This window comes from Quercus suber, unplaced genomic scaffold, assembly GCF_002906115.3.
Source record: "Quercus suber isolate HL8 unplaced genomic scaffold, Cork oak 2.0 scaffold_427, whole genome shotgun sequence".
Classification (NCBI taxonomy): domain Eukaryota; kingdom Viridiplantae; phylum Streptophyta; class Magnoliopsida; order Fagales; family Fagaceae; genus Quercus; species Quercus suber.
The window spans coordinates 426,183-670,430 of record NW_027069878.1 but is presented as its reverse complement, the minus strand read 5'-3'; the positions used below and the strand labels follow the sequence as shown (position 1 = coordinate 670,430).

Sequence of the window (244,248 nt, the reverse complement as noted above, 5' to 3'; positions counted from 1 at the left end):
CTTGATTCTTTGTATGAAGGCAAATCTTGTGCAGAGATGAGATTGATCTCAATAACTGTTGGTTTAGGTGGAGTTGCCATGGCCATAAACATGACCGTGACACAAGGAAACAAAGGTAATTGATGAAGAAGAAGATGAGAAGAATAGGATGGCCTAGGTTGAGTTCTCGGGCTGTAGGGCAATATAATATATATATATATATATATATGATTAAAGATCCTATTCCTAGTAGCTATCGACTTCCTAGTTACATAGAAAGAAACTGGTCGGTTTGAATATATATGATTAAAAAAAATCCTATTAGGCTTTGACTTATGGTGTGTTTGGCTCCAAAGTAAAAAAAAAAAAAAAGTCTACTTATTTTACTATTTAGTTTATTTTTGTTACTATTTATGGTCCATTGCACTTTTTGATACTATTCATAGGTCTCACTATACTATATCAGCTAACTTTTACCTATATCTAAAGTATTTTTAGCAAAAAAAATTTAATTTCAACAAAATAAGCAGATCTCAAACAGACTCTTAATAATTAATATAGAAAAAAACACTGTTTGTAGGCATATGAAGTCTTATTTATATGCACGATTGGTAGTGATGTTGAATATTGAATGTATATGATTAAAAAATCCTATTCCTATTAGCTTTCTACTTAATAGTTAATACAGAGAGAAACACTATTTGTAGGCATATGAAGTCTTATTTATGTGCACAATTGGTAGTGATGTTGTAAAAGGATTATATTGTTGCTTCGAAGTCATTGACTCGTGAAAGGTTTATTTGAAGATATACTAGGAAGATTCTAGTTGTAAAATAAAATAAAATAAAAAATATCACCTAAATAGGCACATCACAAAAATGTATTAACTCTTTTTTAAGGTAAATACATTATATATACATATATAGTATGTGTTAAAATAAAACACAGAATTATGATATATGATCAAAATATTTATAATAAAATAATAAATTTATTCTAAGTTTCTTGAAATACTTGGTAAGAGAATTTCAGTTGGAGTAATATTTTAAATTTTTAAAAACTTTCTTTATTACGAATAAATTTTTTTAAAACTTGGGAAATAAAAATTTACTTTTATTCTAAACAATTAACAAGTCAACTCATCCTTAGAGCTCCAAACAAACTTATCCTNGACCCAAAAGTTAACAAAGGATTATATCACATCAACTGAACAAGTAAAACCGCACAAATAACACCCCATTGCCAATTTATCAGAAGGAAGCCGCATGAAATTCTGAATATGTTTGAATTGGAAAGATGGCCACATGAAAATATCTTATAGTTGTTGGAAAACATTATTTAAAGATAATTATCTAGTTATGGATCCGTCTTAGTAAGGTCCTAGGAGGAGTGGCTTAGAAACCGTCCTAACCTTTAGCATTTCTCAGAGATCATTATTTGATGCACAAAATGCCCCTAAAGAAGGAGCTGCTTGTGACAGTTCAATATCAAACAAGATTATTTAAGATATCCCTATGATTTTATAGCTAAGCCTTGAAGTTTTAAATGTCAAGGATGGTTGAATGAGTTAAACACGATAAAGGGTTTAAAAAACACATGCATTTGAATATTTCATAGCCTTATAAGTAAGAATTGAAGAAAATTAAAACCTAAAACAAAAAGAAGGATTTGTCAGTTTTTTCCCCCCACATCCCAGATACGGATTCATATACTAAGCATGATTGGGCTCATGATCAGATCGACTTTTTGATTGTCTATGAGATTGAATTGGTTTTAGTAAAGTCAATTTATTAGATTTAGTGATTTGAATTGCACAATCTAACAACTATGACCTGTCACTACCAGAATATAACTTCCTCCAAGTTTCAGCACTCCAGGAGGCAGATATGCTTCTGAAACTCATATTAAAACATGTTTGCCTTAAAATCAAATTATATCTTAGAAATTGTTTTTTGCACTGACTCCCATGATATCTGCTTCCTGGTGCATTATTCTTTTCTCACTTCTGAGGTAGTCTTTCGCATAAAATTGTCACAACTTAGAAGTTGTCATTACAAAAAGTAAAAACTTAGTACCTTTGCAGATTTGCAGCCAATGAAAGGCTGTCATCATAATCGTCTGATGAGAAAGATCAAGACATATCTTTAATCAGCTTTATATTAAGGATTTAATCTTTCCTACACTAAAACCAATTGATATTTTAACCTGGACAATCCTCATAAAACAGATATTATAAGTTTAAAATACTAACGAATTTATCAAAAAGTTTAAAATACTATTGAATTCATCAATATATTTTTTCTTCATCACTATCTCCCAATAATAAAAATATTCTTTCAAATCAAGAATCCAATCAATAATTCAATTTACGCATAATTTTTTTGTATTTAGGAATGTCTCTGATAGATTGATGGGTGTTGCCGTGGAATGACTTCATAGCAAGAACAAAGAATGGAATGGATTTTTTTCACGAAATTGAAGGAACTCAACTTGCTTCACCAACTTCATCATCACTAGAGTGACTGTTGTCACGTCAAACAAGGTAAAGACAAGATTTTGATATCAGCTAACTCAAACCAAAAGTCACAAGAAGCAAATATATTTCGTTTACAGGCTTGGAGAGAAGAAAAAAAAAATGCTAATAGATATCTTAATAGATATAATTTGACTAAAAAAGTATTAAATACACCTAATAATAACCCTAAACTTAAAATTTTAAAAATTACATCAAAAAATACTAAAAATAATAAATAACAAAAATTGCAGATTTTGATCTACATCAAGCTTGCATAATCCTTCACTTGCCACCCATCAACCCATCAATTTATAGCCCTACTTGACACCCATCAACTTCCTATAGTCAATAGCCAAGCTTGAACCAAGAAAAGCGGTATAGAACGATTGAACAAACCATCCAAATTCATTACACCAAGGTTAAGAATCCCATGAGGCATGCCTGACGAATCACGCACATGAAATGCCATAACGTGTTGAGTTTTATCCATCAAACTATCCAACAAGATATGAACTTTACCAATGCGCCTGTCCTTCCTGTAAGGCCGCTTGCTGTAGATTTCAAGTACCAACGTAGAGTTAGGCTTGTGAAACACCAAGTCTTTATTGATTGCAAATATGAACTTGTCGTTCCATGTGGGGTTCTTGTTTCCGGCATAGTCAACCCTTGAAGTAAGCTTTTTTTGCGGGCTAATCCATGCGACCACGTAGGTTTTGATGCTTGATTCTTTGTATGAAGGCAAATCTTGTGCAGAGATGAGATTGATCTCAATAACTGTTGGTTTAGGTGGAGTTGCCATGGCCATAAACATGACCGTGACACAAGGAAACAAAGGTAATTGATGAAGAAGAAGATGAGAAGAATAGGATGGCCTAGGTTGAGTTCTGGGCTGTAGGGCAAATATATATATATATATATATATATATATATGATTAAAGATCCTATTCCTAGTAGCTATCGGCTTCCTAGTTACATAGAAAGAAACTGGTCGGTTTGAATATATATGATTAAAAAAAATCCTATTAGCCTTTGACTTATGGTGTGTTTGGCTCCAAATTAAAAAAAAAAAAAAAAGTCTATTATTTTACTATTTAATTTATTTTTGTTACTATTTATGCCATTGCACTTTTTGTATATTTATAGGTCTCACTATACTATATCAGCTAACTTTTACTTTATCTAAAGTATTTTTAACAAAAAAATTTAATTTCAACAAAATAAGCAGATCTCAAACAACCCTTAATAATTAATATGAAAAAAACAATGTTTGTAGGCATATGAAGTCTTATTTATGTGCACGATGGTAGTGATGTTGAATATTGAATGATATGATTAAAAAATCCTATTCCTATTAACTTTCTACTTAATAGTTAATACAGAGAGAAACACTTTTGTAAGCGTATGAAGTCTTATTTATGTGCACGATTGGTAGTGATGTTGTAAAAGGATTATATTGTTGCTTCGAAGTCATTGACTCGTGAAAAGTTTATTTGAAGATATACTTGGAAGATTCTAGTAGTAAAATAAAATAAAATAAAAAATATCACCTAAATAGGCACATCACAAAAATGTATTAACTCTTTTTTTAGGTAAATACATTATATAGTAGTTTGCTTGCACACATGAGTTTAGTGTGTGTGCAAGCAAACTACTACATGAGTTTGAAAAAAAAAAGAAAAAACCTACATTTTTTTTTTTCAACGTGAGTCTCTCTTCTGCTTATTTTTTAAATCTTAAAGTGAAGTTAAGTTTAGGGTTTTGAGATGGTAATTGTTAGGGTTTTAAGGAGAGAAGAGAGAGTCCTACCAGGAGTCTCTCTCTTTTTTTTCTTAAGCCTAAAGTTTTTTTTTTTTTTTTTTTATAATTCTAACGTGAGGTATCTTAAAAAATTATAATTAATTTTTAATCTTCAATTTTATATTATATATAGATAATAATAATGATGTGATAAGTTCTAAAGAGACCAACAAAATATGCCTAATAGAGTTTTATTTAAACTAAACTATTGTAACACTGAAAAGAGAAATAATAAATATATAAGATATAAAACCTAGAATAAAAAGAATTTAAAATAAAAAGAAAAAGAAAATAATGGTGATATGAAAAATTGTGGGAGCTTTAAAAGCTTTGGTTTTATATATATAATAATAATAATAATAATAATATATAGATGATCTTGGCTATCCACTATGACTAGGTCATGTCAAATTTAGAATAGATTCAATCATATTAAAATTTGAAGTTACGAACCAACTAAAAAGATCCTTACTATAAATTGTTATAGTAATGAAGTGTTTAAGTTAATAAATCAAATAAGACATATATATCTTGTAATCAGTTTTATATTAAGGATTCAATCTTTGCCTACATTAAAAACCAATTGATATTTTAACCTAGGACAATCATCATAAAACAAATATTACAAGTTTAAATTACTAACGAATTTATCAAAAAGTTTAAAATACTATTGAATTCATCAAATATACTTTTTCTTCATCACGTATCTCCCAATAATAAAAATATTCTTCCAAATCAAGAATCCAATCAATAATTCAATTTACGCATAATTTAGTTGTATTTAGGAATGCGTCTCTGAATAGATTGATGGGTGTTGCCGTGGAATGACTTCATAGCAAGAACAAAGAATGGAATGGATTTTTTTCACGAAATTGAAGGAACTCAACTTGCTTCACCAACTTCATCATCACTAGAGTGACTGTTGTCACGTCAAACCAAGGTAAAGACAAGATTTTGATATCAGCTAACTCAAACCAAAAGTCACAAGAAGCAAAATATATTTCGTTTACAGGCTTGGAGAGAAGAAAAAAAAAATGCTAATAGATATCTTAATAGATATAATTTGACTAAAAAAGTATTAAATACACCTAATAATAACCCTAAACTTAAAATTTTAAAAATTACATCAAAAAATACTAAAAATAATAAATAACAAAAATTGCAGATTTTGATCTACATCAAGCTTGCATAATCCTTCACTTGCCACCCATCAACCCATCAATTTATAGCCCTACTTGACACCCATCAACTTCCTATAGTCAATAGCCAAGCTTGAACCAAGAAAAGTCGGTATAGAACGATTGAACAAACCATCCAAATTCATTACACCAAGGTTAAGAATCCCATGAGGCATGCCTGACGAATCACGCACATGAAATGCCATAACGTGTTGAGTTTTATCCATCAAACTATCCAACAAGATATGAACTTTACCAATGCGCCTGTCCTTCCTGTAAGGCCGCTTGCTGTAGATTTCAAGTACCAACGTAGAGTTAGGCTTGTGAAACACCAAGTCTTTATTGATTGCAAATATGAACTTGTCGTTCCATGTGGGGTTCTTGTTTCCGGCATAGTCAACCCTTGAAGTAAGCTTTTTTTGCGGGCTAATCCATGCGACCACGTAGGTTTTGATGCTTGATTCTTTGTATGAAGGCAAATCTTGTGCAGAGATGAGATTGATCTCAATAACTGTTGGTTTAGGTGGAGTTGCCATGGCCATAAACATGACCGTGACACAAGGAAACAAAGGTAATTGATGAAGAAGAAGATGAGAAGAATAGGATGGCCTAGGTTGAGTTCTCGGGCTGTAGGGCAATATAATATATATATATATATATATATGATTAAAGATCCTATTCCTAGTAGCTATCGACTTCCTAGTTACATAGAAAGAAACTGGTCGGTTTGAATATATATGATTAAAAAAAATCCTATTAGGCTTTGACTTATGGTGTGTTTGGCTCCAAAGTAAAAAAAAAAAAAAAGTCTACTTATTTTACTATTTAGTTTATTTTTATGAAGGCAAATCTTGTGCAGAGATGAGATTGATCTCAATAACTGTTGGTTTAGGTGGAGTTGCCATGGCCATAAACATGACCGTGACACAAGGAAACAAAGGTAATTGATGAAGAAGAAGATGAGAAGAATAGGATGGCCTAGGTTGAGTTCTCGGGCTGTAGGGCAATATAATATATATATATATATATATGATTAAAGATCCTATTCCTAGTAGCTATCGACTTCCTAGTTACATAGAAAGAAACTGGTCGGTTTGAATATATATGATTAAAAAATCCTATTCCTATTAGCTTTCAGAGAGAAACACTGTTTGTATGCATATGAAGTCTTATCTATGTGCACGATTGGTAGTGATGTTGTAAAAGGATTATATTGTTGCTTCGAAGTCATTGACTCGTGCAAGGTTTATTTGAAGATATACTTGGAAGATTCTAGTAGTAAAATAAAATAAAATAAAATAAAATAAAAAATATCACCTAAATAGGCATATCACAAAAATGTATTAACTCTTTTTTTAGGTAAATACATTATATATACATATATAGGATGTGTTAAAATAAAACACAGAATTATGATATATGATCAAAATATTTATAATAAAATAATAAATTTATTCTAAGTTTCTTGAAATACTTGGTAAGAGAATTTCAGTTGGAGTAATATTTTAAATTTTTAAAAACATTCTTTATTACGAATAAATTTTTTTAAAACTTGGGAAATAAAAATTTACTTTTATTCTAAACAATTAACAAGTCAACTCATCCTTAGAGCTCCAAACAAACTTATCCTGAGGCTATGAATTAAATTATAATTAAGATTTAAGAATAACAATTGGATTATTATTTGGGACTTGACTGCAAAAAAAAACTACTGTAACTTTTTCACATTATTCTTGACTCTTTGAGAAAGGCTAACTTCTGCTCAACCCAAACATAGTTCTAGTACTACATAAATTGCCACAATTTTTGCCACAATTATTTTACATGTTAAACGGTAATTAATTACTTGTTACTTTTATATAGACCCTCTTTTTTTTTTTTTTTAACCATTTACAATTTACAACGTGAACAATTGTAGCACAAGTTGTACCATTTTGGGAGTTAGAATTTTTCCAAACAGAAAGGATAAAGGCAGCTTCCTGGAACCATTATTGATATTTTCCCATGAGCTCGAGCCCTTGTGGCCTGGTTAGTTCAAAAAGGGGGAAGAGGGAAGCGAGCACAAGTGAATATATCCAACTTTCTGATCAGGCAACCAGTAATATATTATCTAATCATGTGTTTTGATGAATAAATTTCCCCGATTTGGCACCAAATCTTTTTATATAGACCTTTTTTTTTTTTTTTAACCATTCATAATTTACAACGTGAACAATTGTAGCACAAGTTGTACCATTTTGGGAGTTAGAATTTTCCCAAACAGAGAGGATAAAGGCAGCTTCGTGGAACCATTATTGATATTTTCCCATGAGCTCGAGCCCTTGTGGCCTGGTTAGTTCAAAAAGGGGGAAGAGGGAAGCGAGCACAAGTGAATATATCCAACTTTCTGATCAGGCAACCAGTAATATATTATCTAATCATGTGTTTTGATGAATAAATTTCCCCGATTTGGCACCAAATCAAAATATATATACAAAACTGGACCGGCAAAGGATGAAATAAATGCTCTCATGGAACTAATTAAAAAATAGGCACAACGAACTAATTTGATTGATGCAATGAGTTCAAAAGGAAAATTTATAAAAGTTAAAATGGCAGATTTGCTAGTCCTGGCCACTCCCAAAACTGTCACGGTTCTCATGCTGCCAGCCATAGCCCTGTCCATCACGGCTTGATTCAGGATAGAACTTCCTTTTAAGCTGGGACTGGTGAGGTGGGGGTGGTGGTGGCGGTGGCGGTGGGAGTGTCATGGGCTGTGGTGCCAAAATACCCTTGCCATCCCTTGGATCCATCGCATTGCCACTCTGTGCTTGTTCCACGCCCTTGTTAGCCAAAGGTGGAGGATTTAAAAGCAAACCTCCAGAATTGCGTCCATAGTCACCTTGATGGAATGCAGCTTTCCCATGAGAATCTGATGCATTAGCAAAGCCATCTAACATTCCATGACCACCGTGTGGATGCTCAAAAGGCGCACCAACATAGCCTCCATTCCAGGGTTGAGCATAAGTTCCTGAGAAATTTACACCACCCACTTGAACTGGTGGGAAACCCAACAATGACCCCTGTTCCGCTCCTACTTCTGAAGCTGAATCTTGCCTTGTCACCTCATAGGGAGCACCATAAAATGGTTGACCTCCCTCAGTCTGGAAAGGAGGGTAACCAAAAGGTGGAGGGGGATTTAGCATTGGATTTGTATTGACTGGCACAGCAAAATTAGGTGTCTGAATGGAATGCATAGGTGGGTATTCAGGAAACTGGTTCTCAGATAGGATTCCCTGCTGCTTGTCTGGAAACTGACCAGACTCTTGTTGTGGGCCACCTTGGGTATCAAAACCCTGTTGATGGAATCGGTTTTGAGGACCCAGCCTGTCAAATCCTTGCGGTCGGTTGTTATCTGGTTGGAGCTCTGATGGATGATTTTGTACTTGTCCAAAACTTTGTGGTTGCTTTGGCTGTACATTTGGCCTTGAAGGTGGTGGTTCTCTAGGTTGCTGTCGACGAGTTTTGTCTTCACGATCATGAATCTGGGAATTTGAACCAGGAGAAAAGACTGGCCTTGGGGGAGCCCGGGCTGTGGATTCAGAAGCTCCAGATTGTTTAACACTCTGAGACTCTGATTCATTTCCATCTTCTTTCTCAGCATTGGGTTGAAGAAGGTCAGCATGGCTCTCATTGATGTGAGATTCAAATTCAGACCTCTTCAGAAAAGACTTTAGACAATGAGGTGCTGCACAGATGAAGATCCCTTCCATCATTTTAATTGTCTGAATCTTCTGTATACGTTCATCACAACTGTATTCAACAACAGGCAAGAAATGACAGCTTAGCTCATATCATTTCACAGATTCTAGCACAAAAGGCTTTAAATTGGTGGACATAAAGTCTCACAGAAATTTATAGTAATATAGACACTCTATTAGAATATATATATATATATATATATATATCAGCACAGTTTTTATCTTGTCACAAGACTGATTGCTAATAGATTAGTTGTTCCAACAGCCCATTCCACAATGTTCTAAGAATTTGATTCTTAAATCCTAAGTGCTAAATAGATACAGCTTAAAATCATGTGAGGTAACTAGCACGAGAATATAAAAAAAAACCTGGAAAGTAGGTTTTTTTTTTTTCTTCAGTGACTCCCGCACCTGAGCAGTGCCAGAAGGACTCAATAACATAAATGCACTTTTCCTCATTTAAAGAGTATCCGGGTTTGAATCTGTGTAAGAAGTGAGGAGAAGGTATTTGGTGGCCTCCTCCCTTGAATACAATGACAAAGCCTAGGTCCCAAATTTTTTGGGGTTGACTATACATCCATAAAAAATTAGTTAGGGTTGGCTCCGTATATTGTTTTCTTCCATTCTGTTTTTAGATTTTATTTGAAGTCATACTCGCAGTTACTTCTTTAATTGACATGTCCTTTTTTACTGCTTCTACTAATGCTATTTTTTGTCTCATCCACCTCACCAACTTGCTCTTATAGGGGGAGGTACCATTTGAGCACCCTTTTTTTTTTTTACTGCTTCTACTAATGCTATTTTTTGTCTCATCCACCTCACCAACTTGCTCTTATAGGGGGAGGTACCATTTGAGCACCCTTTTTTTAAGTGAAAACCCAGCTTCTGTAATATTCCTAGGTCTTTGGCAACTCTAGAAATCATTCATGAGTTGAAACTGATTGTAAGTGGAGAACCTCAAAATCACAATAAATCATCTAAGTACACGTGCAAGAGTGAAAGAAAGTGGGCACAAACAAGTGATTAAATTCATAAGTACTATAAAAACCCTAAAAAAATATTGCATATTTGCTTTTTAGCAAGGTGCTAAAAGGAAAGAAAAAGTCACACAACATAATATTGAGTAGCGCATCGCTATGATACAAGAAAGAAGCAAGTTATTTATCTTAGTGATGAGCAGATCAGATATCCACTTACAGGTAGCAAATTGAATCACTCCTAGCACAATCAAGACAGAAGGCATGCTCACAAGGGCTCTGCAAGAGCATAAACATGTTAGACAAGGATAAATTCACACAAAGCTACAAAAACACTTCTAGTATACATGTTCTATGCAGCTAAACTGAAAAGAAACAGATACAAGCAGCCTTCATTTTGATAGGGCTCACACTTCTACATATGGAATTGATAATCAGCACCCAACTACATAACATGGCTCTAATGAGGGGTAACAAACTTTTCAATTCCTTTTAGTAAGTGTCCCTCAAAATATATGAATGCATACGAAAAATACAGAGTAAAACAACTGAGCACACAGCAAAATAACCACTAATTGAATTATTATTAAAAACTCCCTGAGCTTTCCACAAAGTAATGTATTTACAAGAAACAAAAAGGTGAAACGAGGACCCAAAAGTTAACAAAGGATTATATCACATCAACTGAACAAGTAAAACCGCACAAATAACACCCCATTGCCAATTTATCAGAAGGAAGCCGCATGAAATTCTGAATATGTTTGAATTGGAAAGATGGCCACATGAAAATATCTTATAGTTGTTGGAAAACATTATTTAAAGATAATTATCTAGTTATGGATCCGTCTTAGTAAGGTCCTAGGAGGAGTGGCTTAGAAACCGTCCTAACCTTTAGCATTTCTCAGAGATCATTATTTGATGCACAAAATGCCCCTAAAGAAGGAGCTGCTTGTGACAGTTCAATATCAAACAAGATTATTTAAGATATCCCTATGATTTTATAGCTAAGCCTTGAAGTTTTAAATGTCAAGGATGGTTGAATGAGTTAAACACGATAAAGGGTTTAAAAAACACATGCATTTGAATATTTCATAGCCTTATAAGTAAGAATTGAAGAAAATTAAAACCTAAAACAAAAAGAAGGATTTGTCAGTTTTTTCCCCCCACATCCCAGATACGGATTCATATACTAAGCATGATTGGGCTCATGATCAGATCGACTTTTTGATTGTCTATGAGATTGAATTGGTTTTAGTAAAGTCAATTTATTAGATTTAGTGATTTGAATTGCACAATCTAACAACTATGACCTGTCACTACCAGAATATAACTTCCTCCAAGCTTCAGCACTCCAGGAGGCAGATGTGCTTCTGAAACTCATATTAAAACATGTTTGCCTTTAAAATCAAATTATATCTTAGAAATTGTTTTTTGCACTGACTCCCATGATATCTGCTATCTGGTGCATTATTCTTTTCTCACTTCTGAGGTAGTCTTTCGCATAAAATTGTCACAACTTAGAAGTTGTCATTACAAAAAGTAAAAACTTAGTAACTTTGCAGATTTGCAGCCAATGAAAGGCTGTCATCATAATCGTCTGATGAGAAAGATCAAGACATATCTTATAATCAGCTTTATACGAAGGATTTAATCTTTGCCTACACTAACAACCAATTGATATTTTAACCTGGGACAATCATCATAAAACTGATATTATAAGTTTAAAATACTAACGAATTTATCAGAAAGTTTAAAATACTATTGAATTCATCAAATATACTTTTTCTTCATCACTTATCTCCCAATAATAAAAATATTCTTTCAAATCAAGAATCCAATCAATAATTCAATTTTCGCATAATTTTTTTGTATTTAGGAATGTGTCTCTGAATAGATTGGTGGGTGTTGCCGTGGAATGACTTCGTAGCAAGAACAAAGAATGGAATGGATTTTTTTCACGAAATTGAAGGAACTCAACTTGCTTCACCAACTTCATCATCACTAGAGTGACTGTTGTCACGTCAAACCAAGGTAAAGACAAGATTTTGATATCAGCTAACTCAAACCAAAAGTCACAAGAAGCAAAATATATTTCGTTTACAGGCTTGGAGAGAAGAAAAAAAAAATGCTAATAGATATCTTAATAGATATAATTTGACTAAAAAAGTATTAAATACACCTAATAATAACCCTAAACTTAAAATTTTAAAAATTACATCAAAAAATACTAAAAATAATAAATAACAAAAATTGCAGATTTTGATCTACATCAAGCTTGCATAATCCTTCACTTGCCACCCATCAACCCATCAATTTATAGCCCTACTTGACACCCATCAACTTCCTATAGTCAATAGCCAAGCTTGAACCAAGAAAAGTCGGTATAGAACGATTGAACAAACCATCCAAATTCATTACACCAAGGTTAAGAATCCCATGAGGCATGCCTGACGAATCACGCACATGAAATGCCATAACGTGTTGAGTTTTATCCATCAAACTATCCAACAAGATATGAACTTTACCAATGCGCCTGTCCTTCCTGTAAGGCCGCTTGCTGTAGATTTCAAGTACCAACGTAGAGTTAGGCTTGTGAAACACCAATTGTTACTGTAGGCATCATTTTTCACTGCTCATGTTGTCACATCTGGATGGACAATAACTTCATCGGAACTCTTTTGCTTAATCCACCTTATTGGCAGTCTAATAACAACACCATGTAAAAGCAGTACAGATGATGAACTTGTAGTTCATCCTATTCCTTACCACAGGGACATTCCAGGATTTCTATTCTTTGGACTTCTTGGTATCACATTTTTTTTTCTTGCTCCACTAATTCTACCCTTCCTCTTAGTTTACTTCTGCCTTGGATATATCATCTACCGTAACCAGGTTAGTTGGCTCTCCGTCAGTTTTTTTTTTTTTTTTTTTGGTGCACGACTTTAGATTTTCATTTACCTTGTAAGTTTATCATAGTGAGAGGGGCTCTTTAGACATGGTGAAATTGTATATCAAATAACTAATTACATTTGAGATTTTTTTTAAAAAGGTTTTTAATGTTATTTCGATCCTTAGGCAATGCTAGGCAGATTCTCTTTATTATCAAAATCCCATAATTTGAAGATTTTATACAATACCAGCCCCTCAGAAAGGGATGATATATTTAGCGTTCGTGTTAAGATTTTTAATCAATTCATTCATTCCTTATGGAAGAAAATCCTTGTACTAAAAATAATGCTAAAAAATGAAATTTGATATAAAACATATCATACTAAAGACCATCATTATGAAACAGAAAGTTCAATGGCAACTGTGAGAAGAGTGTAAGTACCAGGCGTCCATAGATAGCGACCGGGAAATCACAACGAACGCAGAAGTGGACTCGCTCACCGAGCGGACGGCGGGACCTACGACCAACAGTCTTGACAAGGGAAGCAGAAGTGGCTGCACCAATGCCCTTTGCCACAGGGAGTTCAGCAAGGACAAGGTGGTCAGGGCACGCCACTGTCACAGTATCCACTGGCAAGGGCTTCGTCCCTCCAACACCTTCTGCAGCCGGAGCCTTGCTAAGCCGAATCTGAAGCATCTTTAACACCCAACTACTCTCTCTCTCTCTCTCTCTCTTCTTCTTCACTTGTTCTCCTCAATTCCCTTCAAAATCAATCATGTAACTAAAAAAAATCAATTCCTTTACCTCTAATTTAACAATTAACAAACAATCAATCAATCAATCTGATAAGGCCGTGTTTGGTTTTCACAAATCCAAAACCACATTCACAAAGCATTATTTTTCCTTTCTTGATAAATTCAAGCATATAGTAACAAAGAACACAATTTATAGTAACAAACGAACAAATTTTGTTTCAGATAGAACCCTAAGACTAAGATAATAAAAATAATAATAATTTTCGACCAATAATATATGAAAAAAAAAAAGTAAAAGAAAAATAAAAGAACTGAAGAAAAGCTTACACTATGGTAATCGCTGTGGTTTCGCCGATCTGTGTTTGTTCTTTGTCGTTGTTCTCCGTTGCTTCTCTTCTTCTTTTTTCTTCTTCAACAAAACGCAGAGTTTTGAACTGGTAGACGTTTATCGGAAATATAATTTTATTCTTTTTACCTTTTTTTTTTTTTTAGGAATATAATTTTTTTGTTAAAAATAATTTTACCCTTTTAAATAATGGTAATTACAAGCATGGTTTTAAAAACCTAAATGGTTAAAGAACAGAAAATAGGTCTGGCTCCTAATTTTTATTGGTTTTTTCCCGATTGATTCAATTAGTCCAATTTGGTTTTAAAAACCATGATTAAAATTTACAAGGCCCTTTATTTTTTATTTTTTTAATAACCCCTCTCTCTATTTCAAAAATAAACAAATAAATAACACCTCTTTCACCTGAGTTAGGCCCCACAAATAGTCAATCTAAGAGCACTTTTATAGTCGTTGTGCAAATTTTCCTTGTTTAAATCACCTATCTATGGAAGTTGAGATCAGTCCAATTGTAACTCAATTTGGTTCGGTTTGTGCACAAATGTTGAGTCCAAGTCCAAGGAAAGACGCTACAAAGTGGGCTTATTCTCTGTTTCTGCCGCAGAAGGTACTTTTCTCCAGTTTCTGCCGCAGAAAGAACTTTTCTCTTGACTTTTCTGTTTCTGCCACTGCTAGTTTCTACTGTAGGATTGACGTTTCTGCCACAAAAGGAACTTTTCTCCGGTTTCTGCCATAGGTTTGACTTTTCTGTTGTGCAGTAAAACTTTCTGCCGTATAGTAAAACCGTCTATTGTACAATAAAACTTTCTGCTGTGCAGTAAAGCTGTCTGTTGCGTAGTAAAATTTTCTGTTGTGTAGCAAGTAAAGCTTTCTACAACGTGAATTAATACTCTTCATTTTTCTTACCGCAAAAATACTTTTCTACTTCCTGCACATAAACAAATCTAAAATCCAAAGAAAATACCCATCAAAAAAATGTTAGTTTAAATGAGTTAGCATATTCTCAAATATATATACATACATATATGAGTATATATACTTATACGTATTCACATATACATCTATAAAATATATTCTGCAGGACATGAGAGACAAGATATATGTATATATATACTTATGACAGGATAATAATTAGTTTGTGTCAAAGTAAAACATGTAATAACAAATAAAAAAGAAAGTTTTGGCAGAAAAGGTTTAGCTAGTATAATAGTTATCGTGGTAAATATAATAAAAAGGTACTACGGCAAAATAACTAGTACAGCAAGTAAAGACACCACAGCAGAACAACTGATGCAGCAGACGTGATAAAAATATGCTACAGCAGAATGACTAAATATGGAAAATATAAGTTATAATAAGAGAAATCAAATATATTTGCAATTAAAATCAAGTATTAAATCCTCCCATAGGATAAGTAAACTAAGAAAGAACCCAAACCCCAACTTAAACAACCTTGTCATAGGCTTTTGCCATCAAAGTTGTGCATTTTGGAGAATAGACCTAAATGGCTACTAGCTATTACTTTTAGGGATTTCAAAGAGTGGATTTGCTAAAAGGGAGGGAAAAGATGGTCTATTGATGCATGCCCCTATTCCTGCCACATTTTTTTTCTTCTTTTTACCACTTTCTTTCTTTCTCTCCGTTTTTTTTTTTTTTTTTTTCCTGCCACATTTTTTTTCTTCTTTTTACCACTTTCTTTCTTTCTCTCCTTTTTTTTTTTTTTACTCTTAGTTTCTAACTACTATCTTGCTGTGGGTTGTTTTTCTTACTTAGGTCTTTTCCCTTTTGGATCCCCCTCTCCCTGGTTGCCTCTCCTAGGTGCTTACTACTCTCTTCCATGGGTTTCTCACTTAGGTGCTTCTCCATTCGGTCCCCATCAGGTCTCCCCTTTCATCCATGGCTAGCTTCTCCTTTTATAGTGAATTGATTCAACGGAATTTCTCCCTTTTACCCCTAGGGCTTCACCAAATTTTTTTTGGTTTGTTGTGGGCATCCTTTCAAGACTACCCACCAACCTATTGGTTGCCCCGACCATTGCCATTGCTCCAGTACATATTTGCTGCACCATTACTCATTTCACGACAAAATTCCCTTTTGTTTGTTCTTGATGTATACCTCTACCTCTGGGTTATCTCACTACCTAGCTCTATGGCATGCATCAGATGGTCCCAACTATCTATTCCTTCTTTTGGGTAAGATATCATCCCAGTAAGATATATTCCTAAAAGAAGTCATGGCAGGAAACCAAATATAGACCCTATTTTCTTCCCACCACCAAACCACGCCCTCTAAACCCCTTTGACCATGGGCCCAACTCCCTTGTATTGGCTGGGTACAGGTTGGTGAAGCTCCGACCTTTCTGTTTTGTCTTCTTTCGTTCCCATGCCGTTTTTGCCGTAGCAGATTAATTCTGTTTCATTCTGCTGCATGTTTTGTGTCTTATTTCCTCATGCTTTTCCTGTTGCGCTTGTCATTTCTTTTGGTTTGGCTTTTCTTTCCTTCACATGATTCCTACTGCTGACACTTCATGTTGTTCCTTGTTTCTTTTCATCGTGCTTCTTCATATCAGTTTTCACGCCTATCTTTTTATACAAAATGATTTAGGCTTTTGTGGGCCAAATAATATTGACTGGATCAAAAGGGTCTTGGGCCCAATTTATCTTCATCTGTCGAAGCCAATCTGCCAGAGAACTGTATTCTGCGGCAAGGCTATATTCTACAGCAGATTTGTATTCTGCGGCAGATCTGTATTTTGCTACAGATTTGCGTTTTGCCGTAGATTGCTTTCACTTGCACTTCTTTCTTTGGACCTTTCTTGTTCTTCGGTCTTCTTGGTGGGTCTTTGGGCCTTGCTTTTCATTGAGTTTTCCTTCGTATGGGCTTTTGCATTTCCCAACTTACTGGGCTTTCTTCCTCATGGGTCTTTGGATATGGATTCGCAAAATTGGGCATCACCAATGTGCAAAATTTCTCCTTATGCTCTTATACATTGATTGATGTAGGTGCTCTTGTGTGAGAAAGGTTTTACATATCGCAACTACAATTACAAATAATATCACCTCACAAAGCTTTGTTAGGTATTGAAAATTTGAAATCCAATAGCTCCAGTGTGGTGTTTTTTATGCCTATCTTTAGGGCAAAAAAACGTATGTTGTCTTATTTCAAACTTTTATTAAATTATAGGGTTAATTACAATCATTATAGATTATGAAAAAAAATAATAGCATGCCCATGTGATACACATTAATTAAAAATCCTATTCAAAAATATATTTTATAATATAATTGAAACTCTCATAGCAATTAGTTAAACATTTGAAACTTTATTAATAGAGCTTTCACCTATATTAAATTAGGCTAATTATCTATCATGATTCATCCATATATTTAGTTATTTGGTGTAAGAGCAGTAATTAGTTTGTAACTTGTACTATATTAAAATACAAAAATTATGATAGATGATGAAATAATTATATTTTATTTGAAATTTTTAGTAATAAAATTATTATTGAGTATAATTTAAAATTTTTTGAAACTTTTTAAATACGCATTTCAAGTGAGGCGAGGGGATTTAGATCCTAAAAATCAAGAAGTGTAATATTTTTTTTTAATGGAACTTGGAGGTGCCAAGGTGCTGTTTGGCCTAACAATTAATAAGCTAAAATATTGATTGGACCAAAGTAGGTGAAAATGGATTGAATTGGACCGAAATGGACTGAATAAACCGAATTAGAACTAACTAGACTGAATTGCATTAAGGTTGATAGAATTAGACCAAATTGGATTGAAATTGACCAAATAGACAGAAGTGGACCGAATTGGGCCAAAATAAACCAAACTATTATTAAGTCAATGACCGAACTAGACCAAAGTAGGCCAAATTGATAAAAATTCTACGTTATGGGTTGCTGTGGGCCGAAATACCAATAAAGCAACCTGTGTTGAATTATATGATTTTCTAGTTTCCCAATAACGCATTTCTTTCATGCATGTCGGCCCGTCTTTGGGATTAATGTTAAGAAATAGTACAGATTTGAATCAATGTGTATTCAACTCAACCAACCTCAACTTTCCATATTTGTTTCAAAACAAGTGGCTTTCAACTTTTTGAAGAACATAAAATGATAAAATTAAAGAACTTCTCCTCGCTCCCTTCTTTCTCACTCCATTAATCTTCAAAGTTAGTGGCTCTTCCTCATGTTTCTAATATATTTTTGTTTCAATTTTGAGCAAATTCTCAAAATGAGTTTATCTTTACTTAAGACTTTGTTTTGGCGGGCTTGCAATTTAGAGATAAATTGGACAAGCACAAGGCAAAGAAAGCAAGGCTACATTATTGATTAAAGTTTAACTGGATCCCTAGAAATGACAGGGAAGCAACATGTTATCGAGAAAACAATGATCATCATTATTATCCAGCAAAAAATGTTCTCTATGTTTCTCTTGCAGGACCCTTCATCTGAATTAGCAAAATGAAGAGGTAGCGAGAACTGAAAATATTATTATTTTCTAAACAGCCTCCATTGCTGCAGGCGCAAAGCACTTGAAAAATCCATAAGCTCTATGCTTGTATACATTTGTGGTCATGAAGATTCTATACTTTTGACAAACTTCTTAGCCTGTCATGAAGAAGAAAAGCAAAACAAAGAAGAAAAGATGAGCAAGCTTTTCCAGAAGCACTCTTATAAATGCAAAAATATACATAAAAAGAGAGAGGCTTGTTCTTGCATTACTGTCGTCCCCTGATTCAAGAGGCAATAGAAGATCTCCATGAACAAATTCTCTTAATATTATTCAAATGTTAATACAGAAGAATCTAAACCCCCAATTACTGATATGGGCTTTTTGATCCTACTACAAATTATAATATCTTGCTGCTGAAGCAGAAATTGGAAACCGGTGTATGAGCAAACACGAGAAAATGCAAGACATTTTAAAAGAGGGAATTGCAAGTATCAAAATCAAAATATATAGATTGCAATTTGTACCTGCTCTAATGTTAGAAACATGATCACATTCCAAGATCCCAGCCGACCAAAATTTGGGATAAAGCCCTTGTAAAAAGCCAATGGTCCCTGCAGAGTGTTAAAATGCTAAGTTTAACATTGATATGGAACAAGGCCCTCCTACTAAAAGAATAATTTCTCATGTAATGAAAACTTAGAAATTAAAGAGAAATCTTTAGTTTTCTTTTCTTTTTTACTTTTATATTTTTAATCACAGAAGCATATATATATATATATATATTTTTAATATAAGAATCAAGTCTTAGAAATTAAAGAGAAATCTTTAGTTTTCTTTTCTTTTTTACTTTTATATTTTTAATCACAGAAGCATATATATATATATATATATTTTTAATATAAGAATCAAGGAAGAATGTAATAATGCAATGCAAACCTTCTACTTCTCTTTTTTTTTTCTTTTTTTTTTTTTTTTCCTGGAAATGAATTATGATTCATGCATCAATGTGAACAGACTCAAATCAATTTGCAGTTACAAAAGCTTTTCGCTAGACCATCTCACACACAATGACCCCACAAGAGGAGCATTAGCAAAAAGGCAAAATGACATCAGAAGTCACCAAATTTTATGTCACACTTTTGCAACTTTCTATAGGTTGCAGATGTTCCTTTTCTTACCCAGCCAACCCACTGAATAAAAGAACGAGTTCTATTAGGGTCAAAGAAGAAAAAACATACGTCATTCTTCAAAGTTTTGACAAAACAATCAATCGTGCTTTTGTATGCAGAATCTCCCATCATTCTTGACTTAACCTGTCAAAAGAAAACCATTAAAGCAATTAAATTTGTCTGACTTAAAACATCAATAGGATGAAGCAACACCTTTACTGCAGCAAAACGAGAAGGCACAAAAAGAGAAAGAGGAAGCATAGTCCTGAACAAGTGGAAAAGATAACAGGCAACCAACTCAGTCCCTAAAAATAAAAACAAGTCTTGAACCAAACATACTTTCACCTGCACAAAAGTGACCAGCTTTCCAATCTTCCATATGGATGCCAGTACTACTTTAAAAATTTATAATCACAGCTTAAATTGAAGGCCCATGGTGGTCACACGAGGCACACACTTGACCCTTTGGCATTTTCAGGTCACTGCATCTTTGAGAGTAGTATTGACCAGTGTGTGTTGACAGAACCAATGAATGTCTACTACCTTTTTCCCATTTTAAAGACATTTTATGTAAGGATGAGTGGTGGGTTTCATGTTAAAGTCACCACTAGGGGAAGCAGCACTGCAACAGACTTTCCAATTGAAGAAGGCAGTGTGTAGCCATGGGCTGTTCATGATGGCACCTAACCAGTGGAACCCTCTCTCCAAGACCCTTATCTGACCACTCCATCTTCTCAATTTAGAAACCAAAATCTCAGCCCCCATCTGCATCTCAAGACAAGTGGGACAAGTATGTCCACGTTTATGACACCTATTCTCTCTCCCTGCAACATAAACTCTATCATTGCTAATACTCTCTTAGGACTGTATTATTCTCTTTCTGGTTGTAGTATTACTTAATTTGGTGGGTACCGTACTGGGACTGATAATATTCCAATATGGAATTGGCTCAAAGATGATGGATAAATTTTCTTAATCACAGGATTCACAGCTTGAATAGAAGTTTTAAATCATCACACAGTTATAGTAACAACGACAACATTATAAGAATGGGGGTGGTGGAATCCACTGTCGACATGCTACATGTTCACTGACACATAGAAGGGATTCCAATGTTAATATGTAAAAGCTGCATAGTCTTATCCTCAGTTAACAAGATCATTTTAATTCTTCATCTTACATAATAGTTACCAAAGAGATACCACTACAAAGTCCAGTCAACAGCATATCCAAAATCAAAAGCATATCAGAAAGAGATCATATGCGAGTCACAATACTGCTTAATGTAAATTGACACCATGCACCAAAATATAATAAAAAAACTGTTCAGAAAGAGAACATGTGTGAATGTAGATAGATTACCACATCAACTGGGGAGCCAATACAGACTGCAACAAACCCTGCCCCCAGACCAGAAAGGAGATGAGTGAAGACGTTATCAGTGAACCCTGGAATTTTCAAGATTGTCTGCATTGAAATAAAATACCCCAATCGGTTAGGAGTATCAAAAAGAGTTTTACTCCAAAAGACAGGAAAGTTTAACCATCATGAGTTTTTTATTATAGAATTTACCTGCTTCACTTGATCATAGCTGGCTAGTTCAGCAGCATTTATAATAGCATTTCGTGCTACATTGGGCCCGACACCAGTCCAAAGAGCCCCAAATCCTTCCTAATAGTTAAGAAACAATTTAGGAAAAGCGAATAAAATTATCAACTGAAAGGAGACCAAGTGACATTCTTTTCTAATCTCAAAGGTTTGATGCACAACCTGTTTCACAATTGTCGAATAAGCATTTAGAGCTCCACTATAACGCCTTGGCACACCAGGTGGTAATTTTCCTTCAGCTTGAAGTCTAACCTTCACAAGATCAGTTGGATTTGCTACCATAATTGCCAGGGCACCTATTCCATAAGACAAAGACGCGTCAAAACAAAAATACTCTCTTAACTAGCAAATTAAAAAAATAATAATAATTACAAAAACTCCAACAATGTGCTCACCAGTGGTAAGTCCGGCAAGTATTTTCTTGGACAAAGGAGCATCTCCAACAAAGTCCTTGCCCACATATAAGTTTTTAACCTGTCAAGCAGACAGTTAATATAACCATATCAGAAATCAGCAAGCAAACAAAACATATACATTTAGAATAATTCAATAAGCACCGATTAAAAAACTCACTGGTTCATACAACCCAATTCTCAAACCACCAAACAGGCATTGACGATGTAATCCCGGGACAATGCCTTTCCATAGTGCCGCCAAACCTTCTTCCCTCCCAATGGTGGCAACCGTGCCCAGCATACCCTTGTATTTTGGTAAGGTCAATCCATCCCCTGCAATGGGTTTCTTCTGGAGCTGAAGCCTAACTTTTGCAGTGTCCAAAGGAATAGTACAAATCTGCATCAGGTTCAAGTTCATGCAGCTAAATATTTCTTTTATCAATAAGTTACACACGCATCGCACCCAATTGGTTTTGAATCCCTGACCTCACCCTCCGACCATTCTTATTGTTTAAACAAATGATCTCTTAAAACTCAATTGTACCAAAATTCAGCAATTAGAACAACAATATCATTAAATGGAGTAATCCATCCATTGTAAAATGAGTAAATTGGATTTTGCCACGTCATCAATAATTTAAGCAGATACCAATAATCCCGGGACAATGCCTTTCCATAGTGCCGCCAAACCTTCTTCCCTCCCAATGGTGGCAACCGTGCCCAGCATACCCTTGTATTTTGGTAAGGTCAATCCATCCCCTGCAATGGGTTTCTTCTGGAGCTGAAGCCTAACTTTTGCAGTGTCCAAAGGAATAGTACAAATCTGCATCAGGTTCAAGTTCATGCAGCTAAATATTTCTTTTATCAATAAGTTACACACGCAACACACCAATTGGTTTTGAATCCCTGACCTCACCCACCGACCATTCTTATTGTTTAAACAAATGAACTCTTAAAACTCAATTGTACCAAAATTCAGCAATTAGAACAACAATATCATTAAATGGAGTAATCCATCCATTGTAAAATGAGTAAATTGGATTTTGCCACGTCATCAATAATTTAAGCAGATACCAAAACAATAATAGTCGACATTTGTTTAAAAGCCGATGACATAACAAAATCCAATCCGCTCGAGTTAAGAACTTTAAGAACTCCATGCTCGAGTTATCCTAAGAGCTCTAAAGGATCCTTGTCTATTATGGATAAACTAAAACACAAAAAAAGAGAGTTAAAAAACAAAATCAGCAAATCTTAGTCATTTCCTACTGAACTGTATTGATCTCCAAAAGCTCAAAGGTCATGCTTTCTCCAACCTATGTATAACGCTCAAATTCAACATGGAAATGTGCAAGTGCAATCAATTTGTTTTAGTGAATCCAATTTCCAAGACCTAGAAATTGATTTGCTAAACTCAGTGTCTCAGATAGCCACATCTCTCACATATCAATGATATCGATAAGAACAAATCATAACTAGCCTTCACAAAATTCTTTAATATTTTATAATAATTTTCAAAACACACAAACAAACAGTCTTACAGATACTATTTGATCAATCACCAAACAGAGAAAGAGAGAGAGAGATCGCAAGGTACAAACTAGAAAATTGTTGATTCAATTGAAGGATAGTGTTGCTAACATTTTCACATGCACAAACAATATTAATATAATCTATTAAAAATCCAAATATAATTTAAAATTAATGAAAAGTGAGTGATTTTGTTTTTTGAAGTACCTCGGCGAAACAAGCGGCGAAAGCGCTGCTAGCGAAAGTTCCGGCTAAGGAGATATCGGATTTGGACTTGCTATCGGCCACCATTGCGTAAAACGAACGGCGTAGCTAGCAGGCGGAGTGCGAGAGAGAAAGAGAGAGAGAAAACAAAAACGACTAGTGTTTTTTGTTGTGCGAAAAAAATGAGAGAGAGAGAGAGAGAGAGAGAGAGAAGTGAGAGAGAGAGAGAGAGAGTCGTACGGGGCAACTTGCTTTTGTTTTGTTTTTTGTTTTTTTTTTTTTTCCTCAAGTTGTATCTTATTAAATTAAAATTTTATTAGGATATTAAGCTATACAAAACTCATGACTAAGGGATAAGATTTAACAATAATTTAATGGACAAAGTTTAGCTACAAAATTAATTGTATCCTAAGACTAAAACTTCCTTTAAAAATTACTACATAGTTTGAAAATCAAACCATTATATTGCATGTTCTTTATGCTCTTGATACAAATGTCAAATTTTATACTAATCGGATATTATTTACTATATAATCTATAAGCTTATATTTTATGTATAATTTTAAACTAAAAGAACTTGCAATTTAAACAATTTATTGATGGCAACTCTATTAATCTTTAATTTTTTAGAAATTTTACAAGCATGGAGGATATAAGAATAAAATATAATCCAATAATAGATTTATCAAAATTCACCTACAATAAAAAGATATTCATTTCTTTTTTTTAGGTATAATTTTGTAACTAAACTTTGTCCAAATGTAATTTAGAGAAATTTTATTATCTAAGTTTTAAAAATTTAAATTCTTCTCCAACTAAATTCCATTATTAAAATTTTCAAAACTTATATATATATATATATATAGTTTTGGTTTTTCGATACAATTCATCTTAACTAATAAGCTATCCCTATAATTAAATCCTACACAATACACTCCATGTTGTTGTATTTTTTTTTTTTAAATACAACTTACTCTTATGTTTAATCTAATAAATTTATCTTACTTATTGTTCTCTTTTTCTAAATTTGCATGCAAGATATAAAACTAAAGAAAGTTTACTATAAATAAGCAAAATAATAGACACCCATTAAGTACTTGGATGTCTTAGGTAAGTTTTTATTTATTTATTTATTATTTATATTCTCAATTTTGAACTCTTTTGTGTATATTTTGATTTTAGTTTTGGTTATTGTATTTATTTGTGTGTGTTGATTTTTTCAATTAGACTATTATTAAAAAAAAAATCGGTATTAAGGAACTATTTTACAGCATAAATTAAACATAACTCAAATTGTAATGATCAAACTCATTCCATATCTCATATTCAGATAACACAAAGCACAAAGAGAATTTTAATATATAAAAATAGATAAACACTTATAAAGAATAATCTCTAAACAATTAGAACTTAAAGTAATTTTTTATTAAAATTATTTACTTATTTTATAATTTATTATTACTATTTATTTAATAATTTAGTTTTAATTATTTTAAAAAATTTTGGCTTAAGTATGAATTTTCATATACTAGAGTGTGTTATATATTGCGTTTCCCGCTCTTTGAATTTTCTGCGGCCGTTAATTAGTTTATACATTGAAATGGGATAACTACGAGTCGCCACGCACAAAGGAGTAGGACTAACACAAGGAAAACAAAGAGGATATAACAGTAATTTTGCATAATTGATTATTTGGTCTGCCCGGATTGGTCAAAGATGGGCGAAGATAGCAAGTGACACCTGGACATACCAAATACATTTTTTTTTTTTTTTTTTTGAGAAGCACATACCAAATACTTACAAAACTACCAAACGTACGTGTTCTTATCAACTTTAATGTAGCCTGTAGGTAACTTGACAAAAAAAAAAAAAAATCAATTAAAGTAAAGTAAGTACTTTTTTTTTAATGGCCAACAACTTTTGGATTTGGATGATGAGTCATGTGTATTCTGGTGCTCATAAGGAGTCCCTTTTTTTTTTCTTTGAATAGAAAGGGGTAATTTTCCCAAATAATATAGTCATTTTACAATAATACAATTTCAACTCACACTTCTTACATGTCAGTTCTTACACGCTAGTTTATAATAATCAATACTCATAAAAAATATTGGACTCGTTTGGTAAGAAATTTTTAGTAATATTATTTAAAATACATATAGGTAAATTTTTTTTTGCAAAAATACATGTTGTGATGACACTGAACACTGTTATTTAAACAACAATACCAAATGACCCATAATGAGAGAAATAATTTAAACTACTTTTACATCTTTTCATTGGAAGTGAATTTTGAAAATATAATTGGTGAATTTTCATGTTATTTATGTTCTTAATATACACATCAAATTTTGTTAAATTGGATGTTATGGGAGTATTTTCTATTTGATTAATAAACTTATTTTTTATATATAACTTTAAATCACAAAAGTTTGAAAATTTTAAATATTTGATTGATGACATAATTATTAATTTTTAATCTTATTGAAATTTTGTAAGTATGAGGGATATAATAAGAACATACAATTCAATAGTTAGATTTTTCAAAATTCACATCTAATAAAAAAAATATTGGCAAAGTTTGAATGGTTTTTGTCTAAACTAGTTTGGAAATAAACTTCTTCCAAAAAAAAAAAAAGATGAAGTAATGACTTAACTCTCTTGGCCTTTCGATGATTATTCTACTCCTCACGCATGAAACACCTAAAAAATCTATCGACCAATAATATGGTGAATTGAATATAAGATTTTAGATTTTATGTCATGTCCGAGACCATGAAACTTGCCATCAAGAGAATGTATAAGAATTGTGATTGGTTAATATAAAGAAATACATAAAAGCCAATAGGATAAGAATATCTGGTTTCCACATGGGCCATTTGTGATGTATGGAGGCAGTGGCCTGTGATTGTGAATCATCATCAAGCAGAAGGATAAAAGTTCCAATGACAAGTTTGTATCATCGGTGCGTAGTGCAGCCTCCCACGTATAGTGGAATTTGACTCGTGCCTCAACTATACAGTTGATTAAGTTCTTTGGGTGATATCAGATTGTTGAAAGAGGACAGCTTTATTGATTCTAGAAGAGTATATATGTGGTCAAGTTGAGGAAACTAAAGAATATCACTATATCAACAGCATCATATTCCTGATAGTAATCAAGCATGATTCATGATGTATCTAGATTTAATCACAATTTATTGAGTAACTTGACATTAGAATTAAAGCAGGAAATCACTTTGAAGACTTCTGAGGTACCAACAACATCCACGCAAAAAAAAAAAAAAAGTTCTAATTTTCTGTGAAAGGTAGAAACAAATTATACTATCAAAAAAAGTTCTAATTTAAAATTAATGAATAATGAGTGATTTTATTCTTATAAATTTTTTGGAAGTACCTCGGCGAAACAAGCGGCGAAAGCGCTGCTAGCGAAAGTTCCGGCGAAGGAGATATCGGATTTGGACTTGCTATCGGCTACCATTGCGTAAAACGAACGGCGGAACTAGCAGGCGGAGAGTGAGAGAGAAAGAGAGAAAACAAAACGACTAGTGTTTTTTGTTGTGCCAAAAAAATGAGAGAGAGAGAGAACTGAGAGAGAGAAAATAGGCGTATTTATAGAGAGGTAGAGAGAGTTGTATGGGGCAACGGGAATCTCGGGAAAAGGAAAGAAGCGAGTATGGAAGGTAGGCAGACTCTCTCTCTCTCTCTCTCTCTCTCTCTGCCATTCAGTTTTTTTGAACTTTCTTCTTCGTCAGCTTTTATTTATTGATTTTATTCTTTGTTTTCCTCCCCACTTGTTTGAAATTATTATTTCCTTGCTTTTTGTTTTTTTTTTTGGGAGGAGTTGCTTTTTGTTTACTTTTGTCTCTTAATTTCTTTCTACTTATTTATTAAGTAAAAATATATGTTAGCTTAATCAAGCGACATTTTTTTCTCTCTTTTTTTAAGGAATAATTTCCCAATTATTGTAGTTGCAATCATTGTTTAGTTTAATTCTAAAGTAACGTTCTTCTTCCTTAAATTTTTTTTTTTTTTAGTAATGTGAAATATAATACAATTTTTATTATATAAAATTTTGAAATTGATTATTAAATCACAAAAAAGTTACAGTTATTACAACATCAATTTGTAAATCTTTTTCTAATAAAATTTAGAATATATTTAGCATTTTCCTTAATTATAAAATAGTCTCTCTTTTTTCTTTATCTTTTTTTAATACTTTAGTGAAAAAACAAATTTATAGTTAATATCTAACCAATAAGTATTAATTTTATTAATAGTTATCAAGAGTTTCATAATTCAACTAATACTTCTTAATGCTTCTAACAAAGACCTTCAGAATTCACTAAACTAAATGAATTAACTAAAAATAGCATTGGTGCTAAATTATTATAAATAAATAAAAAACTGAAGTTATACAATTTTATTACTTATTATGAAATTTTTTTGGCAAATTAAAGACAAGACCACTAAAAGTTGGGGATATAAGTTTTTTTTTATTAAGAAATGCTATGTATATAATATTTTCACAATACTTTAAAAAAAAAAAATCCTAAATGGTAAGTTACTATTGATGAGAAAAAATGTAATTTAAGTGGTGAGTTTAAATTAAAATGAAAATGATGTAGCAAAAATTATATATATATATATATATATATTTTGTTTATTAAAATGATAAATCACATTTTTTATTTTGTTTTTTGCCACTCAAGTTGCATGATTTAATAATAATTTAAAACAAATTTAAATTTTATTCAAACTAAAAGTATATTATAAAAAATTTCTAAACTTAAATACCCACGCTTTTGCTTTTGTTTTTGTTTTTGTTTTTTTTTTTTTTTCCTCAAGTTGTATCTTATTAAATTAAAATTTTATTAGGATATTAAGCTATACAAAACTCATGACTAAGGGATAAGATTTAACAATAATTTAATGGACAAAGTTTAGCTACAAAATTAATTGTATCCTAAGACTAAAACTTCCTTTAAAAATTACTACATAGTTTGAAAATCAAACCATTATATTGCATGTTCTTTATGCTCTTGATACAAATGTCAAATTTTATACTAATCGGATATTATTTACTATATAATCTATAAGCTTATATTTTATGTATAATTTTAAACTAAAAGAACTTGCAATTTAAACAATTTATTGATGGCAACTCTATTAATCTTTAATTTTTTAGAAATTTTACAAGCATGGAGGATATAAGAATAAAATATAATCCAATAATAGATTTATCAAAATTCACCTACAATAAAAAGATATTCATTTCTATTTTTTTTAGGTATAATTTTGTAACTAAACTTTGTCCAAATGTAATTTAGAGAAATTTTATTATCTAAGTTTTAAAAATTTAAATTCTTCTCCAACTAAATTCCATTATTAAAATTTTCAAAACTTATATATATATATATATATAGTTTTGGTTTTTCGATACAATTCATCTTAACTAATAAGCTATCCCTATAATTAAATCCTACACAATACACTCCATGTTGTTGTATTTTTTTTTTTTAAATACAACTTACTCTTATGTTTTAATCTAATAAATTTATCTTACTTATTGTTCTCTTTTTCTAAATTTGCATGCAAGATATAAAACTAAAGAAAGTTTACTATAAATAAGCAAAATAATAGACACCCATTTAAGTACTTGGATGTCTTAGGTAAGTTTTTATTTATTTATTTATTTATTTATATTCTCAAATTTTGAACTCTTTTGTGTATATTTTGATTTTAGTTTTGGTTATTGTATTTTATTTGTGTGTGTTGATTTTTTCAATTAGACTATTATTAAAAAAAAATCGGTATTAAGGAACTATTTTACAGCATAAATTAAACATAACTCAAATTGTAATGATCAAACCTCATTCCATATCTCATGGTTTCCACATGGGCCATTTGTGATGTATGGAGGCAGTGGCCTGTGATTGTGAATCATCATCAAGCAGAAGGATAAAAGTTCCAATGACAAGTTTGTATCATCGGTGCGTAGTGCAGCCTCCCACGTATAGTGGAATTTGACTCGTGCCTCAACTATACAGTTGATTAAGTTCTTTGGGTGATATCAGATTGTTGAAAGAGGACAGCTTTATTGATTCTAGAAGAGTATATATGTGGTCAAGTTGAGGAAACTAAAGAATATCACTATATCAACAGCATCATATTCCTGATAGTAATCAAGCATGATTCATGATGTATCTAGATTTAATCACAATTTATTGAGTAACTTGACATTAGAATTAAAGCAGGAAATCACTTTGAAGACTTCTGAGGTACCAACAACATCCACGCAAAAAAAAAAAAAAAGTTCTAATTTTCTGTGAAAGGTAGAAACAAATTATACTATCAAAAAAAGTTCTAATTTAAAATTAATGAATAATGAGTGATTTTATTCTTATAAATTTTTTGGAAGTACCTCGGCGAAACAAGCGGCGAAAGCGCTGCTAGCGAAAGTTCCGGCGAAGGAGATATCGGATTTGGACTTGCTATCGGCTACCATTGCGTAAAACGAACGGCGGAACTAGCAGGCGGAGAGTGAGAGAGAAAGAGAGAAAACAAAACGACTAGTGTTTTTTGTTGTGCCAAAAAAATGAGAGAGAGAGAGAACTGAGAGAGAGAAAATAGGCGTATTTATAGAGAGGTAGAGAGAGTTGTATGGGGCAACGGGAATCTCGGGAAAAGGAAAGAAGCGAGTATGGAAGGTAGGCAGACTCTCTCTCTCTCTCTCTCCCTCTCTCTCTCTCTCTCCTCTGCTGCAGCTTATTCAGTTTTTTTTTTTTATATATTTATTTATTTTTTTTTTATCTTTCTTCTTCGTCAGCTTTTGTTTATTCTTTTGTTTTCCTCCCCACTTGTGTGAAATTATTATTTCCTTGCTTTTTGTTTTTTTTGGGAGGAGTTGCTTTTTGTTTACTCTTGTTACTTAATTTCTTTCTACCCAATTATTAAGTAAAAAAGATATGTTAGTTTAATCAAGTGACATTTTTTTCTCTCTTTTTTTAATGAATATTTTTCCCAATTATTGTAGTTGCAATCATTGTTTAGTTTAATTCTAAAGTAATGTTCTTCTTCTTTAAAAATAAATAAATATTTTTTTAAGTAATGTGAAAGATAATACAATTTTTATTACATAAAAATTTGAAATTGATTATCATAAATCATAAAAAGTTACAGTTATTACAACATCTTCTTGTAATAAAATTTAGAATATATTTAGCATTTTCCTTAATTATAATAGTCTTTTTTTTACTATATTTAAAAAAAATTATAGTTAATATCTAACTAATAAGTATTAATTTTATTAACCGTTATCAAGAGTCTCATAAATTCAACTAATACTTCTTAATGCTTCTAACAGAGACCTTTAGAGTTCACCGAACTAAATGAATCAACTAAAAATGGCCTTGTTGCCAAATTATTAAAAAAGAAAAACTGAATTTATATAATTATATTTTAACCTTATTTTAATTTTATTACTTATTATGAAATTTTTTGGCAAATTAAAGACAAGACCACTAAAAGCTGGGAGTATGAGTTTTTTTTTATTAAGAAATGTTGTGTGTACAATATTTTCATAATATTTTTATTAAAAAAAAATCCTAAATGGCAAGTTACTATTGATGAGCAAAAATGTAATTTGAGTGATGAGTTTAAATTAAAATGAAAATGATGTGGCAAAAATTATATATATATATATATATTTAACAATAATCTAAAACAAATCTAAATTCTATTCAAACATAAAAGTCTATTAGCAAAAATTTCTAAACTTAAATCCTACACAACCCACGTTTTTTGTTTTTTTTTTCCTCAAGTATAATAAAAATTAGGCTTAAAAACTGTAGTTGGGTCAAGTGGCTACTCTCACTAATTAGTAAATTAATTTTATTAATTAAAATAAAAACAGTCCACGTTTTGACTACGGATAAGATTTAACAATAATTAAAAAAAAATTAAATTATATTCAAACTAAAAGTCTATTATCAAAATTTTCTAAACTTAAATCCTACACAACCCAAGTTTTTCCCCCTCAAATTGCATGATTGAATAATAATTTAAAAAAATTTTAAATTCTATTAAAATTAAAGGTCTATTATAAAAAAATTGCTAAACTTAAATCTCACACAACTCACACTTTTTTTTCTCAAGTTGCATATTATTAAATTAATATTTTATTAGTATATTAAGCTACAAAGCTCTTGTATAAGGATAATACTTAACAATAATTTAATTTAGATAAAGATTTATCATCTAAGTTTTAAATATTTAAATTCTACTCCAATTAAAAGTTTATTATCAACATTTTTAGAACTTATGTATATTCAGCAATGGCTTTTTGTGGTTGAGTCAAGTGGCTATTCTCACTAATTAATATTATATATATATATATATATATATGATATATTTCCTCAATTAAGGGATAATATTTAACAACTTTTTAAATTAGGTAAAATTTTATCATTTAAATTTTAACAATTTTAAATTCTATTCAAACTAAAAGTCATTTATAAAAAATTTATAAACTTAAATCCCACACAAAACACCACGTTTTCTTTCTAAAAAAAAAAAAAAACTCACATTTTGACTAAGGGATAAAATTTAACAATAATCACTTTTTTTTCTCCTCAAGTTGCATGATTTAACAATAATTTTAAAAAAATTTAAACTCTATTCAAACTAAAAGTCTATTATAAAAAATTTCTAAACTTAAATACCCACACTTTTTGCTTTTGTTTTTTTATTTTTGTTTTTTGTTTTCCCCTCAAGTTGTATCTTATTAAATTAATATTTTATTAGAATATTAAGCTATACAAAGCTCTTGACTAAGGGATAAGATTTAACAATAATTTAATGGATAAAATTTAGCTACAAAATTGGTTGTATAATTTAAAAATTTTCTTTAGCTACAAAGTTTAGCTAAAACTTCCTTTAAAAATTATTACATATTTTGAAAATTAAATTGTTATATTGCATGTTCTTTATGCTCTTTATACAAATGTAAAATTTTGCACTAGTCATTTATTATTTAATATATGATCTATAAACTTATATTTTATGTATAATTTTAAACTAAAAAAAACTTGCAATTTAAACAATTTATTGATGGTAGTGCTATTGATCTTTAATTTTCTAAAAAATTTGCAAGTATGAAGGATATAAGAAGAAAATGTAATCCAATGATGAATTTTTCAAAATTCACCTCCAATAAAAAGATATTCATTTCTATTTTTTTTATGTATAATTTTGTAACTAAACTTTATTCAAATGTAATTTAGATAAAACTTTATCATCTAAGTTTTAGAAATTTAAATTCTTCTTTAACTAAAATTCTATTCTTAAATTTTTATAACTTATATTGTGACGGGCTAAAAATACCTTAACTAATTAAGACTTTGTTTTAATTAAGTTACTGCTCACTCACACAATTAATTTGTAGAGATAGGATGCAAGGTCAACCTTTAAGTACCCATGCTGTAACAAGAGACAAAAATCATAGTAAAATACTCTATGCTAAGTGTTCGTCCTCGGGTTCAGTCCGAGGATGAAAGTACAATTGAATGGTTTTTCTCTCTTTTTTGTTCCCCCCCCCCCCCCAATCTTTAGTCCCATTGATCCAGGTGCTTCTTGACTTTATATAAATTAGCAAGGATGCATCTAGATCTTAAATTTGGAGGGTTGGGATTAGACTTTCTTGATACTTGTTCCATCAAGACCTTGCTAGAAGGTTTTTACAACTAAATATGAGATGTTAGGGATACTGTTCAATGTCATTTCTCCATTAATGCAATCAATTAAGTAGTTGTAGTGCATTTAATGTAGAGGGATGGTTTCCTTATCCTTCATTTTTCTTCTCTTCCTTGTTCAGGACCAAGTTACCTTTATTTCCCTGGGATTGCACCATGCTTCCTTCATTCCGGATTCTCGGCCGTCTTGAGGTTAAGTAAGAACTCTCAACATCTTCATCAGTAACATCAACCCAAACTCCTTATTAGTTAAACAAGTCCTCTCCGTAAAGTTTCCCTCCTCGAAGTTACTCTTGTTGTCTCTATTAACTACTTTCGATCCTCGTNATGTATATATTTATATTATCATATACTATATACTAAAAGTTTGGCTTAGAAGCCATGATTGAGCAAAGTGACTGCTCTTACTAATTAGTAAATTAAAAAAATTTCAAACCCCACATTTTGGCTAAGGATAAGATCTAACAATAATTTATAAAAAAAAAAAAATTAAATTCTATTCAAACTAAAAGTCTATCATTAAAAATTTCTAAACTTAAATCCATACAACTCATGTTTTTGTTTTTGTTATTTTTAATGAAATATAATAAAATTTAGACTTAGAAGTCATGGTTGAAGCAAGTGGCTACTTTCACGAATTAATAAATTAATTTTATTTAAAAATACTCACATTTTGACCAAAGGATAAGATTTAACAATAATCTAAAACAAATCTAAATTCTATTCAAACATAAAAGTCTATTAGCAAAAATTTCTAAACTTAAATCCTACACAACCCACGTTTTTTGTTTTTTTTTTCCTCAAGTATAATAAAAATTAGGCTTAAAAACTGTAGTTGGGTCAAGTGGCTACTCTCACTAATTAGTAAATTAATTTTATTAATTAAAATAAAAACAGTCCACGTTTTGACTACGGATAAGATTTAACAATAATTAAAAAAAAATTAAATTATATTCAAACTAAAAGTCTATTATCAAAATTTTCTAAACTTAAATCCTACACAACCCAAGTTTTTCCCCCTCAAATTGCATGATTGAATAATAATTTAAAAAAATTTTAAATTCTATTAAAATTAAAGGTCTATTATAAAAAAATTGCTAAACTTAAATCTCACACAACTCACACTTTTTTTTCTCAAGTTGCATATTATTAAATTAATATTTTATTAGTATATTAAGCTACAAAGCTCTTGTATAAGGATAATACTTAACAATAATTTAATTTAGATAAAGATTTATCATCTAAGTTTTAAATATTTAAATTCTACTCCAATTAAAAGTTTATTATCAACATTTTTAGAACTTATGTATATTCAGCAATGGCTTTTTGTGGTTGAGTCAAGTGGCTATTCTCACTAATTAATTATATATATATATATATATATATATATATGATATATTTCCTCAATTAAGGGATAATATTTAACAACTTTTTAAATTAGGTAAAATTTTATCATTTAAATTTTAACAATTTTAAATTCTATTCAAACTAAAAGTCATTTATAAAAAATTTATAAACTTAAATCCCACACAAAACACCACGTTTTCTTTCTAAAAAAAAAAAAAAACTCACATTTTGACTAAGGGATAAAATTTAACAATAATCACTTTTTTTTCTCCTCAAGTTGCATGATTTAACAATAATTTTAAAAAAATTTAAACTCTATTCAAACTAAAAGTCTATTATAAAAAATTTCTAAACTTAAATACCCACACTTTTTGCTTTTGTTTTTTTATTTTTGTTTTTTGTTTTCCCCTCAAGTTGTATCTTATTAAATTAATATTTTATTAGAATATTAAGCTATACAAAGCTCTTGACTAAGGGATAAGATTTAACAATAATTTAATGGATAAAATTTAGCTACAAAATTGGTTGTATAATTTAAAAATTTTCTTTAGCTACAAAGTTTAGCTAAAACTTCCTTTAAAAATTATTACATATTTTGAAAATTAAATTGTTATATTGCATGTTCTTTATGCTCTTTATACAAATGTAAAATTTTGCACTAGTCATTTATTATTTAATATATGATCTATAAACTTATATTTTATGTATAATTTTAAACTAAAAAAAACTTGCAATTTAAACAATTTATTGATGGTAGTGCTATTGATCTTTAATTTTCTAAAAAATTTGCAAGTATGAAGGATATAAGAAGAAAATGTAATCCAATGATGAATTTTTCAAAATTCACCTCCAATAAAAAGATATTCATTTCTATTTTTTTATGTATAATTTTGTAACTAAACTTTATTCAAATGTAATTTAGATAAAACTTTATCATCTAAGTTTTAGAAATTTAAATTCTTCTTTAACTAAAATTCTATTCTTAAATTTTTATAACTTATATTGTGACGGGCTAAAAATACCTTAACTAATTAAGACTTTGTTTTAATTAAGTTACTGCTCACTCACACAATTAATTTGTAGAGATAGGATGCAAGGTCAACCTTTAAGTACCCATGCTGTAACAAGAGACAAAAATCATAGTAAAATACTCTATGCTAAGTGTTCGTCCTCGGGTTCAGTCCGAGGATGAAAGTACAATTGAATGGTTTTTCTCTCTTTTTTGTTCCCCCCCCCCCCCCAATCTTTAGTCCCATTGATCCAGGTGCTTCTTGACTTTATATAAATTAGCAAGGATGCATCTAGATCTTAAATTTGGAGGGTTGGGATTAGACTTTCTTGATACTTGTTCCATCAAGACCTTGCTAGAAGGTTTTTACAACTAAATATGAGATGTTAGGGATACTGTTCAATGTCATTTCTCCATTAATGCAATCAATTAAGTAGTTGTAGTGCATTTAATGTAGAGGGATGGTTTCCTTATCCTTCATTTTTCTTCTCTTCCTTGTTCAGGACCAAGTTACCTTTATTTCCCTGGGATTGCACCATGCTTCCTTCATTCCGGATTCTCGGCCGTCTTGAGGTTAAGTAAGAACTCTCAACATCTTCATCAGTAACATCAACCCAAACTCCTTATTAGTTAAACAAGTCCTCTCCGTAAAGTTTCCCTCCTCGAAGTTACTCTTGTTGTCTCTATTAACTACTTCGATCTCTATTAACTACTTTCGATCCTCGTCCCCCCCCCCCCAAACACACACACACACACACACACACACACACACACACATATATATTCAATCATGGTTTTTCGATACAATCCTTCTTAACTAATAAGTTATCCCTATAATTAAATCTCACACAATACACTACATGTTGTTGTATTTTTTTTTTAAATGCAACTTACTCTTATGTTTTAATCTAATAAATTCATCTTACTTATTGTTCTCTACTTCTAAATTTGCATGCAAGATATAAAGTTAAAGGAAGTTTACTATAAAGAAGCAAAATAATAGACACCCATTTAAGTTCTTGGTTCTCTTAGGTAAGTTTTTATTTTTTATTTTTTATATTCTCAATTTTTGAACTCTTGTATATATTTTGATTTGGGTTTTGGTTATTGTATTTAATTTGTGTGTGTTGATTTTTTCAATTAGACTATCATGAGAAAAAAAATCAGTATTAAAGAACTATTTTACAGCATAAATTAAACATAACTTAAATAGCAATGATCAAACTCATTCCATATCTCATATTAAGATAACACAAAGCACAAAGAGAATTTTAATATAGAAAAATAGATAAACACTTATAAAGACTAATTATACTCTAAACAATTAGAAACTTAGAGTAATTTTTTTATTAAAATTATTTACTTATTTTATAATTTATTATTATTATTTATTTAATAATTTAATTTTAATTATTTTAAAATTTTTTAGCTTCAATATGAATCTTTATCAAGTCTAGCATCACACACGTGAATAATACTAGTGTGTGAATATATATATATATATATATGTTTTTTTCCCTCTCTATGAATTTTTTGCGGCCGTTTATTAGTTTATACATTGAAATGGGATAAATAAGAGTCGCAACGCACAAAGGAGTACGGACTATATAAGAAAACAAGAGGATATAACTGTAATTTTGAATAATTGATTATTTGGTCTGCCCGGATTGGTCAAAGATGGGCGAAGATAGCAAGTGACACTTGTACATACCAAATACTTACAAAACTACCAAACATACGTGTTCTTGTCATCTTTGATGTAGGTAACTTGACAAAAATTAATAATAAAAAAAATCAATTAAAGTAAAGTTAGTACTTTTTTATTAATGGCCAAGAACTTTTGGATTTGGATGATGAGTCGTGTGTAATCTGGCACTCATAAGTAGTCCCCTTTTTTTTTCTTTGAATAGAAAGGGGTAATTTATCCAAATAAAGTAGTCATTTCACAATAATACAATTTCAACTCACATTTTTAAATTTCTTATACGTCAGTTCTTACACGCCAGTTTATAATAATCAACGCTAGTTAAAAATACGTAATTCATACCCACAATGAGACTCTTTTTATATTTTAAATTTAATGTAATTTTTTAATTTAAATTTATTTATTATTAGTGAGGTTACACAGGAATGAATTTTTAAGAAATTAAAATTTAAGATTTGAAATGAAGTAAATTGCTAAGTTTAGTATGTGCTAATTTTTAAGAAAAATTGTATCAAATGTACGTGAAATATATTTAAACAGAGAATGTGCTAATTTTTAAGAAAAAAGTTTTTCTAATTTTAACCCCATTTTTTAAAATCTTTTAAGAATAAATATTATCTAATTAGATTCGGGGTATTTTTGACATTTTCTAAAACCATAATTAACTTTATGAATTCTATTAATATATAGAGATAATGAGAGAAATAATTTAAACTCCTCTTATATCTTTTATATTGGAAGTGAATTTTGAAAATATAATCGTTGAATTTTCATGTTCTTAATATGCATGTCAAATTTAGTTAAATTGGATGTTATTTTCTATATGATTAATAAACTTATTTTTTATATATAACTTTAAATCACAAAAATTTTAAAATTTTAAACATTTGATTGATGACATACTTATTGATTTTTAATCTTATTGAAATTTTGCAAGTATGAGGGATATAATATTAACATGCAATTCAACAATTAGATTTTCAAAATTTACATCTAATAAAAAGATATTAGTAGAGTTTGAATGGTTTTTGTCTAAACTAGTTTGGAAATAAACTTTTTTCAATAAAAAAACAAAAGAAGAAGTGATGTCTTCGCTCTCTTGGCCTTTCATGGATTATTCTACTCCTTACACATGAAACACCCAAAAAATCTATTAACCAATAATATGGTGAATTGAATATAAGATTTCAGGTTTTATGTCACGTCTGAGACCATGGAACTTACCGTCAAGAGAACGCGTAGGAATTGTGCTTGGTTAATATAAAGAAGTACATGAAAGCCAATGGGATAAGAATATATGGTTTCCACATGGGCCATTTGTGATGTATGGAGGCAGTGGCCTGTGATTGTGAATCATCATCAAGAAGAAGGATAAAAGTTCCAATGACTAGTTGTATCATTGGTGCATAATGCAGCTTCCCACCTATAGTGGAATTTGACTCGTGCCTCAACTACACAGTTGATTAAGTTCTTTGGGTAATATCAGATTGTTGAAATAATCCCAAACCAAGCATAGAAATAATCTTTGATTTATATGAATTTTATTTGTTAAGTGACTCATTAGTCTATTCCATTCTTAGAAGTTGATACTAATTATCCAAGAGAATACATGTGAATTGGACCTATAAAGTGGGACCATCATCGTATAATATTTGTTAAATATAAGGAATTTGCTTTCCTCTTGTTATTCTGTGCATTATTTTATGTTTCCTTGTTTATAAATAACAAAGGTGTGCAAATAATCAATTTAATTATGCTTAGAATATGGAGAAGGGTGGTTTAGATGTCACATGGAAAAGGAAATCAGATTGAAACTATTCTTTTTTGCAAAGTCACCAATTTAATTATACTTATACTCTAATAAAAGAAGGGGTGGTTAAGATGTCATATGAAAAAATAGAGTTTAGGTTTCTATTTTATCTCTTGACATGGCCGATTTCCAAAAATTTGAGACTACGACTTAGATGCCGCCGATATCACAATATTCATTTAAGTAATCTTAGCCTAAAATCAGTGGCCTTCATACGGCATAATTCCCTCTATACAATGTGCCAATATAAAGAGTTAGTAACTTGGAATAGTTGCAGCAACCACAATGGCAACACTGCTTTATGTTTCCATGTTAAAGAGGACAGCTTTATTCATTCTACAAGAGTATATATGTGGTCAAGTTGAGGATACTAAAGAATATCACCATATCAACAGCATCATATTCCTGACAGTGATCTAGGAATGATTCATGGTGTATCTAGATTTAATCACAATTTATTGACTAACTTGACATTAGAATGAAAGCAGGAAATCACTTTGAAGATTTTTGAGGTACCAACAACATCCACACACAAAAAAAAAAGTTCTAATTTTCTGTGAAAGGTAGAAACAAATTATACTATCAAACATGTCCCTGCGGATTGAATAACTTGAATCCTGACAATGATTATGTTGAATACAATATTGAAATAACTGTCTGTATGTAATCAAGGTATGGCACTGAGTCTGAGGCTTTGAGGAGGAAAAAAAAAGACTTGAATGCATCAGGTCAAACAGTACCCTGAAACAAAAGCTGATACTGCAGCCTAGTGAGTGGAGATCCATGGTTTTGTATAGAACTTGCTTGCTATTGAATTTGGTTGGTGTGTAATCATGGATACTATCTTTATAGCTTCCAAATGGTAAAAGTTATGCAGGCACATTATAGGCATCAGGTTAGCAAGAGGTTGAACCATGTTATTGAAATCTTGATAGTGTCCCTGCGTGCCAAGTAAAAGGATGGTAGATCAATGTGCTTGCTTGCCGATCACATACACAACTTTCATCTGAATCTCTTCTTGGCTTCACCGTAAATTACAACTCCAATGACCGTGAGCCCGTAGCCTGCCATCCCAATAAATGAAACTGGGTTTTTAAATATCAAAATTGAAATGACCACAGCAACAGCTCCTTTTGCATTTCCCAGAACCTGAAAATGTTTGAAGAATTTAAATCTTATTAGAAGATGGTCTTTCATGAGCAAAATGTCAGCAGTGGTATCATTTGATAAATCTTTCAAGACTGATCCAGCCAAGCTATTAAGAATTTGGGATTACTCTGTCTTTTATTTTTTGGTAAGTTAGTCAAAACTAAATGTCTTCCTTAGTGCCCATGTATAATAGCTTATTTTTAGTTTATTCAGCTTATTTGAATTATGTACAACGTTTTAAAAGCTTACACTTTTTAGGTATAGTGTACTTTTGCCCAACTTATTTTTTAAGCCCAATAAACCAATGAAATAAGCTCTCCCAAATTAGATGAAACTCTATGAATTTGTTACATGCTTGTGACCGCTTGCATGAGCATCACCCTTAACAAGTGTTTTCAAAGCTTCGAATTTGAGTTCCCTAAACTTGCCAGCAAAGAAGTTATTTAAAATCTATACTGAAATATACAGAATCAGTAATTTGTCAAGAAAGGGAATTGACAATACAAAAACTTTTGAGAGTGGATGGACTTAAGGCCTAAGGAAACAACTCAGACAGAGGCAAACCAGACAACTAAATAAACTTATTAACCTGTGATAGTACTAGGAGACTTGAGGTAAGACTATAGCCAGAGTTAAAAAGAAAGTTCTAATGTTGAGGATATATATAACATAAAAACAACTCCTTTATGGAACTTGGATTAGAGCTAAGGAGTTTAATAGCAATGATTTGAATCAAGTATGTACCAACGGGAGCAAGAATGTAAATACTGAAACCCGGTAATATACAGTTCAAGTCCCTAGAAGCAAGAAAAAATTATTTCGTAGTTGAAACTTCATGTAACACATAACAATCATATGGAAAATTAACCTGCTGAAGCATCATGTGTGACTACTTTAGTAAACCACAAAGGAGAGAAAAAGAAACTAAAAAAAATGGGGCATACCTGGAGAGTCAAAGCACTAGTGTGTTTAGTGACCAAGAAATTGGTCAAGTTCACAAAATATGCAAGTGAAGAATTGAACAGCAGATACCAGACTATTTTGGAATCTCTTCTGGAAAGATCTACTGTGATCTTAAACACATTGCCCTCCATCAACAGTGTTGCAGGAATTAAGAAAACTATTGCTATTGGTGCCATGTACAGCAGAAGGTTCATAGAGTTCAGCTTTTCTCTGGAAAAAACATTGGGATCATCTCAAATTCTCAATCTAGCTTATCAAAAATGAGTACCAAATTAAGGCCTAAATTCTTAAATTTCCTGAAATATTGCAACAGCAAGAAGATAGATCCATACTCTTCTGAGGATAGCAAAATTTCCTGAAGCACTGACTTGAATGCCCTTCCAGCTGTAGCTGAAACACAAACAATAAACCCTAACAAATGGAAACTCGGTTCACCCTACAACCAAATAATACATGTACATAAACATCTTCTCTGATATTAAAAAAATAATAATTAATTAATTGAAAAAAAAAAAAAAAAAAAAAAAAAAAAAAAAAAAAAAAAAAAAAAAAAAAACAACAACAACAACAACAACAACAACAACACAATAGGTAAGTGGATAACCATTCAGAGCCAGCAATGAAACAATTGATCAAGTACACACCTCACATGAGACTCAGCACACGCCTGCACAACTCACACTCATCCAATTCAATACCAATCTAGACAATCTGAGTGCCACACCATATATTGCATTTAGCATTAATCTATTACAGAAAATTTATACCCTCTCTGACTTCCTGTAAACCATTACTAAAACTAATTCATTCCTTAATGCAGCCCTTATTGATAATTACTGATTAGCTGCACCAGAGTATATATCTGTTCATCCAAGAGCTCTTCATTAATCACCTCTAACTTTTCAACGGTTCCTTCTGGCTCTATTTGGGTCTCAGAAAGTAAGAAGGAAAAGGAAGAAATATACAAAATGAAAAGCTTTATCATTTTCCTGCCCTACAAATTTTATAGAACTAATCAGAGCTAGATTTGAATAGTTCACTCAATTTCTTTTATTCATGAATGAATTACCAATTTTTATTCAAAAATTCGGATTTTTTATTCTACAATCTTATTGCTTTCTCTATAATCAACCATCAATGTCATTGAAAACCCCATATATCAGAACATTGATTGTTAGAGAAAATCGTAGAATTGGTTGAAAAATTAAGAGATTGATTGATTGTTAGACAAAATTGAAGGATTGAAACATTGATAACTGACCGCATGCGCATAAACAGTGCCTAACCTCAACTTGTGTGGATTGGAACAAAATTCTCCTTTGGACTTTTTAAAAACAATTTACTGTACATATTTCTCTATTCAATGAATAATTTATCGTTATTTGTATATTTCAATTTGCAACTTTTTCGACCTTTCTCCATTTTCACTAAGAAAAAGCTCTAAAAACAGTACAAACAAAAAATCCACATTGTTCGATAACATCCAAAACAATTTCTTATCCCCTATTGACCAAATTTTCCAAGAGTTTCACTAATTCACCCACTAAAATCATCATAATAAGCCTAGTGAAACAAAAAACATCACAACTGTTAATGCGTCATGTTATAATTGGTGCATAATAAAAATGGTGAGTCAATGTAAAAATGATTTCACGCGAATCACGTCTTACCCCAGTTGCGACGATGACCCCAGCAACAACAGGAATGAGAGTCACATAAGTAACCCAAGACTCCCTCCTCTTGCTCATCACGTAAGCAAAAACCGCTGTGAAGAAAGGCGTGGTGGCCCCGATTGACTGGTTAAACGACACCGGAATATACCTCAACGACACATTCCCACAAACCACGGAGAAGCAGAAAACGACACTGAGCCCAGCGATCTTGACGAACTGTGTCTTTGACGCAATGTGTTGCAATGGAACCACTTTCATACATGCAATGGCAACGTAGCTGAGCACAGAACACATGGACATGTGACACATGGTGAGGAACACAGGGTACTTGAAACCATAGTTGGTGAGCAAGTACTTGTTGAGAAGCAAGACACCGATGTTGGAACTGTACCATGCTACCACGAGCCCAATCGTGTACCATGGGATCAGGCTCTTCGTCATGGTTATGTACAAAATTCCTAATGGGTATTGAAAAAATTGGAGCTTTTAGCTTTAACGAGGTTTTAGAGAGAGAGACAGAGCTGTGTGATTATTGGGAGGAGTTTGTAACGTAACGGTAAGAGGTAACGGTCGTGCCAGTTGCATGGTTAATTTATTGGGGCCAAAAGCGACATATTATATCATATATCGTTCTTATCATGGTTTAGAATTAAAATACTATAATTTTAAAAGTTTCAAATTAAATCTTAATAGAAAATCAATGTACGGATTCATTGGCCGGAAAATGGACGGAATTAAACTAGGATTTTGTTGTATTTGGTAGTCTTTTTGCTGTCCTATTATGATACTTTGAGCTCACTCTGTTTTAGCTATTTAATTAATCTATGAAGATACTCAATTGATTAACCATAAAATAAAATAAAAAGGTTTAATTTGAAACTATTATGTATTAAAGCCTATTGTTTGTTAGTTTCAAATCTCGAAGTGGACTTTACATCACGTTCGGTTGCATGGAATGGGAGAGAAGAGAAGAGAAGAGAAAACAAAAATTAGGATAGGGAAAGGAAAAAGAAAGGAGAAAATGTGTTTGGATGCATCGTGACTCTCGTATGGACATTTTTTTTAATATATTTTTCATATGAATTTCTCCCTTTTAAATACATTTTAAATGAGAAGGAGAGAATTTACGTCCTAGAGGTCTTGAGTGGAAATACTAGAAAATATTGTTTAACTTAGAGGTCATTGACTCATATAGACGTATTATTGATACTAATTTTTTTTTTTTTTTGAGGATCCGGCTCCAAATTGTATAAACTGAAATCAGCCACAACCAACTAAAAGTACATCAGCAACTTGTGGTGGAACATTCTCTATCCACACAGAAACATCATCAATAGTTTTCGCAAGTTTTGTTAAAAAATGAGCAACTGAATTCCCCGACCTCCGGGTGTGAGAGAAAGAAATGCAATTACAATAAATTAAATAGTGCTTAATTGAATAAATAAGATGACCAAAAGATGCGAGAGATTCCTCTTCCCTTCTTAAGTCTGAAATAACCACCTCCGAGTCTCCCTCGACAATAAAAGAGGGTAGGTTGAGGTCCATAGCAAGGGTGATAGCTCGAACTGCTGCTAGAGCTTCGACTTTGTCTGAGGATGATGGAAGCTTGATCTTCTCTGCCAAGGATGCAAGCACCAGACCATGAGAATCCCGGACAACCACTCCCAACCTAGCTTCCTCTGTTTCTTTGAAGATTGCACCATCGAAATTAATCTTAAGGAGCGACGGAGGAGGAGGCTCCCACTTTGGCCGAGACTGTTGAGGGGATGAAGCCTGCACTGGAGTTGCTGGATGCACCTCGGTAAACTCCTGGAACATTTGCTTAGCTGAAGATATAACCTGAGATAACGGGAATGACTTGTTACTGGTTTGAAGTTGGTTCCGTCGAGACCAGATTGTCCACGTGATCGATGCAAACAGCTCAGGTTGTTTGTCTTTCTCCGGCCAACACGAATCTTGCAAGCTCGAAAGAATTAAAAAACTTCTTAGACCTGCAAAACAGCCACATCACATCAGTTTCGCAAATGGCCGAGAGCTCAGAACAATCCCACAAAGCATGGTAACCATCCTCGGCCTTCAGATTACAGTGGTAGCAAACGTCTTCATTGAGGACTCTTCTGCGGACCAGATTCTTCTTGACTGGCAGAGCTTCCCTACAGGCCCTCCAAAGAAAGTTTTTGACTTTGTTTGGAACCGAAAGCCTCCAAATACTTGTGGCTTCAACGTGGGAGTAATGAGCTGGCAATGGGCCTGGTTTGTCTTTGGCAAGAAACTAGGAATGGCAACAAGTTGGGTTCGGGCCAGGTTTTTACATACCCGGACCCGACCCGCGGGTCTGGACCTGCAACCCAGACCTGGCCCGATTATTAATCGGGTTTTTTTCCCGGGGCCCAAACCCGCCCCGCCGGGCCCTGTTTAGCCCGCGGCCCAAATCATGGCCCAACCAAAAAAAAAATTTAAATGAAGCCCAAATTCATTTTTGTCTCCCATCTCCATTTAGGCACTGCATTTACAACAATTACAAAACAAAAAATACACAATTTCTTCCACAATATATTACAGGTACACCACAAAGTCTCAAAATTTCAAGTCTTTAAACTACAATAACTAGAAGTAGCACAAGCTACACAACCCATCTGTTGAAGTCCATAGTTTAAGTAGAAAACACCAAACAAAAAAATTGAAACAAACATCTCATATTCTTAGAGACTCATATTAAAACATAAAAAACATTAAAAAAAAAAAAAAATTAAGAGAAGTAAAGAACAGATCGGTGTTGAGAACTTGGGCCGGCGCTGAGATTGAGAGTGAGTGAGAACAGATCGGCGTTGGTGAATGGTTGGAACGGCGGTGAGAGGCTGAGATCTTGGGCGGCGTTGCTTGAAAGTAAGTGAGTGAGACCGTGTGAGCTGAGATTGAGAGAAAGAGAGAAAACAACCTGATCCTGTGCATGTGATGGCCGGTGGTGACAGAGATCAGAGGTTAGGGAAAGCAGAGTAATGTGAGGAGAATGAGAGGGAGTAAGAGCAGCTGAGTGGGAGAGGAGAGTGATGTGAGGAGAGTGAGGCTGCTGAAGAGTGAAAAATGAGGGATTAGGGTTAGAATATATGAATATATATATATATATATAGGGTATTTTTGTAATTTTAGTTTACCGAGTTTTTAACCGGGTCGGGTTTCGGTTTGGGTCTCGGATTTTTTTATAAAACCCGGACCCACTTCGGGTTTTTTTTTAAGACCCATACTTGTCCCTATTCCTAATCGGACCGGGTAAAACCCAGCCCATTAGGGTCGGGCCAGGCCGGGCTAGGCCGGGTACTCGCGGGTCGGGTAAAAATTGCCATCCCTACAAGAAACCTGTAGCCGGATACTAATTTTGTTGTGTATCATTCACAAAATATAATATCAACAAAAAAAAAAAAATTGTATCAGTAGACTTATTCAATCTGATAAACCAAGCTCGTTTAACACTCTTTCCTCCCTTTTTTTTCCCCCAACAATCGTTTTAATATTCAATTCAATGATGGAGTTTCTTGATATATAGCGGCAGTCTGGACCCTCTGATTGAAATAAATCATAATCTCATGAGGCTGGCAGTTTGGACCCATTCTGGTACATACTGATCAGATGATCATGTACAAGTTTTATTACCTAAATTAGACGGCTGTTGTCAACAATTTAAATGAGTCTGTACTGTGTTGTAAATGAGAGTTGCATGGCACTATCAAATTCTAATCACGTGGTGCCATGTTTTTTAAGGTAGTTTTCAAAGTCCCTGTCAGGTAGTTCTCAGTATTTGACTAATTACGCACCACTTCCACGCCAAAATTGACATGCATTATGAATAGCTTTGTGTTTGGAAATTAATCTGTGTACCAGTTCACTTTGCCATCCTTATTTGATTTCAAGGTGCACCAAATACTGCAAATTGATTCATTCTAATTTCAATGCCAGCAGATCAATTTGGATTAGTATATGAGCCTCATTTTTTTAGTTCATGACTAGGCAATCTTAGATTTCAAATCACCTTATTTTGGCTTTACTGCAGTTTTAGGCAATTGTTTTAGTTAAAAGGGCCCAGTTATTGTAGGACATACAATAACAATTATTGTAGGACATACAATAACAATCTATTTTAGGAAAATTTTTATCGAGAATTAAAAAAGCTGTCAAACTTTTTTGACAGCTTTTTCAATTCCCGATAAAAATTTTCTTGAAATGGCTTAATAACATATACTTCAAGGGCATACATTAGTAAAACCCTAGTTAAAATTTGATCCATTGGAACATTGTCCACCCCTAAGTATTTATGCCTGTGATTTATGAGTTATGAGTTATGACGGACCATTTCTAATGTGGCTTAAATTATGCATAGCTCAAGACCTGTTAGGTTGGTTAGCTACTTAGCTTCCTTACTGCACCATTTTTTTTCTTCTTTTTTTAAACATTTCTTTAACAAAATTTAGGTACAGTTCTTTAGATATTCACCAAGTCTGGAATGTATTGAACAACAAGCCACATGATTGACTTGAATTGTCATTAAGGAAAGATAATACCATATGTGATGTATTGGTCAATGCAATCACATAATTGAATTCAATTTGGATGATTTTACCTAAATTTTACCCATTTCCTCAAGCAAATTGTTTCTAACATTTTTTTTTTTTAAATTTCTTTGCTGCATAATATTTTAACATTTAGTTGAAAAGACGTACTGAAACGCTATGATAACTATGGAGACAGATTTTGAAACAACTTATATTGTTTATGAAGTATTAAGTCTCAACATTTATCTACTGCCAAAAAGAAAAAAAAAAAAAAAAAGTCTCTACATTTATCATAGCTAGCTGGTTTCTCAATGTAATTGAAAGAGAGACTAAATCAATGTACTCTACAGAAATGGCCAGAGCATACAGCTGATGAATTGTTTATTTAATTTTCCTAAAGAATGAAATTGCCATTTCCTTCTGTGGGTTTCTCTCTGAACCTACAATTTCTAACTTCCTGCTAATATTCATTTCATGTCTTGGCCATCGTTTACTTTCTAGGAGCTATATGACGGAGAAACAGCAGTGAAGATGATCATTTATGTATTTCTCATTGTGGAACGTGGATAACTTTTACAATGACTTCAGTATATATTGCCATCTATCTATGCCACTACAAAGGCACTAGATGAACCTGTGAAATGGCTGATTGACCCAAGAAGTGATTTGGAAGCTCCAAAATGGCTTATCCGATACACACCAGAAACTGCAGATGCAGGAATCCTCCATTCTATAGTTGCAAAGCTCTCGGGACTAAGTTTTGCAGGCCTTGACCATTTAAACCGTAGGCTGAAATCATCATCATCATAAGCTGGTGCCCATTTGTTTTGGTTCTGGAGAATCTCAACCAGTGCAAATGTGCCCTCAGTCATAAGGTCATTTCTTGGGCAAGCAGACCAGAAGGTGACTCTAACCAATTGACCCTTTTTAAAGGTGGAATTTGAAGGAATATCAGTTTTGACATCTCCAAAGTTCACGCCAAGAGGGGTCGCATCTACAACAACTGGTGGAAGTAAGCTGATTTGCTTGTCAAGGAGATCTGGGGGCTGTGGTCCTGGTTCAACAGCTTGGCCACTGATGAGAGCTGCAGCTAATTTTTTAAACTCTTGAATGTAGGCATCAAGCGTGTGTGGACCATACAGTGTGGAGGCTCCCTGACAATCAGAATACCCGGTCATAAGAGAATTTATGCAACATTAGGAATCATTTTTGAGACAAGAAAAAAATTGTGTTTCACTTCAGGATGAACTCTTAAATAATCTTTTATGAATCTCCTAAAGAATAAGGTTAAAGGATGACACTAGTGGGAAAATGAACTGCATAGCTGAACAGACAAAAATATTTGGAGACAAGGTGGACAATTCCAGGTTGTTGTCAACAAGGAAGTAGAGAATTTGGTGATACAAACCTCATATCTTTGCACTTTGTACTCCTCAATGGTGGTCACATACTGTGAATATGTATTGGTCAGCCCTGCAATGACTATATGGACATTGCTGTCAAATTTTCCGCTACCTTTAGAAGTAAGCACCGTCTTAACAGCATCACGGAGGCGCCTGCCGGCCATGGTTGTGAATTCTACAAGAAATAAAATAACCTGGGACCTTAGGAAACTATCCCTAATATCTTTGTTAGAATTGTGTGGTTAAATGATTAAATTTACGATATCCCAATGCTTTTTGGACAATGTAATTTAACAATATTTTTGTAAGAATATAATTTCCATCCCTAAGCAACTTTTGCTTAACAATGTGAATAGTGTTAAAGTAGCATTCTAAGTTTCTAATGGAAGAAGTACTAAGAGTACACCAGGATAGTTATACCTCCAGGAACACTGAGAATCACGAGTTGCCCTATCCGCAAAATTTGAACTGGAAGTATTGAGGGCTGCAAAAGTAATTCAATCTGTCAGTATCACCAGTAACCCATACTTGAAAAAATTTAAAGCACTGGCTAATTGATCCACATACAAAATATCACTGGGAATTTGACCAAAATACTAAAGAAATCATCTTAAAGTATCACTAAACTCTAATGTTTGTCCCAAATCTGTTCCATTACTAATGAATGATAACCTAATGCAAACATAAGTAGGCGAAAGTATTAAATACTTATTTCCAACTCCAGAAATTAATTCAATTAGATTGTTACAAGGATTCCCCAAAATGTTCTCTCAAAAGGAAATCTAAAATGGGATATTCATAACAAGTTCAATTACTTGGTGTGATTTGATGTATGAGATTTCCAGACACTGCCATTGACTTTAGTCCTCCTACATGTGCAGTTGCAGAGCACCTCAACATGCAGAGCTTGTCCACAAAGTTAATGTACTGTTGTAGGCTTCTTCAATATAGATACTAAGTGGAAAATAAATTAGGTACTCACTGCCCAGTCATATGGTTTCTTCGTTTCCCCAGTATCAAGCAGAATTGGCTTTGGAAGCTGACATTTGACCTGTTCCTGACTCGGTGTTTTTATCAAGTTCCTCACCACCCTCCAGAACGCATTCCCCTGTAGAAGTACCCAAGAAAAAGAATCAATTACCAGTGTAGGTGCTTCAACAGGGGCATTGTATAAAGATGGGTCAAACATGTACCAGCAATTCCGTACCTTATCATCTCCCTGATTGAAATCAAATGCTCCGGGACCATCAGTGGTCCCTGCAGCAAAAGAAAAGCCCATTGCAGCTGGGCATGTTTTCACCACCTCCTGACCCCCTCCCACTTTAGGAAGTGAGACCTCAAGGCTGGAGAAATCTAGATATGCATGTCGGTAATCAACTTTCCCTTTCAGCTGCTCAGATGCTTTGTCAAACAGTTCGACAGCTTTTTTGAATTGCCTTTCTCCAATTATACGAGTACTCTCAAATTCGTCAGGGTAACTGTAAATAAACATAAACAGTTTAAAATTTTCCAATGAGCTCCCGTGTAAGAGTAAGATGGAGGGCATGTCTGCACGCGTGCACGTGTAATTTGCCAATAAAAAATAGTTTAACAACAATACTTGAAGAACTTTCAGAATTTTGAAAGTACATACCCCGGTCCCCTACCAAAACATAATTCGTTTTTACCATCGCAGGTACTGTGATCAAAATCGCAAGGCAATCCAGTGTCTGTGCAATATGCACCAAGAACATTTGGGCTCACATCACCACAGTTTGATTGACAAAATGCAGATACAAACTGAGGCCTGTCAGCTTGCTTCAAAGCATTCCTGACCCTACTTGCAAAACTTAAAATGCTTGTTGCAGGCTTTCCTTCAGAAGGCTGAAAGGAGGAGGCAAGTCTCAGCAACTCATTTCCTGTTTCAAACAAACTGTATATAATGAAGTTGGAAGCATTTAATGTTTCTGTTTCCTAATGAAAGAAAGTTCTTGTAGAAGATGTCACGCTGTGAATATGGCCTACCTACGATCTATTTGCATCATTTTAATAATTCAAGCCAATACTAGAAAGAGTGAGTATAATCCAAAAACCTTACCTATCTGTGCTTGTTAATGAAGTTTCCAAATTCTAAGAAGTTGGCATATAGGTCCTGCAATCTTATTTTCTGAATGAACAAACCAATTGAAATAGATCTTGTAAGTTTATTTATTAGTCTTTGTTGATAGTCCTTCCAACGGTGTTGGCTTCTGTTGGGAGTCAGAGTATAAGATTCAGTGGGTTGTTATCAAGTTTTAAACTGGTGTAATATATGCAATATTATTTATGCAAATAAATTATGGATACCTAGTCTGCCGCATGGCGACATTACAATGAAGTGGTTCAACTGCTAGCAAATAAATTTATGACATTTTAAAATTAATTTTCAAGATTAAAATTGAACATATAATAATCATGTTCGGTGGGTTTGGCTAATTAGGTTGTGGTTAAGATAATCTTATCTAAATGAAAGTGATTTCTGGCTGGCTTTTCTGAGCTGAAAACATAGATGAGCAAAGCACATAATATTTTGATGACCCCCTAACAACAACTTTGGAAACCAGATTTATAAAATGCACTATGATTTTACTTGATTTCACTTACGGTTTTCATTAGGGTTAGGAACTATTGTTGATACCCTTTGCGGGACTCCATCATCTTCAGACTTATTGAAATATAGTGTATCAGAACCTTCCCTTAAACCCTTCTGTTCAAAACAGTCCTCCATAAACCGTGCTGCAGCTCCTTTGTTGTCACCACTTATTAATGAGTTTGTATTACTCATTGAAGTTCCATGAGTAGCAAACCAGTTGAAGCTACCTACTGGTCCCCATTTATCATCTACAAACTTTAAGAGGGTCATATCTTTGTCAACATCATACTTATATTTAGCCCGTTCTGCTGCAGAGTTATTGAGATAAGCACTAGGACTACGATTCACCCCAGCATCTAAAAGCTCCCCTGTGAAACCAGGATTAAAGTTGTGAATTCTCATAATACATTAAAACATATCTCAAATTAGAAAAAACACAAAAACACCAAAGCCCCACTCAACCTCAGACTGTAGCACAGAGAATGAGCAAAATGCATCACTACATACTAAGTAGTAACAGCATATTTCTTGTGGACAGAAAGTGTCAAATATGCCTGATTACAAAAACCAATATTCATAGACAACTGGAAAGTTCAATAATAAACAAATATACCAATTAATCAGTCAGACACCATTTCATCACCATTATAAAGTTAAAGCTTTATGGTCCCTTACTTCAATGCCCAGATCTCTCAATAGGATTGGATTATATGATATACTTCCCAAATAAAATTATTGTACTTATTCAGCAAATATGTCAGAGGAACCACTTGCTTCATCATAATTATATTCCTCTAACCAAACCTAAATGTAAGAAACAACATTTTTCTTCTCATTATTTCATGCAATATGCATCAGCTGTATCCATTTTTACTTTTACAGGTAAGTAGCTTGGTGAAACATGAACCTTTAGTGGGTAAGTTTTTCACCTAAGTTTATGCAGAGATATGGTTTTGCAGAGTTGCACAAACAGAGTACAGATATGTCGAGTCACCTTCCTAACCTTTATTAACAAAAATTGACCCTGGTCGAAGACTTTCATGAGCTTGTACAATGCTTTTCTCAATGCCATCAACAATAACATCAAATGACTGGCGTACAAATCCAAGAGATGTTATAATATACACAACATATTGGAGATAGCCTCCAGGACCAGCATGAGTGTGGATACCACTAATGGCAACATTCTGCGCTGTATAGAGGTCCCCATACCTGAACAAAGGAAGAAATTTGATGATCTCAGACAAGCCATTGGTATCAATCCAATTAGAGCACAAAAAATAAAAACCTAAAAGGATATATTTGTAAGGAAGATTCAGGTTCCCATGTCCTAAGATAACAAAACATCACTAGGAGATGTAGATTTTAAGGCAACAGCTTCCTTGGGTCAAACAAATGGATTGGAGTGTTAGAAAACTAAAGAGAAGAATAATGTATGCATGAGAACATGAGTGAATTTCTTTGCAACTATTTGCTATATTTAGCAAGAGAGAAATGAAAAAATATTCAGAAAGAAAGCAGAGCATGTCCAGAGAGTGGTTCAGAAAATCAGTGATGATTTTAAATCTCTCTCTCAAGGATTGAAGAGGTAGCTGTTAATCAAAGGAAGCAATATTTCATTTGAATGGTTGAACAATAATGTTGTGTTTACACAAGATAATGAAAGAAGACAAATAGTAAGAAAGTTGCAGTACAGGTTGCAAATGGGAGCTAGCACCATGCACCTTTAGTGTGATGGTCACTCCACAAGTACAAGTTCTTGTGAGGTGCAAGGGTAAGGGCCAAGGTCCAATTCTTCAGGAGCTCTCTCCACACACGTACATTTAGATTAAGCTAGAGTTGGATTTCTATGCTAGATATTAAAAAAAAAAAAATTGCAGATGGGAGCTTGTTAGAAAGACTAATTTCTTTCATTGTTCAGATTAAATTCTAATTGAATTTTCGGGTACATACCCTCTTTTATATAGACACCCTACATGTACAATTGAAAATTGAAAGGGTAGGTCTTCCTGTAATAGATTTTATCTTACTCGCTCCATGTAATCTTATTTTGGGAGACGGTGAGATATATAATTCCTGGTTAGACCTCCTTTCAGTAGGATTTGAATTGAAAAATTTTACTTTTTAAAAAAAATTCCAAATGCTAGGAGACATATATTAGTATGCAAGCATTGATTATATTCACAAAAGCTCATGTTATGTTTCTATTCAATTACCATATAGGTACTACTGCAATGAAAAAAAGAAAAAAGAACACACACACATTAAAGCATAATGAGAGTTCAGAGTTGTCTACCTTGCTTTTAATCTCTCAAGTACTTTGATTGTAACAATTTGTGAGGCCATGCAGGCATCAAGATTTACAAATACTAGACGGTTCCCCTGAGGTTCTGCAACAATAAATGTCCGAGCTCGCAATCTGAAGTGAACTCCAGATGCAATCTGCCCCAAACTTGCATAACCCATCATATTGACATCCGCAGCAGGCCCTGTTATGTCATAGCTTCCGAGACCAATCAAGTAATTCGAAGCAGATGAAGCCCCACTAATATTATGTACTAAGAATAACAATAAACCCAGGAACCACTGTATATGGCCATAGAGAAGAAAAGCAAGCATCCCCATATCTCTCTTCTGAAGGAAATAATTACCCTTCACTCAATTCTTTCCATCCTTCACCAAAAGAAAAGATAAACCATGAGAGGTATATCATTTGATTCATACATAGGTACTAACTTCTAAGCTGAAACATTTAAAGAATTGTAGCCAAGATACATCTTAATAGTCTTTTTTTTTTTGGTTGATATGTAGCTTAATAGTCCAAAAAAGGGCATCCCAAAAGGCATAAAAGTCCAGGCTTTCTAAATCATAGATTAAAATTTTCACTATTTCCATCCTTCACCAATACAAAAGATAAACCATGAGAGGTGTATCGTTTAATTCATACAAACGTACCTAACTTGTAACATCAAAGAATTGTGGCCGACATACAGCTAACTAGTGAAAAAAAAAATGGCATCCCAAAAGAGCAAAGAAGTCTAGACGTTTCTTAAACATATGTTAAACTTGCATAGAATAAAAAGTGGATACACTCATACACATAACACATTATAATCATTCAATCCCAGTCCATTCTCAGGCTCACAACCTTTTATTTTACTATTGTTTCATAACCATAAATAAGAACAATACGTGAAATCAAAGGAAAACAATACATAAACTGCCCAAAACAAACAACTGAACACTATCATATCCAAAACTACTCTTACATGAGACAACATAGGCCAATTTTGACACAGTGAATTATCAAGTCATGACCCAACTCATCCAAACAAATTCAAAAGTTTCCACAGACAGGTCCTGAGGTCCCCATGCAACAACTAAATGTAACAGAAAAGAAAAACCAGAAAACAAAGACTAACATAGGTATCATATAAAACAATCTGTTACCTTCACTGTCAAAAAAATAAAAAAATTAAAAAAAATAAAAAAAAGAAGAAAAAAAAGAACTCAACTCAGTGACACCAATGGTGAGAAGATCTTCAACAGTATAATATGGAGGTTAAGTGAGAAAAAGGGTAAAGAACTCTTGAGCCTTGACAGATCACAGACCCCAATTTTGTCCACTCCAAATGTGGGGTCACTGAAAAGACAACTATATAGGCTTAGTTACGATGCTATACATACATACATTATACATACACCCATAGTACGAGTCTTTGCCTCGTAGGCTTAGCGTTACAACCAAGGGGAGCACTTCATTTCAATAGAAAAAGTAGCACTTTTTTTTCCTTCTTCTCCAAAACTCACAACTTTACTTTATCCCCTTTACTCCAGGTAAGTAGGCATTGATTTGAAATCAGGTTTTACCCAACAAAAGAATAGGTCAATATTGCCACTGAATTACAAAATTAATTTCTGAAATGAAACCCAAAATTTTTTTTTTTGGGAAAAAAAAAAAGCAGTAAACAATAAACATCATTTTACTGTTGAAGAATGAAAGCATCATGCCCAAGGCGGGCTTGGTAGTTTAGCTTAAATGATGGGGAAATGACAGGTGGTGTTTACTATACATACGCTGAACACACACAAATGTACATGCACATGATTTAAGTGTGTACATTTGTGTGCACTGGCATGTGTGTAAGAGTTATTTGTTTAAAAGATAGTACCTTATATCCTTATAAGTAGAAGGTGAAAATGCGGCTAGGCCGGCCTGTTCCTTATATTAGTTAGGCACTGCCTAAGACCCCCAAATATTAGGCAATAGGTAAAAAAAAAATATAAGATTTTGTTAACGAATGAGTCATTAAAGTTCAAAGGCGGTGCATTTAATGCTTTATTATATACAATGTTTTAAACATTTTTCAAAAAATAAAGTTAAACAATGAATTTAAGCATGAAAGTCAATGTATTATTAATAGCACCCAAAAATATAATCTGATGCTAGGAATACTAAAATCAAAAGACCTAAAAAAAACTCAATCTCAAACTTTGGTTTTTGTACTCATTGCTGAAAATTTTGGCACTCTTCGTTTTAAAGCATTAAAATTTAAAAGTGATTTCTTGAAGCTTCTTTGTAGCTGTGCTTTGAACTTTCTTCTACTAGGCATTCCCTTCAGGTTTGACTTTAAAATCTCTGTTCAAATTTGTGTAAAAATTCTCTCACTTGGTTTGGTTTTTTGTACCTGTAGACTAGCTTTTTAGTTTGTATTTGTCTTTAGTTCTTTGGTAGCTGAGTCTAGTGTCTAGAAGGCACGTAGGTCAAAAGGCATTGTTTTAATGTTTTATCCGTACAAACCATGCTTCACACTATACAACAGCTTTACACAGATCACATTCACACATTCTGCATTACTGCATTCACTGTTTTTAATGTAGCTCTCCTGCCATTCACAAGTTAGTTGAGTAGAATAGGTTTTATTTATTTATTATTTTTAAGAAGAAAAAAAAGTAGTAATATAGTGGTCCACATCCACACCTCTTTCTTTGGGTTTTTTTTTTTTTTTTTAATTAATTTCAACTTCTTAATATAGTGCTCCACATTCAGTCGTTTTGTTTTTTAAGGAATATATTGGTTGTTAACAAATTTTTTTTGATAATCTATAAAAATTAAGTTTTGTACAAAAGAAAAGGTCAAATATATATATATATAACTAATTATTATTAAATAAAACTATAATCAAAATTTTAGGTTTTATTTTTAATGCATATATGGCTTATAGAATTTTACTAACAATTCTTGTTGTTGCTGCTTACGCACAAAGAAGTTTTTCAAAAATAAAATTGATAAAATCATATATAAGAGTAAAAGATTGACTATATCACAAGAAGTATTAAGTGGATTAATCATATTATTAATTGAAAAATAGATGTTAGTAAAACTTTAAAAAAAAATTAATTAGTAAATTTGCTTCTTAAAAAGCCAGAAGAATATATTTTAAGTAAAAAAAAATTATATAACTGAAATTTAATTATATAAAACGCTTTAATTTAGTTATTGTCTTAGACTCCAAAATACATCGGATTGGTCTTAAGTATAGTCAAAAGTCTTCTAACTCAATGATATTACTCAATTTGATTACTACGTAGAATTTAATTTTAAATCTCCTACTCCTATTTGTTGAGGGGAAGAAGAAGAAGAAGAAGAAGATAAAAGTGAAGTTGTGAATTTAGTTTGAACTTTGAAGTATTGTTAAAGCAAAACTCAAAGGAAATGAACAAATGATGTTTTCCTTTTACTCATCATTCATTGTTTGAAGGAATAGAATTTGGTATAACATTATACAATGTATATCATTAAGGATTCCATCATTTTGTCATTTTGTAGGAAATGGATTCTCTCCCTTAAAAACTATAATCCATAAAGGATTTTCATCATTTTGACATTTTGTAGATCAAAAGTATTGCTTATTCTCCTTGGTTCATATCTCCCATCTCCTATTGTTGTATCTATCATATATTAAAAAACAAAACAAAAAAAAACAAAAAAAAAAAAAAACTTTCAAAGTTGCACATTAACAAAAATATTAATAATAATTCATTCTAAACACGAACTGAAATGCTTGCAAGGCCGTGGGAATAATACTATTTATCTTTTCTAAACCAAAAAAAAAAAAAAAAAAAACTATTATCTTTTCTTTAAGCTCATTATTGCAAGGGGCGTACTGCTCCCCTACAAAAACTTTTCTTGTAAGCCACTTTGACTCTCTCTAGAATTCAATGCGAATTGTGTAGTTGGTAGAATAAAATGGTAGGTTTGGTGATGATCTTTGTGGGTGTGGCACTAAAGCAAGAGCAACCGACAGCCTCATCTTTACAACTGTAGCATTTTGATCATAATTTTTCATTGCCTTAATGATAAGCAATGATTCTGACGGCATAAGAAACATAATTGAAATAAGAACCATGAATGGCACACTGGTGTCATTTGGTCGAGATCTTGCTTTTCTAGTTCTTTGATTGGTTGATTCCACACCTGTCCTTAACTCCTTGTATTGGTTAGGTCAGGTTTTTGTTTTTTGGGGGCTAGAGTGAGTTAAAGCACCTCCCATCCCCAAAGTAGCACCAACCCACCGAGCTGCCGGGTACAACATATAATTTTCACGAGCTAAGAGGCTCTTGAGTCTTGACAGGTCATGATTTATGTAGACAACACGTCAGTCTATAGAAAAAATGCGACTTCTGGTAGGGTATACTATATATCTATATATCTATATATATATATATATATATATATTTAAACCTATTTTTGTTTAAATGCCACCTATTTATTTTTAAACATCACCAACAAATTATTGAGTTTCTCTAAGTATTTTTTTTCTATTATCATACTAGCCCACTATCATTCTTCTTTCTACCGCATAATTGGGCTATAAATATAAAACGTTATAAGACCTAATATTTTTGCAAAGCCAATAATTTGGACTCACCCCCAAATTATTTATTTATTTAAGCAAGTCAAAATCTCATTCTTTTTTAAAAGCCCAAGAATATTCATGCTTAGCAATATTTGAAAAGCCCACAATTCAAATACATGACAAAACAATTTTATCAATGGAATTCAAATCTATGATTCAAATACATAGCAAAATAATTTTATTAATGAGATTCAAATCCATACTCAAAACCCATGATTCAATCTCATGACAAATCATTTAAAAGCCCAATTTTCACTAATAGTATCAAAAAGCCCAATTTTCATTAGCAACATGAAAAGCCTAATTTTCAATAGCAACATTAAAAGCCCAATTCTCACTAGCCATATCAAAAATCTCAATTCTCACTGGCAATATCAAAAACTAGGGTTGTCCATGGGTCTGTCAAACCCAAACAACCCATCTAACCCAATCCGACCCAAAGGCCCACGGGCAAATCAGAATGCTCAGACGGGTCGGGTGCAAGTCTCATAGAGTTAAAATTTCGGGATTTTGGTTCGGTTCGGTTTCCATATTTACTAACCTATAGAAACCGACCCGACTCGTGAGAAATTTAAAAGGAAAAAGGATGGGTTTCATCAGATCAATATCATGCTTCAGTTTCAGATTCACGTTCTCCTCTCTCTCTCTCTCTCTCTCTCTCTCTCTCTCTCTCTCAAATCCCTAAACCAGTAAACCTAGCCTTCTTCTTACCGCTGCCGTTATCAAGTTGATGCCACTGCCTTCGTCATTGACTTGTAGTCATCGTCTGTCCATAGGTTAAGTCTCGCTCAAACCCCTCTCTACCTCCTCTGATTTGGCATTGATCTTGTGCATTTGATGGTGAGTCAATTTTTTTTTTTTTTTCCTTTTTAATTTCACATTGACCTTGTGATGGATGTGTTGGTGGTGGATGATGGAGTGGTGGTGGTGGTGTTGGTTTAGTATTTTCTCTCTCTTCATTTCAGTTTCATAGATCTGGGGTTTGTGGACTCATTTTTGCTATTTGATTTTCTGTAGGTTTGGATTGTGGTTTCTGTCCTTTGTGTTTTTGATTTTCTCTAAGTTGATTTCTCGTGCCTGGGTTTTGATTTCTATGTTCTTTAGGGCTAGATTTTTTATTTTCTTTGGCTTGATTTCTCTGACGTAGGTTTTGATTTCTCTATTTGCTTCAAACCCGAAATCACCCAATGGGTCTGACTCGCTCAACCGATGACCCGAGCCAACGGGTCCAACCCGAACATTCGGTTGGCCGCGGGTCTAATTTTCATTCAACTGATTCAATCGAGTTTGGTGCGGGTCAGCCCCAAACCCGATCTGACCTGACCAGTGGACAGCCCTATCAAAAGCCCCATTTTCATTGGCAATATCAAAAACTCAATATTTAAGGCTCAATTTATGTTGACACTATTTTAAAAAGCCCAAGATTATTAACACTTGGCAAGATATTTAAGGCCCAATTTACGTTGGCACTAATTTAAAAAGCCCAAAGTTATTAATACTTGGCAAGATATTATATCATAGTTATTTCATTTAAAGTCCAATAATAAACAATGTATTAAGTTCTTAAACCTACTATTATAATATTACAAGCCCATGAAATTTATGGCAATTATTTATTTTCAAAACCTTGGCAATCAACTTATAAAAGCCCATGGAAAATTATAATTATTTATCTCAGACCCATGAAATCTATTTATTTCATACCATATTATAAGCTCACCGGATCTATGTAAGAACACATGTTCACTATCTATCTTACATCACAATACTTATTTTCAAAACTCAGGGTAATTATTCAAGTTTATCATTTAAACTATAACGTGATTATTAACCATAAACATTACTTATGCTATGAAATTTATCATTTCAAAATATCAAATGCAAAGCATTTTGAAATAATTGAGGCTCATGCTATTATCTTGAATATTACAAAATCATTACCCAAAAACCCATTACAAATATCAAAGCCCAAACTATATTGAATATCAACTAACAACAAGAGTCCATGAGGGATGAAAACTCATGGCAATATGTGTCATTGCTGTCCATTTTGTAGGTCCAAATATGTTATAAAAGGAGAACAAGCCCAAGTGAAAAGGGGATGAGCCCAGCCCAGCCCAGCCCACATGAGTAAGCCCGATCCAAAAGTTCCAACAAGGGTAAAGGACTAAAATAGACAAACCAACTTCCCTCTTGTTTATCCTTAACCAAGGTCCAGCTAGAGGCATCCACAAGAGAACCAAATCTTTAAGAAGGAACTAGGGGTCGTCACATCAACATTTTGCCACCCTCTCCTTAACGTGAACAGTGTCCAGAGGTTGTATCAACAGCTAAAGTCTAAAGGGTAATGGGACTTCATCATTTTCCTCAAGACTATATCTCCAACGAAAAGGGAGCCATAACCAAGTTATCCAAATATCAAAAAAAAAAAAAAATCAATGTTATAAGTGTCAAAAACGTTCAAGAACTGATTAATGTGTCAAGCCCATTAATCCTAAAGAGGAAAATTTGAGAACATGTGGTTTGGAAGGCAAAAAGGGATCTTCAACAAAACCCTCTTAGGTGAGTTTAAACTTTGACACCTAGTTTGGAGTGTTGAATCCTATTTCCTATGGTCAAAATCTCAGTTGCAGCAATAGCATCCTTCCTTCATGCCTATCTTAACCTCATTGGCTGAATATAAACTTAGAGATTCAAGCATTTAATGCAAGATTATGCTGATATTACCCATGTGTGACATTGCCCAAAGAGGCAAGACAACCTAAAAGAAAATCCACTATTTATAGCCAAATCCTAGGATGATCAAGTCTAAGTTTGCTATTCTGCCTTTTGATCAGTCCTACGTTTTTGGACTTTTACTAATTAATATCTCCCTAAACTCCACTATAAAAGGATAAGCACATCAGCTCACAAAACACACACCAACCCCTTTGAAATTTCTGTTATTCTTGTTACTTTGCCACATTTTAGCTTGTAGTTTAACTCTCCCTAGCTCATAAACCACCCCTCTTAACCCATACTCACTTAGCCTTAGACATTCCCTTTTCCTTTTTTTGCATATTTTAAGTCCATAAATGCTTCCTAATCAGTCATAAACAACCAATTTTCGCATTAAAGACTTAGTTTTAGCATTAACTCTATCATACTATCATAAGCTTACATACCCACTCACTCAAAAATAACCTATACTACCTCATTCATGCCTCACATATATGTTCCCCAAAAATCTTAGTTTAATATCTGGTGTACTGAGCTGGAATCTCTCTCTCCCTTCACACCATGCCCAATAACCCTTTATTTTCATCACGGAACCATTAGTTTTTATTTTTTATTTTACTATTGAATGATATAATGTATTTGTAACAATGAAATTCTTCCCTTATTGATGTAATGATGGCTAAAAGTCTCATAGACCCCCCCTGACTAAGACATACAAGGACTTTCAAAAGTTAACACTTTCTTAAATTTATTTAATAATTGACTGCTAGACTTTAAGTTTAATTTCACCCTATGGCTGGAGAATCTTTTTTTCTTGTATTGTTGTAATAGGACCATTAATCTACCAATTTACTATTATGAAGCATTTTATTGGGCTTTGTTGTTGTTTTATTAAGGTGCAACCTTTATTTTTTGCTTGAATAGGCTTATCACTACACTAAAAACCTTTGGGCACCATCTCAAGAGTCCATTATTGAGTTTCGGCTTGGCTTTCTCATATTTCACTCGAGAACATCAATTTCCTCCTCAACAACTTCTTTGCATGACATGGTTCTTGATCACTGTTGAATAACAAAAGATCACATAAAATGCTACAACTTGTGCCACGATTGTCCACGTAACAAACTCTAAATGGTAGAAAAAAAGTGATAGGTGTATATGAAAGCGACAAACAGTTCATCTCAATTACAGTATAATACGTAGAATAATTGTGGCAAAAATTGTAGCATTTTATGTAATACTAAAACTGCTTGTGAAATAAACAAGGATCAGAAAGTGGAGCATGATCATAGTGACGCTAACAATTCAGCTCACACTTCCAGAGTTGGGAAAGACCTCTGAATAAGAGCAACCTAATGAACCGTCAATTTTCGAGTATACAATGAAACTCCTAAAAATGGGGCATGCATATAGAATCAAGCTTAACGATGCCCATCTAAGTAGAAAATCTCTCTATCTCTCTCAAAAAAAAAAAAAAAAAATCCCCCCCCCCCCCCCCCCCCAAAAAAAAAAAAAAAAAACACTTAAGTGAAGATATTCAGCCAAGTTGTGAAATAAACAAGGATCAGAGAGTGGAGCATGATCATAGTGACGCTAACAATTCAGCTCACACTTCCAGAGTAGGGAAAGACCTCTGAGTAAGAGCAACCTAATGAACCTTTAATTTTCGAGTATACAATGAAACTCCTAAAAATGGGGCATGCATACAGAATCAAGCTTAACTATGCCCATCTAAGTAGAAAATCTCTCTCAACTAGGGACCTTTTGCATCACGTTATTCAAAATTAAGCTCGGGAAATTGGATTGAGTATTTATAAAACAAAACTAATGGTATGTTCCCAATGCTAGACTTCAAATCGTGCCCCAAAATAAAATTAAAAAAAAAAAAAAAACACACACACACACACACACACACAGTGTGAAGATATTTAGCCATGTTGTTACAATATACCTGATTTGCTTCTCTTAAATATACTTGAACGTTATCAAAGGGAACCTATCCTCTGTGCCTTCACATTCATGTCATATGGCTTCCTCTATTTAAATGATTAAATCCAGTACAAGAAGATTGGCTAATGTCATGAAATTCTACTGTCAGATTGCAAGATCTCTCATCAAAAAAATTATTAAAATTTTCTACCATCAAATGTATTCCATAAATTTAACACGCTAAAACTACAAACTATTTTACAAACTGGTGATGTGATAAATAATTACTGGTGAGTAAAAAAATAATATTAGTAGTATACTCTGAAAATGACCAATAAAAATTTGACATATCAACGCTAATAAAAATGTTATAAAATAATTTATAGCTGTAACAGACTAGCCAATCAAGCTTTTAGAATCTACCATCAGAGGGCTTCCCATCCTTAATACATGATGACGGGGCAAGGTTTTTCAAGCCTCGTTAATTACAGTACTCGAGCCAAGACTGTGGCCAAAAGTTTTCATCAGGTAGACCATGTTTCTAGAATTAAGAGGTGTTAACAAAAATCACTGGTTTTACTTTAGGTATCTATTAGTCACAGACAAAGGCACACTATTATGCATTCACCTATTATTTACACATAGAACAACCAAGACAAACATAAAATCACATTTGGCCTATAAGTTCTAGCTTTTTTTTTTTTTTTAATGATTCAGACCAACTTCTGGGCCCATAGCAAAGGGGATGAATACCAATGTATAAAAATATTCAATTGCCTAATTTGTCCATAAACTAAAGATTTCCAGAGCATTTTAGTCCATTCATTTGATCACTCTATACGTACACACTGTAAGTAGTCCCAAGATTTAACTATTTAGTCCATCAAGGCTACCTTCTGCAAATCCATACACTGTCCAATGATATATTTAACTGTAAAAAGCATGTAACCTACGACTTTCACCTTCCAGCATTTCTTTGCCATGCAAACAAATGAGTACTATCAGTATCAACAACCTAATTATCAGAGTGGTCAATTGATTTTTTTTTTTTTTTTTTATATGTATAAGTAATTGGCTAATTGATGCTGGAGTCTTAAAGAGCAGCACCCAGAGGCATATCCCAAATTTGAGAACAAATATGGCCATATGGGACACTTTGGTTCGTAAGACCGTAGAACACCTTAGCAGGTGGTAGCCAATGCATAAAACAGGCATACAACATTCCACCTGTGCATGATTGACAATGACTGAATTTCTGGATGTAGCACAAATCAATAACTGGAAAAACATAAATACTCCGCATGAAAGAGTAAAAGACTAACAGGTTACAAATTCAAAAATGGCACAAGCGTTCCACGAATATTCCATATCAATAATAACCAAAGTACACAAAAATAAAAAACCAGAACAATCTAATTCAACTCCTGAGTACAAAAATAAATTGAAAATCACTGTTTCACCGCTGACCTCCAAACTAGCCTCTATATAAACCACTGTGCTGCAGGCCAGAGAAGAAAGAGAACAATAAGATATCAGATCAACAGAAACTACAAGGAAAACTTATATACTGATACTTTTATTTTTTTTTGATAAGTAAAACTTATATACTGATACTAACAAGGTCCCACCTATGTCATGCAGATCAAGCAAGAAACTTATAATTCAATCACAAAATAATAATTGTTATCATTTTCTTTCCTGCCAACCTACGCCTTTCAGCTTTCCCAGAAGCTATGATGCTTTTAGAAATCATAATAGAAAGTGGAAATGGTGTCCATTTAAGATTTATTCATAGTCAGCATTTGGGTGATTATATGGATTTTCAGGAAAAATTTCCACAAAATTCAACATTAAGTCTGTTTTCTGAGGGTGTGGGGATTGGGTGCTTCATAAATTCTCATCAAGACATATACGGACCGAACATAATTTGTCTCAATAACCCAAAATCATGACAAAATCAGAACATTTTAGGAATGGATATAGAAAACCGTTCCTCAAGCAGCAATACTTTCTCTTAGTCACCACTAGAAGTCTAGAACTAATTAAAAATAAAGACAACAACAAAGCCTTTCTCCCAAATCTTTTGGGATCGGCCATAAATCCTCAACAAATTAGTCAATATTAGCCACTTGTAATCTCTTCCGTCGTTCTATTCTATCTAAAGTCATACTCTTTGTTACTTCTGTAATTGGCATGTCCTTTTTTCTATTACATACGTTATTTGTGTTCTTCCTCTACCTTTTTGTTCCCTCAACTATAATCGATTCACTCTTTCTAACTCACCTATGAACGTGACCAAACTATCTCAAGTGACTCTCCCTCGTCTTTTCATCAAAAGGGCCACCCCTATCTTCAAGGGGATTTACTCATTCTAAATCCAACTGTTGCTGCTACTAATGCAATCGAAAGACCAAAAAATTAATTATCATTGCTAATTTTATATCCAATTGTTTTGACCCACAAGGCATTAAGTTAAACCGCAATGCTCAGTAGCAAACCCCCCACTGTTCATGCATTTCCACAATACAACAACAATAAGCAAGCCTTAGTCCCAGCATTTTGGGGTCAGCTATAGATCCTCAACAGACTACTCATGGCTACTACATTTATTCTTTTCGGCCATTCTACTCTATCTAAATTCATTCTCATTGTTATCTAGTCATATAACATTCCAAAAAGACAAAAACTAACGTAGTTACAAATCTCCTACACACTTAAAACCCATGACCCAACAAACCAAACGGCAACACAATCAAAAGGAAAACGTAGTAAATACCTCATATATTGCTGGGGTACATGAACACTCTCACTCTAGCTCCCTGTTAAACCAGACAAAACGACATTAATAACCAAACACAAATCAAATCACCAAACTCAAAGAAAATGAAACAGAATCAGCAATCAACGCTTACCATGGATTTGGGAGGGAGGTTGGACTTGAACTTGGCGCGAACAACACCACTGTTACCATGAGGCCTAATCACCTTGCCCCAAATGCACCGATAGTGAGACCCGTTCTTCTTCACCTTAGCCTTGTAGATATAAGCCATGCGCTTACCTGCGTACCAGCCCACCTCCTCTTTCGTGTTCACACCCTCGATCTGGATCAACGATGTGTTTGGGTACTGGTTCGACTTCGACCTTTAAGAAACAAAACAAAGCAAACAAGAAAAACCCAAAAACGTGTCAACCCAAACAATACCTTAGCTTAAGCTTTCTGGGTTTTTAAGGACATGGGTTTTTTTAGCTATTTACCTCTTGTATCCGAGGATGGTTCCTCGTACATAGAGTCTGCAAACCAAAAGCAGAAATAAGAACACGTTAAGAATGAGTTTAAGGTGTTCGACGAAATGCGTGAAAGAACAAGAAAAGTAAAGTAAATTAAAAATGAGAGATTATTGGGACCTGACGCGCTCTCCTTGACGACCCTTCACCATTTTCGAGTTTGAGCTGTGTGTCTGGGAAAGACGGAAACCCTAATTGAAGACTGAGGGTAGGCGAGGAGGAACGTGTAATATATATAGTATCAGGATTTTGTATGGTGTGTATCTCCTTATGAAGTTCTTTGTGGAGTCTCTATGGTTGATGACCGTTGATTTTGACATTTGGTGCCAATTGATCATTTATGATTTATACACGTGGAAGGCTAATTTTGGGGTTTCCGAGCGAGGTCCTTGTTGTTTGCTATAAATGTGAATAAGCCTGGTAAAGTGTTGGTATTTATTATATTACCCGATATTTTTTTAGGGAAATATTACCCCATGTTATTTCAATTATTTGAACCAGATTTGCAATATTTTAAAACAGAAGGCTTCTTCTTGGGAAAAATCAATTAAAAAAAAAGGGAAAAAAAAAATAGAACTCTCATATGGTTTTTCTATAAAACATGGTTTTTCTATAAAACATGTGTGCACGCTCGAATCTCAGTTAATGGGCTAACTATTTTGCTGGGCTCACAATTTACTTGTAGTGGGTATATGGATAATCTACAATGGGAAGCTCCTAAAAATGAAAGTTTATACCGGTAATACAATTGCCTACCTTCTTCCCGAGGTGGTTTGCTCTGGGTTTCTCTCTCTTCCTCTCTAACTCTCTGGTTCCTTACCTTCCAGTATCTAAACCCTTCTTCTCCTATTCTCTTCCTATTTATAGCATTCCTTAGCGGGTCAGTAATGATTGTTTTTGGGGATTTTTCTTACAAGTGGGGCCCTTTAGGATTATTTTTGACAAAAAGGGGCACCACTTTGGAAACAGTTGTGTCAGTTTTTGGGACTTGCAATAGACGTCAGATGTTGTTTGGTGGTGATATCCCCCAAGGCATTACCGAGATACATCGGAGTGGGCCTTGAGCAACGTCAAACCCCGGGAACTAAACAATCCATGACCCAATTCACCAAGCATCATGGATTGGGCCTGCTGGGGAACTATTATCCAACCTACAGCCCATGGGCCCTCCAATGATGGGCCGATAACCGTACAACACGTATCCTTGAAGCTTTGCATGTGACACTTAACCCCATTGTAGATTTATTTGATGTAAAATACGATTTTAAGTATAAATATGCCATCACATGATTAATTCACCATTTATTTTCATGGGGAAAGTTAATGAATGCCATAAGGGCATTAGTTTAATAAATTTTTTTATAAATTTTTTATGGAAAATAAAAATGTAAGGGTATATTTGATAATTATTTTTTCCAAAAACTTTTTTTTTTCTTTTTTTGAGACTAAAAAACTTATTTGGTAACCCAAAATGAACAGAAAACAAAAATTGTTCTAAAAACTCAATTTATAAAAGAAATTGAAAATAGGCAAAAGGTTGTTTTCAAAAGCTAATGAAAACATGCTCCTGATTTAATAAATTTGTCCCATTTTTTATTGGTAAACCTGACTTGACATAACTAACCCAAGACCTGACTTGACCTTTTTTTTTTCCCTTTTTTAATTTTAGTAAAAAGAAAATTTAAGACATTATTGATTTAATGTGGCGTTTGGTACAAAGTAATGTTTTAGGAATCCTAGAAATGTTTAAAAATTCCCATGTTTAGTTGCAAATCACACTAGGGAATCAGATGCAAAGAATATCTGAATTCCCCCTTAATCCCCTCCCTATGGGAATGTGGATTCCCTTTATAATAGGTTTGTATCCAGATTCCCAAGTTTAAAGGAAATTGTAGGTTATGTTTGATAACAGTTTTTATTTTTTTATTTTCAAAAACATTTGGTTAATTGAAATTTAAAAAAAAAAAATAGTTTTTTTTAAGAAAATACTAAAATATGTTGTTAATAGGATTTGAACTTTAATACTAACTCATTAAATGAGACAAATTTAATAAATTAAATGCATGTTTTCATTGACTTTTGAAAATTATAAACTGAAAACAACATTTTGCATGTTTTTAGTTTCCTTTACAAATTGTATTTTGAGAACAGTTTTTGTTTTATGTCTATTTTGGGTTGCCAACAAGTTCTTTAGTCTCAAAAATAGAAAATTGTTTTAGAAATAGAAAATAAGATAAAAGGACTGTTACCAAACATACCCGTATTTTTTTATAAATTGACAATTTTAATCATTTTTCCTTATCATTTAAGCAATAGAGACAAAACATAAAACAAATCATCAATATTTTAAATACCTAAACACTGTCAGGTTGTTTTCTTATGGATTAAGTTCTTTTTAAAATTATGGTTAAGAATTAATTTTTCCCATTTTTATATCCCCCTATTTGGAATTGGTTAGATGCTAAAGTAAAATAAATTATTTATCTTTATTAACAAGATTTTTCATAAAGAAGAAGAATTGAAATAGTTATTTTTTATTGTACTTGTCATTTTGAAATGTTAGACTACAGTTTTAATGAATTTATCATAATTTATAGTTTACATTTGTTTGTCATTATTTATTTGGAGGAAGATATAAAATTAAAAAAAAAAAAAAAAAAAACTCTTGATATTGGATTTACAAATCTATGGATAGTATGAGAAAAATAAATAATTTATTTAAGATTTTTAGGATAAACCAAACATTATAATATCACATTCCTAAAAATCTTATTAGAATTTTAGTTAAACCAAACATAGGAATAGTTACATTCTTGGGTATTCAGATTGTAAGACATCACATTTCCAGTAATATGGATGCTAGGTGTAATGTGGATCCATATACCAAACGCTACCGTTGTTGTAAACTTTACAGTGCACAAATCAAACTCAATTGATGAATATAACTACATGCAAACAAATTGAAAAGTGAATAGTTGAGACATTCTCTTGCTTGAATAACTTGATAAGTAAAAATTGTTGAAAATATATATTTGAAATTATAGACATTTATGAGAAGCATCAAAAGTGCTTACAAAACAAAATTGTATCTTTATTATGAATCCCCATTCCATTATTTTGAAGAACTGTTTTTGGTTCTTACCTATCACATGTTTCAATTACATTATGTGCTGGTTTTGAACTTCCCTAATTCCTTGCTTGGTAATAATTGTTGAATCTTTGTGTTGATCTGTGATTGTAGCATCAATATGGCTAGAAACAGATGGTGTCTTATACAAAGTCACTTTGACCAGATTTTTAGTAATTGATGTTTAGTGTTTGAGATTACCTGAAATGTTTTATGTAATTGAGTGGATTGTTTTGGTGTAGATGGATGAATTTTCATTTGAAACAAAGGACATGAAGCTGATGACAGAAACCCAGCCTCCTAAAAGCTACAATGTAGTTTTATTTTTGACGCTTATAAAATTTGTACCCACTCTGTATTATCTCTTACTGCTTATAAAATTTGTACCCACTCTGTGTTATCTCTTACTGCTTATTTTGGTTGCACTAGTTATATATTGTGTAATTTTTTGCATCCTTGCAGTGTCATTATTGCGTTTAATTAATTTGCCCTGTTATTATATTTATATTGTGTCAATTTCATTTCACGTGACTCTATTTCCAGGTTTTTAAAGTATATATATCTTGTTTTTTTTTTTAATAAAGTGATTATCTATATGACTAAGTCTATACGAAGAATTTAGTGGATAATGATGTGTGATGATGGCCCTCTTTGGTTATTTTTGGGTTGGTCTAAGTAGCCCAAAAGAAACTAACCATCTAACTATTTCTTTGGGCCCGTGGCCCCCTCCATAGTCCAAATACAATGCAACAAAAAATCCACAAATCGCCAATATCATAATTCAATAATTTATAACTAAAAAAATTTCATAGAAAAAAAATTTTTTTCTTACAAGGGTGACAATAATTTATATGACTTTTTAATTGATTTATAAATTATGGAAAAGTCAATTACAATATTTAATTTTTTTTCAAAAGATAAAATGCAAAATTCTTTTAGAAGTCAATATTGATGATGTAGCATTGCCAACTCTTAATATTAATATCCAAATTTTTTAAAATTCTCAAACAAAGTTTTGAAAACTTCATTAGTGTGATTTTTAGTTGTATCCAAAAGTATGGGTTTATCATATTGGTGAGTTGGCCAACATGATAAAATCAAAATATTAATTCCAATTACCCAAAATCTAGAGATCCAAAGTCCTCTTCTTTTTTTATTATTCTTCTTCAAAAAGGTTAGAATATCATATTGTAACTTTCAAATTTTTTTGGTTCATATTATTTCCTTCTTGACTTAAATATTTATGATAATAAAGTGCAATTATTTTGTCTACCATGATTTTTTTTTTAATAAATCATGTCACTTGAGATTTTTTTTAGTTCATTCTTTGCCCCCCTAGGTTTAAATCTTGGTTCTGTCCCTGGCTATGCATTTTTCCTTTGAGTGGCTATCAGTAACTAATGCTCTCTTTGTTAAATTAACAAAATGAAGCCGAACAAGGGATATATGATGCTTTTGAGTCTGACATGCCTACAGAATCTCCTCTTATGTGAAAGCACTTTACACCTTAGAGCATTCCCATCAAGTGTGTCAAATGCCAACTATTTGGCATTTGACACATCAAACTCTAAAAAACCACTTCCATCAAGTGTTGTAAATGCCATAATATTTGGCATTGATGAATAGTGCAATCTCAAATTTGAAACCGTACTGTTCACCAATTGTAAAACTTATATTATTTTTTTATTTAGTGGGGCCTGCTTTCTTTTCTTCTTTTTTTTTTTTCTTTCTCATTTCCTTGTCTTTCTTCCGTCTCTCATTCTTGCTCTGAGAGCCTCCAACCATCTCTATGCTCTCTCCTTCTCCCTCTACTCGACGTCTCTGCCTCCCTCTCTGTTTCGGTAGTGGTTGTGTGGGTTATGGATTTGGTGTTTTGGATTTGACCGGCATGGGCATTGGCGTGGATCTCTAAAACAATATTAAAATGAAGTGCTAAAAAAATTAGAATATTTATTTTATTTTATACAAAATAGAAATTCTATTCTAGCCTAATCTAAGTATATATGTGTGTGAAACTTCCTCCTAGAGACTTGAACCTCGGCTCTTACCCCCCACATCCCACAAGAACTTATACTTGTGGAATGACTATCGCACCAAGGGTATACGGTGGTAAAAAATTAGAATCTTTGATGTATGATGTATTATAAAGTGAGATGTTAAAAGTTAAAATTTTGGGTTTTGAGGAGGTATATGCTAAAAATTTTACTTCCCTTGATGGGAATGCTCTTACTTGTACGTGACTATATTCATGTAAGCATTTGGTGATTGGGTATGGCAATATATTGTGTATCATAAAATGGACATGTTTATCTTGCATCGGTGAAATAAAATTTTTATTTCACTCGTAGATATAGATACAGTGGGGTGCTCTCCCAACTGCCATTCGATGATCATATTAATTAGAATTTTTAATTCTAACACCTCTTTTAGTTTTCTAATCAATTTGTTGCACTGGCGACTCCACATGGAGTTCAGGGTTGTTACAGGACCACCTTGACTTAGCAAAACAATTAATTATTATATATAAATTTTAAAAATTTTATTTTTCTTAATAAATATTTGTGACTACCTAAAATTTTTTAGGCTTAACATAATTAATTTTTGGACAAAATTTGGCAACAAACTTGATTGCAGACTAAGACTACAACTCTACTCAATATATATATATATATGTGTGTGTGTGTGTGTGTGTGTGTGTGTGTGAATTGTGACAAATTCATCATTGGATTACATTTTCTTCTTGAGAATAAATTGGGTCAGGAGTTGGCGTAAAAGCTGTGTTTTACGCCAGCCAATCCTGACTCACCACGTCACCAAAAATTTTTTTTCAAGCAAAAGAGATTAAGCCTGAAGCCCTTAACCCTCTCTCCCTCTCTTTCTCTTCTCTCCTCACCCGCTCTCTCCATCTCTAGATCAAACCCATGACCTCCATGGCCGGAGCTTCAAAGCTCAACACAAGCATTAACCTTTTTTTTTTCAACAAAAAAGATTAAGCCTTAAGCCTCTCTCCCTCTCTTTCTCTCCACCTTCTTTCTCTCTCTCTTACTCCTCCATCCAGCTAAAGAGGCAGCCGCCCCATTCCAGGTGAGGATTCGATCACACCTTGCTCTCTCTACCAACTAGGCTTTGCCTAGAATGTTGATTTCACCATTTGGGTGTGTTTCAATTTGAGCAAAATCCTATTTCGGCTTCATATTCTTTCATTTTTTAGGGTTTATGCTTTTGGTTTCTTCAATTTCTTACATGGGTATTGAGTATTTTCTCAAGTTAGTGTCTTGAATGTTGATTTCAGCATCTGGGTGTGTTTCATTTTGAGCCAAATCAGAGAAGTTGATTTATTTTTTTGGGTGTTAGTGTTTCTGGAGGCTGCAAGTTCTAATGTTGGTATTGGATATTGCATTAGAATCTTGATATTGAGTGTTAAATATTTTTGGGATTTCCAATTTGTTTTGAGGGTATTGGATATTTCCTGAGAATATTGAATGAAGTCTAGATTTTGATGGATGTGTATCTTTCAATCTAAGGAGATTTCTAGAACATGCTCTCTCTGTGATATATTAGCAGATTCTATCATGTTGTTGCTGCCATTTAATCAATTGAAAGCCCTGCAGCTGTATCCAATTACATTCAGAATCCAAAGCCATTAGAAGAACCTGCTCTTGTGAAACTTAAGAATGAGCGGGACCCTGAGAAGTTGTTCCATTTATTTAAGGCCAATGCACACAATCGGCTTGTCATTGAAAACCGTTTTGCATTTGAAGACACGGTGTCTAGGCTAGCTGGTGCAAGTCACTTTGATTACATCGAGCATTTGCTTGAGCATTTGCTTTGATTACATTGTGGGTTTGATTCAGAGATGAAGAGATCAGGTGAGGAGAGAAGAGAAAGAGAGGGAGAGAGGCTTAAGGCTTAATCTTTTTTGCTGAAAAAAAAAAGGTTGGTGCTTGTGTTGACTGTTGAGCTTTGAAGCTCCGGCCATGGAGGTCATGGGTTTGATCCAGAGGTGGCGAGATTGGGTGAGGAGAGAAGCGAAATAGAGGGAGAGAGGGTTAAGGGCTTAAGGCTTAATCTTTTTTGCTGGAAAAAAAAAAGTTTGGTGATGTGGCAGGTCAGGATTTGCTGGCGTAAAACACAGCTTTTACGCCAGCTCCTGACCCAATTTATTCTATTTCTTCTTATATCTTTCATATTTGCAAAATTTCAAAAAGATCAAAGATCAATAGCTATGTCATCAATCAAATTTTAAATTTTGAGTTTTTGTAGTCTAAATTACATAAAAATTTAAGTTTATGAATCAAATAATAAATAACATCCAATTAACATGAAATTTGACATGTATTTTAAGAACATAAAGAACATGCAATTTAATGGTTAAAATTTTAAAATATGTAGCTATGTTAATTCGTTTAGTGAGAGTTATAGTCTTAGGCTACAACTAAGTTTGTAGACAAATTTTGTTTTTTAAATTTTAGCCCGGCCCTTAACAATATATTAAATCATTACACAAAAAAAAAAAAAAAACAATTTCAATAAATTTTTTATTTAACTAAAATTCTGAAAGAGATATAACTTGTAACATTATTAATGAGGCTATCATGCAAAAATTTCAAAATAAGAAAATTTGTAGAAGAAAATTGTAAAATTTTATGTATTTGTATGTGTGTGTGTGTTTTGGTCAACATATGAAGTTATTTTTTTATTAAATTTTGGTCAATAATGACCACTCTGAAAAATATTCCTAGAGCCACCAAATTTTGTTGGTTGGATTATTTTTTGAGGCAGCTTTTCTGTATTTAGTTATTAATTTATAGTAAAACGCCTTTCATTTGGAAAAATAATGGAAAATGAAGTTCACATTTGATCATTATCATTATAAAGCTTGTTCTTTACTCGTAATACCATTAGTAAGTTAAACATGCACAGATGCACTCAATGGGTCTTAATTCATGACTGCACCTTCCATCTCATTATTACTTATAGTAATATTATGGGATCATTCCATGTACTTCCATTCCTTTATACTCTCTCTATATCTCTTCAATTTGATATACAAATTCTCTAAGCTTTTGTATGCTTTTGTGCACATCATTGAGAAACTGAAGGATCTTATGCCAGTTTCATTCAATTTTTTCAAGATTTTATATCATTGACTATGCCACTGATTGATACACAATCATTTGATTGTATGTTGAGCATACTCCGGTGCGTAGATATCAGTCTGATTTTTTTTTTATGGGACTAACAAGGGTAAATTAGAATATCAATCTCGTCACAGAGTTCCTGTTGTGACAGTAGGATGAAAATCTCTCATTGTTATGAATGAAGAAGGTACCACAAGTGTGTCCCCTCAACCTGGCGCATCACCTCTCAGCTGACCTCAATATTACGTTTTCAGATTATCTTCTTTCGTCCCCATGACATTGTAATATTCTTTTTTACTCTTCAATTTAATTTTTTTGATTGGATTTCTTCTTTTATGTGTGTCCCTTTGATTATATTTGCCTATCTCTTTGACCTTAAATGTTTTAGAACCTCTTTTGTGTGTGCGCTTAAGGTGCTATTGTCTAAATTTGAATTGGTGTGGTTTTCTTTATTTCTGCTTGGCAAGATGAGAATAGATATTTTATCTTGAACATATTGATTACAGGAATACTTTTGCAATTCAGTATAAGATCTTCCCTTTTGCTATCATATGGGAGAAATTTCTAGAAAATGCACTGCATGGAAAGGTCTGATTCTTGCACGATTATGTTGCTATAATTTTTAAAGACGCATGGTCTTCAAAATGTTGCATCTTTGGACTTGTAAAATATATTGAAAGTTTTCTGGTGGGGTGTAGCAATACAATTGAAAGTTATAATGAGCTGGTATAACTATAAATGTTTAATTTTTTTTCATTAATCATTTAATACTAATCACTGGTATAATCATGGAGGATATATTTCATCCCTTTTCGATTGACTGACAATAGTTCATGAAACACAAGGGTCAAAGAATATATAGATGACAGTAGCCAGACTAATTTCAAACATAAATATTGATTTCAAAAGTAGTAAAAATGCAATGAAAAACAGCATTAAAATGGAATAATGAACAATTTATAGTTCCAAAATAATGTGAATAAAATCTCTTTATGTATCATATAGAGTGCCAAAAGCTTGTGGTTGTTTGCATATGCAAAGAAGAATATTATTATTTCATCAGTGCAGAATTCAATTCCATACTGTAAACCAACTCATGTTATTAAAATATAATTTTTTTTAAAAACAAAAAGCAAAAGAAAGCCAATCAATTAATAAAAAGTCAGTTTATGCAAATTATAGTGTCTAAGGACGTTACTCATTTATTAGAATACTGTGATCTACATATAGTTTTTTGATTAGTAAGAAGTTACCTATCAATTAAAATGATCATGAAATTGCTTGTTGCCATGCTACACCAGGGAAAAATGGATCACTACAATTTGGTATGTATCAAAATGAAGTATAGTTTAAAGAATTGGTATCATTAGACATATATTACATTTTAATTTTTTTATACTAAAAAAATGATTTTTTTTTTTTTGAGAAAAGAAAAAAAAAAATGGGCTTACATGTGTAATCATCACCCCACGTCCCTGGGTTCATTGCCACTACTCAACCCAATTACCACGATTTCTACATATTATAGAGCATGGGTCAGCATTTAGTCCTCAAACCCACGACCTCTTGACACTTGATTCGAAGTGATGAGTCTTATTGAGAGCTTCCTACTACTGCACCACACTCGCTGGTGGTCTTCTTTTTTTTTTTTTGGCACTAAATATCTATTAGGATGTATATACATGAGAACAAATATACTACACATTTGATATTTTAATGTTTATTGCATTGTGTTGCCAATGAGCTCTATCTCAAAAGGCGCTTCCTCCAAACTTGATAATAGGATGGAGACTGGAGAGTAAGGTTGTGGGTTCAAGGCCCATGAGGTGCATGTGTGACTTAATTAAAAAACATTTACTTGCATTGTATTGTATCATTTTCAATGTGTGTTGAACTAGCATCTTAAACACAGTTGAGAGTTAGATGGGTTGGATTTGTAATGTGACTTCAAGTTTTATAGAAGGAATTATTGATTTATGTAATCGTTTGTTAAAAGTGAATCCTTTTGTCTTAACTCTCAAGACAACTATGGCATAGTTTTAAAAATCGAACCGTACTAGCCTGTTTAATCGGGAATCAGACCCTAATCCGATTAGGTAAAATTCACATAAAATGGCATTTTAATTGTAATAACCGCGATTTCAACCAGTAAAAATGGGGAACCAAATCCTTCTTTTCTTTTAGTTCTTTGACCGGTCTAGTTTTTAAACCATTGAATCTTATCCACTTGTCTGGTAACTAACTTGCAAGTGAAAAAAGCCAGTCCTCATGCAATCTCACTTACTTGACTAGTAACTAACTAGAATTTAGTTTCTCCCCTCCCATTAAAGTTTGAATGCCCTCTTGATCTTTTGTCACTGAGATTGATTTGATACTACAACAACATTCCAATTTGTGTCAAGAAGTCTGAAATTTGTCAACTGAATTCTAGTCATTGTTATTTATTTAGTCTTTTAATTTTTCTTTCTTCTATGGTACCTTACAAAACTTGTAGGGGTGTTAGGCCCAGGAGGCCATATTTATATATATATATATATATATATTGGGCTAGGGGCCCAACCCGAGGATGTTAAACAATTCAAGGACAGATAAACACTTTCATAAGGATCTGTGTTTGTAAGTAAAGAGGTGAAGTCCTGTTAAGGTCATCCAGAAGGGTGGTCTGAGGATGAATGCCTTTTCAGCTAACCAAAGCCAAGATCTGAAGGAGTGGTCTGCTGCTCAGGGGGACATTCCAAGAAATTCTGTTGGTATGGATAAGCATTACAAAAACATAGGACGGGGGGAGTTTTAAAATATCTAAGGAGAAGGCTGCTACCACCGCATTGAATACTTTGCAGCTAACTTTCTAGCTGCATTAATGTGGAGAAGACCCATGAACAGTGCTGCATTGGCTACCTCAACGCACAGAGGGCCTGAAAGGGTGTCCGATGGGACAAACACTCAAGTAGTAGCTTGGATGATCAACAAGTGAAGGGCAAAGATTGTCTAAACAGAACTATATAATGGAAGAGACCCTCCACGCCAAAGGGGAATCGAGAAACTAAAAGAAAAATATTGTAGCTATCGAGAACTGACTTTGTAATCAAACTTGAAAGAAATATATAGGAATTGATTTCCTCAAACTGTGCCGATGACAATTTTCTTTAGATTAAATCAGTTTGTCTTCCCTTTCTTGTCACCTAAATCCATTATATTTGTTGTCCAACTCGTTAAAGTCCAGTTTTCCAACCCACTCTCTACAAATTCATTGTATTGGGTTTTTTGGACTTAAGTTCATTCATTATTTGGGCTAGGGACTCAAATTACATCCTTATAGAACTCATTTGGATTGGGATTTTTATTTTAATTTTAAATCCCCATCCCCTAACTAAGAGCATTTTATGAAAACTATTGGCTCTACATTTATAAGGACTTCAGTGATTATTTGAAGGCTTTTTAATTGTTTATCTTGTTTCCATCCCATTTCCTCCATATCCATAACGGCTGTTTTCTGTTTTAGATTACAAGGAAGCAGTTATCATAAAGTTGAAGGTTGTCATATCTAGAAAATTGAAGTTTAGATACTCAAAATCATTGTTTGGATTGTGGGAAGTAGTGCATTGCTTTTGTAGTGTTAGATTAAATGGTAAATTACCAATTGTCCAAAAAACTTGAGCTATATATTAAGAAATGAAGGTGATATATCATGTAGTATGACAGCCATGGAAGGCCAAAAATTTGAATGCTTTCTTTTTCCTTTTCAATTATAGCTAATTCTTAAATATAGTGAAATTATGGTTTGACATAATTCGCTACCAATATGAATTCTATAGCAATTGAGTGTATGCTTTATCTCTCTTAATATTCATGTGTGGCGTACGTGATACTTATATTACACATATTTTGAAGTTTTCTTGTATCTATACTGTTTTTGGTTCTTACCTTTCAAAAATTAAAAAAAAAATAGCGTTTTTGGTTTCTTTTGTCTTTTATTTTAAGTACATTATGTGCTATATATCCTTGCTTGGTAATGTACTACAAACTTAGAGTAACTGCTGAATCTTTGTGTTGATCTTTGATTGTGGCATCGATATGGCTAGAAACAGATGGTATCTTATACGTTGTCACTTTGACTGAATTTTTAGTTATTGATATTTTTTGTTTAAGGTTACCTGATATGTTTCATGTAATTGAGTGGATTTTTTGGGTGTAGATGGATGAATTTTCATTTGAAACAAAGGACATGGTTGAGGATAATCACATGATTCCTGCACAGGTGTTCAAGAAGAGCCTTGACAGCTTCACTTTTGAATTTTGGTTGGAGTCAAGACTTTTGAACTTTATTTACTTTACCTTTCTCATTTTGTAGTTGGTAAATGTGAATTATGTGTTTTGTTGCTCTTGCTTTTATGTTGGTTTTGTTTTTAGCTGGCTAAAATGTGTGAAAAGAAGCAAGAGGCTTTTTATGCACTTAGACATTAGGAGTTGGGAAGGACCGAAGGAAGCAATCTGAGGCCATTTTGCTCCAGGTATGCTTTGCATGGTGCATTCTTTATGGATAATCTTCAAGCAATATTGATATATAATGATTCCCTGCATTTTGAATTTAGATTATATTATATACTGTAATTTATTATTAGAATTTCTTTTGCTTTTTTACTTATTAAACAAATAGAAAAAAGAAAGAAAAAATATGTTGCTTTTTCTGAATTTATGTAGTGTCACGCTGGAGCTTTCCGTTTGGATGAGTACTGTTAGTTCATAACAGTTTCTGGTCCATTTCAAGCACAACAAACAACGAACTACCCATGATGCTTTTTCCTTAGGCTTTAGGTTGCTTTTTCTCACTCTTCTTGCTTTAAATGTGTAATATTGGGCTTATTATTTTCCCCTGTTTTTGACTTTTTGGACATAGAATATCTCACTGAGTATAGTTTCTTCGTGCTGAGCTCTTAAAATTTTGCTTCATGAGTTTTTCCTTCCTTATGTTTACGCTTTAACAAGCCGGTGCCGGATTTGATATATTTTATCATCGTCATCATCATTATTGTATTGTTAGTATTGTCTAAATTTAATTACAACTGACCAGTGTATTTCTTAATGTGTTGGCTGTGGGCTATTTATGAGCCTCTTTTCCCTACATGAGTGAATGCACTGAAATTTTGGTTCTGTCTTGGGGTTTATCAAACATGCTTCCGGGATGTTGGAGCTTGGATGTGTCTTGCATTAACAATGGTCCCCTTTAGTAGTGCCTGTTACATTGACAATGTATTGCAATGGGATGAACTGCAAATCTTGTAATGTGCTCTATATTTACTAATGATAATATACATTTTGCTGAAGTGTTGCTTTATCAAAATAATTTTGTTTGAAGGTCTGTTGATAGTGCTTTTATGGTAGTGTTCAGTGCAAGCTTACAACATCCCAACTAGAGGTTAATTTAGAGTGTTAAACCTGGAATGTTATAATTTAGGATATATGCATTGTAAATCATATCATATCATATACCATGTAATATGATATTATCCTAATATTTTGTAACAATCCTCACCCGTCCCACTTTAGTATGACGTGAGACTAGATTTGCATGTCAGAAATCCAATTTCCTTTTCAGCTACTCGGTTGCTTTGTCAAACACTTTTAACAGCTTTTGTAAATTGCCTTTCTCCGGTCATGTGAGTACTCTCAAACTCATGAGGGTAACTGTCAATGAACATAAATTGCTGATGAGCTTTATCTCAAATTTTATTACCTCCTCTTGTAAGAGCTGTATGGAGGGCTAGGTCACTAGTTCAAGATCCACTAGTTGCGTGTGAAATCTAGCAATCAAAAAACAGTTTAAAAACAATTAAGAATTTGTTTGATCTTTATCCTTAAAGAACTTTCAGAATTTTGAAGATACATACCCTCGTCCCTGACTGTAACATAATTCACTTTTACCATGATGGTACTGTGATCAGAATTGCAAGGCAATCCTGTGTCTATGTAATATGCGCCAAGAACAATTGGGCTCACATCACCGCAATTTTGATTGACAACGTGCAGATACAAAAACTGATGCTTGTCAGCTTGACTGAAAGCATTCCCGACCTGTCTTGGAAGACTGAAAAACCTTGTGGCGAGCTGTACTTAAGAAGGCTAAAAGGAGGAGGCAAGTCTCATCAAATCATTTCCTTTTTCAAACAAACTGTATATAATGAAGTTGGAAAGAAAGGTCTGTACTAGATTTCATGCTGTGAATGTGCCCTACTTATGATCTATTTGTGTCATTTTGCTAATTCAACCTAATCCTTGAAAGAATAATTATTAGTATTTGTTGATGATTCCTCCAACAATGTTGGATTCAGTTCGAAGTTAAGAGTTAAGGTTCAGTAGGTTGTTATCAAGTTATAAACCAATATAATATTTTATGTTCCTTATGCAGAGAAACTAGAGATACCTAGTCCACCGCATGGTGATAGAGCTTTTGATGGAACATCTCCTTAGTTTTTCTTTAATGTGTGATACAGTATTCTGCATTGATTTTGCTTTCTAGTTAAGATTTGGCCGTGTGTTTTGGATGTATTTTTCTTTGATTGTGAATGCTCAATTTTCACTCATTAAAGCAACAGAATTCCTCCAACTTTCTGATCAAATGATGCACTACAGATGTGTTTTTTTCTTTTGCTTCACATTGGGTTAAGTTTCATCAGCATCGAAGTAGTTCTGTTGGTACTTAGAAGCAGATTTTTATTTTTTTTATTATGATTTTGGAACTCGAGGATTATGTACGGTTATGCAGGTACATGGTTCATTATGTAAAGGCAGGTGACATAACATCTGATAAGGCTGAGGCATATGACAAGGCAGAAGGAAAACGACCTACAGTAGAGTAGATTTAGAGTCTAAAACTGTATGTAGCTTATGCTTAAATGTAATGTTGAAGTCAGTTATGGTTGTAAGTCCACATGTAAGCATCTGATGAGTCAAGCTATAGTTAGTTACAGTGATCCCAATCTTTACGGAATAAGTTGGGTATATGTACTGGATTCAGTGAAGAAATGAAATCAAGAAACTCAGATTTTAGTTCATAAATTTCTTATCTCTTCTTTGCTTTCTTCTTTGCTCTCTACTTTGTTTTCTTCATATTGCTTTTCATGGTGGACCTAGTTCTGGTTTTCATCAGGTTCAAGGTCAATCTCAGAATTCCAGACCTACCTGTCAAATTTGTGGTAAAAATGGACACACAGCCTTAGACTGCTATCATTGTATGAACTTTGCCTATCAAGGTAGACATGCTCTAGCTAAACTAGCCTCTATGGCAGCTAGTTCTATGACAGCTTCAGCAACTGCTAATTCTGCTTCAGCATCCAATTCTGCTTGGCTCACTGATACTGGATGCTCAGACCATGTGACTCCAGATTTATCTCAGTTTTCCTTACATTCTCAGGTCACTTCAAGGAATGAGTCTGTTACTGTTGGCAATGGGCAAGAATTGCCTGTGACTCATATTGGAAATGGTAAGCTTCTTACACCTTCTCATCAATTTCGTTTAGAAAATATTCTTAGAGTCCCTGCTTTGGCTTCCAATCTGTTGTCTGTTCATAAACTTTGCTTACAAAACAATGCTTATTGCTATTTTGATGCCACTCAGTTCTTAATTGTGGACTTACCTACGGGGAAGGTTCTCTATCAAGGCCAGAGTAAGGATGGTGTCTATCCAATCCCTCTTTCCTCTCAACTATCTACTGTTTCCACTCCTGTTTCATCCCTTGCATTTCAATCATCTGTAAATAGTGCTGTCTCTCCACAAGCTTTGCTATGGCATCAAAGACTTGGACACCCTTGTTCCAAGCTTCTTCACTCTGCCTTGTCTTCTTTCAATAATACTGTCAAAATTTCTATTAATGATGACATTTGTTCACAATGTACATATTGTATAAGTGCTAAGATGCACAAGTTTCCTTTTCCAAAACATGTCATGTCAAGTACTTTTCCTTTACAATTGGTTCACAGTGATGTTTGGGGCCCTGCTCCTGTGACTTCTGTACTTGGCTATAGATTCTATGTCATTTTTATTGATGATTTTACTAGATTTACTTGGCTATTTCTGCTTAAGCACAAATCTGAAGTGTTTACTGTTTTTCTGCATTTCAAAGCTCTTGTAGAAAATCAGTTTGGGTCTACCATCAAGACTCTTAGGACTGATGGTGGGGGTGAGTACACTAGTAATCATTTCAAGTCCTTTTGTCTAGAAAATGGTATCCAACATCAGTTTTCATGTCCATATTCCCCTCAACAAAATGGGGTAGCTGAAAGAAAACACAAACAAATTGTTGAGAGTGGTTTGTCTATGCTTCACCAATCTAAGCTTCCTTCTTCTTTTTGGTGTTATGCATTTAGTACTGCTACTTTTCTAGTTAATAGACTTCCCTCATCTGTTCTTGGTTTCAAATCACCTTGGGAAAAACTATTCCATACTGCTCCTTCGGCTGTGCTTGTTTTCCCTTTCTTAAACCTTATAATGACAACAAGCTTCAACCAAAGTCTATTCAGTGTATTTTCCTAGGATATCCTCCTTTATCCAAGGGTTACATTTGTTATGACCCTCAGTCACAGAAAGTGTATATCACTTCATATGTCATATTTCATGAATCAGTCTTTCCTACTCTTCCTGCATCTTTATCTGCTCCTTCCTGCTTTGCTGGTTCTGACAGCCTTTCTTTTGACCTTTGGTTATCAACTCTTTTACCCACTTCTCCTACTACTCCTTTATCTGCCCTTTCTGATGTCCTTCCCTCATTTATTAATCCTTCTTCTACTATCCCTAGGTCTGATAAAGCTTCCAATGTCTCTACAGATGCTGTCCTTCCTCCCTCATCTGCTTTTGTGCCTAACTCTAGTATTGTTCCATCCCAATCTGCCTTTTCTGAGTCCAATAATTCTGTCCTTCAGTCTGATTCTTCTTCTTCCCATAATAATCATCCAATGCTTACCAGATCCAAACATGGCATATTCAAGCCCAAAGCCTTTGCCATTGTAAGGGACTATTTTCAGGTAGAACCACCAAGTTTTAATGTTGCTTCACAATTTCCTCATTGGATTGAAGCAATGGATTCTGAGTTTCATTCACTTCAGAAGCAACACACTTGGTCTTTAGTCCCCCTTCCACCTGGTAAGAATGTGGTTCATTGCAAATGGGTGTACAAGATTAAAAGAGGCAGTGATGGTGCTGTTGCTAGATACAAGGCATGCTTGGTTGCCAAAGGGTTTTTGCAACAATATGGTTTAGATTATGGAGAGACATTCAGCCCTGTTGTCAAACCAGCTACTGTGAGAATCATTTTAGCCTTGGCTGTGCAGAATCATTGGTCTTTGAAGCAATTGGATGTGTCCAATGCTTTTCTTCATGGCATTTTGCAAGAGGAAGTGTTCATGTCTCAGCCCCCTGGCTATGTTGATGCTGTGCACCCTGATCATGTGTGTCTTCTTCATAAGGCCATTTATGGTTTAAAACAGGCACCAAGGGCCTGGTTTGACAGCTTCACCTCTGAACTATTGCACATTGGTTTTCAGGCCTCTGATGCTGATTCCAACTTGTTTACCCTTCATCATGACTCATTTGTGGTTTATCTACTGCTATATGTTGATGATATCATTATCACTGGGAATAGTACTTCCTTTATTGCTCATATTGTTTCCAGACTTGGGGCTGCTTTTGACTTGAAGGATCTTGGCCCTCTGAAGTACTTTCTTGGTCTTCAAATTGAGTATACTTCTCAAGGTCTTTTTGTGCACCAGTCTAAATATGCTTCTGAGTTGCTTACCAAGTTCAATATGTTGGATTGCAAACCTTGTCTCACTCCTTGTTCTCCCACAGTGCATGTTAGCTCTCAAGTTAGCCTTTTAATTCCAGATCCTACTGTTTATAGGAGTATGGTTGGGGCTTTGCAATACTTAACATTCACAAGACCTGATTTGTCTTATTCAATTCAACAAGTTTGCCAATTTATGAGTCAACCTACCCAACATCACTTGATGGCCGCCAAAAGGATCCTTAGATATATCAAGGGTACCTTGCATCATGAAGTTCATTTTCAACCTGGTCCATTAGCTCTGTCTGCTTATTGTGATGCTGATTGGGCAGGTGATCCTCTTGATCATAGGTCCATTACTGGCATGGTGGTATTTCTAGGGAATTCTCCAATTACTTGGTCTGCCAAGAAGCAATTGACTGTGGCTAGGTCTTCAACAGAGGCTGAGTATAGAGCCTTGGCTTCTACAGCTGCTGAACTGTGTTGAATAAGGATGATTCTTAAGGATTTGGGGGTCTACTTATCTCTCCCTCCGATGCTTTGGTGTGATAATGTATCTGCTTTGGCTTTAGCTTCCAATCCTATTTTTCATGCTAGAACCAAGCATATTGAAGTGGACTATCATTTTATCAGGGAGAAGGTTCTTAATAGGGACTTGCAGATCAATTTTATTTCCACACATGATCAGTTAGCTGATATTTTTACTAAGGGTTTGTCTTCCCCTCAGTTTATAGATCTTGCATACAAACTGATGGGTCTTCCTCCCCTCAGTTTGAGGGGGGATGTAAAGGCAGGTGACATAACATCTGATAAGGCTGAGGCATATGACAAGGCAGAAGGAAAACGACCTACAGTAGAGTAGATTTAGAGTCTAAAACTGTATGTAGCTTATGCTTAAATGTAATGTTGAAGTCAGTTATGGTTGTAAGTCCATGTGTAAGCATCTGATGAGTCAAGCTACAGTTAGTTACAGTGATCCCAATCTTTACGGAATAAGTTGGGTATATGTACTGGATTCAGTGAAGAAATGAAATCAAGAAACTCAGATTTTAGTTCATAAATTTCTTATCTCTTCTTTGCTTTCTTCTTTGCTTTCTACTCTGTTTTCTTCATATTGCTTTTCACATTATACACGAAGTTTACTTCATGGACATAGTTTTAGTCTTTTAGAATACTCCAGGCTTTTTAAAATAGTGAAGGTGCTCCACCCTCCAGTTGCCTGTGGATTTCCTAGCCTTCTACCCAAGTGATGGTCAAGTTGTCTAGTTACAATCTAGCAATTCCATTAACATGCAGATGTGGGTATTGAAAATGGCTAGCCAACTATGAAATATGGGGAAATTCTTAGCTGGTAACTCCTATTACTGTGTCTGTACCTGCAAAATCTATCCTTCCACATGCCAAATTGCGCGTTAAAGTTTCCCAACAACCCTTATGATGCACCTCTTTGTTTCTCCATGTGTTCCTACACTGTATGACCACTAATATATGTTTTGCAATGAAATCAGGAAAAAAGACATGTTTGTAGGAAATTAACTCGAAATTCCCAACCTGTGAGAAACAAAAAAAAAAATAGAGAAAAATAATCACACACACAAGACAATATTTACATGGTTCGGCAATTTGCCTACGTCCACGGAGTTGCAGGGATTTCACTATTATCAAAGAAAAATATAAAGTACAGTAGTACAGTTTTTTCTCTCACTCAAAAACTATAACAACAAACCCTAATCACCAAAGCAACGTTTTATACATCTTGCGCACAGAATTCACAATGGGCTACAAAACGGGCCAAAAAAGTCTCAAAAAATCTCCCATTAAAAACCACGCAATATTATTCAGGTCGGGTCAAGTTGTCAACCGAATCAAACATAATTAGGCTCCACAAAGCCCAACAATGTTAATGATGATAATTTAATTGTGTGATTCTTCTTATATTAGGTGCCTCCAGCATTATTCCTATTTGACACTCTGACCATTGATGACATAAACTCAGCCTGAAAGTCTCCAAGAGTTCAAATTTACATTTTAAATAAGAATGTCTCATTGACATTGTAATTTGGATGCTCTTTCTTTTTGGATTGTTGTCATGATGCTATCATCCTATTTGTAGTGGATCCTTTCATAAAGAGTGACTAAATTTTACGATGGGTGTCATCTCATTACTGTTATAAAATTTGTACCCACTTTGTATTATCTCTTGCTGCTTATTTTGCTTGTACTAATTATATCTTGTATACTTTTTACTTGCTAATTATAACGTAAGTGGCAGCCCAATTTAAAGACCTATAAGGGGCGTGAAAAAGGATATGTGCAGTGCTCAAGCGTTAATTTGGGATGTTTTGGATATGGACAGCTCTCTTGGGATCTTGTTTAACCATTTTAAAGTTGAATCAAGTCTTATTTTATTGTTTATTAGCTGCTGGATCAGTTTTAAATTTTAATTAAGTTCTACTAGAATAAGGGCAATTCTGTAATTTCCACAATATATATATATATATATATATAGAATTTTACAACCTAGATATACAACATAATACACTAGTACAAACGAAAAAATCTGATTGTGATTTGGAATGCTAAATAAATTGTGCTGATAAAATACAGAGTCACAGGCTGATCTCTCTGCTTTGGATTTACTAGTGCAATTCCAGAGGCTTATTCTAGTCTCAAGCAGCTTCTTCACATATGGCGGTTAGTCTCAAACCATGGTAAGTTTTTTGGTTTGTCTTTTTCTCCCCTTCAAATAAATATTCAGTTCATTTTGGGCTTTATTAGGATGGTTATTAAGTGTAGTAGTCACTATTCTTTTATTGTAGAAACATAACGTGGCAACCTTTTGTTGGATTAACTTTCTAAGCAGTGTTATTATGTATCAGTTTGGATAGCAATTCTTTCCGCTTAATGTTGCATTGTGTTTCCTGCGTTTTCAATTTTTTTTTTTTTTTTTTTTTTTGTGTGTGTTTTTTTACGTCGGAGTTATTGACTTTTGAGAGACAAAAAGTACTGTGTATGAACAGTGCGTACACTGTTTTGTTCATGCACTGTTTACGTATTAAAAATATTAAAAATGGATCCCACGATACTATTCATACATTTAAAAATTATTTTACTACAATGTTTTCAACAACAATAAATTGTATCCAAACGGACCTTATATGTGGCGAGGTGTTCAGTGCCCCTTTCCTAACAAGGACAAAGCAAAGCCTAAAGGCCTACAGTCTACGGGTGTCCACGGGTCCAGTTGGTTCAAGTTTGGGCTCAACCCAGAATTGACCTGATCCCATTAGTTTGCAGGATGGAAGACCGTCGCTTATCACAAAAAACCATGGGTCGAGTCGGATCAGGTTTAGGTGGACAACAGTTGAATTCAAATTTAATTGAAAGACTGAGTTCAAAGACCAAACTTGGTACATAAATCACAAATCTGAAGAACAAATCTACACTGAAGAACATATCTACAAACCTAAACACTAGCAGACCACAAATCCATAGAACACAAATAGAAATAGAAAGAGAGATGATAGCGTATCTTAACTGTACGAGAGATTGAAATGAACAAATAGAGAGAGAGAATGACTGAAAATCAAACCTGAGAGAGAGAATCGCAAATCTGGAGGTGAATCAGTGAGTCTATGAGGGAGGAGAATCGCAAATCGGCGATGGTGGAGAATCGAACATCTGAAGATTTTGAACTAAAGGCATTGGCTGTTGAGAGATCAAGAAAATGAGAGAGATCCATGGAATTGAGAAATTAAAGGGTGAAAAGTCTGAACTGAAGAGACCATAAACTAAGTAAGTATTGAGGCTTATATATCACAGTCGGGTTAGGTGGATTGGGTTTTGGAAGGGAAGACCTACCGCTTGACTTGCTAGAATCAGTTTGGGATGGTAGGGACCCGCCGTCAACCACCAGGTAGTTGGATTGGGTGGCAGATGGATCAGGGTCCGGTCAGTTTAAACGGGTGGGTCGAGTCTGCGGTTTTGTTGGACAACTCTAGCCTACACAAACGATTCTGAAAAAAAGGCCCAAGAAAGAAGTATTGTCAACAATGCTAGATCATAGTGAAGAGCATGGTTCCAATGGATATGAATGGGATGAGCTTACAAGATTGACTCGTGATTCCAGTGAACGGTGCATGAGAGGCCTATGAATGACGTGTTGGTACTAGTAAAAGCCCATTAGGTTGTGGGAGCTAGTAGGACTTGTTTTCCACTGGTGACAAAAACTTACACGTGAGGAGGAGATTGTTGAGAATACAAGAGTAAGGGAAATCTTACATTAAACAATGATGAGAAAATAATATATATATTATATATAATCACATAACAAAATCCCTTCATTTTATTCTAAATTAATTCTTTTAGATAATGGCATTTAGCCATTTTAACACGCACTCTTTTGTGGTTAATTAATATTTTTAAAATCATATATATTATTCATAGAAATAACACACACATGTATATATATATATATCAAAATTCACATGAAAAATCATACAAAAAGATTGTATGATATATCAATAATTAAACTAAAAAAATAATTGAATATGAAAATCAACAAATGTTATTGAAAGAAACTTCTGTAGGTATTTCATTCAATTAAAATTGACATGAAATTTAGAATTAACTACCATGCACTTGCACTTGCATGAATCATTCCTTTACTGCTTTAGATATATCTCATGTGTTTAATGAATTTTATTTTATGTATATATATTCCATAAAATTGATAAATTTTTATCATAAAATATTTTATTGTATTATTTGATTGGCATTATTAAAACCATTGATAATAACTACTGTAAGGACGTGTTTTAGATCTTTAGGCCCAAGGTATGATTGGATCCAAGCCCAATAAGCCCAATACAATGAATTTGTAGAGAGTGGGTTGGAAAACTAGGCTCCAATGAATGAGATAACAGTTAGAATAGATTTTAAAAGATAATCAAACAGAAATGGACTGGAGTTATCTAAGTAAATTTGTCCTCGGCACGATCCGAGAAGGTATGTTGTAGTATATATTGATTGAAAATGGCTACAAATATGGTTCAAGTTGTTACAGTGCTTTCTCTTACAAATTTCCGATCCCTTTCTCTTAGGATCTCCATTCCATTTTATACTATCTTTCCCTAGCGTCCCCACCCTCCACGTGCAAGTCAGATCTCTGGGGTTGGTTCTTGTTCCATCAGCACCTCCCTAAAGTCTTTGGGTAATAGTTGGAAGGCTGAGAATTACTATTCAGGATCACTTCATCATTAATGCGGCCAGAGAGTTAGCTGTGGTATATTTAATGCGGTGGTAGCAGCTTTTCCTAAGATATTTGTAGCTTTCTTTTGTCACGTCCCTTCTTGATGTTTATCCTTATCCATGGATCGGTTTGGAATGTTGCTCTCGACGGTAGTACATTTCCTTTTACCTCGGCTTTATTCTGCCAAGATGACACTCCTCCTCGGACCTTTGCCAGGCAATCCTAATAGGATTTTATTCCTTTACCGACTATCATGCAAGCAATTATTTGTCCTCGGACTAATTATGTCCTCGGATTAGGCCCCTGGCCCAATACATGTGTAGAGACGTACTCCTGGGCTTTTCTCCCCCCCAACTACAAAATTGAATTTAATTTTAATTAATGTATTTTCTTTAAAAAATAATTAAAGCACTACATAAAATGAAGAATTTTTAACCAACATATCATTTACTTCATACTATTTTAAAAACCAAAATAAAAACAAAATCAGTGCAAAGCACGGCCCTATATCAAGTATATATACACAGACCTCATGTTAGAGAGTATGAGGTTATACCATGTGGTGCATTTCTTAATGTTCTCTTTATTTAGGCTTCTAAATCAACAAAGTTTACATTTATATCAAAGAGTTATCTTATTAAATTAACCAATAAAGCAAATGCATATATTATTTGTCTATAGTTGTGCATTAATTATTTATATTAAATGAATTTATATGATTACTTTTATAAACTCTATATAAGAGATAATTTTTAGTTGGAATAATAATAATAATAAATTTAGAATATGACATTCTTACTCATGTTTAGTTGTTTTGACAACAATTGACAAAAAAGCCATAAAAAAATTAAATATTTGTGAATTCATTAAAATTAATCTTAATCTTATAAAGTTCCTAACTTCTTTCAATCACATGTAATATATATATATATATATAGACACACACACACACACACACACACGTGTGTTGGGGGGGGGGGGGACTAACATTGTAGTATTTATTCTATTTAATTAGAAAGATTATTAATAGAATAAATATGTTTATTTTGTTATGGCATAATGAAATTTTAATATCATTTTTATAAGATTTATATGAGAAACAATTTTTTGTTATGTGGGAAATAAAGGATTTGAAATATGATATTCTTACTCAAATTTAGTTGTTTTTGCATTTTTTTTTTTTTAGTAGGCATGAAACATGCTTATCTATATTAACCACTATAGCATGCAATTTTCAATTTGTGAATACATTTATGTAGTGTGATCAAATCACTACATTACTCTTAGTGTCTTTCTATTTTGCTTATAAAAATAACTAAAGAATACAATTTTTTTCAAGGAAATTTATTGAATTTTTTTTTTTTATACATCAATAGTTGGGAGTGGGGGATTTGAATAATGAATGTCTCTATTGGAAATTGAGCTGCCAACCAATTAGTCTACAAGATTCTTGGTAAAATTTATTGAAATATTGGAGAAAACTTATAATAAGTCGATGTACAGGAATTCAACTAGTATGGTTTAATGGAAAGAGGAATGTCATATTCCAAATTTATTATTATTATTATTCCAACTAAAAATTATCTCTTATATAGAGTTTATAAAAGTAATCATATAAATTCATTTAATATAAATAATTAATGCACAACTATAGACAAATAATATATGCATTTGCTTTATTGGTTAATTTAATAAGATAATACTTTGATATAAATGTAAACTTTGTTGATTTAGAAGCCTAAATAAAGAGAACATTAAGAAATGCACCACATGGTATAACCTCATACTCTCTAACATGAGGTCTGTGTATATATACTTGATATAGGGCCGTGCTTTGCACTGATTTTGTTTTTATTTTGGTTTTTAAAATAGTATGAAGTAAATGATATGTTGGTTAAAAATTCTTCATTTTATGTAGTGCTTTAATTATTTTTTAAAGAAAATACATTAATTAAAATTAAATTCAATTTTGTAGTTGTGGGGGGAGAAAAGCCCAGGAGTACGTCTCTACACATGTATTGGGCCAGGGGCCTAATCCAAGGACATAATTAGTTCGAGGACAAATAATTGCTTGCATGATAGTCGGTAAAGGAATAAAATCCTATTAGGATTGCCTGGCAAAGGTTCGAGGAGGAGTGTCATCTTGGCAGAATCCTAGTATGGTTTAATGGAAAGAGTCCCACATTGGAAGAATTGCCTTCCTCTTTCTACCTTATAAGGCATGAGCCAATGGAGTTAGAGTACCGCTAGTTTGGTTAACCAAGCTAGTGGTACTCTTCATCCACTTGCTCATCCCTTATAAGGTGTGAAGAGGAAGCATTTCTTTCCCATGTGGGACAACAAAATTGCCTAGGTTATAACATGGTCTAGCCCTTGGCCTTGAAGCAAAAAATTGTCCCCACAGATTGTATAAAAAACAATTTCTTTTTTCTAAATGCAAGGTAATGGGTAGTGGATGTAAGCCACATCCCCTAAATAGTAAATAACGTTTTTTTTTTTACCTAACACAATAAATTTTGTATGTTAACTTCTCTCTTTTTTAAGAAATATTCTTTTACTTTAAACTATATTTACATTTATTTTTGGTGTGGTTTGTGTGGCATATTTATTTGGTTTTCTGTTTGTGATTAATTTTTGGTACAATAGATTTGTTAGATAGGCAAATAATGAAGCACCTTCAAATTTATTAAATAAATAATAGAATGAAAACTTAATAATAATCAAAATTCAACTACTGTGTTTTATTTTTTTAAAGAAAAAATACAAATAATTTAGAATATATATTGATCATCCGTGTCCAAACAAAACAAATAGAAACAGTGATTCCATCCCCTCTTTCACCGTTTCAAATTTTGCACATTGAACACCTGAACTCGAAATAGCAATATTTTCCATCAAATCTTACTTCGTGCTCTCTATCAATATTGGAAATTTTGTAAGGTACGATGATCTAAATCTTGAAAGTTTCTATTTTTATTTATAATAGTTAGGGATTATGCAAAAATCAAGAATTTAGTCTCTCTTTGATCCTAACTCTCTCTCGTTAGTGTCGTCATTGCTCTCTCTCAACGATGCTTCTCAATCTCTCTCATGCTGTCTCTCGACAGTGCTTGTTGCTTCTTCCCTGTGTACTCTTTGCTCTCACACTCTTGGGTATGTTCTTTTTCTTTGCACTCTTTTCATTGTTCTAGGGTTAGATGGAATCAATGATTGTAAAGGATTTTTATTATTTCAGGGTTTGATGGAATCAATGATTCCAAAACTTTTTATTATTCTAGGGTTTGATGAACACCCAGATGGGTTTACTGTTTATCATTTGAACTAGTTAGAAACACCATAGTAAGCATGTTGAACATATAAGTTGTGACCCACCCAAAAAAAAAAAAAACTCATATATAATTCAACTAGGTAGGTCCATTGCTAAAGTAACAGAGAATAAAGATTTGTTCCTTTTCGGTTTATTGTGATGGTACAATTCTAGCAAAGAATCTATGGCTAGTCTTCAAGCAATAATTCTCAAACAAAACACTCAGTCATCTCTCTCTCTCTCTCTCTCTCTCTCTCATATTTTAAACATTTGAACCCAAAACCCACTTCTGCCCAAAAAAAAAAAAAAATCAAAATCTCAATCTTTTTTCAGATTTTGCACCCAATCCCAATTCTTTATCTCAATTCGTGTTCTCTTTTCTTTTCTACACGAATCAAGTCTCCGCTCTTATGCTCTTGGGTAAGTGTTTTTCTCTGCTCCCAAGGCTCTAAATTTTTATTTGATTTAGAATGCACTTTCTTAAAGTGTGGATGAGAAATATTTGGCTTTGGTTTTTCTTTTTTAGGCACTACACCAAAATAAGTTTATTACATCAAATGTCAATACAACAAAATTAGTATAGTAGTACCAGACATAATATCACATCTACAAATTAAAAGCCATTGCAATAGTAACTTAAAAGTAGTATTACATTAATAATAATTAGTTGCAATAACTTATAATTTTCTATTGCAATAGAGGCTTTAATACAAAATTGCATTAAGAAATTTTTTTTGCAATAACTTAAATTGAAGAAATCATTGTAATAACTTGATACTAATTATTTTGAAATCTATTACAATGGAAATTTCAAAGTGACAGCTTATTTATATATATATATATATATATATATTTGTTGCAATAACTAAATATCAATTATTTTACAATTAATCTATTGCAATGACAAACATGAAGTTGCAAAAAAGATATTACTACAATTATTTAATATCAATTATTTTACAATCTATTGTAATGAAAAATATGAAACAATTATTTATTACAAAGAAAAATGTCGTTGCAATAACTTGATCCAAATTATTATTGTCAATTATTTGCAATCTATTGCAATCTTGACCCAAATTGTTTATTGCAAGAACAAATATATTATTACATCAAAATTGTCAAATATTTAAAATTTATTGCAATGAAATTTTTTGTAGTACAGATCTATTAGCTCAAATTTTATTGCAACACTTCGCATAAATTATTGCAATGACACTGATGTTATTGCAACGATTTTTTTCATAGTAGTAAACAATTTTTTTTTTTTTTTTTTGTGTAATGGGGGAGGTTGTGCACAAAGTGTTTCTACTTTACAAACAATAAAATGGATGAAATTACTAAGAAGAAAATAATATTGATGGGCATAACCTGTAACAATATCAAAATAATAGATTTATCAAATATTGCAAGATACATTGCATTAACACCAAGTTTAGTTCAAACTAATCTGATTACAAAACTCATACTAATTAAATATGAAAGTAAAAGATTGATAGCAAATTTTTTTTTTTTTTTTAAAAAAAGGAAGATTCTTGGTTGATTATTGTTATTCATTCAATAAATGCCTTTTTATTTATGCTTATACAGATATTTTACTTGGTTCTGTAAAACCTTTCTATTTAAAGCTTCTAATCTTAGCTATTTATTATCATGTAGTACGATATATTTATATATATTGACATGTCTTCAGCAACAGATAAGAAAAGAAAAGAAATGGAGGAACCATGGATGATTTCAATAAATGAAATTGTATAGAGTCAGGTTGACTATATATGTTGGGGAAAGATTCAGATTGAAAACATTACCGACTTTCAAAGCCTCGTGAGAGAGATTGAAAGCATGGTGAGAGAGGTTTCTACTAAAGTGACTAAACAATACAATGATCACATTGTTTCTGCATTGGACCCTCCGTTTGAATTTAATGTCGATTACATGGATCTGAATGATAATTCCCTTAATATCATGACGACTCCATGGGTGTATTTTAGATGAAGAGTTGATGAAATAGGAATTTCTCTAAAATATGATGTGCCTAAAGAAAAAGAGATTCCTATTGAAGGAATTGATCAAAAAATGAAGCTGGACATTGGACCAATTGAAAGTTTCTGTTCCTTCTACCGTGCTCTCCAATTTCTAGGATCTGTAATCACAAATACAGATCTTAAGGATTATTTCTCTTTTGAAGAGTCTTGGGAAGGATATAGTCTATATTTGCTATTTCATTAAAATATCATTCTTACACCCCACTTGGTTTGGAGGACAGTTGGATGGCCATGGGAAGAAGAATTGGTAGACATTGAAATTGCGACATTTACTTCTTCTGTGGATTCCAATGGAAGGAGATGAATTGATGGCAGTGAATGCAGAGATTGATGATGTTTCTTTTGTGGTAATAGGGGTTCATAATACTTCTTTGATTGATAATGCTTATTCTAAGATGGCAGGACATGTTTTGGTGTCTAAGGTAGACAATGAGGTAGATGATGACTTTTTATAGTGGGAAACTATCTATTATTTTGCAATCTATTACAATGAAAATTTCAAAGTGACAACTTATTTTATATATATATTTGTTGCAATAACTAAATATCAATTATTTTACAATTAATCTATTGCAATGACAAACATGAAGTTGCAATAAAGATACTATTATAATAATTTAATATCAATTATTTTACAATATATTGTAATGAAAAATATGAAACAATTATTTATTACAATTAAAAATTTCATTGCAATAACTTGACCCAAATTATTATTGTCAATTATTTGCAATCTATTGCAATCTTGACCCAAATTGTTTATTGCAAGAACAAATATATTATCACATCAAAATTGTCATTAAAATATTTAAAGTTTATTGCAAAAAAAAAAAAAAAATTTGTATTACAAATCTATTATCTCAAATTTTATTGCAACACTTCGCATAAATTATTGCAATAACACTGATGTTATTGTAACAATTTTTTTCATAGTAGTAAATAATTTTTGTTGTAGTGGGGGAGGTTGTGCACATAGTGTTTATGTTTTACATACAATAAAATGGATGAAATAACTAAGAAGAAAATAATATTGATGGGCATAACCCATAACAATATTTGAATGATAGATTTACCAAATATTTCAAGATACATTGCATTAACACTAAGTTTAGTTCAAACTAATCTGATTACAAAACTCATACTAATTAAATATGAACGTAAGATTGATAGCAATTTTTTTTTTAAAGGAAGATTCTTGGTTGATTATTGTTATTCATTCAATAAATGCCTTTTATTTATGCTTATATAGATGCTTCTACTTGGTTTTGTAAAAGCTTTCTATTTAAAACTTCTAATCTTAGCCTTTTGTTATCATGTAATACGATATATTTATATATATTGACATGTATTCAACAATAGATAAGATAAGAAAAGAAAAGAAATGGAGGAACCATGGATGATTTCAATAAATGAAATTGTACAGGGGTAGGTTGACTGTATATGTTAGGGAAAGATTCATTTTGAAAACATTACCGGCTTTCAAAGCCTCGTGAGAGAGATTGAAAGCATGGTGAGAGAGGTTTCTACTAAAGTGATTGAACAATACAATGATCACGTTGTTTCTGCATTGGACCCTCTATTTGAATTTAACGTCAGTTACATGGATCTGGATGATAATTCCCTTAATATCATGACGACTCCACGGGCATATTTTAGACCAAGAGTTGATGAAATAGGCATTTCTCTAAAATATGATGTGCGTAAAGGAAAAGAGATTCCTATGGAAGGAATTGATCAAAAAATGAAGTTGGACATTGGACCAATTGAAAGTTTATGTTCCTTCTACCTCGCTCTCCAATTTTTAGGATATGTAATCACAAATACAGATCCTAAGGATTATTTTTCTTCTAAAGAGCCTTGGGAAGGACATAGTCTGTATCTGCTATAGCTGGACAGTCATGGGAAAAGGAATTGGTAGACATTGAAATTGCAACATTTACTTCTTCTATGGATTCCAATGGAAGGAGATGAATTGATGGCAGTGAATATAGAGATTGATAACGTTTCTTCTGTGGTAGCAGGGGTTCATAATTGCTTCTTTGATTGATAATGCTTATTTGATTGATGGTGCTTCTTTTGAGATGGTAGTACATGATTGACGGTGCTTATTCTGAGATGGCAGGACATGTTTTAGTGTCTGAGGTAGATGACGAATTTTTACCGTGGGAGACCGTCTATGTTACTAAACGGGTAGATGTTTGGGATATGCTTACCAAGATTATTGTCAAACCGATAAAGTTGTGTTTTTAAAACCTCAGAAAGTTTTGTAGAAACCATTGAGATTTGTGTACTTCCTAAAAGTAAAAAACTTTAGAAAGTGTTATGTAATTAGACTATTATCCATTTAATAGGATTGAACTTTCAATCCTAGAATAGGAAGTACACAATCCTATAATTGAATAGGATTGAATGTTTTCAAATAGAATACTGTGTTTGAACGTATTCTATTCTAAAGTTTTTGACAATATCCTATTCTAATTAAGTTCTACTAGAACGGATACGTATCCTATCCTATTCTATCCTATTCTAATAAAGAAGAACAGATACATATCCTTTTCGAATAGGAAGTACACAATCCTATTCTAAAGTTTTTGATAGTATTCTATTCTAATTAAGTTCTACTAGAACGGATACGTATCCTATCCTATTCTATCCTATTCTAATAAAGAAGAACAGATACGTATTCTTTTCGAATAGGAAGTACACAATCCCATTCTAAAGTTTTTGATAGTATCCTATTCTAATGAAAATCTACTAGAACAGATATATATCATATCATATTCTATCCTATTCTAATAAAGAAGAACAGATACGTATCCTTTTCGAATAGGAAGTACACAATCCTATTCTAAAGTTTTTGACAGTATCCTATTCTAATTACATAGGATTGAACATTTTGCTGCTATATATTTTTTGTTTCCAATTTTATTTTAGGTTATTTGTTTTGTTATGGTTTGTGGAGATTTAGTTTTGATATTTTGTTTTGTTATGGATATATTTATGTATAGAGGATTTCCTCTTTGCGGTGATGGAAGAATGAATGGGCCATATATAACTATATATTTTTATTTAACTATCCTGTGCATCGCACCAGTTAGCGACTAATTTAAATGAAAAAAATCAATATTTTAAATAGAAGACATCTTTGACAAAATGAATTGAAAAAAAAAAAAAAAAAAACTCTCATTTGGGTATATAACTATATATAGTACATTTAGATTTTCCCCCAAAAATATTTATGATTTTTAAGTATGGTATAAAACTATATATAGTACATTTTTTTTTTTTTATTACAACCTATTTGTTACTTTAGTCTAAAAGAGGGAAAAAAGAAAGAAAGGGAAAACTATCTGTAAAGAATTGCAACTGTTTGTATGTTTACTTGGCTTGGTTCAAAGCCAGAATCCAAATTTAATTTTGCAACCAAAAAAAAAAAAAAAACATACAACTTCATATTAATTGTAAATCAATCTCACTACACGAATCTAATTTTCACTCTACAGTATTTTTGGAGATCATGCTTCTAAACATTCAATGTGTCAAGAATTTCAATAAACACTATTGCCACATCTATCTTTGTTCTAGACATTTAATTTACACATAAGCTAATAGCAATTGCAATTAGACAATCTTGGCCGAAGCATTCTCCTTCTAAAATCTCTTTTTTTTTTTTCCTTTAAACCTGCACGTCAAAAGTGATTTCTAGCAAATATTACATTTACACAAAATCTAAGCAACCTAACTCACCTTACATCTTATAATTAAGCTAATAAAATCTTATAATTTCATTTTATAGCTATAGCGTCTTGCTCATCAAAAGGTCGTACTCAATCACATCATTAAAAAAAATGTTATGTCATTATTTCGTTAGTCACATAAGTAACATCATTAATGACAGTTAGTAAAAGAACTAATACAGCTCAATTTTAAAACTTGAGGGCCTAATTGTGCTCATTTCAAACTTGATAGACCAATTATGCACACATAGTAAACTTAAGGGACCAACATTGTAGTTTCACCTTGAAAATTGATACAGGTATTAATGTATGTAGAAGTAATAGGGCTTAAAAAGAAATGAGCTAACAAGTTAGAAGAAAATGACCTTCAATTTGTTTTCACAACTTTTTTATTTTATTTTTTGTAATCCCATCCTTGTACTTTAGGGATGGTTTCAAATTAAACTACAGTTTCAAAAGTTCCAAATTAGATGTTGAAGTTTATGGTTACAAATAAAATCCTATAATTTTTTTTGGTTTTAATTCAAACTATGAACTTTTAAAACTATATCAATTTAAAGTTCAAATCCCCAATTAACCTGAAAAACAAATCCCAACATCAAACCCAAATGGCACGAGATTTAAATTGATATAATTTTAAAAGTTCAGAACTTGATTTTATTTTATTTTTAACTTTTTATTTTGAGATATTTATTTATTTATTTATTTATTTAACTAGAACTTGATTTTAAACTAACGAAATTATAAAGTTTAATATATAACAATGTTGAACTTCATGATTTACTTTGTAACTTTTAAAACAACAAGATTAAACTTTTTTTTTTAGTACCAATAAGATTTAACTTTAAAACCATCTTGAATATAGTTATATATGGTTTAAAATATAATTGAGTAAATTACTTTTCAAACCTTAAAGTTTAGGGTATGTTTCATTTTTTTTTTTTTCAGGCTGAATTTTGAAGTGCTTCGTATAAACCTTAAACTTTAAAAATTTTTATTTAAACCTCAAAATTTATAAAAACGTTTCATATAAAATTCTATCCTATGTTTGCTATTGACATTATTAAATATAAATATATCACATGATTATTGGTTTAAATAAAATTTATCAAATTTTGAGGTTTAAACGAAACTAACACAAAACTATAACTTTCTCACAAAAAAAAAAAAAAAAACACAAAACACAAAACACAAAACTATAAGGTTTAAATAAAACTATTTGAAACCATAAATTTTTTTTTTTTGGTTGCTTTTAATAGAATCTGAAACTATAAAGTTGAAATGAAACATTTAGAAAAACCTTCAATATTTAAATAGAGCATATCTATAAATAAACAAATAAATAAAGTAAAAAAAAAAAAAAAAACTAATATAAATTTACCCAAACTATATAAAACAAAAGCTATATGTACACTCTGGCTAAGGACGAGCCAGTGGCATTGGTCCATTGGATCCACCGAACCAATTCTCCACCCCTCATGTTCTTCTGCGTTAATCAACCGACTTGAAGATCAGATGGGTGTGGACCCAACTCTGTTTTTGTCCTGTTAAGTCTGAAACCCAAATCGTCGCTTCGCTGTCTTGTAATAATCCTTGACTTTGATCCACTTACTTACCAGCTAAGAAAAAATATTTCTCACTATTTATAGTCCACTCTCAAATCTCTCTCTCTCTCACAAACACAAAAACATGGAGGAGCCTCTACTCTCATCAGTCTCAGATACACACAATTCCCACACTTGTAAACACTTCTCATGCATTTAAATTTCCAACCTTTATAGCTTTATCTCTAACATTTCTTTATGGGGTTTTTGTTTTTGTTTTTTGTGTGTGAAAGAAGAAAGAAGTGAAGCGGCAACAGAGAAAGAAGGTGGAAAATGGAGCTCGTACCAGTACTTGGGAAGAACAGGTTCTGCGATTCCTACTGCTTCGTTGCCCGGCACTGAAGTCAGCGTTGAAGAGATTCGAACGGCGGGTTCTTTTTCCGATCATTACCCGCCTTCCATTCATGCCGCTTTGGTTAGTCCGCCTGAGCCCGATCCTAATGGTGCGCCTATGTTGCTCAATTGGCTAATTCTGATATGGGTTTTGAATATTTGTTAATGGGTCTATGTTATTTTGAGGTATAGTAGAGTTGTTGTTTGTCAAGATTAAGGTTATGGTTTGGTGTTTGACAATGCCCTCTTTTGTTCTCTATGTTTCATTTGTGTTTTTTTTTTTTGGGAAGGACAAGTCAATTAACATATAGTATGGATAGAATAGAATCACAGAAAAGAATACATGTGACCGACTTTAATTAGTACGTTGAGGATCCATAGCTGAATCCAAAATTTTGGGACTAAGACTTGGTTGTTGTTGCTGTTACTGTTGTGTTGCTGAAGAAGGGTAGGGAAAGAAGAGAAATTAAGATACAAAAACTTCAATTTGACAAAGATTATAGTAGAGTCTGGCTTATGAAGCAAGTTTTTCACTTTCAGAAATCAAGGCTGACATAAAATGATTCATTGTTTTCTCATCAACTAAAGGTGGTTTATATTAGTTATGCTTAACGTTAACACAATGAAATTGTTGTTCTCTTCCTTGAATCTTTTGCTTTGTACCACATTATGGTGGGAGTTAAATTGTGAGTCACTTATTGCAGTGCAAGATATTGTTTATCAAGGTGGATATGGAGGAGAATATGGTGGAACTGGAACCACCACTGATTTCCAGAGGTAATTTAAATAATACGCACCTGTTATTAAGTAACGAAATTAAATGGAAGTGATCTTATTGATCTTATATATGTTGCCTAGTTTTAAGATTGTTAGTCCTATGATCAATCTTAAAAGTATGTACCATGTTGCTGCAATGCTGGCATAATATGATATGACATGATATACTTAAGATGAGCCTTAAGACATTCCCTCTTTCTAAGCTGTCTTGCACTCTTTCATTTTGTACATATAACAACAAAAAGGCATATTGTGTTGTGGGGCATATATTATATTGGCCAAAATCATCCATTATTTGTGCTAAGTATTCGTGCTTGCATATGATAATAACAAAAGGGGTAGCATACTTTTGCCAAGGCACAAACAAGAAATAGAAATTGTCTCTAGTATGGAAGAATGACAATTAAGGGATGAGGACCGCTTATTTTCTGGGGAAGCAATTTTGGGGATAAAGTAAGAAGAATTTCAGTGATTTCATTGCCATATTAGCATATGTCGAAGAGGGAACAGCTTGTTAGCAGAATTTTAGTGAACCTTTATTTATTTTCAAGACTTTTTCTTGAAAAACGAGGATTTTATCTTCCTCTAGCCATTTATTTTCGTAGATAATTTATATGTGCAATATCATGCATATGAAATTAGAAATTTCAATAAGTTGTTTCTTTTACACCAATCATGATGCTGTAGTTAAAAAACACTTTGTTTCATCCATTACTGCCCAAAGCATGCAGCTGCTTTTATGAGATAAGTTGTAGAAGATCCCACCTGGAGATCTTCCCCGATTATAGTTTCTGCTTTATGTCAAATACTGGTCTCGGCTTAAGCATGAATCACAGACAGCTTTACACTTTTTGTACATGTTCACTTAAATCTTTCATTTATGCTGAAGTTGTTTTATTCTGTTTAAGTCTTTTTTTCTTGATGGAATATTTATCAAGTTCAACATTGTAGCGTTAAACTGCAAACTTATGTTAACTCAAAAATCCTTTGTAGGCAAATATTGGATGAAGTAGTGATACAAGAATTGCTCATTGATCATGTTGGTCATGGTTGCTGCTGGGGAAGTCATCCAGCTCGGACGTGGAAGATTCATACGGTTGAAGACTGCAATGTTTATGTAGGAACTCTAGATACGTTTATAGAGAAAAGGGAACTTATAACATAAACAGAGGTCTAGCTCGGTGGAAATATTGATGGAAAGGATAATGGACCTGAACTTGGAATCTGGGAATTGGATTTAAGGTCTCAGTTCCCTCTCCTATTTACATCTTACGAAGAATCACGGGCAAAAATTCCCCATTCTGAAACCATCGAGAAATGCTCAGGTTGGGGTTCTGAAATTACCGACTCTTTGGGGTGAAGAAATAATTTAAATGTAAAAGAAACTCAAATTTGTGTCATTTTATTCTCTTAGTTACTAGTGGTAGCAATAAATGTTTTGTCCTAACTCAACCTTGGATGAGATTTGCAGGATGTGATGGACGGGGAAATATTGTCTGTCTTACATGCAATGCAAACCAAGAACCTAGATTTTATAAGGAAAATCAGATGGCTGAATGCCCTGCTTGTTATGGAAGAGGTTTAATTGCCCATAGAGATGGATAAGACACAAAGTGAGTTGTTTATTTTTGGGTAAAATATCATTTTCATCCCTAAACTATCACAAAAGTTCGTTTTTCATCCCTAAACTTTCAAAAGTTCGTTTTTCGTCCCTGAACTATCACAAAAGTTCATTTTTCGTCCCTAAACTTTCAAAAGTTCTATTTTCGTCCCTAAACTTTTCCAAATGTATTGATTTTCGTCCCTCTCACATCAGCACACTGTCAAAGCCACGTCAGCACTCCGTCAGACGGAGGGACGAAAATTAATACGTTTGGAAAAGTTTAGGGACGAAAATAGAACTCTTGAAAGTTTAGGGACGAAAAACGAACTTTTGTGATAGTTTAGGGATGAAAATGATATTTTACCCTTTATTTTTTGATGATTCATCTGTCTGTGTATGCAGTCAAATCTTGTTTCAAGCTCTAAAATAAGTATCATGCTGTCAAACTTCAACTATTGTTCTTTACATGTCTTTAACTAAAACTTTGCTTGTGCACTTCACTTCCAATTAAATATTAAAACAGGATATTTGAAAGCAGTTTTGACTGTTGAGTGCAGTTTGATGTTAGCTTCACGTGTTGGAACTGGATGGTACTCTGGTGGTGTAAATTTCATGGTTCATTCATTCAGAATAATTTTGTCTTTGCAGATGTGTGAAATGTAATGGCAAGGGAAAGATTCCTTGTGCAACTTGTGCATCTCGTGGACTAATTAAATGTGAGATATGTAATGCAAGTGGTTATCTTTGGTCACGCAAGGTCACAATTGTTCGATGGTATGTTTTTATTTTTATTTTTTGTAAGTATCGTTTAATGGTATGCTGCTAGTTTGTGAAGCAAATATTTCCAATCATTGTGCCAATATAAAGGCCAGAATGCTATCAGTTTGGATAAGCTAACCCACCTACATTACTTAATGAATGAAATTCAGCAGGTTTTCAAGAGTAAATTTTTTTAATAAGATTAGTTCATTATAATTCATATTTTTGAGGTAGTCACTCTATCATGAGTTATCTATTATCTTCAAGTAATGTCATGGTTTACATTCTTTAATATGGGCACAACCTTGAAGATGTCCCTGTCAAGTGATTTGTATTTGGTCGTGAAACATATAGGATCTATATAACTTCTCACCGGCAGTATGGCTGCATTAAAAATTGAATGATTTATTGTAGTTTGTGTACGAGCATCATCTCTTAGCAGGAGTTTTGTTCTTGTTAGAAAGCTACCAGGGACTGAGTTTTGTTTGTGAAACATAAATGGTTTCTGAAAGAAAAACCAAAGCGTCCACAAGATTTATACATAATTTCAGTTAAGGTCTGAGATGTAAGCTGTCTCCATAAGCATTTAAGGACTGAGATTTAATTGTATTCTTATCGAAATCATTTGTCTCCAAGCCATGTTAGTGTTGTAACATATCACCTTTCATGTTTAACCAGGTTACCAGAGTGACTGACTGCACCTGTAAATTAGCTTAGCAGATTCTGTGTTCTCTAATTTTTTTTTTGGGAGGGGGTGGGGGTGTTTAGCATGAGCAATATATGAGTTATTGTGTTTCTATGGCTGTCATAGTTTGCATTCTTATGATTTTGTGCTGTTGCATGTATTGATGTGCAAGAAAGTGAATAATGAACGAGAAAAACAAAATTCTGTTACAGGAAGTCACTTTCAACTCGAAAAGTTAGTGCAACAAATGGAGCAGCATCAGTTCCTGATGAAATTTTCCACAGAGCCAAAGGTGTCCAGTTGTGCAACACTCGGGCATATCAATGCACTCCTGCCTTTTTTGCTGACTTTCTCCCTCAACAAGTTTTCTTCTGAAGTTTTCCACATTAATGTAATTCTTAGGTCTTACACTGCATGAAATATAGGGAGTGGTGCTGTGATTGTGTAGTCCACTTGGGTCATAGTCCTATAATCAGGGATGATAATCGAATTCATTAGCTATAACGTGATGCAACATTTTCTATTAGAATGAAACCAATTCTACTTACTTAGTTTACAGACCAAATAACGAGTCAAATAATGCTTATATTTCACAGGCGCAAATCACGTATGTATGGGCCCAAATAACGACTATAGCTGCTTTTTTCATTTCATCTAAGCTCAATATTCATTGTGTAATTCCAAGTCCAACCCTTTTGTAATGGGTCTATCTGAAATTGTATGATAGAGACAATTATATTTCGATCCCTTTTTTATTTTTTAAACAAAATAAGTTATATCAAATCAACAGTCAATGCCAATCGTTTAGGAGTGTAGTCTTAAACTTTAAAATTGTACCTTTTCAATTTACCGTTTTAAAAATTTCACTCTATATGTTACATTCAAAAATTGATTTCGACATTTAAAAGCAAAAATAAGTTGAACCAAATACTCACTTGTCATAAGAAAAAAAAAAATCCACACAGTTTGATGTTTAAAATTGCACTTTCCAACAATGTTCCAGCAGATTGTTGCTATCCCAGAGAACCTTCTTAGCTTTATTTTTTTGAGACGATTCTTAGCTAAGTATTGATGTTTATATATAGAGAAAACATTGCATCAGGAGTTGGCGTAAAACAGGTGTTTTACGCCAGCCAATAAAACATCGCCACGTGGAAATTCTATTAAAACCCACTCCAAATAGCCAAAGCTCACGTTATTCACCTCAGACAAAACAGAAAACAGAGAAAAGCAAACCCCTTAGACAAAAGCTCTGCTTCCTTCATCACGTCGAACCTCCACCACCGCACAGCCTGATCGCCGGAGCAGAACGAAGAAAGAACACTAAGTTCACACTTAAAACCCCTCTCCAAACAGACTCCAAACAGAACGAAGAAAGAAACCCAGCCCTCAGAAAAAAGCTCCTCGCGCCTCACCTCTGCTTCCTTCACGCCGAACCTCCACCACTGCCACACAGATCGCCGAAGCAAAACGATTTCGAAGAAGATAGAGTTCTCGCCGTCTCCTCTGGGTTGTGCCGTCCTTTGCTTGCCCAAACCTCCACCACACCACACACCGGAGCTCATCACCACAGAGTTTGCCGGAGCTGTGCGTGGAGCTTGGAAACAAACTGGAGCCGCTGTGAGCCACGATCCAAAGGTTTGTTTTTCATGATTTTCCCTTTTCCCCAATTTGGATTACAAATTGGGTGTTCGGATTTTTTGTTTGCTTCATCGGAAAGTTTCAAATTTTGAGCATTTCCTTTTTGATGAGAACGGAGGGTGGGTTTTGATATGATCTGGGGTTTGTTTGGTTTTTGAATTAGGGATGTTTGATTAAGTTAGATTGACTGTTAGATAAATTGGCTTTAGATGTACAATGTGATAGGATTGAGTTTGGAAATGATAGTTGAATATTGAATTGGAACTTGCTGTGAAGAAGTTGACAATTGTGTTGAAAGTTTCAAAATTTGTTTTACTTTTTTTAGGCTTATGAATCTCCCATTATATATGTGCATGCTTTTTTATCATGACTGCAATGACTTTCTTGAGTTTCTTCCCTAGTGTTTATATTTATTTGAGATGTTCAGAAGTTGGAGTTACATTTGGTTGTTTTGGTTTTCACAGTTGAAAGGCATCCTGATGCATATGCATTTTATTTTTTCTAGGAGGTTATTTAAATACTCTGATAAGATTCTAAGTGAATGTGAACATTGTTTTATTGCTACTTTAGATGTTATGTTAACTAAATACAAAAATATATACCAACGTGATTCTCACTGAAAAAAAAAAAAAAAAAAACCAACATGAATCTTTAGAGTTCAACAATGTTATGCTGACTGTATTAACCATTTTGATGTGGGACTTTGCCATTTAACACCTTAGAGAGTTTTTTTTTTCCCCAAAGGATTTCTGACATTTTTAAAGTTAAACTGCAGTACTAGTCTAATAGTCTGATGTAGTTAAAACTAATTAGGTTACTTTCTTCAAGAATTTCGTTAAGTTGTATAGAAACCTATTTTATGCTGAAAGTTGGTTAACATGTAGAGATTTTTGGAAATATTTGGAACTTGTATCTATTGTTGTTTAGAAACCCACTTGAGCAACTTTGTTTACTGCCTTCCTTTTGTAAGTTGGAGGTCAGGTCATGAATGGGAGTTTGTGGGGTCTCGGGTTATTATGATTTTTTAGGGGAGGAGTACTAAAGAAAATAAAATCATCTAATGAATTGTTTTTAAGGTGCGTCTCTTTGTATGGGAAGGATTTATTTACTCTCTGTTTGTGTCGCTGTAAAATGTTTTATGAAAATTATTTTCATCATTTAGCCGTGTTTGTTTCATTGTAAAATTTGGCCAAACCTTAAAATGTTTTTCATTGACTGTTAACTGTTGGTAAAAGGTACCCTAGCAATTAAAAGCTAAGATTTATCATTCATAAAACTAAATGTAATGTTGTTTTCATTTCATACCAATATCTCATGTCTTGTCTTGTCTGTTAACTTGTTATAGGTTAAGAAATGCAGGGGGACAATGAATCCATTGCTTCTTTTAGTGTAAGGTCGCTACATGCAAATGTGGAAAATGAGGATATAATTAGGAAGATTCCAATTGAAGAGGATCTTGGTAGTGATGAGGATCTTTTCCTTAGAGGTTATATATACCTTAAAAGAAAGAGAAAACATTGCATCAGGAGCTGGCGTAAAACAGGTGTTTTACGCCAGCCAATAAAACATCGCCACGTGGAAATTCTATTAAAACCCACTCCAAACAGCCAAAGCTCACGTTATTCACCTCAGACAAAACAGAAAACAGAGAAAAGCAAACCCCTCAGACAAAAGCTCTGCTTCCTTCATCACGTCGAACCTCCACCACCGCATAGCCTGATCGCCGGAGCAGAACGAAGAAAGAACACTAAGTTCACACTTAAAACCCCTCTCCAAACAGACTCCAAACAGAACGAAGAAAGAAACCCAGCCCTCAGAAAAAAGCTCCTCGCGCCTCACCTCTGCTTCCTTCACGCCGAACCTCTACCACTGCCACACAGATCGCCGGAGCAAAACGATTTCGAAGAAGATAGAGTTCTCGCCGTCTCCTCTGGGTTGTGCCGTCCTTTGCTTGCCCAAACCCCCACCACACCACACACAGGAGCTCATCGCCACAGAGTTTGCCGAAGCTGTGCGTGGAGCTTGGAAACAAACCGGAGCCGCCGTGAGCCACGATCCAAAGGTTTGTTTTTCATGATTTTCCCTTTTCCCCAATTTGGATTACAAATTGGGTGTTCGGATTTTTTGTTTGCTTCATCGGAAAGTTTCAAATTTTGAGCATTTCCTTTTTGATGAGAACGGAGGGTGGGTTTTGATATGATCTGGGGTTTGTTTGGTTTTTGAATTAGGGATGTTTGATTAATTTGATTAAGTTAGATTGACTGTTAGATAAATTGGCTTTAGATGTACAATGTGATAGGATTGAGTTTGGAAATGATAGTTGAATATTGAATTGGAACTTGCTGTGAAGAAGTTGACAATTGTGTTGAAAGTTTCAAAATTTGTTTTACTTTATCACAAGTGGGTTTTTGTTGGGTTGCTATAGCTGTGTTATGCTTATAAGATTGATATTGTGTTTTTTTGATTTCTTTTGTTGTGGTTTGAACTGGGTAAATTTTGGTTTTTGAAGTTTATGTTGGGTTGCTGGAGTTTTTTTTTTTTTGTATGTATATGCATATGTGTATGTGGGTTTTATGAAGGTGCTAATTCATTTACTGGAATAAATTCATGCTAATTCATTTACATGGAACTCTTATTTTTCACTTTTTGCTCATGGGGCTGAATATCATTGGACTATAATCAATGCAGTTAGCCAATACTCTTCTTAGATTTTCTATTTTCTGTTTTTTGGTCTATCCCGAAATGTTCCCCCACTTTGAATAGTCGTATATATTTTATCTTCAGTTTATATTTCAGTCCTCCATCCAACACATGAATGAATTTATATGTCTTTGTCTTTGTTGAGATTGCAAAAAATGATCTCCCATAATTGATTTTTTTTCTTGGATGGTAATCAATGGATGCTCACTTTGTCCGTTTAGATTGTTTTCTGTTTTCATGTGGTCTAACACCTTATTTTCCCATGTTAACTTTCTATCCAACAATACCAGTATTTTTAACACCAATGAAAATTTTGACCATAGTTTCTATTATCTGCTAATGAATACCATGTGTTTAAGGTTTTGTTATGTTTTTCAAACCATATTTTTCCCTTGCTGAGATATTTATTTGCTTTACACAGGCTGGTGCATTGGAGAAGATTGTCAAGGCATCTCAGCTTGAGATCATTGAGCTGCAGCATTCTGTGGGTGAACTAAGGTACTTATTGGCATTCTCAATATTATATAGCTACAAATAGACTGTAAAACTTGCATGTTTACCTATTGTAAAGCTGGGTCTAACGGTCCCTTCAATGATAGTCAGAATTATAAGCACTGTTTTTTTCCTGACATGGTATCATTCTGTTTTTCACACTGCTTCACTGTATGAAGGGGAGAGTCGAGTTTGTTACTTATTATATGATAGGATTGCTGAATTGTTTCCTATATATGTATCTTTCAATTTTTCAATTTGTGTTTCCTTTTTTTTGTTTAAATCTTGGCTTAAAACCTTGATTGAATTATTTCCTTTTTTTTTTCTTGAATTTGTATTTCTTTCAATTTTGCTTCTTACAGGTGCCTTTCTGACAAGTTTAGTTACTGTGGTTATTGAATTCTCCGCTGTCAACTTTAGCCTCTGGGACACAGTTGGTATCATTTATTTGATAGCTATTAAAATATTTTTAGTTTCAAATATAATTTACTCTTACCAGTTGGCACTCTTTTTGTTATTTATGCCTGCCTTTACATTCAATCCCAAAGTACTCATCCTAATGTGCATGCCTTCAAAAGCAGAAAGTTAAAACTAAATTGTAACCATTCATACTTGCAAAACACAAAAGTTAAAACTTATATGCTCACTATTTCTATGTCAGAACTCAGAGTACAGCCTAGCTCATGTTCACCTATGGACCATTTGTGCACTATAACAGCCTATTAAATGTTTGTTAAAATTACTTTTTGTGATTGGTGAATTAATGATAATACATTTTTGTAAGTGTTATGTTGTAAATTTATAGTATTTTTTGCTGATATTTTCAAAAATAAACCTTTACTTTTTTAAATTAGGAGTCTTCGATGGCAAGGTTGAACCTGTTAGTCATAGCAAATACATTGTGCTCCACAAGTTTGGTACAGTTATATGATGTATTTGATTTTTTTCTTAGTATAAATTGTTCTGTAATAGATGTTTTTGTTATTTATTCATTTTTTTATTTGTCAATCATCTTTAGGACTCTTTGCCAACTGTGACATATCCTTCTACATCATCATCTACTTTGCATATATATTCCAACCAGTCATCATTTACGGTATGACCACTTAGCGTTTAATTAGAAAATATTGAATTTTTTTTAACTGTGTTCATTCTAATTTTATTTTTTGTATTTTTTTGTACATTCTTTTATGTAGGATCCATTACAACAATTCCAAGAAAATTGATGTACAAACAAGTTTTGTGTCCAAGAGAATGGATTGGGAAGCAAATATTTTTTTGTTATATAATGTTTAAATTGTGGTGGATAGACATAGAACCATCTTCTTTTTTGTATTCCCAACGTTGGGTCCTCTTTTTTGTATATTGAACTATGACAGGTTTTATTCTAGATGAATGTATTCTCAATTAGAAATTTCCCAAAAGAATTGTGACAAATTTTAATCTCATGTTTTTTATAGTTTCCAATGAATATGGTTGAAGTTTTAACTTACACACATGACCCTGCAACCCCGTTAGCGCACACAGTTATTCTCAGGAAAACTTAAAGGGCTTAGGTTTCTGGTGTAATCAATCTTGAATATGCATTTACCCAAAACACTGAAAATAATGTGAAAAGTAAGCCAAATGCAATCTTGAGCACCTGAAGACTTATAAAGGGTACACAGTACACATAGATGCCCAATTACATTCATTGCAGATACCAAAGAGGAATGGGGTGAAAATCATTTAGAAAAAATAAATTTGTAAAATTATATATAGAAGATGAATGATCAATATTATACCTTATGGTTATGGGTAGTAACGGTTGGCTGTCAGTGTTTGAACCCAAGTATGGAGGTAGAGAACGTGTCACAAATTTAAGAAGCATTCAACGTTCCTTTGGTTCAAATTCTCTAATATCCTGTGACACGATAATCAGGAGAAACTCAATGGAAACATAAAAAATATTATAGAATTCCCCAACCAAGGTCCCCCTTAAGACAAGAATACAAAAAGAATCAACTTAAATGCAAGGTGAAGGGAATTCAAAGCATGAACTGGAATAAAAGAACATAACACCAGAATGGAGACATTGTGTAAATTTTTTTTTTCTTTTTTGGAGAAACAAAGCCAATACAATTGGATTTTTTTTTTTTTTTTTTTTTGTATGTGAATTTTAGCCACCAATTGGTTTTCGGTGTAGGTAGAGATCAAACTTCAAATATCTTATTTGACTATAATTGACTTTATCAATTGAATTAACTGGAACCACCATTTTATAAATTAGAAATTTAGATAAATGAGAAAATTTGGAATTCAAAAAAAGATAGATATCTAAAAATCCAATAATTGAATCATTCCATGGTAAAATTCCTGCTTGATTACGCGGACAAATTTTTTTTTTTTGAGTTTACACGTAGGCAATAACTAATCATACATTATTACAAGTTTTATAGAGAGGCATAAGTTTTCAAATATAGGTGAGTGTCGATATTGTATTTTGTCCGACCTTGATTCACATCTCAAAACAAATTCCAAAATCCAAAAACATTGAAAAAGGTGCAAATTACAAGTTTCAAAGCCAAAAAGGGTAAAACAAAATAAATACAACATGATCAAATAGTGGATCAAAAGGTCACAATATTTAAAAACCCTTTTTGATAGCAATTGAGGCCAAAACCCTAATAGGGTATGGTAAAAAAAGTTAACTTTTTTATCCAATCATTAGATCGCGTTGAATTTGGACCCTCTTGTAGGGCATATATTTCCCTTCGAAACAATAGTTTATGGGCCAAAATTGGAGTTAAAACGGATGAGATATCACCAAAATACCAAAAACCATAATAAAATCTTCACTTTTTTTCAAGAAAAACAGGCAGTTTTTGGGTCAATTTTGCGCAATAAATTGTACCCATTTGCCAAGGATTGGAGTGATTCGACTGAACCAACTTAAAGAACAAGGTCTTAACCACTTCTCATAAAAAGGGCTCAATTATATTTTCCCTGGTTTGGAAGATGCAATTTTTCCAAGGAAAAATGTCATAGAATTTTCAACATTGCACCACCTTCCTTCCGAACGCAATATCTCGACAACCGTAACTCCAAATCTTGTAAGATTATGACCATTGGGAATTCGACATCCAAAAATTTCCAGGAATATAAAGTTTGAAGAAAATGGAGCTTGGAAAGGCCTCCAAACAGCTGCACGAAGATCGGATCATGAAAAATAAAAATAAAAATAAAAATAAAAAAAAGAAAAAAAAAAAGAAAAAAGACAAAATAGCCTGATGGGGTGGCAAAATTGGGAGGCTAGGGGTAGTATTACGGTACACTAAACTTAGCCTCCAATTTTCCACCACCTCTATAAATACACCCCCCCCCCCCCCCCTCCCATATTTGTAAAAAAAAAAATAGGAACTTTTTATGAGAAAAAAAAAGAGAGAAAATAGGAAGAAAGAATGGAAAAAATCCCTAGAAAATGCTGAAAAATTCTTTTTCCCCCCTCTTTAGGAAACCCATAATCACAAAAAAAAAAAAAAAAAAAAAAAAAAAAAAAAAAGAAAAAAAAAGAGTCTCTTTCATTTTATTTGTAATTTTTTGGGTAAACTTGTAGGGATGAGGTAGTTTTTCTATAATTATACCCATCCCATCTTCTTTACTTCATCATGTAAACATCTTCCATTTCATATATATAAATCTCTCTTTACTTTTCTTGTCTCTTTATTTTCCTTGCTTTAAATTCCTAGCTTTATTTTGTTGTGTATCTACCTCTTTATCTTTATGTCTCTATTATTGTTTGTTGTTGGTTGTGATGTTGTATGTATATTTCCTAGATGGGTACTGAACCATCACCTAGACCTAACATGGGAAGTAGCCTTAGGGGGAAGAAATCACATTTTCTTCTAGGCATATAGGAATTTTTATGTTCTTATCTTTATTTTCATCCATTCTAATTTCAAGCAATCCTCTCCCCTTACTTTTATTGTCATCCGTTTTAATTTCATGCAATCCCTTCCCCATTTACTTTTATGTCATCCCTTTTAATTTCTTGCTCAATATATATATTCACATATACACACACACACCCCACCACCACCACCACCACCACCACTACTACTACTATCTAGACACAAAAATTATAAATAAATAAATAAATAAAATTCTACTCATCTCTTTTAAATGGGTCTTAAACCTCAAGTATGGCACAATACAGGTATGTTATCTTAAGGATGGTTGATAGCTTATAACTCCCCTCTCTTTTGGTGAAGCACCCATTGGGCTTGAAAGAGATTAAGGTTTATTTAAGAGAGATTTCTAAAAAAAAAAACCATTTTTTTAATGAACTTTTATAATATTTCAGCATTTTAATTTTCAAGCTCTTTACTTTAATGTCATTTATTTTTCCAGCACTCTATTTTATTGTCATTTAAATTCCAGTTCTTTATTTTAACGTTTAATTTAAATTTCATCTATTTACTTTTCTTTCTATTTAAATTTCAACACTTTACTTTCCTTGACTTTAAATACATAGCACTATTATTATTATTGCTCTTTACTTTTCTCATCAATAATGTTGCCATAAATTAAAGTTGTTTGGGTAATACAAAATTCTTTACATGCTTTTTCTAAGGAAACGGTTTTCAACCAAAAAAAAAAAAAAAAACTTTCTTTCTCCAAAAGAGGTTCCTTTTAAAACAAAATCTTTCTAAAAAAAAAAAAAAAAAAAGAGAGAGTTTTCTTTCAAAACTTTCCTTTAAGAAATGCTTTTTCTCTAAAATGTTTTCAAAGAAAAAAAATGTTTTATTTTTCTCTTTAATCTGAAAAACCAAGTTCTTTAAAAAAAAATGTTTTCTTTTACCACGTTGGAATTTCTTAAAGAAAAAAAAAAAGTATTTTGGACAAGCAAAGTTTGTAAAAGAAATTTGTCTTTTCATAAAAAAAAATCATGAGATTTTCCTTGGAACCCAAACTTTTTCTTTCAAAAATAAAAACCCAGGAGATTTTCCTTGGTTGTTGTCGTTGAAAGTGTGCTATACTTATAATTAAAAAACAAAAGTTAAAATAACTATACTTATACTTAAAGTGAGGTTGTAAAGAGCCGTATATAAAAGCTAAAAAGAAAATGAGAGGTCATGTAATGCGAGTCAAATTTTTGTCTCACTTTTCCTGTTTCACTCTATGCTCCACTAATAAAAACTTGCCACATGTCCCACCTATTTAATTGAATTCTAATTTTATGTTTTTCTGATTCTATTGCCTAAAATAAATAAATAAAACCCAACCCACCCACCACTACCGGTCCACCACCAACCTTCCACCACTAGCAAGAGATCTTTGGCGTCATCAATTCCATCGCCATCAAGTCCACATCCCCACCACCACCGCCATTGGGAAGAGATTGATTAATGGGTCAGTTGAGTGAGATTTTTGTAGTTATTGGGTTCCATGAGTATTGCTTTATGTAAATGTTCAATTTTTGGGTAACCAATCTCATCTCTGATAGTGTGCAAGCAATTAATTAAAGTAAACCATGGTTGATAGCTCATGGCATAGTGGGTGAGATTAGTTTGGATCAGCATGATGCCCATGAGGGGCATGTGGATCTAGGAGATATTTGTAATCGTTGGTCCCATTTGTGAGTTTTCCCCGATGCCATCATCTGATGACAAAAACTACTAGCAAAACCTTTTCACTTCTGTATTCATTGAAGAAGACGGTGGACCCAAACATAGATTTGAAGACAAAGTGGCGGTCATGGATACGGGGTACCCACTAGCAAGAGGTCACAAAACTAATAAAGTTATAGATTTGAAAACAAAGGTGGCAGTGGATGGCTGTAAGCCTGTAACTAGCAGCGTTGATGATGCCGGTGATCTCTTGATAGTGCTGCTGGTAAAGGTCGATGGTTGTTGTGGGGTGGTGGGATGTGTTGGGTTTTATTTATTTATTTTAGTTAATAGAATAAGAAAAGCATAAAATTATTAATTAATTAAAAAGGATGGATACGTGGCAAGTTTTTATTAGTGGAGCATAAAGTGGAACAGGAAAAGTGAGACAAAAGATTTGGACTCCATGTAATGGTTTTTAAAACCAGACCGAATAGTGCAATTGGTCAACCGAATGGCAATTTTGTCTAGTTATTAAATAAAAATAAAAAATAACTAGTAACAATAGCTTCAACTGAAAAAACATGAGAACATTNTATGATGTATCTGATTTTTTTTCTTAGTATAAATTGTTCTGTAATAGATGTTTTTGTTATTTATTCATTTTTTTATTTGTCAATCATCTTTAGGACTCTTTGCCAACTGTGACATATCCTCCTACATCATCATCTACTATGCATATATATTCCAACCAATCATCATTTACGGTATGACCACTTAGCATTTAATTAGAAAATATTGAATTTTTTTTAACTGTGTTCATTCTAATTTTATTTTTTGTATTTTTTTTGTACATTCTTTTATGTAGGATCCATTACAACAATTCCAAGAAAATTGATGTACAAACAAGTTTTGTGTCCAAGAGAATGGATTGGGAAGCAAATATTTTTTTGTTATATAATGTTTAAATTGTGGTGGATAGACATAGAACCATCTTCTTTTTTGTATTCCCAACGTTGGATCCTCTTTTTTGTATATTGAACTATGACAGGTTTTATTCTAGATGAATGTATTCTCAATTAGAAATTTCCCAGAAGAATTGTGACAAATTTTAATTGAGAATACATTCATCTAGAATAAAACCTGTCATAGTTCAATATACAAAAAAGAGGACCAACGTTGGGAATACAAAAAAGAAGATGGTTCTATGTCTATCCACCACAATTTAAACATTATATAACAAAAAAATATTTGCTTCCCAATCCATTCTCTTGGACACAAAACTGTTTGTACATCAATTTTCTTGGAATTGTTGTAATGGATCCTACATAAAAGAATGTACAAAAAAATACAAAAAATAAAATTAGAATGAACACAGTTAAAAAAAATTCAATATTTTCTAATTAAACGCTAAGTGGTCATACCGTAAATGATGACTGGTTGGAATATATATGCAAGTAGATGATGATGTAGAAGGATATGTCACAGTTGGCAAAGAGTCCTAAAGATGATTGACAAATAAAAAAATGAATAAATAACAAAAACATCTATTACAGAACAATTTATACTAAGAAAAAAATCAATACATCATATAACTGTACCAAACTTGTGAGCACAATGTATTTGCTATGACTAACAGGTTCAACCTTGCCATCGAAGACTCCTAATTTAAAAAAGTAAAGGTTTATTTTTGAAAATATCAGCAAAATACTATAAATTTACAACATAACACTTACAAAAATGTATTATCATTAATTCACCAATCACAAAAAGTAATTTTAACAAACATTTAATAGGCTGTTATAGTGCACAAATGGTCCATAGGTGAACATGAGCTAGGCTGTACTCTGAGTTCTGACATAGAAATAGTGAGCATATAAGTTTTAACTTTTGTGTTTTGCAAGTATGAATGGTTACAATTTAGTTTTAACTTTCTGCTTTTGAAGGCATGCACATTAGGATGAGTACTTTGGGATTGAATGTAAAGGCAGACATAAATAACAAAAAGAGTGCCAACTGGTAAGAGTAAATTATATTTGAAACTAAAAATATTTTAATAGCTATCAAATAAATGATACCAACTGTGTCCCAGAGGCTAAAGTTGACAGCGGAGAATTCAATAACCACAGTAACTAAACTTGTCAAAAAGGCACCTGTAAGAAGCAAAATTGAAAGAAATACAAATTCAAGAAAAAAAAAAAAGGAAATAATTCAATCAAGGTTTTAAGTCAAGATTTAAAAAAAAAAAAAAAGGAAACACAAATTGAAAAATTGAAAGATACATATATAGGAAACAATTCAGCAATCCTATCATACAATAAGTAACAAACTCGACTCTCCCCTTCTACAGTGAAGCAGTGTGAAAAACAAAATGATACCATGTCAGGAAAAAAACAAGTGCTTATAATTCTACTATCATTGAAGGGACCGTTAGATCCAGCTTTACAATAGGTAAACATGCAAGTTTTACAGTCTATTTGTAGCTATATAATATTGAGAATGCCAATAAGTACCTTAGTTCACCCACAGAATGCTGCCGCTCAATGATCTCAAGCTGAGATACCTTGACAATCTTCTCCAATGCACCAGCCTGTGTAAAGCAAATAAATATCTCAGCAAGGGAAAAATATGGTTTGAAAAACATAACAAAACCTTAAACACATGGTATTCATTAGCAGATAATAGAAACTATGGTCAAAATTTTACCTGCAAAATTTTCATTGGTGTTAAAAATACTGGTATTGTTGGATAGAAAGTTAACATGGGAAAATAAGGTGTTAGACCACATGAAAACAGAAAACAATCTAAACAGACAAAGTGAGCATCCATTGATTACCATCCAAGAAAAAAAATCAATTATGGGAGATCATTTTCTGCAATGTCAGCAAAGACAAAGACATATAAATTTATTCATGTGTTGGATGGAGGACTGAAATATAAACTGAAGATAAAATATATACGACTATTCAAGTGGGGGAACATTTCGGGATAGACCAAAAAACAGAAAATAGAAAATCTAAGAAGAGTATTGGCTAACTGCATTGATTATAGTCCAATGATATTCAGCCCCATGAGCAAAAAGTGAAAAATAAGAGTTCCATGTAAATGAATTAGCACCTTCATAAAACCCACATACACATATGCATATACATACAAAAAAAAAAAAACTCCAGCAACCCAACATAAACTTCAAAAACCAAAATTTACCCAGTTCAAACCACAACAAAAGAAATAAAAAAAACACAATATCAATCTTATAAGCATAATACAGCTATAGCAACCCAACAAAAACCCACTTGTGAAAAAGTAAAACAAATTTTGAAACTTTCAACACAATTGTCAACTTCTTCACAGCAAGTTCCAATTCAATATTCAACTATCATTTCCAAACTCAATCCTATCACATTGTACATCTAAAGCCAATTTATCTAACAATCAATCTAACTTAATCAAATTAATCAAACATCCCTAATTCAAAAACCAAACAAACCCCAGATCATATCAAAACCCACCCTCCGTTCTCATCAAAAAGGAAATGCTCAAAATTTGAAACTTTCTGATGAAGCAAACAAAAAATCCGAACACCCAATTTGTAATCCAAATTGGGGAAAAGGGAAAATCATGAAAAACAAACCTTTGGATCGTGGCTCACGGCGGCTCCGGTTTGTTTCCAAGCTCCACGCACAGTTCCGGCAAACTCTGTGGCGATGAGCTCCGGTGTGTGGTGTGGTGGAGGTTTGGGCAAGCAAAGGACGGCACAACCCAGAGGAGACGGCGAGAACTCTATCTTCTTCGAAATCGTTTTGCTCCGGCGATCTGTGTGGCAGTGGTAGAGGTTCGGCGTGAAGGAAGCAAAGTGAGGCGCGAGGAGCTTTTTTCTTAGGGCTGGGTTTCTTTCTTCGTTCTGTTTGGAGTCTGTTTGGAGAGGGGTTTTAAGTGTGAACTTAGTGTTCTTTCTTCGTTCTGCTCCGGCGATCAGGCTGTGCGGTGGTGGAGGTTCGACGTGATGAAGGAAGCAGAGCTTTTGTCTGAGGGGTTTGCTTTTCTCTGTTTTCTGTTTTGTCTGAGGTGAATAACGTGAGCTTTGGCTGTTTGGAGTGGGTTTTAATAGAATTTCCACGTGGCGATGTTTTATTGGCTGGTGTAAAACACCTGTTTTACGCCAGCTCCTGATGCAATGTTTTCTCTTATATATATGTATATATGTCCCAAAAATTCTATGGTCAAATAGAAAAAAACAGCCTAAACATGAAATAGTCCCTTAAGAAAGCAACCTAAACATTGAACATGACTCACTCTCACAGAGATTATTTCCGTAATGCTGCGGCAAGTTAGGCGTTACAAAAAAGTCTACTATTATAAATCTAAGTCAAGCTTTAAGTTTAAGTAAAAAAAAAAAAAAAAAATTTTAAGAAAGACCTCAAGTGATGACTCTCTAAAATGTCTTTACAAATCTTTTTGCTCGTTGAGAATGTGAGACATTTCACTAAATCAGCTATAAAGGCCACTCTAGGCTTTAAAGGCAAAATTTTCGCCATATTAAAGAAACCCTTTTAATATGCGTGTAGTTCTTCTGTAATTACTCACGCACACACGTGAAGGTGTTCATGATAATGAATACAGTAAAAACCAACAAACAGAAACAAAGAAATAAAGAACTCAAGAGACTATTGTAAGAGAAAAAAAAAGAAACTCTATGATTGAAGAACAATTCAAGAAACCCCAACACTAAGACCAATCGAAAAAAGTTAGCTTGCACGGGAGATTTTCATTCCACCATCACATCAGGTATTCTGGGAGGACGTTGATAAATTTACCCTTGTTAGTCCCATAGATAAAAAAATTTGACTAAGACATCTATGAACGGAGTACGCCAAACATAGAATCATATGATTGCATCATAGAGTTTGAACCAGTGATATAAATCTTAAAAAAATTGACCAAAACTGGCATAAGATCCTTCGGTTTCTTAATGATTAGAGGAAACCCTACACAAAGCAAACATAGACCAGGAATATCAAAAGCTTAGAAAATTTGTATATCAATTTGAAGAGAAATAGAGTACAAAGGAATGGAAGTGTGTGATCCCATAATAGTACTAAAAGTAATAATGAGATGGAGGGTATTGTCATGAATTATAAGACTCATTGAGTGCATGCACTGCATGGTTAACTTACTAATAAAAAATCATAGTACTACGATTAAAGAAGCTTTTTAATGATATAATCAGATGTGAACTTCCATTTTCCATTCTTTTCCAAATGAAAGGCCTTTTATTATAAATGAATTACTAAATACAGAAAAGATGCGTTGAAAACTAAACCAAACAACAAATTGATAGAAAACCAAAATTGGTATCAGAGTTAGAAATCTAATTAATTTGATTATCGAATGGCAGCTGGTAGAACACCCCACGGTATCTAAACCTGCACATGGAATAGAACTTTTAATGGTGAGAAGATAAGATTGCTGGTGTTACCAAAAGCGCAAGATTATGCACATCCATTTTTATGATACACAAAAATTGCCATACCCAATCACCAAATGCTGACATGAATATAGTCATGTATAAGTAAGGTATAAATCACTTTCACATACTGGCAGAATATGTAGGCATGTCAGGCTCGAAAGCATGTAACATCCCTTGTCCAGCTTCGCTCTATTACATTAACAAAGATAACAATAGAAACCGATAGGCTCTAAAAAAGGGAAAACGCAGAGCATACTAAAACTGATAGTTACATTTGCTCAATGGAGCAATCATCAATTTAGTTTTTGGTCTCAATCAATTCTAACTACCCAGACCTACACAAACTGTCATGGAACCCTTAAGATATACATAATATATATATATATATACACACACAACAACAACAACAATAACAAAGCTTTGTCCCAAATTTTGGGGCTATGGATCCTCACAGATTAGAAAGTTAGCCTTGCGTGTATATATATCCATCTCTTTTAATCAATGGACTCAAAAGTATGATTCATGTAATCCAAAATGCATGAGAAAATAGAAATTTATGTTAAAAGGTTAAAAGTTGTTTATGAAAACAGGTACTTGTGTAGTGTAGAACCTCACTGGCTAACAATCAGGAGAGTATTAAAATTTTAATGGGAGTGGGAAGTAATGGTGTTGGCCAAGATGGTTGCACAAGTAGAAAAATCAATCTTGCAGGTACAGACACAAAGTAACAGGAGTTACCAGCTAAGGTTTTCCCCAAATTTCATAGTTGGCAGGCCATTTTCAATACTCTCTTCCACATTTTGCACAAGACAATGGAGCTGATGAATTATAAGAAGACAACTTCGCCATCATGTAGGTGGAAGGCTAGCAAATCTGCAGCAGCTGGAGTTCCTTCACTATTCAACAAGTCTAGAATATTCTAAAACGATGTCCATGAAGTAAACTTTTTGTATCATGAACCATGCACCTGCACTACCGTAATCCTCAAGTTCCAAAAATATAAGCGAATTCTGCTTCTGAATAGCAGAAACTAGTTGAAAACCAATGAGATTTAACCCATTGCAAAGCATAAGAAAATAAAAATCTGTAGTGCATCATTTGATCAGAAAATTGGAGGTATTTCATTGCTTTAACAAGTTAAAATTGTGCATTCACAATCAAAGAAAAATACATACAAAACACACCACCAAAACTTAATTACAAGACAAAATTAGGGTAAAATCCTGCTTCACAAATCAATAAAAAAAACTCCGGGGCTCTTGCCTAGTAGAAATTTGGAAGGACAATCCGATCACAACTTTTAAACCTTCATTCACAGAAATATAAGGTACACTCAATTGCTACAACTTAACTTTTAAACCTTCATTCACAGAAATACAAGGTACAGCTACAAAAGTCATATTGGTAATTAATTATTCCAATTCATAATTTCACTATATTAAAGTAACAACTATAATTTAGAAAGACAGATATATAAGGTACAGCTACAAAATTCATATTGGTAATTAATTATTCCCAAACAAAATTTCATTAAATTTAAGTGTCAACAATAATTTCATTATATTTAGAAAGAACAAGACACTTGAATTGCTGGCCCGCCATGAATAAGTACAAATTTTGTTGCATACTAAAAAGCAATGCACTACATCCCACAATCTGTCCCAACTATGATTTGAGCATCTAAACTTCACTGTTAGAGATATGACTGCCTTCAACTTCATGATAACTGATTCTTTGTCATCTCAAAACAGAAAACAGTCTGCATGGGATGGAGGAAATGGAGGAAAAGAGATGGAGACAAGCAAAATGCTCTTACTTAGGGATTTATAAAAAAAAAAATATAATTTCCAATCCAAATGAGTTCTAAAAGCATCATCAAAGTTGGAGAGGAAAGATTAAAAGACAAAATAACAACTTACTTCTAACTTCTTGAGTTTTGTAGTTTAGAACCAAGGGCATTCAAACTGGGAGAGGAATTGGTGTTGGCGTTGCCCTCAACTTCTCAACTTCTTGCTGTTGCTTCTTGAACTTTTGACGTTTAGAAACAAACTCGCTGAATAAAAATGGGGAAGGGCATTCAAACTTCAATGGGAGAGGTACTGGTGTTGGCCACGATGGTTGCCCAACTAAGAAGACATATTTTGCAGGTAAGCTATCAAAGTAGCCTGGTAAAAGCTTTTCCAGTCGGCCGGCCATTGTTAATACCCTCGTCCGCATGTTACACAAAACAATGTATTTGCGAAATTGTAAAAAAACAATTTCGCCAACATTTGGATGGAAAGCTAGCAATGACCCAGTTGAGATCTTTTCCTTTGCCATCTTAAGGAGATCGGAATATTCTGAAACCATGTCCTCGGAGTAAATTTTGTATTTCAGACACCATGTACCAGCATTATTGTAATCCTCGAGTTCCCAAACAGAAAAACTGCGAGGGCATTGCAAAGAAGACTTTTGGAATATCCGGAGACGGCCTTGGAACACTCCAAAGGAGACCCATTCTCCACGGGAAAAGTCAATGGGTGGATCAATATAGCGGCATCCTTGTGCACTGTTGAATGGATCGAACACAACAAAGCCTCTGATCATTCTATCATTTTCATCTACCCAATGCAGCAACCCATTGCAGGCAACAACACCAGCATGCGCAGGCGTTCCAACAAAGGAATTCAATCCGCGCGGTGACGAAACAAGAGAGTCGCACCATTCACCGGTGTCGGAAGAAAAGATCTGCATACGTATCTGAGTAGTGTTTGATTGAGTGGGAGAACGAATGCGCACCACTCTATAACTGTAATGGCCATTGGTAATACATCCCTTCTCTTTATCACAGCTATCTGGATTGCATATAAAGCCGACCAAAAGAATTCCGCTATTTACCTCGTATGGAAGGCGAGGGAGAATGATCCACTGTTTGGTAATAGGATTACAGATGCAATACTCAGTAAAGCCCGAATTAACAATCGGCAGAACTACGCTGCGTATCAGTAATAAATCGTTGAACGATGCTTCGACGCAAAAGGGATAATTTTTTCTTGCAAATTCGATACAGGGAAGAAAATCGAGAAAATCGAGTCCGTCACCGTCACCGTCAACGTCACCGTCACCAACACCGCCACAGTCCTCATCAAATGGAAGAGCGAGGATCTTTTTGTCATGGTATAACACAAGAGTAAAGGGTTCTGTGTTTGACTTACTGAATGGGTGTCGGTGGAGCATGGCGTTGCGAACAAACAAAGGATGAGAAATCACAGAACACCAGCGCTTCGACACGGACTTACATTGGAGAGCCCATCGGCAAGGGAGTCGATAAAGGATCTCGAACAGTATAGCATCTGGCAGTTCTTCGATTTTGATGAATTCAGGCAACTGGGTCGAATCATCCGGATCTGGCTCTTCTTCTTCTAATCTTCTTCTTTTGCGATATGGAGACAAGATCGGGAATTCCTTCGGATCCTCTTCAAAATCATCTTCTTTTCTTCTTTTATAAGACAAAACCAGAGAAAGGTCTGGATCTGGGTCGGTGTCTGTGTCTGTGTTTGTGATTTTGATTGACTCCACCGCCATGGTAACGGCGGAAACAGAAGCAGATATTTCTTTTTTGGGTTGGGGAAAAGGAAGAGAAACCTAAATAAACGTAAACAACAGAAGTTTAATAAACCGGAAAGGTAATTTAAGTATTTAAATCTATGGATTTGCTTTTATATTTATAGACGGTAATATACGTGTCGGTTTCTGATTGAGGTGGACTAATCCAAACCGTTTATTTTTATTTTCCAATAAATGGTTAAAAATTTATAGTGTTATTACCGAATTGACAAACACGCCTCGGACAGGTCGAAAAGACTGGCACTGGCGAGGATAAGACGTGACGAACCTCACACACGGTCCAAGGATGTCAAAATCCTCTTCTCTGCTGCTGAAACCCAGACAATAGGATTTTGAGGGCTATTATGGGGTCAGGGAACCTGGTAACCCTGGCCTACTTCATACCAAGCCTAAGGCCCATGCCGAGGAGGAAGAAACACCCGAGTACAAAGTGTGAAAGCCAAATTGCCCAGGAACCTTGCGAGAGACGACCCCATCCTCGGCCAACCGAGACCATGGGAGGAGGAAGTAACGGGCCACCAAAAGCAGCCTCTGAGCATCTAAAGAGAAGGAACAAGTATAACGTGTCAACTGTGGAAGCACGGTGAGGAGCAAGTCCAAGATGAACTGTCACCTCCACATTAATGCCCACAACTAACGTCTGGCTGCATTAATGAGGAAATGACCCTGAACGGCGCAGCCTGTGGTTCTGCAGCCCCAGAAAGAATGGGAAGGCGGCTGATGGGACAAGCACTCAAGTAGTGACCTGCTTAGATCAATAAATGTAGGCTAAGATCAACTGAAAGGGATATATAATGTAAGGAATCCCTCTTGAAAGGGGGACGGAAAAAGGGAGGAGAAAATTAGAAGTATAGAACATGCAACAACTTGTAACAAACAGAAAAACTTTTGTAACGATCACTGAAGAAAGAATAAGAACCTCAAGCTCCCAAGATGAGGGCCGAGAACGTCGATTGCACATTTGAATCCAGTCCATAGCTATTCAATTCATATGCAACCATGCCTAGCCATTGTATCCCTCACTAGGGCCTAGTTCTTGAACCCACTCTCTACAAATTCATTGTATTGGTTAGCTAGGCTTGAGTGCACTCACTCAATAGTAGAAGTGCTCAAACCCAGTCCCTACATAAATATATTAAATCCATTATATTATATTTTTATATATTTATATTTATTTATTTGTGGTAATCCGAAACGGTCTAAAACGGTACGCTGAAATAGACTGATACTAAAATATTTCATTCCAATAGACAAACCAAAATGGGTTCCGAAACGGTATTCATAACATTGGTATTTATGATAGAGATATTCAAAAATCTCTCTCCTCATTAGACTATTAATTAAAAAAAATAGTTGTAAAGATCAAATAAAGCACAATTAATGAGTGAAAATTCATGGTGAAGTTATTATTTTATTAAAATATCCCTAACAGCTAGTATGTAGACACCCCAAATGGAAATCATTTATAATCGTTTGAAGCACTATTGTTTTGCCAGGGGTGGCTCCATATCCAACCCAGGAGTTTAATTGAACCCCCTAACTTGACCAANAGTTTTTTTTTTTTTTTTTTTTTAATCTTTTAATAAATAAATAATAATTTATTTTACACCTGTTCGTTCTCAGCCTTGGCAGTTACTTTCCCTAACTTCCTTTGCTGTAGTAGCCCGTTTCCTTCCAGTTGTAAAGATCAAATAAAGCACAATTAATGAGTGAAAATTCATGGTGAAGTTATTATTTTATTAAAATATCCCTAACAGCTAGTATGTAGACACCCCAAATGGAAATCATTTATAATCGTTTGAAGCACTATTGTTTTGCCAGGGGTGGCTCCATATCCAACCCAGGAGTTTAATTGAACCCCCTAACTTGACCAAATATATATATATATATATAATATTTTTTAAAATCTTTTGTTTTCACCCTTTACAATAAAAATTTGAACACTTTGACCCTAATTTTTTTTTTTAAGTCAAGTTGAAATAAGTTTGAATATGATCCTCTTAGTGTGACTTTCACAATATTTCCACAATAAAGGTTAAGCAACAAGTTGTAATTGGTTTTTACCTACCATTAATAAGTTGCCACCTAGATTTTGTTGTGATTTTTTTGTAAATTTGTTGTGTTAGTAACACTACTTTTAAAATATTTAATTTTATAAGAAAGAAAGAATAATGTTTCAAACTTGCACTCCTTTGTTTAAAAAAAAACAAAAATTATTTCCATGACACTAGTTTACTTTGGCATTGACAACAGAAGGAAGCTGCTTTTCTTTGAACTTTTTATTTTCATTAGCAAAAAATTACACCACTAGTACAACCAATAGATTTGTATTTAGATATGTATTTATTTCTCCCTTCTATGTTTTCTTGGTTTTTCTCTTTGTCTGATAAAGTAATTTGATAAGTGCTCTACAGATTTCCAAGTCCAAGAAATATGTTATTGATTGCTTAAATTCCAAGAGAGTGACCACGTGTATGGTTAAAAAACCATACACTTCAAAGACAAAAACTTATATTAATGATTTTTTTTTCTTAGTTTCATGTTTACTCTTATCCCTACTCCTAGGTGTGTTACTATTCTTCTTTATTTTGTATATTTTTATTTAATGATTTAACTTATAAATATAAAAAGTTATTATTAATTTGACAAAAATTTATGTTTAATTCTATTTTGTTATGCATTCAATGGTTGTTGTATTAGCGATCTTTAAATTGTTAATAATTTGTTTAGACTATTGTACAATATAGTTGTATTGTATATTAAATTGTGTTTAGAGTATTATTTTAGATTGTTGTATATAATGTGGAAGTTGTACATACAAATAAAAGGGTAATTACGCTCCTCTTCTTTGAGGTTTGAGGAAATGATACTTTATCCCAAACTTGAAGGAAAAAAACACTTTCTTCCCTTAAAGTTTGAAGAAAATAACACCCCCATTCTGTTTATATTAATAATGGAATATTCTAAATTTGTATAAGATTTTCTTTAACAATGTTTTACCATGTTTCATAAAAAACATAACTGATAAATTTATAATTAAAATGTGAAGTTTATCAAGCACCAAAAGACTTGCTACAACCAATCTTTTCTCCGTCCATTGAAAAAAAAAAGTAAAAATTATTTTGAATATTTTAATATACACTTTAATTAAAGATTCAAAATAATGAATTTTAATTATGAAAGGGAGAATAATTTTAGAAACCTGCCATTAAGTAAAAAGTATGTTAGTGCCCAACATTTTTATTATCAATTTAACAAAGTTTGGTCAAACGGACGTCAATGGAAAAAGTTTGCCTCCCCGGACAAATTTCTGGCTTTGTTGACTCTCTGGAAAAAAAATCTTGGAACTGCCATTTAGCTAAGGTTTTTTTTTTTTTTTTTTTTTTTAATAATTAAATTTTTGTTGTTTATAAGCTAGCCTCAAAGGCGATTGCAAATAGATTAAAGAAGATTTTGCCAGCTATTATCAGTGACACTCAAAGTGCCTTTGTGCATGGAAGATTAATTACAGACAATGTTTTTGTGGCTTTTAAAACTATGCATCATATCAATATGAAAAAGGGTGGCAAAAAGGGGGAGATGGCACTTAAATTGGATATGAGTAAAGCCTACGATAGGGTAGAGTGGGGCTGCCTTGATAAAATTATGGAGAAATTGGGGTTTGAGAGTAGGTGGAGAAAGTTATTGTTGACATGCATCTCTACGGTTACTTACTCTATTTGGATTAATGGGAGACCACATGGGCATATAGTACCATCAAGGGGAATAAGGCAGGGAGATCCACTATCCCCTTATCTTTTTTTGTTATGTGCTAAAGGCCTTTCTGTTTTGATTAAAAAATGGGTTGATGATGGTTGACTTGAAGGTATTGCGGTTTGTAGGGGTGGGCCCAAATTATCTCATTTATTTTTTGCAGATGACAGCCTCATATTTTGTAGGGCATCCTTGTAAGAATGTGACTCACTACAAAGTATCCTTCAGGTTTATGAGCGAGCCTCTGGTCAACAATTAAATAGAGCGAACACCTCCCTCTTTTTTAGTTCTAATACTGATCATTCAATTCAAGAGGAAATTAAAAGTAGATTTGGTGCTCAACTCGTTAGACAACATGAGAAATATCTTGGTCTCCCCTTGCTGGTTGGACGAAAGTAGCGCAACACTTTTAATGAAATAAAAGAAAAACTTGCTAAAAAGCTAGCTGGATGGAAGGAAAAATTGCTTTCTAAAGTAGGTAAGGAAATCTTGATCAAGGTGGTAGCACAGGCAATTCTAACTTATACAATGAGTTGTTTCAAACTTCCTGATACTCTCTGTGACGAATTGACGAGTATGATTCGTAATTTTTGGTGGGGTCAAAAACAGGATGAAAGAAAACTAAATTGGATGAGTTGGGATAATCTTTGCAAGCCTAAAGTAGATGGGGGTATGGGTTTTAAGCAGCTGAAACCTTTCAATTTGGCTTTACTAGCTAAACAAGTTTGGAGATTGCAAATGGGTCATAATTCCCTTGTTTATCGTGTCTTCAAAGCAAGATATTTTCCTACATGTGATTTTGTTGATGCATCACTTGGTAATAATCCATCGTATGTATGGCGTAGTATTATGGCTTCCCAAAAGCTTGTGCAACATGGACTGAGGTGGCAGATTGGTAATGGCTTCAACATGCAAGTGTGGAAGGACAAATGGCTACCAAGTTCCTCAACTTTTAGAGTTGTTTCCCCAAGGCTGAATTCCCCATTGGATCTTCATGTTTCTGAACTTATTGATTTAGAAAATAAGTGCTAGAATCTCCATTTATTGTAGCAGCTATTCTTGCCGTTTGAGGTGGAGGAAATAAGAAGTATTCCACTTAGTTCTTCTCTTCCCGCTGATAAGCTCATTTGGACAGGTACCTCTAATGGGATGTTTACTGTACGAAGTGCCTATAAACTTACTTTGGAATGTTCAGGTAATTTTGGTGGTGCTTCTTCTTCGGATGGCAGTCACTTACGCTGTTTTTGGAAGAAACTATGGCGGCTACCAACTCCTCATAAAGTTAGACATTTTTTATGGAGGGCTTGTAGGGATATTCTTCCAACAAAATCAAATCTCAAGCGACATATGGTGTTAACTGAAGATCTTTGTGATGCCTATTTGCTAGAGCTCGAAACTTCAGGCCATTTATTTTGGTCATGTCCGAGAGCTAAAACAGTTTGGAGCTGTGCAGGTTTTTTTTTATTCGGTTTCTGCACTTCATTTCAACAGCTTTATGGAGTTAGCGTGGAGGATGATTATGGTGGATCAGTGTGATGAAAATGCTGCTGCGTTGATGGGAACTATTGCTTGGAGGTTATGGGGCAATCGGAATGAAATACGCAACGGTGGAAAACGGCAAAGTGAAATGGAGTTGTGTCATGATGCTTCAATGTGGCTATTGGAATATCAAGAAGCTATTGTTTCTGCATTACCGTGGATGACTGAATCGGTTCTTCAACAACGTTGGCTGCCTCCCTCTGATCAGTTGTACAAAGTGAATGTGGATGGGGCTGTGTTCAAAGCAAGGAATGAATTCGGGGTTGGTGCAATAATTCGTGATGCTAATGGTTTGGTGGTGGCTGCTTTGAGCAAAAAAATCTACGCTCCTTTGGGTCCTTTAGAGGTGGAAGCCAAAGCTTTTGAATTGGGTTTGGAGTTTGCCAAAGATGTTGGATTACAAGAATTTATTTTGGAAGGTGACTCTCTCAATGTGGTTCGTGCCCTTCAAGGTTTATCGTCTCCGCCTGTTTCGGTGTTACCTATTATTTATGGGATTCAAAGTTCCACCCATGATGTTAGGAAAGTGTTATTTTCTCATGTATGTAGAAATGGGAATAAGTCTGCCCATATGTTAGCAAAACATGCTATTGGCATTGATGACTTTATGGTGTGGATGGAAGAGCATCCTTGTTTCTTGGAACAAGCTCTCCATCATGATGTAATGTTTTCTTCTGTTTAATAAAAGTTTTCAAGTTTGTTATCAAAAAAATAATAATAATAATAATTTATTTTACACCTGAGCCTTGTTTTTACTTGAAAATTTTAAAAATACATCTTGTTTTGCAATGAATACAAGTAGAGCATATTATCAAAAAAAAAAAAAAATTACACTTTGTCCACCTGTGGTTTGCTCCAAAAACATTTTAACTACCTGTGATTTAAAAATTAGCACTTTACCCACCTCTAGTTATCTTCCATTACCCACCTCTGTTAAAAACAGGGGTAAGTTTGTATTTTTATTACCATTTTATGTCTCTCTCCTTTCAAAACATAAAAATTCAAAAATTCAAAATAAAAGAAGATCTAAAAATTAGGTTTTGTAAAAATTAAAACTTAACTTTTACATCTTTTCATGAATCAACTTTTAGATCTTCTATTTTAACACATTAAAATTTTAATTATGTGTTTCCTTACCTGAACCAAAGAATGGGAAAAAAAAATCAAGTTCACCAGGTCTTACTCTAAGAAGCACCACGGCCTAAGCTAAATTCACAGAAAGAATTCATCTAGACTAACCCAGTTCTTTCCTTCAAGCTAACAATAGAAAGAGTATGATGTGTATCTTGCAATCCCAAACATGAGTGCATATATAACTACCAATGCAGTAACAAAGCTCCTCGGTTGTATGGATAAATACACCAACCAACGCAAGCATAAAAATGAAGACAGTGCTGGAAATACAAAGAAAGAATGAAGAGGGCATTTACGAAGAATCACGGGCAAAAATTCCCCATTCTGAAACCATTGAGAAATGCTCAGGTAGGGGTTCTGAAATTACAGACTCCTTGGGGTGAAGAAATAATTTAAATGTAAAAGAAACTCAAATTTGTGTCATTTTATTCTCTTAGTTACTAATGGTAGCAATAATTGTTTTGTCCTAACTCAACCTTGGATGAGATTTGCAGGATGTGATGGACGGGGAAATATTGTCTGTCCTACATGCAATGCAAACCAAGAACCTATATTTTATAAGGAAAATCAGATGACTGAATGCCCTGCTTGTTATGGAAGAGGTTTAATTGCCCATAAAGATGGATCAGACACAAAGTGAGTTGTTTATTTTTTGATGATTCATCTGTCTGTGTATGCAGTCAAATCTTGTTTCAAGCTCTAAAATAAGTATCATGCTGTCAAACTTCAACTATTGTTCTTTACATGTCTTTGACTAAAACTTTGCTCGTGTACTTCACTTCCAATTAAATATTAAAACAGGATATTTGAAAGCAGTTTTGACTGTTGAGTTTGATGTTAGCTTCACGTGTTGAAACTGGATGGTACACTGGTGGTGTAAATTTCATGGTTCATTCAATCAGAATAATTGTCTTTGCAGATGTGTGAAATGTAACGGCAAGGGAAAGATTCCTTGTGCAACTTGTGCACCTTGTGGACTAATTAAATGTGAGACATGTAATGCAAGTGGTTCCCTTCGGTCACGCAAGGTCACCATTGTTGGATGGCATGTTTTTATTTTATTTTTGTAAGTTTCGTTTAATGGTATGCTGCTAGTTTGTGAAGCAAATATTTCCAATCACTGTGCCTATATAAAGGCCAGAACGCTATCAGTTTGGATAAGCTAACCCACCTACATTACTTAATGAATGAGGTTCAGAAGGTTTTCAAGAGTAAATTTTTTTAATAAGATTAGTTCATTATAATTCATATTTTTGAGGTAGTCACTCTATCATGAGTTATCTATTATCTTCAAGTAATGTTATGGTTTACATTCTTTAATATAAGCACAACCTTGATGATGTCCTTGTCAAGTGATTTGTATTTGGTCGTGAAACATCTAGCAGTTTTGTGTACGAACATCATCTCTTAGCAGGAGTTTTGTTCTTGTTAGAAAGCTACTAATTGACAAAATGGTTTCTGAAAGAAAAACCAATGCGTCCACAAGATTTGTACATAATTTCAGTTAAGGTCTGAGATGTAAGCTGTCTCCATAAGCATATAGGGACTGAGATTTACTTGATATAATCTCTTTTACAACTATTATTTTTAGACAGGCAATTGTATTCTTCTCAAAATCATTTGTCTCCAAATCATGTTAATGTTGTAATATATCACCTTTCTTGCTTAACCAGAGTGACTGACTGCACCTGTAAATTAGCTTAGCAGATTCTATGTTCTCTAATTTTTTTGGGGAGGGGGTGGGGGTGTTTAGCATGAGCAATATATGAGTTATTGTGTTTCTATGGCTGTCATAGTTCGCATTCTTATGATTTTGTGCTGTTGCATGTATTGATGTGCATGAAAGTGATAATGAACAAGAAAAACAAAATCCTGTTACAGGAAGACACTTTCAACTCGAAAAGTTAGTGCAACAAGTGGAGCAGCATCAGTCCCTGATGAAGTTTTCCACAGAGCCAAAGGTGTCCGGTTGTGCAACACTCAGGCATATCAATGCATTCCTGCTTTTTTTGCTGACTTTCTCCTTCAACAAGTTTTCTTCTGAAGTTATTGCAGCGAGAGCACCTGTACCTCCCTCTTCTAGAGTCATATGTGAGAGGCATACCATCTCCGTTGTGCCAGTTACGCGTGTCACCATGTCTCATCGTAATCGATCCTTGATCAGTTTCTATATTATTGGCTTTAGCAGGGAGGTCTACTTGAAGGACTATTATCCTTCTAGGTTTTGTTGGGGGCTATGTCCTTACTTGGAATGGTTGAAGCTGTAATTAGGCAAATTTTCATCTTCAAGAGAGTTCTGTGATCTTTGCTTCCTTTGCCAGGCAATAAGTTGTTGGATTCTTACCTTTATGATTTTGGCGACCATAATTTTCTTTTGTCAGTAAATATTTGGTTAGCTACTATTTTTTTTATAATTCTGTTACACTTCATAAAGTTTTGTGTTTTTACTTAGAAACTGTTGAGATTTTGCGTAGTTTCCAAAAGTCAAAAACTTAAGAAAGTATGTTTCACCTTTTGAATATAGTTATATATGGTTTAAAATATAATTGAGTAAATTACTTTTTAAACACTAGAGTAGTAGAGTTTATGGTATGTTTCATTTTTTTGGCCGAATTTTGAAGTACTTTGTATAAACTTGTAACTTTCAAATATTTTATTTAAACCTCAAAATTTATAAAAATGTTTCATTTACACCACTATCATATTTTTGCTATTAACATTATTAAACATATCAAATGGTTATTGGTTTAAATGAAATTTATCAAATTTTGAGGTTTAAACTATAAGCTTTAAACTAACACAAAACTATAAGGTTTAAATAAAACTATTTGAAACTTTTTTTTTTTTTTTTTTTTTGCTTTTTATAGAATCTGAAACTATATTAAGGTTTAAATAAAACTATTTGAAACTTTTTTTTTTTTTTTTTTTTTGCTTTTTATAGAATCTGAAACTATAAAGTTGAAATGAAACATTTTGAAAAACCTTTGATATTTAAATAGAGCATATCTATAAATAAATAAATAAAGTAAAAAAAAAAACTAATATAAATTTACCCAACCTATATAAAACAAAAACTATATATACACTGTGGACAAGGACGAGCCAGTGGCATTGGTCCGTTGGATCCACCGAACCAATTCTCCACCCCACTTGTTCTTCTGCGTTAATTAACCGACTTGAACAACAGATGGGTGTGGACCCAACTCTTTTTGTCCTGTTAAGTCTGAAACCCAAATCGTCGCTTCGCTGTCTTGTAATAACTAATAATCCTTGACCTTTGATCCACTTCCTTACCAGCTAAGAAAAAAATATTTCCCAGTATTTATAGTCCACTCTCATATCTCTATCTTTCTCACAAACACAAAAACATGGAGGAGCCTCTACTCTCATCAGTCTCAGGTATCCACAATTCCCACACTTGTAAACACTTCTCATGCATTTAAATTTCCAACCTTTATAGCTTTATCTCTAACATTTCTGTTTGGGGTTTTTGTTTTCGTTTTTTGTATGTGAAAGAACAAAGAAGTGAAGCGGCAACAGAGAAAGAAGGTGGAAAATGGAGCTCGTACCAGTACTTGGGAAGAACAGGTTCTGCGATTCCTACTGCTTCGTTGCCCGGCACTGAAGTCAGCGTTGAAGAGATTCGAACGGCGGGTTCTTTTTCCGATCATTACCCGCCTTCCATTCATGCCGCTTTGGTTACTTCGCCTGAGCCCGATCCTAATGGTACGCCTATGTTGCTCAATTGGCTAATTCTGATATGGGTTTTGAATTTTTGTTAATGGGTCTACGTTATTTTGAGTTATAGTAGAGTTTTTGTTTGTCAAGATTAAGGTTATGGTTTGGTGTTTGACAATGCCCTGTTTTGTTCTCTATGTTTCATTTGTGTTTTTTTTTTTTTTTTTTTGGAAGGACAAGTCAATTAACATATAGTGGATAGAATAGAATCACAGAAAAGAATACATGTGACCGACCTTAATTAGTACATTAAAGGATCCATAGCTGACTCCAAAATTTGGGACTAAGACTTGGTTGTTGTTGTTGTTGCTGAAGAAACGTAGGGAAAGAAGAGAAATTAAGATACAAAGTTTCAATTTGACAAAGATTATAGTAGAGTCTGGCTTATGAAGCAAGTTTTTCACTTTCAGAAATCAAGGCTGACATAAAATGATTCTTTGTTTTCTCATCAACTAAAGCTGGTTTATATTAGTTATGCTTCACGTTAACACAATGAAATTGTTGTTCTCTTCCTTGAATCTTTTACTTTGTACCACATTATGGTGGGTGTTAAATTGTGAGTAACTTATTGCAGTGCAAGATATTGTTTATCAAGGTGGATATGGAGGAGAATATGGTGGAACTGGAACCGCCGCTGAGTTCCAGAGGTAATTTAAATAATATGCACCTGTTATTAAGTAACGAAATTAAATGGAAGTGATCTTATTGATCTTATATATGTTGCCTAGTTTTAAGATTGTTAGTCCTATGATCAATCTTAAAAGTATGTATCATGTTGCTGCAATGCTGGCATAATATGATATGACATGATATACTTAAGATGAGCCTTAAGACATTCCCTCTTTCTAAGCTGTCTTGCACTCTTTCATTTTGACATATAACAACCAAAAGGCATATTGTGTCGTGGGGCATATATTATATTGGCCAAAATCATCCATTATTTTTGCTAAGTATTCGTGCTTGCATATGATAATAACAAAAGGGGTAGCATACTTTTGCCAAGGAACAAACAAGAAATAGAAATTGTCTCTAGTATGGAAGAATGACAATTAAGGGATGAGGACAGCTTATTTTCTGGGGAGGCAATTTTGGGGATAAAGAAGAATAAGAAGAATTTTAGCGATTTCATTGCCATATTAGCATATGTCAAAGTGGGAACAGCTTGGTCGCAAGAATTTTAGTGAACCTGTATTTATTTTCAAGACTTTTGCTTGAAAAACGAGGATTTTATCTTCCTCTAGCCATTTATTTTCATAGATAATTTATACGTGCATTATCATGCATATGAAATTAGAAATTTCAATAAGTTGTTTCTTTTACACCAATCATGATGTTGTAGTTAAAAAACACTTTGTTTCATCCATTACTGCCCAAAGCATGCTGGTGCTTTTATGAGATAAGTTGTAGAAGATCCCACCTGGAGATCTTCCCCGATTATTGTTTCTGCTTTATGTCAAATACTGGTCTTGGCTTAAGCATGAATCACAGACAGCTTTACACTTCTTGTACATGTTCACTTAAATCTTTCATTTATGCCTAAATTGTTTTATTCTGTTTAAGTCTCTTTTTCTTGATGAAATCTTTATCAAGTTCAACATTGTAGCGCCAAACTGCAAACTTCTGTTAACTCAAAAATCCTTTGTAGGCAAATATTGGATGAAGTAGAGATACGAGAATTGCTCATTGATTATGTTGGTCATCGTTGCTGCTGGGGAAGTCGTCCAGCTCGGACGTGGAAGATTCATACGGTTGAAGACTGCAATGTTTATGTAGGAACTCTAGATACGTTTATAGAGGAAAGGGAACTTATAACAGAAACAGAGGCCTACCTCGGTGGAAATATTGATGGAAAGGATAATGGACCTGAACTTGGAATCTGGGAATTGGATTTAAGGTCTCAGTTCCCTCTCCTATTTATATCTTACGAAGAATCACGGGCAAAAATTCCTCATTCTGAAACCATTGAGAAATGCTCAGGTAGGGGTTCTGAAATTACAGACTTTTTGGGCTGAAGAAATAATTTAAATGTAAAAGAAACTCAAATTTGTGTCATTTTATTCTCTTAGGTACTAATGGTAGCACCTATTGTTTTGTCCTAACTCAAACTTGGATGAGATTTGCAGGATGTGATGGACGGGGAAATATTGTCTGTCCTACATGCAATGCAAACCAAGAACCTGGATTTTTTAAGGAAAATCAGATGACTGAATGCCCTGATTGTTATGGAAGAGGTTTAATTGCCCATAGAGATGGATCAGACACAAAGTGAGTTGTTTATTTTTTGATGATTCATCTATCTGTGAATGCAGTCAAATCTTGTTTCAAACTCTAAAATAAGTATCATGCTGTCATACTTCAACCTTTGTTCTTTGCGTGTCTTTAACTAAAGCTTTGCTCGTGTACTTCACTTCCAAATAAATACTAAAACAGGATATTTGAAAGTAGTTTTGACTGTTGAGTGCAGTTTGATGTTAGCTTCACGTGTTGGAACTGGATGGTACTCTGGTGGTGTAAATTTCATGGTTCATTCATTCAGAATAATTTTGTCTTTGCAGATGTGTGAAATGTAATGGCAAGGGAAAGATTCCTTGTGCAACTTGTGCATCTCGTGGACTAATTAAATGTGAGACATGTAATACAAGTGGTTCTCTTCGGTCACGCAAGGTCGCCATTGTTCGATGGTATGTTTTTATTTTATTTTTTGTAAGTATCGTTTAATGGTATGCTGCTTGTTTGTGAAGCAAATATTTCCAAACACTCTGCCTATAAAGGCCAGAATGCTATCAGTTTGGATAAGCTAACCCACCTACATTACTTAATGAATGAGGTTCAGAAAGTTTTCAAGAGTAAATTTTTTTAATAAGATTAGTTCATTATAATTCATATTTTAGAGGTAGTCACTCTATCATGAGTTATCTATTATCTTCAAGTAATGTTATGGTTTACATTCTTTAATATGGGCACAACCTTGAAGATGTCCCTGTCAAGTGATTTGTATGTGGTCGTGAAACATATAGGATCTATATAACTTCCCACTGGCAGTATGGCTGCATTAAAAATTGAATGCTTTATTGTAGTTTGTGTATGAACATCATCTCTTGGCAGGAGTTTTTTCTTGTTAGAAAGCTACTAATTGACTAAATGGTTTCTGAAAGAAAAACCAAAGCGTCCACAGGATTTATACATAATTTCGGTTAAGGTCTGAGTTGTAAGCTGTCTCCATAAGCATATAGGGACTGAGATTTACTTGATATAATCTCTTTTACAACTATGATTTTTAGACAGGCAATTGTATTCTTCTCGAAATCATTTGCCTCCACACCATGTTAGTGTTGTAATATATCACCTTTCATGTTTAACCAGAGTGACTGACTGCACCTGTAAATTAGCTTAGCAGATTCTATGTTATCTAATTTTTTTTGGGAGGAGGTTTGGGGGGGAGGGGTGGGGGGTTGTGTTTAGCATGAGCAATATATGAATTATTGTGTTTCTATGGCTGTCATAGTTTGCATTCTTATGATTTTGTGCTGTTGCATGTATGGATGTGCATGAAAGTGAATAATGAATGAGAAAAACAAAATCCTGTTACAGGAAGACACTTTCAACTCGAAAAGTTAGTGCAACAAGTGGAGCAGCATCAGTTCCTGATGAAGTTTTCCACAGAGCCAAAGGTGTCCAGTTGTGCAACACTCAGGCATATCAATGCACACCTGCCTTTTTTGCTGACTCTTTCTCCCTCAACAAGTTTTCTTCTGAAGTTATTGCGGAGAGAGCACCTGTACCTCCCTCTGCTAGAGTCATATGCGAGAGGCATACCATCTCCGTTGTGCCAGTTACGCGTGTCACCATGTCTCATCGTAATCGATCCTTCAGTTTTTATATTATTGGCTTTAGCAGGGAGGTCTACTTGAAGGACTATTATCCTTCTAGGTTTTGTTGGGGGCTATGTCCTTGCTTGGAATGGTTGAAGCTGTAATTAGGCAAATTTTCATCTTCAAGAGAGTTCTGTGATCTTTGCTTCCTTTGCCAGGCAATAAGTTGTTGGATTCTACCTTTATGATTTTGGGGACAATAATTTTCTTTTGTCAGTAAATATTTGGTTTGCTTTGATGCACTTGTGTGTTAAGCTAAAATATATCACAGGGTTTCTATTATTTTGGGCTTTGTTCATATGTTCTTGTGTGCGGAATGTTGTTTAAGCAAAATGAAAGTTGAAATTCTTTACATAAAGTTAGTTCTTTGTCACTTATTGTGTCTCTTTGGATCCTTGACATTTTTTCAACTTAGTTTTGTGGCTTGGGTCGATTCTCCTAATGTAATTCTTAGATCTTACACTGCATGAAATATAGGGAGTGGTGCTGTGATTGTGTAGTCCACTTGGGTCATTGTCCATTAATCAGGGATGATAATCGAATTCATTAGCTATAAGGTGAAGCAACATTTTCTATTAGAATGAAACCAATTCCATGTACATAGAATTTTTTTTTTTTTTTTTTAATGGGGAACAAAGATTCATTGCCACAAGAAATTGAAGCACAACAGGAAAGACAAAAAGAAGAAAAGAGACCTCTAGCTACTAACCTGCCAGCGCAGGAACAGCAAACAAAGAAGGTCCCTCCCAAACCTAAAAAGATTAACCTTATACACACCAGCCATCAAAAAGCTTATGTACTACCTTGTTGAACTCCCTTTTTCAAGAAGACAAGACTAACAGAAACAAGAAAAGCCCAAGGATCCCAACTAAGCACCGAAAAGTGCAACCAATTAAACTAGCTCTAAGACAGAATCAGCTAAATCCGAGTAGACTGGTTTAGCAGCGCTTAGGAGCCCGGTTGTTCTCTTCCTCTGAAGCTTCTTTCGCTCTCAAGCGCTTTGTTCCTATCTCCATCATCTGGGCAAGAGTTTGATCATCGCTTGCTTTTCCTTTCGCACGGGCAACTTTTTTTAGACTGCCTTTACCCAAAATCTGTTTTCCTTTTTCATTAGCTTTGCCCTGAAAAATCACACCTACTTGGACAGCACTGGCCGCATTCATCTTCACTGGGCTGTCTTTGTCATTCTTATCTAAAGGAGCTTTAGTACTTGGGCTCCCTTAAAAAATAGAGCTTTTTGGGCCTTGTGAAGTAGGGCCTTTTGGCCCATGAGAGAAAGAGCCTCTATGCTCAATTGAAATATCCTGCCTTAGATGATCACGTGACTTCTCACAAGAATCCAAAACACTCATAACCTGCCCTGCCGCTTCACTCATTACCTGCTCTAGAGATCCACTAAAGACTCGTACGTTACCAGCAAGTTGTCGATCCGCACATGTGGTGTTATCGCTTCCCCAGGTATCACCATTCTCCAAGCTTTGTTTCCCACCTTCAAGACCTAAAACCTCGAAACATGCAGAAGCAGAACCAATTGCCAGCCCAGTCTTTCGCTACACTTCAAGCTCATCAGAGACAACACAGATCGTGTCCTTGCTCGAGTTCCTTTCTTTGGCTGCCACTTTTGCGGTCCACCCAACCCTTAACCAGTCCTCATATTGATGGCAAGCACTTTGCCAAACATCAGACGTTGGACAATGTTTATTATCATGCCCAAGCTTTTGACAAATGAAGCAAACAGTAGGTAGTCTTTCATATTTAAACATAAGCCATAGTCGTTCACCATCAAAGCTTGCAATATAAGCTCCCCTTCTTAGTGGCTTATCAATCTCCAACTCCACACGGACTCTCATGAATTTTGCCTGATCAAATTGCCACAAACGCCTATCGACTTCAGTAAATCTACCTAACTTGCTACCAATCTCTTCCCTAACTTCCTGTGACATATGCTCAAAAGGAAGACCCCAAATTTGAACCTAAAAAGGAGAATGGGTAAAAGAAATATTTGTGGAAGTCAACACTTTTTTCCATCTACAGAGTAAGAGGAGGTTGTTATCAAAGCTCCAAGGCCCACACCTCTCAACCCACTCCAATTGATACTTTGATCTAAACTTGAATTGGAGTATATTATTTCCAACTTCCACAATTCTCATGTCTAAACCTATTTTCCATGCTGATCTAAGGGTGTTTTTCAGAACACGTTGGTTTTGTTGCCGATCAGAGAGAAGCCGCCCAAAAAGACTTAGGGAACATTCGTCAAAGAGGCCTAAGCAGTTTGTGACAGTGATAGGAATAGCTTCTTCTTCTTCTTTTGTGAGTTGCAAGTTCTGTAAGCTAGAGAGAATACTTAGATCCTTAACCGAAAATATTAACTCCTTCCTAACGGGAACAAAAGAGTAACTATACAACCCCTAAAACGGAAGGTTGGGGATGGAGCAACTCGTATTCAAACGAGAGGAAATAAACTCCTACTAGGGAGAGAATCTTTTATTATTATATTTTGTTTTTCTTTCTATGTACATAGTTTACAGACCAAATAACGAGTCAAATAATGCTTATGTTTCACAGGCGCAAATCATGCATGTATGGGCCCAAATAACGACTATAACTGGTTTTTTCTTTTCTTCTAAGCTCAATATTCATTGAGTAATTCCAAGTCAAACCCTTTTTTGTAATGGGCCTTATCTGAAATTGTATGATAGAGATTGGTTTAATTACAATTATATTTCGATCCCTTTTTTTTTTTTAACAAAATAAGTTATATCAAATCAACACCAATCGTTTAGGAGTGTAGTCTTAAACTTTAAAATTGTACCTTTTCAATTTTACCCTTTTAAAAATTTCACCCTATATATCATATTCAAACAATTGATTTCAACATTTAAAAGCAAAAATAAGTTGCACCAAATGGACACAAGTTTCATAAGAAATAAAAAATAAAAGAAAAAAAAATCAACATGGTTTGATGTTTAAAATTGCACTTTCCAACAATGTTCCAGCAGATTGTTGCTATCACAGAGAACCTTCTTAGCTAAAAAAAAAAAAAAAAAAAAAAAAAAAAAAAAGAGAGGATTCTTAGCTAAGTATTGATGTTTCAATATATATATTTCCTAAAAGTCTATGGTCAAATAGAAAAAAGCAGCCCAAACATGAAATAGTCCCTTAAGAAAGCAACCTAACAGTGAACATGACTCAATCTCACAGAGATTGTTTCCGAAATGCCGCGCGGTAAGTTCGGTGTTACAAAAAAGCCTACTATTATAATCTAAGTCAAGCTTTAACGTTAAGGATGACTTTGTTCTCAAAAAAACAAAAACAAGAACCAAAAAAGAAAAGAAAAAAAAGTTTAAGAAAGACCTCAAGTGATGACTCTCTAAATGACTTCACAAATCTTTTTGCTCGTTGAGAATGTCAACATTTCACTAAAGAAACCCTTTTAAGATGCGTGTAGTTCTTACGTAATTACTCACACACGCATGAAGTTATAGAGAGAAATTCTCCTAGTGACGGTTCCAAGATGTTGGTTAAGAATTTTGAGAGATTAAAGTTTACACATTTATATTGAGAGAATTAAGAATATTGGCATATAATGATACATTTGGGTTGGCTTCTTTTGAGAAAAATTTTCAACTTCGCTACTGCTCACGGATTGCATGAGTTATTGAAAACTACTAGACCAACTCTTTGGGATTATTTGGTAGTATTTTAAACTTTTACTTACCTTTGCTAACGTGACATGTATGATTCTAGAATTTATATAGAGAAATAATATGTCTACAACATTTTTACAATATTTTTACAACAAATCCTAAGTAGTAGATTGTTACTGATTGTTGTTAATGGGCAAAAAAATAATCCTAGTGTTAAGTTTAAATTTGAACTAATAATAACCAATCACCTATAATTTGTTATAAAAATCATCTCTCATCTATATAACATATAAGGGGTGTGCACAAATTGTGTTAGGAGAATTTTCAATCTAAACCAACCTTAATGAGTTGGGAAATCAACGATCCATTATTACATAACTAACCGAATTAGACCAAACGAACTCAGTGATTAGTTTGGGTTCGTCAGGTTAGTCTTCTTTGGTAGGTCATTAGACACTTATCTTAAATATTATAATTAAATATTCTGTCTGGATCAATATATACATATTTTTTAAAGATAATCTAAAATGCATTAAACTAATCAGTTTTCATTCAAATATCTAATACGTTAGGCGAACAAAATAGAAATTACAAGCTTAAAAAAGTTTTATAATATATGAAAACTGACAATGTGGCGTGAATAACGATTGACAATGGTAGAAACCAGAGGATGAGGATTAAAGAAAGAAGATGGTAGAATTATTAGATAAATATGATGTATAAAGTGTAATGAGCCTACCAATAAAAATAATATACACATAAACCAAATGATCCTCATCTCAACCCAACTCAACACGATTGCCTTCGGGTTGAGTAGGACTGACAACAACCACAAACAGGCCAGCAGCTTCAAAGTTTTTTAGTCATAATATATGACTTGACTAAAGAATGTTTCAACAAGAGTCAAACTAAAACTCCATTGTTTTTGTTTTTAGTTTTTAAAAAACAATCTCTAATAAGTGATGTGAGCCATTTAGCCGCCATTGGTGTTGTTGGAGATGCACTATTGTCTAACAAGTGATAAGTGTGTATCCCACTTTAAAAAAAAAAAAATACGTGAATGAATTTCCCTTTGTCACTATTGTTCACACGGCACTAGCGTGAGTCAAAGGTCCAACCACCACCGTGGGCGTGTTCATTTTTGAAGAGTTGAAAATGTCCTAAACTCAATTTCTATATGGTTAGGGGAGAAACCAAGTCGGCAAGTTCCAACTCAATTTCCATGTAATGTAAATGTAATTCCAAGATTTCACACACAAAATGCACTAATATAATATTTTTGCTTTTGGGTCTAGTTATAGCATCGATCCAAGATTCCTAAAGGCGTGTGGACCCTAAAACAATGAGACTCACTTTCAAGTCCGCCATTGAGCTGTGGATCAAGCACCAAGTCTTTGTGCTTCTATTTTTTTTGGTTAAAAAAATTATTATTAGTTTAAGATTATATTTTTGTCAATAGTAAATTGTAAACTACACTCCAAAACATAAATGGAGAGATTGTTAATGCAAACATAATATAATTTTAAAGGATAAAATTTAAATTATGAAATTTTAAGATGTAAAATTTAAATACTCTCATACTTTAAGGGGGTAATTCAATCCTACCTTTTTTGTTATTAAAAATTAGATAAAAAGATCTTTTAAAAAGTCTAGACTGTTGTCTTGTGAACTTTTCTATTAAATGACTTTGACATTGTCTCATGTTGTGTGACTTTGTACATTTACCCATAACACTCTTCCTTCTTCCTTCTTGACATTTTAACAGATGAACCGCCCTTGGTTGTCTTAACCAAAAAAAAAAAAAAGGGAAAAGACTTAAAAATAAAATAATAATAATCCATATCCATCATCTGACAAAACTTGAACTAGTCTTGCTATATAGACTATAGAGACACTCCTTCAAGTTTCTTGGCTTGATAGAGTATAATATCATCAAGTGGTTTTTATATATGTAAGATTCAATGTCTAATGGAGACAGGTACACTCCTTCAAGTTTCTTGGCTTGATAGAGTATAATATCATCAAGTGGTTTTTATATATGTAAGACTCAATGTTTAATGGAGAGACAGGTTTTGTTAGCTCACCTGGTGAAAACATTTGTTGTTGAATAAGATATTTATGATTCAAACTTTTACCTATGCTAAAAATCGATTGGTATTTTAACGATTAGTATTTTAATTTTTCAATAAAGAGTAATTATTGTGAATCAAACTCCATAAATTAAATTTCCATGTATCTATCAACAAGAAAAGAGTTTTTACTTTTTTTAATAGAGATAATTTCAACTTATGACATCTATTCAATCATCAAAAATTTTACCAGTTGAGCTAATTAAAAGTCTAAAATCCACGCCTAAGGGCATGTTTGGTAGACTGTAATAGGCGTTATAATGTAATAGTTATTCTTATGATTTAGTTATTCTTTAGTTTGGTTATGTTTTTATTACAAGGAATAATCATTCCTTATGAATAGCTATTCTTCAAAATGAGGAATAACTATTCATCTTTAAAAGGTTGTATTAGCTATTCCTTAGTAAGAGCAATAATTTCAAAACTTAATATATTTTCAAATAAACAAACTTTCCATATACATCTAACAATTATAAAAATAAAAAATCATAAAAAAATAACACATATTTCTCTTAAATTTAAAAATAACAATTTTTAAGGAGATATAATTGTATGGGTAAGAAATTTCCTAAAACAAATGTTAAGTTTCATTCTAATGTTATAACTCATAAACAAACTAACGAATAGGTTTAGTTACTACATTACAACACATTTTATTCCTAGTAATAAATATTACAATTCCTATTGTAATTCTCATTCAGTGTACCAAACGTACCCTAAATTTTTTATTAGTGGCTCGCAATCTCATATTATGATGGATGAAATCACAATCTTATCTTTTGAGGCTAAAATACAAACAAAAAATTTCCCCATTCAAGAATATAAAAAAAATAAAAATTCTAAATTTAATGAATATATGCAAAATTCAAACTAATGTCTATTTAGTACTATAAAATAGAAAACAAAATAGTTATTTCTTCGTATATTTCAACTCAAATATCTATTTAAATTTGAGCTCAATGTACTTTTAAATCAAAAAATTATTTATAATTAATTTTGTATTTTTAGAAAATCAACTTTGACTTTGTTGTGAGAGTCCAGTTTTGACAATATATTCATAGTTGTAAAATTTAAATATTGTAGTTGGTTTTCTCTTTATCTATAAATCAAATAAAAAGTCATATTTATTATCTCATTATTATATGTTCGATATCTTTATAACTAAAAAAAAAAAAAAAAACTAATTAGTATGCCAAGAAAAGGATTTATAAAATAAAATAAAATAACACTTAAACACACAGAAAAAACTTTTTCATAGACACTCATTTCCATCATGAAAAAAGAATATATATATATATATATATAACTTTTTAAAATTTCACATATTTTACAGTAGAAACTTTAAAAAAATTTATTTTTTATAAACTATAAACCATACCAAATCACATTGACAATATATAAAATCTCTTATTTGATAGGCCTAGGGTCCTAAATACATAAGGATTTGATATGAAATCTCCATTTTCATGTCAACCTCATTCAAGTTGACTTTACAATTGGTTTACGTATATTTTTTTAAACTCAGAATAGTAATTCTGATTCAGAAACACTACCTAATCGGAATGCCATGTGTTGCAAATTATAAGTTTATAACTATAAAATCTCTATATATAAGTATAATCGTCACTTATAGTTATACAGGCCAAGTGCCTTGTTAGAAACTTAGAATGTTTAAATAATAAAAGAAACGTCACTAGTACCGGTTCTCAAGTAGAGTACTATGATTGTTAATTCTTTAGATTAGATAAGAATTAATCCAATTCTCTATAATATTTAGGTATGATTACTTGCAAGTTATGCCGCATTACATCAATGATTATTTTTTAAAAGTTGTAGTCTCCCACACATTGTACATAATCTTCTTTATTATATTGCTTGCACCTCTCCTAAATGCATATAAGCCGAACGCATGTCTTTTTATCTCTTTTTGTGTGGAAAATTTAACAGATGCCTAAGAGCATTTGTTAATAAACTATTTTACGAAATTTTTTATGAAAAAAAGAAAAGAAAAAAAAAACAAATGATTTTTTGACAACTTTTTTTTACTTTTAATAAAAGTAGTATCAAAATTTTCATAAAATAATTTGTTAACAAATATTTTAAGGGCAACCCGTTAACTGATTTTTTTTTTTTTTTTTTTTTTTTTTTGGTAAAATTTAAATTGTCGACCGACACTATTCTGTCATTTTTGTTATAAAAAAAATAATAAATAAATAAATAAATAAATAAATAAAAAACATTACCCAAATTCTAATTAAAAGTCGAACAAGTTTTAATATAAAACAAACTCATATTTTAAAAAGATCATAATATCTTAATTTTATATGCAAGATAGTCAAGCTTCATTAAATATTGTAATTAAGGGAGTACATCTTGATCTAAAATACTTTTTAAACTTCTTCAAGCCATACAAGTTCTCAGACTACGAGCCATTTTAGCTTAAGAATTGGTTGCATTGTTACTAAAGTATTATTTCAAGTATTTTCACTTAATTATAATCAATAAATCTACATTATTCTTGTATGACTTATTAATTATGATAAAAAAAAACATTTAATTTATTTTATCTTCCATTATAGAGTGTCACGTCATTTAAAATTTTGAGTAACGTGGTACTCAATACACCTTTAAATTTGTAATATTTAATCTAAATCATAAAATTAATTCATTTCAAATAGAGATAATAACAATAAGAATATTTAAAGATCATTTAGGTAACTAGTTAGTTGGCCATATTATGTGAAAGTTGGTTAATACTTCTAGTTGTATGGTAGATGAGCTATTAGGGAAGGCCTCAAACTTGCTTGAATTTTCGGATATTAGTTGATTCTCCCATTGTTCATAGACTTTTAGTTTTGACTACATTTAGTTATATTCCTAAATGTTTTAACACCTTAAATTCTGACTACGGGACATTACTCATGATAGATTAACAATTATTACAATGAAGCATATATGAAGTAAAAAATGCACTTCTCCACTTAGAATGGAATTCGTAATACAATTTCTAATTAAATTTTACAAATTAAAAAGTATATTCAATGTCATACGACTCACCTATATAAAATATGCTTATACAATATTAAAAAATTCAATAAAATAAAATTTTAACCATGAGATAATTAAAAATAAGTTAATAGATGTGCTAACCGCTAACCATTTAGCTATTTTCTAACATTGTCCAAAATATACGCATTTTGAATACTTATCGTAAAAATGATTAAAATACATACATTACTCAAAAGTTAATTATAAAATTATTTGGTTTATATTTTTTGGCTTGGACTGTGGAGAAACAATCACATCATCTATCATCCAGAAGTAGCTCTTATAGGACATCCATAAATTACAATTTAACTCAAGGTTCATACAATTTTAAACTATTCTTAAATGTATTTTAATTTTAATAATATATAGTCCTTATTAAGCAAAAAATCTAAAAAATGAAAAGGCATGGAACGTGCAAGCTTTACACTCGTTTTAAGATTCCTTTTCGCGTTGAACTTTTCATGTTAGAGATATATATTAGACAGATATTAGCCCAATGTAATAGGCCCAAGCCCAGTCCTACTTGTACTAGTAGTCTAAGGTTTAGTCGCCTATATATACTCATGTTAGGGTTCATTATAACACAGGTTATTGTACTACACTCCTACACAATAAAGATGTAGCCCTTAAGAGATTCCTCCGTGGATGTAAACTGTCAAGGCTGAACCACGTAACCATCGTGTTCTTGATGTTCCTATTCTATGCTTCCTCTTCCGCATCCACTCTAGCATATACAACATGGTATAACACATTATGTTTGCTGATAATATTATCCATTTAAGATGGTATCAGAGCTAATATTCAACAATATATAGTCCTTATTAAGCAAAAAATCTAAAAAATGAAAAGGCATGAAACGTGCAAGCTTTACACTCGTTTTAAGATTCCTTTTCGCGTTGAACTTTTCATATTGGTCATTCCCTATGATTGGTATCGCACTATCCCCAAGAAAAATCGTACAACACCGCAAACCCACGCTTAAGAAAATAGGAATCCTCTTATCACCGTCAAAAAAAAAATCTCAAATCGTATAAATCACGTTATGACAACCAAGCAACAAATGGGAACAAAAAACGTGAGAACAAAAAAGTCTGATCTAACGGTACAGAGCTGAGAGATGTCATCATCAAATCTAACGGTAAGTTTTTGTATGGTGGGGCTTGGGGAATGGTGACACGTAAAGAATGTTTCCAAAAGTGGATTGTCACGGAGTCAGAGACAATAGTACCTTTGAATGTAAATGTGAAAAGTGAAAAACTAAAAGCCAAAAACTCAGAGTTTAAGTCAACGACAAAACAAAAGTGACAGCATCGATGTAGTTCCAGAAAATACGAGGATCGAGGAACGTTAAAAATACTTATTAGCATTTGAGTTGTCCTTCTAGATTGGTATATTTCCAATATAGTCCCAATTCATAACTATGGCAGTTTTAACTTTTTGCAAAAATGAATCTGTACAATATTTATGGTTTATGGCACTGATGCTGATTAACAATAATGAAATTTTAATCCAGATTCAGTTATTAGAACAAATGAAGAATACGTATTCGAACATCATAAACTATAAACAGAAGAAACCAATTACTTAGTACTTACTAAAACTTTTAATACCAAAAGAAGATAACAATTAGATGAAAACAAAAATTGATTTTTGAACAAAGTTTCCCTCTAAACTAGTTTGGAAAGAAATTCTTCAAACTTTTCATATATATATATATATATATATTTTGTTAATTTTGAAAATTTAACTGTTGAATTTTATAATCTTTATGTTCTTAACATACATATCAAATTTCGCTTAAATCGAATATTATTTACTATTTGATCAACTAACTTATTTTTTATATATAACTTTAGATTACAAAAACTTGAAATTATAATATTTATTTGATGACATACAAATTGATTTTTGATTTTCTTAAAATTTTGTAAGCATTAAGGATGTAATAAAAACATGCAATCTAACGGTTAGATTTTCAAAATTCACACTCATTATAAATATATATGATGAGTTTGTAAGATTTCTCTCCAAACTAGTTTGGAGAGAAACTTTGTTCTTGATTTTTTATTCCATAAAAACAAAAAAAAATTGATTTACTATCAGATTAGGCCATACTACACACACGTGAAAAAAGTATCACAATTCACGGAACTTAACTTGTACTAATTTGCCACACCTCATTGATAAATTAACTTTTACATTTCTTATATTTATAACATTGTGGGGCCAAAGAATTTGACAACCCCGGCCCATTTTGCACCAAGCCCAAGGCCCGCGCCAAGGAGGAAGAAATGTCCGAGGACGAACGAAGGAAGTCCAAAGTGCCAAGAAACATTGCCGAGGACGATCCTATCCTCACCAAGTCGAAATCACAGAAGGAAAGATCGGCACGCTATCAAGGGCAGCCTCCCAAAGCATCCTAAGAAAAATGACAAGTACAATGAGTCAGCCATGGGAGCATGGTGAGAAGCAATTGAAGGAGAAACTGTCACCTCTGCATTAATTACCCACAACTAACGTCCTAACCGTATTAATGAAGAAATGACCCTTAAACAGTGCTACCTCGGTTACTGCAACTCACAGAACGCCAAAGAGGATGTCTGATGGGACAAGCACTCAAGTATAGATTTGGATGATCAACAAGTGGAAAGCCAAGATCGTTTAAAGAGGACTATATAATAGGAGAAACCCACCATAGAGAGGGGGCTGGGATCAGGGGAAATAGCACTGTAACAATCTCAAGAACTCCTGTAACCATTCTCATTCAATATTTACTCTTGGATTGTGCCAAGAACAAACTTTCTTTGATAAACTCAGTTCATCTCTGTTTGATTGTCATGAACTCCATATTAACTGTTATCCATGCACTAAAGCCTAACTTTTTGACCCATTCTCTATAAATTTATTGTATTAGACTAGTTGGGTCTGAGTCCATTCATCCAATAGAAGAAGTGCTCAAATCCAGTTCCTACAAACATATTTTTTAAAATCTTGTATATATAGTATTAAAAACAAGTACTTTAAGAATACGTATTTTCTATAATTAAAAGTATAAAATATGTATTAATTAAAGGTTTTCCATATTATATTTATATAAAAATGGTTTAATTTAAGTAAACTTTAACCTCTTTATCGACATAGGATAAAGTAGTTTGTATGAAAGGCATAAGCATATCAAAAATATTTGTGATTGTGAAATGTCTATTAAGTTTCAGTGAAAATTTGTTAAGACTGCTCTAAGATTAGTTATACTGAATGTTTGATTTATTAAAAAACAACATATTCATAAAATGAATATAATTGAAATGAGAATAAGTGAAAATAAATACACAAAAATATAAGATTTAAAACAAAGAAATTCTCTTAATCAATGCTAAGATAATATTTGTGATACGTACATAATTGGTATAGAATAAATGAAATATTTTAGTTGTATTCTAGGTTTTTCATTCAAATCCATAATATATTCACAAGTATTTTTATTTACATTTTTCATAAAAAAATTTATAAAATCTCTTCTTTTTTCTTTTTTCTTTTTTAACATTGAGCTGAATGAAATGCGTTTATATGCTGTACTGTACAATGTATATATGCTTAATTTTATATCGTATGTCATTTAATAATAATATAAGAAGGAAAACAAGGGTAATGTATCATATTATATTAATATTATCAAATTGTGTGCCAGATTACATCCCAAATCACAGGATTCTTACAACCTGTGGATGTAGCAACTGACAACACCCCTCTTCACATCCATTGATAAGATATTACAAAATTGATCAAGCCGAAGCAATAATCATTATAAATAAAGAGTTTGCCAACTATCTTAAATCTTCTGGCTATTAAAATTAAATAAAATAAACAAACGAATAATCTATTTATAATATTATAATTGTGTTGGCTGTGTGTTAGGGAAGGCGGAAAATTTGATTATTGTATAATTGAGAGGCTCAAAACGTGGTTAGCATGGTTTACAGAGGCTTAGATATGTATTGGCACAATTTGAGAAATGGGTTATCTGTTGCAAAACGTGAAGCAAATTCTATTACTCACAAATTGGGTATTGGCTAGACACGCAAAGCATGTATAGAGTACGTATGGTTAGGTATTTTGGGACTTTTTTTTTTAATAAGTTTCAACATATAACGTCTGTTTTTTAAAATTCCAAACTTTGTTTTGTAACAACAACTTTTGTAAAACGCTTATTTTAAACTCAAAACACTTTGAATTAATTTATAAAAATACACTCACAGTAATAGTAGTTTGGAAGTTCCTCCTATTGTCCAAAAACAGTAACTTTTGTAAAATGCTTATTTTAAACTCAAAACGCTTTGGATCAGTTTATAAAAATACACCCACGGTAATGGGAGCTAGTTTGGAGGTTCCTTCTACTGTCCAAAACCAGCTTATGCTTTGATGTAACAGGTTCTGATTTGTTAGATTAATAAAACGAATGAATTATTCTCTCCAAAAAAGAAAAAAGAAAAACACGTCAGGTCCTAATTCTAAAGTACTAAGTACTAAATTACTAATGCTTTAGCTACGTCATCGTACACGATTTGTTTTGCATACTTCATAGCTTTCCTCACATGACACTTCTCGATGCTCATATTCCAAATCTGACTTTTTTTGTTTGGGGGTGGTGTGGTCCAATTGTTCCATATTTTACAAAAACTGACAGGTACGTTTTTCATTTTTATTTTTTTAATTTTAATTTTTCTAAAAAATACTAAAGGTATTACAAATTTTGCTTACAAATGATATAAAAATGAAAAAGATTGGTGCTCAGTGCAGGGCCGACTGATAAAAGATGTAATTGATGCAATCACCTAAGGCCTCCAAATAAAAAAAAAGCCCCCACCTGTAAAAAAATATATATATAAATAATATTTATCTATATATTTTAATTTAAAAAATTAAGTACTTTTATTGGTCAATAAAAATGCATTAAAAATGCCACATTGTATCATAAAATGCAAAATACTACACAATAACAATGTACACAACTTGATAGAACAAGATTGCATAGTGCTATGTGGATTATGCAGTCTTGTCCAGTGTCCACCAGCCCCAACACATCACAAGGCCTAAGCTAAGCTGGCCCAAATGGCCCCACACTAATTAATAAATTATCACTTTTTTTTAATGCAAACTCTTATTTTATCAATTATTATAAATTATTACACCAATTAATAATTTGATGTATATTATATCAACTCATTTGTATTATAGTAATACTAATTTATGGAACCATGTAACAAATTAATTTTTATTTGTGCAAGTTTAGACTATAAAGTTTAAAAAAGAATCCACTTAAAATTTTCGCTTAAGGCCTCCAAAATTGTTGAGCCGACCCTAGTCAGTGCTCACTAATAATATTTATAAAAACATAATAAATGACTTTTTTTTTTTTTGGTGATTGGTGATATATTAGTTTGTACAATTATGGTATCTCTAGCATTTTTTCTTGTACAAACCCAAATTCTCAAGGCTTTCTTGTGTATTTAATTTATTTCATACTGTTGAAATAATTATCAATAAAATCATTTTGCAAGCAGAAAAGAACTAGGGATAGCTAAAAATCTTAAGCTCATCTGAAAATTGAAATGAAAAAACAAAATTTTTCCTTGCAAGAGATAAAAACATAATCAAGTAGCGATAAAAAAATATCAATCACTTGCACGCGAAAGAAGGAAAAGAGGGAAAAAAAAACAAGGGAAATGTTTTGTCCACAATATTTTCACAACAAATTTTAAGTAATAAATTGTTATTGACTGTTATTAGTAGACAAAAAAGTAAATTCAATGATAGGTTCAAATTAGAATAAGTAAAAACTTGCCACCGAAGATTTTTTGTGAAAGTGTTATAAAAATATTGTGGCTGTAACAATTCCAAAAAACAATGGAAAAAAACAACATTTTCACAACAAATTTTAGTAATAGGTTGTTATTAACTGTTACTAGTAGGTAAAAAAGTAATTTCAATGATAGGTTCAAATTAGAACAAGTAAAAACTTGCCACCTAAGATTTTTTATGAAAGTATTATAAAAATATTGTGGGCATAACACTTCTAAAAAAACAATGGAAAAAAAAAATTATGAGATCATGAATGATTTCTCTACGAGGACAAGTAACCTACCGTCGGTAGAGAATCAATTTAACAGAGCTTTCAATCCAATGCATGTTTTTGTTTCAATATAGTCAGTGGATCATTTTGCGTAACAATTATAAGCTCTAACTGTTTTTAGTCTTATAGCTTCATATGTTAACACATTAAATCAATGTGAGGCTCTCTTTTATTTTATTTTTTAAAACTTTTTGGGACACAATTAACCAAATAAATGTCAATGCTTGTTATTATGTATATACTATTACCTTAAGCAAAAGGAACCATTACCTAATCAATCCGACAAAATGTAGCTTTCTTGTGTGCAAACATAACAGTCACCTTCTCAACCCCTTTCACATGGATAAATAGCCAATAATCGTTGAGCACACGGTGATCAAATTAAGTTCGTTATTAATAATTCAATAATAGATTAAACACGATAAGTAAAAGGTTTCGTAGTTATTGATCCCGTACGCTAAGATCCAAGTCTCAAGTGAACATATTATTCACTTGAGAAATGTAATACACTTTTTATACGATATCTGCAATCCCTTTCGATTTGTAATTTAATATATAAATTAATTGGTTCCGAGAGGTTAGCTATATGCTGTGTATTATTAACAATTTGCACAGAAGGTGATAAGATGATATCTTGAGTAGTTACATATCGGGTACCCTTGACACAAATGGACGCACCACTAATTCCATACAAATTACTTCTCAATACAATTTCTTTCAAATTCATTAAAATTTCATGTACTGATTCTTGAATACCTATTATGATAGAATATTCATGTGGCATTTTCTCAGATTTTGCGTGAATAAGGTGCCTAACAGAGATTTGGAAAGGTATTCTCAATCGTTTGGCAAAAGGCTGAAGACGAGTAAAACCTCTAAATAATTCCATAGACACCTCTCGCCACCCTAGCTATGAGTTCTTAGGTTCCTGGTCTCCAAGAATCCTATAGGTAGCCAATTGCCTAGGGTGCAAGGAATAATTTATTAATGGGTCATGCTAATAAGTGCCTTTAAGACATTCATTAATAATCCATTTTAAGAAAGTTTTTATACCACTTTTATGGGAAATGAAAAAAACTGTCAAAATATTAATTACTTTTTTTTTCTCATAAAAACTTTCTTTAAATGAATTATTGACCAGTACTCTAAGGGTACTCATTAGCATTTCTCTTTATTAATTATGTTAAAGTGAAAGGAAATGCAAAAGTCAATGATCAATGTACTTGCATTCAATTTGTTGTCCTAGATATTAAATGAACTCATTAGCATTTTCCTTTATTAATTATGTTAAAGCGAAAAGAAATTCAAAAGTCAGTGATCAATGTACTTGCATTCAATTTGTTGTCCTAGATATTAAATGACATAATAGGCATGATTAATCAATGCTTCTTCCTCATGAACAACACGAGACCATTAACGAAATGAAAGCAATGGCTGTTGAAATGTCGTGGAAACAATGGAATTTAGAAATATCAATTCCTATAAACTAAACCAAGTTTATAATACATTATATAACCAAAGTATAATTATAAAAAAAAAGCTTAATATTTATAATTGTAGACTAGAGTTATAAAAATAGTATGGGTTCTAATAAGTTTTACTGTTTACTTAAAAAAAATTCCTATAAACTAAAATGAGCCAATTGTTGGTTTTTAATTTGAGTCTTGCAAGATTTGATTAATTGATTCTGTAGGGATAATAGACTGATTGACAACAACCATGGCTATTATTTATCTCTGTTGTTCTATGATTTGCTTTGCCATTCTCTAAAGTTTTCACTCTAATATACCTTACTGTAGTTGTATGTACCATGTAGTACACCTTCTCAAATTTTACAAGATTATCAAATTCCTTTTATCCAAAACCTAAATAGATCAAATCAAAGGGTGATCTTTGGTAATTACCATTCTGCAAGTTATATATATATATATATATATGTGGGCTAAATACCAAAAATTAATCTTCATTCTTTTTTTTTTTCTTTTTTTCTTTTTTGAGAAGGAAAATTATCTTCATTCAAATCCATACGCATTGTTCACTCATTATTTTCAGTTAAGCAGTGGACATCAAAATGCAAAGAAATGGTCATATATATTTGAGAAAAAATTAAAAAATGTCATGGTGGCCATGGTTTCTTAAGTCTCAACACCAATAGAACACATATAATGACAAAGCTAGCCTCCAAATTAACTAGCTAGTTCTACCTCTCAGAAAGTTTTATATGATAATTTATATTTATTTCATTATCTTTACTAGGATTAAGGCGAAAGATAATTGTAATTTTTTTGGATAAGACAAGAATGCGCATGTGTCACATAAAATCCCCATTCTTCACGGCAAACAAACCAGATTTTCTTGTATGCATATACCATATTTTAAGTTCATCGTTGGTCTTGCACCAACACTTACAAGAGATACAAAGTTTTCATAATTTATTAAAGTAGTAACTCACTAACTTGTGGTTGGAGCTATTTTACTTTCACATCAATCTTTCATTAACATTACTTTTATCAGGAATGATACCCTCACATCTACTTTTTCACCTTTACTTTCTATGTTTTAAATCTGAATATTTTATTCTCGCGTCCATTTTTTCACATCTACTTTCATGTTTTAAACCTGAATATTTATTTTCGCCTTTTAAAATGTATACATCAACACTTCAATCATAAATATTGTATACAACAATGGATTTAGGATAAGTATAAGATATAAGATAATATTTCCCCTACTTTTTTATATATAAAGTACACACTATTTTTTTAACTCACAAATTATAAATTCATAATAGGCCATGCCAATAATTTAGAAAACAATATTAAAAATATGTAGCAATTCATAAGATCATTCACATGTATTATTTAAACAACTCACATGACTTATTAAAAATGTTATGTAACTAGAATGGTATTTTTGAGGTGGTACTTGAAAAGTTAACTTCAAACTAGTATGGAAGTAATATTTTTTCAAAAATAAAAAGTCACATCACTTACTAAAAAAGTATAATGATTATAATGAATGGTATTTTTGAGGTGGTAGTTAAAAAGTTTACTTCAAACCAGGGCTGGCTCAACAATTTTGGGGGCCTTAGGCGAAAATTTTAAGTAGAGCCTTTTTTATATTTAAATATTAATCAAATAATATATATTGAATTTTTTTATTTAAAACTATTTTTCTTACTTTTTGAGATGCAAAATTGCTAATTAAGTTTTTGTAATAAAGTTCCTCTAATATTTTTTTTTCAATTAATAATATAGCTAATCCACTTAATCTTTCTCGCGACATAGTAGACCTTAAATAAGATTTTATTAATTTTAATTTTAAATTTTTGAACAATTTATAATTAAAAATGATAATTTAACTAAAAATAATATTTAAAGTATAGAATAATAGAACCTGGTTATTGCAATTTTTCTAAAGTTGTGACCACTTTAAAGTCTAAACCTGCACAAATAAAAATTAATTTATTACATGGTTCAATAAATTAGTGTCACTATAATAAAAATGAGTTGATATGATACACATCAAATTATTAATTAGTATGATAATTTATAATAATTGATAAAATAAGAAAACTTGTTGTCCTATGACTATGGGCTATGCAGCCTATGCAATGTGTAGTGTGCAATTGTGCGGTGTGCACAGTTGCACACTACACACTACACAGGCTACAATGGAGCCTTTTTAATGCATTTTATTGACCAATAAAAGTACTTAATTTTTTTAATTAAAATATATAGATAAATATTATATATATATATATATACATATTTACAAGTGAGGGCCTTCTTTTATTTGGGGGCTTTAGACGATTGCGTCAATTGTATCACCTATTGAGCCGGCCTTGCTTCAAACTAGTATGAAAGTAATCTCTCTTTTTTTCCCAAAAATAAAAATAAAAAAATTGAAAAAAGTTCAACTCCAAACTAGTTTTGAGTTATCTTGCTCCAACCCACTACGTATTGATTGAAGAGAGAATTTATGTATATTTTTAGTCACATGACTCTTTTTAATGGAAAAAAGTTTGGCTCCAAATATGCCTGGAACTTTCTTACTTCAACCTATTATGTGTTAATTGAAGAAATCATCCATGCATAATTTGTCAGATAACTTTTTTAAGGAGTTATATGACTTATTTAAAAAATACATATTATAATCTCATAAATTGATTTAGAAAAAATAGTTTCAAACAAGTTTAAAGTCAAAATATCATTTCTAACGAGTCATATGTTTAAATCATAAATATATAAAGCCTTACAAATCATCATGTTATGAATTAGCACAAAAAATAACTCTAAACCGGTTTGGAGCAAAATTCATCCCAAAAAAATTCGTATCAATAAACCTAATTATCACATAAAATCATGATTTATTTTTGCATTGAACTTGGTCAAATTCTTTTAGGGCAAATATGCCATTTCCACTCTCATGCCACAATGATAAAAAAGGATTCAGACGAAAAGCAACTTTGTCCAACTCCAAAACAAGGTTTTAGACACACAGACACTTTATAGAAAGAGAAAGAGAGAGAGAACTCTCTCTCTCTCCATCTCTATCGTCTATATACATACATACAAGAAAAAATTAACACCTCTCAACTGGCCTTAATATTCGGAACCAACCTCCTCTCTTCACAAACACCAAAACCAACACAAACGGTTCCTTCTCTTCTCTCTCTCTCTCTCTCAGAGACACACACACAGACACAGACACAGACACAAAAAAACCCAACTTTCCATTTTCTTTCTCTTCCATTAATAAACATAATATATATTCATTTCATTGGTTTCGATTTAAAAAAAAAAAAAAAAAAAAAAAGGACATGTCGTCGTCGTTGGGCGTTGGCCCATCCTCCTCTTCCATTAATAAACATAATATATATTCATTTCATTGGTTTCGATTTAAAAAAAAAAAAAAAAAAAAAAAGGACATGTCGTCGTCGTTGGGCGTTGGCCCATCATCCAACTCCGCCACCGCCAGCCCACGACTCTCTTCCTTGCCCACCACCACCAGACGACGTGTCGCAGACTTAAACGACGTCGACAGATCCTCCGAATTCTCCGACGACCCAGAATCTCTTTCCAATGACCACCATAACGATATTAGCGACCTTGACGACGATGTCGTTTCAAGTTGTGGGTCCCATTTACTTCACCACCACCACCACCACCACCACCATCACCACAACCATTGCTTTTTACTGATCAGGTGTTTGCTTTTACGTTGGAGAGCGTTTTTCTGTCTGCCGGACACGTGGCTGCTCAAGATTGAAGATGGGTTTTATTGGACGGCCGTGATGTTCCAGTCGTTGAGATCAGGGAGGAGGAGCAATATGGGCCGTATGATCTTCGGGGCTTTGATGGTATTAGCGGTTTTGTCGGTTTTCGTTAAAGTCTCGGTTTTGCGTAATCAAAGGGTGGACGTGAAGAAGATTGATCGTGGGCTTTTGATTATACAGAGCTTTAAGGATGATTGGGCAATGGCTCAACGTGCTCTCTCTGAAACTCAAAACTCCATGCCAAAACGTGTTCTTGAAAGATTGTCTGTAAGTTTTTGAAGATACCCATTTGAGTTTTAATGTTTCTAGTTTGGTTAATTTTAATGATTTGGTTTTTTGTTTTGTTCAATAATTTTAATCTGGGTTCTAACTTAGATTACGTATTAGAATTGTACATTAGTTTCTGCAATTAAAATTAACTTTCAGTTATGTGGTTCTAATTTTTTTTTGGTTAGTATCATACAAATGAGTCGCATTTCCTTATATATAGGTACAGCTTTTAAGGCTGTTTTATTAGCTTTAACCGCATTTGTAATTTTTTCATTTCTTAATTTGAGCGTTTTATTAAATTTAGTGTCTAGTTAAAACCAAAGAACTACATTGAAAACAAATAGAAATTCAAAAGACTGAATTGGGATTTGAAACAGTTCAAAATTAGAGAATATAATCTGTAATTTAATATTTTTAAATTATTATTTTAGGTTTTTTTAAGTATATACCCGTCTCAAATTTTTTATTAATAAATTTTGAGTTGGGAAATTAAAATGGGTCTCAGATACTATTGGGTTTGGAACGGATCTCTGTCCTCCTGTTGTTGCTTTGACTGATAAAAACATAAAGTGGGTGGCAGCTAGGGCTTTGAACTTTCTTGAGGGGTGGCTATGACTAATATTTCGGAGTCCAGACTGTTTGGGCTGCTTTGCTTTGTTTCACGCGTATCAGTTTTTTTTTTTTTTTTTTTTGGCTAATAAGATAGTATGTTGTGTTGCTTGTTGGCAATTTCTAGTACTATATTTGCTATTGTATCCCAAAAAAAAAAAAAAAATGAAAAAGGATGTTACATTGCTATTACTTTTTTTTATATATATATGGCAAATGACATTGCTATTACTGTATTTGCTATTGTATTTAAGAAAAAGAAATTTAAGGTTTTATGATTAGCTCATGAGTTTTAATTTTTGTTTTCTATTTTTTTTACAGACTCCTGAGATATGGATGAAACCAAACAGTGACAACTATTATCAATGCATTAAACGACCCAGGAATAAAATAAGTATGTCTATCTACTTCCATTCCGCCACACCAAAATATGTAATTGCATGCTTATGAACATAACTATTTTAATTTTTTGTTCTGATTTTTAATTAATTGAAATTGCTCTCAGGGACGGGTTCGAAAACAAATGGCTATCTTCTTGTTCATGCCAATGGTGGATTGAATCAAATGAGAACAGGAGTAAGAATTTACAAAAACTTATTCATATTTATTCTCAGTCTCATGGATATGTGTGTTTTTCAAGCTGACCTTGTTAATTATTGACTTCAGATATGTGATATGGTTGCTGTTGCCAAGATAATGAATGCCACTTTGGTTCTTCCTTCTCTTGATCATGAGTCATTTTGGACAGATCCAAGGTATTATTCTAACTTTCTATGCTACTATTGTCGTCCAATGAATAGATTTAGTTTCTAATCTTTTAATCCTATTAATCAAATATCCTAATGCTTTGCAGTGACTTCAAAGATATCTTTGACTGGAGGCACTTCATGGAAGTTTTAAAAGATGATATTGAGATAGTTGAGTATTTGCCACCCAAGTATGCAGCAATCCAGCCCCTTTCTAAGGCCCCTGTTTCCTGGTCTAAGGTATGGAAATAGTGTGCAATTAAAATATACTTTTTTCAACTCCATTTTTTTCCCCTATCATGGGAATTACATCTCAGATGCTTTCATGTGCAGGCTAGTTACTACAGAAATGAGATGATGCCATTGTTAAAGAAAAAAAAGGTGATAAAGTTCACCCACACTGATTCTCGACTGGTTAATAATGGCCTCGCTTCCAACATCCAGAAGCTCAGGTGCCGTGCCAATTATGAGGCTCTCCGGTACAAAAAGGAGATTGAAGATCTTGGGAGAATTCTGGTTGATAGATTGAGGAACAATAGTGAGCCATATGTTGCTCTGCATCTAAGGTATCATCATGATATTATAAGTTTTTTTAAAAGTAATAAGATCCTCTCCATTTCAAGTGAAATGGAAATGATTAGTCATTTAAAATTTTAAATGATGTGACATACACCTTTAGATTTGTAATATTTAATCTAATCTTGCTTGCAGATACGAGAAAGATATGCTTGCTTTCACTGGATGCAGCCACAACCTTACTGCAGAAGAGGCTGAGGAACTTAGGATTATGAGGTACAATGTAAAGCATTGGAAGGAGAAAGAGATAGACAGTAAGGAGAAGCGTCTCCAAGGGGGATGCCCAATGTCCCCTAGAGAAGCAGCCCTTTTCCTTAAGGCCATGGGTTACCCTTCCACTACAACTATTTACATAGTTGCAGGAGAGATATATGGCAGCAATAGCATGGCCGCCTTCCGCTCTGAGTACCCTAATGTCTTCTCTCATTCCACTCTTGCTACAGAAGAAGAGTTACAGCCCTTTAGACCATATCAGAATCAGATGGCCGCCTTGGATCATATTGTGGCACTTGAAAGCGATGTCTTTGTTTACACATACGATGGAAATATGGCCAAGGCAGTGCAGGGACATAGGAGGTTTGAAGGATTTCGAAAGTCGATCAACCCTGAAAGGTTTGTTTACACTAATATTAAGCATAATTTTTTATCGAACTTCATTCGTTGTACAGAGTTTGTAGACATAAACTTAAGATTTCTGATATGTTAAGCTGCCTGTGTTTCAGGTTGGAATTTGTTAGACTGATTGATCAGCTGGATGAGGGAGAAATATCGTCAGAAAAATTTTCTTTAGAGGTTAAGAGTTTGCATTCCGACCGGCTTGGAGCACCATATCCTAGACAGGCAGGAGAGTCACCAAGACTGGAGGAGAATTTTTATGCAAATCCTTATCCTGGTTGTATCTGTGACAGGTCTCAGGAGCACCTCAATAACCTGAAATTTCTTGATCAGAAACATTTGAGGGCGGCAGCGCAAAGATAGCATTTCCGTTTGTTGAGATTATTTGATATGGAGTATAAGATTACAATTGCTTAACAGGCTGCTTATAAGGGTTTCTAAAATGAACTGCATCTTTGCCCAGTCTGGAAGCAATAGCTGCCAAGAGGGTCTACAAGTTTTGAGTTTCTCCTAGGATTTTTTTCTTAAAAAAATGCGCATTTTTGGCATAGCAGCAGAGGAGAACCTTACCAGGGGGAAGTGGAGATTGGAGAAGGTTGTGCATCATTTTAAGGCAAACCAGGTTACCTACACTGGCACAGACATTATCGCCATCACATGTAGAGTTACAGTACTATATTGATTCATTATTTTTTTCTTTAATTTTCTTCCCAAAATTACATGCCAAAATGGGCATTATAGAACGTAGTTAGCCACAGAAACTGATTTCCATATGTTCCCTGAAGATATCATTTTAATTTTTTTGTTTTCTTAATTTATTCAATTAGAATAAGATGAAATCTCATGCAAGTTTCAACAGTTGCAGAGGATTATCATAGAAGCCAATGCAGACCATTTTTTCACATAGGCATTGCCAATGAAGACTTTAATAAATGTGATTCTGACCTAATTGTCCCCGGGAAACTTGTCCCTTTAATTTCAAATATGAGCCACTGCAGTTAGGTATTACTGATGAGACATCTTGGCAAAAATTAAGGTGGCTTAACTATCCAGGTAAAATGCAAGTTCCTAATAGATCAAATGTTGGTTGAATAATCCATAACCAAAATCACTAAAATGAATCCTGCTGTATGTGAAAAACCCTTTAGAAGATTAACAGCTTTGAAGGCTAAACTAAAGGGTGGATATGATATATATATATATATAGAGAGAGAGAGAGAGAGAGAGAGAGAGATGTTGACACACAAAAATTCTGATATCATTACAAGAGGAACTGTTAAGTCATATCTCACCAACAAAATGCACATAATCAAGTGAACTATTATAACTGATTCAGCATGGCCTGGAATCCTTCAAATTGGACCTTTGAAAAATTTCATGGAATCTTTTCTAAAACTTCTTCCTTACCTTCATCAGAGACAAAATTCTCAATGCTCTAGATAACATACAATAAACGCCTTGGAAGCTACGAATGATCATGTTTTACGATCTGCTCTGTGTTAAAGGTACGTAAACCTTTTCTGCTCTACCACATTGAAGGTATATAAACTTGTTCTTTCAAATTTTGTGCTGCACTTTCAGTAGGAAAACCTCTCACAGCACCAATAGTCCATTGTGATATGATTCCTGCAGCAATTGCAAAGCGAAGCTGCCTCTCCAAAATCTCTTGATTTTCAAACATCTCAGGGTAAGTGGTCAGCTTTCTCATAATACCTGCCACAACAGCATCACCAGAGCCAGTCCTGTCACAGGTAAATGGGGTGATGAGCACATCTTCTGTCCCAATCACCACTCCATCGAACGAAGGGGTATAGTAATGAATTCGAAGAGTTCCATCAGTCACAAACAAAACTTTAAGACCATCGTGCCACAACGGAGAGATTTCTTCTCGTGTATAATGGTAGTAATTTCGCCGGTTCTTGGTTTGCTCAAAATTTTCAGCATAATATTCATGCCTGTAATTTTTTTTCCTCTCATAATAATCTTCATCTAGAAGAAATTCTAGCTCCTGCCTTGAAACCTCAATGATGTTTGCTTCACTCCAGGCTTTCTTGATTATCTCCCTTGTCTCATCACGTGATCTCCACAGAGGCAAGGGCAGATTCAAGTCAAAGAATATAAGACCTCCAAACTTTTTAGACCATGCAATTGCCCTAAAAAGGGTAGATTTCATCAAAGGGGAGATCAGAACTTCTGAATTAAAATGAAAAAGTCTAGCCTGCAACATATAAGTAGAGAGGAGTTTTCATAATAAGTTAACAAGCACAATTCTTGGAGACAATAACTTTCTTCACATGCAAAGTAATGCCACCGTATCAATCAAATAAATTTTACTGCCGAACAAACCAACATATCCTTCGTAAGAACAATAAAATTGGTCACTAGTAAATATAAGTTCATTCACTTGTCAACAATAAAATGGGATCATTAACATAGTTAAGAATAATGCTTTTTTTAAGTTTAGCAATGGAATGATTCCCTTACCTACAACTCAAGTAAAAAAATAAATAATTCTCCTTTTGTAGCTGAGTTAATCAATCTAAAACAAATTTCTCAGCCCAATGATTGGAAAAGGCTATATGCCTCTAATTGTTAAATAAACCTAACCAGCAATAATTTCTGTTTCTTTCACTTTCATGAAGCTAAAGACATAGAAACTATTGCAGTTACAAAGCTATTTAATTTGCAAGAAATGTAAGACTGCTAGACATTATTCACACAGAGGATTCACTCACTACAATATAAGCCTTAACATCAAATGAGCCAAGTACCTCTAAAATCTGCCACATTGTCTAAAAAGCATTAGGAGCTCCTAGAAATTTCAGAATATGTAGCATTCTGTGTGTAGATTAGAATCAGAACCAAGTTGCAATTTTTGTTTTTGTTTTTAGGAAGACAAACTCAATAGGTATATGTGGAACCTTAAGCTGATAGTAAAGAATGAATTTAATCACTCTCAGTGATTCTTCCAATACCATAAATGTTACTACATTAACCTAAAAAATTGATATGTCAACTTTTAAATAGGAGACAAAAGTAAGTAATTATAAGAGTAATGTTACATAAACTATTTTACAACATTTTTACAAACTATTGATGTGGCAAATTCTTACTAGTTCTAATATGGGCCTATCACTAACATCACATTATTTCTTACAATAATTATTTGAAAAATGCTAAAGCCACATCAGCAGTTTATAAAAATATTGTAAAATAGTTTGTGTTTATAGCATTACTCTAATTATAATATGGCACCAATCATAATTATTGTCACGTTAGTTTGTAAATATCTTATAATAAAATTGGTATTAAGTCTAATATTTTTCTGTGAGGGCAGAACTTAAGACACGGTTCCTTGTTGTGCCCCAATTAAATTCAATCATGTGTACATTGACCAATGTTACACAAAGGCCTATATATGTATATAAGTTTTTTCCTTCCTATAAACTATCATTTCTCCTAAAATTGGTATTGAATTTAACATTTGAGTAATTATTAGGTCCCTCCTATAAGTATTAGACTAATTATACCAATGTAGTAGCACAATCACCTATATATAAGTTTTGTTCCAAGAGCCTCATAGCTCGAATGAGTCCTCCTAGAGACTTCAGATTCAAATCCCCACTCCCCCGAACATATATATATATATATATATGGGTCATGTTAGCGGGTACACGCAATTATTAACAAACTATCTTAGAAAAGTTTTAACACTAATTTTATAAAACAAATATATATATATATATATATATCAAAACATTAATTGTTTTTTTTATCTTTTCACTAATTTTATAAAACAAATATATATATATATATATATCAAAACATTAATTGTTTTTTTTATCTTTTTTTCATAAAAACTTCCTTTACATCATTATTCTGAAAACATTATACCATATATTTGCATAAATATAAAAGACAGACCTCTTTGAGCACAGCAAGGTTCAATTCATCAACAAGAAGAGAATCCTCAGCAGCCTCTTTCACAACCTCGCTCCTCATCTTCCCATCCTCATCAAACACAATCTTCACATACGCACAAGCAGTTTTAACACCGCCACTCTTATCAAACTTCACAGCTCGAGTCTGCACGCTCTCCACATTCATCGTCCTCACCAGCTCTTCCCCAAACTCGTCCTTCGCAACTTTTCCCATAAACGCCGCACGCCCGCCGAGCCTCACGTGCGAGATCGCCACGTTGGATGGGGGCCCACCTGGAGCTCTCACGAACTCTGGTGGGTCCCACTGGAGATTCTTCCACTCCGAGTATATGTCAGGGTCCATTTGGTTATCGGAGACTCGGACTGTGGGCACAAACTCTTTGCGTGCACCGCCGAAGCAGCAAATCAGAGGTGGGTCCAAGTATGGAAAGTCAATTCCATCGTCGTAGTCGAAGAGTTCATCGGAATTTGGATCTGGGTCTGTGTTTTTAGCTTCGTTTGTGGTCTCTTTAGCTTCAAGTTTGGATTTTTCGACTTTTGTTTTTGTCGAACGCTTGGTTTTTTTTGGTGTAATGGTTGAAGAAGAAGAGGACGAAGTGGGTTTCTTTGTTCTGACTCGGCGAGTGGGTTTTGGCGAGTCAAGAGCTCCATTGTTAGAAGTGTATGAATCTCTAGCAATATGTGTGAGTGTATGACTATTTTGAGGCTCTGAATCTGAAGCTAAAAATGAAGCCTTTTTGTGATTTTTTCGAAGTTTAAGGTTTGTGAGAAAGAGTGGAAGAGAGTGAAGTAGCTGAAATGAAGCCATGGATTGCGAGAGTATATCGGGTCGTAAATATAGGAGTGTTTGTTTTATTCGGGTCGGGTACGGGGCGGTTAAGAGCAATGATAGCTGATATTTTAATCGAACGGATATCAGGTATTCGTTTGCGTAAGCAAAGCATTCTAAACCATTGGATGAGATACACTTTAATAAAAGGTTCTGACTTTTGGTCTTTAATTCTTTCTTTGAACTGGGTTTTTCTGTTTTCTGTTGTAAAACAAATCAAGGAAAAGGGTCTGAACTCTGAATCAATTCCATAGTGGATTTGCTTCATCTTATTATTGGTGAGGCTTCCTATTTGTTTTTGTTTTGGTTTTTGTGTTTTTTTTTTTTTTCGGAGAATACTAAGTTATGTACAAGCGTGTTCTGGTTTAATTGAACTGAAATAACTGTATGGGATTATCTGATAGTTTGTTTGATTTTGGAGTTCAATTTATCGTTGCTGTCATATGTGTATGAAGTTGTTTTTGTTTCAAAAGTTCATGGATCTTTTGTTTATGCCCAAATCTGGGTTCTACTTAGATTTTTAGATTTGGGTTCTTGCCCTTTGCTGCGTTCTGATTTTTATTTGGTAATAGGATACACTAGTTTCATCTAGAACTGAGGCTTTTAAGGTAGGTGTTTTTAGCCAGTTTCTGACCAAGGAAAAGATGAGGTTATCTATAGTGACCAAAACAAAATTAAGATCTTAATATGTTTAAGGTTGTGGTTATATGTAGAATCTCATTTTATTGATTTTAATTGTTCTAATAAGCATGTGACTGTCAAAATGTTGTTTTCATAAGCCATTTAGTATGCAGTTCTGTTAGCCCAGGAGATAATAAGGTTTGCACAGTGTCACTTTCAGTTCTAGTGTGAATTTGATTGGGAGACTATGGAGGTAAACCGAAAATGGTGGCCTCAATTATTTCCATCATTTAATGATCGCTATAGTTCTAGATATTTATTTTGTTGGTTAAAGTATCATTGTTTGCTTATACTATATAATGCTTGTCAGGATCCAGAACTAGATATTTGGGCTCGGAATTGAGTCAATTGACATGGTGTAAATGGCAATTTTAGTTTTGTAAGGCTATAAAATTGAAGAGACACATGTGGCCTGGTTGGAAATTATTATGGCATTTGGGATGTGGAACTCTATTTGATAAAAGTTTAGCCTATGTAGAGATGTGATATGTATTAGTTGTTGATTATAGATTGTGAAAAGAGAAGCTATCCCTTTGGAGTATTTTTTTATTAAGGTTTATTCTGTATATACAAACAAAATATGTTTGCGGTGTTGCTTTGTATTTGGAGAGCACTAGAGTTCATGCCTCTGCACGACACATTATATATCAAGTGCTGCCTAGCTGGCTGATTGCAGCTCTAATTGGCTAATTGAGATGGCTTTAGCATGATTACCAACTAGACAACTGGTATCTAGTACTATCTGTGAGAACACAGGACACACACACACACACACACTAAGTCAGTAAGCTCAAGTTAGACAGAATGAGGGGGTAGCAATTAGCAACACCCCTTTGATTTGATTGTTGATGTAGATGTTCTTTTGTGTTGATCAAACTACAATTGCACTATATGCTGTTATCGCCAGCAGACTAGATAATCACTGTAGGTGAACTTGCCAGTGTCCTATGGCTTACTGGACATGTTTATGGAGCCCATCATAAGTAAGGTCTATGCCAGCTCCATCTCTAAGTGATTAGAGGATCATGTTAAACAAAATTTTGAAGTATTTAACTCTGGTTACAATATTTGATTCTATCACCTTTTGCAATGGAGTATGTTGAACTTCTGTTAGTAAAACTGTAGGTAAGCAGCTTTATTTGTCAACATTGTGGCATTGGACAAAAATAACCATGATGCATGTAAGACTACAGTTAGACTTCCAATGAACGGGCTTGGGTTTGTTAAATTTTTCTATTTGAAGGGGGGTCAATTGTAGGGTAATTTTTTCTTTCTTTCATTTTTTGTACTATGTTGATCATAGGACTCCTAACCCACTACATGTATGAACACAACACTTCCATCAGAATCTCCTCTTGGATATTGACTTGCAGTTGTTTGGTAAAAGTGAAATGTTGAATCCTTTGTTGTGCAGGAAATGGGTTTATGGACTTTGCTTGAAGCCTGTCTGCTTTTTGCAAATGCATTGGCAATACTGAATGAAGATCGATTCCTTGCTCGGAGAGGATGGACTTTGGCAGAAATTCCTGGAAGTGGAAGAAATTCCCTTAAAGGGCAGATCATAGGGCTCATACATGCATGCCAGTTTTTTAGACTACCCCTAATAATTTTAAATATTATCGTTATTGTTTTAAAGCTCTTCACTGGGTGAAGATGGTAAAATTGATTACCAGTGTGACATATAATATTTGGGCACATTGTGAATTATTGCCTAATCGATTAGTTATATTCAGAGAAGCTCTTGAGTTATTAGTTAGAGACATCTGTTCTAAATTTCATTCTCAATATCTTATTTTTCCATACGTTTTTTGTTTTTGGTTTATTTGCCAAAATAAGTTGCCTCTGTTTTCATGGGTTTCTAGCCTTAAAGCGTTGATCAAGGAATGCTGAATAATTTTGGGGAAACTAATTATATACTGTTCAGTGATCAAGTATGACTCAATTGAAAAATGGGTTAAAATGGAGGTTATAATTGGACAATCAAGATAAACCAAACCATGCCAAACAAATATGGCATGCTTTCAAGAGCAGCTAGGGAGTAGAGAAGACCAACAACTTGGCTATTAAAATACAACAGCTGACAATGCATTTTATTCAAATCCCAATAATTTACACATCACCACCTGAGTTACACTGAACCAGCAGACAAAAGAAACAGAAAAACTCAACAGCTCCTACTACATAAACACTAGGCTTCAAACCTCACTCAATTGGGATCATAACCTCATTGGTCCTGAATGGAGGCAAAGTCCAAGGTGGGTTATACCTCGCCAACAAGAACTCCCCAATTATCTGGTACCCATCTCTCTCCAAGCTCTGTTTAAGCTTCTCCACCTTTTCCTTCACCACTTCCTCAGTTGCCACTCCCCCAAACTTCACCACCCCATACTTCCTCTCCCCTTCCTCTCTGATAACCACTCTCTCATCCACAGGCTTTGGAGCCTCCTCCGCCTTCTGATACTTCTCTGGCAACAAAAATTGCATAGTCACCCTCTTACTCTCCTCATCCGCACCAGCCTTGGTCACAACTGGAGCTGTCATGGCAATCTTTTCAGCTGAGCTTTCTGGGGCCTTTGTTATCACTGGTGCAGTCATTGCAATCTTTTCAGGCTTAGTATTCTGAGGATTGCCTAAGGCACCAATGTAATTGGCCAACACAGTAAAGCCACCATCTTTGTTACCCTTGAATTGTGTTGGGTCATATGTGACTTCAGCTATGACTGAAGGTGCATACATGCGGATTTCATAATCAGCTAAGGTTTGAATCACTTTGTACTTTGGGGTTTCAACACTGATCTTTCCCAACACCATACCCATCTTGAAGAATTGGCTATAGAGAGACTGAGATACTGTCGGTATCTTTATATAGATTTAGAGAAGAGAGGGGTGAGTTTTCTCTGGATTGTTCTTGCTTGGAGAGGGGGGTTTGGTTTGGACTATTTGGAATATTGTTGGTTAATGAGTGACGGGAATTCAGGGATGTATTTGTGGACTATATTTATCCACGACCTCTCAGTAAGGCAAATAGTTTTACTAGGTTGTCCATTACAGCTTCCTCAAAAAAAAAAAAAAAAAAAAGAAAAGAAGGTTCTCCGTTACCGTTACAGTTCTTTCTTTTGTAATTAGTATTTTGTACCATGTTAGTTTTTTTTCTTCTTTTTTTTTTTTTTCTTTTTTTGGGTGAAACTATACTGTATCATGATTTATTTGTCATGTCAGCAACTATGAAAAGACAATCCGTAATCCTCAAATCTTATTATGATCTTTATGCAAGTGCAATAGAAAGATAGTCTCGTTGTAAGATTTTGGGCCAATTAATGTTGAACAATAGTCAATAGTGTCAATAGCCCGGCATTATTATTATTATTATTATTTTATACAAGATTTATTTGTCATGATTTATTTGGAGAAACTACACTGTATCATGATTTATTTGCCATGTCAGCAACCATGAAAAGACAATCCATTTAACAATCCTCAAATCTTATTATGATCTTTAAGCAAGTGCAATAGAAAGATAGTCTCGTTGTAAGATTTTGGGCCAATTAATGTTGAACAATAATGTCAATAGGTTGGCATTATTATTATTATTATTATTATTTTATACAAGATAGAATTTCTCATTTAGCCTAATCTAAGTGTATATGTGTGTGAAGCTCCCTCTTAAAGACTTGAACTTCGGCCTTTGGCCCCCTATATCTCACAAGCACTTATACTTGTGTAGTGACCACCGCACTAAGAGTGCGTGGTAGTTCAGCATTATTATTGAAAACGTCCAAGTTTAAATTCTCATTCTCTAACTATTAAATTATATATATATATATATACACACACATTTATATAATGTTTTGAACCCTTTATTTGAAGGGCATTTTCAAATTAAATCATAAAATTTTCATTTTTCAAATTAAAACTTGAATTTTGTAGATGGCTACAAATTAAATCTTATAATTTCGTTAGTTTCAAATCAAACCCAAACTTTTAAAATCTTATCAATTTAAATCCCCCAATTAAACTTGAAATCCAAACTCAAAACATCCTAAGTTATAATTAATAGGATTTAGAAGCTCATGATTCAATTTGAACTAGTTAAATTGTTTTGAAAGTTTTGAAATTATACGTTTTAATTTGAAATCACTCCTAAAAATATGGGCTTTAAGTAATACTTTACACACACACACAAATCTTCTATACACTGCGTATGGTTTCCCATAACCATATCATTATGAGAATTGGATCATGATAAGAAAAATAAATCAATGAAAATAGACCATCCCAAATAGACGTCACCAAACCGACTTCTAGTTCATAAATCTTGAAAGCATTAATTTTCTCTAGCAAACCACTTGTTAGCACAAATTCCTTAACCCAGAATTAGAAGTCATTTTCTGCGAGGAGTTTTTTCCTTGTCGTTTGGTAACAAAATTTCCAAACCATTGCCAGTCAGCAGGTCCATTCAAACAGGGCTGCTAGTTGAAAAATCAGATCCTCCAGGAAAAAAAAAATTATAACACCCGAGAAAGCCTATTTCAATCTTTTGTGTACACACTATTTGATAGGGTGTGAAATATTTCTATAACTAAAAAAATAAAAACAAAAACAGTATACATGTGTGTGTGTGTATTGAATAAACAGTATGCATGCATGTACATAGAGACAAAAAAGAAAACAAATAGCAACCAAGCAACAAGATACCCCCAAAAAACAACTGCAATTACAGGAAAATGAATCTAATATCAAAGGGGTGTGTCTCCAATAAAGTCTACCTCAATGAGACCTAGCCACATCTTATTCTATTGTATACACATGAACAAAATTGGCTCTGCCTTCCATAAAATGAAAAATATTAGCTCTAGTAGTAGGTAGTTCCATGTCAACGGCTCTAAATAAAATCAAAGAACCAAGTCTATCTCACCTCACTCCATTCAACATATTCAAAGAATAAAAAAAATAAAAAATAAAAGGCCATATCTCAATAACAAGGGATACACTAAAATACCCTGCAGCCCAGGGCGAAGCCATAGGCACTCTGGCAATCCTACCTATGCTCCTACTGGAGGTGGAGGAGCTAGAGCGGGGCTTGCTGGAGTAGAGTTTGCTGGAGTTGGGCTACTGTTGTTATTTTTCCATGGCTTGACTGTAAAGAGCACCACAAGCACGATAATCACAACCAAAATTATGATAGCATAACAGGTCCATTTCCGGGTGTTTTTCTGGAGCACCCTGGCAGTCTGCAACTGCTGAGTCCCACGATCCACGAACGAATGAGCTCTTCCCACGTTGTTTGCAATGTCGTCCAATTGTTCACCTTGAGCCTGGACCAATACGGCCATGTCCAAGAACACCTGGTGTAACTCTTTAAGATTCTTCTCCATATCCTTCACAGCATCATGCCTCTCTTGAATTTCTTGTATTGTGTCCAAAATTCTACCCCGTCCTTGCTCTTGAATGGCTTTTTGTAGGAATGTCTCACTCTCACCTGTATTTATCACACATTTTTCTTTATATTGTTCTACAATATTGACAAATTTTCTGGAAATTTAAAGTTATTTTTCTGATTTACATGTTAGAATAATATTTGAATGCCTAAATTTACATTTTGTGCATTTATTCCTAAAGTTAAATTGAGAGAATTCAAATTTATCCTACATAGTTTGTGAGAATCGTGTGAAATATTTGAATTTTTATTCTATAATTGAATCAGGAAAACAGATTACAGGAAAGCTAAATTTCCATTCTATGTTTGAATGGCTAGATTTACATTTTGTGCATTTATTCAAATTTATAGACTACAAATTTATCTGACATAGTATGTGAGAATAGTGTGAAATATTTGAATTTTCCATTCTATAATCGAATCAGGAAAACAGATTACAGGAAGATAATCTAACATCAAAAGGGGTATCTATGTATATCCAACAAAGTCTGTCTCCATGAGACCTAGCCACATCTCATTCTATTGGCTGTAGTAGGTGGCTCCATGCCAACGGCTCTAAGAACCATGTCTATCTCACCTCACTCACTCCTATAAAATTTAATTACAAAACTATATAACATCAATTGGAACCAAAAGAAAAAAAGGCCATATCTCAAACTATAACAAGGGTTGAAATAAAATGCATTGCAGCTGAGGACAAAGCTACAGATACACTGAAGCGTTATCGTTCTATTTCCAATTCCAAGGCTGGAGTGAAAGTATCACCACTAGAATAATCACCAGCAAAATTATGATAGCATAACATGTCCATTTCCGGGTATTTTTCTGGAGCGACCTGGCAGTCTGCAACTGCTGGGTCCCACCCCTTACATACGAATTAGCCCTGTTCACGTGGGTCTCAATGTTGTCCAATTGCTCGCCTTGAGCTTGGACCAACACGGCCATGTCCAAGAACACCTGGTGTAACTCTTTGAGATTTTTCTCTATATCTTTCACTGCATCATGTCTCTCTTGAATCTCTTGTATCGTGTCCAACACCCTACCCCGACCTTGCTCTTGAATGGCTTTTTGCAAAAATGTCTCACTCTCACCTGTATTCATAAGGTATTTCTCTTAATATCACTTTCTAAAGTTTTCTAATTGGCCTCAAATCTATATGTAACATTAAGATTTTGATCCACATTTGCCTCTCTTTTTGTTCAAAAATGCAAGTCAGTATTATTGTTAAATAATTAAGAGCTACCATAGTTTCTAAACCCTCAAAAGTCCTAAATTGAAGATGTGTGAGAATTCACACCTAAGAAAGAGTATTAGAATTGTGGTTAAATGATTAAAATTCATGTTTTAACTTAAAATTATTTTCTATAGATCACAAAACCCTACTTGACCTTGTCATTGGATAGATTATTGTAAGAATGACTCATTCTCACCTGCATTTGTCAGGTGCACATCAAAATTATAGTTAAATAATTAAACCCATCATTTTCTTAAGTTTTTTTAGATAAACTATAGTAATCATTGTATCAAAATAAGGAGTCTAGAATTGTCAAGTCCTAAATTGAGGATGTGTGAGAACCCATCAACCCACACATAAGGAGTGTTAGAATAATAGTTGCGTGATTAAATTCATGTTTTATGCATTTATTCTTAAAATTATTTTATATAGATCACAAAACCTACCATGACCTTGCTCTTATTTATAAGGTATCTCTTTTTATTTTATTCTCCATTTTTTACTAAAATACATAACATAAAGATCGTTATCACATTTGTTTCTATTTTTGTTAAAAAATGCACATTAGAATTGTGATTAAGTAATTAAATTCACGAAATAAGCAGTAGTTATTGTAAGATCATAACAACAAGTCCTAAATTGTAAGTCACTACAAAGAGTCCTAAGTTCTAAGTTGACAAGTCATATATTAAGGAGTGTTTCAGAAATCACACATGTATTAGAATAATGGTTAAACAATTGAAGACTAAATTCTGATTTTTTTTTTTTTTTAAAGAAGAACTAAATTCAGATTTTGAGCATTTATTCTTCAAAATTATTTTATATAGAACAAAAATTTAACCTAGATAGTTAATAACTAAATTCACTATTTTATAAGTTTAAACATTCAAGATAAATGAAAGTAATCCCACATTGCAGCAAGTATTTCACTGAGTCTAAATTAATAGTTAAATAATTAAATTCATCATTTTCCATGATTAATAGAACTAACATGTGAACTATGAAAATATATTAGAATAATAATTAAAATCGAAAGACTAAATTCAGATTTTGAGCATTTATTCTTCAAAATTATTTTATATAGAACAAAAATTTATCCTAGATATGTAAATAATGGTTAATAACTAAAATCCACATTTTCATAAGTTTAAACTTCCTAGATAAATGAAAGTAATCTTACTATCAAAGCAACAAGTCCTTGTCAAGGGTTGTCAAAACATTTTTTTCCCCCCTAAAAATGTCTAAATATTAGTTAAATAATTAAATTGATCATTTTCATAATTAATAGAACTCACATGTGAACTATAAAAATATATTAGAAAAATAATTAAATGCTTAAAAATTCATGTTTTTAGATTATTTAACTATTTATGCTTAAAGTTAATTATTTTTGTATACATAAAAAAAAATAATAAATAAATAAAAAATTATCCTAAGTTAAAATATCACAAATTATTTAAATATCATATTCAACAAAAATAAAATAGCTGACCATGGATCAAAAAAAAAATAGCTGACCTGTGGAAATGAGTAGGTCAACGGTTTTGTCGTCGGGATTTTCGCCAGTGACGGTGAAGTACCGGCGCTGTACGGTCTCCCGATACTCCGACGAAATCTGCTGCCGGAGATTATTGAAACTCTCCATCGAATCCTTCAGCTTCTTCCTCAGCCCGTTCACCACGGAGGTCCTGGTCCGGTCAGACGAAGAACCGGGTCCACAGCCAGGCAAGCTCCGGTTCGAGGCGTTGGAGCGGTCCAGCGCCTCGAGCTTGACTTTGATCAGCTTGGCCTTCTTGAGAGCGAGGGACACGTCGGCGTCCATGCGGGATCGGAGGTCCTTCACGGCCTTGGCGTTGTGGAGAGTCTGGGAATTGTCGTGCGAGGAGCGCAGCGTTTGGTTGAGGCGGTCGAGCTCCTTGAGCTCGTCTTTGACGGACTCGACGTCTTCGAAGAACTTGTCGAGGTTAATTCCGGTGTGCCCGGCCGGGCCCATTTCGATATCGTGGTGGTGGTGGTGATCGGGGGAGGGCTGTTCGTTGCGGAAGCGAGAGAAGGAGCCGGAAAATAAGTCATTCATTTTGGTATTGGTATTGTGGGGAATTCAAAGTTCAAAGTTTCCAAACACCCGTTTTTTTTTGGGGGAGAATTGGGAAATGGGTTCCCGGGGAATTGTGAGAAAGTATAGAGGAAATGATGATTTGGGAAGAGGTTTATGTAATGAATGGAAAAGAGAAAGAGAGAGAGAAATGAGGAATGTTCAAATGGGGTCTAGGTGCCTGCCGTTTCAACTTAAGAGATTCAGACTGCTGGTGGAATAGTTTTGAAGTTACATGAAGTCAAATGGGGTGGGAGAGGACGTGGATGGGGTGACGTGGACCTTGCTTCTCAAAAACTTTTTTTTAAAAAAATAAATTTTAGAAAGAAATTGATAATTGAGGTGGGGAATTTTAATTTTTAAGTTTAAGGATGAAAAATATAATCTGGAATCATAAAGAAGTGTCAATTAAACTATTTCATATTTTAGTGTTTCATACTTTTATGTACAATTTTTATATAAAGGTAAAATTTAAGTATAGTATTTAAGTATTATTTCTTAAGTTCTCCGCTTAAGATTTAGGTATATAGTTTTTTTCTCGTTAATGGGAGTGTATTTTAAGTTAAGTATAGTCATATGGTTGAATCTTAAGAGAGAAAACCTAAAAAATAGCACATAAGTATTGTATCTGAGTTTTGTCCTGTATGAATTTTTTTTTTCTTTTTATGATAATTGACCTTAGATGATTTGTAAATAAAATAGTATTAGAGTTCATGCATCGATGCAGTGAGGTGAGATTCAAAATCTACTGTGTTTGAAATAATTTGTATTGTTACTCCAATTATAATCTATCACTTTAACAAGTTGTGACAATTAGGTGACAAACACGTTATGACAATATATTATAGTATGTTATGATCAATGTACAATAAAAATGATATTTAGTAAAAATAATGCAATAGATGTAACAATTTTTCACAATATCTACGTTCTCACTATCTTTTATTTCTATCTATAATTAATATTCGACTATTATAATTAAAAAAAAAAACAGCTTGTTACGTTAATAATTATAAAATAACTTGTGAAAATTCTTGTGACTTAATTGATTTAATAATAAGTTTACGTAAGAGTGAGGTTTTTATCTATTATAAATTTATAACTTGTCGTCAGATGGTGATTTTTCTCATTTGTATTTTATGTATTTTTCATGTTTCATGCTTGTTTTTTGTTGACTTTTTTTTCTAGAGGAAAGGAAGGAAAGAGCAGAGAAGTAGCTGAGAGAGAGGAAAGAGTCGTTTACCGAGTGGAGTTGATTTGAAAGTTGAAATTTTGGAAGGTTCGTTTTCTGCGTAATGGGATGAGATTTGTTCGATTGTGTGTAGAAATGTGTAGCTGGAAAACGCGTGGTTGGAAATGGAAATAGTAGTAGTAGTAGTAATATTATCCCTTTGGGTGGGTTAGAATTCGAATTTCCTTAAAATGATTGATGACTCTATGGCCCTTTCTTTAAAATGATTGAGCTTTGGTGAGAAAATGGAAACATTGTTTTAAATAATTTTAAATGCAAATGAGACTTGGTCGCAATGATTTGGATTTCTCTCTCTCTCTCTCTCTCTCTCTCTCTCTCTCTCACACATATTTAAGGCTTTTTCTTAGCAACTGATTTTGCGTCAATTTGAGAAAGAAAAAAAAAAAAAAAAAAAAACCCTCTTTTTTAGTGAACAACACGACATCTCTCTCTCTCTCTCTCACACATATTTAAGGCTTTTTCTTAGCAACTGATTTTGCGTCAATTTGAGAAAGAAAAAAAAAAAAAAAAAAAAAACCTCTTTTTTAGTGAACAACACGACAGAAACAAATAAACAAATATGCTAATATAGCAAGTAAACTGAAAACAAAGAGGATATTTTTTTTACGTTTTAAAACTGTACAGAGTTCTTATCCAGTTGTAGGCTGAGGTTGGGAATCAATTAAGCCATTAATGTAACAGTAATTTTCAACTACGTTATATTTAACGATTTAACTTTTGGTGATGTTGAAAACTTAATAAAATGCATCCAACTGAACTGTGTAATCAACTAGTACTAGTACTTTTTCTTGAAAAATTTTAATTATAATTGTTCAGCCAAAATTGTTGATTTATAAGGTGTACCCCAAATTATAGTATAGAAATATTTATAAATAGGTTTGTTGGGTTTGCATATAAAATCAAGTCATCGCCCCCATTCCATTTGTAGGGCATGTTCAATAAATTCCCATGGTGAGACTTGGTCGCATTGCGTGCATAAAGTTTAGTGGTTATTTAATGCACACCAAGGGCACCTGATAATGCGTAAATAAAGACCGATTCGCATGAAATTTATAAGCAACTTCGGCTAGTTTGGGAAGCACATGAACTATAGAATATACATTAGATACAACTGCCCAGATAACGACTAACAAATATTCAGTTGGGGTTGGGGGTATAATAAAAAAATAAATAACTTTGAATTTCTCTATTCAAAAATGGCGGTCCATGTACATCATTTGGCAATAAATTCGCTTTTTCCCACTGCTCTTATTCTTCCAAGAATTAAAAAAGAATTTAATTTCTGTTCCTACCTTCACTAGCTTTTTTTTTTTATAAATCCTACTGTGAAAAATACATCAAAACACTACGATTTACACGCCAAAGTTACAGTACCAAAATACACAAGCTAAAATTTTAAGATGATTGGAGCACAGTAAGATAATATGGATACCCTTGGCATGTACCTGATGACTGTTTTGTTCCCTCCAGACTTTTTGGACCCTCGGACGATAGAAGATTCCATTGCAAAACATAGTTTGACAGATCATATATCCCAGCAGAGAATACACATATCTGAAGAGGAATTTCAGTTTTGGACATAGGCTGAATTTGGATGCTGGTAGAGCTCGTCCCCGACCAAACGAATGGGGTGACACTTTCCAGTGACAATGACTTTCTGACTCTAGCTCCAACGACGTCAGATGTGACTTTAATGTCTTTCTCAACTGAAGCATCATGCCAATGCCACCCTGATTGGTTTCCAGAAGGGGATGAAGTTCCTTCGCTTAGATGGCCACCAGTATTGACGGAATCAAAGGTTTTAACATGAACAGATGCAACAGCATCTGATGAGTTGTAAATGATCATCCTAAAATTAATTTCGCAAAGGGAGGCAGAGAGGTCATGATATAGTGTCCGAGGCCCATCCACTTGCCACGATATTGGGCTTGCGTTCGAAGTACTATATATTAAGATGGGAAAAGTCATTATAAAAAACAAAACATAAGAAAAAGGAAATGAGAGTGGAAAGAGAACAAGAATTAGTATCAATTTCAGATTTATATTTAAAATCCTGAATTTTGGTATGGAACTTGCCTGCAGTGACAAGCATGATGAGAAAAAAGATGAGGTGTTTCAGAATCCCAAGAAGTCAGTGGCCGAGAAATTAATATGAAGTCAACTGCATTTGGGTCTCCCTGATCCATGCAAAAATAAAAAGTTCATTTAAACAGTAAAGCAACAAACCATCAAAGAATAGTGTGCAACCTTCTAAACTTGGATCAATAAGTAGTTATGTATGTGTAACATCAGATCGAAATGAATCACCCTCTCCTTCAAGCATGCAGGTCTTTTTTTTTCAAATGTTTTAAAGGGGACATTTAGCACTTCAGCAAATAGTGAACAAAGATGATTTCCTTTCCTGCCATCTTTTATTACTATCTTTGCAGACAAATGGCACGTGCACTGTTGCCAGAACAAATATAATGCCAACCAAGATATAACAGTATACTTCCGTTAACGGTGATATAACCCAGAGTGAAAATCATTAAATATATATATATATATATTGCAAGTGAGCTGCAGATGACTATATGTTGCACTTGACATTAAAGCTAAAGAATTATATAGCAAGAACGTCACAAACCTGATGTGACATTTCCTGGTGCAATCTTTCATAATTATGAAAATCAGCCAGAGGTGAGCTAGAAACATCAAAAAGTGGTTGATTAGTATCCTCAGGACCCAATCCTACATCACTTCCAAGGACTGGGGAAAGTGTAGTCTTGTCTTCAGAAGTTAATGACTTCCTGCAACTCTGGTACCAAAAGATAATTAATTAGCAATAATGAAAAGTAAAAAACATTATTGAAAGCAAAGAACATGCAAGTGGATATACTAAAACAAATTTAAGATCGTAAGCATATCAAAGTATCAAGAACAAACTTATGCATGAAAAGGCAAATATGCAAAGATAGTAAGAGGCAACACATGAAGCCCAAAACCCAGGAAGCTCAAGCATCACATGATACGAGATCTGAAATATCAACGTATGTCTCATATTACAGCATACGTTATTAGAAATAACAAAATTCAAATAATGTCCTTCAGACCTTGTTCATTAAATTATAATTAGTGCAAGATCAATTATGGGATTAATTAGAAATTGTGTTGTAGGAGATAACTAGAAGAGTAAAACAAAATGGTTTGCCACTCCAGCCCCAACATATGTAGATATAGACACAAACAGACATCATTTTACAAGAAAATGAACTGAAAAGTGCAGCTCTTCTACCAACCTTAAGCATGAAGAAACATGACAATGATTGACCAGCCATTAAAGATTGGGAAGGGAATATTGTATCAACAGGCTGAAGAAGTGAGATTTCCCACTGGCGCCCAACAGATGATAGCTGATGAACCTGGAAACTCTCAGAGCTAGTCTTGTTGACAACATCCATGCGCACAAGGAACTCATGCAATCTTGATGGACTGGGACTGATTTGGAATGACAAGTCCAAGGATGGTACTACCTGTAAATGATGAATTTAATAAATGGGAAAAGTTAGTAGATGCCCTAAGGGCATTGGTTTAGGAACTATATTTAGAAACTTTTTATAGGAAAAGAAAAAAGTAACTAACTTTTTTTACAGCTTTTTATATTTCTCATGAAAGTGATATTAAAACTTTCCTAAAAAATGGTCTATTAGCAAATGTCCTAAGAGCATCCACAGCAGTGGTGCTATATAGGTATAATGCTATTTTTTTAGCTCTCAACCACAAAAAACACCACGCAGCAGAGGAGCTAAATCTAAAAAATTTAGCTCCTCAGCTACAGTGCACATCTATCTTTAGATGTGCACTGTAGCTCACATCTAAAAAAAAAAATTTTTTTTTATTACACTCTCTCTCTTCTCTCATTAAATATATATTTCTCATTCTCATTCTCTTCCCTGCTTCTCTTCGTTTTTCTTTCTTCCTCCACTTTCCTCATCGTCTCTCTTCTTCCTCCACTGCCAGCCGGTCTCACAGCCCAGCCGCCTGCCTAGCTTCGACCCATCACCGGCGCCAACCCATCTCTCCGATCTCCCCACCCTTTCCGCCAAAAAACCCATCTCGCCGATCTCCATCTCGCCGATCTTCCCACCCTTTCCGCCAAAAAACTCATCTCGCCGATCTCCCCACCGTTTCCGCCAAAAAACCCATCTCGCCGATCAGACCTAAGCTCTGGATTTCGTGAGTTTCATTCGTCGATCCAAGCTCTGGGTTTCATCATTGAAGCCACCGCTTTCTTCCTCCGCCCAATGCTTTGGTTTTCCGTCGATCCAAGCTTTGGGCTTTTTTTTTTTTTTTTTTTTTTTTTTTTGGTGCTGTGGGTTTTTTTTTTTTTTTCTCTACTGTGGACTGGTGGTGGTGGTGGTGGTGGTGGTGGTGGTGGATGTGGCTGTGGCTGAAGGTAGAGTGGTTGTATTTGGGGCTTTGGTTGTTATTTTTGGGTAGTAGAATATATTATTTTATTGTAGTGATTATATTATTTTATTGTGATGTGTATATTATTTTATTGTGTTAAAAGCTAAAATAGATCCACTGCTGCAGCATGAGTGTAGGTAAAATAGATAAAGTGACTTTTTGTGTAGCTAAATAGCTAAAATTTTGCCTCCACTGCTGTGGATGCTCTAAGAGCACCCGTTAACAGAACCTTAATAAATTAGCATTTATCAGTTGTATAGATAATAAATACACATACCAATAAAGTACACAGGTTGTACAAAAAAAGGAATAGGTGACACTTCCAAAGGCGGCCATCTAGTCTATGAAGCACTGATGCCAACATGGGACCCGGATACAGTGATACAGATTTAAAACAAAAACAAGAAGGATATGATACAGTGGACATACAAAATGATATAAAATAGTATATCTAGACCACATGGTAATAGGCCTACAACCCACCTTTTTTATTGATCTAACTCATTAGGCGTGAAGCAATGGTTCATGTTTATATTTGTTGGGTGTCACACCTTAGTATAAATGAGCTTATTTTTAGTTTTAAAAATCAGGCCCCAAACAAATCTGATCCACCACACATACGTGCAACGCACCACTCAAGCCCAGCAAGAAAATTGCATTCAACATCTCATCTAAAAATCTGAAAAGATCAACTTTTTACTTAGTCATGCATAGCACCCCCATACTCCAACCAACAACTCCCTCAATACCCTAGCCAGCCACAATGCTGCCACCACCACCACCAACCCAACCCCCCAAGAATGCCTCCATAGTTAGATCCCTCCTAGATGGACGACATGTAAGTCTGGGTCGTCAAAGGTGAGATTGGCTCTCTCTCTCTCTCTCTCTCTCTCTCTCTCAATTGAAAATTTACGCTGTCAGTCCATTTCTTGCCAATATCCCAGTCCGTGTCCCAATCAAATCCAATTTTAAAATGATGTTTTTTAATTCATTGTCACACATTGGACATGTGTTTAGCCATGTACGAGCTGTATCCATGTCAGACACCACACAGGAGGTTTCTCCATATCCATGCTTACTAGTATCCAGTCATGTAATGATCTCAGAAATATAGATTTCAACTCTATCAAATAAATTCAACCCATAGAAAATCTCATTCCTCTTTCTCTCCATATAGACCATAGTAGACGCAGTACAACATCCCATATAACACTGCTACTATGTTGCCCAAACTTCCCTTTCCAACTCAACAAATCAATAAACTTTTTAGGTATCATCCAATGAACCACAAATAAAAAGAAGCCAATAATCACAAGTCTCTCACAAAGGATCAATGAAGTGATGAATGATAACTGTCTCGCCACTCAGTTTGCATTGGCAGCACAGGTCCACCTAAACAAAATTTCTTTACACAGTAAATATGAAGATGGTGCTAATCTAAGAGACCAATGCAACAACACTAAGATCCTCACAAGGAAAAAATTCAGAATTTTCTACAAGAGAACCTGAATAAAATATTTTGGCAAAACAGAAAGCAGTAACTCATAGTTATCTAGGGACTCGGTAATTATCATGCTATGCTGGGAACTCATTAATTATCAGCACCAAAGTTGGCTACCCCACTGAAAAAAACACTAGAAAGCAAGAAAAGTAAATCAAACCAACACATTCCATCTTTCAGATTCAAACAAACACACCTGCAGATTATAATGCATGCGTAGCGTCCGGAATCTCATGCCGCGTGATATATCTGCCATCTCATAATATACAGTTAGGTACAAGTTAATGTCTCCAGGAATGGCAGCCCAAAGCCAAACAGGCCACAGTAAGGGTGTTCCCTCTTGAATTAGAGTGTCCTGAATGACAGACAATTGAGAACCATAAGACCAGTTGCCTCTAAATATTACCAATGCAATGTAAATGGCCAAAGACAATGCATAATGAAAATATTCATCACCGACCTCAGGAAACAGAAACACGTTCTGAGACAAGCTACTGGAACTATCACCTACACAACTTGGATCAGAACTTGTCTTCCTTTCTAGGCAAGCTGGAAACTCTGAGTTCAAATTTTTCTGGTTCCCAATGTTCAGAAATCTAGGATGGCTAACCTTCATTTTCAGATTCTGCCAAAAGATAAAATGGCTTAAGCATAGTATACACACATCAAATCATCCAGCTGTATAAATTAGCACCCGCCTGAGATATAGGCAAGCTTAGCTAAATCAATTGTTCAAATAAACAGATGCACTTACAGCCAAAATAAGTTTATGCAATAGAATAAGACAACAATAGAATACTCATGCACAAATCAATGGTTACAACAAGGGCCAACATGAAATATTTCCCGAAATACTCAAATTATGGTGCAACGAACATGCATAGGTAAACTACTTAGAACTACTATAAATGAGAACCATTAAATTGCAATTATCATACCTTCACAGCAAATTCTGATTGGTTCCTCAACTCCAAAACAAGACGCTGTAAATCTCCTGCATATACCTTTTCAGGTACAGAATGAATGAAACCCTCGAGCTTGGGTAGACTCTGGAAAACAACGAATATAGAGAAACAAGGAAAAAATCTTCCTTAGTCTAGATTACAAATAATGGGGGAGAGAGAGAGAGAGAGAGAGAGAGGAAAAAGGGAGGGTTGGGGTATAGCATGTACCTTGATCACTATAAAATTCAGGTTATCACTACGAGAATGCTTAGATTTCCTTCTTCCCTTTGCATTTTTTTTCTTCATATGATTGGACTCAAAGTTGTGAAAACCAACTACTGAACTTGACAATTTCCACCTGACACCAGTAATTTGTAGCACTCCTTCAACTTTGGGAGTAACTGTCAGTTGGACCTGAGAAGACAAGACACAACATTTTATTTAAACAAGTACTTCTAAACCATATGCTCAAATATGTTTTCAGTAGTTCTCTTTTTTGCCCAAAAAAAACGTAAGATTCCTAAACCACTCCCAAATCCCAGCCATTAGGCTGAGTGTGAACCATTCCTTACCTCAAGTACTTCACAATAGGTAACTATTGCAATAGCCACAGCTTTTAAAGATTTTTTTTTTTTTAATCTTTTATCTAGGACAAGATTATTTTTTACTGGTTTTAAAAAGGCAAGTATTACAATCTAGCAGAGTGAAATTTAAGGTAAACATACAAATAAGCTAGAAGCCTGTACAAGAAAAATAAAATAAAGTATTAATCATATTTGTTGTCTTAAACATATGAATTTAGAAATGAGACCACCTCCATACAAACTACTGAGCACCACTAACTGCAAAAAGATTTAGGAAATTCAAGTAATAAAAAACTTATCCCAAAAAAAGGATAGTAATAAAATCACAAGGGTGCCACTGCCTAATAAAAACACAATGGAAAAAGTTTGGAGCTTTTATGCAGAATTGCATGGTTTCAATTCTTAAGAGGAGACCCTTCAATCAACACTAACTAGTAAAGTATCCAAAACTTCTCTCCCAGGGTCCCTGGGCAACAAATTTCTACAGTAGTAAAATTACAATAAATAAAATATCTCAACAAAAGATATATTTTCATGCATTTATTCAATTGTTACCAAGGACAACTCACCACAGTTGTTTCAGCCCCTCCCAACAAAACGTCAACGTCAGATAAGGTAAATGAAACATTGTCAGAGCTCATGTCCCTGCCATAATCAAGCAAAGCCAGCTTAACAGTTGCAAACACAATGAGGTGTGAGAAAAACACCACTGAAATATGTTAGCCTTATTTTTATGAAAAAAAGGAAGGAGAGAACATGAAAAAAATCAAAGCCATACCTATTGGGGATCAAATTTTTGAAGTCATCATCATTCTGAAGCTCCACAGTTGAGCTACTTGCATCTGCACCAACAATGACAAAACTATTACCCTTTTTGACAAATATTTATATTCTAGAGAACAAAATACATTAAAAAAATATATGTAAAATAAAACTGATAGTAACCAACCAGATTTCATACCATCAGATCCTGCAGAAAGCTCACATATCAGAGAAACTCCGGAGATGGAAATAGGGATCTGCAGTGGGTTTTTAAATTCGATATCCACCTTTACTGCTTCTGCAAAGGGATTAGCATCAAAATATCAAAACCATATGTCAATGTCATTTTTACTGTTTCTTTTTGTTCCAGACTACTGAACTTTTTATAAAGACCAATATTTGTAGTTCTGACTTCTGACTAAAAGGATATTCAAAGAGGATATGTACTCCTACAAAAATTCTTCATGCACTAAAGGAGTAAAATTTTGATTGCCCCACTTTTGCTGCTTGGGATATACCATCACAGATGTCTACTTCCTAAAAATAAATACTAAATAATTTTCCTAAACTACCCTTATTTTGAGCAGGAATACCAAATAGAATGAAAACATAAATAAAGAAGTTGTAGCTAAGGAAAGTATACACTTTCTATTTGAAGTGAAATCAATAATTGATGTTCCCCCAAAATGTTGGATTTACAAATATTGACAAACAAAATGAGATGGAGTGTATGTATACCACGTTTTGTGGCCCCTATCTATACCTGATCTATATGGCCCAAGGGCAGAAAATTGGTTATTTGAGCTTAAATGTTGCAGAAGAGTAATTAAAAAGTAATGTGATGCTACAAGCATATGATACAACATTATTTGATAATGCAAGAATTCTGTCACCTTCATACCTCCTGCCACACAAACGTTTGATTCTTTGTACTTTTTTGAGTTTGATTGTAAATCCAACCAGTTAGTCCTGACATTAGACAATGAAGGAATAACGTCCTCCTCTAAAGATTGCCACAAACTTTCTCTAACAGTAGCCTGGAAAGTAAAAAGTCAAAAATGACATCAACTAAAGCCTAAACCACTGTAAAATGACAGTTATATTAACCAAATCATTGTATGATTAATTCTGACGAAGCTCAATTAAAAAAAATTAACAAAGTTCATTCTATAAGAATCAACTACTGTAGCACAAACTTGATTCAAGTCATTACTTCAGTAATGATCAATAGGACACTTCACGATGGGTGTTCATAACTTGTAAAACACAGAAAAACCACTTGGTTTGACTTTCACAATAAAATTTTAATTTATAACTATATATATATATATATAATCCATACATAAGAACATCATATGATCATTATTCATGATCATCAGTCAAACTTCTTTCTATTGGTAATTACACATGCACCCAGTGGTCTTGATCCCACAAGGTTAGACATTTACTCAACCATATACCAACATATTAGTATATTACAATTGAAACATCCTCGTGGTCTAACAAATTACTTTACATTTCAGCATAACAAGCAAAAATAATTCAACTTACAGCAGCAGGTGATGCATAAGTTCGATGGTCTTCAAAAACAACCTTAAGTGAAGAGATGTTGACCTGAGGCAGCTGAAGTTTCAATACCTCAAATGTTTTCCCTGTTTTCTGTATTAACAACAAAAAAACAAACAAACAAACAAAACAAAACAAAAGGGCAAACTGTTAAAATATAACAAAGCTCATACAATGATCTTTAAGAAATTTAATGCTCAGATAGCTGATAGTAAGTTTAATGAAATGCATAAAATTCTAAACTTTAATACTATTAAAATAAATAAAATAAAAAGCTTTTTCTTTATATAAATTTTCTGATGTGCAAATACAATTCACACATCCATATGGGTTGAACCTGCATCCTTAACTCCAATTTTGTTCAAAAGGGGTTGGACATGCCATTAGTGCAAACACCATTGACTTCTTTTTCATTTTTTCCTTTTTTGGCAAAGTAGAAAATGGTAGTAGATGTTTTAGAGTAAAAGGTTTTTTCTTATTTCCAATCAAGTTATATATATATATATCATCAAACGGCAAAATTTATTCAATGAAAAATAATTACAGCAACACCACAGTACATGGGAAGTGCACAGCAGTAGTTAAAAATCAAAGGAAAGTACATAAATCTAATATTTCTAGCAAATCAGAAAGAGTGACAACGTAGGACAGCCATCCAATCAACATCTTAATATCCAAGGGCAAGCCTTCTATTCCTTCAAACATACGATTATTACACTCTTGCCAAAAAATCCACACTAGGCATAAAGGAATAGAGATTTCAATGAAGAATTGATTATTCCTAGTTTTAAGTTCCTACATAGAGGCATTTTCCTATCAGGATTTTCCTGTTTCCTATATCTCAAGCTTCTCAAACCTTTGAGAGTGATGCTGAAACCCAGTTTACCCTTGATAAATGTGGTGCGTAACTTACCAATCAAAGAGAGTGGGGAAAAAAATAAAAAGGATAATCAATAGAATATAAATCACCTGAACAATTTGAAGAAAGTCTCTGAGGAATAACTCCTGCGTTGTCTTGGGTTGATGACTACAGGCCAGGACCTCCAACATATGTTTGACAGCCAGGTCATCCATCCCAAGAATGGCATACCACCTAAACCAAATGAATTTCATAATGAACTTTTGCACATTACAGATACCACAATCATGAAAACTATGAATGCACCTAGCCCATTTAACTCACTGTCCAATTCGGAAATGAACATTGTCTTTGATATGGCCCCACATAATTCCTTCGAAAACAGACACAGAACTTCTATATGTGCGAATTGCATGTTTAATCTGGAGGACACAAGGTAAAAGCATTTTTAAGGATCCCACATCTGGCAAGCTAACTAACATTTTCTATAACTTTGTAAGATAGGTACCTGATCACATTTTTTGTACCGATCACCAGACAGAACAAGATGAAATCCAAACTTGCGTAACATAGGAGGTTTGGACAACAAATAGCAATAAGATGCTTGCTCAAGGAATACAGCTGAATGTAGAGGTTCCTAAGAAAAGAATGCTGTCAGGAAGAGAAAATAAATCTCTCATTCAATTTTATTTCAAAGAAGTTATGCATTACCTCACTACAAAGGCGAAAGTAAACAACAGCAGCCTCTTTATACTGATCTCTTGTCTTTAACATCTCTACCCACCAAAGGCCACACCGTGTCGCATTTTGCTGACTTAATGACCCAATTTTCTGCATGAATTTCAAGTTAATGCCATTGGACATTCATCAAGGCCCAAACAATGACAACAAATTGCAAGAGCATATTACTCAGAGGATTTGCAAATTAAGCCACTCATATTTAGAAAATTTTCACAAGGATATGTATATACAAAATCACTCTCATACGGTAGTCAAACAAAAACTGTCTCCAGGGGTGATGCCATGATTGCAACATAACATCCAATCCACCAAAAAAATCAGGCTTAACAAAGAATCAATCTAAACTACCATACATACCAGGCGGTTACCAAAACATACAAACTCGACTGATTAGCTACTTTGGGGAGAGTCTAATTGAACACAAAATTATCATTTCCCTTAAATATGGTCTCATCTAACTTGGTAGGGAACATAGGAAATAAGAAGCATGTTGAACAATATGACACATAACATCCCACAGCAAAAGAATACAAACAAAACTCTTTTGAATGGTGTAGAGTGGATTCTAGTAACTAACACTTTCTCATCTGGTATACATTCAACTCTACTTCCATGGTCTTGACTTCTTCTCACGTTTAAATTTTTGGAGTGTTCAATATTTCTTCAAGATTTGCTTGACAGATTACCTTTGGCTCTAACCATTGAAGTGCTTACGAATAACAATATTTCACTATATATTCCAATGATCATCAATATCTTCTTACTTTCCAAAAACACCCTTGCATTGTGTGTGTGTGTATCATAATTGATAAGTTACACGCGCATACAGTGGGTTTTGAACCCACAAACTTTCCTTCCACCCATTTTATAGGAGAAGTAAGTGCCATTTGAGCTAGAGCTCATTGGCCACTTGCATTATATATCTCCATCCAAAGTCATCCACGCTTTATGACAATGATGTCACTGTAACCTAGTTGATTTGTATCGCCTTCAATTTAAATACACAAAGAAGGTCAAAAGCATCCTCTGAACCATCTCCTTTAAAGCATTGTTGGATATTAAAAAAAATAAATAAATAAATTCTTTGTGGTGCAAAAGGAATATGAAGCGTACAAAAAAGGATGTTTTGGAATAAACAGCAAAATTATGGAGTGATTCTTGTGATTCCATATAAGCTCAATTAACTCTATTATTAACCACTTTCAGTCATAAGAGAAAACCAATTAATTATTGTTATTCCCCAGTTCCAAGTAGGATAAAGTAAGAACATTCTAAACATACCAAATAAGTATTAAAAGCATTTTCCATGCAATACTCTGCCTCCTTTCTTGATTGATCCAACATGAAGAATGTAAGACCCATCATTTCCTGCAAGAACAAGAGATAAATTAGACTGTTGCATTGTGGGGTCTTTTAAAGAAGATAATGTAACAGTCACAATCAAAAGAGAAAACAAACAGAACTCAGGCAAACAGGCTGTAGACACCCTAATTTGGACCAATTAATGAACTTAAGTCCCTTATTTCAATGAGAAAGTAATGAAACTATAAATGATGCATTGGCAATATGACGAGGCTTTTGTTAGAAGATCTAAAGATAATCACAACCCAACATGACAAGGGACAAAAAATTTTGAAAATAAAAATAAAAATCTTGCTACTGAAGCAATCATAACTACACTTTCCAGGAAAAGAGAAATTAAGAAAAATACAATCCAATGAGACTACCCTTGCATCTTTTGTATGAGCAACATTATCAACTAAGATTATCAATCGCATGCAAGCCCATTTATGCAGCATGAATACAGTCATAATACACAAGCAGAATAATTTTCAGCTTATAATATCAATGCTTCCAGAGGAACACCCAAACCTGCAACCATATTACCCCCCAAGAAAGAGATTACCTGAAGAGTCATTCAGAGTACCGTAAAGAATGACCATTGAAATGAACTAAAGATACATCACTGATGAATCAGAGATTTGAAACTACCTGTACTCCAGCATAACGTTTCCAGGCTTTATCAAGCTTGTAATCTGTGGAAATTAGACGATAATTTGATAACGCAAGTTCATAATCCCGTAACATGAAGGCATAGTCACCCAAAACTCTAATCTGAGACTCAATGGAGCTAAAGGTATACCTTCAACAGTAAATTTAATAAATAAATTAGAACAACACAACAAGAGAAATGAGAAGCAAGTAGAGAAAGGTAATTAGAATATGTGTACAGCATACATAGGACCATCTGGGGAATCCACTGCATCTTCTTTCCCTTTTCTCCACCATAAATTTTTTATTTGGTTTCTAAAACCTTTCCGTGTGGCAGAAACCTAATTAGCATAGAATGTTACACAATGTAGAATAAGATGAGGAACAAGCTTTTGAGCAATTATACATTTGACAACATTTGACGATACAAGATTCCCCATCACATGTGAACTCAAGAAGTGCTGGATATACAATACCTGTTGATTCAGAAAACGTATTTTTTGCTCCATGTAAGGAATGATGTGTTTAGATGATAAATCTTGCATGAGATCTTTTATCTGTTCCCAGTTTGTATAAACAGATGCCAAAGTCAATCTTTCTGATGTATACAAAAATAACTAATTTTAACAACTTTTTCAAACAATTCATTATGTTGATGAAAAGTGGTTTACCTCATTAGAGTCGTCAATATTAAGAAAGCAACCAACACACTGGCTAGGTGAAACGTCAGATTCCTGTCACCAAAGTAAATGGGACAATGGCCTTAACATTACCAAATTAAAAATATCATGAAAAACAATACCTAACAAAAGAATATGTGTGTGTGTGTGTGCGTGTTTATAGAGAGAGAGAGAGAGAGAGAGAGAATGAAAAACAACAGATGAACACCTGTTAAAAAAAGAGGTGAAGACAAAAAAAGTTACATCTTTGAAGTAACTTACATAAGGAGCCCAAGGATTATCTTGACGTTCAACCGGCCCATCATGAGAAGAATTAATGCAAAGTAATTGACACTCATTTGAGCCAAATGTACTCTTCATTTCAGTCAAAATCTTAGCTGCTCTGCAGAAAGAATTCAAGCAAATAAGTAGCAGAATCTTTTTTTTTTTTTTGATAAGTGGCAGAACTTACTTCAAAGAGAGAAGTCATGCTACCAAAAATGAGCTGTAATTATTATTAATATCAAAACCAATGGCATTATGGCATGCAGCTGACACAACAGCATGATTAACAGTTTGAAACCCCAAGGAGTAGCACAATTGGCTGGGAACCACATCTTACGAAGCAGGGGTCACTAGTTCAAACTCCCTACCAAAAATGAGCTGTAATTATTATTAATATCAAAACCAATGGCATTATGGCATGCAGTTGACACAATAGCATGATTAAAAGTTTGAAACCCCAAGGAGTATCACAATTGGCTGGGGACCACATCTTATGAAGTGGAGGTCACTAGTTCAAACTCCCTTCCCCCTCCTCTTGGGGCCAAACTTATCACACACACACACACAAAAAAAAGGTAGCTTGATCAACAGTTTGAAAAGCACAAGTGACACAACTTACACTCGTATAAAAATCTATAATACAAATCCACCTAAAATTTGGTATTCTCGCAACGATAATGAGTTAAATAAGTCATTATGTAGTTTAAATCCGAGTAAGACAGAAATTTAGATTCCTATTCAAATCCACAACAAAATAGATGAATAAATGTCTCAGGTCTAGAGCAACCATCCACATAAAGTAGGCTAAGATAAATTTCTCAGTTAGAGTGAATTATTCAATTCCCTAAATCAGCTCTATAATGTATATGTGTCCAAAACATAAATTACTAGCTAAAGTAAATTAATGTTTTGGATTTGGAAGTTCAACTCAGTTCAGATCACGTGATCCAGAACATAAAATACTAGTTTATTTGGGATTTCTGTCACCTGAATTATTAAGCTCTTCATAAGACATATATGATATTATGTGCTTTCCATATCATAGCCTGTATATAACACCAGTATAATGCCAAGCGTTCATATAATAGTTTCTAATATAACAAGAAAGGAGAGAACCAGCATACTTCTCTGGACTGCCATCTTGATTATCATGCACCAATAGATAATGTTTCAAAATTTTTGGGTCCATCGCACCATCATTAAGAAGAGAAGGCAATTTGTCGGTGTTAAACAGGTCAATAAATCTGTTAATAGGCTGTTCATCCTTCGAGGAAACAACCAAAAGACCTGCAGATAAATTTGAACAAAACCACTGAGCCTAATAAGTAGATTGGAGAAAAAGGAACAAACAGTTCTGACAAGTTTAAGAGACTTACATGCCACAGGATGGTCAAAAGCTTCATGTTCTGAAAAAGACACCGTACGTACAAGCTCTTTATTGAAAAACTGAAACCATGAGGGTTGAATTTCAGATTCAGAGCCTGCACAAGGAAGTTGTCGTTTATAAATTTAACACAATAAGACATAAAAACTGCAATCATGAAAATTATGACCGTTGCTCTAAATACTAATTGTAAGAGTAAAATAATCTAATTGAATTATTGATTAAAGAGACAATAATCTGCAACGGATACTTTTCAACAACGACAAAAAGAAACAAGGCATAAGATGGCTGCCAAAACCCAAATGCCAAAAAGAAGTCAGCCACAGTAAAATTGCAGTGCAGGAGCTTAAAAAATGATCATGTTCATTCTCATAATTCTTCTAATCAGAAGCTAACCTGGGATTCTGAAAAGTAAATATTACTTACTGGCAAGTAGATTACTAATTTGGGGCGGGTCTGAAAACATGTCATCTTTGTCCCCAGCTTGGCTAATAAAATGTTTCAGTTGCTCTTTCGCTACCTAATTGTACAAATACACAATTTCAGACAGACCATTCGAAACACCAACAAGAAAGATATCACATTTGCAAAATTAAGGCAAATGCAACTAATATTTGCAAGACCAACATCCACCAAAACTAGAACATGATACTTCCATGATCTCCCTGAGTCCATTCCATAGTTGCACATGAAAAAAGTTCAAACCCATTACTGCCAACTAGCATACAACAAGTTTTGATCCAGGAATTTTTTTCCAGTGGAATTCCTTTTTTCTTTTTTAAAGTAATAAAAAACCATTAAAGAAAAAGCACAGAAGGGCGCAACCCTGGTACACAAAAAGTACACAAAGGACAAACCAAAGCAAAAATAAAATAAAAATAAAAATAATTTGGGCACAACCCTAGTACACCGGAAGTATACAAAGAACAAGCCTGAGAAAAAATTAAAAAAATAATATAATAAAATAAAAATTAAAACTGTTAGTATCTAGGGACTCTATAAAGTCCGCAATAGAAGAGGTATGAGAGGTTGAAGACTTGAAGCCCATTCATATAAAGTCTTCAAAAATAAGAATTTCCACTTCATTGTGTGCAACTCTTTCCCTCAAAGCAACAAGAATTTCCTTTTATCCAAAGGCACCACATTAAACACAAAGGAACAGCTTTCCAAAACTCTCATTGCTTCTCTTGCCCAAATATCCTTCCCAGCATGATAACAACTCCAACACTGAATAAGGCATTACCTACAATACACCAAACAAGCAAAAAACCATAGACCATAATTCCCAAGCCACTACACAACATAGAAAAATATGAGCCACACTCTCTCCATGGCTTTTACACATAAATCACCAATCCATCATACTTATCCCTTGCTTCCTTAGATTATCCGCAGTCAAAGACTTTCCTAACGGCACAAACCACAAGAAGAAAGCCCGCCCTTGGCGGAGCACAAACTTTCTAAATGCTCTGCCAAGTCCTCTCAATGCCTTACAGTAGCTCTTCACTTAGAAGCCTTGATTTTGCAAATGGATCCATTCCAAGTAACCACCTCACCACAATGAATCTCCATAGCGTAAATGTCAACATCACCCAATGATTGAGCCATAAGTTCTAATTCCCTGTCATGCACCGCGCGAATGAATAATGGATTCCAATAAAAGCAACCATTTCAGTACTCTAGACAATCCACCACCTTAGTATCATTATCCCCAGCAATTAGGCCTCACTCCTTAAGAGTAGTCTTGCCATCCCACATATCACACCAAAACCAAGTTTTAGAACCGCGAACAACAGCATATCTGACAAAAAGCACGAAAACATCCCATCATCTTCTAATATTCGTCCACAAACCCACACCATATAGCTCCCTAACCTCATCAGATCACCAACTCTCCCAATTAGAGCCTACTGCCCACTAACGCTCATAAACTTTCAAATCAACTTTTTGCTAGCAATCGATTACCATGGATGATTCTTTAAAGCAACAATTAATCCACAGCTATCTTTTATTTTTGTCATAATAAAGACAAACAGCTCTATTAAGCTCAGTTCTAATGATGTTCAAGATTTTGAACTTTTCGTACAAATTTTCCTACATTTTCTTAGCAACCAAACGGTATACGGCCCCCTAACCTCATCAGATCACCAACTCTCACAACTAGAGCCTACTTCATAACCATACCCTGCTTCTTCTAATGGCACTAACACTCATAAACTTTCAAATCAACTTTTCGCAAGCAATCAATTACTGTTGATGATTCTTTAAAGCAACAACAACTAATATATAGTGATCTTCTATTAAGCTCAATTCTGATGAGGTTTAAAATGTCAAACTTTCTTAAAAAATTTCCTACATTTTCTTAGCAAACAAACGGTACATTTCTAAGCAATTACCTCCAAATTCGGCTGCCGAATATCCGAAGCGGAAAACAACCGCAACTTGAACTTTTGAAGCCGATAAGGCTGATCACTCGCTGTCCGTACAGGTACTGCAACAAATTGCAAAAAACACGATCCAATCAAACCACGCACAAGTCTATCAAAACCTAACACACACATTTCTCTGAGAGAGTGAGAGGTTACCGTCGATGTTGTTGAAGGAGCAGAACGGGCTGAGCATCTGAACGAAAGAGAGGTGGTTCTTGAGGGAAGCTTCTTCGACGAGAGGAGTAGAGAGGACCATGACGACCGGAGTGATCTCATCCAATAGCATTTTGCCAAGTGGCGTGTTCGCCGGATCCATTGTCTTTTTTGAGCTTTGTGCTATGGTCGCACTGTGGTCACTCAAGGTCACTCGCTGGGGTTTTATGACTTTCTTTTCTTTTCTCTTCGCCTCCTTGGTTTTTGGGTCACGATTTCAGATTTCTCTCCTCTCTGCTCTCAGATCTCTCTGTGGCGTCAAACTTTTTTTTTTTTTTTTATTTGAGAATGAAGCATGAAGCATGTTGTTTTAAAATTTTGAACAATCAAAAATAGAAAAAAAAAAAAAAAAGTCTAGTTTCGACTTTTTTCCTTATTTTTATAGGACTGATTTAGGTCTCGCTTGGAAAGAGGGAATGGAAATTAATGAAAAAAAATTATTTTAAAATATTCTTTCATTCTCTTGTTTGCGAGTTTTAATGGAAATAATAGAAAATTCATTCTCTTATTTGGAAGTTTAAGTGGGAGGGAACAGAATGGGTAGGAGGGAACATTCATTCTTTTCTATTCCCTTAAAATCTCAAATTTTCATTCTCCCTAAAATTGGGAGGAATGAGAGAAAATAAAATTAGATTTAATAATTTTTTTACTAATACTCCCAAAATACCCCTATATATTCAACTATTTATTTTAAAATATGGGTCTGATATTAATATTGTTATAAAATGATTTCATTCTATTCACTTCATGCTGCTCCCAAATAAGATTATTTACAATCCATTCATTTTCATTACTTTTCATTCCTTTATTTTAAAATGTCTAATTAATGTTACTTAATTCCATTCAATTTCATTCCATTATTTTCCCTTAGGCCTCGCTTAGGAAGAGATAATGGAATGGAATGAAAAAAGAATGAAAAGAATTATTTTAGAGTATTCTTCCATTCCCTTGTTTGGGAGTTTTAATTGAGAGAATGAAAAGTCTATTCTCTTGTTTGAGAATTTAATTTGGAGAGAATGGAATGAGAAGAATGGAACACTTATTCCTCTCTATTCCCTTAAAACCTCAAATTTTCATTCCCCCCGAAATTGGGAGGAATAGGAGAGAATTGAATTAAATTTAATGATTTTTTTACTAAAACTCCAAAAATACCCCTATATGTTCAACTCTTTATTTTAAAATAGGGGTTTAATAGTAATTGTAGGGTCAAATTTGGCAGCCCAGACCCAAGAGGGATGGGTTAAGAGTCCAATGAACCCAAGACAATGAATTTGTAGAGAGTGGGCAAAAGAGCTGGGCTACGTGTGAATCAAACAGAGATTAATTATATCATTTGAGGATTTATTGACATAAGATTACATTCATCTTCCTTTACAAATGTCTCTCCGAAGAGGTTTATTATTAAAATGTGAGGTGGTTACAATTCTTGGGACTACAATGAATTTGTCTAAGTCCTCTCTCCCCTCCCTTTTTTCGATCCCTATTATCAGAGACCTCTCTTGCTTATATAGCACCCCTTTCTATCATCTCCATCGTCCATTTGTTCTTCATCTAAGCATCCACTTGAGTGCATGTCCCATCAAGTACTCTCTTTGCCCCTCCGTGAGTGGTAGTAGCTGAGATTACACTGTTCAGGGGTCTTCTCCACATTAATGCGGCCAGAAAAAGCAGCTGTAGTGCATTTAATGCGGTGATGGCAGCTTTTTCTTAAGATATTTTCTCGTCCTAATCATCCCCAGATACGCTCAGAGCTTATCTTTGTCATGGGGATTGCTCGAGGGTCCATTCGGACCTTCTATTCGCTGGCTGGGTTGAGACCATTTACGTCCGAGGAGTGTAATCTCTTCGGACAAAATGTGACATCTTCGGACGTTACTCTTCTTTTACTTATGGGTTGGCTGCGTTCAGATGAATCCTACCCCGACCTGCTATTACTCTTCGGACGTACAGTATCCCTCGAGACAGGGCCCACAGCCCAATAAGTATGTCTGGGTTTTCATCCCCTACAACAGCCCCTCAAAATCCCAATTTTTCCCTCGCATCCGAAGAGAAAAGGTGGGGTTTTGACTTGTCACGGGGTGAGAAATTTGAGGAGAGACAAATATTTGAACTGACACGCGCGTGGGCCTAGATAGAAGTGCTTCATTATTGCCAAGGTTGGTTTTCATATTTCCAAGGCGCTGCATTGATTACTCCAGTCGACGCCTTGTCCCTCATATCTAACGGTGGGCTGTCAATCCAACGGGCGTGCTTCTTCCTCGGGATTTAAGCGAAATAACTCCTGCCCCTTCATTGGACCCCATATAAAATCCTAGGGGAAGGCGTTTCTCCTTCACTTTGCAAACTATCAGACTTCCCGGCGAGAACAAGCACACAGCTTCACTGCGATCTTTCAGCCATCGATCTCAATCTTTCACAGAACCCTTGAGGATCCCTGTGCGAGTTCGAAGATCATTCTCCAGTTTAGTTCCTATAAGTTTTCGTCCTTTCGATCCTTCAATTTTCTCTTCGGCCAGTTGCCTCAACTTTTGAATAGTTATTCTCCGGTCACCGCACTCAGCGCTTCCATCTTTCCGTTTAGTCGTGATGGGCAAACTCCAATACCTGGTGGATAGTCCTGCCCAGTTGGAAAAATTTAGGGCCACCTATCGCATACCCCCAAATGTGGGTGTGAGATACTGTCCACCGGAGAAGATACTAATGGATCGGAGAATGGGCGAAGTTGTAATCCTCGTTATTGCTTTCTTAGAATGGGGGATGACCATCCTCATGGGCCCCATCACAACTAACTACCTCCGAAACCATAGGCTTAGTCCTGACCAGTGTATGCCTAACATGTTTAGGACCTTAGGGGCAGTTGATGATCTTGACTGTCACCTAGGACTGGGGCTCACCTGGCTGGACGTCGCATACATGTACGAATGTCACAGCCAACAAGGGGCGGGATATTACTTAAAATCTCGGTCCGACATTGTTAGGCTCGTTTCCTGTCTTCCTAAGTCCAACAAGGGGATGAAGGACGATTATGTGATTGTTTCGGGCGCGTGGCACGACGGTCACCATGGTCCGACCATGCTAGAAGAGCCAGGTGGGGCACGCTAGATTTAGGTTCACTAACAGTAGGCTTGGGATCTTTGGCTCGCAGTAGTTTTCAGTTTTCTTTGTACTGCTATTTTGAATCTCTGACTAAATTTTGCTTTGATTTTTAATAGATAGGGACCAGGTTGCTCCTCGGCTTACCCTCACAAACACTGCTGCCCTCAACTACCTACTAAGGTCGGAGATCTTCGTAAGTGAGGACGGGCAGCTCAGGTCAGTTCCGCTTATCCTCGGATACACAGCGAAACCGAAGGACTACCAGTCGATCGGCAACGCAATAACGCAGGGGGATTATCGTCTGAATCGTATAGACGTTGCCCGAAAAGGTTTCTTAGCGTCATACGACCTCGCCCCTGTTCCTCATCCAAACCCCCAAGTTGTGCTCCCGCTCACCCAGCCGATTCAGCAGATTCCCCTTGAGCCGGTCGCAGCAGGCGAGAGGGTTAGTTCATCTACCTCATCGCTAGAGGAGCAGATTGACAAATTTGCATTCAGAGGGGAAGCTGCAGGAGGGGAGCGTGTGATAGAGCTCTCGGACGCCGAGGAAGAAGGCGACAGGCAGTCCAGTGTCCACCTACTTCTAATAACTACTCTTCCCGAAGATTCTTCGAACGACGACATGGTGGATTTAAAGAGCCTGATGAAGAAAAGGGGGACTAAGGCAGAGGTGAAAGGGATTGGAACGTCCCAACCAGCTGCGAACCTTCCACCGCCACCCCCTCAGATTCCTCTAGATCTTGGCACCAAGCAAGTGCCAGATCCGAAAAAGAAGAGACCGATTGTTGATGCTAAGGAGAGGGAGGTGGCCCCTCAAAGAGGTGCTAAGCAGCAAAAGGTGAAGAAAGGTCACCGTGACAAGGGGGCCTTCTCCACTGAGAGCAGAGAGGACATACACGTGGCCGAGGTGCGCCGAGGGCCCCGCGCTTGGTGCCCCAGGTTAGAGTTGGACGGAGCCCCCATCCCTTGGGATACCTCCCTTAGGAACTACGACGGGGGAAGGGCAGGCCTTGTTGCCGAGGCCCTGGAGCAGCCTCATCTCCTCCCGAAGGACATGGACTCGTATAGACGCTTCAACCAGTACGAGCTCTTCCAGTCCCTCAAGAGGGATATTGCCATGGTGAGTGAACTGATCCTCTTAGTTCAGGTACCCCCCCTCATTTTTTACTTTGCCCCTGTCTTTAATCTGTATTGAAAACTCTTGTAATGCAAGTTACCCAGCAGATATACGTGGTCGAGGAGTGGAATAAGAAAGTCCACCTCGAGGCCCAGGTTGCAGCCCAATCCCAATCAGAGGCCGAAAGATCTCTGGGCAGCCTAAAGGAGAACTACTCTCTGCTCTCTGAGCAGTTAAAGGACATGACCAACCAGAGGAACAGCCTTGACACTGGTCTAAAGAATGCTGAGGCTCAAGCCGAAGACCAGCGCAAAAGGCTGCACCTGGCTGAGATCAACCTAGCCACTGAGAGGGAGATGGTGAAGGGTCTCAGGGCTGAACTTCAGAAGGATAAGGAGAGTGCCCGAGTAGCCGAGCAAAATGCTCGGCTGGCAAAGGAGGCAGTTGAGGCTGAGAGGAAGGCAGCTTACCAGCTGGGGGTGGAAAAGACCGGGAACCAGCTTACAGAGCAATTTGCCTCAGTTGCCCGAGATTACTGCGATGTAACTTGGCAAAAGGCGCTGGATGCTGCTGGAGTCCCCCTCGATTCCAACCTGAGATTACCTGGGAGTGTTTATTATGACCTTGAAATCCGAGTGCTCCCAGGGTCTGATCCCCCTCCTCCCACACAACTTCCTGAGGCTTTGGAGCAACCCACAAACGGCCAACTCCCACCAGCTAGCCTCGAGGTGGCCAAGGAACCTGGTCAGTCCGACGAGCCTGTTGAGGCTCCTCAGGACAAGGGCAAAGCTTTAACGGAGAAGAAGACCCTCCCAGAATCCAAGGACCAAGCTGCTGATCCTTCGGTTTCTCAGAAGAAGGCTTAGGGATTTAGGGTTTTCTTATTTTGTATTCATTATATTTTATTCTATTAGGCGAGGATTTTGTAAACTTTTCTCCTTTTTAATTAATGAAACTTTTTTGCTTTTATTTCTTGTGTCTCTATTACATTCTTTATGACTTGTTATTGTTGCAAATGATTGTTCCTTTTAATTGAGATAACAATACAGCCAAACTCATTTATCATATCGTGTAGAAGATGTAAGCAAGAATTAGTACTAAGACGAATAGCTAGTATAAAGCTTAAACACTTAGGAAAATTGTAAGAGAGTGCTAACTAACCCAAATCATCTGGTCTGAGGACTACAGGCATGAATGGGTTTAGGTTTAAACACTTAGGAAAAATGTAACGGAATGCTAACTAACCCAAATCACCTAGTCCGAGGACTACAGGCATGAATGGGTTTAAGTTTAAACACTTAGGAAAAGTGTAACGGAGTGCTAACTAACCCAATTCATCTAGTCCGAGGACTACAGGCATGAATGGGTTTAAGTTTAAACACTTAGGAAAATTGTAACGGAGTGCTAACTAACCCAATTCATCTGGTCCGAGGACTACAGGCATGAATGAGTTTAAGTTTAAACACTTAGGAAAATTGTAACGGAGTGCTAACTAACCCAAATCATCTGGTCCGAGGACTACAGGCATGAATGGGTTTAAGTTTAAACACTTAGAAAAATTGTAACAGAGTGCTAACTAACCCAAATCATCTGGTCCAAGGAATACAGGCATGAATGGGTTTAAGTTTAAACACTTAGGAAAATTGTGACGGAGTGCTAACTAACCCAAATCATCTGGTCCGAGGACTACAGGCATGAATGGGTTTAAGTTTAAACACTTAGGAAGATTGTGACGGAGTGCTAACTAACCCAAATCATCTGGTCTAAGGATTATAGGCATGAATGGATTTAAGTTTAAACACTTAGGAAAATTGTAACGGAGTGCTAACTAACCCAAATCATCTGGTCCGAGGACTACAGGCATGAATGGGTTTAAGTTTAAACACTTAGGAAAATTGTGACGGAGTGCTAACTAACCCAAATCATCTGGTCCGAGGACTACAGGCATGAATGGGTTTAAGTTTAAACACTTAAAAGAAAAATGTGGTTCAAATGACGAGTCGGCATGCTGATTAAAGGAAAAGCCCAATTAATAATAGTATCTTTTGAGGTTGTTTACATTCCAAGGGCGGGGTATCACATGGCTATCTAGATCTTCAAGGAAATATGCCCCTATGCTAGCCCCTGAAGTAATACGATATGGCCCCTCCCAATTAGGCCCTAATTTTTCTCAAGCTGGATTCTTTGTAGTGCCAACAACTTTCCTTAGTACTAGATCACCAGGTTCCAAAGGCCTTGGCCTTACGTTAGCGTCGTAGCCCTGCCTGAGCTTCTGTTGATAATGTGCCAAACGAACCATCGCATTTTCCCTTTTTTCCTCGACTAGGTCCAAACTCTTCTCTAGCTGCTCATTATTGCCTTCAGTGGGAGCTGAGTGAGGACGATGACCGTATAGGCCTGGAAATAGTGAGGTAGTTTTCGTGTACCCAGCACTATTGCTAGGATGGCCTTTTCTAGTGGCAGGTAACGGATCTCGGCTTCATACAGTGATTTACTTACGTAATAGACTAATCTTTGTACGCCGCAGTCTGCTCAGATTAGTACCAAGCTCACAGCACAGGGAGCCACCGCAATGTAAGCAAACAAGACTTCGTCCGGCTCAGGGCTGGACATAATTGGTGGCCGAGCTAGATAGTCTTTGAGTTGCTGAAAAGCCACAGCACATTCTTCTGTCCACTCGAATCCCTTCCACTTGTTGAGCAAAGAGAAGAAGGGCCGACACCTGTCTGCCGACTGGGAGATAAATCGGTTCAAGGCAGCAGTCATTCCAGTCAGTTTTTGGACTTTTTTGGGATTCCGAGGAGCTCGTAAATTGTTGATTGCCTTTATCTGGTCGGGGTTAACCTCAATACCCCTATGGGTCACCATGTATCCCAAAAACTTGCCAGACCCCACGCCGAATGAGCACTTGGAGGCATTTAGGCGCAGCTTGTATTCCCTGAGGACTTCAAAGGTACTTTCAAGGTCCTTTACATGCTCAGCAACAATCTTGCTTTTCACCACCATGTCGTCAATGTAAATCTCGATGTTTCTACCGAGCTGCAGCTCGAACATCCTCGTCATCATCCTTTGATAAGTAGATCCCGCGTTCTTTAGGCCAAATGGCATTACCTTATAGTGGTAGTTACCAATAGGGGTGACGAAAGCGGTCTTTTCCTGGTCGTCCAAGGCCAAAGGTATCTGGTGGTAGCCTTGGAAGGCATTTGGGAAGCTCATCCGAGGATGGCCGACAGTGGCATCCACTAGCTAATCGATCTTTGGCATAGGGAATGGATCTTTAGGGCAAGCCTTGTTTAAATCGGTGAAGTCCACGCACACTCGCCATTTCCCATTCTTTTTCTTCACTACTACAATATTCACTAGCCACTCAAGGTAGAAAACTTCCTTAATGGCTCCAGCCTGTTTAAGCTTCGCTACTTCTTCCCTTACTGCCTCAGCGTGTTCCTTGGATGGGCGCTGAGGAGGCTTGCTTCTTAGGGGTTACTAGTGGGTTGACTCTCAAATGATGAAAAATGAATTCCGGGTCCACCCTTAGGGCTTCATCGGCGTCCCAGGCAAATACGTCAAGGTTTTTCTTGAGAAATTCTACTAACTCTTCCCTTTTCGGAAGAGGCAGCTTGGATCCGACTTGAAAGAATTTTTCCAGATTGTCTCTAATGATGACTTTTGTCAGATCCTCGCACCTAGCTTCCTCTTCTGGATTCTTGGCAGGCAATTCCCGAGACTTTAATTGCTATAAACCCTTCTCAGCCCTGGACGAGGACTCGGCTTTGGGTTCATGTTGAATGGCGGCCACTAAGCACTAGCAGGCTATGGATTGGTCCCCTTGGATCTCATAAACCTGCCCTTCGAACGAGTATTTGACTTTCAGATGCAGAGTAGAGGAAACAGCTCCTAGTGCATGAAGCCAAGGTCTGGCTACGATTGCTGTATAAGGCGAATAGACATCCACAACTACGAAATCCACCTCCACCACTTCAGAACCGATTTGCACAGGGAGGCGTACCTGGCCTTTCGGGGTGACAACTCTTCCTTCGAAACTCACGAGGGGAGAGTTGTATGGCGTTAAGTCCTGAGGTTTTAGACCTAGCCCCTTGTAAAGATCGGGGTACATTATCTCCACGGCACTGCCCTGGTCCATCATCACCCTATTCACGTCGTATCCCCTAATTCTGAGGGTAATTACTAAGGCATCGTCATGGGGTTGGATGGTCCCCATCTTATCTTCATTCGAGAACCCTATAACCAGTTGCGCTGCCACCTTAGCTCTCTTCGGGTTATGGCAGGTATCAGTTGTGGATAAACGGGCAACTAACATCACCTTTGAGGGCAAGGATCCTGTTCTTCCTGGTGCGGCGAAGACGACATTAATAGTTCCTAACAGAGGCTTGGATGGATCGTTTCTTCGGGATTCTGTGCTTGTCTGACTTTCTCAGCCACTAGAGTGGTGCAGGAGGTGTTTTAATCTACCATCCCGGACCAATTGGTCCAGGTGGTCCCACAGGCTCCTGCAATCCTCCGTGGTATGCCCATGGTCTTGATGATACTGGCAGAAGAGATTATGATTGCGCGTTTCGGGATTTCCCACCATCTTATTTGGCCATCGGAAGAATGGTTCGCCTTTAATCTTTTCCAGGACTTGGTGTACTGGCCTTTTAAATACAGTGTTAACTGTTTGGAGGCTGGAGGGGAAGACCTTGCGCATCAAAGCTTCGTTCCTGGAGTAGACTGCCATTCGCTAATTAAAATGACTGACATATTCTACTGGGTCCGTTTTACCATTGTAGATGATGAACACAGGTTGGTTAAAATGCTGGGAGAGTTTCGCTTCCTCATTCCTGCGTGTGAAGGGAGATCTAGAGATTTGGTTCAAGACCTTACTCATGGCATCGTTCCCTATACCTCCACGTGGTGGGCTCGAAGGTTGCTTCTCATGACGACGCTCCTCCTAGTAGGAAAAGGACTCACTGACTGGCGTTCGCGATCTTTGTTGGTAAGTTGGATCCTGTTGGTCGTCGGACTCCTCATCGTAATATGAAGGAACCCGTTTCCGTTTTGCATGACGCAGCTCTCTTTTTAACTTTTCAACCTCCAGCTGCAAATCCTAGTTCTTCTGTGCATAGGATACATAACTCCCATCACGTGACTGGCTTTGCCCAGTGTGCACGATGTGTGCACTGCCCTCACGATCCTGTCTCTGCTCCAAATTAAGGAAAGGGTCCGCATGCTGGGATGCCCATGACTCTGCCTATTGTTGGCCTCGTTCAGTCATCCTCCATTGTTGTTTTCACCCTTGCACAAACTTTTCCCACAGACGACGCCAATTGTGGGGTTTGATTTGGTAGCCCAGGCCCAAGAGGGATGGGTTACGAACCCAATGAACCCAAGACAATGAATTTGTAGAGAGTGGGCGAAAGAGCTGGGCTGGGTGCGAATCAAACAGAGATTAATTATAGTGTTTAAGGATTCATTGACACAAGATCACACTCATCTTCCTTGACAAATGTCTGTCCAAAGAGGTATGTTATTGAATGAAAAATCATTACAACTCTTGGAGCTACAGTCAAATTATCTAATTCTTTTCTCCCCCTTTTTCTCTGATCCTTATTATCAGAGACCTTTTTTGCTTATATAGCACCCTTTCCCATCATCTTAATCGTCCACTTGTTCTTCATCTAAGCATCCACTTGAGTGCATGTCCCATCAGGTACTCTCTTTACCCCTCCGTGAGTGGTAGTAGCTGAGATTACACTGTTTAGGGGTCTTCTCCACATTAATGCGGCTAGAAAAGCAGCTGCAGTGCATTTAATGCGGTGGTGGCAGCTTTTCATTAAGATATTTTCTTGTTCTAATCATCCCCAAACATGCCCAGAGCTTATCTTTGTCATTGGGATTGCCTGAAAGTCCATTCGGACCTTCTATTCGTTGGCTGGGTTAAGACTATTTACGTCCGAGGAGTGTAAACTCTTCGGACATAAGGTGATCTCTTTGGACGTTACTCTTCCTTTACTTCTGGGTTGGCTGCATTCAGATGAATTCTACCCCGACCCGCTATTACTCTTCGGACGTACAATACTCCTCAAGACAGGGCCCCTAGCCCAATAAGTATGTCTGGGCTTTTACCCCCCACAAAGATATTGTACATAATTTTTAATTTTAAAAAATTTAAACTTATGGGTTCCACTCCATAATAATTTCTCTTATTATCAAATTAAAACATTAATTAGTTTTTGGAATTTCGGGTTTAGATCAGGTTTGAACCTAAGATCTCTTATTCGATGGCAAGAAGTCCATTCAATCCATTTCGGTTCACTTTGGTTCATTATTTACAAAATATCTCACCTTATATAATAATTGAACATATAAGATCTGTTTGGATATCGCTTATTTGCTGAAAACTAAAAACTTATTGCTGAAAATACTGTAGCAAAATAATTTTTAAAGGTGTGAATAGTGTTGTGGGATCCAAAAATGCATGGGTATGCACATTTTACTGAATTTGGTGGTCCCATGAATAGTGTCGTGGGAGGCCAAAAAAAGGTCAAACGTAGCTGAAATGTGCATTTAGTGCTATCCAAACTCACACATAATGTATTATATTTCATTGAAAAAAAAAAAAAACTTAAGGATTTAAAACACTTTCAAAATAACAAATGTTGATAGCTAAATTTAGAAAATCTAATATATTGTATTAACTATAATTTGTTAGAAAATAATCAAATCATTTTAAGAAAAGTTTGGAACTAACCCTTTATAAGTCTCATTCACTATTTTCATTTTTTTCAATTATTCAAATTTTTTTTTTACTTATTCAAATTTTTTTTTTTTTTTTTTTGGTGCCCATCATGCAAGTATGCAACTTTTAAATCATAACACAATACATACTTTACAAATAGTAAAGCGAAACCTTTTAAAGTATTATTCATTACTTTTATTATCATTTTTATATAAAAATGGTAAATATTTATTCATAGTCCCTTTTCACATATCCATACACATAATATCTACAATTGCATGCACGATCTACCCATTTTAAAACACGAGAAGGTGATGTCTTTACTTAAAATGTGAAAATGGGATGTGTACGAAAAATGTGAAATAAGCTGTGAGACAATCCCTACTAGAAAAAAATGTTGGCTTACACGTGGCTGAGTTTTTTATTTTATTTTTTATTTTTTAACTTTTTGGAAGAACTAATTTTACTTTTAGGATATAAATAAGGTTGGTCCTACTGATTAAAGAATGTAATCAATTTGGTGCTACATTCAAGGTCCGTTTGGATATAGTTTATTTTTGCTGAAACTGAAAATTGAAAACTGAAAATATTGTAACAAAATAATCTTTAAATGTGTAAATAGTGCTGTGGAACACATGAATAGTGCGTAAACAGTGCATAAACAATGTACTTTGTCTCTTACACAGTGAATCCATGTGCATAAACAGTGCAGTTACTATTCATACACAAAAATAAAAAATAAAAAAAAATAAAAATAAAAATAAAAAGGCAAACGCCCCCTTCCCTTATTAAATGAAGTGGATGAGGAGCTCGCAAATTGTTGATTGCCTTTATCTGGTCGGGGTTAACCTCAATACCCCTATGGGTCACCATGTATCCCAAAAACTTGCCAGACCCCACACCAAATGAGCACTTGGAAGCGTTTAAGCGCAGCTTGTATTCCCTGAAGACTTCGAAGGTACTTTCAAGGTCCTTTATATGCTCAGCAATAATCTTGCTTTTCACCACCATGTCGTCAATGTAAATCTCGATGTTTCTACCGAGCTGTGGCTCGAACATTCTCGTCATCATCCTCTGGTAGGTGGATCCCGCATTTTTTAGGCCGAATGGCATTACCTTATAGTGGTAGTTACCAATAGGGGTGACAAAAGCGGTCTTTTCCTGGTCGTCCAGGGCCAAGGGTATCTGGTGGTAACCTTGGAAGGCATCTAGGAAGCTCATCCGAGGATGGCCGACAGTGGCATCCACTAGATGATCGATCTTTGGCATTGGGAATGGATCCTTAGGGCAAGCCTTGTTTAAATCGGTGAAGTCTACGCACACTCACCACTTTCCATTCTTTTTCTTCACTATCACTGTATTCGTCAGCCACTCAGGGTAGAAAACTTCCTTAATAGCTCCAGCTTGTTTGAGCTTCGCCACTTCTTCCTTCACTGCCTCAGCGTGTTCCTTGGATGGACGCCGAAGAGGCTGCTTCTTAGGGGTTACCAGCGGGTTGACTCTCAGATGATGACAAATGAATTCCAGGTCGACCCCTAGGGCATCATAGGCGTCCTAGGCAAATACGTCAAGGTTTTTCTTGAGGAATTCTACTAACTCTTCCTTTTTCGGAAGAGGCAGCTCGGATTCGACTTGAAAGAATTTTTCTGGATTGCCTCCGATAGTGACTTTTGTCAGATCCTTGCACCTAGCTCCTTCTTCTGGATTTTCAGCAGGCAATTCCCGAGACTTTAATTGCTATAAACCCTTCTCGGCCCTGGACGGGTGCTCGATTTCTGGTTCACGCTGAATGGCGGCCACTAAGCATCGGCGGACTATGGACTGGTCCCCTCGGATTTCATAAACTTGTCCTTCGGACGGGTATTTGACCTTCTGATGCAGAGTAGAAGAAACAGCCGCTAGTGCATGAAGCCAAGGTCTGGCTACGATCACCATATACGGTGAATACACATCCACAACTATGAAATCTACCTCCACCACTTCAGAACCGGTCTGCACAGAGAGGCGTATCTGGCCTTTCGGGGTGACAACTCTTCCCTCGAAATTCACGAGGGGAGAGTCGTACGGCGTTAAGTCCTGAGGTTTTAGACCCAGCCCCTTGTAAAGATCGGGATACATTATTTCCACGGCACTGCCCTGGTCAACCATCACCCTCTTAACGTCGTATCCCCCAATCCTGAGGGTAATTACTAAGGCGTCGTCATGGGGTTGGATGGTCCCCATCTTGTCTTCATCCGAGAACCCGATGACTAGTTGCGCTGCCACCTTAGCTCTCTTCGGGTTTTGGCAGGCATCAATTGTAGATGAACAGGCAACTGACATCACCTTTGAGGGCAAGGATCCTATTGTTCCTGGTGCGTGAAGACAACATTGATAGTTCCTAACGGAGGCTTGGATGGATCGTTTCTTCGGGATTCTGTGTTTGTCTGGCTTTCTCAGCCACTAGAGTGGTGCAGAAGGTGTTTCAATCTACCGTCTCGGACCAGTTGGTCCAGGTGGTCCCACAGGCTCCTGCAATCCTCCGTGGTATGCCCATGGTCCTGATGATACTGGCAGAAGAGATTATGATTGCGCCTTTCGGGGTTTCCCACCATCTTATTCGGCCATCGGAAGAATGGTTCGCCCTTAATTTTTTCCAGAACCTAGTGTACTGGCTCTTTGAATACGGTGTTGACTGTTTGAGGGTTCGTTGCTCCAGTCGCAGGAAAATCCCTCCGTGGTTTACTACTGCTGAGTCGATCCGACCTGAAGTCCCTTCTTTCCTGGGGGATAACCTTTTCCTTACCCTTCCCCTGTTGCTGATCTTCCTCAACCCTTTTATACTTTTCGATACGGTCCATCAGCTGATGCATGCTAGTGACTGGCTTGCCAGACAAAGACGTCCTCAAGCCATGGTCAGTGGCGAGGCCGAGCTTGAACGTGTCAAGGGCCATCACATCAAAGTTGCCCTCCATATCGTTAAACATCTCCCAATACCTGTCCAAATACACCTTCAGAGTCTCACCCTTTTGCATGCTCAAGGATAGCAGGGAGGACAAGGGCCTGGACACTCTTCGGCAGGTGACAAAACGTGAACCAAAGGCTTGAGTGAGTTCTTTGAAGGAGCTAATGGAGTCCTCCTTTATGCTGTCAAACCACCTCATCACAACCGGCTCGAGGCTGGAGGGGAAGACCTTGCACATCAAAGCTTCGTTCCTGGAGTAGATTGCCATCCGCTGATTAAAATGACTGACATGTTCTACTAGGTCTGTTTTGCCGTTGTAGATGGTGAACGCAGGTTGGTTAAAATGCCGGGGGAGTCTCGCTTCCTCAATCCTGCGTGTGAAGGGCGATCTAGAGATTTGGTTCAGGGCCTTGCTCATGGCGTCGTTCCCTATATCTCCGCGTGGTGGGCTTGGAGGTTGCTTCTCACGATGATGCTCCTCTTGGTAGGAAAAGGACTCACTGACTGGCGTTCGCAATTTTTGTTGGTAAATGGGATCCTGTTGGTCATCAGACTCCTCATCGTAGTGTGAAGGAACCCGTTTCCGTTTTGCATGACGCAGCTCTCTTTTTAACTTTTCTACCTTCAGCTGCAAATCTCGGTTCTTCTGTGCATGGGATATGTTACTCCCATCATGTGAATGGCTTTGACCAGTGCGCACGGTTTATGCACTGCCCTCGCGATCCTGTCTCTGCTCCAAATTAAGGAAAGAGTCTGCATGCTGGGATGCCCTTGACTCCGCCTGTTGTTGGCCTCGTTCAGTCATCCTTCGCTGTTGTTTTCACCTCTGCACGAACTCTTCCCACAGACGGCGCCAATTGTAGGGTCAGATTTGGCAGCCCAGGCCCAAGAGGGATGGATTAAGAGCCCAATGAACCGAAGACAATGAATTTGTAGATAGTGGGCAAAAGAGCTGGGCTAAGTGTGAATCAAACAGAGATTAATTATATCGTTTGAGGATTCATTGACATAAGATTATATTCATCTTCCTTTACAAATGTCTGTCCGAAGAGGTTTATTATTAAAATGTGAGGTGGTTACAATTCTTGGGACTACAATGGATTTGTCTAAGTCCTCTCTCCCCTCCCTTTTTTCGATCTCTATTATCAGAGACCTCTCTTGCTTATATAGCACCCCTTTATATCATCTCCATCGTCCATTTGTTCTTCATCTAAGTATCCACTTGAGTGCATGTCCCATCAGGTACTCTTTTTGCCCCTCCGTGAGTGGTAGTAGCTGAGATTACACTATTCAGGGGTTTTCTCCACATTAATGCGGCCAGAAAAGCAGCTGCAGTGTATTTAATGCGGTGATGGCAGCTTTCCTTAAGATATTTTCTCGTCCTAATCATTCCCAGATAAGCTCAGAGCTTATCTTTGTCGTGGGGATTGCCCGAGGGTCCATTCGAACCTTCTATTCGCTGGCTGGGTTGAGACCATTTACGTCTAAGGAGTGTAATCTCTTCGGACAAAATATGACCTCTTCGGACGTTACTCTTCTTTTACTTCTGGGTTGGTTGCGTTCAGATGAATCCTACCCCGACCCACTATTACTCTTCGGACGTACAGTATCCCTCGGGACAGGGCCCACAGCCCAATAAGTATGTCTGGGTTTTCATCCCCCACAGTAATATTGTCATAAAATGATTTCATTCCTTCCATGCTGCTCCCAAACAAGATTATTTACATTTTATTCATTTTCATTCATTTCCATTCCTTTATTTTAAAACATCTAATTAAGGTTACTTAATTTCATTCTATTCCATTCATTTTCATTCTTTTCCCTTACTTAAATACATTATGTGGGGGAAAAAAGACTCAATCTAACATAGTGAGCCTAGAGCCCCAGGTAAGGATTACTGTGCATCCGAAGAGAAGGAGAGGCAAGGGCAAGGCCCATCTGGAAGAGGGACCCCCAAAGAGAAAAATGATTACAATTCGAAGAGGTCGCCTTCTGTCCGAAAAGGTTATACTCCTCTGACGCGAATAGCATGGATCAATTGAACGTATAAAAGGTCAAGATGATCTTCCGAGGACTCCTCCTGATCAAGATAAACTCTGAGTATACTTGGAGACGATAAGGATGAAGAAATATCTAAAAGGAAAGCTGCTACCACCGTATTTAATGCTTTGCAGTAACTTTTCTGACCGCATTTATATGGAGAAGACCCCTGAACAGTGTGTCCTCACCTACCGCCACTCACACAAAACTAAAGGAGATGCTTGACATGACATATACTCAAGTGGACTTACGGATGAGGTACAAGTGGACGATGGAGATGAGGAGAAGGGAGGTTATATAACAGAAAGAAGCTCCTAAGGAAAGAAGAAAAAGAAAAAATAATAAGAGCTTTATTGTAACCCTAAGATCTGTATTCACCACATAATCAATAATATAGCTCTTCGGATACCCATTCTTTACGTGTAAATTCATGTTGGTTTGTGCTTGAGGATTGTGATTAATTGTTGTCGATTCCATAATCCACCTAGCTCTTTCACTCATACTCTACAAATTCATTGTTTTGGGCTTGGGCCACAAATCCTAACCCTACACATTCCATTCTATTATATTATTTTCCATTCTCTTATGATTATTTCATTCCATTCCATTCTATTCCCTACCCTTATGAACTCCCAAGCGGAGCCTTAGGATTCGGTTCCCATTTAAACTGACCTATTTTAGTTCGATTTAAAACAATGATTACAAGATGGATGCATTATAATTCTCATAAGTTCTTACAATATTTTTGAAAAGAGTTTATTTGATTTTATTAGATATTCAAATATTTATCTCAAAAATAGAAAAATATATTCAATCATTTAAATAAATACCAAAAAATAATTGTTAATGGATTTTTAAATATTAGTAATGTGGTAAAATTGAATACATTTGTTCAAAAACAAATTGAGTGTTCGTATTCGCGTGTACACAAATTCTAGTGTCATATTTAGACAAAATTTAATTATATCTTATATCAATAAAATTGTGTTAGAGCATTCTCTGTTCTATAAAAATGTCATTTTTACACTCCAAAAAACCTACTTTATTATTTTAGCACATCATTTTACAATATCATCTATATCATATGTTTTATTCTTCAATTTTATACATTAGAATAATATTTACAACATATTAAAATAATATATTAATTACTTAATTCATAATAGTACACGTCTAGTAGGTTGCAGCCACCAACAACAACCACTGCCGCAACCATACCACCATCAGCACAAACCCATACCACTACAGCAACCATACCACCACCAACATAAACCCATTACGAAATTGACAGCCACCACCTGCACAAACCCATTACCAAACTCATACCCACAACAAACCCACAACCACCACTAGCACAAACCCACAGCCACCAACACCATAGACCCACAACCACCACTGACACAGACCCATAGCCACCAACACCATAAACTTACAGTCACCACCATCGGAATCCTCCCACAAATAAAAAGAAAAAAAGAAAAAAAAAGGGTCTAAAACCCCAACCCAACCAACCCAAAACCTCAACCCACACAACGCCGTAGAACGCCAATCTAAAACGCCAAATCCACAACCCACACAACCACTGCCAAATCCACCATCAAATCACCAAAAAAAACAAAACACACACTGCAATAAAGATTGCCCTGGTTTGATGCTCCAGCTTGGGTTTCGTCGAAGAGGGAGGCAAAGATGTTGAGTAGAGGGAAAGAGAGACAGCAAAGAAATTATCGAAGGCTCGTACCAAGAATGGGAAAGATAGGGAAGAAAGAAAAAAGAAATAAGAAGAAAAGAAAGTGGGCCCCATCTGAATAAAAAAAATAATATAAGTTTTCAATTTGTGAACAGTGCGATCTCAAAATTGAGATTGCACTATTCATCAAAGCCAAATATTTTAGTATTTAAAACACTTGATGAGAGTGGTTTTTTAGTGTTTGGTGGGACTGTTCATAGGATTGGGTCTTGGTATGAAGTTGCTCAAATATGAGAAGTTGATAGTCTTTTGCTAGTATCTTTTGTGTTGTGTTGAATTCTAAATGGGACTATATTCATTAGAAAGTAAGTACTTCAAAATAGACACAAAGTTAGCCTAAATGATTAGAAATGATAAGATAGAGTTGTTTTGCTGATCTTGAAAATATATAGCTATTCGAAGTTGGCATAATTGGGTCAATGCCAATAATCTCACTAAAGTGAATTGCAATTTTTCTTAAATGGATTTGTGGCAATTTACAATCTAGATTTCCTCTAGCTCTTTTTTGGGAGGAGAGAATGGAATTTAATGGAAATGAATAAAAAGAATATTTTTAGAATATTATTCCCTTCCTTACATTCAATTAATTTACATTCCTTTAAATTCTTTTATTTTAAAACTTCAAAACAAGGTTACTTAATTTCATTCCATTCATTTTATTTGCATAAATACATTCCATTCATTTATGATTATTTCAGTCCATTCCCATATGAACTCACAAATGAAGCTTAAAAGAATTGATCCCATTAGACTTAAACCATACTTTGTGTAAAATTCATAATGATTCTTCAATTTGTATCAAAGCTAGGGGTCTAAAACATATTAATATAGGATTGTAGGAACTCCATGATGGAGTAAATCTAACAACTCCATAATATCTTCTTTAAAAGAGGATTAGCTATCCTCATAAAAGGGTCAAGTAATGCCACCGGGTAAAAAGGTTCTAGCGAGTATTCAAGTCCTTTCAAGCACCTGACTATTCATCCTTTTATATTAGTTAAAGAAATGACAAATCTTATGTACAATTGCTTGGGTGGTGTTGTATGTCACAAGGACAATCTCTCTCTCTCTCTCTCTCTCCTCTCTCTCATATATATATATAGCCAAAGCTCGGAAAAAAATCAATTAAATTCTCAATTTTGCGCAACGTGTCTCATTTAATTTTTAATTTTGTGCCAAGTGAATTATTGAGTGTAAAAGTCGAAGAGTCCAAATTCAATTAGATTATAAACTGAATTTTAATTGGAGTCCAATTTTTGCCATGTGTTCATCTAAGTTTTTAATTTTTGAGGCAGATGAATTATTGAGTGCAAAAATCAAAGACTTTAAAACCAATTAAATTATTATATATATATGAGAAACCATTACATATTTTAGAAATATATGGTTTAAAAAAAAGTGTAAGCTAATACCATGTATAATCTGTACATCTTCTAAAAAAATGTATAATTTTAATTGTGTAATTATGATTGTTTTTAATTGTGTTTGTGCATATGCACGAGGCTACACACTAGTTAAATCTATCTATGTGGTTCACTAACTAATGCAATCACATGGTTGAATTTCTCAACAAAAAAAAAAAAAAAATAAGGAACTTAAAGTACAACATTTAAGGATTTTTACATGAGTTCTATCCAAAACAAACAAGTTTTAGATGATTTTGGATCAAACTTTAAACTTTAAAATTATTAAGCAAATACCCAGTACTTCAAAAGCATTTCAATTTGTTGAGGAAAGATTCCCTCCCATTTGGAGTCATCAATTTCACTCCAATTACTAGTTATATGCAGAGATGTAGCATTTATTTAATTTGTGTAGGCTAAATGTGTTTTTTTAAGACAATTGGACTTTTTTAATTCCATGTTTTTCACATTCGGCTAAAAATTATAATGTGACATGAATTGTATTCAATGATCATATTTTTATATGCCATGTGCAATTCATCAAGATAAAAATGAGGGATAATGAGAGAATTTTCAATGAGAGAAGAATCAAACCCAAAAGGATAAAGTTTGACAACAAACTTAGTTGTAGTCTAAGACTACAATTTCACTCAATATATTTTTATTAGGAATGGCAATGGGTCGGGTTCGGGCTGGGTTTTTTCATACCCGGACCCGACCCGCGGGCCAAGACTCGTGATTTAGACCCGGCCCGTTTACTAAGCGGGTTTTTTTCCGGGGCCCGGACCCGCCTCAGCTGGGCCCCACGGGCCCCATGAGCCCCGTTAAGGGATTGGGCCCAATTCCTGGCCCAACCAGGAAAAAAAAAAAGAAGAAGAAGAAGAAGAAGAAAAGAAGTAATTCTGCAAGCACAACACTGACTAAACACAGAAACACCCAATTTTATTTTTCTCATACTAATCTAGCACCTAAACACCTCCAGTTTTTGTATTTGAAAGTTTTCAAGTAAATCTACTGCATCTACAGCTGAAAAAAAAAATTTCTCCCCTCTTACCATTTGCAAACCTAAAAGATACCATTTACAAAAGCATTTGAGCCTATACCATTTACAAACCTAAAACGAAACTTGTATAGGCTCAACAAAAAAACTAATCCAGGGCTTCTTCGTGTTGAGTGATAAACATTCATCACCCAAGATACCATTTACAAAAGCATAAAAATGAAAATCAACATTCATAATCAGATATAGGGCAGATCTGCCAGGGCAGTTTCACAAAAGTATAAAAACAAAAATGAATATTCATTCCAGTGGCAAGACTAACAATTAGCATAACTAGAATTGATACATACTTTGGTTGAGATCCATAGTTTTAAGTAGAAAACACCAATCGAAAAATTGAAACAAACATCTTATAGACTCAGACTGGAAATTTTCAGTCTCTAAAAATTTCAAAAATAAAAATTGAAGAGAACTATAGAACAGAGGCGGTGAGATCTTGGATCGGCGATGAGATTAAGGGTGAGTGAAAGCTTGACCGGCGGTGGTGAATGCTTGGACCGGCGGTGAGAGGCTGAGAACTTGGGCTGGCGGTGCTTGAGAGGGAGTGAGATTGAGAGTGAGTGAGACCGTCTATGTGAGCTATGTGAGATTGAGAGTGAGTGAGGCACTGAGGTGAGGGCTGAGGCGGCTGTGTGTTGTGTGAGTTGAAGAAGAGCAAGGGGGCTGAAGAAATGAGGAAGAGATTAGGGTTTATAACTATATATATATATATATATAAGAGGGTATGTAAGTAATTTTGTATATAAACGGGTCGGGTCCGGGTTCAGGTTCAGATCGGGTTTTGATAAAACCCGGACCCAGTTCAGGTTTTTTTTTTCAAAAACCCATACCCGACCCTATTCTTTATTGGGCCGGGTAAAATCCGACCCATTAAGGTCGGGCCGGGGTAGGTACCCACGGGTCGGGCCCAAATTGCCATGCCTAATTTTTATTAAATAAAATATGAATTTTGACAAATTCACTATTAGATTGCATTTTCTTCTTATATTATTAATGCTTGCAAAATTTATAGAATATCAAAACTCAATAGTAATGTCGTCAATCAAATATTTAAATTTCAAGTTTTTGTAATTTAAAATAATGCATAAAAAGCAAGTTTATAAATCGAATAGTAAATAGTAAATAGTATTCGATATTTATGAAATTTGACATTTGTGTTAATAACATAAAAACACACGCAATTCAATGATTAGATTTTAAATATATATAACTGTAGGGGTGTTGGGCCCAGAAGCCCATATATATTTATATATATTAGGCCAGAGACCTAATCTGAGGACGTTAAATAGTCCGAGAATGGGTAAACACTTTCATAAGGATCCGTATTAGTAAGTAAAGAGGTGAAATCCGGTTAAGGTCATCCAGAAGGGTGGTCCGAAGATGAATGCCTTCTTGGCTAACCAAAGCCGAGGTCTGAAGTTGTGGTCTACCGCCCAGGGGAATATTTCAGGAAATTCTGTTGATACAGATAAGTATTACGGAAACATAAGACATGGAGGAGTTCTAAAATATTTAAGAAAAAGGCTGCTACCACCACATTGAATACTCTACAGCTAACTTTCTGACTGCATTAATGTAGAGAAGACCCCTGAACAGTGCTGCATTGGCTGCCCAACGCACAAAGGGTTTGAGAGGGTGTCAAATGGGACAAACACTTAAGTAGTAGTTTGGATGATTAACGAGTAAAGTGCCAAGATTGTCTAAAGAAAATTATATAATGGAAGAGACCCTCCATGGTAAGGGGGATCGAAAAACAAAGAGAAAAACATTGTAGCCCTCAAGAACTGACTTTGTAATTAAACTTGAAAGAAATATATAGGAACCGATTTCCTCAGATCGTGTCGATGACGATTTTCTTTAGTGTAAACTTGTCTATCTTCATTCTCTTATCATTTGAATCCACTTTAGTGGTTGTCTGATTCATTAAAACCTAGTTTTCTAACTCACTCTTTACAAATTCATTGTTTTGAGCTTTTTGGTTCTAAGTCCATCCACCTTTTGGGCTAGGGACACAAATTTGGCCCTTACAATAATCATGTTAAATTTTTTTTAATAGAAGTTATAGTCATAGGTTACAACTAAGTTTATAACCAAACTTTGCCGACCCAAAATTACAATATTTTGAGAAAATTCAAATGATATTTAACATTAAGGGATTGGATTAAAATTTTGAAGTTATAGAAGACAAAATTAAATCCACCCCTAACCTTAGAATTGTAACACATTACAGACTTTGAATTTTGAGTCACTTTGACACATTGCACGCCACACGAACTAAACAAAGAACTATTACTACTCACCAGCTCCACACGACACATAGGCATAAAGCTCCGTCCACACTCCAACACTGTTATATATATAAAAATTTATAAATGTCTCTTCGCTCATTCGGCGCTAACTACAGCTACTGCTACCATTGCTGTCACTGCCTCTCTAGCCACATTTCCTTCGCTCGGCGATTCTCTTCTTCGCAGCTTCGGATCTCAGCTCGTGCCATGTCTTATCGGCCCAACTTCCAAGGCGGTCGCCGCGGCGGCAGCCCTAACAGCAGAGGACGCGGTGGAGCTCGCCGTGGCGGCGGCGGTGGAGGAGGAGGCCGAGGAGGAGGACGCGGCGAGCAGCGGTGGTGGGACCCCGTCTGGCGAGCCGAGCGCCTGAGACAGCAACAGGCTGAGGTATATAAGCCTTTTGGAATAAGCGTTAACATGTAATTTATAAATTATTTATTATTTTTAGGGTTTATTTTGCTTGAATTTAAATATAGCTCAAGCAAATATGATGCTCTGTTTGTTACCACTTGTTTGGTTGCCGAGAAACTGGGAAACGAAAAAGGAATTAAAAGTGGTAATCATGTGTTTATTCATGTTTAAAATGCTCAGTTAAGTCTAAATTCATAATATTAATCAGAAAATTTCATTAACAAAACTTAGCATTATGCAAAAAAATTTGTAAAATATATATTATTATTATTATTATTATTTGTTCCATTTTTGTTGTGAAAATGATACTTATGTGCAGATGGAAGTACTTGATGAGAATGAGTGGTGGGGCAAAATAGAGCAGATGAAAGGAGGAGGGGAACAGGAGATGATAATTAAGCGTAATTTCAGTCGAGCAGACCAACAAACCTTATATGATATGGCTTATCAACTGGGGCTTTACTTGTAAGTGCTTATAGCTTAGATGAATTGGCATAAGAGTGGTTTGTGTGCATAGGTGAATTGTACTTTGGGTGTATAGGAAATGCTGTTTGTATTGTCTAGCTTCTAGCTTATATGAGTATAGTTTGATTGATTTTGTATAGTTTATTTATGTGAGCCATGTGATGTGTGATCAGTGGATGGTTTACTTTTATTTTATTATTATGTACTTCCACATGAGTATGGTTCACTCTCTTCACAGTGACATAAAATATGCTTTGGACAAGACTTAGGTAAAGTTCCTTAGGTTAAATTTGTTTTATTAGGATAAATGGACACTTCATTTGGGGTGTTGTACCCATGTTGTAACGGTGTCCAATCTGCCGTATCATGTTATAATTTTTTAAAAATTGCTTGTGTCGCCATATCGTACCCGTACTCGTGTCCGTGCATCACTTTTGATAAGTAGATCAAAGCTACTCACTGAAATGATAATTAGATCAAAGATTGTGCTTTAGTATTTAACAGGTGTTGTTTGGTAGATTAGATGTAGAAATGTGGAGAAGTTCAGTTAGAAATGATGGTTTTAATTTATATATTAGCGAACTTTATTAGAAAATGCAGATGGTTCAAATTTTATGGGATGAAAATAAGAGGCTAGATCAAATCTTAAAATACAATTTTGTTTTTTTTTTTTGTTTTTTTGTTTTTCATAATCAGTGAGACTTATGGGATGATGGGTCTTCATATTTCATCATGCTGTTAATAAGATGATTTTTTTTTTTTTTTTAAAGCTTAACAGCAATTTTTTTTTTTTTTTTTTTTTTTTTTTTTTTTTTTTTTTTTTTTGCATTAGTAGTTAGATTTGAAATGTTACACTCATTAAAAATGTCAAGGGTTTGGAATTTATGATTATGTTTTGTTTGACATTTCTTTATTGTGCATTTATTTTAATTGAATTACTTATGAGAAATGCCTATAAAGAAAACCTTATAAAAATGTTTTGTTTGACATTTAAAATTTATTTTTTGAACCTTCCATCTCACTTTTTTCCTCTTGCCTTTGTACTTGTGGAAAGAAAGCCATGCATATAATAAAGGGAAGACTCTTGTGGTCAGCAAAGTTCCATTGCCAGATTACCGGGCAGATCTCGATGAGCGTCATGGGTCCACACAGAAAGAGGTAATATTTATATCTATGCTGAAACTATCTCTGTCAATTTGATAAAGATCCTATGTTTAAACCCTTCTACAGATACGAATGTCCACAGAAATTGAGAGAAGAGTTGGAAATCTATTGAATAGTTCAGAGTCGCAGGGGACATTAACCTCTATAGATTCGTCTGTAGCACCCAGCCAGGGCGGCAAAGGCAAGCCATCATCATCTGGTGTTAATATAATCAAACCTGACTCCTTGTCAGATATTGATTCTGCTAAGGACAATCTTAGTCTTGAACTTAAGCAGAGGCAGGAAAAAATGAAGGTGCATATGCCAATTTGGTCCCGCTTTGATATAAGTTATTTCTACTTGCAATAATATTCAAACCACTATTCACTTGAATTTAAGGAGTATGTTAAGATCAAGTAATATTCATGTTATGTATTGCCAACATGCAGGTAAGTGATTCTTCAAGGGCAATGCGGTCATTCAGAGAAAAGCTTCCTGCATTCAAAATGAAATCTGAGTTTTTGAAAGTTGTTGCTGAAAACCAGGTCTGATATTCTGTCTGTATCAGGATGAAAATATTTGTTGACCATGATTTAAGTATTTAACACAAATCCGGTCTTCCTTTGGAATTAACTCTAGTAATGTTTTCATATCTATGTTTATGTGCGTGGAGAGAGAGACAGGAGGGGCAGACAACTTTGTTCTACGATGTTCTCCATGTGGAATATCATTGATATTTATATCATGTATCAATTTGATGCGTGGGGTGTTTTATGCTATATGTTCAAGATATGCCATGTGCCCTAAGATTGCATGCTTGCTGCATTTTTTTTCTTTTTGCAATGTATTAGCATGAAATCTTATGAGCCAAAAATTCCACTTTGTGGACAGTTAATACTTGTAGTTAAATTTGTACCTTAATTTTTGCCTATGATGTGTCATTAAATATTCCTGTACAATCTTCATTTACTTTTTCCTAAGTTCAAAATTTGGCAAAATTGACAATTGATACTTAAAATTAGTCAGGTTTATTTTAGTCCCTGCAATTTGGAAGTTCATTTTTAGCCCTCAAAAATTGTAAAGAGACCAAGTTAATCCTTTCATAGCCTTGCCATGATAATTCTTGCTTACGTGGCAAAATTTGACAAAACCAAGTTGCGCTCTGTTATAATGGCGACAATACTGAAGGACTAATTTGGTATGTTATTGATTTTTTGAGGGCTAAAAGGAACTTTTGAAATTTCACTAAAATAAAACCTGTCCCAAATTTTAGGGACCAAAAGTATGGTTTTACATTGGAATTTTCATGCATGTTTGAAAAATAGTTAAGTGTATGCTAGTAAGCATAAAAGGGGGAAGGAGAAGATGAAAAATAAAGAATATTTTGTGAGTGAGGTGGCCAATGAGTTTTGTCTCTATAAAAACAGTTGCTAGGTGAAGTTGTGGGTTCAAAACCTGGCACGGTCTCTCACAAAACCATTAGGTGCTTGTGTAACTTACCAATAAATAATTGAGTGAGATGTTGAAGAACGTTAGCCAAATGTTCTTTCATGTGAAATATAGGATGACAGGGCAATCGTAGTTGATCCGCTTAATCTTATTTGACCACATACAACATTTAAATGAAATTTTCAAGCATTTTCCATTGCCATTTTTTGCATTTTTTAAAGAAAGGTCTTGAGAAATTTGTTGATTCCTTCAATATTTTAGTGATAATGAATCCTTAATTACTTTCCCTACTTTCAGTTTGCAGGTGTTTCTAGTAGCAATTACGTGTTTCCATTGATTCATGTTAGTTTGGTTTGCAATGTAGGTATTGGTAGTTTCAGGGGAGACAGGTTGCGGTAAAACAACTCAGCTGCCTCAATTTATTCTGGAGAACAAAATATCATGTTTGCGTGGTGCTGATTGCAGAATAATGTGCACTCAACCCCGCCGTATATCTGCTATTTCTGTTGCAGCTCGTATAGCATCTGAAAGGGGGGAGAGTCTAGGTGAAACTGTTGGTTATCAGATCCGCCTGGAAGCTAAACGTTCTGCTCAAACACGGTTGCTATTTTGTACCACAGGAGTATTACTTAGACAGTTGGTAAGATGATATTTCTCAACTGCGTCAATTGTTGTTTGAAGCTTGTAGTTTGATTAGTCCTGCCTATGTTTTCTTTCTTTGACATGTATTATATATATCTTGCTTCTGTAAGAATCAATATAATAATTACTTTCATGATCTTGGGCGTCAAGCTTTGAGCACAGCAAACTGCCTGGTTTTCTATGTCTTCACTGTTGAAACCTTACATAGGTATATGTGTTAGTGGAGAATGCAAAGTTACATCCTACCATACATTAAAGAGTCATCAAAATAGAGCCATTGATTCTTATCTTCTAGGAAAATTTCACGTTGTTTGATATATTTGATGTTGGACTGCAGGTTCAAGACCCAAAGTTAGCTGGGGTGAGCCATCTACTAGTGGATGAAATCCATGAAAGAGGCATGAATGAAGATTTTTTACTAATAATTCTGCGTGACCTTCTTCCTCGCCGTCCAGATTTACGTCTTATTCTAATGAGTGCTACCATTAATGCTGACTTGTTCTCCAAATACTTTGGAAATGCCCCAACTATACATATACCGGTACTTCTTTAACCATTTTAATCATTTACCATTTATTCATGAATAATTGAGGTAGTTGAAGACTTATATTTTTCACACATAATATTATTTTGACAAAATGGCAGGAAGTGACTTTCCCTGTGGCAGAGTCTTTTCTAGAGGATGTGCTGGAAAAAACTCATTACAGTATCAAGTCAGAGTTTGACAACTTTGAGGGGAATTCAAGGAGGAGGAGGAGGCAACAAGATTCCAAGAAGGATCCTTTAACAGAATTATTTGAGGCATGCTTGCAATCTCTATATCCCTTATTTTCTGTTTTTATATGGTAAATTTTTTACCAATGTGCTCTAGCTCAGTGGCGCTGTCTTTCCCTAATAGAATGCGGGGTGAAGTTGTGATTTTAAGACTCTACTGCATGTGCTTGCAACTTATCATTTAAAAATGGAAAATAATAAAATCACTGTCATGTATTCTGCTCGGGAGATAAACTACCATTGTTCTAATGCAATTGATGTAACTATCTTTCTCTAAACAGATTAGGCTGCAATTCCTCTGTTACATTGGTTAGGTGATCTATAGCTTGTTATATTTCTTTTTTTCCACATTTATCATCTTGGTGCAATATTAGGTCCGTTTGATGTGCACAAATCATTAATTTTTGGACATGATATTCTTTAAGCCAATAGTGTGTGAATGATATTGCAGACCATATCATCCTGGTTTTTTTTTTTTTGTAAGTACCATATCATATGCGGCATTTACTATTCATCATTTTCATTTCCATTTAGGGAACCCTTTAGAAGTGTTTATATGGTGTTGACTTATGCAAAAGTGCATAATGTTTAGGACCATGCTATGGAAAGTCGAAATAGTGCTTATTTTGCGTAAACCAAGCATGAAAGCTCATGCTTATTTGCATAGGCAAGTGAACTTGGTCATGTAAATGTGTTTCATGTTTCAGTCACATGATTCTGAAATATTGCCCTAAATGAGATTTATGATATATTTTGTTTAATTTCTATGAGTTTAGCATCTGATTGCTTCATGGTTCATGATCTCCAAGTCTGCAACAAATAGAGACACAATGGAAGTGTCAACAATGTAACTCCATGTCCTTGTCAATGTATCCTACTTTAATAAAAATTCTAGAAAAAAAAATTAAATGGTTTCTGCATAGATCTGTAACTCCATGTCCTTGTTGGTTGCTTTAGGCACCCGACCTTTTTACTCACTTTAGTTTTGGTCTTTCCTGGAAACACTTAAACTGTACTGTATGCTATATGTGGATTCTCAAACTGCCAATGCATGTATAACTACCAAGCAAGGGTCTCTCCCAATGAAATATTTGGGTCTTCGTTTGGGGGCAAAATTTAATTACAAGTCTATTTGGAATCCAATTCTAGAGAAGATGGAAAGAAAATTAGTAAGTTGGAAAAAATTATATTTATCCAAGGGAGGTAGAGTCACTTTAATTAAAAGCACTCTCTCAAATCTTCCTGCTCATTTTCTTTCTTTATTCCCTATTCCTGCTTTTGTGGCCAACTGAATTGCTAGACTTCAACGGGACTTTCTGTGGGATGGCCTAGGAGACGAGCCCAAATTTCATCTGGTTAATTGGTCTACAGTGTGTACTCTGCATTCTTCAGGTGGGTTGGGGATTAGGAACCTGAGAACCTTCAATGTAGCTTTATTAGGGAAGTGGTTATGGAGATTTGGGCAAGAAAGGGATGCTCTGTGGCGTCAAGTGATAGAGGTGAAGTATGGTTGTGATTGGGGTGGTTGGTGTTATAGCTCTTTCTCTAGTCCTTATGGAGTTAGTTTGTGGAAAAATATTAGAAGGGGGTGGCACTCTTTATCTCTATTTATTCTGTATGAAATTGGAGATGGATCAAAAGTGCAGTTTTGGCTAGATCGTTGGTGTGGAACTTCTCCTCTCGCTGACCGCAATCCTGATTTATATAGGATTTGTCGTAGCAAAGAGGCAAGTGTGGCGGATCTAATGAGGTTCACCAATGGAGTCCTCCATTGGGATTTTTAGTTTTGTAGGGAGGTGCATAATCATGAATTTGAAGCTTTCAGGAGCTTCATCAATTCCATTTATTGCACTCTTGTAAGGGGGAACGGGGAGGATAAGAGATGTTGGCTGCCTTGTAAGAGTAATGGGTTCACGGTCAGTGCTTACTACCATCCTCTAGTTGGCCATAGTGAGCAGTTTTTCCCTTGGAAAAGCATTTGGAAGCAGAAGATTCCCTCTAGAGTGGCTTTCTTTGTAAGGACCACAGCCTTGGGGAAATGTCTGACAATTGACAACTTAAGGAAAAGAAAGGTTTGCATTTTGGATTGGTGTTATATGTGCAAGTGTAATAGTGAAACTACTGACCATCTTTTCCTTTGTTGCCCTGTTGCTTTGGAGTTGTGGGATATGGTTTTTGGTTTATTTGGAGTTTGTTGGGTTATGCCATTCTCTGTTGTTGGGCTTTTGGCTTGCTGGCAAGGTTGTTTTGGTTGCCATCATAATGGAGATATATGGATGGTTGTTCCTCATTGTTTGATATGGTGTATTTGGAAGGAGAGAAATAGTAGGTGTTTTGAAGACAAGGAGCGTTCTTATCAAAAAATAACTACCAAGGGAGCAATGCTTATACCATGTGACCAACCATTGTCTGTATTCTGCATACCATGGGGCTATTGATTTCATTTGTGCATTTTGGTAACTTTTTCTTGTGTGTGTGTGTGTGTGTGTGAGCTTTGATGTGGATTGACACTGCAGCACATGGAGTTTTTGCTGTTTGTCTTATTAGCAAATTAGTTCCACCAATGCATATATGATTTTGGAAGTCATAGACCATTGCTTGACTAAGCCATTTCCTTGTAAATTGCAAATTTTGTTAATCTGTAATGCGTGATTCACATCTCTAGTAATTATATGTATCCATGATATTACTTTATGAGGACCTGAACAGTTCCAAATTAACTTTTTCCCAATGAACATCTTTTTGCAATTATATATAGAGTAACTCATGACACTATTCAGTATTTCTAAATAGGTCATTCTGGAATTTATACTTCTTTCCATAATGTATTTACTACAATATTGTTGTGTTTTTTGCAGGATGCTGATATTGATTCTCAATACAAAAATTACAGTGTATCCACAAGAAAGTCTCTTGAAGCTTGGTCTGGTTCTCAGCTTGATTTGGGTCTGGTATGCACTTTGTGTAATCTATTAACAAATGGAACAAACTTTCTCTACGTCCTGCTTGAATTTTTCTTGCTTGAAAGAAATATATGTATTGTATCTGACTTTATGCTGAGCATTTTGACTGATGTGTGTTTGCTCAAGTATTTAGTTCCCTTTAGTATTTGTTTGGATGCGCGGTAGGGTGAAATTAAGTTGTTTGGCTAATGTATAACTCTTTTAAAGCTTTTCTTTTTTCTAGATACAACTGTACCATGGCCCAGCTTATTTTTTTAAGCCCAACAGGCCAATAAATACAAGCTCTCCCGAATGAGCACTTAAACCTTAATGTTAAAAGGTAATACCTATCTTCTGTAAGGCGATTAATGGGAAAATGTGCATCAGAGGAAGTATTATAGTCCTAGCAAGAACATATTAGTAAAGATTTTCGAGAATTGCTTGGCCATTTGTTCTATTTCCTGTGTGGCACATGTTAAATGTAACTTGAAGTATGTGGACCTTGAACCCATGATCTCATGCCCTACTTTACTCTTATAAAGTCTTTAGATTCTAAAAAGCATCCTCCAAATTTCCTGCTTGGTGTTGACTCAACATCCAGTTTCATCCACTAAAATTATATTGTCTGCAAAAGCATATACCATGGGACTGGTTTAGGATGCTAGTGCTCTGTTAAGCCTGTCATATACACCATTTACATTCGGTGGCAGTCAAGTCAGCCAGGCAATTTGCCTTTTGGCAATTCAGACTCATAACTTCTTGGTTGGAGATTGCTGGATGAGGTCATTATATATTGCTCGGGTGGGGAGCTTGGGATGACAGTTTTCTTATATGTATTTTTTCCCTTAATACCAATGATAGGAGGTTTCTGTCACTGCATTCCTCTATGCAATATCATTTATCATTAATATACATTTTCTAACTTCAAAATTTTGGGACAAAGGCTTTGTTATTGTTGTTGTTTATAGTCATATCACTGGTCTTGTGTTGTAGGTGGAGGCAACAATTGAACACATCTGTCGCCATGAAGGTGATGGAGCTATTCTTGTATTCCTTACGGGCTGGGATGACATCTCTAAGCTACTTGACAAAGTTAAAGCAAACAATTTCCTTGGAGATCCCAGCAAGTTTCTAGTCCTTCCCCTACATGGGTCAATGCCCACCATCAATCAACGTGAAATATTTGATCGTCCTCCCCCTAACAAGAGGCAAGCATACTTCTTTTTTATAATTTTAAGTATTTAATGTTAAGATCAACTTGTTCGTTTGCTTGTTTTTGGCTCTTGTCCTTTGGAAATATTATTTAGTATTCCTTTATTTTCATCACCATGGTAGTGCATATTGGACTGCATAGCTCAATTATGGTCATGTCACTGTGCAAAGTTCTCTTAAATTAATAGCACCTTGCACCAAGTAATGGTACTGTAGTTCTGTTGCCCAACTTCATTGGTGTCTTTTTAATTCACAACTCCCCTGTTGGTGGGCATAAGTATAAACATTTTTCTGCTTACTTGCAACCTCATATGATTGTCAGTGTGACAATGACCACCCTATGCGGTACCGTTAATGTTAATAGTTTATGAAAATAATCCCCCTGTATTTAAAAGTAGAATGTCAATTGGAGCACTACTGAGCTTCACAATTTCAATTGTCACAAACATCTTTGAACTTCTTGCAATTGTGTCTGCTAAGTTCTATATATACTTCGTCCATTATTGTAGGAAAATTGTGCTGGCAACCAATATTGCTGAGAGTAGCATCACCATAGATGATGTTGTGTATGTCATTGACTGTGGAAAGGCAAAGGAAACTAGTTATGATGCCCTGAACAAACTGGCTTGTCTATTACCATCATGGATTTCCAAGGCTTCGGCACATCAGGTATGCAGGGAGCACCATGAAAGTGTAATAGCAAATAGGAGGTTCTTTCTTTGTGAATCATGTTTCTCCAGCTTAGCCTAATTTATCTGTTGCTTCATTGGATTACCCTTTTTCTTTCCTCCCTTTTCTTCTGTATCTTTTTGGTTGATATATGGTGAGTAATTTCAGAGACGAGGTCGTGCTGGTCGTGTGCAACCTGGAGTTTGTTATAGATTGTATCCAAAGATGATCCATGATGCAATGCTTCAGTATCAGTTACCTGAGATTCTCAGAACGCCTCTGCAAGAACTATGCCTGCATATCAAAAGTTTGCAGCTTGGAACGATTGGATCATTTTTGGCAAAAGCACTTCAGCCACCGGATGCTCTTGCTGTTCAAAATGCGATTGAACTTCTTAAAACAATTGGGGCTCTAGATGACATGGAGGAACTTACCCCACTTGGTATATACCATTGCATACAGGTTTCTGTATTGGATATCAGCTTTAGGATGTTGACTGTAATCAGAAGAATTTTGTGCAACAGGTCGCCATCTTTGTACTCTACCATTGGACCCAAATATTGGGAAGATGCTTCTTATGGGGTCTATCTTTCAATGCCTCAATCCAGCCTTAACAATTGCAGCTGCTCTTGCTCATCGTGACCCATTTGTGTTACCAATAAATAGGAAAGAGGAAGCTGATGAAGCAAAAAGATCCTTTGCTGGTGATTCTTGCAGGTTAATCATTAAGCTTACTGTCCTTTATTATGGCATTTGTGGAGTTTTTTGTGATTGACCTTGATTTTGTTACTGATTCCAATCTTGCACAAACATTCTTTATGCAGTGACCACATTGCACTTCTTAAAGCTTTTGAAGGATGGAAGGATGCAAAACGTAATGGAAAGGAAAGAGCATTCTGTTGGGATAACTTCTTATCCCCAGTTACCTTGCAGATGATGGATGATATGAGAATGCAATTTGTAGATCTATTATCAGGCATTGGCTTTGTAGACAAATCAAGGGGTGCTAACGTAAGCTCTTAATATTTTTAATTTTCCTTTTTGAAATGAAGTATCTCTATCCCCTCATTATTATTATTTTTATTTACATATTTTTTAGAACAATTTATAACACTATTTCAATTCAAGAGATTTCTCACTGAGTTTTGTGGTAGGGCAGTTTTGCTACTCTCTTTCCTTCTCAATTTAACCATTGGAATAATTGTATCATATATCTATCCAGAGAAGAAAGATTTGAAGGATTTTCTCTTTATGATATGTGTGTAGGCTTACAACCAATACAGCCATGATTTGGAGATGGTCTCCGCAATCCTTTGTGCTGGACTCTACCCAAATGTGGTGCAATGCAAAAGAAGAGGAAAGCGGACAGCATTCTACACTAAAGAAGTTGGGAAAGTTGACATTCATCCATCATCCGTCAATGCAGGAGTTCATCTCTTCCCTCTACCTTACATGGTTTATAGTGAAAAGGTGAAAACAACTAGCATATACGTCCGAGACTCGACAAATATATCAGATTATGCTCTACTTCTATTTGGTGGTAATCTCATCCCTAGCAAAACTGGGGAGGGCATTGAGATGCTTGGTGGTTACCTTCATTTCTCTGCATCGAAGAGTGTTTTAGAGTTGATACGGGTAATGTCCCCCAAGATTTTTTGTATATTTTTATGACTCCTTAAATGATGTTTCCCTTTCTTTGTTTGCAACTTCGATTAAGTGTTGTAAGGGGTTCTTTTGCAGAAATTGCGCACTGAACTTGACAAGCTTCTAAATAGGAAAATTGAGGAACCGGGTTTGGACATTTCTATGGAGGGAAAGGGAGTGGTTGCTGCCGCAGTTGAGTTACTGCACAGTCAAACCATACATTATTAAATTCTGTACTTCTCCAAAACTAAACACTGTTCAACAGGAGTCCGGCCTTCCCGTTTTTTCGTTTTGTCCTCCTATTGAGACTTGAGAGGCATAAAATTTTGCCACTAATATTTTTAGGCATTACATTAGGATGTGACTTAGCAGGGTGGCTGTAATGCTAATTTTATGTACACAGATTTACATGGAGGGTATTTTTATAGATCTCAGTTGGTATTAGCTATTATATGTAAAAAGAATTGCAAATTTTATATTATAAGCTTTCATGGTTACAGACATGAGCAGACCTTAAAATGTATAATTGCCATTACTCTTTAACAAGTAGCTGAGACTACCCACTTTTTCTCGTTTCAAGCTAAATACAATTTTCTTAGGAGGCACAAAAGGCTCATGCTCTTTCTTATTAATTATAATATCAAAATCCATGACTTTTATTTTACAATGATTCTGCTTTACAAGTTGAGGCACCTAATTGCAACCGATTGTGGAATTGCAATGGGGTTTTGTACTGGACTGCATGCAAAATCTTGAAAATGAAGGGTGAAACTTGAAAGGTGCCATTGCTTTGAAATATCTCACAAGTATTATTCTACAATAATAATTGAAGCCAACTCCAGTAATCACTCTTCAACCTTTGAAATTGCAGCTTGCTTTGATAAAGCCAATGCAAAGTTGATGCTTGAGCTGATTTTGTAAAAAACTTGTCTCAGAAACATCCCATGTGAAAAGGAAAATGGAACAGAGCCTTGCTTCCTTGAGAACCAGATGCTAATGTTTCGAGACATCCATGATGAATGCGGTTTCATGAACATTGGTTTTGTGGGTTCCAAATATACATGGTGCAACAGAGATTGGAGGGAGCCTTGGCGTGGGAGAGACTCGACTGTGCTGGGTTTTTTTTTTTTTTTTTTTCCTTCCTAAGGAGAGCATAAAATGCTGCTGAGTTTAATTCAACACTTTCGGGTTTTGGCAATTATTTTTTTAAGCTATACCAAAACAAAAAATGAAAATTTATAAGGTTGAACATACAAAAATAAGTTGGTTTAATTTCTAAATTAAGTCTCAACAAATGGCACCTTAGTAAGACCACATTTGATGTATAAAATAGTTGTCTTGACAAGCCTCCAAAATAATTTTAGTGGGGTTAATTATAATGAGAATAGGCCTAGCTATTTGTTTTGACATAGTAGTGCACCACATACCCAATTAGCTTACTAATTTTTGGATGACAAAGTGGATATTTTATATCAAACTTGAATTAGTTTGTTAATTGCAAAAAGAAAAATACAATTTATGATATATATTGCAAAGAATCCTACTGTGTATTGTGGGGATAGGAAGTTTGGGTAGGCATGTTGGGTTATGGGTTGTGCCTGAGGATGAGCAAAAGCCTGAGTATAGTCAAAGGGATTGTTGAGCTTGGGTGAATGGGCCGAGGACAAAGGAAAAAAATTACGAGTTAGCTTTGGTCCCCGAGGAGCTGAGCCACCTCGGGAGGGCTATAAGGAGGTAACCATTATGGAATGATAAGTTTTAGGGAAAGTAACAGAGCTCCACCAACAGTAAAAGAAGAAATATCTATGAAGAAAGTTGTTATCATCACATTAAATGACTGCACCAAATGAACTGGACGCATTTATGGAAAAATGACACCTAAACAGTGTCATCTCAACTCACAGCTACTTACAAAGCTTTCAGGAGGTCTTGATGGGACAAGCATCCAAGGGATTTTTTACCAAATCAACAGGTGGAAGGCTATGACAAAGGGGGGAAGGACTATATGGAGAAATGGTCACCATGAAAAAAGGGGCATGTAATCTAAGAAGGAAGAAAAAAAGAACACATTGTATTCTATATTAAGCTAAACTTGAGTTAATACAAGAACATCTCATCTTTGGACATGACCGAAGAGCGTTATTTTGTCAATCTGTGTCTTTACTCTTATTGGCTTGAATCTTATCAACTGTGGCCCATATTTTATTTGTCGATTCATTCTCTTATACTACTCATTCTCTTACAAATATATTGTTTTGGGCTTGGTTGGCTATTGTCCATTTTCCTTGGTGGGCTGAAGTTCAAATCTTGTCCTTACATGTACAATTTTTTTATTTTTTTTATTTACATTGTTTTTTGTTGTATTTACAATAATGATATAGTATCGACTATGGAGTTATACATCATTAATTAACCTAGTTTAAATTTTCTTTTTTGCTATAGTTTTAGAGGTATTTCTTCCCCCCACAACCCCCCCCCCCTTTTTTAACTTATACATCCATAATTTTTTTTTTTTTTTTTTTGAGAAAAAGGTTACAACATATATCCATTATTTAAGTAATGACAATAACTAAATATAATCATTCCATATTATTGATGTAGGGATAAGGGCTCAAAATTGTATATTGGGCTTTGGCCTTGGCCGAGGACGTTGATTGGTCTGAGGACGAATAAACCGTGGTGAAGGTTTTGAGCTTAGAATCCCATGAATATGATGCAAATGGAAAAGTTGGGGAAGGTAGTTTGAGGTGGAGTATCTCCTCGGATAAATGAAGCATAGATCAAATGTATATTTTATCTTTTAAAATGACCTTCCAGGGAAATTCCACTGATAGGGACGTGCACTATGAACGTACAGGAGGGGTGGAAGCTCAGAAATATCTAAGGAAAAGCTGCTGCCACCGTATTGAATGCTCTACAGCTAACTTTTTGGCCACATTTATATGGAGAAGACCCCTGAATAGTGTTGCCTTGTTTACCTCAACTCACATAGGACCAGAGAAGATGTCCGATGGGACAAGCACTCAAGTAATGGTCTGGATAACCAACAACTGGAGGGCCAAGATCAATTAAGGGGTGATATATAATGTAAGAGACCCTTGAAGAGAAAGAGACCGGAGAAAAAAAGAGAAAAATACTGTAGCATCAAGAACTGATTTTGTAATTAAGCCTGAAAGAAATATATAAGAACAAGTCTCCTCGGACATTGCCGAATACATTTTTCTTTAGTTTAAATTTGTTTATCTTCAATCCTTTGTCACCAAGATTTACTTTATTTGTTGTCTGAGTCACTAAAACCCAGTTTTCCAATCCACACTCTACAAATTTATTGTTTTGGACTTTTTGGGCCTAAGTCCATTTACCTTTTGGGATAGGAATTCAAATCTGGTATTTATAATTGACATTAGATCAGAAAAATATGTCAATGTACTTTAAAAAAAAAAATATATATATATATATATATATTGTCAATGTACTTTAATAGAGCAATATCATCATACTTTTAAACAATATATAAGACCTAATAATATCTAAATATTGATACAGTTTTTTTTTTTATTTTTATTTTTATGAGAAACATTGATATTGATACTTAATATATAATATATATATATATATATATATATATATAAAGTGATTATACTCTCCTCCTTTGAAGTATGGAGGAATGATAAAAAAAAAACACACACACACCCACACACCCACACACCCACACACACACTTTCTCCCCTTCACATCCATTATTTGATCGAACTCTATTAAATTGATGTTTTAAATGTTGCAAACTAACTTGCCATTTGATCAAGTGCAGGTTTCCAAAATTACCCCCTCTCAGAATTAAAATTCATCGATTTAATTTTCTAATTAAAGAGAATTTAAAATATTTAACATGACTTTTTCTTATTTTTAATTTTCCATCACAGGTATTTTGGAGCTTAATAAATTTTGCATTATTATTCTAAAATTCTTAGTTATGTTTTTACTAATCATAGTTAAACTTTGGTAAAAAGAATTTTATAGAAATTTAGAATATTTTGTTACTAATATAAACAGAAGGGAGGGAAGTGTTATTTTTTTCAAATCTTAAGGGATGAGAGTGTTTTTTTCGTTCAAGTTTGAGGTGGAGCGTTATCCTTTCAAACTTTAAGGGAGGGGAGTGTCATTACCCCTAAAAAAAAATTAATATAGATACTGTTAATATTTAAAATTAAGGTACAATTAGGTCCCAAAAAAAAATTTAAGATACTATTAATAGCTAAAAAAAAAAATACTAACTTTTATGTAAAACCTGTCTAAAATTACAAAAGAAAAGGAAATAATTATAACATGTAGTAATTTTTATATATAGGCCTTTTTTTGTTGTTGTTAAATAGTGTATTTTTCCTAATTATTTTACCGGAAAGAGTATTTTGAAAATGATTTAGTTGAATAACCTCATTTGGAATTCAATTTTGTGAAAATCAAGTTTCAAACGCAACTGAACTTTGTAAAATTCAAGTTTCAAGTCGTTAAAGTTGATGCAACACAACTAATGTGACATCAATCCCACTTAGAACCCAACTTTTAAAAACTTAGGGGCTGTTTGGTTGGGTGTTTTGAGCAATAGTTTTCAGTGTTTAAACAACATTACATGTATTTCTACACACTTTTTCACCCACACGTATTTTCAAAAAATACAAATAATGTTACTAAAACAATATTACCAAATGGCTCCTTAAGTTCTTAATAAATAGAAGTCGGTTTTTATAAACACGTGTTATATGTAACTTTTTTCTTTTGTTGTATGGAATCTGACTTTGTGAAAATCGAGTTCTATGTAAAAAAAAAAAAAAGCAATGAAATTAATAAATCGTAAAAGAAGCTAATGAAAGTTGTGTTTGAATCAAAGCACCCAATGGGCTGTAATTGTGCTCCTCATCAAATTTGCAAATAAAAATAAAGATAAAAACAAAAGAAAAATAGAGAAAAGAAAATTTACACAAGACAACCTTCCCTCTCTTAAACGTAAATGGTAAGTTGAAGTTGTGAGTTTCTATTGTTGTTTAACATTCCCTTTTTTTTATCAGTTGAATTTGTGAATTGCTTTGTTCAAACGAAGAAAACTTGTCCAATTTGTGTGTAATTAGACCAATGCACTTGTGCAAGACAGACAATACATATATAAGACTAAGATCGAGACTAAGAATTACTAGTTAGTTAATTTGTGGCAAAAGGCTGCAATTTTCTTCTGGGTCTACAGGTGATATATTGCATTGGGCTATATCCATTTTTGGCCTTAAATCATGCAATCGAATGAGCAGTCTATCATTGGAAAAATTCCAGCCTAAAATTGTTTCTTTGTTATGCATAATGTCACTCCCCGTCCTCTTTCTTTATGATCTATCTGTGAAGATATTGGGATGTCAATGGACTGGGTGCCATGATTTAAGTAACGACAATTAGCTAAATATAATTATTCCATTTTATTGACTTTATAATTTATATCAGAAAATATGTCAACGTACTTTTTTCTTATTTTTAGAATATATATGTTGGTGTACTTGAATAGAGCTATGTCATACTACGTTTAAATAATATTGTGGGAGTCAAAATTGACCAACCCGAAGGCTGATATTGAAGTTCTAACTGTCACAACTAATTTATAAAATAAGTGGGTAAGTAAACATAAGAGTCTGATTGAAACAATTTAAGATTTAAAGACACAAATATACTAGTGCCAAGGTTATAGGAAAGTTTTGATAAGTACAAACACTCTCTAAAAACTTATTCAGCAAAAAAAGAAAAAAGAAAAAAGGAAGAAGTAAACATAAGAGTTTGAACGAACAATTTAAGATTTAAAGGCACAAATACACTAGTGCCAAGGTTATAGGAAAGTTTTGATAAGTACAAAAACTCTCTAAAAACTTATTCAGAAAAAAAAAACTCTAAAAACTTATAAATTAGTTGTAATGGTTAGAACTTCAAGATAACCCTTCAGGTTGGACAAAAGAGATTTTGACCCCCACAAATATATAAGACCTTATAAATAACTAAATATTGATATAGATACATTTTTTTAAGAAACATCGATATAAATACTTAATCAAACAAAATATAGATATTGATGTTGTTGATATTTAAAATTAAGATACTACTAGGTCAAAAAAAATAATTAAAATAGTATTAATAGCTAAAACAAATATTGATATTTACGTAAAATTTGTCTAAATTAAAAAAAATAATTATAACATGTAATATAATTCTTATATATATATATGTGTGTGTGTGTATTTATTGCAAAATAATGCATTTTTTCGAATTATTTCACTAGAAGAAGACTTTTAAAATTTATTTAGTTAAGCAGCATTGTTTGGAACTCGATTTTGTAAAAATTGAATTTCAAGCACAACTTGATTTTGCAAAACTTGAGTTTCAAGCAGCTATCGCTAATGTGACGTGACTAAATGTGACATTTATCACTCTTGAAAGTTGGATCTCAACTTTTGAAAACCCAAATTATATATAATTTTTTTTCTTTGTTGTATGAAACTCAATTGTGTGAATCGAGTTATACAAGCCGTAAAAAGAGCTTATGAAAGCCATGTTTGAATCAAGAGCGCCCAAAGGGCTTTTAGAATAATAGAATGCGCTCTTTTCAAATTTGCAAAAAAAAAAAAAAAAAAAAAAAAAAAGATTTTTTTTTAAAAATTTTTATTTTACTAACACAACACAACACAACACAGCACAAGTTACACAACACAAGTACACAACCTTCCCTCACTTCTTCGTGTTCCTGGTCGGTGACTAAAAAACCAATAACTATTAAATTCTGAAACACCCAAAACCCTAGAAATTCAAAATCCGAGTGAGTCAGACTCAAACTCAGTCTCCACTGGGCGAACCCATTTGCAAGATCCGCAATACCCAAATGGGTCGACCCGAACCCTACGTCTTGTTCTCCCAGACCTTCAATCATCCCCATCTCGACGAGTACGTCGACGAGGTACAACTCTCTCTCTGTGAATTTCGTTTCGTCACGCTTCTCACACATTGTCAAAAATTACAATTCAATATCTCCATCTTCGAATTTGTTATTTTTGTTACTAAATTTTGTGTAAATTAAGCTCTCTCTTTCTTCAAATTTCAATTTTAGGGCAAGTTTAGGTTATGAATTAGCAGATTTAGTTTGCTAATAATGCAAGTTTTTGTGGCTAATGCATTTTTGTTGTTGTTAATATTATTCAGGTATTATTTTCTGAACCCATTGTAATCACTGCCTGCGAGTTTCTCGAACAAAACGCTTCTTCGGCCTCTCAAGCTGTAACGCTTCTCGGGTATGTTGCGAGCTTTTAACCTCTATTGTTTGTAATCAGTTGAACTTGTGTGTAGTGAGAGACAATACATAAGACTAGGATCAAGAACCTAGTGCAAGACTAACCAAGAATATTAGTTAATTAATTTGTTACAAGTAGTTGTTCAAGTTGTTAGTTGGTTAAAGAACCAATCTCGAGCTTTTCTTGATGTTAGCTCATTGTGATAGTTGATGCAAATTTCCTAATTCTCTTTCTAGGCTCTATTCTTAATCCTCATCAGTTGAATTTGTGAATAACTTTGTTCAAACAAAGAAATCGTGTCAAATTTGAATTTGTGTGTAATGAGATCAGCAATGCACAATGCACGTGTGGGAGACAATACATAAAAGTAGTTAATTAATTATTTCAAGTTGTTAGTTAGTTAAACAACCAATTTCGAGCTTTTCTTGATTTTGGCTCATTGTGAAAGTTGATGTAAATTTCCTAATTCTCTTTCTAGGCTCTATTCTTAATCCCCGTTTTTCTTCTCTTGGAGGGTGACTACCCCGAAATGATGCAATTCCCTTGCTTTTCACGTACACTTTCCATTACAATCAACAATTTCATTCCCAATTTTCTACAAAACTGCAAGTGGATTGATTATATTGTGAAACAAAAGTCGTAGTTTATGGGCTATTTTAATATCAAAACTGTTAGTTTATATTTTAATGGACAGAACTTAGTTGTAGTTCATTAAGTGCTGTATCTTAGGTTCTCCAATTAAATTTAACCATGTGGATGCATTGGCCAATGCAACAAAATTTTGTTATATTCCCCCAATGGTGAAGCCAGGATTTGACTTGAGGGGGGGGGGGGTGTGCAAAATTTGCAGTTTTTTTATATGACAAATATCATTATACATGTGCATGTAAATGTATATAGTATTTGAGATCAATTTGAAAAATTAAAAGCCATTCATTTGAACACTATGTGATATTTTAGTATAAGAAAACCCACAAAATATAGCATATTGATTATATTGTGTGTATTTGTTAGGATATCTATCACATAAATAATTCATTATTCAATTTTTTTCACTAGTTAGATAGAAATGATTTTACTAGTTAGATAAATACCGAATAAAGTTTAATTAAATTTCTGTTATTTTGGTTAATGTAGACTCATAAAATGTTTAAAATGTAATAACTAAAACTATACTATGAATATTTTCAGTCCTCCAACTTGTGGCAAAAAAGCTACAATTTTCAGGTCTTACAATAACCAAAAAAGCTGCAATAAAAATGCAATTGTAGCACTGCCATTTGCAGTTCCAAAATGCTGCCTCCTTGCTGCCTGGTCAGAGGACTAGCAATCCAAAATAAACAAACAATAGCAAGGAAAAGCAGCTTTTGTTAAAACAGCCATTGCCTAAGAGGGTTATAGTAACTAATCAGTAACAGCTAAAGTTTCTTTTGGGTGGGCCAGGGGGGTCAATTGCCCCCCTTGACCCTCCCGGATTTGCCCTTGTCTTCCCCTAACGATAGTTAAATTTGACCGTGTGGCTAATGTATTATTGCAGCCACATTGTTAAGTTTAATTTGGGAACCTAAGGTACATCACTTAAGTATTTTTACCTAAGTTTTGCAATGTTTTATTATACTATGATGTATAATGAATTGTTAGATTGAGAAATTCTAGTTTATATATATATATATATAATGAATTGTTAGATTGTGAAATTCTAGTTTTATATACTTGCCAAACCAGAAAAAGAAAGAAATTCTAGTCGTGTTAGATAGAAGTTGGCCATCTTCTATGATGCACAATAGAGATTTTGTAAGAATTGACCATCTAACTTTCTTCTACCTTTTGCAGGGCTACTTCACCACCTTCATTTGCTTTGGAAGTATTTGTTAAATGTGAGGGGGAAACAAGGTTTAGGCGTCTCTGCCTGCCTTTTCTTTATTCTCATTCTTCATCTAACGTGCTAGAAGTAGAGGTAATCTGACTGATGTCGATAATTTGCTGCTTCATTTGTCTATTTATAAACTTCATGACAGTGTGCTGATTTTAGTAAACTTTTGTTGAATTTCATCTCATATATAATGTTATTTTACTCTATGTGATGTGTTCTTCTTTTTAGCTCATGCATGTACAGGGTTTGATTCGTTGGGTCAGTTTTAGGAAAAGTTTAGGAGATTGCTTTAATGCAATAATATAGGAACTGCCTAAGAGTACAGACTTATTTTTGGGGGAAATTTGGAAACAGTAGTAATCCTTCTGTTAGAAAAGTATGACAGGAATTTTGTTGTTGACCTTGAGGATCTAGGAATATCTTGAAAATTTTAGTGAAATCAGAGAGAGAGAGAGAGAGAGAGAGAGAGGGGCATCTGGTGTAGAAAGTCTTTGTTTTGAGCTACTGCTCCTGGTTACAGTTGATTGGATGGAATGATGGACTCAGTGGCCGACTCCGGAGGAAATTTGGCTGGAGCTAAAGGGGTGCGAACATGGAATTTATGATGGGCAAGTGGAGCAGATTGGGGGCTTATTGGGGGTTAAGAGAAATGTGAAATAAGTGGGAGGATTCATGTGCATGTATGTGCTAGTGTGTGTTCTGGGACCTGCTTTGCTTGCTCCCCTTCTTTAAAATTAAAATGTAGATTTACGACTGTGTCTTTTGATGAAATGAATAACAGGCAACTGTATCTCCAATATATGTTTCTAATATTAAACAAGATAAAGATGATCAACCTGCTTTTTGAAAATTCATAGCCAATTTGCTCATCAAGGTCATTAGAAGGTTTGATTGTTTTTCCGGTCGACAAAAAGGGTTAAGCAAACCTTATCCATGGATACCACTGTGTTTGGTGGGCTTGGGATGGTAAAATAGAGTTTTTGCTTCCATTACATTTTGCTCTTACAGTTATATTAGGTCTTTGGGCTGTTGGGTCAGTTTGTTATGCATTTGTGGCTTTTTATTATATGTTGAAATTTTCTTTGGGTATTGGAAAGATGAATTTATCCATTTCTTTTTGGATGAGTTCAATTTGTGAGGACTAAGGATTAACTGGTTAGGAGTTTGGACTTAATGCAAAGTCTCTTTTTTCTTGATTTTGTACTTTATATGTGGAATGTAACTGAAGTTTAAATATCTACTACCAGGTGAGAATTTAGAATTCTTTTATAATATAAAAACTAGATGGAGATTGTTTGAGTTGAATTTCTTTTGATAATTTTTACTATATGTTTTCTCCTAAATATGATTTTTGTGCAGATATGTAATGCTTATAAAGTCATTTTGGAAGAACTACTTTTTTTTTTAAAATTTTTTTTATAATGGTGTAGTTGTTTCCAATGAACATGTGTTGTGTTGATATATATACGTGTGTGTGTGTGTGTGTGTACACACACCACTGTTGTTGAAAGAGTTGTTGATCAACAGATTATTTAGAACTCCTCAAAGGTGTAGTTGTGATAAAGTTCCTAGTCCTTGTGAGAATTAATTTCTTGTGGATTAGTCTTTGTGGCTTATCTTAATTAGGTGTCAGTTTAGGCATTTGTTTAGATGGATTATCACCTCTGTTTATCTAGGATTTTGTATTTTATAATTTTGATTCGTTTCTATTGTTGTTTAGCATGTCTTGCATTTTGGTGGATTTGATTGCATTTAAGAATTTGTCACTTCATGCAGGCCGTTGTAACTAATCATCTGGTTGTAAGGGGCAGCTACCGTAGTCTAAGTTTAATCATATATGGAAACACGGCAGAGGATTTGGGGCAGTTCAACATTGAATTTGATGATAACTCGCTGAGAAATTTAGTTAGTTCTGCTGAGGGAAAGCTTGAAGATCTCCCTCTGGCACTGCACTCAACTAACCTGACAATTGAGGATTCTATATTCTCTCTGAATGCGTTATCCCTTCCAGTTGTTGCATCAGATATATCTGTTGAGGTTAAGCAGTTCTTACAGATGTTGTTGAAGATTTTAGAGTTGTCGAAACTTGGGGATGCAGTGGATAAAACTGTAAGTATTGTGGTTTCAGCAGCCTCTTCATATGTTACCCGTGACTTATGTTATGCCGCAAACAGTCAGAAAAATCTTACACGAGGCAAGTCAAAAGAATGTGAGGAACTGCATGGTGTCATCAGTGAGGCAAGAGAAGAGCTTCTTGAGCTCTTTAAAGTACTTCAACATGAATCAGGGAGTGGATCTGCTGACTCGTTGGCAGGATGCACTTTTCTTGATTATGAGGCTGATCTGGTTAATTCCAAGGAGTTGGTTGATTTGTTTAGCCAGTACTTTGAGTTTAGCAAGAACTCCTCAAGTTTTGGACACCAACAGCTTTCACAGGTGATTTAAGTACAATCTTCTTCACTCATGTATTATACCAGAGAGAGACTCTACCTCCTCTCTCCCTAAACATGATATATAATCCTCTCTGTTCTGATCTCATCTTGAATTTCAGGAAAAAAATGTTATTCTGGGGTTGAGCGTGGCTCTCTTCCTGTGCTCTAGTAGAGAGAGCTGCTTTCACTTTGTCAATAGTGGGGGAATGGAGCAGCTTGCACACCTTTTTTGCCATGACAAGCAGAATTCTACTGCCATCACATTGCTGCTACTTGGAGTTATTGAGCAGGCTACTCGGTATTCAATTGGGTGTGAGGGATTTTTTGGTTGGTGGCCTCGTGAAGATGAAAATGTCCCTTCTGGTATTAGTGAAGGTTATAGTCAACTGTTGAAGTTGTTATTACAAAAACCACGCCATGATGTTGGTTCTCTTGCAACTCATGTCCTCCACCGCCTGAGATTTTATGAAGTTGCTTCAAGATATGAGGTATCCTTTGAGTTTTGTGTACTTGTGTATTTGCCTCTCTGTCTCCAGATCTAGTTTATAGGTTTCTTGTGGTAATTTCATTCTTTTCCAGTGTGCAGTTCTGTCTGTTTTGGGAGGCCTCTCTTCTGTCACTAGGGCTACCAGTGTTACCTTAAACATGCTTATCGGTGCTAAATCTCAACTTAAGAGGCTCCTGGTCAGTTGGAATAGTGTATTGTATTTGTTTCTTTTAGTATGTGAGACATGTATAGCTAGTACTTTTGCATATGGAAATGTCGCAGTTTTGCAATTTTAATTCTTAGTTAATGTTTGTTGACAAGTGTTAATGCAGAAGTTGATAAATTCACGTGGTCCAATTGAAGATCCTTCTCCAGTGGCCTGTGCAAGCAGATCATTGATTCTTGGTCAAACAGAAGGATTATTGTCATATAAAGCAACCAGTAGCTTGATTGCTTCATCAAATTGTTGTTTTTCAAATTGGGATATTGACTTGCATTTGCTGGAACTTCTTAAGGTATGTCGGTATATTGTATCTGTATCATTCTCAAGCAGATTTGGGTATATTTATGTATGTATATATGTATTAGTGCATGTATTTATGTATATATATGCATGATAGAGTGTATTTAAATGTGTATGTATGTAGATATGTGGGGGTAAAATCATTTTGCTCTGTTTTGCTTGTGGTTCCTGCTGTCATTATTGGAGTGGTATGGTTTAAAAAAAAAATACACTGTAAAATTTATTATTATGTGGCAATACCCATCTTCACTGAGGATTTGATTATAACCTAATCTACTGGTGTGTCAAATCTCAAACACTTCATCTTTAATCTCAAACTGCCATTGATAAGTTTCATCTTTTTATTTTTTAAGAGAGAATTGGGAGTAAAGTCATGTGCTATAGGGTTTATTGGAATGGATATTTAAATAACTATAGGCAACAATACCATTTCAGCTATGATAGAGGCACAGATGTTGACATATTGGTATAGTCTGAGGTGTTTAGCCATTGCACATTAAAGTAAGTGTCAATCACATTTATTAACAGCTTGCAGTTATTTTACTCCTTGTAAAGGATATATTTTTGGCTGAGGCTTCATGTGATTATATCAATAGATATGAAGATGTCTTTTGTTTTTCGTGGGAAATCTGTCAACTAGTTTGTTCTTGATGAGTTTGTGTTTGAGGTGTCATTATGGGGAATGGCACCTCTGCGTTTATACTTTTTTTTATTTTTTTGGATAAGTAAGATTAATTTTATCAAAGAGAGACTACTTCATGTAGGAGAACATAAAGCAGCGTAAAAAATAACATCAAGAACGGATTATATACAGAATGATAACGACTCTTTAAGTGATAGAATAGAATGGCTAGTCATGAAGCCCCTAGCGTGAGACACTCATATTAAGAACTATTGAAAGTTGCTAACAACTGAGCCCTCGCTCTTTCCATATCCTCAAAAGTTCATTAATTCCATTCCCTCCATATAGTCCACATCAAATATAATGGAATAATATTCCCAATATCCGACAAATGCTTTCCAAATCAGTTTTTCCAACCAAACATAAGATCGATGACCTTTTATGGTAAAAACCATTGAATTCCAAATGCTCTAAAAACAAAGCTCCATAAATCCATTGTATCAGTGTAGTGTATCAATAGATGATCTACCGTCTCCCCACTACACCGGCACGTACAACACCAACCCACAATCGTATAACCTCTCTTGATAAGGTTTTCAAAAGTAAGATTCCTCCCTCATACTGCTGTCCAAACTAAAAAAGGAGGCCCTCTGTGGAGCTTTAACCCCTCAAATGCTTTGTATTTTGCAAAGATGGCTATATGTCAAATCCTTTGCCATATTAATTCTTATGTCTTTTGTAGCCCTTGAAAGCTAGGGTTTGAACCTAGACTTTGATGGCTATTGAAAGTAAAAACCAATTACAGGAATAACTAGCCTTACTCTACCTGGTTTTAGGTTTTGGGGGGGGCCTATTCTGTTTCTTTTATTTTTATAAGTTTTTTTAAATGCCTTACACTTAAAAGGCTTTATTTTGGTTTTTGTGCTCTCTGACCAAACACGTGAACCACAATGACTAAGCCACATCCTTTATTTTTTATTTTTTATGGGTAGCTCTATCTATTTTAATACCTTTGTCAATAATTCGTGTCAAAAACTTTTGTGTACTTATTACTATCTATTTATTTTATTTTTATTTTTATTATATGAGTTTTCTATTATTATTATATAAAAAAGCATGCTTAGCAATATATAAAATATAAATATAAATATTTTAAATAATTTTTTAATCGCTGCACCCCGCCGCACCCGCACCCTATTTTTTAAAAATTGCTGAGTCCCGCATCTGCACCCGCACTCGAGTCTGGAAACACACCCGTGCTTCATAGGTGAGCACTCCATAACCTAAAAGAATTAGAAAAGAATTATGCCCAAAAGTTAAATGATTCAGTGAATTCTAGAATGGTGTTCTATTTCTAAGAATTATGCCCAAAAGTTAAGAAATTGTTAAGCTTTTACGGATATTTTGATAAGCCTTTTACTTGGCAACGGTCAAGACTGTTCTCTGTTTCCTTTATCTCCTTGATTAATGAAATAATCCCAGGTCCTCATATTTCTACTTTCCCAACCTTCGAATTACCTTTTTTTATTGGTAAATTTACACACACGCCTAGTGGGTTTTATATCCATGACCTTATCCTCCATCATTTCTTTTATGCTGAGGGGTGCTGTTTGAGCTAGAGCTCATTGGCCTTTTTTTTTTTTTTTTTTTTTGATAAGTAACTTAAAAATATATTGAAAAACACAGCCTCGTACATAGGAAATGTACGAAAGAGGCAAGAACATCAAGAAAACAAAGTACAATGATCAAGCAACCGAGAAAGAGAAATACAAGAAAAGAAGGTAAAACCAAACACCATTCGAGAAGAGTAGAAAACAAAAAAGACTTAAACTCAAGAATGGACCGCTCACGATCCTCAAAGCTTCTCGAATTCCGTTCCCGCCATATACACCACATCAAACAGTGCGGCACAATCCTCCAAATAACTAAATTACGATGTCGCCTGAAGTTGCAAGACCAGCAATCCAACAAATCCGCTACCCTTTGTGGCATCACCCAACAAATACCAAACAAGCAGAAAATCATACTCCACATTTCAAAAGCAAAAGGACAGTGAAGGAGGAGATGATCTACAGATTCCCCACACCCTTTGCACATAAAGCACCACTCAAGAACAACAAAGTGTCTCTTCCGTAGATTATCAATAGTTAAAATCTTGCCTAAAGCCGCAGTCCAAGAGAAAAAGGCAACCCGAGGAGGAACCTTCGATTGCCACACCATTTTCCAAGGAAAGGGAAATACCGTAGATGGGGATAGAAAATGATAATACCCACTCACCTTGAAACCT

The 244,248-nt window shown here is 34.4% G+C and overlaps 20 protein-coding genes and 3 long non-coding RNA genes across 38 annotated transcripts in view; 8 read left to right on the top strand and 15 right to left on the bottom strand.

Annotated features, from left to right (window-relative positions):
- Nucleotides 1-2,825: 2,825 nt before the first annotated feature.
- Nucleotides 2,826-3,293, bottom strand: LOC136062563 (uncharacterized). Its single transcript, XM_065761748.1, has one exon. The coding sequence runs from the start codon at nucleotides 3,291-3,293 to the stop codon at nucleotides 2,826-2,828; it is 468 nt and encodes a 155-aa protein (XP_065617820.1).
- Nucleotides 3,294-5,522: 2,229 nt separating this feature from the next.
- Nucleotides 5,523-6,005, bottom strand: LOC112018483 (uncharacterized). Its single transcript, XM_024051018.1, has one exon. It carries the CDS (start codon nucleotides 6,003-6,005, stop codon nucleotides 5,523-5,525), a length of 483 nt encoding a protein of 160 aa, XP_023906786.1.
- A 1,839-nt stretch (nucleotides 6,006-7,844) lies between these two features.
- Nucleotides 7,845-14,291, bottom strand: LOC112018474 (E3 ubiquitin-protein ligase HAKAI homolog). Of its 2 annotated transcripts, none has more exons than XM_024051002.2 (4): nucleotides 14,159-14,291; nucleotides 13,518-13,837; nucleotides 10,407-10,465; nucleotides 7,845-9,261 (listed from the first exon to the last, which is right to left on the bottom strand). In XM_024051002.2, the coding sequence occupies exons 2-4, from the start codon at nucleotides 13,770-13,772 to the stop codon at nucleotides 8,073-8,075; spliced, it is 1,503 nt and encodes a 500-aa protein (XP_023906770.2). In that variant the 5' UTR covers nucleotides 13,773-13,837; nucleotides 14,159-14,291; the 3' UTR covers nucleotides 7,845-8,072. The 2 variants fall into 2 exon arrangements, with proteins under 2 accessions (XP_023906770.2, XP_065617823.1); XM_065761751.1 differs by having other exon boundaries at nucleotides 13,518-13,857; nucleotides 14,159-14,286.
- Nucleotides 14,292-18,487: 4,196 nt separating this feature from the next.
- LOC112018475 (mitochondrial uncoupling protein 1) lies at nucleotides 18,488-27,291 on the bottom strand. Of its 2 annotated transcripts, none has more exons than XM_065761753.1 (9): nucleotides 26,940-27,291; nucleotides 21,991-22,209; nucleotides 21,813-21,891; nucleotides 21,580-21,713; nucleotides 21,382-21,480; nucleotides 21,172-21,276; nucleotides 19,879-19,953; nucleotides 19,165-19,251; nucleotides 18,488-18,795 (listed from the first exon to the last, which is right to left on the bottom strand). In XM_065761753.1, the coding sequence occupies exons 1-9, from the start codon at nucleotides 27,021-27,023 to the stop codon at nucleotides 18,760-18,762; spliced, it is 918 nt and encodes a 305-aa protein (XP_065617825.1). In that variant the 5' UTR covers nucleotides 27,024-27,291; the 3' UTR covers nucleotides 18,488-18,759. The 2 variants fall into 2 exon arrangements, with proteins under 2 accessions (XP_065617825.1, XP_065617824.1); XM_065761752.1 differs by lacking the exon at nucleotides 26,940-27,291 and adding an exon at nucleotides 23,550-23,788.
- A 12,448-nt stretch (nucleotides 27,292-39,739) lies between these two features.
- LOC112018484 (probable sugar phosphate/phosphate translocator At3g11320) lies at nucleotides 39,740-43,393 on the bottom strand. Its single transcript, XM_024051019.2, has 4 exons — nucleotides 42,948-43,393; nucleotides 41,610-41,713; nucleotides 41,259-41,487; nucleotides 39,740-40,314 (listed from the first exon to the last, which is right to left on the bottom strand). The coding sequence occupies exons 1-4, from the start codon at nucleotides 43,389-43,391 to the stop codon at nucleotides 40,168-40,170; spliced, it is 924 nt and encodes a 307-aa protein (XP_023906787.1). The 5' UTR covers nucleotides 43,392-43,393; the 3' UTR covers nucleotides 39,740-40,167.
- Nucleotides 43,394-44,210: 817 nt separating this feature from the next.
- Nucleotides 44,211-44,768, bottom strand: LOC112018485 (uncharacterized). Its single transcript, XM_065761747.1, has one exon. The coding sequence runs from the start codon at nucleotides 44,766-44,768 to the stop codon at nucleotides 44,211-44,213; it is 558 nt and encodes a 185-aa protein (XP_065617819.1).
- A 3,015-nt stretch (nucleotides 44,769-47,783) lies between these two features.
- Nucleotides 47,784-55,218, bottom strand: LOC112018478 (neutral ceramidase 2). 3 transcript variants are annotated; one of them, XM_024051011.2, is made up of 9 exons: nucleotides 55,027-55,218; nucleotides 53,808-54,184; nucleotides 52,515-52,723; nucleotides 51,523-51,879; nucleotides 50,534-50,798; nucleotides 49,883-50,378; nucleotides 49,321-49,384; nucleotides 48,906-49,075; nucleotides 47,784-48,651 (listed from the first exon to the last, which is right to left on the bottom strand). In XM_024051011.2, the coding sequence occupies exons 2-9, from the start codon at nucleotides 54,134-54,136 to the stop codon at nucleotides 48,103-48,105; spliced, it is 2,439 nt and encodes an 812-aa protein (XP_023906779.1). In that variant the 5' UTR covers nucleotides 54,137-54,184; nucleotides 55,027-55,218; the 3' UTR covers nucleotides 47,784-48,102. The 3 variants fall into 3 exon arrangements, with proteins under 3 accessions (XP_023906779.1, XP_065617830.1, XP_023906780.1); XM_065761758.1 differs by lacking the exon at nucleotides 55,027-55,218 and adding an exon at nucleotides 54,781-54,997; XM_024051012.2 differs by lacking the exon at nucleotides 55,027-55,218 and having other exon boundaries at nucleotides 49,883-50,008; nucleotides 50,108-50,378; nucleotides 53,808-54,996.
- Nucleotides 55,219-64,382: 9,164 nt separating this feature from the next.
- On the bottom strand, nucleotides 64,383-66,612 carry LOC112018479 (large ribosomal subunit protein eL33y). 2 transcript variants are annotated; one of them, XM_065761759.1, is made up of 5 exons: nucleotides 66,484-66,612; nucleotides 66,334-66,369; nucleotides 65,991-66,219; nucleotides 65,855-65,897; nucleotides 64,383-64,571 (listed from the first exon to the last, which is right to left on the bottom strand). In XM_065761759.1, exons 1-4 carry the CDS (start codon nucleotides 66,513-66,515, stop codon nucleotides 65,856-65,858), a joined length of 339 nt encoding a protein of 112 aa, XP_065617831.1. In that variant the 5' UTR covers nucleotides 66,516-66,612; the 3' UTR covers nucleotides 64,383-64,571; nucleotide 65,855. The 2 variants fall into 2 exon arrangements, with proteins under 2 accessions (XP_065617831.1, XP_023906781.1); XM_024051013.2 differs by having other exon boundaries at nucleotides 64,383-64,576; nucleotides 66,484-66,611.
- Nucleotides 66,613-79,819: 13,207 nt separating this feature from the next.
- On the bottom strand, nucleotides 79,820-85,774 carry LOC136062564 (uncharacterized). Its single transcript, XR_010624292.1, has 2 exons — nucleotides 80,520-85,774; nucleotides 79,820-80,432 (listed from the first exon to the last, which is right to left on the bottom strand). It is a non-coding gene; the product is annotated as an uncharacterized LOC136062564 (long non-coding RNA).
- Nucleotides 85,775-100,217: 14,443 nt separating this feature from the next.
- On the top strand, nucleotides 100,218-110,755 carry LOC112018490 (uncharacterized). Of its 5 annotated transcripts, none has more exons than XR_010624290.1 (12): nucleotides 100,219-100,488; nucleotides 100,585-100,794; nucleotides 101,389-101,461; nucleotides 102,455-102,836; nucleotides 102,933-103,074; nucleotides 103,713-103,838; nucleotides 104,721-106,146; nucleotides 109,271-109,347; nucleotides 109,704-109,778; nucleotides 110,196-110,258; nucleotides 110,360-110,437; nucleotides 110,538-110,755. It is a non-coding gene; the product is annotated as an uncharacterized LOC112018490 (long non-coding RNA). The 5 variants fall into 5 exon arrangements; XR_010624289.1 differs by having other exon boundaries at nucleotides 100,222-100,488; nucleotides 102,455-102,786; XR_010624291.1 differs by having other exon boundaries at nucleotides 100,218-100,488; nucleotides 100,588-100,794; nucleotides 102,455-103,074.
- Nucleotides 110,756-115,548: 4,793 nt separating this feature from the next.
- LOC136062566 (uncharacterized) lies at nucleotides 115,549-115,991 on the top strand. The gene is made up of 2 exons (XR_010624296.1): nucleotides 115,549-115,696; nucleotides 115,798-115,991. It is a non-coding gene; the product is annotated as an uncharacterized LOC136062566 (long non-coding RNA).
- Nucleotides 115,992-121,934: 5,943 nt separating this feature from the next.
- Nucleotides 121,935-124,066, bottom strand: LOC112018492 (F-box protein At5g07610). Its single transcript, XM_024051026.2, has 2 exons — nucleotides 122,319-124,066; nucleotides 121,935-122,158 (listed from the first exon to the last, which is right to left on the bottom strand). Exon 1 carries the CDS (start codon nucleotides 123,961-123,963, stop codon nucleotides 122,359-122,361), a length of 1,605 nt encoding a protein of 534 aa, XP_023906794.1. The 5' UTR covers nucleotides 123,964-124,066; the 3' UTR covers nucleotides 121,935-122,158; nucleotides 122,319-122,358.
- Nucleotides 124,067-130,664: 6,598 nt separating this feature from the next.
- Nucleotides 130,665-133,042, top strand: LOC112032484 (uncharacterized). Its single transcript, XM_065761750.1, is given in 5 exon segments — nucleotides 130,665-130,779; nucleotides 130,926-131,067; nucleotides 131,351-131,476; nucleotides 132,313-132,447; nucleotides 132,449-133,042. Coding segments are annotated over 5 exon segments (753 nt in total). The 5' UTR covers nucleotides 130,665-130,679; the 3' UTR covers nucleotides 132,699-133,042.
- Nucleotides 133,043-133,666: 624 nt separating this feature from the next.
- On the top strand, nucleotides 133,667-138,333 carry LOC112032493 (uncharacterized). The gene is made up of 7 exons (XM_024065253.2): nucleotides 133,667-133,830; nucleotides 133,948-134,157; nucleotides 134,744-134,816; nucleotides 135,815-136,146; nucleotides 136,293-136,434; nucleotides 136,725-136,850; nucleotides 137,761-138,333. The coding sequence occupies exons 1-7, from the start codon at nucleotides 133,800-133,802 to the stop codon at nucleotides 138,143-138,145; spliced, it is 1,299 nt and encodes a 432-aa protein (XP_023921021.1). The 5' UTR covers nucleotides 133,667-133,799; the 3' UTR covers nucleotides 138,146-138,333.
- A 19,516-nt stretch (nucleotides 138,334-157,849) lies between these two features.
- Nucleotides 157,850-162,046, top strand: LOC112032492 (O-fucosyltransferase 19). Its single transcript, XM_024065252.2, has 8 exons — nucleotides 157,850-158,540; nucleotides 159,474-159,546; nucleotides 159,658-159,728; nucleotides 159,819-159,907; nucleotides 160,006-160,138; nucleotides 160,232-160,464; nucleotides 160,610-161,086; nucleotides 161,197-162,046. Exons 1-8 carry the CDS (start codon nucleotides 157,926-157,928, stop codon nucleotides 161,450-161,452), a joined length of 1,947 nt encoding a protein of 648 aa, XP_023921020.1. The 5' UTR covers nucleotides 157,850-157,925; the 3' UTR covers nucleotides 161,453-162,046.
- Nucleotides 162,047-162,325: 279 nt separating this feature from the next.
- LOC112032488 (fructokinase-like 1, chloroplastic) lies at nucleotides 162,326-165,838 on the bottom strand. Its single transcript, XM_024065245.2, has 2 exons — nucleotides 165,014-165,838; nucleotides 162,326-163,307 (listed from the first exon to the last, which is right to left on the bottom strand). The coding sequence occupies exons 1-2, from the start codon at nucleotides 165,836-165,838 to the stop codon at nucleotides 162,615-162,617; spliced, it is 1,518 nt and encodes a 505-aa protein (XP_023921013.1). The 3' UTR covers nucleotides 162,326-162,614.
- Nucleotides 165,836-168,296, top strand: LOC112032491 (uncharacterized). 3 transcript variants are annotated; one of them, XM_065761754.1, is made up of 2 exons: nucleotides 165,836-165,949; nucleotides 167,955-168,296. In XM_065761754.1, exon 2 carries the CDS (start codon nucleotides 167,958-167,960, stop codon nucleotides 168,189-168,191), a length of 234 nt encoding a protein of 77 aa, XP_065617826.1. In that variant the 5' UTR covers nucleotides 165,836-165,949; nucleotides 167,955-167,957; the 3' UTR covers nucleotides 168,192-168,296. The 3 variants fall into 3 exon arrangements, with proteins under 3 accessions (XP_065617826.1, XP_065617827.1, XP_023921019.1); XM_065761755.1 differs by lacking the exon at nucleotides 165,836-165,949 and adding an exon at nucleotides 165,985-166,009; XM_024065251.2 differs by lacking the exon at nucleotides 165,836-165,949 and adding an exon at nucleotides 166,016-166,137.
- A 307-nt stretch (nucleotides 168,297-168,603) lies between these two features.
- Nucleotides 168,604-169,560, bottom strand: LOC112032490 (heme-binding-like protein At3g10130, chloroplastic). The gene has a single exon (XM_024065250.2). It carries the CDS (start codon nucleotides 169,355-169,357, stop codon nucleotides 168,743-168,745), a length of 615 nt encoding a protein of 204 aa, XP_023921018.1. The 5' UTR covers nucleotides 169,358-169,560; the 3' UTR covers nucleotides 168,604-168,742.
- A 1,672-nt stretch (nucleotides 169,561-171,232) lies between these two features.
- On the bottom strand, nucleotides 171,233-175,509 carry LOC112032489 (syntaxin-121). Of its 3 annotated transcripts, XM_024065249.2 has the most exons (3): nucleotides 174,730-175,508; nucleotides 172,813-173,068; nucleotides 171,233-171,763 (listed from the first exon to the last, which is right to left on the bottom strand). In XM_024065249.2, the coding sequence occupies exons 1-3, from the start codon at nucleotides 175,286-175,288 to the stop codon at nucleotides 171,583-171,585; spliced, it is 996 nt and encodes a 331-aa protein (XP_023921017.1). In that variant the 5' UTR covers nucleotides 175,289-175,508; the 3' UTR covers nucleotides 171,233-171,582. The 3 variants fall into 3 exon arrangements, with proteins under 3 accessions (XP_023921017.1, XP_023921014.1, XP_023921015.1); XM_024065246.2 differs by lacking the exon at nucleotides 172,813-173,068 and having other exon boundaries at nucleotides 171,233-172,019; nucleotides 174,730-175,504; XM_024065247.2 differs by lacking the exon at nucleotides 171,233-171,763 and having other exon boundaries at nucleotides 172,361-173,068; nucleotides 174,730-175,509.
- A 2,205-nt stretch (nucleotides 175,510-177,714) lies between these two features.
- On the bottom strand, nucleotides 177,715-195,206 carry LOC112032498 (uncharacterized). Of its 2 annotated transcripts, none has more exons than XM_065761757.1 (28): nucleotides 194,870-195,206; nucleotides 194,681-194,775; nucleotides 192,711-192,804; nucleotides 192,277-192,381; nucleotides 192,025-192,187; nucleotides 190,898-191,018; nucleotides 190,628-190,690; nucleotides 190,433-190,513; nucleotides 190,203-190,297; nucleotides 189,957-190,107; nucleotides 189,246-189,332; nucleotides 187,935-188,054; nucleotides 187,732-187,860; nucleotides 187,548-187,645; nucleotides 187,334-187,457; nucleotides 186,350-186,457; nucleotides 185,700-185,835; nucleotides 184,986-185,096; nucleotides 184,815-184,878; nucleotides 184,606-184,681; nucleotides 183,681-183,866; nucleotides 183,447-183,557; nucleotides 182,969-183,133; nucleotides 182,705-182,863; nucleotides 179,837-180,070; nucleotides 179,185-179,355; nucleotides 178,635-178,735; nucleotides 177,715-178,500 (listed from the first exon to the last, which is right to left on the bottom strand). In XM_065761757.1, exons 1-28 carry the CDS (start codon nucleotides 195,027-195,029, stop codon nucleotides 177,954-177,956), a joined length of 3,855 nt encoding a protein of 1,284 aa, XP_065617829.1. In that variant the 5' UTR covers nucleotides 195,030-195,206; the 3' UTR covers nucleotides 177,715-177,953. The 2 variants fall into 2 exon arrangements, with proteins under 2 accessions (XP_065617829.1, XP_023921026.1); XM_024065258.2 differs by having other exon boundaries at nucleotides 184,998-185,096.
- Nucleotides 195,207-207,612: 12,406 nt separating this feature from the next.
- Nucleotides 207,613-208,197, bottom strand: LOC136062562 (uncharacterized). Its single transcript, XM_065761746.1, has one exon. The coding sequence runs from the start codon at nucleotides 208,195-208,197 to the stop codon at nucleotides 207,613-207,615; it is 585 nt and encodes a 194-aa protein (XP_065617818.1).
- A 9,239-nt stretch (nucleotides 208,198-217,436) lies between these two features.
- Nucleotides 217,437-229,290, top strand: LOC111994350 (DExH-box ATP-dependent RNA helicase DExH1). Of its 2 annotated transcripts, XM_024026223.2 has the most exons (16): nucleotides 217,437-217,747; nucleotides 218,091-218,236; nucleotides 219,295-219,394; nucleotides 219,467-219,694; nucleotides 219,829-219,924; nucleotides 221,193-221,468; nucleotides 221,808-222,011; nucleotides 222,116-222,271; nucleotides 225,103-225,195; nucleotides 226,180-226,394; nucleotides 226,908-227,067; nucleotides 227,236-227,509; nucleotides 227,592-227,784; nucleotides 227,892-228,078; nucleotides 228,334-228,702; nucleotides 228,808-229,290. In XM_024026223.2, exons 1-16 carry the CDS (start codon nucleotides 217,445-217,447, stop codon nucleotides 228,937-228,939), a joined length of 3,132 nt encoding a protein of 1,043 aa, XP_023881991.1. In that variant the 5' UTR covers nucleotides 217,437-217,444; the 3' UTR covers nucleotides 228,940-229,290. The 2 variants fall into 2 exon arrangements, with proteins under 2 accessions (XP_023881991.1, XP_065617811.1); XM_065761739.1 differs by lacking the exon at nucleotides 217,437-217,747 and having other exon boundaries at nucleotides 218,122-218,236; nucleotides 219,291-219,394.
- A 6,152-nt stretch (nucleotides 229,291-235,442) lies between these two features.
- The window catches only part of LOC111994348 (protein virilizer homolog), a 19,287-nt gene continuing 10,481 nt past the window's right edge, over nucleotides 235,443-244,248 (top strand). Inside the window, exons 1-8 of the mRNA XM_065761745.1 lie at nucleotides 235,443-235,693; nucleotides 235,936-236,024; nucleotides 237,858-237,981; nucleotides 239,674-240,333; nucleotides 240,449-240,817; nucleotides 240,909-241,013; nucleotides 241,149-241,427; nucleotides 241,868-241,919. Coding sequence (XP_065617817.1) covers nucleotides 235,619-235,693; nucleotides 235,936-236,024; nucleotides 237,858-237,981; nucleotides 239,674-240,333; nucleotides 240,449-240,817; nucleotides 240,909-241,013; nucleotides 241,149-241,427; nucleotides 241,868-241,919 — 1,753 coding nt within the window. The 5' untranslated portion in view covers nucleotides 235,443-235,618. The remainder of the gene's footprint in view (nucleotides 235,694-235,935; nucleotides 236,025-237,857; nucleotides 237,982-239,673; nucleotides 240,334-240,448; nucleotides 240,818-240,908; nucleotides 241,014-241,148; nucleotides 241,428-241,867; nucleotides 241,920-244,248) is intronic.

Bases quoted from the DNA above. Each gene is read 5' to 3' on its own strand.
- LOC112032489 (XM_024065249.2), bottom strand. From the start codon at position 175,288: ATGAATGACTTATTTTCCGGCTCCTTCTCTCGCTTCCGCAACGAACAG. The intron at 173,069-174,729 runs GTCAGCTATTTT...TTATGAATACAG, and splicing joins TGACCTACTCATTTCCACAG to GTGAGAGTGAGACATTTTTG. The intron at 171,764-172,812 runs GTCGCTCCAGAA...GCAGACTGCCAG, and splicing joins CAGCAGTTGCAGACTGCCAG to GGTGCTCCAGAAAAACACCC.
- LOC112032490 (XM_024065250.2), bottom strand. From the start codon at position 169,357: ATGGGTATGGTGTTGGGAAAGATCAGTGTTGAAACCCCAAAGTACAAA.
- LOC112018479 (XM_065761759.1), bottom strand. From the start codon at position 66,515: ATGGTGAAGGGTCGTCAAGGAGAGCGCGTCAG. The intron at 66,370-66,483 runs GTCCCAATAATC...TTTGGTTTGCAG, and splicing joins CGTCAAGGAGAGCGCGTCAG to ACTCTATGTACGAGGAACCA. The intron at 65,898-65,990 runs GTAAGCGTTGAT...CTGGTTTAACAG, and splicing joins ACCTCCCTCCCAAATCCATG to GGAGCTAGAGTGAGAGTGTT.
- LOC112032493 (XM_024065253.2), top strand. From the start codon at position 133,800: ATGGAGGAGCCTCTACTCTCATCAGTCTCAG. The intron at 133,831-133,947 runs GTATCCACAATT...TGTATGTGAAAG, and splicing joins TCTACTCTCATCAGTCTCAG to AACAAAGAAGTGAAGCGGCA. The intron at 134,817-135,814 runs GTAATTTAAATA...AATCCTTTGTAG, and splicing joins ACCGCCGCTGAGTTCCAGAG to GCAAATATTGGATGAAGTAG.
- LOC112032491 (XM_065761754.1), top strand. From the start codon at position 167,958: ATGGGTTTATGGACTTTGCTTGAAGCCTGTCTGCTTTTTGCAAATGCA.
- LOC112018475 (XM_065761753.1), bottom strand. From the start codon at position 27,023: ATGGTAGCCGATAGCAAGTCCAAATCCGATATCTCCTTCGCCGGAACT. The intron at 21,714-21,812 runs GTGAGCACATTG...CTTATGGAATAG, and splicing joins ACTTGCCGGACTTACCACTG to GTGCCCTGGCAATTATGGTA. The intron at 18,796-19,164 runs GTACAAATTGCA...TCTTCATGACAG, and splicing joins TGTTTCTAACATTAGAGCAG to GCTAAGAAGTTTGTCAAAAG.
- LOC112018474 (XM_024051002.2), bottom strand. From the start codon at position 13,772: ATGCTTCAGATTCGGCTTAGCAAGGCTCCGGCTGCAGAAGGTGTTGGA. The intron at 10,466-13,517 runs GTACTTACACTC...ATGCTCTTGCAG, and splicing joins TCGCTATCTATGGACGCCTG to AGCCCTTGTGAGCATGCCTT. The intron at 9,262-10,406 runs GTAAGTGGATAT...TGTTGAATACAG, and splicing joins AGTGATTCAATTTGCTACCT to TTGTGATGAACGTATACAGA.
- LOC112018492 (XM_024051026.2), bottom strand. From the start codon at position 123,963: ATGGCGGTGGAGTCAATCAAAATCACAAACACAGACACAGACACCGAC.
- LOC136062563 (XM_065761748.1), bottom strand. From the start codon at position 3,293: ATGGCAACTCCACCTAAACCAACAGTTATTGAGATCAATCTCATCTCT.
- LOC112018478 (XM_024051011.2), bottom strand. From the start codon at position 54,136: ATGGGGATGCTTGCTTTTCTTCTCTATGGCCATATACAGTGGTTCCTG. The intron at 50,799-51,522 runs GTAAGTGAAATC...TGTTTGAAACAG, and splicing joins TCCTAACCCTAATGAAAACC to GAAATGAGTTGCTGAGACTT. The intron at 48,652-48,905 runs GTTTGTATCACC...TCTGATTGTCAG, and splicing joins ACAAAGTGCAAAGATATGAG to GGAGCCTCCACACTGTATGG.
- LOC112032492 (XM_024065252.2), top strand. From the start codon at position 157,926: ATGTCGTCGTCGTTGGGCGTTGGCCCATCATCCAACTCCGCCACCGCC. The intron at 158,541-159,473 runs GTAAGTTTTTGA...TTTTTTTTACAG, and splicing joins GTGTTCTTGAAAGATTGTCT to ACTCCTGAGATATGGATGAA. The intron at 161,087-161,196 runs GTTTGTTTACAC...CCTGTGTTTCAG, and splicing joins AAGTCGATCAACCCTGAAAG to GTTGGAATTTGTTAGACTGA.
- LOC112018484 (XM_024051019.2), bottom strand. From the start codon at position 43,391: ATGACGAAGAGCCTGATCCCATGGTACACGATTGGGCTCGTGGTAGCA. The intron at 41,714-42,947 runs GTAAGACGTGAT...ATTTGGTTGTAG, and splicing joins GGGTCATCGTCGCAACTGGG to GGTGAACCGAGTTTCCATTT. The intron at 40,315-41,258 runs GTATGCCCCATT...AAACATTTTCAG, and splicing joins CTAGTGCTTTGACTCTCCAG to GTTCTGGGAAATGCAAAAGG.
- LOC112018485 (XM_065761747.1), bottom strand. From the start codon at position 44,768: ATGTTCCAGGAGTTTACCGAGGTGCATCCAGCAACTCCAGTGCAGGCT.
- LOC112032488 (XM_024065245.2), bottom strand. From the start codon at position 165,838: ATGGCTTCATTTCAGCTACTTCACTCTCTTCCACTCTTTCTCACAAAC. The intron at 163,308-165,013 runs GTCTGTCTTTTA...TATATGTTGCAG, and splicing joins ACCTTGCTGTGCTCAAAGAG to GCTAGACTTTTTCATTTTAA.
- LOC136062562 (XM_065761746.1), bottom strand. From the start codon at position 208,197: ATGTCAGTTGCCTGTTCATCTACAATTGATGCCTGCCAAAACCCGAAG.
- LOC111994350 (XM_024026223.2), top strand. From the start codon at position 217,445: ATGTCTCTTCGCTCATTCGGCGCTAACTACAGCTACTGCTACCATTGC. The intron at 222,012-222,115 runs GTACTTCTTTAA...ACAAAATGGCAG, and splicing joins CCCCAACTATACATATACCG to GAAGTGACTTTCCCTGTGGC. The intron at 227,510-227,591 runs GTATATACCATT...TTTGTGCAACAG, and splicing joins GGAGGAACTTACCCCACTTG to GTCGCCATCTTTGTACTCTA.
- LOC112018483 (XM_024051018.1), bottom strand. From the start codon at position 6,005: ATGGCAACTCCACCTAAACCAACAGTTATTGAGATCAATCTCATCTCT.
- LOC112032498 (XM_065761757.1), bottom strand. From the start codon at position 195,029: ATGGATCCGGCGAACACGCCACTTGGCAAAATGCTATTGGATGAGATC. The intron at 188,055-189,245 runs GTATGTTTAGAA...AAATTCATGCAG, and splicing joins ATGCTTTTAATACTTATTTG to AAAATTGGGTCATTAAGTCA. The intron at 179,356-179,836 runs GTTGGTAGAAGA...TTTTGGTACCAG, and splicing joins CATGTTTCTTCATGCTTAAG to AGTTGCAGGAAGTCATTAAC.